Source organism: Neoarius graeffei, chromosome 8 (assembly GCF_027579695.1).
Source record: "Neoarius graeffei isolate fNeoGra1 chromosome 8, fNeoGra1.pri, whole genome shotgun sequence".
Taxonomy (NCBI): Eukaryota; Metazoa; Chordata; class Actinopteri; order Siluriformes; family Ariidae; genus Neoarius; species Neoarius graeffei.
The window spans coordinates 87,368,578-87,634,574 of record NC_083576.1 but is presented as its reverse complement, the minus strand read 5'-3'; the positions used below and the strand labels follow the sequence as shown (position 1 = coordinate 87,634,574).

The 265,997-nt window shown below is 42.7% G+C and overlaps 3 protein-coding genes and 1 non-coding gene across 5 annotated transcripts; 1 reads left to right on the top strand and 3 right to left on the bottom strand.

Annotated features, from left to right (window-relative positions):
- Positions 1 to 44,318: 44,318 nt before the first annotated feature.
- Positions 44,319 to 94,884, bottom strand: mmp15a (matrix metallopeptidase 15a). The gene is made up of 10 exons (XM_060928439.1): positions 94,342 to 94,884; positions 83,637 to 83,785; positions 82,107 to 82,229; positions 76,223 to 76,527; positions 75,941 to 76,102; positions 69,598 to 69,938; positions 68,718 to 68,856; positions 56,701 to 56,848; positions 48,338 to 48,453; positions 44,319 to 47,892 (listed from the first exon to the last, which is right to left on the bottom strand). The coding sequence occupies exons 1-10, from the start codon at positions 94,444 to 94,446 to the stop codon at positions 47,450 to 47,452; spliced, it is 2,031 nt and encodes a 676-aa protein (XP_060784422.1). The 5' UTR covers positions 94,447 to 94,884; the 3' UTR covers positions 44,319 to 47,449.
- A 16,803-nt stretch (positions 94,885 to 111,687) lies between these two features.
- On the bottom strand, positions 111,688 to 139,194 carry zpd (zona pellucida glycoprotein d). Its single transcript, XM_060926759.1, has 8 exons — positions 139,068 to 139,194; positions 132,997 to 133,104; positions 126,405 to 126,613; positions 123,482 to 123,639; positions 120,364 to 120,606; positions 117,526 to 117,730; positions 117,333 to 117,438; positions 111,688 to 111,809 (listed from the first exon to the last, which is right to left on the bottom strand). Exons 1-8 carry the CDS (start codon positions 139,192 to 139,194, stop codon positions 111,688 to 111,690), a joined length of 1,278 nt encoding a protein of 425 aa, XP_060782742.1.
- A 16,351-nt stretch (positions 139,195 to 155,545) lies between these two features.
- On the top strand, positions 155,546 to 235,796 carry vac14 (vac14 homolog (S. cerevisiae)). 2 transcript variants are annotated; one of them, XM_060928438.1, is made up of 20 exons: positions 155,546 to 155,912; positions 156,100 to 156,310; positions 164,456 to 164,606; positions 173,757 to 173,924; positions 176,699 to 176,761; positions 176,845 to 176,952; positions 182,213 to 182,322; positions 182,440 to 182,561; positions 188,071 to 188,208; positions 191,384 to 191,524; positions 202,224 to 202,287; positions 205,879 to 206,023; positions 206,151 to 206,216; positions 211,042 to 211,180; positions 211,306 to 211,438; positions 212,674 to 212,848; positions 213,182 to 213,300; positions 217,472 to 217,551; positions 225,816 to 225,966; positions 234,912 to 235,796. In XM_060928438.1, exons 2-20 carry the CDS (start codon positions 156,207 to 156,209, stop codon positions 235,069 to 235,071), a joined length of 2,337 nt encoding a protein of 778 aa, XP_060784421.1. In that variant the 5' UTR covers positions 155,546 to 155,912; positions 156,100 to 156,206; the 3' UTR covers positions 235,072 to 235,796. The 2 variants fall into 2 exon arrangements, with proteins under 2 accessions (XP_060784421.1, XP_060784420.1); XM_060928437.1 differs by having other exon boundaries at positions 155,546 to 156,310.
- On the bottom strand, positions 194,446 to 194,516 carry trnag-gcc (transfer RNA glycine (anticodon GCC)). Its single transcript has one exon. It is a non-coding gene; the product is annotated as a tRNA-Gly (tRNA).
- Positions 235,797 to 265,997: the final 30,201 nt, after the last annotated feature.

Here is a 265,997-nt window from a genome sequence, read left to right as displayed (position 1 = left end):
ACAAATCGATTTGTTATTATTATTTTCAGTAGAGTTGTAATGGCAAGTATGTTATTGTTCCACTGTAGATAAGGGATATCAGCAAAACTGACTTATGCAAACAGACTGCTCAACTTGCCTCCTGTTACACAGGTCAATTATAAAGAACATTCTCATTTTGAATTTTAAACAGCATCTTACATAGCTAGAATTTTGCTAACTGTTTGCTAACGCTGTGTATTCTGCTACCATTAACACTAACAAGATCTGAAATTGCATTACTGTTCAGGTAAATACGTTGTAAATGCAAATTTTTCAAAACTTTTTTGACTTTGTGCTGTGTTGATTAAGCTTTGTTGCTTTACCTGTCTTGCTAACATTAGCTTTCTTAGATTAGCCTTGCTGGTTCCACAGCTGCTAGAGCCACGTCAGATGTATTAGCTAGTTTGCAATATAATAATTGCTCTAAGTATTCATAAATATCTTACAAGCAACATAGAAAATAAACATTACTCAGTCATTAAAGTGCCCAACATTCTGACAACAAAAAATATTGTCTGGAATTAAGTGATCGTCATGAAGTGCTGATGTAGACGTCTTGTAGCAGCATGATGCTAATAAAGCACTACTGAAATCTTTTATAATCCCAACATTTCCAGAACACAACATGAGTCACCAACCGTTCCTCCATAGTTGCCATGGCGTTGTTCTCCACCTCTCTCTTGATGCTCTCGATGAAGGGTGTCCATCTTCCAGTTTGTGTCTCAGCGTCTTCTTGATTCAGGCAGGATGCTGGTGCTGAGGGACTCGTGGCTTCTGGATTCAATCGCTCTTCTGGTTCTGCATGTTTTCCAGAAGACGGCTGCTCAGATTTGTTCTCCTGGTCCTGGTCTTGGTCCTTCTCATCTTCTGAGTCGACATTCTCGAGGACCAGGTCTCGAGAAGTTGACTGAGAGTGGACAGCTGGAAATACAGACAACATGCTGAAAAAAATACCGTGTATTAATGTACTGACCTCCAATGTCTCTGTAATGCGGAACTGATCTGTTCGACAGTATTAAACTAATCCATCAAAAATAAAGTCAGTAACGAAGTAGGTGAACTCACTGACTGTAACGAAGTATTGAGTGACACTGGAGACTCCTAACATGAATTTTAAATAAACATCTCCTTACAGAAAATGTCACCATTTCAGTAATTACATGTTAATCACCTGTTGTGCTTAAACCCTGTGAATGAGTTATTACTATAGAAATTATCACGTATCCGAACAGCACCATCTGACCAATCAGAATCCAGAATTCAACAGCGCTGTGGTATAATTTATTTATTCTGTCCACATTCACTGGATATGAGCAATCGCGCACTCTGATTGGCTACTCTACTACCAGGCTATCAGCTCATATACCATGAGTAGAGAAAAACAACATGGCAGAGCATTTTGCTGAACCAACTGAGGATGAAATAAAAACTCTACTAGAAAAAAAACCCCAAAAATACAAAAAAGCAAAAAAATATGGAATAAAAGTATTTGATGGTAAGAACGTATCTTTTTTATTTTTCAAGAATTATTATAATAGCATTTTTCACAAATTGCTCCTGTCATTTTGCCAGTTTGTTTAAATTCTAAGCGAAATTATTTTGTCTGACATTCTGCATAAAGTTTTTATTTATCAAATTTGCAAAAAAATAAAAATACTCTGTTTCTCAAAATCCAGTGAATGTGGACAGAATAAAACAGCTATTCCACTCAATCTCGTCATACATGGCTTATAGCTGTCAGTAATGGTGCTGAAAACGTGAGTTCGTAGCAGCCTCTGACCATGACTGCTCCGGGCTACAAGCCCCAAGAGTCACAGCGCCCTCTATCACTTGACTATTAATTACACCTGTCTCTCATCTGGCAATTACCAAGCACTCCTATATATACTCAGCTCTCACTTCCCCTCTTCCCGAAGTATCATCTAGTACCCAGTGTCTAACTTTACTGAGCCGTTTGGTTTCCGCCTGAATTCCAGTGTACGACCCGTGTTTACATTTATCACCAACCTTATCTTTTGCTTTCTCCCCGTTGCATTGTTTACTGATTGACTGACTCTCGCTTGTTTCCAGATTACAATTCCTGCTCTACATTTTGGCTCAGTGTGCTGTTGGTGAAGCCCCCAGTGTCTGCATCTGTAAGTGCCTGCATTCTGGCAGGATACTTCGCCTCACAATGGATGCAGCAAAGGAGACGGAGCAAACTGCACTCAATGCTCAAGGGCAGCGACCTCAACACCAGGTTGGTGCAGCTTGCTGCTGTAATGTCGCAGGCCCTCCTAACACGCCCCGCATCTCCCGTCGGTGCAGCTCAGCTCATTCCTCTTCCCGACAAGTTCTCAGGTGAAGTTTCACGATGTAAGGGCTTTCTGCTTCAATGCGCTCTATACGTCTCTTCACTTGCCGGAGTTTATAATGAGCAGAAGATTTCTTGCCTTACTCATGGGAAAAGTGCTACAGTAGGCCAGGGCTGTGTGGGGGTGTGGTGGTGAACACACCACCTCCTACGATCGGTTCCTTGAACTGTTTAAACGGGTTTTTGACCATGAACCCGAGGGAATAGAGGTCGGAGAAAGTCTCCTCACAATTAAACAAAGAGACAGACGAGTAGCATAGTACACTCTGGAATTTCGCACAGTGGCTGCTGGTAGCAGTTGGAACAAGCCTGCATTAAAGGCTACATTTCGCCAAGGGTTGTGTCCAGAAGTACTGAGCGAAATGGCTTGCCGTGACAAATACTTATCCCTAGACTCCCTCATCGACTTAGCCATCCGTCTGGACCACCTAATCCAGAAAAGGCCCTCATTGTGACCCTCAACCTGTCCTTCTCCTTCCATTGAGTTCAACAACATCTCAAACTACCTGGTGCTGCAGACATCATTCTATATGGACAAACAGATGAAAACCTGGAAGAGCATGGAGGTGTACACCTTTTTATATGTGGCTGGGTTAAAGATCTGGTAATCAGGACACTATAAGATAGACAGCGGTAGACGGATCTAAGTGCAGGAAGAGTGCTTATGAGCAGGTGTGATATTTACGAAACAGTGTTATAAACATGGCTAGAAGCAAACGTGATAATGATAATGCTTCGCAAAGTCTCTGTGAAAACAGCTTCTGTATGTGTGCATGCTGATTGCGCTCAAATCAGTATCAGGTGTTTCCCATAATGACTGGGTCCCAAGTGCGCACACCAACGCACTCCATGAGCGTGTGTGGCCACTCGAGCGGCGCCAGACTCAAGCGCGCAAAGGCGTGACAGTCAAGTGTTCGCATGCTGTGTAACCACAACTTTTAGCTCACGTGTATATTGCCACCAAAATGCATCATTTTCATCAATAATCCATCACAAAGCATCGCGAGCTGTAGTGTGACAGTAGCTTAATGAGGTGGATGTGACATTGGATGTAACCCAGCAATTGTACACTACTATGAGTAAAAAATTAACTTCAACTTGGAAAAAAAATTCACAGCCCACTAGATGGTGCTTCACAGCCCACTAATGGGCTTTGGCCCAGTGGTTGAGAAACACTGCTCTAGGATGCCCCTATGGTAGATAAAATGCTATAAAACGCCCTCTAGGATGCTCCATGATTGGAAAAAAAGCATTGAAAGTGCCCTCTAGGATTTATTTATGGCAGATAAAATGTTATAGAGTGCCCTGTAGGATGCCCCATGGTAGATAAAATGCTATAAAGTGCCCTCTAGGATGCCTCTATGGTTGAAAAAAAATTGCATTGAAAGTGCCCTCTAGGATTTATTTATGGTAGATAAAATGCTAAATAAATCCTAGAGGGCACTTTATAGCATTTTATCTACCATAAATAAATCCTAGAGGGCACTTTATATGGTAGATAAAATGCTATAAAGTGCCCTCTAGGATGCCTCTATGGTTGAAAAAAATTGCATTGAAAGTGCCCTCTAGGATTTATTTATGGTAGATAAAATGCTATAAAGTGCCCTCTAGGATTTATTTATGGTAGATAAAATGCTATAAAGTGCCCTCTAGGATGCCTCTATGGTTGAAAAAAAATGCATTGAAAGTGCCCTCTAGGATTTATTTATGATAGATAAAATGCTATAAAGTGCCCTCTAGGGTGTCACCATGATAGATAAAATGCTATAAAGTGCCCTCTAGGGTGTCACCATGATAGATAAAATGCTATAAAGTGCCCTCTAGGATGCCCCTATTGTTGAAATAATGCATTGAAAGTGCCTTCTAGGATTTATTTATGGTAGATAAAATGCTATAACATGCCCTTTAGGGTGTCCTTACAGTAGAGAAATAAATGTGAAGAAATGCCATATATAGTGTTCTTCTAGTGAAGAATATGTGATTGCCCATATGGTTTTGCTTAGTGTGAGGAAACATGATGAATTTGCTTTAATTGGTGCTTTTCCAGTGGAGAAAATGCCCCCATGGTGTGCCTCTGTATGAGAAAAAGTGCCCTCTAGGGTACTAGAAGAAACATGAGTTAATGCCCTCCAGGAGCCTGGTTTTTTTTTTTCTGCACCGTGCATAGGAGTTGCCCATTTTCACTTTTTGTCCAGACATACACAGCATACACAGTGTGTGTGTGTGTGTGTGTGTGAGTGAGTGAGAGAGTGTGTGTGTGGGGGGGGACTCATCAGCCGCCTCCTCACATTAAAAGACCTTCAGGAGCCTCTCCCTCTCACTGTCTGCTTTCTTCCTGTTCTTTACCCTGATTGTAATATCAAATATGTTGTTTTTTTTTTTTAATGCCATGTACCTCTCTCTTCTTATGAGGAACTGAAATCACGTCGTGTGTACGTGTGAGTGAAGAGCTGGAGAAAATCAGAAAAGACGATACATACCGTGCTGCGTTACCGTTCCTGCGACCCCCTGAGAAAATGGGAAAGAAATATGAGCGAGTTAAAAAGCAGAGAGTTCTGTATTCATAGATCTCTAGATTATTATTCCCCCCGTGATAAGTTTTTTTTCATGTGATTTTTACACATATATGACATGAGGTTTCATTTATCACGTATTATTCATGTCATTATTCATTGCAGCACCAAACTTCTAGCTCCAGAAATGTTTTAGCTGATCAGTTACATTTACAGTTAAGTGGAAAACCAAACCATGCAATAACTTTTGGCTGAACTGTTCCTTTAAAGGAATGCTGGTGTCTGACTCACGTCATGATCCGCTTTGCTTCTTGGAGCAGGCTGAGGCAAGGCCAGGCCAAGACCATGAACGATCCAGCCCATCATACTGGGAGTGATAAACATACACACACCGAGGCGTCATCACACAACACATAAAACAGAGACAGAAAAGCTCAGCTCGCTCCAGATTACGAGTGTCATGTGGCTTTTAACCTACTTAACGTTTGTCTCGACCTCGGTCAGGCTGATCACTGATTCAGGAGGTGGTGAGAACACTGTGAAGGACAAGAAACACAAAGGCGACCTTTAATTCAACAGCCAGAATTATGTCAAAAGCTCATACACCAGAACTACAGTTGGTTTACAAGTTTATACAAATTAAATAGTTTTAACCACAGCTCTATTGAATTCTGTTATTATTATTTTTTCCTAACAGTAGCTCTGTCAATCATACAAGTGCAAATCACAGGTTTATACTGTACATGTATTAATGCACTCATTCGAATACGTTATCGTTTCTATAGTAACAACTCATTCCCTTGTATGATGTATATACGATCGACAGTAATCTAAATCTGATTATCATCCAATTAAAAAGTTACTTAGGCAGCCTATTTTTTTCATACAAACTTTATCGATTTCTATTTTATGACTTCTATATTATTGAGTCACAACATCTCATCTCATCTCATTATCTCTAGCCGCTTTATCCTGTTCTACAGGGTCGTGGGCGAGCTGGATCCTATCCCAGCTGACTACGGGCGAAAGGCGGGGTACACCCTGGACAAGTCGCCAGGTCATCACAGGGCTGACACATAGACACAGATAACCATTCACACTCACATTCACACCTACGCTCAATTTAGAGTCACCAGTTAACCTAACCTGCATGTCTTTGGACTGTGGGGGAAACCGGAGCACCCGGAGGAAACCCACGCGGACACGGGGAGAACATGCAAACTCCGCACAGAAAGGCCCTTGCCGGCTGCTGGGTTTGAACCCAGAACCTTCTTGCTGTGAAGCGACCGTGCTAACCACTACACCACCGTGCCACCCAACACAACACTGACGCGTCCATGTTCCAGGATGACAGCTCAGTTTCTTAGAAAACTTTCAGAAGTATTTAAAACAGCAAAAGAGAGATTGAAAAAGGCCACACAAACTTGAGCTGAATTACGACCCATCAGTGGAAGAGAGAGAACGAACAGGAACCCATTAAATACTGGTGGAATCCTTACAAGACTGTTATTAGGAACGCAAGTCTTAAAGTATTACGAAAGAAATGACACACACAGCTATTTTTTTTTGTCCAAGAAGTTTTTTATACCCCCGTGCCGAAGGGGGGGGGGGGGGTATACTAGTTTGCCTCTGTCCATCTGTCCGAAACACCCTTTTTCTCAGCAACTACAAATCACAACTGCTTGATATTTGGAACTGAGCTTCAGCTTGGGGTTCTATACCGTGTATACAGTTTTCAGGTCTGTCACACATTGACTTCCTGTTTACTGACTGAATGTATTTACGAAACATTTAGTGTGGATTTACAAAATTTTCGCAACACTTTTCTCAGCAACTGCAAATCACAACTGCTTGATATTTGGTACCGAGCTTCAGCTTGGGGTTCTATACCATGTATACCATTTTCAGGTCTGTCCTACATCGACTTTCTGTTTATCGACTGAATGTGTTTATGAAACCTATAGCGTGGATTTTGACGCTATTTCAAGAAGTAAAATGCTATTTCAGAATGCCAGTTTACCAGGATGCTGTTTGAAAATCCCTGGGGAGAGACGCTGCTCTTTACTGACTTGTTTCAGGGTTCATTATTTGTTGAAGTCAATGTTCATAATAAGGCTACATCCACACGACAATGGCAATGAGATTTTTTTTTTAGCGGGTAAAAAAAATATCGCGTCCACATGGGCAACGGATCAGTAAAATATCAGGTACATATGGCAACGCGGGGCGGCACGGTGGTGTAGTGGTTAGCGCTGTCGCCTCACAGCAAGAAGGTCCGGGTTCGAGCCCCGTGGCCGGCGAGGGCCTTTCTGTGCGGAGTTTGTATGTTCTCCCCGTGTCCGTGTGGGTTTCCTCCGGGTGCTCCGGTTTCCCCCACAGTCCAAAGACATGCAGGTTAGGTTAACTGGTGACTCTAAATTGACCGTAGGTGTGAATGTGAGTGTGAATGGTTGTCTGTGTCTATGTGTCAGCCCTGTGATGACCTGGCGACTTGTCCGGGGTGTACCCCGCCTCTCGCCCGTGGTCGGCTGGGATAGGCTCCAGCCCGCCTGCGACCCTGTAGAACAGGATAAAGCGGCTACAGATAATGAGATGAGATGAGATATGGCAACGCAACACTTGCTGAAAACGATGCAATACACATGCCACACCTCTACGTGCGCTGTAAGACGGTCCCATCGGAGACACCAGAACAATAGAAAAAGTAGGACGCATGCGCATAAACCCCTTCTTCTACCCGGCGTGAATGAGTGAGTGCTGCTTGTTCTAGTCATGTGGTTGTGATGTCATCGTAAACAAATCCGTTTTACTCATCCAGACGACTTAGCAACGGTGCCGTTGCCAGATTTTTCCACTCTGGAAACCGTTCTCAAAAAATATCGTTTTGGGGCACCCAAAACGCCGGTGCCGTGTGGACGCCAGGCCGAAACGATAAAAAATTTTATCGGATTCACCTGAATCCGTTGCCGTGTGGACAGGGCCTGATATAAGCGAGAGCGGGGGATACGCAAGTGAGCAGGAGCTCACAGTTGATCTTGTTTGAAACAGTCCAAGTGAATCTACATACAGTATGTAAATTATATCCAAACAGTCCACCATTATGTGTAAAGCTGGGACACAGGAAAGCTTTTACATTGGAGGTGTTGTAATTTTAAGCAGCAAACATGTGACATATTTCAGCTAAATAAAATATACACACTCACAGGACACTTTATTAGGAATACCCATATATCCACCTGCTGTATGATGCAGTTCTCTAATCAGCCGATCCCTTGACATCACACAATGCATCAAATTATGCAGAATCAAATCAAGAGCTTCAGTTAATGTTCACAATGTTCAAGCATCAGAACGGGAAAAATTGTGATCTCAAAGTGTGACTTTCTGTCACTGTGGCATGGGTGTTGGTTTGAGCCAGATGGACTGCTGGCTTGAGTATTTCAGAAACTGCTGATCTCCTTCCTGGGGTTTTCACACATAACAGTCTCTAGAGTTTACACATAGCCCAAGAGCATTAGCTCAAAATTGAGTCCAACCCGGAACAAATTAGTAACAAGCTGAATTTTTCAGAATATGTTCAGAATACCCTTAGGAATAACATACTAAAAGTCCCCGGGAATCCACCTTGTGCTCTCTGAGAAATTCAAGATGGCGTCCAAAATGGCCACCGATTGGAGATTTTTCAATATCTCAGGGATAAAACATAATATAAATGCAATTAAAATGTTAAATTATATGTTCTCTCATACAAGCAATGCAAATTCACCATTGTCACACTGTTAAAATTAAAATTAACCAAGATTATAAGGTCATTAATGTGGAAATTACATGGAATTTGATGGTTGACATGATTGACAGATTAGCTTAGTAGGCTACCTACATACATGAACATAATGTAAGACATCAATTAGACATCAATTTCCTTAATATTTAGTGCATCTTTAAGCTTTGATAAAATATTAAAGGGAAATTAAATTTGAGAACTCTATCTTCTAAAACTACAATGGCAAGCTGTTTCAGTACACTTCTTCAACATTCCGGCGACTTTCATGACAAAAAGGTCTGCCTCAATAAAAGCCCTTGCTTATAAACAATGAGTAGACTTAAACACTTCTCAGTGCCTCAGTTGTAATGCTTGGACCTTTGTTGTACCATCAGTGAAGTAGGGAATTTATTCAAGCTTGTTTAAGGGTGGAAAAAAATTCATCTTTGAGTTTCTAGCGCCAGTCTTTACTACTAGCAATGCCAGTGTGTTCGGACAAAAAATGACTAAACTCAGCATGACCTTTTAAAAATGACTGAACTCAGCATGACCTTTTAACATGCCATTTTTCATTTTACACCACCAATTTACTTTAATTAATATTAATGAAAATAAGTGCTCCAACCCCTAGTAATTGTGTTTGTTGTTTTGTGAACAGAATAGGATGATACGGAGTGAACGAGTAACCAATGGATCCACACTATACACAAATATACTGTTATAATAATGTGTACGTTGTTATTATATAATGTTAATACACAATGTAATTAATACACACATGTTGGAATTTACTCTCCTACCCTACAAAACGTATATTCTGACCTTTTAATTGCATTAATATTTTGTTTTGGGCCTGAGATATGGGCAGATCTCCATTTGGCGGCCATTTTGGACGCCATCTTGAATTTCTCAGAGAGCACAAGGGGGATTTCCGGGGACTTTTAGTATGTTATTCCTAAAGGTATTCTGAACATATTCTGAAATTTTCAGCTTGTTACTAATTTGTTCCAGGTATAACCCTATTACTCCTGGGCTAACAGAATGGTGTGGAAAACAAAAAACATCGAGTGAGTGAGTGAGGGACAGTTCTGTGGGTGGAAACAAACACTTTGTTGATAAGAGAGGTCAGAGGAGAATGGACAGATTGGGTCGAGATTTTTGGCCAGGAAGGTCATAGTAACTCGTATAATCACTCTTTACAGCCATGGTGAGCAGAAAAGCATCTCAGCATGCAACAGCAGAAGAACATATTAGGTTCCGCTTCTGCAGCCAAGAACAGGAACCTTAGAATCAAGAACAAATTCCTATTAAAGTGGCTGGTGAGTGTTCTCTAGAATACTAGTGTTCTCTAGTGTTTTCTAGACTATTGATTTTACTCACTAATTTTTTTCAGGCTCAGAGAATGTTTTTCAACTAGAACATATCTGCTACATGATCTCCAAAAAAAAAAATGTTGTAACTACTGTCCTCCTTTACACCTCACCCTATACTGGATCTTCACATCTTTTTCCATTTGTTTTGGGAAATACCGTAGGTGAAGAAATTATTTGACTTTCATCTGCCTGTCCTGCACCTGTCTGTATTATGGTGGATTAGTACCTTTATTTGAGCAGCGTGATGATCTTTGGGAACCGTTTACTGGCTGGTCTGGTAGGCGGGGCACATGGTACGGCAGGGCGTTCTGGAAACCAGTCTTTATCCATTGCACCACTCTGAGAAAAGGAGAAAGTTGGAAAAAAGTTCAAGATGCTTGGGATTAGGGTAAGGAAGGCGATTGGTAAAGTTACTAACCCATAGCCATACTTCAAATGGTTTTCTTTATCTTTCAAGTCCAGTGAGCTTTTAAAGGTTTTGCTGTACCTAAAGGCTTTCCTGTGAAGACAATCTTTGTGATAGATCAAGGAACTGCTTTACCACTTGGTTGCTCCATAAAGATGAAGGTCCACGTAGAAGCTGGATTGAAAGGTGACGCAAGGTACGAGTAATCGTGGGATACTACAGAATTAAGCCTTAGAAAAGTCTGAGAGTCAAAGCAAGATATTTTTCCCTCAGTTGAATTACGTTCTTCTCTTAATTGGACATAACAGCATGCAAATTGGCTCCCAAGTTGCACAACAGAAAAGTGTATGCTGTATTGTTTTGAGATCACTGGCTCGAATCCTGACAATCTGTTGCCATGCTCTCCGGGTGGGACGGATGGGATACCATACTCTCTCTCCCCTGTCAATCACAGCTCCATGAGCCAATCATATGCGTCTATGAGCTCATGTATGAAGAAGAGGGCAGTTAGTTTAAAAACACACTGGCTTCACATGTCTCAAAGGAAGCACATACTAGAATGTCAAGGATGTAGGAGCTCATCTGGCCTGCCATCAAAACAACCAAGACGACCAAAACATTAAACAGAACTGAAATGTGACAATGTGAGAGAGGACCAACCTCCGCCACAAACTGCTTACAACAGGAACATCAGCAAAAGACTTCCAAAATTTTGTTCCCTGAGGGAAGATCAACCCAAAACATCAATCAGAACTGAATTCAGATGATAAATGAGAGAGGAACAATTCTAGTCAGAAGAAAATGTGTTAAGTTGACCTCATTACTAATTTGTTAGCAAAAAATTGATAATACAACGGGGGCGGCACGGTGGTGTAGTGGTTAGCGCTGTCGCCTCACGGCAAGAAGGTCCGGGTTCGAGCCCCGTGGCCAGCGAGGGCCTTTCTGTGCGGAGTTTGCATGTTCTCCCCGTGTCCGCGTGGGTTTCCTCCGGGTGCTCCGGTTTCCCCCACAGTCCAAAGACATGCAGGTTAGGTTAACTGGTGACTCTAAATTGACCGTAGGTGTGAATGTGAGTGTGAATGGTTGTCTGTGTCTATGTGTCAGCCCTGTGATGACCTGGCGACTTGTCCAGGGTGTACCCCGCCTTTCGCCCGTAGTCAGCTGGGATAGGCTCCAGCTCGCCTGCGACCCTGTAGAACAGGATAAAGTGGCTACAGATAATGAGATGAGATGAGATGAAAATAAACAAAGTTGTAAAGAAATTATTTACAACAGGAAAATCAACAACCAACCAACCAACCAACCAACCAAATTTTGTTCCTCAAGGAAAGATCAACCCAAATTGATCAGAACTGAAATCAGATGAGAAATCAGAGATGCAATTCTAATGAGAGGCTTGGAAAATTTGTTAATTTGGCCTAATTAGTAACTCGTTAGCAAAAAATTTGACAACAACCAAGTTTTGTGCAGAGTGATGAGTTCTTTCAAATAAAACACTCGGAACGGAAATCCGTGCAGAACTGACAGAGGAGATACGATTTAACTGAATTGTGGACAACGGACGGATGACAGACGCCACGCCATGGCAATCGGCCTTATGGACAGATGAGCTAATTAATCTTCACCCTCCCCAGCTGGTAGTTGTCGAATGATCGGGTAGATAGATCCAGCTGATGGGTGAGAATTAGCAGGCCATGAAGACTGGTTAATGCTCATCCTAGGACTCCTAACATCATTTCAACTCGTACTCCATTTCATTATAATGATCACAATCATCCAGAAGGATTGACAAATGTGAGATGCTTCACATCTAAAAATGAAGTGTTTCAGTATTGTGTGTGTAAGTGTGTAGCTCACCCTGGAGAGAACTGAGAAGAATGCTGTGCTTCAGGAGCCTCATCCTCCGAGACCATCTCCACCACTGGAACATGAGGAAGAGGCTCTACATCTGATGAAACGATAAACGTCAGAGATCTGCTTCTAATATAAACTCAACCATCTCATCAGCATTACAGTGAACAGCTGAACAGACACCCACCTGGAAGTTCTTCAGTATCGTAAACCTGGAATTAGAAATATATTTATTTAAAGATTTTTATTAGACAAATAAAACAAAATATGGTGAAAGCAGACAGAACGCTTTCTCGAAGTAGATTAGTTTACTGCCTTGAATACTAAATAATAATAATAATGATGATGATGATGATGATTCAGTTACTACATACAACACTGTGCAAAAGTCTTGGCACCCCCTTTTTCCTCCCCTCCATACAAACTTTGTTATAGATTTCTATTTTATGACTTCTACATTATTGAGTCAAAACATTACAAAAACATTTTAGAGTTCCAAACATTTATTTTTTTCCAGCAAAAAAAAAAAAATGTTACAGTAAAAAAATTTATCTGAGCAGCGTATTCCATCCATAAGAGAGCACTTTTCAGATTAAAAAAGAAAACATAATGAAGTCTACTAGTGCAAAAGTTTTGGTGCAAAATGAAGATGCGAGTGTGACAGTTAAAGTGTCCAGAAGAACTGGGGCTGGTTCTGTAAGATGTTCAGTAAAACCTACAGATCATTTCCGCATAAAACTGAACTGCACTCACTGGACCTGAGACTACTGGGGTTTTTGTGTTGTTTTTTTTTAATGCAAAGGGTCGTCTCACACCAAATACTGACTTTGCATTTATTCATTTATTACGGCTTACTGCTGTTTATAGTATTTTTTTAACGTTGAAACATTTCATTTAATTATTTTTAAGGCATTTTTGGTCGACAGCATTTCTTTACATGTGCCTAAGACTTTTGCACAGCACTGTGTATAAATGTAATTTGTTACTGCACTTAAGCATTTTTTTTTTGGAAGGATCTCTACTTTATTAAATGATTTAAATTTGCAGACCTTTATATTTTTACTCCACTACATTTAAAAGCAAAAATGTTGTACTTTTACTCCATTATTTATTATTGTAAAGTCAGAGACAACTGGATTTTCTAAAATATCTGAACACAACACACATTCAAATGGAAGCAAACCAATTAGTGTAGCGCATCATTTAATTGGCTGAGAAATCCAGCGATAAGCCATCCATATCATACAGCTAGATTATCAAATCCTCCTATAGAAATGTCAATAGAAGACTTATATTTTATACTCAAATACCAAAGAAATATCTCCTTTCAGTAAAGGATAGGAATTATGCATGTGGTGTACTATTGATTATTATTATTAGTATTAGTATCTCTCAAAATGAATTATTATCTAATTGACACTTTTACTGGGTTGTACTTCATCAGCATTGACACATGTCTCTGTCTGAATAAGAAGTGAAGATCTAACTGGCTTATAAACTAAAAAGTGAGCCGTCTTTATTGGCTCGAGTCTCATGATTTGAGAATCCTTTGTATTTAACATCATAAGTTAATGAGAATTTCCTGATGGACTTTTAAACCTATTCTAACACTCTTGATTTCACTTATTAAATAAACATTTTAATTTGGAAACCGGGACGGCACGGTGGTGTAGTGGTTAGCGCTGTCGCCTCACAGCAAGAAGGTCCTGGGTTCGAGCCCCGTGGCTGGCGAGGGCCTTTCTGTGCGGAGTTTGCATGTTCTCCCCGTGTCCGCGTGGGTTTCCTCCGGGTGCTCCGGTTTCCCCCACAGTCCAAAGACATGCAGGTTAGGTTAACTGGTGACTCTAAATTGAGCGTAGGTGTGAATGTGAGTGTGAATGGTTGTCTGTGTCTATGTGTCAGCCCTGTGATGACCTGGCGACTTGTCCAGGGTGTACCCCGCCTTTCGCCCGTAGTCAGCTGGGATAGGATCCAGCTCGCCTGCAACCCTGTAGAACAGGATAAAGCGGCTAGAGATAATGAGATGAGATGAATTTGGAAACCAGATATCAGGCTGGACCTGCTGTTAAATACCCATCATCATGGGCGCCGCCGGGGGGGGGGAAAGGTTAGAACAATTCTAGGGGCCCAGCACTGCTATGGGGCCCTTTAAGGGGCTGATAATATGCTTTTAATGATTTTAATAAGACTTTTGAAATAACAACAATGCAATATTCCATCTGGTAAAATGAGCTAATTGAACAAGGTTATCTATTTCTTGAGTTCTTTAACATATTGTCATTTAACCCTCCCCCTTTTGCGAAATGGTACGGTCCAGTTCTGGTAGAAGCGCGATGCGTTAAATCTGTGTGCTGATCAGTGCAACGCTACTTGCTGCTGTGTCGCGGTGCAGCAGCCAGCCAGCCAGCAGTGGAGTGCGTACAGTCTATGATCACTAAATATGAAGAGCGACTGTCAAAAACGTAAAGAAAGGCAGCTGAAAGCTGAGAGGGACCGGAGAGGCAGGCAACTGGTCACTCAGTTTTTCCCAAAGAAAGGTAGCTATCGCTCACGTGTGTTCAAAATATTAGCGAATGGTAAATGAACAGTATGAACGTGGTTGGATTAGCCTATCAAGAGAACACTTTTACAGTTTGTACAGTGATGTTTTTTCCATTTTAATAACTGAACTGACTTGTGTGATAAACAAGATGAAATATTACTTTATGCTGGTGCTAATAACTAGTGCTAATAACCAGTTTCATAACTAATGGGGTGCCCTAAATATATGCACAGATTCAGCCTCAGGGGGACCTCCGCCCTACCAAACCACTGAACCCCCCTTTGGAGAAGGAGGTAAGCAGCAATACAACCCATAAATGCTTTAGGATTGAAGTTTTTAATGAGCGAGCACCATATACAGTTTGCTAGATTAAAGTGTTGCTAATAACGGACACCAGTCAAGTGTTTGACATGGTTACGTGTGTGGAATGTTCACACATTCTAAACCATTGGTTTCAAATAAATTTTAACCATTGGTTTTAAGCCATTGGTTTTCAAATTAATACATAAAATGTAATAACAAAGTCACAAACTCATGGTCCATGGGCTATCAAAAGTCAAATAATGACAATAGTGCAATTGTGATGAGGGTGGGCAAAGTTGGGAGGCCCAAAATTCTAATCTTTCATGGGGCCCAAAATTTCTGGCGGCGCCCCTGCCCATCATGTTGAATTAATTTAAAATGAATTAAGCTTATCAAGGTCTCAGTCAGTACTAATTATGGATGCTAATCACTTACAGATTTAGTTTTTGCTATCTTTGTTACCTCTGTATCTTCTTCATCAGGGTTCTCTGTCTTCTCTGTGTATTTGGTCTTTGGCTGCGGTACGACCTTCCCAATTCCCCCTGAGATCCAACCAGTGACTCCTGATCTGTTGGAGGATTTGAATAGTTGATTATTTTTCCTATAACGGCATATCCTAAAGTGTTTTATTCCTCTGGTAGCACAGTGTTTGCCAAACATGTTTGTACAAATAACATGGCATTCGTTAAAAAGATATAATAATTCAGCTGTTGCCGCTACAAAGCTGTTACAAAGTGCTGACACTGGAGACTCTTTCTACAAATGTGAATTAAACACATCCTTTTGGTAAACTCAACCATATCAACAACACACGTGTATTTAAACACATCAATGATGCATCCAGCGTCGTCCACATTTCACAAAAATCACTTCTTCTCTCTCAATTCTTCACTGATTTTTATTCTTTTTTGCAGGAAGGTCGGTCTGCCTGGGGTTCATATAGCTTCCACCCAAATTTGCATAATTGCAATTAATAATAAAGATATGGAGTAATTAATCAATCCCTAGCAAGCAGTTTCCACGCAAATCACTTCTTCTCCCTCAATTCTTCACCCATTTTGATTCTTTCTGGCATGAAGGTAGGGGGACCTAGAGTGCATATAGCTTCTACCCAGATTTGCTTCATTACAATTATTAATGAAGTTATGGACTAATTAAGCCTTAATGTCTTGCACTTCAACAAAAATCACGTCTTCTCGGTCAATTCCTCGCAGTTTGGGATTCCTTCTGGCAAATAGGTTGGTATTCCTAGGGTGGATATAGCTTCTATATATAGCTTGTATATAGCTTGCAACATTTATTGCACAAGGAAGGTGGCCCACTTTAGATCGTTCCTTCTGGACTAGACGGGGCCGGAGTGAGCCACGCCGTCATTGACGGTCTCACTGAATATTACATTCCAGATATAGTTCTCCATTGCTGGTATAATAAGCGCCACTCTTCTGGGAAGACTTTCCACAAGATTTTGGGACTCCAAATTTGGCAAACCATGTCTTCATGGAGCTCACTTTGTCATGCTGGAACAGGTTTGGGCCTTTTAGTTCTAGTGAAGGGAAATTGTAACACTTCAGCATCCAGAGACAATTTTGTGCTTCAAACTTTGTGGCAACAGTTTGGGGAAGGGGGCGGCACGGTGGTGTAGTGGTTAGCGCTGTCGCCTCACAGCAAGAAGGTCCAGGTTCGAGCCCCTTGGCCGGCGAAGGCCTTTCTGTGCGGAGTTTGCATGTTGTCCGCGTGGGTTTCCTCCGGGTGCTCCGGTTTCCCCCACAGTCCAAAGACATGCAGGTTAGGTTAACTGGTGACTCTAAATTGACCGTAGGTGTGAATGTGAGTGTGAATGGTTGTCTGTGTCTATGTGTCAGCTCTGATGACCTGGCGACTTGTCCAGGGTGTACCCCGCCTTTCGCCCGTAGTCAGCTGGGATAGGCTCCAGCTTGCCTGCTACCCTGTAGAACAGGATAAAGCGGCTACAGATAATGAGATGAGATGAGTTTGGGGAAGGATCACATATAGGTGTGGTGTCCATATACTTTTGGCCATAGAGTGTAAAATAGCATATAATTAATAATGTGTTTTCTCTAAGTTCATCATACCTGTCTGAATCCTTATCTTGATGTGACTGGAAGACAAAGAGAAATGAACAGGTAGTTAGGAAGATTTCTGTGAAATTCCTCTGGTTATATTGGTTTGCTCGTGAGGAGTAATGGTTCACAGTGAAGGGAAGACCTTGGCCTCTGTGTTGGCGGCTCTGTGGAAGTTCGGGCTTCTGGTAGGCTGTGGCAGGGCACTCACAAAACCGTTAGACAGCCAGCTGAACACTCCACTCTGAACACTACAGATTCACAGAGATTTTTTTTAACGCCAACCTCTGAGATTCAGGCAGATTGGATGTGTCAGTTTTAGTGTGTACAGAAAACATATACGACAGTAAAAATATGGTTATTGTGTCAAAATTGTGTTTACTCTACTCAACAGCCATAAACAGGGGTGGACAAAATAATAAGAAATTATACTTTGACGTGAAAGTATAGATAATAGGTCATATTATTATACATACAGGACACTTTTTCAATGGAATAAAAATGTGTTCTATTCCCTTCTCACAGGTTTCATTCATTTGGTTTGATAGCATGCAATATTGTTAGCATATCGCTTATCCTACGTGTATTATGTCACTCTACCCAATGGAGGATGAGCGTTGAATATGGTTTACGATATTGCATGATCATCATGACAGCATGATGTCACACGTCAGAGACATAAAACTTCCATGCTAGTGAGCGACTGTGACAATTTGTAAACAAACATGGCCGCCAGGTTTGCTTAGTTAAATACAGAAGGTTTTGTGTATCATAATAATAATAATAATAATAATAATCCCCTCCTAGAACTGCCACCTTATTATGGTGGAGGGGTTTGTGTGCTTGAATGATCCTAGGAGCTATGTTGTCGGGGGCATTATGCCCCGTAAGGGTTTCCCAAGGCAGACAGGTCCTAGGTGACAGGCCAGACCAAGAGCAGTTCACCAAAACCCCTAATGGAGCAACAACCAAGGACCGAGACGTCGCCTGGTATGGCGCAGCCGGGGCCCCACCCTAGAGCCAAGCCCAGGGTTGGGGCTCGCATGCGAGTGCTTGGTGGCCGGGCCTTTGCCCATGGGGCCCGGCCGGGCTCAGCCCGAAGAGGTGACGTGGGCCAGACCTCCTGTGGGTTCACCACCCACAGAGGTAGCAGTAGGGGGCTGGTGCAGTGTGGATTGGGTGGCAGTTGAAGGCAGGGGCCTCGACGACCTGATCCCCGGACACAGCAGCTAGCTGTTGGGACATGGAATGTCACTTCGCTGGGGGGGAAAGAGCCTGAGCTTGTGCAGGAGGTTGAGAGGTACCGGCTAGAGATAGTTGGGCTCACCTCCACGCACAGCTTGGGCTCTGGAACCCAGCTCCTCGAGAGGGGCTGGACTCTCCACTTCTCTGGAGTCGCCCATGGTGAGCGGCGGCGGGCTGGTGTGGGCTTGCTTATAGCTCCCCAGCTCAGCCGCCATGTGTTGGAGTTTACCCCAGTGAACGAGAGGGTCGCCTCTCTGCGCCTTCGGATTGGGGAGAGGGCTCTTGCTGTTGTTTGTGCCTACGGGCCGAATAGCAGTGTAGAGTATCCGGCCTTCTTGGAGTCCCTGGGAGAGGTACTGAGGGGTGCTCAGACTGGGGACTCCATTGTGCTACTGGGGGACTTCAATGCTCATGTGGGTGACGACAGTGACACCTGGAGGGGCGTGGTTGGGAGGAACGGCCTCCCCGATCTGAACCCGAGTGGTGTTTTGTTATTGGACTTCTGTGCTAGTCACAGTTTGTCCATAACGAACACCATGTTCGAGCATAGGGGTGTCCATAAGTGCACGTGGCACCAGGACACCTTAGGTCGGAGGTCGATGATAGACTTTGTTGTCATTTCATCTGATCTCCGGCCCTATGTCTTGGACACTTGGGTGAAGAGAGGGGCTGAGCTGTCAACTGATCACCACCTGGTGGTGAGTTGGATCCGCTGGCGGAGGAGGAAGCTGGACAGACCTGGCAGGCCCAAATGTATGGTGAGGGTCTGCTGGGAAGGTCTGGCCGAGCACTCTGTTGGGGAGGTCTTTAACTCCCACCTCCGGGAGAGCTTTTCCCAGCTTCCGGGGGAGATGGGGGACATTGAGTCTGAGTGGACCATGTTCTCTACCTCCATTGTGGACGCGGCTGTTCGGAGCTGTGGCCGCAAGGTCTTCGGTGCCTGTCGTGGCGGCAATCCCCGAACCCGGTGGTGGACACCGGAAGTAAGGGATGCCGTCAAGCTGAAGAAGGAGTCCTATCAGGCCATGTTGACCTCCAGGACTCCTGAGGCAGCTGATGGGTATCGGCAGGCCAGGCGTGCTGCAGCTCGGGCAGTTGCGGAGGCAAAACTCGGAACTGGGAGGAGTTCGGGGAGGCCATGGAGAAGGACTATCGGTCGGCCTCGAAGAAATTCTGGCAAACCGTCCGGCGCCTCAGGAGGGGGAAGCAGTACTCTGCCAACACTGTTTACAGTGCGGGGGGGGAGCTGTTGACCTCGACTGGGGACATTGTCGGGCGGTGGAAGGAATACTTTGAGGATCTCCTCAATCCCACCGTCATGTCTTCCATTGAGGAGACTGAGGCTGATGACTCAGAGGTGGACTCGTCCATTACCCAAGCTGAAGTCACTGAGGTGGTTTGCAAGCTCCTCGGTGGCAAGGCACTGGGGGTGGATGAGATCTGCCCTGAGTATCTCAAGTCTCTGGATGTTGTGGGGCTGTCTTGGTTGACACGCCTCTGCAACATCACGTGGTGGTCGGGGACAGTGCCTATGGAGTGGCAGACTGGGGTGGTGGTCCCTCTTTTTAAGAAAGGGGACCGGAGAGTGTGCTCCAATTATAGGGGAATCACACTTCTCAGCCTCCCAGGGAAGGTTTACTCCAGGGTACTGGAGAGGAGAATTCGACCAATAGTCGAACCTCGGATCCAGGAGGAACAATGCGGTTTTCGTCCTGGTCACGGAACACTGGACCAGCTCTATACCCTTCATAGGGTGCTTGAGGGTTCATGGGAGTTTGCCCAACCAGTCCACATGTGCTTTGTGGATCTGGAGAAGGCATTCGACCGTGTCCCCCGTGGTATTCTCTGGGGGGTGCTTCGGGAGTATGGGGTTCGGGGCCCTTTGCTAAGGGCTGTCCGGTCCCTGTACGAACGGAGCAAGAGTCTGGTTCGCATTGCCGGCAGTAAGTCAGACCTGTTCCCGGTGCATGTTGGACTCCGGCAGGGCTGCCCTTTGTCACCGGTTCTGTTCATAATCTTTATGGACAGAATTTCTAGGCGCAGCCAGGGGCCGGAAGGAATCCTGTTTGGGAACCACAGGATTTCATCTCTGCTTTTTGCGAATGATGTTGTCCTGTTGGCTTCTTCAAACCAGGACCTCCAGCATGCACTGGGGCGGTTTGCAGTCGAGTGTGAAGCGGCTGGGATGAGAATCAGCACCTCCAAGTCCGAGGCCATGGTTCTCGACCGGAAAAGGGTGGCTTGCCCTCTTCAGGTTGGTGGAGAAGTCCTGCCTCAAGTGGAGGAGTTTAAGTATCTCGGGATCTTGTTCACAAGTGAGGGAAGGATGGAGCGTAAGATCGACAGGCGGATTGGTGCAGCCTCCGCAGTGATGCGGTCGCTTTACCGGTCCGTCATGGTGAAGAAGGAGCTGAGCCAAAAGGCGAAGCTCTCAATTTACCGGTCGATCTACGTTCCGACTCTCACCTATGGTCATGAGCTTTGGGTAATGACCGAAAGAACAAGATCGCGGATACAAGCGGCCGAAATGAGTTTCCTTTGCAGGGTGGCTGGGCGCTCCCTTAGAGATAGGGTGAGAAGCACAGTCACTCGGGAGGAGCTCGGAGTAGAGCCGCTGCTCCTCCACATCGAGAGGAATCAGCTGAGGTGGCTCGGGCATCTTTTTCGGATGCCTCCTGGACGCCACCCTGGGGAGGTGTTCCAGGCATGTCCCCCCAGGAGGAGGCCCCGGGGAAGACCCAGGACACACTGGAGGGACTGTGTCTCTCGGCTGGCCTGGGAACGCCTCGGTGTTCTTCCCGAGGAGCTGGCCGAGGTATCTGGGGAAAGGGAAGTTTGGGCTTCCATGCTTAGACTGCTGCCTCCGCGACCCGGTCCCGGATAAAGCGGAAGAAGACGAGATGAGACGAGACGATAATAATAATAATATTGGCCAGCTTTTTTGTGGTATATCAGATTCCATTCAGCTGCTTGTCTTTGAGTCATTCAGTATCATGCTAGCTGAATGGAATATATCTGATATACCACTCAGTGCCAGACAGTGTTATTTAAACATTTTACTGAGGTACAACCAGAGGAGCTCATCCTCAAGTTCTTTTTTTTTTTTAACTTTAATTTTTTATTAAACAACACAGTACAGAGCATGAAATTCCTTGACAAGACTATATAATAAGCCTAGCAGTGTAAATGACATAGACATATTTGACCCTGCAGCATTCAGAGAGCAAAAAACAAAACAAAACATCAAGGCACATAGTTTGGGTTTTCTCTCAAGTAAAGAGGTAACCTGCTACAGGTGACCATCTCCTCAAAAAGACATCAGACCTCAATTGTAGTTGAGCAGACAAAGCCTCCATTTCATACACCTCCCTCAGCTTCTGTTTCCACTGACTCACTGTAGGTGGCTGTGGTTTCCTCCAGTTTAATGTCACTATTTTTCTTGCTGTCATCAATAGTATATGCAACAAATACTGTTGGTCTTTAGTGTACATGTTTTCAGGAGTCTGATCGAGTAGGAATTTACTTGGGTTAAATGATGTCAATGTCCAAAATTTTATCCATCTCATTCTTAATGCCCTGCCAGAAAAAAATGATCTCTGGGCAATCCCAGAATATATGTGAATGGGCTCCGACCTTTCCACACTCCGTCCAGCAGTTCATTACATCAGGATCATTTATAAATGTTGAAACCACCAGGGGTGTCTTAAAGAATCTTGTCTTCATCTTCCAATCAAACTCCTTCCACATGTTACTATTAATGCCCTTGTGACATCTCATACATATTTTTTCCCAGTCATCGTCCTCAATCACGATGTTTAGTTCTAGCTCCCATTTCCTTTTAATGTAAAAAGTATTACCTGGTATGTCCAACATCAAGTTTCGATAAATATGAGAGACATGATTTTTGGTAGGTGACTTATGTTTGATTATATTGATGAAGTATTTTTCCATGTTTGTTGGAGCATTTTTAATTGTATTCTAATCTTTATGGTTCATAATGTAATGCCTAATCTGAAAATACCTAAACATATCAGTTTGGGCTAATAAGAATTTATCCTGGAAATATGAAAATGGCTGTAAAATATTATCACAAAATAATTGATCAATAATCTTTAAGTCTATTCGTGCCCATCTCTTAAAAGTGATATCAGTAGTTGAAGGTGGAAATTCTGGGTTTCCAACTATTTGCATGGCCCTCGAAAGGGCATCTGTCCCCCTAATTCTCTTTTGAACTGTCAACCACACATTTAAGGTGTGTTTCACCCATATATTCTTAATTGTCACCTTCTTTTGAGACTGCTTACTAAGGAAAGCCAAAACAGATAAAGGTATGCCTGGTAGTGAATTTTGTTCTATATCAATCCATCCTGTCTCTGTATCCATACTAATCCAGGCTACTATCGCATTTAATTGCGCTGCCCAGTAGTAGTGTTTTATATTAGGGAGGTCAAGGCCACCCCTATCCTTCCCAAGAGTAAGTGTTTTAAGTCTCACTCTTGGTCTCCTATTCTGCCATATAAATTTAGATACAAGCCTGTCTAACATATTAAAAGCTGATGTCGGAATCCTGACTGGAAGAGACTGAAATAAGAATAAAAGTCTTGGCAGGAGATTCATTTTAACAGCCTCCACTCTACCCAGTAGAAACAGGGGCAGCACATCTCATCTCACCAGATCATCTCTCATTGTGTCAAATTTTTTTTTATAATTTGCCTGATACAATCGTGTTATTTGGGGAGTGAGTGTGACCCCTAGATATTTAAAGCCCTGTTTAGATTGACGAAAGGACACTGTATCATCCAGCTGGCTAGGCCAAGTCCCAGAGATCATCATTGCTTCCGACTTGGAGCATCCTCAAGTTCTACACTGTGGTTTCATGAAATTATTGGATGCTAAATTGAAAAGTTTGGATCCTAAACTGAGCCTGAATTGATGTATAACGTATAGTCATTGGTCTTTGAGATTTGTAGCGAGTATGCTGAAGGTCTAAATAACAATACTAGAAGGGTACTTGGTTGAATGCATACCTCCACCAAGCCACATATCCGGATTTGTATCAAAATCTAATAAGTTGTTCCTTGGCCCATGATCCACCTTTCTTCCAAATTTCATCAAAATCTGTTCACTACTTTTTGAGTTACGCTGGGAACAAACAAAGAAATCCTGGATCCGTATACATATCTGGATCATGGATCCACATACATATCCAGATTTGCATCAAAATCTAAACTATTATTCCTTGGTCCATGGTTCACCTTTCCATCAAATTTCATCAAAATCTGTTCACTACTTTTTGAGTTACAGTATGTTGGGAAAAGTCAAACAAACAAACAAACAGAGGTGAAAACATAATCTCGCGGAAGTATTAAGGAGTAAAAAGCATTTTTTTTTAAATGTAGTGAAGGAAGTAGACAAGTATTCAATTTCCATGATACTCAAGTAAAAGTATAAATATGGCAAAAATCCTTAATTATAGTAACACATTACAGCCACTCAAGTATTTTCCATCTCTGGCGAAGACATAGTTCTCAAAAAGATTAACATGTGAAATCAGTGCATTCATTCATGGCTACACCTAATTAAAAACAAACAAACAAACAAACAAACAAACAAACAAACAAACAAACAAACAAACAAACAAAAAAAAAACCTTGCCACCTGAGAAATGTGAATAAATTGGGGGAAAATCTATCATAATATTTGAGAGTTTGGAGTTTCTTTATGGAAATACTGTACATAATTACAAATACTTTCCACCTCTGGTTACTTGCCTGCCCTGGGACGTTTGTGATGTTTGATCATCATCCCTGATCAATTTGCCTGACTTCAGCTTTCCTGTCAGCAGTTTAATAGGAAACAATAATAAGCTTCAACCACAAAAAAAATTTAAAATTTTTCTTTTAACACTGGAATGGAAACTGAGCCGGACTGTACCTCTGTTTCCGGGAACATTTCCAGCCTGGTGATCAAGAGCAGGAGAGAAAAGAGGGAAGAATAGTGACATCATACAGAGTTCTGAAATGTTCTAATCTTGGCATAAACTATCACAGAAAAGGAGGAAGTGTGTGAGAAATCATCCTGTACCAGGTTCCTGATGTTATCATACTGTTCGAGGTAGAGAACGGTGTATTATTTTTGGGTTTGGGAACACTGTGTGTGTGGTTTTGGGAGAACTGTATGTATGTAGGTAGGGAGGGAGCTGTGAGAGAACAGTGTGTGTGTGTGTGTGTGTGTGTGTGTGTGTGTGTGTGTGTGTGTGTTTGTGTGCGCAGAAGTTTGCATACTTGGAGAACAAAATTTAAAAACCAGCAAAGAACTTATGTGTATCAACAGTAAAAGGAAAAAAAAAAGCTCAAAAGTCCACATCCCATTAAGAACGCTATCCAGGAGCTCGGCATCTTTTAGATTTCTTTATAGTTTATTGTTTTTTTTTGTATGAAATTTCTATAAAATTGAAATACATGTTTGTTTAGGGGCGGCACGGTGGTGTAGTGGTTAGCGCTGTCGCCTCACAGCAAGACGGTGGTCCGGGTTCGAGCCCCGTGGCCGGCGAGGGCCTTTCTGTGCGGAGTTTGCATGTTCTCCCCGTGTCTGCGTGGGTTTCCTCCGGGTGCTCTGGTTTCCCCCACAGTCCAAAGACATGCAGGTTAGGTTAACTGGTGACTCTAAATTGAGCGTAGGTGTGAATGTGAGTGTGAATGGTTGTCTGTGTCTATGTGTCAGCCCTGTGATGACCTGGCGACTTGTCCAGGGTGTACCCCGCCTTTCGCCCGTAGTCAGCTGGGATAGGATCCAGCTTGCCCGCGACCCTGTAGAAGGATAAAGCGGCTAGAGATAATGAGATGAGATGAGATGTTTGTTTATTCACCCATAAAGAATGGGGGAGACAAACTTTGGCACTCACCTGCACGGGTCAAGCAAGGAGAGATGTAAAAAGGTGTGAAGAGAGAGAGCGAGAGAGAGAGACAGAGGTGGGGAGAGAGAAAGAGAGATGAGAGAGATGGAGAGAGAGAAGGAGATGGGAGAGAGACTTAGAGAGAGATGAGGAGAGAGAAAGAGAGAGAGATGGGGCAAGAGAGAGATAGAGAGAGAAAGAGATGGGGAGAGAGAAAAATAGAAAGAGATGGGGAGAGAGATGGGAGAGAGAAAGAGAGAGAGAAAGAGATGGGAGAGAGAGAAAGAGATGGGGAGAGAGAGAGATGAGGAGAGAAAGAGATGGAGAGAGAGAGAGATGAGGAGAGAAAGAGATGGAGAGAGAGAAAGAAATGAGAGAGAAAGAGATGGGGAGAGAGAGAGAAAGAGATGGGGAGAGATGAGGAGACAGAAAGAGAGAGAGATGGGGCAAGAGAGAGATAGAGAGAGAAAGAGATGGGGAGAGAGAAAAATAGAAAGAGATGGGGAGAGAGATGGGAGAGAGAAAGAGAGAGAGAAAGAGATGGGGAGAGAGAGAAAAAGAAATGAGAGAGAGAGAAAGAGATGGGGAGAGAGAAAGAGATGGGGAGAGAGAGAGAGATGAGGAGAGAAAGAGATGGGGAGAGAGAGAAAGAAATGAGAGAGAAAGAGATGGGGAGAGAGAGAGAGAAAGAGATGAGAGAGAGAGAGAGAAAGAGATGAGAGAGAGAGAAAGAGATGGGGAGAGAGAGAAAGAGATGGGAGAGAGAGAAAGAGATGGGGAGAGAGAAAGAGATGAGAGAGAGATGGAGAGAGAGAAAGAGATGGGGAGAGATGAGGAGAGGGGAGAGAGAGATGGGGAGAGATGAGGAGAGGGGAGAGAGAGATGGAGAGAGAGAGAAAGAGATGGGGAGAGAGAGAGAAAGATAAGGAGAGAGAGAAAGAGAAAGAGATGGGGAGAGAGAGAAAGAGAGAGAGAGAGAGAGAGAGAGAGAGAGAGAGAGAGAGAGAGAGCGCTTACTGCAGGACTCTGCTCTTGCTCCCCTGCATGATCAGGACCAGCGAGGGCCTGGGGCACCACCTTCACCATCCAGTTAAACATCCTGGCATACAAAGATAAGATGAATTTACACACTCGTACACTATTCTAATCTCTCTCTCTCTCTCTCTCTCTCTCTCTCTGAAGAAAAGAGAGAGGCTGGTGAGCGAACAACTACTTATCATTGCTATAATGTAGCTGATAACAGGAGCTCAATTGCTTTGCGGACATAATTATAAATGGATAAACAGTATGCATTATTCTTTATTAAATAAGATGTCTAAATTGTTGCTGGTTTAAGATGAAAAATTTCCACTGCTCTCAATCTGTGCATGCGTACTGCACTAACAATGGCTTATATACTCTATCCACGTTCACTGGATATGAGCAATCGCACGCTCTGATTGGCTACTCTACTACTAGGATATCAGCTCATATACTGTGAGTAGAGAAAAACAAAATGGCGGACCAGGTTGCTGAACCAACCGAAGACGAAATAAAAACTCTACTCGAAAACAAAACCCCCAAAATACAAAAAAGGCAACAAAATATGGAATAAAAATATTTGATGGTAAGAACTTTTTTCAAGAATTATTATTATCGCATTTTTCACAACTTGCTCCTGTCATTTCGCTGGTTTGTTTACATTCTTCATCTTTAAGCATTAAAATTTGTTGATTTTTTTTTAGATTGAACTGAAATATCCAAGGAAGAAATAAATAAATGTCTAAAGCTATTCTATACCTTGACACGACAGCAAGACGACACTTTTTACAAAAAAAAAAACGCTAAAGTCCATTCGTGCAGCCATCGATACATTTTTAAGAAGTCCACCTAAGCGGAAATTATTTTGTTGGATGCTTTGTATAAAGTTTTTAATTTATCGAATTTGCAAAAAAATAAAAAGGCTCTGTTTCTCAAAATCCAGTGAATGTGGATAGAATAAAACAGTTATTCCACTCAATCTCGTCGTACGTGGATTATAGACGACTCGGTGCTATGTAATTGTTCATATATATAAAACTTCCAGGTTGGTTGTGGTGAGTAAGTGGTAAATTCATAATGCTGTACATAACAACACAATAAAACTCAGTCCCCTACTGCTGATCAGATCCAGGGAAAGCCCCTATGAAGCCCTCATCCATCTCTACGTCCTGATATACCGTACCACATGGCCTGTCTCCAGGAAAAATTCACAACAAGGCAGAAATAGAATAGAATGACGTCAAGCTTCCTGATGTTCGTTGGCAAACAAAAGAAAAAAGCTCAGTTCGGGCTACAGACAGAACAATGAGGCCAGTGAGAAGAGCACAGACAGGATGTGGGGAAATCATTCAGTCAACATCTGAGTTCTGGGTTTGAGATCTCACACACAGTCTGAGAAAAAAATGTTCTCACACACACACAGCATTTCTCATAAATACGGTCAGAAACCGCAACTCTCTCACTGTGGAATGGTCGCAAAATGTGTAACTTAGAGCAAGTCTTTTGGACTCGTTTGGTTAGAAGGTATCTTATCACGTAATGCAGCAAATCAGGTACAATACTACACCTCGTATACACACATACAGTTGCAGTCAGAAGTTTACCTACACGGACACATGGACAAAGAAAAAGCCTTCTGGAGAAAAGTTTTATGGTCAGACGAGATAAAGATTGAGTTGTTTGGTTACAATAACCAGAGGTACAGAAGAACACTACATCAGGTGTGAAGCATGGTGGTGGTAGCATCATGCTCTGGTGCTGTTTCGCTGCCAGTGGAACTGGTCCATTGCACAAAGTCGATGGAATAATGAAGAACCTCAGAATTCTTCAGTATAATCTCAAACCATCAGACACTTGGACACAATTGGGTGCTCCAACAGGACAATGACCCCAAAGACACATCGAAGCTGGAGTGGAGGATAAAGCAGGAGAACATTAAGCTTAAAATAAAACAAGTCCTGACCTCAGCACTATCAAAAATATATGGGCTGTGCTTAAAAGTCGGGTGTGTTCCAGGAAATGCAGAAAATTAATTGAACTCTACCAATTTTGCCAAGAAGAGTGGACAAATATCCAGCCAGAATTCTGATAGAAGCTTGTCAATGGCGACCAAAAGCATCTGGTCAAGGTGAAACTTAGTAAGGGATTTTAAAATAAATTAAAACTTGTTCACCAAATAGCTTTTATTATTATTATTATTATTATTAAAGATGTATGTTCATGTACAATCATTTCATTCTGCCCCGCAAAAAGAACAGTTCAAAGAAATCATTAAAAGCCCAATATTGCCATGACGTTCATGCCCCTGTATGTAAACTTCTGAGCGCAAGTGTAGATTTTCAAGTTTAGGCTCATTATCTAGTGGCTACATTACAGTACATTAATGACTACCTGGAAAACTGTGCAATATGGTGAAGATAGTATTAAATTATTTTGGAGTTTAAGAAATGGCATTGGGAAAGAAACATGCCCATGAACTTTTCAATTAAATAATTATTTTTTTAACCAAATTTCTTTGGCTAATCGGTTGTCTGTTTCTACAGACTGAAAAATGAACATTTTCTTGTGTGTTTATATATATATATATATATATATATATATATATATATATATATATATATATATACAGGGTGCGATTTGTCAAAAAACCAGAAGGGGGGATGTTTTGTTTTTTTTTTAATCATGAAACGTCACAAAATTAAGGTAACAATAGGCTAACAGCTCAATAACATTCAATGATATCAAATGAATAACACTAAATGAAAACGAACACTAAACCAGAGATAGTAAATTCATCTTCCTATCTCTCTGACTAAATACACGAACACTAACACACAACAAAGTTCGCATTGCTTGTCGCGTTGCTGTGATGTTTCTCTCCCTCCGGATTAAATGGACAGTGACTCGAAAATCACTGAAATACATGAATACTAATGCCGCTTTTCCACTACAAACGCGGCTGAGCCGTGCCGTGCCGAGTCGAGCTGAGTCGGGCTGAGCCGTGCTGTGCTGAGTCGAGCTGAGTCGAGCTGAGCGGGGCTGTTGGAGTTGCATTTCGACTACAACCGCGCTGAACCGTGCTGGCTGGAAGTGGGTGGACACATTGGGTGGAGTTAGTGAAAGTGGGTGGACGTCACGTGATGTCGTTAAGCAGCGCAAACAGTGACATCAGTGACAGTGGCGGAACAAGTCAGAGCCGGGCTGGGGGCGGGGCAAATGACCGGGCCCTTTATTAAAGCTTATCATAACATCATTTTAGGCTACAAAATGTCCGCAACTGCGGTGTTTACCAATTTCAACACTACCGGGTGCAACTATATGTTATTTAGTACATCTAGTCCTTCAAACGAACATGTAACTCAGAAACAAAAAACATTAGGATACTGTACATGGCTCATAATAAAACATCAATAGCCTATACTGCGCACATTATTTGAAGGGCATACGAATGAGCGCTCAGAGTGGTGACAGGAAGAGTCAGAAATAAAAGGAGGGCGGTGCAAACCTCACTGAATGCACTGTGTTTACCAATTTCAACACTACGGGGTGCAACTATGTTATTTTGTACATTAAGTCCTTCAAACGAACATGTAACTCAGAAACAAAAAAACATTAGGTGACATACTGTACATGGCTCATAATAAAACATCAATAGCCTACTGCGCGCATTATTTGAAGGGCATACGGCGAGCCTTGCGCTCCGCGAACTCGTCCACGATGCTCTGTATGTCACTGATTCAGTGATCTTTTAAGCGGTAGTCTCACGACCCGAATAGTAAACAATAAACATGGAGGACATGGTGTCGTTAGTGTTGCTGGTCTTGGTGCTGTGGCTTGTTGTCACCGACAACGCCAACAGATACTGGCAAGAGCGTATAGATGAGGCGAGGCGCATAAGGCTTCAGAAATTCTCGTAATTCGTAATTATTCTTCTTCCGGGTTTACGGTGTTTACAGATCCCAGCGCGCTCGCGGGGCGTGTGTGGGCATGTGAGGACACGCCTCCTCACCAATCAGTGCACAGGGGAGTGTCTGCTCACGCCCCCAACCTCAGTCGGCACGGTTTGGCTCGCTTCAGCTCCACTCCAAAACGGTGCGAGTTTTAGGGGCTAAGCAGGGCTGAAACGAGCTGAGTCGTGCTGGTTTTTGGTAGTCGAAACGCGAGCCGTGTCGGGCTGAAGTGAGCTGAAAAAGGGTAGTGGAAAAGGGCCATAAATGAACAGTTTGCTCTGATGGCGCAGTTCATGTGGCCTTTTCTGCTTTCCCGTCGGTGCGCTATCCGCCGCGTTTCGCCCTTCTTTAATCCACATTTCTGCGAATTTCTCAGCAGGGAAGGAACGCACGTCTGGCCCATTGACAGCGAGGAAAAGAAGGCTGTCAGTGTGGATACATTTAGGCTACGTTTACACTAGACCGTATCTGTCTCGTTTTCTTCGCGGATGCACTGTCCGTTTACATTAAAACGCCTGGAAACGCCGGGAAACGGGAATCCGCCAGCGTCCACGTATTCAATCCAGATCATGTCAGCTTTGGTGCTGTGTAAACATTGAGAATACGCGGATACGCTGTGCTGAGCTCTAGCTGGCGTCTCATTGGACAACGTCACTGTGACATCCACCTTCCTGATTCGCTGGCGTTGGTCATGTGACGCGACTGCTGAAAAACGGCGCGGACTTCCGCCTTGTATCACCTTTCATTAAAGAGTATAAAAGTATGAAAATGCTGCAAATACTGATGCAAATACTGCCCATTGTGTAGTTATGATTGTCTTTAGGCTTGCCATCCTTCCACTTGCAAGTAGTAAGTGATATGCGCTGGGATCACACACACAGCGGCTCAGTCCCGAATCACTGCTTGTGCACTTCACTCGCGCACTGTGTGAGCTGCGCAGGGCCGGAGTGCGCACCCTCCAGAGGGCACTCGCTGTTCAGGGCGGAGTGATTTGGAGCGCAGGATGCCTGCGGAGCCGAGCGTATCCGCGTATTGGCGTTGCTGTGTGCACGGCTAACGGTTTTAGTGTAAACGCGAATCGTTTTAAGAACGTTAATCTGATGATCCGCTGATTCGACGTAATGTAAACGTAGCCTCATTCTGTTGCGCTCATCAGTAAGGATGTGATTCATGGCGCTAAATCCACGTTCACACTCTGGATATTGTTTTTATCTACAATGATAATATTTGCTGGGGACGTTCGTGAACATCAAAGCTGCCACTTCGGGTCATTTTGAAAGTGAGTGCAGTGTAGACCATAGAAAACTGTCACAACATGCCTGTCATGTCAACTTTTTTTTTTGGTTTGTTTGTTTTATTGACGGGGTTGTCCCCGAGGATTTTTTTCAGCAGAGATAAAAACCAGAGGGGGGGATGATCCCCACCATCCCCCCCAGCAAATCGCACCCAGTATATAAGTCAAAGTCCTTCCCGCACCATACATGGCGCATTTGGCGGCGCTGATCTCCGTTTATATATATATATGTATATATTCTATCCACATTCACTGGATATGAGCAATCACGCACTCTGATTGGCTACTCTACTACTAGGCTATCAGCTCATATACCATGAGTAAAGAAAAACAAAATGGCGGTGTGTTGCTGAAGCAACCGAGGACGAAATAAAAACTCTACTCGAAAACAAAACCCCCCAAAATACAAAAAAAAGCAATAAAATATGGAATAAAAGTATTTGATGGTAAGAACGTATCTTTTTTATTTTTCAAGAATTATTATTATTATCACATTTTTCACAAATTGCTCCTGTCATTTCATGGTTTGTTTACATTCTAAGCGGAAATGATTTTGTCGGACGTTTTGTATAAAGCTTTAACTTATCAAATTTGCAAAAAATAAAAACAAAACTGTTCTGTTTCTCAAAATCCAATGAATGTGGATAGAATAAAACGGTTATTCCACGCCGTACATGGATTATAGACAACTTGGTGCTATGCGCCTCATCAGCTATTAGCTCATGTACGACTCGATTTCGTGGAATAACTGTTAAATATAATGTTAGGTCCTCGCCCCATTGTATATTTGTGCGTCCTTCAATGCGATTTGTAATTTAATTTCTGCGATCACTAATGCTCTTAATTGAAATAGTAAATGAAAAGCCACCTGATGTACATGATTTCTATTTCCCTTTGGCGGTGACTAATGCAAAATTACACTATTTATCGAAACAGCATTGTTCGTAATTATTAGACATATATCAGTTTCACTTTTGTAACTTAAAATTGTACCTCTATATATACATATACAGTACCAGGCAAAGGTTTGGACACACCTTCGAATTCAATGTTTTTTCTTTATTTTTATTAATTAAAACACTTCATGTCTTAAAGTAATGATGGATGTTATTTCTCTTTACTTAGTTGTTCGGTTCTTGATATAATACACTGTAAATGTGGGCTAACTGTATTAAATACAGTATGGATTACTACAGCTGAGGTGTGGAATAGGGCAATTTTATTATTTGTATTTTAATTATTTACTATTAGACCTCAAACACATTACGAAGGCAAGAAACTCGTCCACTAATTAACTTTTGACGAGGCACACTTGTTAATTGAAAAGCATTCCAGGTGACTACCTCATGAAGCTGGATAAGATAATGCCAATAGTGCGCAAAGCATCATCAAGGTAAACGCTGGATATGCTGAAGAATCTAAAATATTAAACGTATTTTGTTTAACACTTTTTTGTTGACTGCATAATTCCATATAATGTTCCAGATGGTATTTCATAGTTTTGATGTCTTCAGTATCATTCTACAATGTAGAAAATACAGAAACACCTACATATGAGTAGGGGCGTACAAACTTTTGACTGGTACTGTATATAAAAAGCTATATCTGTCTAAACACACATCTGACAAAGCCCAGTGACACATTAGATCAGGGTTTGTGAGGTTGATGGGTTTATAAAGAGCATCATCAGAAACCTCTTGGGATTTAGAAATATGGCAATGAAAAAGAAAAGAATAGTAAAATGACGCTTGTTCTTACCCGATTCCAAAGCAGGATGTTGCGCTCCAGGTGGGATTGTGATTGAGCCCAGAACACACTCCAGCAATTTGTGTGTGGATTAGGATTGATGCAAGACAGACGTAATGTGATTACAGGCTGAAGGACAGCAACACAATATGCTGCTAATGTTGGGAATAAAGTGCCACATGAGAACAACACATCCATCACACACAGAGGAAGGACTGAATCTGATCTCACCTTGTTCGTGAAAAGTGTCGCAGTGCCGTTCTAAAATCATCATATACACGGAGAGGTTCTGGAAAAAAAATTAAAAAAGGGGAAAAAACAATCCCAAAATGATGGACAGATGTTATTATTACAGTCTGGATTGCACTGTGATCGTAATTTTATTTAATATCTAGTGATTAGTTAATTAATGTTAAAAATGTCATTTATTTTTTTAATAGTTAAAAAAATTATAAATTAAATTAAAATTGCAGTAAAATCCAGACAGCAGTAATAACAAATGTGCAGCATTTCATAATTCTTTCTTTCTTTCTTTCTTTCTTTCTTTTTTTTTTTGTTCAATTAATTTTTTTTTGGGGGGGGGGATCTTTGTTATGGAAATGTATTGTTAAGTAATGTATTTTGTTAATATTTATTTTTAAGGGGCGGCACGGTGGTGTAGTGGAACAGGTTTGGGCCTTTTAGTTCTAGTGAAGGGAAATTGTAACACTTCAGCATCCAGAGACAATTTTGTGCTTCAAACTTTGTGGCAACAGTTTGGGGAAGGGGGCGGCACGGTGGTGTAGTGGTTAGCGCTGTCGCCTCACAGCAAGAAGGTCCGGGTTCGAGCCCCGTGGCCGGTGAAGGCCTTTCTGTGCGGAGTTTGCACGTTGTCCGCGTGAGTTTCCTCCGGGTGCTCCGGTTTCCCCCACAGTCCAAAGACATGCAGGTTAGGTTAACTGGTGACTCTAAATTGAGCGTAGGTGTGAATGTGAGTGTGAATGGTTGTCTGCGTCTATGTGTCAGCCCTGTGATGACCTGGCGACTTGTCCAGGGTGTACCCCGCCTTTCGCCCGTAGTCAGCTGGGATAGGCTCCAGCTCGCCTGCGACCCTGTAGGACAGGATAAAGCGGCTACAGATAATGAGATGAGATGAGTTATTTTTAAATACTGTAATTCAGTTTCTTTTTGAGTGTGTGTGTGTGTGGACTACTGAGGACCAAATGTCCCCACAAGGAAAGTAAAATTTGACAATTTCGACCTTGTGGGGACATTTGGATGGTCCCCACAAGTTTAAAATGATCACATTTTACTATCCTTGTGGGGACATTTGTGGAGACATTTGGATGGTCCCCACAAGGAAATTGCTGTTGTTGTGTTTTTTAAAAATAATAATAATAATAATAATAATAAAGAAAATAAAATAAAAGTCAAAAAGTTTGCTTTTCGGGGCGGCACGGTGGTGTAGTGGTTAGCGCTGTTGCCTCACAGCAAGAAGGTCTGGGTTCGAGCCCCGTGGCCGGCGAAGGCCTTTCTGTGCGGAGTTTGCACGTTGTCCGCGTGGGTTTCCTCCGGGTGCTCCGGTTTCCCCCACAGTCCAAAGACATGCAGGTTAGGTTAACTGGTGACTCTAAATTGAGCGTAGGTGTGAATGTGAGTGTGAATGGTTGTCTGTGTCTATGTGTCAGCCCTGTGATGACCTGGCGACTTGTCCAGGGTGTACCCCGCCTTTCGCCCGTAGTCAGCTGGGATAGGCTCCAGCTCGCCTGCGACCCTGTAGAACAGGATAAAGCGGCTAGAGATAATGAGATGAGATGAGAAGTTTGCTTTTCATTACTATTTGGTTTAAGTTTAGGTGCAGACACAACATTAATTAACTGCAGTAATAATTATGTCAATGGAAGGTCCTCACAAGGATAGTGAGACAAATGTGTGTGTGTGTGTGTGTGTGTGTGTTGCTCCTATTAGTTTTTTTTAAATGTTATATATTTTAGTTTAAGTGGTATTTATTGAGTTAGTTTTATATAATTTTTGATTCCTGAGAATAATTAAAAGTTCTTGAGCCACACTTGTGGATTAGCATAGCTTTCTTTCTATTCCATTTTCCAACAAGAATTCACATTAAGCAAATAATCTGTGGCTTTTTTCTTTCTTTTTTTAACGTTTTATTTTAATTTTCATCATGGCACACTGGGTAGTGTGCCAGTTCCTTGCTTGATCCTGAGCTCCAGTTACTGATTGTTACTGACCGTTCGGATGTTCTCCTTGTGTTTGTATGGGTTTCCTCTGGGTTCTTCAGTTTCCTTTCATCTCCCAGAGATGTAACGGTAGATGGACTATCTACAATCAGCCCTAGGTGAGACTCCGAGTCTATGATGTGGACCAGCATCCCATGTATAGTGACTTTGGGCTCAGTGTCCCTGGGGATAGGCTCTGCATCCACCACAATTCTGGTATTTAATGGAGATGAATTAATATTAACTTTTTTATATATATATTTTATCGTTTTAGTTTTCCTTAACTAGGCTGTCAGAAAAATTAACCATTAAAAGTTCATCGTATAACCCTATAACAGAGAGGGATGCTAATAGAGCCCCAAAAGAATCCTTTCAAACGAAGCTGAAGAAAATGTCTCATGCTGATTCTTTGACTTTTGAACATGACCAGTTCTGAGTGTGGAAGCAGATATTATCACCAGCTTGGTGTGTCTCTGCATCAGCGTTCCTTCAGCAGGATTGTGCGAGTTGAGCAGCTGAAAGGCAGAAGATCCTATAATGAGATGATGAAGGGATTAGCTTGGCCTGAGAAAGCCGACATCATTGGGCTTAAATTCCTCTTATGTGCTGATCCTGGACCAGCTGCTGATGCTCAGATCCTGATTTCACCCAGACACAAAAGTATATGCGGCGTGGTGCAACACGGCCTTTGGATGTGATTGGATGAGGGCGAGGAGAAATACGATCTGATCCAATAGAGAGGGCTTGACTGAGGTGGGTGTCAGAGCTTTGTAATTTTGCTGACCAGGTCAGTAATGGGTAGTCCACTTGAACAGCCTGCATGGAGGATTAAATGAGGTTGTAGTGGAAAACACACTAGCAATGATTTATCCAAACATTTATCCATCAATCCATGTGCTTGTTTTTGCATGCAAGTGATCCAGACTTGGAAGGCCAAAAGTATGTGGACACCTGGCCAAAAACACCCATATGTGCTTGTTTTCTATCCCACTCCAGATTTAGCCCCTTTTCCTTTGATGTTATAATAAGCTCCACTCTTCTGGGAAGGTTTTTCCACAACATTTGCATTCATTCAGCCACAAGAGCTTTAGTGAGATCAGAAACTGATGCTGGATGAGGAGGCCTGGGGTGCCGTCAGTGCTCCAGTTCATCCCAAAGGTATTTGGTGGGATTGAGGTCAAGGCTCTGTAAAGGACACGAGAGTTCTTCGACTCCAACCTTCCTTAAGACACTGAGTGTTCACAGAGCTCGCTTTGTGCAAGGAGCATCATCATGCTGGGAGAGCTTTGGGACTCTTAGTCCCAGTGAAGGGAAACTGTTATACGAAGATGGACATGATTTTTGAGTCTGTGAGGTCTGGAGTTTTGCTATGCCCACTCAGTTTTCTTTCAGTTTTATACAAAGATTAATAATAATAATAATAATAATAATAATAATAATAATAATAATAATATAGAGACTGTGACTAAAATCACAGTAATTTGCGCTAGCTGACCTTTGTCAATTGAAGGTGAAGGTCATTTTGCGTCCTTGATTTGGATATCTCATGATGTGCTGATGACAAATTACAGGTATAGTGCAAACCATAAAGATGATTGTCAAGGTCAAATTTAAAGGGCATGGTTAATCAAGGTCAATCAAAGTCATGGCCAAGGTCATTTTGGGACCTCGAGTTAGATACAGTGGTGCTTGAAAGTTTGTGAACCCTTTAGAATTTTCTATATTTCTGCATAAATATGACCTAAAACATCATCAGATTTTCACACAAGTCCTAAAAGTAGATAAAGAGAACCCAGTTAAACAAATGAGACAAAAATATTATACTTGGTCATTTATTTATTGAGGAAAATGATCCAATATTACATATCTGTGAGTGGCAAAAGTATGTGAACCTCTAGGATTAGCAGTTAATTTGAAGGTGAAATTAGAGTCAGGTGTTTTCAATCAATGGGATGACAATCAGGTGTGAGTGGGCACCCTGTTTTATTTAAAGAACAGGGATCTATCAAAGTCTGATCTTCACAACACATGCTTGTGGAAGTGTATCATGGCACGAACAAAGGAGATTTCTGAGGACCTCAGAGAAAGCGTTGTTGATGCTCATCAGGCTGGAAAAGGTTACAAAACCATCTCTAAAGAGTTTGGACTCCACCAATCCACAGTCAGACAGATTGTGTCCAAATGGAAGAAATTCAAGACCATTGTTACCCTCCCCAGGAGTGGTCGACCAACAAAAATCACTCCAAGAGCAAGGCGTGTAATAGTTGGCGAGGTCACTAATGACCCCAGGGTAACTTCTAAGCAACTGAAGGCCTCTCTCACATTGGCTAATATTAATTTTCATGAGTCCACCATCAGGAGAACACTGAACAACAATGGTGTGCATGGCAGGGTTGCAAGGAGAAAGCCACTGCTCTCCAAAAAGAACATTGCTGCATGTCTGCAGTTTGCTAAAGATCACAAGGACAAGCCAGAAGGCTATTGGAAATTTTTTTTTGTGGATGGATGAGACCAAAATAGAACTTTTTGGTTTAAATGAGAAGCGTTATGTTTGGAGAAAGGAAAACACTGCATTCCAGCATAAGAACCTTATCCCATCTGTGAAACACAGTGGTGGTAGTATCATGGTTTGGGCCTGTTTTGCTGCATCTGGGCCAGGACGGCTTGCCATCATTGATGGAACAATGAATTCTGAATTATACCAGCGAATTCTAAAGGAAAATGTCAGGACATCTGTCCATGAACTGAATCTCAAGAGAAAGTGGGTCATGCAGCAAGACAACGACCCTAAGCACACAAGTCATTCTACCAAAGAATGGTTAAAGAAGAATAAAATTAATGTTTTGGAATGGCCAAGTCAAAGTCCTGACCTTAATCCAATGGAAATGTTGTGGAAGGACCTGAAGTGAGCAGTTCATGTGAGGAAACCCACCAACATCCCAGAGTTGAAGCTGTTCTGTACGGAGGAACGGGCTAAAATTCCTCCAAGCCGGTGTGCAGGACTGATCAACAGTTACCGCAAACGTTTAGTTGCAGTTATTGCTGCACAAGGGGGTCACACCAGATACTGAAAGCAAAGGTTCGCATACTTTTGCCACTCACAAATATGTCATATTGGATCATTTTCCTCAATAAATACATGACCAAGTATAATATTTTTGTCTCATTTGTTTAACTGGGTTCTCTTTATCTACTGTTAGGACTTGTGTGAAAATCTGATGATGTTTTAGGTCATATTTATGCAGAAATATAGAAAATTCTAAAGGGTTCACAAACTTTCAAGCACCACCGTGTGTCATAATGAAAGAATGACGTGATGATGACAATGTACAGGTATACGACAAACCATAAACATGATTTTCAAGGTCATATTTACAGGTCATGGTCAATCAATGAATCAAAAAAATTCTGCTGGTGCAGAATGCTGCTGCTAGACTTTTAACTGGTACTAGGAAGCATGATCACATCACTCCTGTCCTCTCCTCTCTGCACTGGCTCCCCATATGTTTTAGAATCCAATTCAAAATACTTCTTTTAGTTTTTAAGTTTTTACATGGTCAGGCCCCTTCCTACATTTCAGACATGCTGCGACACCACTCTGCACCCAGGTCTCTCAGATCCACTAACCAAGGCCTCCTCCATGTTCCCCGGTCCCGTCTCATACATAAAGGTGACCGAGCCTTTGCAGTGGCAGCCCCACGTCTTTGGAATGGTCTGCCTCCAGACATCAGACTCGCTCCCACTATCACTACTTTTAAATTTAGACTGAAAGCACACTTTTACACTTTAGCTTCTTAGTTCTTAGCTTTCTTCTCTCCCTTAAGCCACTGCCCTTTAACACCTTTTATGTATCTAAATTGCTTTTTAACACTTTTTATGTATCTTAATTATTTTACGCTTCATCTTCTTTTACTATGTGTGGTCAACGCTGTCAGTGTTTTGCCACTGTACACTGCGCCCAGTTGTCTTTGTCTATTGGAATGCTGCTAAAATGTTTTCTTAGGCCAAGTTTACATTAGACCGTATCTGTCTCGTTTTCTTCGCGGATGCACTGTCCGTTTACATTAAAACACCTGGAAACGCCGGGAAACGGGAATCCGCCAGCGTCCACGTATTCAATCCAGATCGTGTCAGCTCCGGTGCTGTGTAAACATTGAGAATACACGGATACGCTGTGCTGAGCTCTAGCTGGCATCGTCATTGGACAACGTCACTGTGACATCCACCTTCCTGATTCGCTGGCGTTGGTCATGTGACGCGACTGCTGAAAAACGGCGCGGACTTCCTCCTTGTATCACCTTTCATTAAAGAGTATAAAAGTATGAAAATACTGCAAATACTGCCCATTGTGTAGTTATGATTGTCTTTAGGCTTGCCATCCTTCCACTTGCAAGTGGTAAGTGACGCGCATGCCCGATATGCACCGAGATCACACACACAGCGGCTCAGTCCCGAATCACTGCTCGTGCGCTTCACTCGCGCGCTCTGTGAGCTGCGCAGGGCCGGAGTGCGCACCCTCCAGAGGGCACTCGCTGTTCAGGGCGGAGTGATTTGGAGCGCAGGATGCCTGCAGAGCCGAGCGTATCCGTGTATTGGCGTTGCTGTGTGCAGGCGAATCGTGTATTGGCGTTGCTGTGTGCACACTAATCGTTTTAAAAACGTTAATCTGATGATCCGCTGATACGGTCTAATGTAAACCCCACCTTACGCTCAAAAAAACCAACATGGGTGTCTGTTACATGAACCTAAGTCTAACATGTAACGGTTGACATTTAGGTCACTCAACAAAATTGTTTCTGGCTAAGTTAACACATTTTACTTGGGTGGAAATACTTTCCATAATTTTATTACGTTCACTGAGCAAGTTATTTTTTTGAGTGTTACCATATGTTACTAATATGCTTTATTGCTTTTATTTTCTTTTATTGTTTTAGCCAGACACTGTACTGGTCAGTTAACACTGTTTTTAAATGTGCTTTATAAATAAAATTTACTTACTTACTTACTTACTAATCAAGGTACGTTCAAGGCCAGTTGATGAGCTTCATATTCATTTGGGGTTTTGTTTTCAAGAAGAGTTTTTTATTTCGTCCTCAGTTGGTTCAGCAACACGCGCCGCCATTTTGTTTTTCTCTCCTCACAGGATATGAGCTGATAGCCTAGTAGTAGAGTAGCCAATCAGAGCGCACGATTGCTCATATCCAGTGAATGTGGATAGAATAATAAAAATATATACTTTTTAGGAAAAGTATAGTCTATAATGTACTAATGAATTTCCAGTAAACACACACAAACTGAACTAATTTCTTTTTTCGGGTGAATTTTTTTTTTTTTTTTATTGTGAGCAAGCTTATAATCGTTATCGTATAATAGGCTACCTGTGTTGGCAAAAAAACAATACATGGCCTGCATGATTGACTCAGTTCATTGTTAATATATAAAAAATGTATGCAGACGTAAATCAAACTAATTACAAGAAGAAAAAAGGGAAAAAATACACATTCCACATTCATTAGATGCACAGTACGAAAATGACACAGGTTTAAAACAAAACAATCATTCAAGGCACTGACGGAAAGAGAGAGAGCGAGAGAGAGAGAGAGACTAGGGCAAATAAGGGATCGGATTTCTTTTTTTGTTTTTTCCTGCTGAAGTTGCACGGTAAAAACAAAAAGCTTGATGGCTGGCCGTAATCGCAGCAGTAGTTAATGGACATGAAGCCGAGATTCTCATAAACAGACTCCAGGGAGAAGTCCTGAGAGGGAACCTGTGGCTAAAACCTGGCTCAGAAAATGACAAAGTCCAACAAGAAGACTGATTTCAGTTTGTTTTTTTTCCCGCAGGAATGATACAGATTTCTAATAAAGAGTGGTATGGAGTTTTAATGTAGGTCACAGTGACAGAAAGAAAGCGCGTGCCTTAGTGTTATGGATCCCTGCTTTATTTTTTTGGCAAAGTCGATGGAACTTGGAGGAAGAGAAGGAAATGCTGCACGGATAAAGAAGCCCCCTTCCCCCATCCTCCCTTTCCCCTTCTTCCCCTCTCTCACCCTCTTCCTCTTTGTCTCTCGTCCTCAAAAATCCCTAAATCAGCAACATGTGTGTAACATAAGCCAGCCTCGGCCCCGTCAGCACAGACAGTAAATGTTGCAAGCATGTGCAATGCAATTTATTCAACCAAACTCCTTTATGTTTTCCTTGACGCTTTTACAAACGCACACATGTGAATGTTTTTGACCAAGGCCTCGTAACTGAAGGAAGCGAGAACGTTTTGCTGACGAACACACTCACACGAACATTCCCAGAGTTGTAAAGTTTGGGCTCATTAAAGAGGGAAGGACAAAATGCGCTTTACGCACAAACAGACAGAGAGACATTCACACACAAACACAGAAAAGAACCATGATGTAAAGCCACCACAAAACAAATGATATAATCATTTAAAAATGACATGAAAGTGCAAATGCTCTGTTCAGAACAGAGTCTTAAATGGGCAGAGCACCACAGTCGTGTAAAGGCAAAAAAAAAAAAAGTCTCACTGTGGAGAATATTTTACTACATCCATATACGGCCATGCGTTCAACATGTCTACAAGAAGAATCCACTTAAACAGCACATTTTTAGATTAACAACTTCGCAAATAACAATTTACAGGATCTTAGAGTTATTAGGCAATCTTGAGGTTTCTTAATATGGTAGAACCCACGTAAGTTTAATTAGCAGCAAATGCTAAATGTTATTACTCTCCTGTTAAAACTCTGGCGTGTTTTTCTAAGTAATTGACTCAGACATCTGAGGAAAATGTTTATAATCCAGACAATTTCCTGACATTTGCGTCTTGTTTTCATTATCACGACAGTTTCTGGGTGGTTATGTCTTCTTTCCACTTTCACTTTGACTTTATACTGTCTGACAGCAGCTCATGCTAAGAATTATTACAGTTTCATTTTAATCTGTGGAGTCCTTTTCTTGGTACAACCCCGATTCCAAAAAAGTTGGGACGGGGCAATAAGAGGCTGGAAAAGTTAAAGGTACAAAAAAGGAACAGCTGGAGGACCAAATTGCAACTCATTAGGTCAATTGGCAATAGGTCATTAACATGACTGGGTATAAAAAGAGCATCTTGGAGTGGCAGCGGCTCTCAGAAGTAAAGATGGGAAGAGGATCACCAATCCCCCTAATTCTGCACCGACAAATAGTGGAGCAATATCAGAAAGGAGTTCGACAGTGTAAAATTGCAAAGAGTTTGAACATATCATCTACAGTGCATAATATCATCAAAAGATTCAGAGAATCTGGAAGAATCTCTGTGCGTAAGGGTCAAGGCCGGAAAACCATACTGGGTGCCCGTGATCTTCGGGCCCTTAGACGGCACTGCATCACATACAGGCATGCTTCTGTATTGGAAATCACAAAATGGGCTCAGGAATATTTCCAGAGAACATTATCTGTGAACACAATTCACCGTGCCATCCGCCGTTGCCAGCTAAAACTCTATAGTTCAAAGAAGAAGCCGTATCTAAACATGATCCAGAAGCGCAGACGTCTTCTCTGGGCCAAGGCTCATTTAAAATGGACTGTGGCAAAGTGGAAAACTGTTCTGTGGTCAGACGAATCAAAATTTGAAGTTCTTTATGGAAATTAGGGACGCCGTGTCATTCGGACTAAAGAGGAGAAGGACGACCCAAGTTGTTATCAGCGCTCAGTTCAGAAGCCTGCATCTCTGATGGTATGGGGTTGCATTAGTGCGTGTGGCATGGGCAGCTTACACATCTGGAAAGACACCATCAATGCTGAAAGGTATATCCAGGCTCTACAGCAACATATGCTCCCATCCAGATGACGTCTCTTTCAGGGAAGACCTTGCATTTTCCAACATGACAATGCCAAACCACATACTGCATCAATTACAGCATCATGGCTGCGTAGAAGAAGGGTCCGGGTACTGAACTGGCCAGCCTGCAGTCCAGATCTTTCACCCATAGAAAACATTTGGCGCATCATAAAACGGAAGATACGATAAAAAAGACCTAAGGCAGTTGAGCAACTAGAATCCTACATTAGACAAGAATGGGTTAACATTCCTATCCCTAAACTTGAGCAACTTGTCTCCTCAGTCCCCAGACGTTTACAGACTGTTGTAAAGAGAAAAGGGGATGTCTCACAGTGGTAAACATGGCCTTGTCCCAACTTTTTTGTGATGTGTTGTTGTCATGAAATTTAAAATCACCTAATTTTTCTCTTTAAATGATACATTTTCTCAGTTTAAACATTTGATATGCCATCTATGTTCTATTCTGAATAAAATATGGAATTTTGAAACTTCCACATCATTGCATTCCGTTTTTATTTACAATTTGTACTTTGTCCCAACTTTTTTGGAATCGGGGTTGTAGTTTACCAACACATCTGAGGAAAATGTTTATAGACAATTTCCTGACACTTGTGTCTTGTTTTCATCATCACAACAGTTTCTGGGTGGTTATGTCTTCTGTCCACTCTCACTTTGACTTTACATTTACCTGAAAGCAGCTGATGTTAAGGGTTATTACAGTTTAATTTTAATCTATGGAGTCTTTTCTTGGTAGTTTACCAACACATCTGAGGAAAATGTTTATACTGCTGACAATTTCCTGACATTTTTGTGTTGTTCCCACTATCACAAAGTTTTTGACCAGTTATATCTTGCTTATGTTCTCACTATACCTTTATATTATCTGATAGCAGCTGATGCTAAGGGTTATTACAGTTTAATTTTAATCTATGGAGTCCTTTTTTTTGGTAGTTTACCAACAAATCTGAGGAAAATGTTTATATTCCAGACAATTTCCTGACACTTGTGTCTTGTTTTCATCATCACAACAGTTTCTGGGCAGTTTTGTCTTCTTTCCACTCTCGCTTTGACTTTATACTGTCTGACAGCAGCTGATGCTAAGTGTTATTACAGTTTAATTTTAATCTATGGAGTCTTTTCTTTGTAATTTCTCAACACATCAGAGGAAAAGTTTATATTCCTGACATCTGTGTCTCGTTTTCACTCTCACTATGCATCAGTATTGCCTGATACCTGCTGATGCTAAGAATTATTACAGTTTCATTTTAAACTGTAGAGTATTTTTTTTAGTAATTTAACAACAAATCTGAGGAAAATGTTTATGCTCCTGACAATTTCCTGAAAGTTTTGTCTTGTTCCCACTATCACAAAGTTTCTGACCAGTTATATCTTGTTTCCACTCTCACTATACCTTTATATTATCTGTTAGCAGCTGATGCTAAGTGTTATTACAGTCTCATTTTAATCCATGGAGTTTTTCTTAGCAATTTTTTGACACATCTGAGGAAAATGTTTATATTTCCAATACTTTCTTGACAGTTATATATCGATTCCACCATCACTACAGCTTTATATTGTCTGTGGTAGCAGTTGATGCTAAGTTTTATTACAGTTGAATTGTGGTCTCTTCTTAGTAACTCACCAAACCATCAGAGGAAAATGTTTGTATTAACAGCATTTGTGTCACATTTCCTGTTACTATGCCTTTATATTGTCTGGGTTAGGAAGTTAAATAGAAAACACCATTTATCGGTTGTTTCACGATCATGATTGTCTTTTTGAATACCCCCAACTAACTCCTGCATCTAGGTCCAGTATATACGGTACATGCTGGCGTTTCTTACACGTTACGTTACAGGGACACACCAGCCCTACCTACAGCAGTGATGTCTCTTACAATTTCTAATAAATATGTTTGTAAAAGTCAAATGTGGGCTCAGTTTTGACCTCATTTCATTTAATTCTACTTTAACTGTTACACTTAGACACATCATCATCATCATCTGTCATCCGGCGACTTGATAAGATATCCTATCCCAGACCCGCCGGTCGAGCATAGCTGCTCTGAGTTGATCTTCCTTCAACCTCGTCTCTCGCTCGAGGACTGTTTTCAGAGTGGTACATGGTCGACCGACTTTGCGCTTCGCCTCAGGCTCCCACAAGAGAACTTGTGCGGCAGGTTGATCGTGACGAAACACATGGCCACACAATGCCAGATGGCGTTTGACGATTATGGTCGAGAGGCGTGGTGGGGAACCGTACAGGCGGTCGTTTGTCCAATGGTCCTGCCAGCTGACGTTGAACGCTCTGCGGAGCATGCGGGTGTACGTGCCATCCAAGGATTGCTCTTGTGCTCTCGTTAGAGACCAAAATTCGGATCCGTAGAGAAGAATGGATTCGACTGAGGCCTTGAACACTCTGCCCTTTGTGTCTCTAGACAGCGGGGCAGCCCACACCTTGATTAGAGAATTTAGGGCGCCCCAGGCTTTGGCCTTTCTGGAGTTGATGTCATGAGCAGTGTTCATCCAACTGCCAAGGTATTTGAAGTCGTCCACCTTCTCGATAGCACTGTTGTCAAGCGCGTGGACAGATTGGTCCGTAGAGGAATTTATATGCATCCATTTGGTTTTGCATGCGTTCAACTGAAGGCCAACTGATTTAGCAGCCAATTCTACTCGGTGGAGAAGATCCTCGCCCGAATTCACAGAGTCCTCGAGAAGAGCAATGTCATCAGCAGAGTCGAGACCGGATAGATGGACAGCAGGGTGGCGAGAACTTCTACGCCGTTTAAGAGTGAGCCCATTATCCATGCGAAGGGCTAAACGCAAGGCGTAATCAAGAACAATGATGAAGAGCAGAGGAGCTAGGGGGTCTCCTTGAAGGACGCCCGAGTAGACACTTTGACTGGATAAATTAAGAATTGCATTTTTTAGCACTAACTAGGTTTTACTTTGGAACGTATTCAGTACTTTCATTCGCAACAGAAAGACACTTAAGTGGAAGTTACTTTTTTTTTTTTGTAAACTAAGTGCCTCCGACACGATCCTTAGTCCATCAAAAATGTCCTATCCGGAAATCACTCACCATATGAGGAGGTTGTAAATGATTTTTGAAGAAAATATTTGTCTCTTTTGAAGAGGAATACTGTTGCTGCACAGTGAAAAAACAGGACTTGAAACAGATGCGAGACATTTGCAGTAGAGCTTCATATGTGGTTGAAATGTGAGTCCATCAAAAAGTCTCCTCTCTGGAAAACCAATTTTAGAAATACGGTACACTGCATGCCGTCTTCTCACCACAAGCAACATGACCTGTAGCGCTGAAATTCTGTGCAGTTAATTTCCATCTCAAAAGGTAATTTTTTGGCAGCAAAGAAACACAAAAATCTGAGGTTTGATGTTTGAACTACTGTGGACCTGAAAAGTTTACCCTGATTATAAAACATTACGTTACAGACATTTAGCAGACGATCTAATCCAGAGCGACGTACAACAAGTGGTTAGGGGTGAGATGCCTTGTTCAAGGGCACCTCAGCCATTCCTGCTGGTCCAGGGACTCGAACTGGTGACCTTTTGATCCCAAACCTGCTTCTCCATTTGAAACACCATTTAGATACTGGAAAATATGTAAGCTAATGACTGAAAGAGAATGATTCGAGTAGCTATGGGCAAAGTAAAAATAGAGTGTCTGTAGAAACAATGTAAAAGCATCAGGAATATCAACATTTCCCTCAGAATTAATGGTAAATTACCTAGAAAAGGCTTCCTATGACTAAAATTACATTTCATTTACTACACTTTGCTTCAGCTGCTAACAGAACATCCATGGGTTCAATGTCAATGTCAACATAGTGTCATGACTTGTAAACTCTGAGATGTCCGATCATTTCAACTTCCAAATTCATGAATAACAGAAAAATGGACTGTTCATGTGGGTTCATCTCCTAAACGTATTAGAACACAGCACATGTGCAGAAAGAGGACACCAAACAGCGTATGAGTGAGTGTGTGTGTGAGAAAGTGTTCATGTGTGCGCTTGTATGCATCACACCCACTCCTGCAGCGAACGTCTACAGTGAACCAGCACTTTGGGAGTCTCCTTTTTCTGCAGCGTGGTGATGATGATGTAAATCGCTCCCAGAATGCACAGCACCAGGACCAGAGGCACCGTCACAAGTATGAGGGTCATGACATAGTCGTTCGTCTCCTTCACCTGCACCACCACTTTATCATCATCATCATCATCATCACCACCACCATCATTACTGACATCATTGTCATTGTAGTCATTGACGTTGCCATCTTGGTCTTTTCCTCCCGTCTCTGGCCACTTAGGGTCTGGTTTTATATCTGCATCCGAGCCCGGATCGAAGTGAACATGGCATCCCATGAAATCATTCAGGATGGATCTTGGGTATCCTGTATCAACCTTCTTGTGCTTGTTGTCTACTCGCCAGTATTTGGTCCCTTTGTAGAAGTATGTGTACGCTGAGAAGAAAAAGATGGACACACATTTAACCAAACGTCCTACCCAAGCAAGAAAAGCACTTATGCACAGTGGCAGCTCAGCAAGGGATGTTAAAGGGATATTTTGGCAAAAAGAAAAAGTCTCATTTACACAACTTTGATTGGATTCTGCCTGATTAAGACACTTTTGATAAAAACATCTGCTAAATGAACGAATATACCCGAAACATAAACCAAAATGAAGCTTCACTCCTATACATCTGGTGCTTTAATGCGGCTGCTGATGCCTGTGTGCAATGACGCAAGAAGGCAGGAGCAGAGATGGAGCTTTAGGGAATTGTTGCCCTACTTTCCTAGCGGTGAAGTCAATTTTTCCTTTTCCGAGGTCTGGATTGCTTTATAACAAGCACATTTGTGATGGCCATGTTTTGGTTTTTTTTTGTTTTTTTAAACGATCTAAACTCACCTCCATCATCACTCAGGAAGGCCCCTTTAGGAGAGGCAGGGATGGAGCCCCATACACTGATGGGTCGTGGGTAATCTTTATCCACAGCCCGAGACTCCTCACTGAAACGCCAGTATCTACAGATGGGAGGAAAGCGGAGGGATTTTATGTTAAAATGAAAAATTGTGAAAAACACCAAGAAAACAGTGTGCACCGTTCAGGCCGATTCACATTTCCAAAGCATTTATGGCATTTGGTCAACACCCTTATTCAGAGTGATATTTATCTCAGTTATACAACGTTGCAGCTGAGGGATTAAGGGCCTTACTCAAGGGCCGACCAGTGGCAGCTTGGCAGTGCTGGGATCTGAACTCACAACTATCAGAGGTCACACATTTTTGGGGGACACACAAACATTTTCATTTTAATAATCAATTCAGTGCACATGGACTGCATGAGACACACGCCCTACACTCATAAAACTCAAGCATGTGTGTCCTGCTCCGATTCCTTTACGCAAACTCACTTTCTCTGCACCCTGAACTTGATGTACGTTCATGAGGAAGTTCAATATCCACCAAAGGTGCTCAGTGTGTCTCATTAACACACAGTACTGAGGTTTTTCACCTGACGTCACAGGGTCACATGACGCCCCGGTGTCCGCCATTTTGAAGGTCAAGCTAGCTAATGTCAACAACATAGTAGCTGGTATGTTACTGTAGCAATGTTTACGTTCAGTCATTTGAATGACTGTTAAAACCTTTCAGTCTCAAGTTTTTCCGTTACTGTATTTACTAGTTTACTGTAATTATGATCCGGCAGCTATTTACACCGGATCTAGTGTAAATAGCTGCCGGAGCGCGCTCCGGAACCTCGGCCGGAGCACTCCGGGAGCAAGCCGGAGCGTGCTGCTTAATTTGAGGGGGAGCAAGCCGGAGCACGCTCCGGCAGCTATTTACACTGGATCCGGTGTAAATAGCTGCCGGATCATAATTACAGTAAACTAGTAAATACAGTAAAGGAAAAACTTGAGACTGAAAGGTTTTAACAGTCATCCAAATGACTGAACGTAAACATTGCTACAGTAACATACCAGCTACTGTTGTTGACATTAGCTAGTGCTAACAGCTAGCTGCTAGTACACTGCTACAACACAGACACCGACCCTAATAATACAGTTCTTGGTCATTGCCTGGTAACAGCAAATTTATAACGGGCCATGTCTCAACAGACTAAGAAGTTATTTCAATGACATTTAATAACATTTTGTTTATCCTGAGGACCGAAAGTAAATGAAAATGTGAACAAACCTTAGCTGTAATCAGATGGCGACCACCGGCTCCAGGGACGACCCGCTGATGTAGGCATGTTACCCAGCCTGACACAAAATATTTGTAGGCATCCAAACTCTTACACGCTTTCAGATCAATACCTGTGTATGGCGATGGGTTTTTAACGACATAGGTATACAGATCACGTGGGCCGAAGTCAGGTAAAGACGAGGGCTTGGTGTACTTCCGTACGTCAGTGAACAATCCTGGTGGAAGCAGGTAAACGTCGTTCTCTAAGCCTGCTAACCTCAATTTTTGCAAATACCTCTCCCTCTGCTCGCCCTGTAAATGCCCTACGTCGCTGGATAATGAAGGTGTTTTCTGCATCTCGCTCCTTTTTCTTTTATGTTTTTCGTTTGTCGCCTTCCTCGCATTCAAACTGATTCGAGCCGTGACGTCCAAAATGGCAGCCTCACATGACTTGGTCACGTGGGTGAAAAACCTCAATAGAAAGAGCCGCATGCATGGGAATGGTTTAAATTTAGAGACCAGAACGTCGAGGAGATAGTAGCTCATCTGTCCTGCCATCAAAACAACCAAAACATGACGAACAAAACATCAAACAGAACTGAAATGTGAGAGAGGACCAACCTCCACCACAAACTGTTTACAACAGGAAAATCAACACAAGACTAAATTTTGTTCCCCGAGTGAAGATCGACCCAAAACATCAGTCAGAACTAGGGCTGCGTACCTAAACGTAACATCGGGTACAAGGACAGGTACCGGTACAGAGGTTTAGGTACAGGTCCGGACCTGTACCTGAACAATTTGACAAATTCTTCTGAACTTCTTTAATAATGACAGAAACATTAATAAACTGTTGACAACTTGTCAGTATCTTTATTCAAAGAAAACCGAACATAACTAGGTTTCCTACCTCACTTCTCAGTCACACTATAGTTAACTTGGGACAAAAAGTCATAAATTGTCTCACAGCGAGAAGTGACTACACTAGAGTGCTACAGACTACGCGCAGTCCGCGGCCTTTAACTTACGCGGCAAAATTACACAAAGCAGCAAAGCCTGCCAATGCCAGCAAAGGAAAAATGGCTGACCTGGTTTTGAGTCTTTTTGACCAATCAGAACGCTGGATCAGCCAAGCTCTCGCAATGTCTCGTGAGACTGTGGCGAGAGGATCTCAAATCAAAGATGGCTCCGATTTCAAGTTTCAGCGCGGCATTTTACGTCTTTTCCAGTGCTAAATTTTCATCTTTGTGGTAGGATTCACGCATCTTCAGTCACAAAATAAGCAGATACTTGGTGCAGAGATGCCTACCCCAAATTTTGAATTTCAGTATTCTTGAAAACATTTTTCAGTATTTTGGAATGACTTTCAGTAACATTAATTTATGCGCATTTCCATTATAAAGAGGTGTATATACCAATATGTTTAACATTTAAATCATTAAAAAGTACTGTTTTGTGTGAATTGAATAAACAAAACGTGAGCAGCCATCTCAACTGAATTTCCACTCAACAAATTTCTCGAGCATACAATATCACATTTTTATAAATACAATAGTGTTCCCTGTTTGCAGACATTACGGTTGACTACCAATCATTGGTATTGAATGTAACTCCTCAAAAGTATTATATTATATTGCCTGGCAAAATGTTCTACCTGTTAACGGATTCTAATAAAATTAAAAAAAAATTTCTTATTTCATGCCAAAGAGAGTCCGACATTGTTATCTTAATGTCCCGAAATATAATACTTCAGCATAATGCTTCAGAAGAGACATTGAATCAAATGACATTTATAATTGTATTTAAAACAGTGAAATGATCAATTTTTTGCCACAATCCCAACAACACTAATCATAAAATTCTGTTTTTGATCATACTACATGTACATTTGCACTTGCAACACTGAAAAGACTTTGAATTAAAGAAGTACAGCCAGTGTTTGATATTTCAGTGAATAAAAATCAGACATGTAAAAAGAAACTGAATAAGTTTAACTCACATTTCATGGCACTAATCAGTAAGTTCAACTCCAAGCACAGGTCAACCATCACCGCTTCAGCACGGGTCACGTTCCGTGTCTTTTCATCCACAGATTTCGTAAAAAACTGCTGGATACCCCCAGATTTACTTTCCGCCTGACTCGCCATTTCAGCATACTCCATATGGTTTTTGGAGTTGACATGCCGCGTGCAGTCATCGCGACCACCATGAGTGATGTTAATGTCAGTTCTACACAGTTTGCAGTGCGCGTATCCATTGCCCTTTTGACTGGGTGTAATGCACGGCCATTCTACCGTATATCGTGGGAGGAACACCTGAGACCTGTGCTTCACTTGTCCCGATACTGAGCGTTTCATTTCCACTATTGAGAAGCAGCACCATGCGTGTGTGATGCCGAGCGAAAATAGCGCGAACAAATGTGCGGAATCTGCGCATGTCACGCACAGCATGTGCGGAATCTGCGCATGTCACGCACAGCATGTGTGGTATCTACGCATGTCACACACAGCACGTGTGGTATCTGCGCATGTCACGCACAGCACGTGCGGAATCTGCGCATGTCACGCACAGCATGTGCGGAATCTGCGCATGTCACGCACAGCACGTGCGGAATCTGCGCATGTCACGCACAGCACGTGCGGAATCTGCGCATGTCACGCACAGCACGTGCGGAATCTGCGCATGTCACGCACAGCACGTGCGGAATCTGCGCATGTCACGCACAGCATGTGCGGAATCTGCGCATGTCACGCACAGCATGTGCGGAATCTGCGCATGTCACGCACAGCATGTGCGGAATCTGCGCATGTCACGCACAGCATGTGCGGAATCTGCGCATGTCACGCACAGCATGTGCGGAATCTGCGCATGTCACGCACAGCATGTGCGGAATCTGCGCATGTCACGCACAGCTTGTGCGGAATCTGCGCATGTCACGCACAGCATGTGCGGAATCTGCGCATGTCACGCACAGCATGTGCGGAATCTGCGCATGTCACGCACAGCATGGGCGGAATCTGCGCATGTCACGCACAGCATGTGCGGAATCTGCGCATGTCACGCACAGCATGTGCGGAATCTGCGCATGTCACGCACAGCATGTGCGGAATCTGCGCATGTCACGCACAGCATGTGCGGTATCTGCGCATGTCACGCACAGCATGTGCGGTATCTGCGCATGTCACGCACAGCATGTGCGGTTGTCATAAAAATAAATGGCCGTGAATCGCGCATGGATTGAAAAAGTCGCTTGGACATTTAAAAACAACTCACTGGAATTTAAGACTTTATAATAATTCCATACAGAATAATACTGTTTGCCGTAACATCGTATTTACGTAACTTTTCCGTACAAAATACGGCCAATCCGTACTAGTAGGCATCTCTGTTGGTGTAAATTTATATCGGTACAGTACTGGTACTTCATGATCCGGTATTTTGGACCTGTACCGAATCGATTTTCACGGTACAGTACCGGTACACAGCCCTAGTCAGAACTGAATTTGCATGATAAATGAGATACAATTCTAGTCAGAAGAAAATGTGTTAAGTTGACCTGATTACTAATTTGCTATCAAAAATTGACAATACAACGACAAAGTGTCGTGCAGAAGGTCGAGTTCTTTCAAATAAAGCAATCAGATCTGAAATCCACTGAGAACTGAGGAAGGAGATACGATTTAACTGCAAAACAAATTGTTTCCAACAAGAAAATCAACAAACAAACGACCAAGTTTTGTTCCTTGAAGGAAGATCTACCCAAAACATCGATTAGAATTGAAATTGAAATTGGATGAAAACTGAAAGAGGAGATACAATTCTAATGACAAGTCCCAAAACTCGTTAAGGTGACCTAATTAGCAGTTCGTTAGCAAATAATTGACAATACAACAACAGTGTTGTGCAGAAGGTCGAGTTCTTTCAAACGAAACAATCAGAATTGAAATCCATTGAGAACTGAAGGAGGGAGGAGACACGATTTAACTGAAAATAAACAAAGTTGTAAACAAATTGCTTACAACAGGAAAATCAACAAACAAGTTTTGTTCATCATGGGAAGATCGGCCCAAAAACATCGATCAGAACTGGAATTGGATGAGAAATCAGAGAGGAGATACAATTCTAATGAGAGGCCTGGAAAATTGGTTAATTTGGCCTGATATCAAGCATCCAGCCAGAGCAGGTCAGGATATATTTTACCATATTAACATGCCATTGTTGTGTGTTATGCCTGATGTAAAGACTCTCGTCTCTGCGAGCCTACCACACAGATTTAATACTTGTCATTTTTAGGGCATACCTAACAACCTGTGTTTTCTTTCTCTCTCCCCCCCCAATCTGTCCCTCTGAGTTACATGTTGATCCTGGGCTTGAGATGCTGGCCTCTTCTGCCCCTCGGACCTGCTTGATCCATCCTGGTGCCCTGTGTCTGGTCGGAGTTTTATCGCCCCGCTCCTGTGAAGGACGGCCCCATGAGGACAGTTGAGGGTTATACCTGTTAAAACTGTTAATATTATAGTCAGGCTGTCTGTTGTTGCCCAAATGAGGATGGGTTCCCTTTTGAGTCTGGTTCCTCTCGAGGTTTCTTCCTCATGTCGTCTGAGGGAGTTTTTCCTTGCCACCGTTGCCACAGGCTTCATCATTGGGGATAGATTAGGGATAAAATTAGCTCATGTTTTAAGTCGTTCAAATTCTGTAAAGCTGCTTTGCGACAATGTTTATTGTTAAAAGCGCAATACAAATAAACTTGATTTGATTTGATTTGATTAGTAACTCATTAGCAAAAAAATTTGACAAAACGATGACCAAGTTTCGTGCGGAGTGATGAGTTCTTTCAAACAAAACAACTGGAACGGAAATCTGTGGAGAACTGACGGAGGAGATACGATTTAACTGAATTGTGGATGACAGACACCATGCCATGGCAATCAGCCTGATGGTCAGATGAGCTAATAGGCTTATGGAAGTGTGATTTTGGGGCACTTATTTTGAGATCTTTGGTGTGCTCCTCTTGGTTTCTATGTAAAACCCCACGCATGAAGGTTAGCCACCGTTAACCAGCCTAACGACCCTTATGCATGGATTAAAGCAAAAAAAAATTATTTGACTGAAAATTTACGGGGGGGGGGGGGGTTATGGGTGGATTTCGATGAAATTCTACGGGGGGGGTATGGGTGGATTTCGATGAAATTCTACGGGGGGGGTATGGGTGGATTTCGATGAAATTCTACGGGGGGGGGGTATGGGTGGATTTCGATGAAATTCTACGGGGGGGGTTATGGGTGGATTTCGATGAAATTCTACGGGGGGGGGTATGGGTGGATTTCGATGAAATTCTACGGGGGGGGCATGGGTGGATTTCGATGAAATTCTACGGGGGGGGGGTTATGGGTGGATTTCGATGAAATTCTGAGAATGGTTAACTTAGAACTGATAACTTTATTATCAATTAATTAATGGATTAATATATTCAATTTATTGCACTCTCTTTCCATTGCTTCCGTATATTATTTTTTGTGGCAAACCACACAAATGCAAGCGCCTGGAATGTTTAGTTTTTTGCACCATGAACTAAATGGCTTTCCGTTTTCACCTATTTCGTACAGCCGAGCCCACCTCCACTTGGTTTTTACACCTTTATCGATGGCAGACACATCAGTGCCTTCTTTCATGTAAAGCGCATCCATGCTGCCGAAACCGAAAGCAGAATGACATGCTCCTCTGTGCTCGACGTCAATATAGAAAAAAGTTTGGATCTTCGCTTAAATTAAAATTGGGGTTTGACCTTACTTTGTGTTGAATACGACTTCAAAAACAATTCAAGATTTTATTAAGAGAAATATTGTGGCCAACACGAGTGTTAAGTTCCCTAAAAGATCGCGTGAAGTTGGCTGCTATCTACTTTGCGTTCGTTCTCATTTTCCTCCATCATTTCATTGGCCAGAAACAGATGTTTTGACGTAATTTAACTTAGTAGGCTATGATTATTATTTAACCGTAGTCTTCTAGACATTTTGACTGTTTGGGGCATTGAACGCTGGTGTATGATTTTCAGGGAATAAAGTTTAGCGCATGTCGGAACATCATTGCGCTCGCAGCCTCCAACTCCTCAAACATCCTTTAAATTGTGATATAACGTAGGCTATAAGGCACGGTTCTAACATACCTTACACATTGGCCTAAAGAAAATAATAATTGTTGGGGCGTCTGCTGATTTGTTAGCTATAAATTTAGGTCTAATTACTTCTGACAGTCTGCAAGCATTGCACCGTCGGGTCTTCAAGTCTGGCTGAAGCAGAGGAGCGGGCTTTCCGGGCTTTATTTTTTCGTTTTTTTTAACATGCTCTATTTCTATATGTCCAAGTTTGAACTAAGTCATTTTGGCAAGATTTAATTTAATACAAAACAGAAATGGTCAGACACAAGCACGCCAAGCACATGGGAATGTATTTTGCCAATTTTGACAGCGCATGTTTTTTTAATGCCGCACCGTAGACAGCGAACGTTTAAACATGATCAAACATAGGAAACGAACGACACAAAGCATGGCTCAAAAACAAAAAAGTTAAATAAACCCTGCTGATAGTTGATGGTGTTGCAACACATCAGTGTTATAACCCAATCTCTACCCAACCACCCGTCATTTTAATTCTCCTCGGATCAGCACCGACCTCACATTTGGCCTTGGGAGAGTTCAGTTGACGGAAATCCGTCACACGACGGAAAACTTTAATCCATGCTTATGGATTGTATTGTCAAAGTAGTAAAAGCTGGAATCTATTTCACACAACTTTAATGGGAACAGTTTTGTGTTGATGCACTTTAAAAAAAAAAAAAAAAGAAATAACATCTACGTAGTTACAGAGAATAAAAGGGATAAAAACAACTTAAATATCTTTCTCTTCCTGACACCCTTGGGACACTTAAATATTTGAGAATTCCATTCCCGTTCTTTCAATTTCCACCTTGCTCTTATTCGTCACTCCTCGCTCTAGTGCCGTGTACAGAGCTTTGTCTGTCTGTGGTATATGACAACAGAAACATGACAGAGTGATGACACAACGTGAACTTGATTTGCGTTACCTGTCTCCTCTGAAGAAGTAGGTGTAGCCAGACGGCTCCCACCACACAGCCGTGTCCACTCGATCTGGCATCCCGTATCCGTAGTGCATCAGCTCCTGAGGATATCCAGGCAACACGTCGGCTTCCCTGAACAACCAGTATTTGCTGCCTACAGGAGGAAAGAAGCAAAGCTGCATTTCAGTGATGGAAAAACTCTCAGATTGGAACTGATTACTGGACAAAAGGATATACGATGCTGCTTTATACAAATGAGCTGGAATATTTACGTTTGAGGAGCAAAAGGGCAACAGAAACACGTTCGCCCTACTGTCAGGTGTTGCAATGCCGGCTCCAGCAAGGCAACATAAACTGGGAGACCACACAGGTTTGCAAATAATGATATAATTTATTATAATAAAGGATTAAATAATGGTAGTGCAAATCAGTAATAATGGAGTGTAGTGTGGTCAGTCCCAGTGTCACGCAAATGAATCCAAAAACCCAAGGAGGACAGCAACACTCCTGGAATGTTCTGGAGGGCTTTTATAGCTCCTCCCAATCAGGCACACCTGAAACACAATAAAACACCTGACACAAGGCAGAGATGTAATTAGGTAATCAGGTACACCAGGTTACCAATTGGCAGACCTGCCACGGTTGTTACACCCCCCCCCCCCCTAAAACAGAAGCCCACCTCAGTGGGATTCTGCACCATACACCAAAAGAGGAAGAAAAAAAAAACAAAAACCAAACCAAATTCAAACACTATTATCAGCAATAGATACAAGTAGGCAATAAACAAGATGGTTAAATACGCAATGCCACTACTATAGGACAGATGTACACAACCCCCATTTACAATCAGACATCCATCCCCCACTTCTCACCCACTCCTGGCCCTCTGACCTCTTGGCCCTCCGCAATTCCTAGCGCCTGGAAAAGCAACTTTAAGGTGGACAAAAGAACAGAGACACCGATCAGGCAAGAAAGAAATCAGGCAGTCTGTGCATTTGTGCTTGGAGCGCGGGACAATGCATCCGCCACAACATTTTCAACACCTCTAATGTGTCTGATACAAAGATTATAGGGCTGCAGGAACAGCGCCCACCGCATCAAACGTTGATCTGGGTTCTGAAGAGAATGCAGAAAAGTCAGTGGATTGTGGTCTGAATATACAATAACTGGATGAGCCCCACCACCCACATACACATCAAAATGTTGTAATACCCAGACTAAGGCTAGAGCCTCTTTCTCTATTGTGGAATAATTAAGCTGATATTTATTAAACTTACGAGAAAAATAACTAACCGGACGATCAACAGTGTAGCTATCCTCTTGCAACAGCACAGCACCCGCCCCCACCTGGCTGGCATCCACCTGGATTTTAAAGGGACAGTCAAGCCGTGGAGCCGCCAGGACCGGTGCTGTGCTGAGCAAAAGTTTGGCGTGGTCAAAAGCCTTCTGACACTCAGGGGTCCAAACAAACTGACTATTTGCCTTCAACAGATCTGTGAGGGGTGAAACAACAGAAGAAAAATTACGACAAAAACTCCTGTAGTACCCCACCATGCCCAGAAACCTCATTAGCTCCTTCTTATTTACAGGAGGTGGAAAACAATCAATTGCAGCCACCTTAGCACGCACTGGCCGCACCTCACCTTGACCCACCACCTTCCCTAGGTAGACCACGGTGGCCTGCGCAAACTCACATTTTGCCAGGTTAAGGGTCAACTTGGCTGCAACCAACCTCTCCAGCACTGCCTTGAGCCTACCCAGATGTTCCTCCCACGTGTTCAAATACCGACAATGCAGGGAACATGGCATATGCTCTTCCCCTTGTCAGTCATGGTGATGCTAGAGAATTGTGGGCATCTATGAGCTTGTGTATGTGGAATAGGGCAGACAGCACTTTCCTCTGAGTGCATTACACTTCCCTGTGACACATCATCAACAGCAGTTCAACAAAAGATAGGCGGTTGGCTTCATGTGTCTCAGGGGAAACCTACGGTATGTTTGCCTTCACCTCTCCCAGTTGGTAGCTAGCTTCTGAGGAGAGTGATGGTTGTTTCTTATTCCATTCACAAATTGGAAATACCTTCATAGTTACTCCTCCTCCTCCTCCTAATAATAATGAGACCGTCAGTGACGGTGTAGCTCAAGCCGGCCCAATCTAGTCCAGAAGGAACAATCTAAGGTGAGCCACCTTCCTTGCACTATATACAAGCTATATATAGACGCTATATCCACCCTAGAAATACCAACCTGTTTGCCAGAAAGAATCCAAAACTGCAAGGAACTGACCGAGAAAAAGTGATTCTTGTTGAACTGCTGTTGAATTAAGGCTTAATTAGTCCATAACTTCATTAATAATTGTAATTAAGCAAATCTGGGTAGAAGTTCTATGCACCCTAGGTACCCCTACCTTCATGCCAGAAAGAATCAAAATTGGTGAAGAATTGAGGGAGAAGAAGCGATTTGTGTGGAAACTGCTTTGTTAGGGATTGATTGATTAATTACTCCATATCGTCATTATTAATTGCAATAATGCAAATTTGGCTAGAAGCTACATGCACCCCAGGCAGACCTACCTTCCTGCCAAAAAGAATAAAAATCAGTGAAGAATTGAGAGAGAAGAAGCGATTTTCGTGAAATGTGGACGACGCCGAACGGACGACAGATGAACAATGGACAACACATGACGGCATAAACTCATTGGCCTGCCGACCAGATGAGCTAATAATAACAGAAGTGTACTGTATATCTGTTCATCCCAACTAAACACAATTTGTATGGAGCTAATAAGACAACAAATAGAAAGTTAACAATAGCTAGAACCCCAATTAAATAGAACTACCACTACACCAACAAGTAATACTTATTATTATTATTCCCAAATTAACAAATATTTGCGTTGTTTTGGGGTATTTGTTTATATTTGGAGGCTACTTTTCAAAATTTGCCAAGTCTTGTTTTTGGTAATAATATCCAAGTTCAGATATAAATTCATAAATCTGGACTTGTTGTAACGTTTGTAGGCTGCTGTTTCATAGTTAATTATTACGCAGGGGAACTTTGTGCATAAAAAGAGCCCTGAAACCACATATAGGAAATTGGTATAAAAGTATTACATCATTAATATGCAATTATCAGTTTCAGTTTATTTTATAAGGGACCATGTACAACCCCGATTGCAAAAAAGTTGGGACAAAGTACAAATTGTAAATAAAAACGGAATGCAATGATGTGGAAGTTTCAAAATTCCATATTTTATTCAGAATAGAACATAGATGACATATCAAATGTTTAAACTGAGAAAATTTATCATTTAAAGAGAAAAATTAGGTGATTTTAAAATTCATGACAACAACACGTCTCAAAAAAGTTGGGACAAGGCCATGTTTCCCACTGTGAGACATCCCCTTTTCTCTTTACAACAGTCTGTAAACGTCTGGGGACTGAGGAGACAAGTTGCTCAAGTTTAGGGATAGGAATGTTAACCCATTCTTGTCTAATGTAGGATTCTAGTTGCTCAACTGTCTTAGGTCTTTTTTGTCGTATCTTCCGTTTTATGATGCGCCAAATGTTTTCTATGGGTGAAAGATCTGGACTGCAGGCTGGCCAGTTCAGTACCCGGACCCTTCTTCTACGCAGCCATGATGCTGTAATTGATGCAGTATGTGGTTTGGCATTGTCATGTTGGAAAATGCAAGGTCTTCCCTGAAAGAGACGTCGTCTGGATGGGAGCATATGTTGCTCTAGAACCTGGATATACCTTTCAGCATTGATGGTGTCTTTCCAGATGTGTAAGCTGCCCATGCCACACGCACTAATCCAACCCCATACCATCAGAGATGCAGGCTTCTGAACTGAGCGCCGATAACAACTTGGGTCGTCCTTCTCCTCTTTAGTCCGAATGACACGGCGTCCCTGATTTCCATAAAGAACTTCAAATTTTGATTCGTCTGACCACAGAACAGTTTTCCACTTTGCCACAGTCCATTTTAAATGAGCCTTGGTTCAGAGAAGACGTCTGCGCTTCTGGATCATGTTTAGATACGGCTTCTTCTTTGAACTATAGAGTTTTAGCTGGCAACAGCGGATGGCACGGTGAATTGTGTTCACAGATAATGTTCTATGGAAATATTCCTGAGCCCATTTGGCTGCGGCTACATAGGGGTCATACACTACCGTTCAAAAGTTTGGGGTCGCCCAGACAATTTTGTGCTTTCCATGAAAAGTCACACTTTTATTTCCCACCATAAGTTGTAAAATGAATAGAAAATATAGTCAAGACATTTTTCTGGCCATTTTGAGCATTTAATCGACCCCACAAATGTGATGCTCCAGAAACTCAATCTGCTCAAAGGAAGGTCAGTTTTATAGCTTCTCTAAAGAGCTCAACTGTTTTCAGCTGTGCTAACATGATTGTACAAGGGTTTTCTAATCATCCATTAGCCTTCTGAGGCAATGAGCAAACACATTGTACCATTAGAACACTGGAGTGAGAGTTGCTGGAAATGGGCCTCTATACACCTATGGAGATATTGCACCAAAAACCAGACATTTGCAGCTAGAATAGTCATTTACCACATTAGCAATGTATAGAGTGGATTTCTGATTAGTTTAAAGTGACCTTCATTGAAAAGAACAGTGCTTTTCTTTCAAAGATAAGGACATTTCAAAGTGACCCCAAACTTTTGAACGGTAGTGTATAGGGATGTCCCAATCAGGTTTTTTTGCCCTCCGATCCGATACCGATCATTTGATTTTGAGTATCTGCCGATACCGAGTCCCGATCCGATACTTCTTATAATCCATAAAAAATAAAGACGAGGAAAGAAACGGATCCAGGATGTTCCTCATTTTTTATTTAACACCTTATTTTAACATCCAACAACTCCGTTAGCAAACAGAGCACTTACGTGAGGCAGTTTGAACAATAAATAACAAATTTAAAAAAATAACCTTAAAATACCTGGCAGGAATGTAAACAAATAAAAAAAAATAAAGTGCCACAGTGCCAGTAATTTGCTTTTAAGAACGCATCTCACAGTGGTGTACAGTAATTTCAATTAAGGAAATGAACGTTTTTCTTGATGAAAACAAGCATTTCTACCCTTTCAGGTTTGAGCCCGTTTCTTTTGTCATCCAACGAAAAAAAAAAAAAGATCTCATTCTTTGCTTTCCGCTTCGAACTGCTTCCGTGTTCAACTTTGCCGGCAACAGGCAGCCAATAACCAATAGCGTCTCCGCTACAAAGTGATGTCATGCCGCACGCGTTGATGTTGCTGTGTTGAGACAAGAGGTCTGGTCTCACTCTGTGCCAACGCATAGCTATTGATGTGTTAAAAATGAGAATATATTACATAGATATATATCCGATCTCTGATCGGGAGGCAATGCCCGATTCCGATCGAGTCTGAAACCATGTGATCGGGCCCGATTTCCGATCACGTGATCGGATCGGGACATCCCTAGTAGTGTATGCAATTTCACAAAAATCGCTACTCCTCCTACAGGATTGACTAGATTTCAAACTCACACACAACAACAGTGGCCGGTATGCGCTTCAGCCTCTTTGCGGCTATTTTTTGTTATGGATTATCGAGGAGTTTTTTGCTGCCAACATGGCAACCGTGTCTAAAGAAGCAAAAAAAAAAAAAAGAGCATAGAAATGGTCCTGATCTTTTCTCCTCTCCAAATCTGACAGGACAGAGGCAGTATTATGTTCCATGAAAGGCCACTTTCCTTCGCGAGTCACTGCACGCTTCACACAAAACTCTCTTACAAACGAGTGATGGCTATTGAAGCGCTAATGAAGTTTAGTGTGTCCTGTTCAGCAGCTGACACCCGAGCCACAGAGCTCAGCTCCTGCTTGGTCTCCACAGCGTGATCAGTGCGAGCATGTGGAGGCTGATGCAACACACACAGGCTCGATGTTTCTGCCAAAACCCCCTCCCACCGAATGCTTTACGACTGACGTAGTTTGGCCTAAAGAGTGTGTTGGAGCACAAAGAGCAGATGTTTTAAAGAAACCTGGATGGCTGTGAAGTATTTAATGTTGTGTGCTTGTTGGAAATGATTGATGCCTCAGATAAAACACATGAGACAGAAGTGCCAGGATTGCTAACAAGAAAATCCTCGCAGGCAGAGAGATAAAACAGAATTTTACGACAACAACACTAGTATACATTCGTGGAAAACATGGCAGGGTTCTTTTCAGATCTGAGACAGATAAGAAAACAAGGCAAAAATCCAAAATGCTAATGAATTTTTTTTTTACCAAACAAAGTCACCACAAGCCCAGCTTGCTGTTTTCTGAATTAACAAAGTCAATGTTCAACTCGATAAACTGAAGTGAAAAAAAAATAAAAAAACTTACAGTTACCTGGTTGGAGAAGTTTGTTCGCCCGTTAAAGGGGTACCAAATATAATATATACAGTTGCTGATGTGACAACGTAACGTATTCTTAAGTATTCTATCAAATTTATATACTAGAAAACAACGAAATATCTTGGTAATTGTAAATATAATACTTTATACGCTAAACCGCACAAGAGTCGCCATTTTTAAAAGACCGTGACGTCAGCGCTACCCACTGCACTAGCGGAACTCTCCGAAATAGAGGAGATAAGCGTGTAATCATAGCGTCGGGCGCATCAAGTGAAAGCGACAGCTCTGTCGAATCATACGAAGAGATCCCGCAAGACACACTGCAAGCAGGCTATGGCTTAGAAGGGTACCAGTTTGAACCTAGGAGAGGTACTCTCGACTCCGGTGATGAAAGAAGAGAAGAAAGCTCGGATGACGGCGAGGATGAGACTGATGCTGACCATGGGCGTGGCGAGCGTGGGGCAGAGCGTCTGCGTGCAGGTGACACGGCGTGGTGCTCGTGCAGAAAATGTAACGTGGAGTTGCTCACGAGTCCAGCAGAATTTATTTGCTGCAATGAGATAGGCGCCACCCGTGGACTTGCGAAATCGTCGCAAGAGGCAGAAACAGGTATTTCACACGTGCTGTTCCCAACCTCAATGAGCCAACACAACTGGGCACATACGTACGTCATGAGTGTTACGCAGAGAAAATGAACGTGCATTCTGATTGGATAAAATTAATATCATGGCGGGCTGTTCAAACTGCGGAAATAGTTTGCTCGAGCTACTTTCAAAACACTATAACTTTCCAACCTTAGAACAAAAAACTTTTGTAAGTCTTGAATAAGGTTCGTTAATGTGTGTTTTATTGTTATATTTACTCTATATATTGCCCTCTGTTCCCCTTTAACTAATACTCTGTTAAAGCATCATTTGCTTGCAAGACGGTAGTAAGAGTCTACCAACGTAAAACACTGATTTGGTCATTTTAGATCCCAGAGGATCTCCTGTGTACAGCTCACTTGAAGTCATTCCACAGTTTTTTCGATCTGGGCTCTGAATGGGCCATTCCAAAACATTGATCATCATCATCATCATCATCATCTGAAGCTGTTCCTTTGTTAACTTGGATTTGTGCTTCGGGTCATGATTGTGCTCGAAGGTCAGAATTTCCCTTCATCTTCAGCTGTCTAACAGAGCCCTTCAGTCTTTGTGCCAAAATAGACTGGCATTTGGAGCCATCTGTGAGTCTGTCTATCTTGAATAGAGCCTCAGAGAAACAGTCCCATAGCTTGATGCTGCCACCACCATGCTTCTCTGTAGGAATGGTGTTCTATGGGTGACAGGAAGCTGTTTTTTTTTTTTTTTTTTGCACACCACATGTATCTTTTAGAGAGTTCTAACCAAAACGTTCTACCTTGGTTTCAGCAGACCATGACAAATTTTGCCACATGGTTTGACTGAGACAGGTTTGGATGTGTTTTTTTTTTTCCTCCCCCTCATGTGAGGGGGCTTCTGTCCAGCCATCCTACTCCATAACCCAGAAATGTGAAGAATGTAAGAGACTGGAGTCACATGCAGACAGTGACTAGTATTATCAGTCTCAGCAGCCTTCTTGATGCATTTTGTTTTTGTCCTTTTGTCAATTTTGAAATGACGTCCTGTTCTTGGTGGTGTGGTGCTCAGTTTTCTCCACCTGGTGATAATGGGGTTCACAGATACCCCTTTTCCACCAAATCAGTTCCAGGGCTGGTTCGGGGCCAGTGCTGGTGCTGGTTCACAACTCGTTCAACTTGCGAACCAGCTGAGAACCAGTTTGCTTTTCCATAGCTCGCGGTGCTAAGGGAAGCCACGTCATTACGTCGCTGTATACGTCAGTTACGTCGCTATATACGTCAGTTACGTCGCTACGTTTGCATAAACCTTGGCGCGGATATCGAAGCAAAAACAACACGGAAGAAGCAGCAGCAACAATAACAACAACAATAATAATAATGGATGACTTCGCGTTTGTACAGCTGCTGCTTCTCGTCGCTTAAAAATGGCGATCTTTCGCGGACTTGTTATTGTTGTTGGTCTTAACAACTCCGCCCCCCCGCTGACGTAAGCGGTTCTTTCCTCTGGCCCAGCAGAGAGTTGGTGCTAGCCTGGAATCGGTTTTTCTGGCCCCAGAGCCAGTTCTTTGTCAGTGGAAACAGAAAACCCGGTTCCAATCTAAGCACTGGCCCCGAACCAGCCCTGGAACTGCTTTGGTGGAAAAGGGGCAAGAGTTCCATGGTACACCTAAAGTTTTTGGAAAATCTTTTGCACCCCATACAACAATGTCCGAGTTATTTGCAGACGATGGTTTCAGCAGTTGGCTGCAACCAAGACGACGTCAAGAAAATTCTACAGGAAGAGCTGATATCTATTTGGAGTTAATCGGAAACACTTCACTGATGACAGGTGTATGATAATTACCTTTGAGCATTAGTTTGAATGTGATTGGTTAATTCTGAGCACAGTCACATGCCCCATTGTAAAAGGGTGTGCATACTCATGCAGCCAGGTTACTGTAAAGGTGATGATACACGGGGCAATTATTTTGGGCAATGTTGCTGGCCAATTGTGCTTTGACACTTTCCCATTGAGACTGGGCAACGTAATTTCTATCTGAATGATTTTCATCATTTTGGGCAATGTTTTATCATTAAGATCATCCAATCAGAGTGCTAGTAGCAAATCACATGACCACCCGAGTGACAGCTTCTGAAATTTTCAACAAAGATGGCGGCGTCTCCAGCAGTGGAGCGAAGAAAAAGAAAGAGACACAACTTGTATCTTTTAATGCCAGTAAGTTGTTCTGTGTAAACCCAAAGGGGTGAATTTGCCTCATCAAATGCTTAGAAAACCAACAGACATCTATTTTTACGCTCAGGTTGTAATTAAGATGTCGATTTTTTTTTTCAGCTAAGTGTAAACTGACGTTAGCTAACCACCGCTCCATAGAGATTGAATGGGATTTCGCTAACTAGCGGTGGTTTTTGCTAACATATGCTGTGTTCACACTTATACCGGTACGAAAGTGGTATAACTGTAGCGATACAAAGTATACCGGTACAGTTTAGTGCATCTGTCCACACTAGCGAGAAATGTTTGCGGTTTTCTTTTACGGTAGTTGAAATGCGCGTGCGCGAAATGTTTCCATGGTTACCGAGTAACTTCCTTCCGAGAATATGGCGGATGAAACAACGTGTGTGTGCTTTTTGTTGTCAATGTACGGTCTGTATTTCTGGTGGTCATTTATTCAGTCGAATCGTATAAAATGCGCGAGGCAGTTGAGAAAGAAACAAAGAAAACGAATCTCCGTTCTTCACTATTTTATTCAGCGAAGATATCGATTGAGGTGTGTGACTTTGCGCATGCGCATTATATTTGTATCGATACAGAGCCGCTTCATCTGTCCACACTACAGCGAAGCGCTACAGTACCGATACTGTACCGGTACGAAACCCATACATTTGTGGGTTTCGTACCGATACAGTTATACCGCTACAGTACCGGTATAGTTGCTAGTGTGGACAGTGTGGATAGTGTGGCTGTGGTACGAAAGTAGTTTTGTATCGGTACAAAATCCCTAGTGTGGACAGGGTAATAGTGAGCTGAAAGTTATCGCTAGCTATGTAGGGATAACGTTAGCTCTCCCTGGCAGTAGATTTGCTCTTATCTGATTGGTTGTTGCCGATTGTCTGTTGCCCTGTGTCTCACCTGGTTGCCTGTTGCTGACAACATTGCCCAAAAAGTTGCCCTGTGTATCATCACCTTAAGTTTTTTCTATTTCTTATTTCCTCCCCACCAAAACATTTCTATTTGTTTTGTCTATTTGAATTCTGGTTGTCACTATATGACACTAAGCGTGGAAAAGATCCGATATGATTTATTTTGTTTTACATCACATATACAGTGGGGCAAAAAAGTATTTAGTCAGTCACCAATTGTGCAAGTTCTCCCACTTAAAAAGATGAGAGAGGCCTGTAATTTTCATCATAGGTACACTTCAACTATGAGAGACAGAATGAGAAAAAAAAATCCAAAAAATCACATTGTCTGATTTTTAAAGAATTTATTTGCAAATTATGGTGGAAAATAAGTATTTGGTCAATAACAAAAGTTCATCTCAATACTTTGTTATATACCCTTTGTTGGCAATGACAGAGGTCAAACGTTTTCTGTAAGTCTTCACAAGGTTTTCACACACTGTTGCTGGTATTTTGGCCCATTCCTCCATGCAGATCTCCTCTAGAGCAGTGATGTTTTGGGGCTGTCGCTGGGCAACACGGACTTTCAACTCCCTCCAAAGATTTTCTATGGGGTTGAGATCTGGAGACTGGCTAGGCCACTCCAGGACCTTGAAATGCTTCTTACGAAGCCACTCCTTCGTTGCCCGGGCGGTGTGTTTGGGCTCATTGTCATGCTGAAAGACCCAGCCATGTTTAATTTTCAATGCCCTTGCTGATGGAAGGAGGTTTTCACTCAAAATCTCACGATACATGGCCCCATTCATTCTTTCCTTTACACGGATCAGTCGTCCTGGTCCCTTTGCAGAAAAACAGCCCCAAAGCATGATGTTTCCACCCCCATGCTTCACAGTAGGTATGGTGTTCTTTAGATGCAACTCAGCATTCTTTCTCCTCTAAACATGACAAGTTGAGTTTTTACCAAAAAGTTCTATTTTGATTTCATCTGACCATATGACATTCTCCCAATCCTCTTCTGGATCATCCAAATGCTCTCTAGCAAACTTCAGACGGGCCTGGACATGTACTGGCTTAAGCAGGGGGACACGTCTGGCACTGCAGGATTTGAGTCCCTGGCGGCGTAGTGTGTTACTGATGGTAGCCTTTGTTACTTTGGTCCCAGCTCTCTGCAGGTCATTCACTAGGTCCCCCCGTGTGGTTCTGGGATTTTTGCTCACCGTTCTTGTGATCATTTTGACCCCACGGGGTGAGATCTTGCATGGAGCCCCAGATCGAGGGAGATTATCAGTGGTCTTGTATGTCTTCCATTTTCTAATAATTGCTCCCACAGTTGATTTCTTCACACCAAGCTGCTTACCTATTGCAGATTCAGTCTTCCCAGCCTGGTGCAGGTCTACAATTTTGTTTCTGGTGTCCTTTGACAGCTCTTTGGTCTTGGCCATAGTGAAGTTTGGAGTGTGACTGTTTGAGGTTGTGAACAGGTGTTTTTTATACTGATAACGAGTTCAAACAGGTGGCATTAATACAGGTAACGAGTGGAGGACAGAGGAGCCTCTTAAAGAAGAAGTTACAGGTCTGTGAGAGCCAGAAATCTTGCTTGTTTGTAGGTGACCAAATACTTATTTTACTGAGGAATTTACCAATTAATTCATTAAAAATCCTACAATGTGATTTCCTGGATTCTTTCCCCCCATTCTGTCTCTCATAGTTGAAGTGTACCTATGAGGAAAATTACAGGCCTCGCTCATCTTTTTAAGTGGGAGAACTTGCACAATTGGTGGCTGACTAAATACTTTTTTGCCCCACTGTACCTACCATTTTAACAGTGGCATGTAGGGTGTAAACGTTACAACTAAACTAAGTCTTGGCACCTCTTGAGGAGGGTGCATGTGTAAATTTATTTTTCTTTTCATCTGTATCGCTGACCTTTGAAGAACACAAATTTTCCATCATGGCGTTCGTATGCAGCGTCTATGTCTTCAGGTAGGCCGACCCAAAAGAAAGAAATAGGCATAGGGTAATTATCGAGAACACGGTTCCGCCTGACCCTCCAGAACCACTGACCCTAAGAGAGACAGAGAGAGAGAGAGAGAGAGAGAGAAGGAAGATTACAGTCCAGCTGACAGCATCTGCACATCAAAAAGCACATGACTTCGAGATTAGGAAATGTATTTATAGCTCTGAAAAGCATTAACTATTCTGAGAACGTACCACTCTGTTCCAGAGTATACAGGAAATCAGCTTCAAATATTACGCAACAACAAAGTTGTTTTGTAAGTAGAAACATCACATGGGATATATGACCTCATGGAATCAAAATGACATGGCTAGTTTAGTGATGTTTATCGAGTGCTCACAAGTACAAACTTTGTCATGTTTATCAAAGCTGAAGAGCTTCTCGGTGCAGCAGACTGCACGTAGGCTGCAGGAGAAATTAATACGGAGACTAATTCAACTAAACAAGTCCAGCTAGGAGTCCAAAATCCTTGTTCTGAGACAAAGTTTGATTTCTGCATTAAACCCTGACAGACCAGTTAGAAAGAATGAAAGACATCTTTAACGTTAAAAAAAAAAAAGTTCAAGGAAAAAAGGTTTGCAGTTTGCGAATTCTCATCTCTTGTGGGGAGCCAATATTTTCAGCAGTAACCAAAACGTGAATGAACTGATGGAATTCACTACATCTGTTTTACTGTTCTTCAAAACTGTGTGAAATGATGGGAAATTTCTACTAAATTAATACAGCTTATAAACATTTTCATGGATCTGTGAAAAGACTGTGAGGTTTATTTTGATGATGAAGACAAACCTTGAAGACGAACATCTCCCCTCTGAGCACCGCGACTGTGTTAAAGTCTCCGTCGCAGATATCGGGGGCGTCCTGGTCTGATCGGCGAGTGGGTCTGGGCTCAGCCGGAGGAACCCACGGCACAGTGGCTCTCTCAGGAGGTCTGGTTGGTTTCTCTGGACGTCTGGTTGGTTTCTCTGGACGTCTGGTTGGTTTCTCTGGACGTCTGGTTGGTTTCTCTGGACGTCTGGTGGTCCTTAAAGGCTCTGCCGTGGTGGATATGGGTTCTGGTTTGTTTGTGGTTGTGTATGATGGAGTTGTAGTGGTGCTCAAAGGCTCAGTGGGTGCCATCACAGGGGGTCCTGTTAACACACATGAAATATTTAGCTACATTTTCGCCCCTTTATTCAGAGAAACTAAGCAGCGGCGTCATGTGTTTTTTTTTTCTACCTCGCTGCAGCTGTGGCAAAACGCCCAGCTCTCACAGGCTCCAGATGAGGCATCCAGATGGGCCACGATGGAGAAAACAGACCCACACGGATTCACAATAACTGATGGATATCACAGTTTAACTCAGTCACGTGACTTGACTGTGCCACTTTCAGTTTTCTGATGCAACGTTATCGGAGTAATGAATAATAAACAAAGAGCAAAGACACATCTCATGCTAGGGACATCTAATAAGGTCTAAAAACTAATTATTTTCCTGAGTCATGGTTATGTATCGCAACTATTTAGCCAATTCGAGTATTTTATGGAATCAATTTTGTGCCAAAATGTTCATACAATACTTTTGAAATATCAAACAAAAACGATAAGTCAAAATAAAAAAAAAGTCAATTTTTTTAGACTGGCAAACAAATTATTCGTGTAATCGTGCAAAATATCAGTCTATTACTCTTCAGAAACCTTTTATTTTTGTTCCGCATCTTTCTCAGTTTTGTTTGACGTAATTTATTTTGGTTGCGATTCCAGCTTTCTCGTTTGCGCTCCCTGACTTTTTGCTTGCAGTTTTGGCACAAACTTCACGTGTGGGTGGGCTGTCCAGGAATGCATTCCCATTGGCTAGCTTGTGTTTGACTGACAGCTACGCTCAGCCATTCCCTACTCGGATTCTGGCGGACTGTTTGACGAGTGACCGATCCATTGACGGTAAACAAGGATCGAGTGGACTTCAGTGGCGACTATGATATTGAATTTACACTTTGTTGAATTAATTCAATATCATAGTCGCCACTGAAGTCCACTCAATCCTTGTTTACCGTCAATGGATCGGCCACTCGCCAAACAGTCCGCCAGAATCCGAGTAGGGAATGGCTGAGCGTAGCTGTCAGTCAAACACAAGCTAGCCAATGGGAATGCATTCCTGGACAGCCCACCCACACGTGAAGTTTGTGCCAAAACTGCAAGCAAAAAGTCAGGGAGCGCAAACGAGAAAGCTGGAATCGCAACCAAAATAAATTACGTCAAACAAACTGAGAAAGACGCGGAACAAAAATAAAAGGTTTCTGAAGAGTAATAGACTGATATTTTGCACGATTACATAAATAATTTGTTTGCCAGTCTAAAAAAAATAGACTTTTTTAATTTTTTTTTTTTTTTTAATTTTGATTTATCGTTTTTGTTTGATATTTCAAAAGTATTGTATGAACATTTTGGCACAAAATTGATTCCATAGTATTTTAGCTGTTTACAGACTGCATACATTTAACAGTTATTCCATGAAATCGAGTCGTACATGAGCTGATAGCAGATGAGGCGCGTAGCACCGAGTCGTCTATAATCCATGTGCGACAAGATTGAATAGAATAACTGTTTTATTCTATTCCCATTCACTGGATTTTGAGAAACAGAGCATTTTTATTTTTTGCAAATTCGATAAATAAAAACTTTATACAAAATGTCCGACAAAATAATTTCCGCTTAGAATGTAAATAAACCGGCGAAATGACCGGAGCAATTTGTGAAAAATGCGATAATAATTCTTGGGGAAAAAAAAAGTTCTTAACACGAAATACTTTCATTCCATATTTTGTTGCTTTTTTAAAATATTTTTTGGGGTTTTGTTTTTGAGTAGAGTTTTTATTTTGTCCTCGGTTGGTTCAGTAACACGCTCAGTCATTTTGTTTTTCTTCTTTTGGGTTTTTTTGGTGGTTGGCAAACCAATTTAAAGGTGCATTAGCGCCACCAACTGGGCTGGAGTGTGGAACAGGAGCTATGGGGGGGATTATATAAATTCTGTTAGCTTGTTTATGGAAAGATTATGGCATTGTTTACCAAGTATAAAAGAACATGCAAACAAAACCTAGCTAATCTACATCCCATTCAAGTTGAAATGTTAGAGATTCTGCCATTTCCTGTTGGAAAAGAGATATAAAAGTACCAGAGATGGACAGTAATGAAGTACATTTACTTGAGTACTGTACGTACACTTTTTGAGTATCTGTACTTTACTTGAGTATTATTTTTTTGGAAACTTATGACTTTAACTTCACTATATTTGAAAGACAAATATCGTACTTTTCACTCCACTACATTTCTATCAAGGTCCTCGTTACTCGTTGCTATGAAGTGGCTTCGGAAGTGGAGTTTTTTTGTTTTCTTTTCTAAAACGTGATTGGTTTTTTCGCAGGTGACACTGACTACGTTTACATGCACATCCAAATCGAGCTGCTGTCGGTAATCGAGCTGAAGGTCCCAGCAGGGTGCCAGAGAAATCCAATCCTACATGCACACAATGAAATCGGGCTATTGTGTGAGGTGCATTGTGCACCCGAGCCACAGGTGGCGCTACACGCCCCATCGTGTTGGTACACTTCCGGTTGTCGTCATGAAGAAGAGCTATTCAAGAGTGTAAACAAAGTTATCAGTTCCGTGTTCTCCATTGCGCGTTTTTCTCCCGTCCATGAATTTTAATATATTCAACTCCTTAAGCTGAATGAGCATGAACTCTGTCTCCTCATTGCTCCAGAAGTGCACGTTTCTGCTTGCCTGTGGCAGCGGGGGCGTGGTCAAGCGCCGGTCTGTGACAGGAGGGCGGAGCCAGGGAAGGTGAGTGGCAGAATCACTTCACCTGACGGTAATTAACCTGTGTTTGTGTGTCTTCCCAGTAACCGCGCCCTATTTAAGGAGGCAGAGGGAGAGCAGAGGGGAGAGCTCATCCCGGGACTAGAACACAGCGCGCGCGCGCATGTGTTTTTTTCTCTCAAGAATAAAAGTAGGCTGTTAAACTGAAAAGTCTGACAATAAAAAGCCTATTAGTACCAGAAGCTTTGTCCTGCCGTCCTCTGTGCTCCACCCACACTTCAGAGAGCTCTACATCCACATTTTCTCTTCTCCGTTTGTTCCTCCTGACCTCTTCTGCTGCTCGCTACTACTGTTGTCATGCCGACCGAGGCTGTTGTGTTTCCCGCTTGTGGTCTCGTCACTCGTCACTTCCGGAAGTAGCTCGACAACTAGCTCGATAGGGTATACATGCACAAAGTAGCTCGGCAGAAATCGCATAAACTAGGTCGTGTAGCTCGATTCCGAGAAATCAAGTTCGGTTCAATTTCAGCCGAATTAAGGTGTATACATGGCATTTTGAACTTCGATTTCAGTCGAGCAACGGCAGAAATTCGATTCTCTCTATGTGCATGTAAACGTAGTGACTGAGAAAGACGATCAGTAATCACTAGGGTCACGTCACGTCCATAGACTGTATAAAATCAAGTTCAATTTCTCAGAAGTATTATTTGAACACGATCAGTTGATGGCAGAACGGAAGGAGGCGGTTCTTCTGGAGAATGCACGCCCTCATGACCATACCTAGAACCCATGTTTCAGTTTTCAGAAAGGAATAAAGATTTGTTTCATTTTAAATGTTTGCCAAAAACGAACCACATCACGACCTACAAAACATGCTGTCCGACCTGCGGAAGCATATTGAGGGATGTAAACGTTTGATTCCAAGAGAAAGCTTGCAATGAAGTTGTCTGTGCTTTTAGAGCTAGCGATAACATTGCAATAGCTGTGCAGTCTGGTTAGTCAAATGACTTTCTATGGATTTGCCCACCAAGTTGCTACAGCCTTGTCCACGGCTAACATTTAACTTGGACATTGTTAGTTATCATGTAAAAACAGAGTTACATTAACATGAATAACATTAACTTTAGCATAATCTTGCCAAATAAACAGAACGTAGAAATCTCTCTTTTCTAGTAATGTTAGCTACCCAATATAATTTCGAATTTGAAAAGAGTTTGCTAGCACGTCAGGTGGAGCTTCAGCTCTACAGGTGCTACAAGTTAGTCAGTAAATCCAGTCGGTTGCTTCAGAGGCGTTAGGGTTTGTAAGCGTTGTGTCAATAATACAACAATGCGTTGACAGAAAATGTATTTTTAATACTTAAGTATTTTTAAAAGCAAGTACTTCAGTACTTTACAGTGGTGCTTGAAAGTTTGTGAACCCTTTAGAATTTTCTATATTTCTGCATAAATATGACCTAAAACATCATCAGATTTTCACACAAGTCCTAACAGTAGATAAAGAGAACTCAGTTGAACAAATGAGACAAAAATATTATACTTGGTCATTTATTTATTGAGGAAAATGATCTAATATTACATATCTGTGAGTGGCAAAAGTATGTGAACCTCGAGGATTAGCAGTTAATTTGAAGGTGAAATTAGAGTCAGGTGTTTTCAATCAATGGGATGACAATCAGGTGTGAGTGGGCACCCTGTTTTATTTAAAGAACAGGGATCTATCAAAGTCTGATCTTCACAACACATGTTTGTGGAAGTGTATCATGGCACGAACAAAGGAGATTTCTGAGGACCTCAGAAAAAGCGTTGTTGATGCTCATCAGGCTGGAAAAGGTTACAAAACCATCTCTAAAGAGTTTGGACTCCACCAATCCACAGTCAGACAGATTGTGTAGAAATGGAGGGAATTCAAGACCATTGTTACCCTCCCCAGGAGTGGTCGACCAACAAAGATCACTCCAAGAGCAAGGCGTGTAATAGTCGGCAAGGTCACAAAGGACCCCAGGGTAACTTCTAAGCAACTGAAGGCCTCTCTCACATTGGCTAATGTTAATGTTCATGAGTCCACCATCAGGAGAACACTGAACAACGATGGTGTGCATGGCAGGGTTGCAAGGAGAAAGCCACTGCTCTCCAAAAAGAACATTGCTGCTCATCTGCAGTTTGCTAAAGATCACGTGGACAAGCCAGAAGGCTATTGGAAAAATGTTTTGTGGACGGATGAGACCAAAATAGAACTTTTTGTTTGAAATGAGAAGCGTTATGTTTGGAGAAAGGAAAACACTGCATTCCAGCATAAGAACCTTATCCCATCTGTGAAACATGGTGGTGGTAGTATCATGGTTTGGGCCTGTTTTGCTGCATTTGGGCCAGGACGGCTTGCCATCATTGATGGAACAATGAATTCTGAATTATACCAGCGAATTCTAAAGGAAAAGGTCAGGACATCTGTCCATGAACTGAATCTCAAGAGAAGGTGGGTCATGCAGCAAGACAACGACCCTAAGCACACAAGTCGTTCTACCAAAGAATGGTTAAAGAAGAATAAAGTTAATGTTTTGGAATGGCCAAGTCAAAGTCCTGACCTTAATCCAATGGAAATGTTGTGGAAGGACCTGAAGCGAGCAGTTCATGTGAGGAAACCCACCAACATCCCAGAGTTGAAGCTGTTCTGTACGGAGGAACGGGCTAAAATTCCTCCAAGCCGGTGTGCAGGACTGATCAACAGTTACCGGAAATGTTTATTTGCAGTTATTGCTGCACAAGGGGGTCACACCAGATACTGAAAGCAAAGGTTCACATACTTTTGCCACTCACAGATATGTAATATTAGATCATTTTCCTCAATAAATAAATGACCAAGTATAATATTGTTGTCTCATTTGTTTAACTGGGTTCTCTTTATCTACTTTTAGGACTTGTGTGAAAATCTGATGATGTTTTAGGTCATATTTATGCAGAAATATAGAAAATTCTAAAGGGTTCACAAACTTTCAAGCACCACTGTAAAAATTTGACTGGAGAACTTTCACTTGTATTGGAGTAACATTTAACCAGCGGGATCTGTACTTTGACTTAAGTAATAAACTTGGGTACTTCATCCACCTCTGTAAAGTACAGTATAATGATACGTCAGGAAGCGCTCACTGTTTTCCGTCATCTCCCATGGAAACCAAAACAAAACCAAGAATGAGTCGAGTTGAGTCAAGGACCATAAAATATAGACGATGTTGCCAAAGAAACTGTTTTAGGTTCAGGATTGGCACAGAATTTCATTCTACATTACCATCCTGCACTAATGAACCTGAAATATCTACAACAAGGTGTTGAGTGCTCACCGTAGATCTGCTGAATGCCAAGGACATCGTCCTCGCCTAGAGAGAAGCTCTCCGTGTCCATCCACTGGTAGAACGGAGCCATGATGGCTGAGGCGTCATTGGAATGTTCTAGACCCAACGCATGACCCAGCTCATGAACTGCAACCAGGAACAGGTCGATGCCTGGAGACACGGAGCAATGAGTACTTCTCACTAAAACAATCAGCCTTAGTCAGGAAATAGTTTACAGATGTTCAATAGCATTAAAGGATGCGTATTATTGAGAAATCTATTCAGTTGCACCTGCTCCTTCTCGCTGGTTGAGCGTCCATGGTTCATCTATGTCAAAGTGTGTGTCTCCTCCTATGCCTGGACCGGGGAAGAATGCGTGAGCCAAGGACCCTCCTTCACCATCAAACAGGGACGTGTCCCCATGATATCCAGAGGCAAACAGCAGAATAATATCTGGCCCTTCACTGCCGTTTCTGATGTCATGGTAAAGAATCTGCTGGAAGCGTAGAGGAGTCACTTTCTCCCAAACTCTGAAGGCCTTGCGGATGGCCTCGTGTGAGTGCTGCTGACCGACGCTGGGGGGGTGGTTCTGAATGCTGGGGAAAAAACAAATAATCGGTAATAAAATGTCACCTCTCTGACTGGAACATACAGCTATGGACAAAAATAAAATAAAATAAGAGACCACTTTAAATCATGGTCACCATTCCAAGTGTTCTCTTAATTTTTCCAAAGATGTATCTGATGTCCAAATGACAGGAACGATTCGTTCTGAATAGCCTGGCTAGCTTATAAATGCAAGCTAGTTAAACAAATCCGCATGCCATCGTTTATAGAACGTAACTAAATAACCCTAACAAGTAGCAATGTTGTTATTTTAAGAGGTGCATTTTCTAACATCTAAAAATGGTTCTGGGTTCCCAAGTGGCGCAACAGAAAAGCATTGGCATTAGTTCAAATCCCAATGACACCCAAGAGAGCAAAACTGGCCTGTGCTCTCAGGGACGGAGGGAGGGGTGGCGGCATACTCTCTCACCCCTGTCAATTACAGCCAGCGGCGCGGGAAGACATTGTCAGCAGGGGGTGCTGTGACGTGACCTGGGACATTTTTTTTGAAGGGGGGGTCTGGGGGTCCTCCCCCAGAAAATTTTGTATTTCTTAGATGCAATTTCCTGCATTTTAACCAATCAGGCGTCCGAAATCCTTTTAAGCTTGCAATTGCAATATTTCGTTAATCTGCCTACTACTTATAGGCCTAATCCGTAAAAACGACTTTTTTTTTTTTTGAGTGATGACGGAAGAATCTGAAGCCTGTCTGTCAATGACAATTCTCAGTTAACACGATTACGAAGGACAGGTTATTTTAGAAGCAGAAGCGCACAGCTGTGGTTTAACAGTCGCAGGTTTTACATCTGCTCTAGATAAACTGAAGGAGACGCGGATTCCACCCGATTACAGCCTTACATACCCAGATCCAGTCAAGCGAGTGTGCATTTCAAATACAGTAGTTAGTCGCACGCATGCACACACACACATGAAACAGAACAACACTCTCGCTGGAACAACACAAACACCATGGTTCTCTCAATCAACAGACCGAAATCCATGAACCCACTCATCCTACTACTATGGGTTAGTGACACTAAGTTAGTGTTCTATTGCAAAAATCACTCATAAAAGTGATGCAGCGGTATTTCACACTCTCCATTAAGAAAAGTAAAAGTAAAACATGATGAGCATGGACACACCGTTTTAAGCGAACATTTTTTAAGACTGTAGTTACATCTGAGTCAACTTCAAAGCACGATGCTAGCAACACCTGCACTTGTTCAAGGCATACCAAATAGGCTCAAGTGAACACGACACAGCGGGCAAAATTAATAACCAAATGGCCTTACCTTAAAACGCTGTCTTGATCATATGACTTATTCCACTTAAATCCACACGGTTTAACACACCCAACGCAGATACCAAACTGGAAATGTGCTAACATTGTATTTCTCTACAGACGGTCGACTCGTACTCGCTTCCTGTTGTAATTTTGCGCGCTGAAAAGCTGAACGTCAACGTCACGACAAAAAAAATTCTGATGGTCCACTAGGCTACATATTAAGTTATAAGTTTTAATTAAATCCTTTTTTAAATAACTAAAATGTAGCCCTCATCATCCTACATCTAAAACATGACATATAAAATCAGCAGAGCCAAATGAAAACAAATAAATAAACAAATATATTTTCACGTAAGTTTTGTTTTATGTTCATGTCAGTTTTGAGGGTCCACCACCAGGGGGTGCTGCCGCACCCCCCGCACCCCCGGTTCCCACGCCGGTGATTACAGCGATGCTAGCCAATGATGGACGCCCATGAGCTCATGCATACGGAAGTGGGCGGATAGCGTACGCAAAGTTCAAAAAGATGCGCTCGGTGGGTGTCACATGACTCAGAGGAAGCACATGAACGACCTTCGCCCTCCTTGGTTGGTAGCGGTCATGTGATAGGGGAAACACGCCTAGTGGGTGGGAACTGGCCACATCCAAATTAGGAAGAAAACTGGGGATTTTTTTTAAATGGTTCTAGACCTGTAATAAAGTTCAATTCAAATTTAAAGATCATCTTAGAAATATTATTTCCAATATTGCCATGCAAGTTTTCCAAATCTAATTAGGGTGAGGCTTTTTTTTTCCTGTTTACATTTCTCCAACCTGGAAATTAGCTCCGCCCCTAGCTCTTGAGACTTGCTCAAAGCCGTCCTTTAAAAACGTTGCTTCCAAATAAAACTCACAGGTTGTAATGTCCAAACTCTGACTAGGAAGTCAGGAAGATCTCCAGTTATTCTGTAAATTTAACAGTTATTCCACGAAATCGAGTCGTACATGAGCTGATAGCAGATGAGGCGCGTAGCACCGAGTCGTCTATAATCCATGTACAACGAGATTGAGTGGAATAACTGTTTTATTCTATCCACATTCACTGGATTTTGAGAAACGCAGGATTTTTATTATTTTTTACAAATCCAATAAATAAAGACTTTATACAAAACGTCTGACAAAATAATTTCTGCTTAGAATGTAAACAAACCGGCAAAATGACAGGATCAATTTGTGAAAAATGCAATAATAATAATAATTATTATTATTGAAAAAAAAGATATGTTCTTACTATCAAATACTTTTATTCCATATTTTGTTGCTTTTTATTTTGCATTTTTGGGGTTTTGTTTTCGAGTTTTTATTTCATCCTCGGTTGGTTCAGCAACACACTCCGCCATTTTGTTTTTCTCTACTCATGGTATATGAGCTGATAGCCTAGTAGTAGAGTAGCCAATCAGAGCGTGCGATTGCTCATATCCAGTGTATAGTTTAGTCAAGCCTTGTGTTAATGGTGTTTATGAGGTAAAGGTGTAGATCTGGAGGATCCTCAGACAGAGTGTTTTGGTAAACTGGGATGTATGGATGCTGTCAGTCCCCACTCGCTTGCTCACTCGAGTTTGTTGACGGTGTAGTGGCTGCTGCTTTATGTCCCGGGGCTCCCTCATGCCTGTGTTACCTTCTGGCTCTCTCCTTTTAGTTATGCTGTCAGAGTTAGTTGCCGGAGTCCCTGCTTGTACTCGGTGCAATATGTATACTGTTCCTACTTATTCAGGTGACATTGGGCATACCTAACAACCTGTGTTTTCTTTCCCTCCCCCTCCCACCCCAAATCTGTCCCTCTGAGTTACATGGAGTCAACAGGAAATCTTTTGGTGGAGAGGGTGGAGACCTCGACTGGCTATCGTAGCCTGCAGGGAATCGGCCGTCAGACATTCTGTCGCATGTCCCAGACCCGGTGAAATGTAACTGAATTGTCTTGGCCAGCCCTAAGGGTCCCATCTGCATCTCATCATTGCTGAGGAGTGTGCTCCCATCACCCAATCAAGCATCCAGCCAGAGCAGGTCATGATATATTTTACCATATTAACATGCCATTGTTGTGTGTTATGCCTGATGTAAAGACTCTCGTCTCTGCGAGCCTACCACACAGATTTAATACTTGTCATTTTTAGGGCATACCTAACAACGTGTTTTCTTTCTCTCTCTCTTCCCCCCCAAATCTGTCCCTCTGAGTTACATGTTGGTCCTGGGATTGAGATGCTGGCCTCTTCTGCCCCTCGGACCTGCTTGATCCATCCTGGTGCCCTGTGTCTGGTCGGAGTTTTATCGCATCGCTCCTGTGAAGGACGGCCCCATGAGGACAGTTGAGGGTTATACCTGGAGGACGCTCTGGACTCTTACAGTAATGCTTTTATGGCTGAGGACTACAGTTGACTTGCTAACTTTAGGACTGCAGTTGTCATGAACAGTTTTGCACTCAAGTTTCCATCAATGAAGAGTTATAGCATCAACGAAACTGTCCTCACGTTAAAACTGTTAATGTTATAGTCAGGCTGTCTGTTGTTGCCCAAATGAGGATGGGTTCCCTTTTGAGTCTGGTTCCTCTCGAGGTTTCTTCCTCATGTCGTCTGAGGGAGTTTTTCCTTGCCACCGTCGCCACAGGCTTGCTCATTGGGGATAGATTAGGGATAAAATTAGCTCATGTTTTAAGTCGTTCAAATTCTGTAAAGCTGCTTTGCGACAATGTTTATTGTTAAAAGCGCTGTACAAATAAACTTGATTTGACTTGAATGTGGATAGAATAAACACTAATATTTGCTTTTTTCCAAAAGTGATTCCCCCCCCCCCCCCCCATTTTTTAGCCAGAACACATGGAGGTTGAAAATTACATAATTCTGAGCTCCAACTTCCCACTTCCGAGGTAAACTGAATGTAGTATCAGGCTCATGTAGTTTCAACAGAGGGGTGGAGTGGTTTCTAGGGGCGACGGAAATCCCGGTCAGTATTTTTACTGTAATCGCAGTTCTCCTTGAAGCCAGCAGAGGACTCTTAAGTGACTCTTAGGGCGTATTCACACCTACGTTGTTTGGTCCGGACCAAACGAACCAAATTTCCCTTGGTCCGGACCTTTTGGGTTGGTCTGAATACAAACCACAGAACTCTGGTCCGGACCAAACAAGCGGACCGAGACCGAGCTGCAAGGTCGGACTCGGTCCGGACCAAAGGAACCCTGGTGCGGACCTTTTGGAGGTGTGAAAGCAGACCGGACCTAATCCGACAGTTTTGCTTTTTTGTACCTCGGGAGCTTCCGTCGTTTGTCGAGCATTATGGGAAACAGAGTCTTGACACTCCACCGCAAAGTGCAAACACTGCTTCGGTTGTCAAGGGAACCTTACAACAGTCGTTCAGTCATTCAGACCAGTGGTAGGCTAGACTACAGAGTACAAAAAATGAGTAGGGGGCAAACGTGGGCCGAGGAAGAAACGCGTACCCTTGTGGATATATGGGCAGATGTCCACATATCTGAGCTTTTGGAGAGAACACGCAAAAATGCCGACGTGTTTGCTGTATTCAGTGAGAAAATGAAGGAGAAGGGGTTCACGCGCTCCCCAGAACAATGTCGGCTAAAAGTGAAGAAACTCCGTCAGACCTACATTAAAATCAGGGACATTCTTTCAAAAAGTGGCGGTACTAGCGACGCAAAAAAGAAATTCATCTATTACGATGGATAAGGCGAATATCCCGACACGTACCTCCTCCATCTTGCGTGAAGAGCCAGAACTGTCACAACATGATGTGCGCTCATCAGCGCTATCCTCCGTAGCCGCCTTGCCCTTTGAAGTCGTCGTTGATAAATTACTTGTACAACAGCATAGTAATCGCACAATTGTGAAAACAGTAAAAACTGGAAAAAACATATAGCTTTGATGACATTAAAAAGAATAACAGCACGGAAAGCCTCCATGACTACTTTTGAACTTAACGCTTTGTGCGCGTGTCGTCTCTGACCAATAGCTGAACGACCTCAGGGCGCGTGGCTTTGTTGACAGATTTTGGTCCGCTTACTAAAATGTACAGTGTGAAAGCGAACCGCACCAAAATGAAAAAAAACATTTGGTTCGGACCAAAGCAAGTGAACTATCGAACTATCCTGGTCTGAATACACCCTTAAATACTCTTTTAAGTGAATTATTTTTAAAAAATTACACATTTAAGACAGATTAAAACTTAAAACGTCACATAAAAAAATTCTTAAATTGATCGAATCAGGTTGCAATTGCTTTACCTCTTCGTCTCACTCACCTGTAAGTCAGCTTGTCTTTGTCCCACCGGTGACCCGTCACAGCGAAGCGTTTCTGCCTGACGCTTCCTTCACTGGGCTCCTCGAAGCGATCAGGAACACCACACCGCGGACGCTTCATAGCCCTGAACACCAAGGGTTCAAGACACTCATTTACCATCATAAACACCATCAACCCACAATAAACATGAAACCAGAGTTCTCTCATTCGTGGGGAAACGTAAAATACAATTAGAGACTGTAGTCTAGATTTGTTTAAGCAAGAAAATACAGTACATAGAGTATAATTTCTACTGTAACAAAAAACATCAACTATAACATCAACACGGCACGCATCACAATCTCGATTTTTTGGCTTAAATTATATTTGGAGTCAAAGTAAAGGTCTCAAAATGTGACAGTCATCACATACTGGATGCATTTCACAGTCAACCTTTAAAGGAACAGTCCACCGTACTTCCATAATGAAATATGCTCTTATCTGAATTGAGACGAGCTGCTCCGTACCTCTCCGAGCTTTGTGCGACCTCTCAGTCAGTCAGACGTGCTGCTACTCCTGTTAGCAATGTAGCTAGGCTCAGTATGGCCAATGGTATTTTTTGGGGCTGTAGTTAGATGCGACCAAACTCTTCCGCGTTTTTCCTGTTTATATAGGTTTATATGAAACAAGTTCAGTTACACAAATCGAAACGTAGCGATTTTCTATGCTATGGAAAGTCCGCACTATAATGACAGGCGTACTAACACCTTCTGCGCGCTTCGACAGCGCATTGATACCTGCACTCGGAGTTGTACCATTTTTTTTAGACAAGGCGGACGGACCAGGGCATTCGCCCGCCTGGCCGTGCCCGACGAGGAGCGCTCTCGGCCGGCTTGGGAGGCAGACGGCAGCCCCTCCTGGAAGTGTGGTTTTACCATGGGGCTCATGCGGAAAAATGACAAAGTCCCAATTTTACCATGGGGCTCGAGTTGTACCATTTTTTTAGACAGGGCGGACGGACCAGGGCATTCGCCCGTCTGGCCGTGCCCGAAGAGGAGTTCAAGTATCAATCCGCTGTCGAAGCGCGCAGAAGGTGTTAGTACGCCTGTCTTTATAGTGCGGACTTTCCATAGCATAGAAAATCGCCACGTTTCAATTTGTGTAACTGAACTTGTTTCATATAAACCTATGTAAACAGGAAAAACGCGGAAGAGTTTGGTCGCATCTAACTACAGCCCCAAAAAATACCATTGGCCATACTGAGCCTAGCTACATTGCTAACAGGAGTGACAGCGCGTCTGACTGACTGGGAGGTCGCGCAAAGCTCGGAGAGGTACGGAGCAGCTCGTCTCAATTCAGATAAGAACATATTTCATTATGGAACTACGGTGGACTGTTCCTTTAAATCAGAGCAACTTGTGTTTAATTCTTCTGTGTGATCAGGTAGGAGTGGGATTAGGAAAAAAACAAAGCATTAGTTCTCCGCACAGCTCTACCTTCAAGACTCCATATAAAAAACCTGTACAATAAACTTTATAAAATAAGTTCATACTTCAGAGTGTTGGCGTCCACTTGGCCGTTGACGTCCAAACCATAGAAGCGCTGCATGTCCTTTATGGCAGTGGACAGAATCTGCGCTGACTGCATGGTGGACATCTGCCTGCTGGCCTGGGAAAGGTAGCCATAGGTCCTCAGCCATGTCTTCAGCAGCAGCATGGAGAAAAAAAGAAAAGAGAAAAAAGAGAGAAGTGTTATTAATAACTTTTTGAGTGGGTAACACTGTCGTCTCACAGCAAGACGGTTCTGCGTTTGAACCTTTCTGTTTGGGCCTTTCTGTGTGGACTCTACATGTTCTCCCCGTGTCTGTGTGGGTTTCCTCTGGGTGCTCCGGTTTCCTCCCACAGTCCAAAGACATGCAGGTTTGGTAAAAATACCCAGCCAGTGGCGTTGCACAAGACAGTGTGTATTAGTGCCAATCCCGGACAGATAGACGGCCCAGTGTAAGATTACTGTGAGCTAAACTGGTTATTAACCTTCTGAAAATAAATGATGAGTGTATTACACAATCATGATCTTGCACTGATGAGTCTCTTGCTCTCTGTTGTGCAATCAAATCCTCCCACTATTGCGCATGTATTTAACAGTTATTCCGCAAAATCGAGTCGTACATGAGCTGATAGTCGACGAGGCGCGTAGCACCGAGTCGCCTATAATCCATGTACGATGAGATTGAGTGGAATAACTGTTTTATTCTATCCACATTCACTGGATTTTGAGAAACACAGCATTTTTATTTTTTTGTACGGAAGCCGAGAGAGGCCCATCATATAATCCTTTTTTTTTATTCACCTTGTTATCCCGAGATAACGACATAATTAATTCAGGATCTCGAGAAAACAACACAACTAATTCGAGATCTCGAGAAAACAAAACAATTATTTCATGATCTCGAGTAAACGGCTGAGAAATGGTTCATTCAGGTGCGCCAAGAGACTTGTGATATGCTGACTTTGGGGCTATTTCTCATTCTGTATAGACGCAACTTTGGTCATTAGAACGTCTGGAATAATCGATCACCTAATAAGGCAATATTGTTTTGTTTTTTCGAGATCACGGAATAATTGTCTTATTTTCTCGAGATCTCGAATTAGTTGTGTTGTTTTCTCGAGATCCTGAATTAATTATGTCGTTATCTCGGGATAACAAGGTGAATAAAAAAAGATTATATGAAGGGCCTCTCGCGGCTTCCGTACTCTTGCAAATTCAATAAATAAAAACTTTATACAAAACATCCGACAAAATAATTTCTGTTTACAATGTAAACAAACCGGGTAAATGACAGGAGCAATTTGTGAAAAATGCAATAATAATAATTCTTGAAAAAAAAGATATGTTCTTATCATCAAATACTTTTATTCCATATTTTGTTGCTTTTTTTTGTATTTTTGGGGGCTTTTGTTTTTGAGTAGTTTTTATTTCATCATCGGTTGCTTCTTCTTCTTTAAGGTTTTTTGGTGGTTGGCAAACCAACTTAAAAGGTGCATTACTGCCACCGACTGAGCTGGAGTGTTGAACAGGAGCTATTGAGGTTTTTCACCCACGTGACCAAGTCATGTGAGGCTGCCATTTTGGACGTCACGGCTCGAATCAGTTTGAATGCGAGGAAGGCGACAAACGAAAAACATAAAAGAAAAAGGAGCGAGATGCAGAAAACACCTTCACTATCCAGCGACGTAGGGCATTTACAGGGCGAGCAGAGGGAGAGGTATTTGCAAAAATTGAGGTTAGCAGGCTTAGAGAACGACGTTTACCTGCTTCCACCAGGATTGTTCACTGACGTACGGAAGTACACCAAGCCCTCGTCTTTACCTGACTTCGGCCCACATGATCTGTATACCTATGTCGTTAAAAACCCATCGCCATACACAGGTATTGATCTGAAAGCGTATAAGAGTTTGGATGCCTACAAATATTTTGTGTCAGGCTGGGTAACATGCCTACATCAGCGGGTCGTCCCTGGAGCCGGTGGTCGCCATCTTATTACAGCTAAGGTTTGTTCACATTTTCATTTACTTTCGGTCCTCAGGATAAACAAAATGTTATTAAATGTCATTGAAATAACTTCTTAGTCTGTTGAGACATGGCCCGTTATAAATTTGCTGTTACCAGGCAATGACCAAGAACTGTATTATTAGGGTCGGTGTCTGTGTTGTAGCAGTGTACTAGCAGCTAGCTGTTAGCACTAGCTAATGTCAACAACAGTAGCTAGTATGTTACTGTAGCAATGTTTACGTTCAGTCATTTGGATGACTGTTAAAACCTTTCAGTCTCAAGTTTTTCCTTTACTGTATTTACTAGTTTACTGTAATTATGATCCGGCAGCTATTTACACCGGATCCAGTGTAAATAGCTGCCGGAGCCGACGTCCGAGCTTGCCGGAGCTAGCGCGCTCGGGCAGGCTGGGAGCTAGCGCGCTCGGGCAGGCTGGGACGTCGGCTCCGGCAACTATTTATACTGGATCCGGTGTAAATAGCTGCCGGATCATAATTACAGTAAACTAGTAAATACAGTAAAGGAAAAACTTGAGACTGAAAGGTTTTAACAGTCATCCAAATGACTGAACGTAAACATTGCTACAGTAACATACCAGCTACTGTTGTTGACATTAGCTAGCTTGACCTTCAAAATGGCGGACACCGGGGCGTCACGTGACCCTGTGACGTCAGGTGAAAAACCTCAATTGGGGGTGGTGGTGGGGTTATATAAATTCTGTTAGCTATTTCTAGCTATTTCTGTTTCTTTTAAATACTTGTGCTCCGCCATTTTATTTTTCTCCACTCATGGTATATGAGCTGATAGCCTAGTAGTAGAGTAGCCAATCAGAATGCATGACTGCTCATATCCAGTGAATGTAGATTGAATAATTTTTATTATACCCAAAACCTTTTTAAATGATCCAAGCCCAAATCTTTAAACACTTGCTCCAAATGGCATCGTAAAAGAAAAAGAAGTCTGCCTTCAAATGTTTTGGCGGTGGGACAATACCAAATGCAAAGCAGTAGTGCGTCTCATGGTCATATTTTCTTATGAAGATGATGATAGATTGGTTTCCATGATATATTGGACCATCTACCTTTCATTACCATAGCATGTTCAACTTCCATTATCTTCTTTACTGTTTACTTCATCGTGCCAAATCAGAGGAAGTGGCCAAAAGAAGTGTTCCAGTGCAGATATGGTTTGACTCGGACCTACCTGTCGAGAGAGCTTGAAATCTTTAAATCAGACGTACAAAAAGGTACGCAGGTGGGAATGTCAATGATGCACAACAAATTTGGATGTTCTCACTGAAGAACTGGATGTGTTGAAGAACTGAAGAAGATATTTACAGACAAGACTTGGGGTGAAACACACGTTTATTAAAACATCACAGCTCCAGTGCAAACTAAAGAAACAAACGCCGGGCATTGAATACGTCTTGGCTATTTGGGGTAAGTGGAAAATCATGTCAAGTTGATTTTTTCACCAAATTGCTGTTTTAGCTATGAAGATCTGGATCAGAAAGTTGGAAAAAAAATTTAACAGACATTTTCCAGCTTTTTCGCTCCCTTCAGGGTGTGTAGCGTAGAAAAGCGGCAGACCCGTGAGTGAACGCAGATGGAGACAGAATGCTGAGTGCCTCTCTGGGCTTGGACCGAGTGAGCCTTTTAAACCCCTGAAATCACAACACGGCTGGAAATTCTCTGACGACTTGCAGAGAAAGCTGTGCGGAGAAGATCCCACGGACACACGGTCACGTTCAACACCAACTCTTTGCCTGTTTTAAGTTGGAAAAACTGGGTTACACACTGACTTGTGCTTTAAAGTTTAAAAAAGGACAAAATCCAGAGCGCAACTACAGTATTCGTCTCAAAAGAGTTATTTCTCAGAAAACAGCTGTGATGAAGTTAATCCAGCTGCACAGAGACTAGAGAGAGCCCATCATCTCCGATATATCCAACACTTAATGTGACACTGTTCTAGATCGGCATACTACGTTACATTACAGGCATTTAGCAGACGCTCTTATCCAGAGCGACATACAACGTACCCACAGCAGCCTGGGGAGCAGTCGGGGGTTAAGCCTCGGTCACAACCGGCCGTACGTGCTCCTACGGCCGGTCTACGTGCAAAAAACGCAAGAAACGCACGGAGGGCGTGCGTCAAACGCACGGAGGGCGCGCATGTGACGGGCTGATTTTCGAGCCGTAGACCGACCGCAGAGGTTCTTTGTCATGTCAAACAAACTCTACGGGCGCTTACGGTTTTTTCAGGTTGCAAGACAAACTTACAGCCAACGTGCGTCTTTCTCCACGAACAAAAAAAACACAGCTATTTGGGAAACGCCAAAAATCGCACGGCCAAAAAATTGTACGTCCGGTTGTGATCTAGGCTTTAGGTGCCTTGCTCAAGGGCACTTCTTGCTGGTCCAGGGAATCAAACCAGCAACATTTTGGTCCCAAAGCTGTTTCTCGAGCCATTAAGCTAGCCGCACACTACGCCGATCCACGCGGTACCGAACCGACCCATTTCAGAGCCGACTCCCGACAGGGCACGCACATATCCCCGACTAACTCACGACTGAAAGAAAGCAGAGGTTAATATCTTGGGCCATTATTAAAAAATGTTCTGTTTCCGGTCCACCGGCTGGGTGAGTGCCGTTTGTGCGGTTGAAATTTTTTTAATGCCGGTTTTTCAACATTTTTTTCGGGTTCGTAAATCTAAAATCGAACTTGACATTTCCGCATTCCCAGGGCTTTCCACTCATACTAGCCAGCCATGACAAATAAGTAGCCGCCGGGGGGAGTAAACACAAAATAAACTCCTGTGCACGCAGTTCCCAGGATTAAGTGTATTTTCCACAGACCATTTATTTATTCACTTTACTCAAATACAAAGTAAAATGGCAGTAAATCTTCTTTCTTTTCTTGCGTATTGCATCATGAGGCGTTCCTGGCTTGTAAATCTCTTATTTTCGGTGCATGACACATTCACGCAGCTGAGCATGCGCCAAGTGCGCGCGCACACCGCATGTCGGGGCGCGGATCTCCCTTGATCAACGGTTCAGTTTGACATTATTGTCAGTCCGTTCATTTTTCGAAAAGATAGAAGTCACATGATCACGAAATATCACGTGTTATATGTGAAAGATATGATTGGCTATTGCTAGCGACTCTCGCCGATCAGTCTGGCTCCCGATTAGTTTTTCAAATCGGCTGTGAGATGAGTCGGTACCATCGAAAACTAGTCTTTACGCCTGACTCGCGACTTCAGTTGGCTCGGTACGCTGAAAATCGGCGTAGTGTGCGGCTAGCTTTAGGCCATGGCTTCCCTTACTACTACAATATCTAATACAGGACTGCACAATATATCAAGTTATTTATTTTCATTTAATACATTTGTTTTTCAGTTTTGACGTGACTGTATCAGTGCTCCAAATCAAATAACACATACAAATTTAAAAAAAAAAGTGTGAATGGAATAACTAGACTTCCGATGACAATCCTATTTAAAACATCGTATAGCAAGGTTTACATGGGATCATAATCTGATTAATCCCATATAGATTGTATTACTAGTGTCTACAAAGTCTGAGCCTATACTGTGATGATTAACAGTGAATAAACACTGAATAACAAAAATCCAGATGGTCTTATTCAGATTTAAGACATGTTTACATGGGGTCATAATCTGATTACTCAGATATACAGTGCCTTGCAAAAGTATTCATACCCCTTGAACTTTTTCACATTTTTCCACCTTACAATCACGAACTTAAAAGTTTTTTATTGAGATTTTATGTGATAGACCAACACAGAGTAGCACATAATTGTGAAGTAAAATGAAAATGATAAATGGTCTTCAAAATTTTAAACAAATAAAAATCTGAAAAATGTGGTGTGCATTAGTATTCAGCCCCCTGTACTCTGATACCTCTAAATACAATCCAGTGCAATCAATTGCCTTCAGAAGTCGTCTAATTAGTTAATCGAGTCCTACTGTGTGTAATTTACTCTCAGCATAAATACACTTGTTCTGTGAAGGCCTCAGTGGTTTGTTAGAGAACACTGAAGAACAAACAGCATCATGAAGACCAAAGAACTCACCAGACAGGTCAGGGATAAAGTTCTGGAGAAGTTTAAAGGAGGGTTAGGTTATAAAAAAATATCCCAAGCTCTGAACATCTCAAGAAGCACTGTTCAATCCATCATTCAAAAATGGAAAAAGTATGGCACAACTGCAAACCTACCAAGACATGGCCGTCCACCTAAACTGACAGAGCGAGCAAGGAGAGCACTGGTCAGAGAAGCAGTAAAGAGGCCCATGATCACTCTGGAGGAGCTGCAGAAATCCACAGCTCAGGTGGGAGAATCTGTGCACAGGACAACTATAAGTCGTACACTCCACAAATCTGGCCTTTTTGGAAGAGTGGCAAGAAGAAAGCCATTGTTGAAAGACAGGCATAAGAAGCCATGTAGGGGACACAGCAAACATGTGGAAGAAGGTGCTTTGGTCAGATGAGACCAAAGTTGAACTTTTTGGCCTAAATGCAAAGCGCTATGTGTGGCGGAAAACTAACACTGCTCATCACCCTGCACACACCATCCCCACTGTGAAACATGGTGGTGGCAGCATCATGCTATGGGGATGCTTTTCTTCAGCAGGGACAGGGAAGCTGGTCAGAGTTGATGGGAAGATGGATGGAGCTAAATACAGGGCAATCCTGGAAGAAAACCTGTTGGAGGCTGCAAAAGACTTGAGACTGGGAAGGAGATTCACCTTCCGGCAAGACAATGACCCTAAACATACAGCCAGAGCTACAATGGAATGGTTTAGATCAAAGAATATTCATGTGTTAGAATGGCCCAGTCAAAGTCCAGACCTAAATCCCATTGAGCATCTGTGGCAAGACTTGAAAATTGCTGTTCACAGACGCTCCCCATCCAATCTGGCTGAGCTTGAGCTATTTTGCAAAGAAGAATGGGCAAAAATTTCAGTGTCTAGATGTGCAAAGCTGGTAGAGACAGACCACAAAAGACTTGCAGCTGTAATTGCAGCAAAAGGTGGCTCTACAAAGTATTGACGCAGGGGGGCTGAATACTAATGCACACCACATTTTTATTTGTTTAAAATTTTGAAGACCATTTATCATTTTCGTTTCACTTCACAATTATGTGCTACTCTGTGTTGGTCTATCACAAAAAACTCAATAAAAAAACTTTTAAGTTCGTGGTTGCAAGGTGGAAAAATGTGAAAAAGTTCAAGGGGTACGAATCCTGTAAGGCACTGTAGATTGAAGAAGAAACCTTTATTTGTCACATGCACAGTGAAATTCATCCTCTGCATTTAACCCATCTGAAGCAGTGAAGACACACAGAGAAGTGGGCAGCCACACCAGGGCACCCGGGGAGCAGTCAGGGGTTCGGTACCTTGCTCAAGGGCACGTCAACCTAACTGCATGTCTTTGGACTGTGGGGGAAACCAGAGCACCCAGAGGAAACCCACGCAGAGAACATGCAAACTCCACACAGAAAGGCTGGGTTCAAACCTGGAACCTTCTTGCTGTGAGGCCACCATGCTAACCACTACACCTCTGTGCCACTCAGATTGTTTTCTTAGTGTTCATCTAAATCCAACAGAGTTCCGTTTTGGTGATTAACAGTGTACACTACCGTTCAAAAGTTTGGGGTCACTTTGAAATGTCCTTATTTTTGAAAGAAAAGCACTGTTCTTTTCAATGAAGATCACTTTAAACTAATCAGAAATCCACTCTATACATTGCTAATGTGGTAAATGACTATTCTAGCTGCAAATGTCTGGTTTTTGGTGCAATATCTCCATAGGTGTATAGAGGCCCATTTCCAGCAACTCTCACTCCAGTGTTCTAATGGTACAATGTGTTTGCTCATTGCCTCAGAAGGCTAATGGATGATTAGAAAACCCTTGTACAATCATGTTAGCACAGCTGAAAACAGTTGAGCTCTTTAGAGAAGCTATAAAACTGACCTTCCTTTGAGCAGATTGAGTTTCTGGAGCATCACATTTGTGGGGTCGATTAAATGCTCAAAATGGCCAGAAAAATGTCTCGACTATATTTTCTATTCATTTTACAACTTATGGTGGGAAATAAAAGTGTGACTTTTCATAGAAAACACAAAATTGTCTGGGTGACCCCAAACTTTTGAACGGTAGTGTAAACATGTGGAATAGATCAAATCTAGGTCTGAACGGCTCTAGTCCGATTTAATAAGCAATGACACTATAGCAATGGGTCTTAATCTGATTATTCAGATACAGTATTGTTTTATTAGTGTCCATGTGAACACAAGGTCTGAGCCTATACTGTGATGATTAGCAGTGAATAAATACTGAATAACAAAAGTCCAGATGGTCTTATTCGGATTTAAAGACATTAAGGGTTGTTTTACAATCAGGGTACAAAGTTTGTGTCACAGGGGTCCAAAATTCAAACTGATTCAAACTGGTTCTTGTACCAGTTTTTAAGTGAAGAACAAGTTAAAGAACAGATTTCAGGTCATTTTTTGACGTGTGTGTATGGTAGTTTTGTGTAATCTGCTATAAGACAAAGAAGATTAAGTGTAGCTTTAAGCAGGGCTGGGAGAAACAAATGAAGTGATTCTCGGAGAGGACATTTTTTTTTTGACAATTCAGAATCCGCTATTTCCATAGTGCTTTTAAATATAAGGCTGTAAGCTTTGTGTTAGTTGTATCTAATATTTATGTCCCAATATCTTGACCACATTTTAGGATGAAAATAATCATTTTAGATATGTTATTTTATATTGAAAAATTAGCTGTCTCGGAGAGGACATTTTTTTGACACAATTGCATACTAATTTGATCAAAATAGTCTGAAAACTTACTGGCATTCAACATTAAAACTTAACTATGTGTCCAATGATATGGAACCAAATATTTGTTTTATGGTATAAAGAATGATTTAAGTGCATCCCTTTTGGAGCTACCTGTGGTCAAAAAAGCACTTTTTCTAAATGACACGAGTAATTTTGCTAAATATGACATACAACCCCAATTCCAAAAAAGTTGGGACAAAGTACAAATTGTAAATAAAAATGGAATGCAATCATTTACAAATCTCAAAAACTGATATTGTATTCACAATAGAACATAGACAACATATCAAATGTCGAAAGTGAGACATTTTGAAATTTCATGCCAAATATTGGCTCATTTGAAATTTCATGACAGCAACACATCTCAAAAAAGTTGGGACAGGGGCAATAAGAGGCTGGAAAAGTTAAAGGTACAAAAAAGGAACAGCTGGAGGACCAAATTGTAACTCATTAGGTCAATTGGCAATAGGTCATTAACATGACTGGGTATAAAAAGAGCATCTTGGAGTGGCAGCGGCTCTCAGAAGTAAAGATGGGAAGAGGATCACCAATCCCCCTAATTCTGCGCCGACAAATAGTGGAGCAATATCAGAAAGGAGTTCGACAGTGTAAAATTGCAAAGAGTTTGAACATATCATCATCTACAGTGCATAATATCATCAAAAGATTCAGAGAATCTGGAAGAATCTCTGTGCGTAAGGGTCAAGGCCGGAAAACCATACTGGGTGCCCGTGATCTTCGGGCCCTTAGACGCCACTGCATCACATACAGGCATGCTTCTGTATTGGAAATCACAAAATGGGCTCAGGAATATTTCCAGAGAACATTATCTGTGAACACAATTCACCGTCCATCCGCCGTTGCCAGCTAAAACTCTATAGTTCAAAGAAGAAGCCGTATCTAAACACGATCCAGAAGCGCAGACGTCGTCTCTGGGCCAAGGCTCATTTAAAATGGACTGTGGCAAAGTGGAAAACTGTTCTGTGGTCAGACGAATCAAAATTTGAAGTTCTTTATGGAAATCAGGGACGCCGTGTCATTCGGACTAAAGAGGAGAAGGACGACCCAAGTTGTTATTGGCGCTCAGTTCAGAAGCCTGCATCTCTGATGGTATGGGGTTGCATTAGTGCGTGTGGCATGGGCAGCTTACACATCTGGAAAGACACCATCAATGCTGAAAGGTATATCCAGGTTCTAGAGCAACATATGCTCCCATCCAGACGACGTCTCTTTCAGGGAAGACCTTGCATTTTCCAACATGACAATGCCAAACCACATACTGCATCAATTACAGCATCATGGCTGCGTAGAAGAAGGGTCCAGGTACTGAACTGGCCAGCCTGCAGTCCAGATCTTTCACCCATAGAAAACATTTGGCGCATCATAAAACGGAAGATACGACAAAAAAGACCTAAGACAGTTGAGCAACTAGAATCCTACATTAGACAAGAATGGGTTAACATTCCTATCCCTAAACTTGAGCAACTTGTCTCCTCAGTCCCCAGACGTTTACAGACTGTTGTAAAGAGAAAAGGGGATGTCTCACAGTGGGAAACATGGCCTTGTCCCAACTTTTTTGGAATCGGGGTTGTATATTGCCATACATTCACCAAAAATAACCTCATCACCAATTTTTTTTTTTTTTTGCATGGTAAATAGAGCTATCACAGGGCTACAATAAACTACCGAGTTTATTTAGTCATAATCTGATTAACAACATTCACAGTGTGGTTTTGTCCTGCGGCTCTGCTTTAGTGCCCCTCCATCTGATCAATCCCACAACACCCTGAAGCCCAGCTCTGTTCCTGACAATAATAAGAGTGAAGAGAGTTCGGGTTCTACCTCAGGGCTGAACTCATCCTCCTGCGCTGAAACTCCGGCCGCCTTCAGCACCAGCACAAGGGCACAAAACACAACCGCGCGCGCGACTAAAGGGTTACAAACCATCTCTGTGCATTGGTTCGAATCCCACGGGAAGGGGTTCGAATCCCAGAGGAAGCGCTTCTTCACCAGAGTGCACACTGCAGCCAAACACAGTCCCTCAGGCGGAAAAGCAATAATAATAATATTAATAATACTAAAGTTTGCAGTGTATTGATGGCTTGTTCGTTTCTCTGCGTCCTGATTTAAGCTTCAAACTTCACATTTCCATCTCAGATGTAATCCAGTCCGGATATTTGTGGCCTTTTTTTCTCTCTCTCTCCCTCTTTTTTTATTCCATACACAAGTCCAGTTTCCGCTCGGCTGTAAAACTCTTCACCATCCTGCGTTCACGCTCCTGCAGACCCGACTTCACTCCGGGAAACTCGAGGCAGGGCTCCTGTGCGCCCCTCTGGCCCTGCGCGGCTCAGCACCGGCGGAGTTCTGCAGGCGAAACTTTCATGTTGCATGTGGAAGTGAAAGTGAATCAGGGTTGCCAGATTCAACCCTAAACCCGCGCTTCTCCAAACCCATCAACCAATTCTCGAAGTCGGCGTGACGTCACGATCACGTGACACACCTTGACAACAGGCCCGCCATATTTGACTAGGGGAGAGAGAGAGAGAGAGAGCGTACATGTTAGGGGAATTAGGGGAAGCACGCAGCACTACTAGGTTTTGGTACATCATGGCATTCCAGTATGAGGATGGACCAGGCCCGGCGCCAGGAACAGTTTACTAATGGCCCTTTTCCACTACCCTTTTTCATCTCGCTTCAGCCCGACACGGCTCGCGTTTCGACTACCAAAAACCAGCACGACTCAGCTCGTTTCAGCCCTGCTTAGCCCCTAAAACTCGCACCGTTTTGGAGTGGGGCTGAAGCGAGCCAAAGCGAGTCGAGTGAGGTTGGGGGCGTGAGCAGACACTCCCCTGTGCACTGATTGGTGAGGAGGAGTGTCCTCACATGCCCACACACGCCCCGCGAGCACGCTGGGATCTGTAAACACCGCAAACCCGGAAGAAGGAGAATTACGAATTGCAAGAATTTCTGAAGCCTTATGCCTCATCTATACGCTCTTGCCAGTATCTGTCCGCGTTGTCGGTGACAACAAGCCACAGCACCAAGACCAGCAACACTAACGGCTCCATGTCCTCCATGTTTATTGTTTACTCTCCGGGTTGTGAGACTACCGCTTAAAAGCTCACTGATGTCACTGTTTGCGCCGCTTAACGACATCACGTGACGTCCACCCACTTTCGCTAACTCCACCCAATGTGTCCACCCACTTCCAGCCAGCATGGTTCAGCGCGGTTGTAGTCGAAATACAACTCCAACAGCCCCGCTCAGCTCGACTCAGCACGGCACGGCTCAGCCCGACTCAGCCACGTTGGTAGTGGAAAAGCGGCATAAGGGGGCAATTAGAAATCGCAAGGGGGCAAATATTTTTCATATAGTGTGTAGTAGTGATGGCGGTCTGACAACGTGTTTCAAACAATTAACTGCGCCAACCACAAAACCACCACGGCCCCGAAGGTTGCTTTAGTACGGGAAAATCATGTGACGTATTACCAGGGCAGTTGCACTTTATCAACCCCCGTGCCCACCTGTTAACCCTCCCCTCCGATTTTCTCACAGACAACCGGAAAGATGCCAAACATAAAACAACACACACAAACCTACAGGCAAGTCCTTTACATTTAAAATACATACAAATAGCTCCGCAGCATGAAAACAAAACGTCAATGCAAGTCTAATGCCGCTTTTCCACTACAAACGCAGCTGAGTCGGGCTGAGCCGTGCCGTGCTGAGTCGGGCTGAGCGGGGCTGTTGGAGCTGCATTTCGACTACAACCGCGCTGAACCGTGCTGGCTGGAAGTGGGTGGACACATTGGGTGGAGTTAGCGAAAGTGGGTGGACGTCACGTGATGTCGTTAAGCGGCGCAAACAGTGACATCAGTGAGCTTTTAAGCGGTAGTCTCACGACCCGAATAGTAAACAATAAACATGGAGGACATGGAGTCGTTAGTGTTGCTGGTCTTGGTGCTGTGGCTTGTTGTCACCGAAAACGCGGACAGATACTGGCAAGAGCGTATAGATGAGGCGAGGCGCATAAGGCTTCAGAAATTCTCGTAATTCGTAATTCTTCTCCTTCCGGGTTTGCGGTGTTTACAGATCCCAGCGTGCTCGCGGGGCGTGTGTGGGCATGTGAGGACACTCCTCCTCACCAATCAGTGCACAGGGGAGTGTCTGCTCACGCCCCCAGCCTCACTCGGCTCGCTTTGGCTCGCTTCAGCCCTACTCCAAAACGGTGCGAGTTTTAGGGGCTAAGCAGGGCTGAAGCGAGCTGAGTCGTGCTGGTTTTTGGTAGTCGAAACGCGAGCCGTGTCGGGCTGAAGTGAGCTGAAGCGAGCTGAAAAAGGGTAGTGGAAAAGGGCCATAAGGGGGCAATTAGAAATCGCAAGGGGGCAAATATTTTTCATATAGTGTGTAGTAGTGATGGCGGTCTGACAACGTGTTTCAAACAATTAACTGCGCCAACCACAAAACCACCACGGCCCCGAAGGTTGCTTTAGTCTGGGAAAATCATGTGACATATTACCAGGGCAGTTGCACTTTATCAACCCCCGTGCCCACCTGTTAACCCTCCCCTCCGATTTTCTCACAGACAACCGGAAAGATGCCAAACATAAAACAACACACACAAACCTACAGGCAAGTCCTTTACATTTAAAATACATACAAATAGCTCCGCGGCATGAAAATAAAACGTCAATGCAAGTCTAAGGTACTTGGCTCGGCGGCCAAAATCATAATTTAAAAAAAATCAACAGACCCCGCGGCTGCACCAGTACCTAATAGCCTTCCTGACTTGCACCGAGTCAACGCTAACCACTTAATCCGCGGTCCCAGTTTAGGCGTGTAGGGGACAAAACACTCTGAAGTGATGAATTTTCACCCCCGCTGCATGGGGGGGGTGACGTCAACGACACATATTCTTACGCCATTTGCGCACAAAGCGGACCATATATGAACACATACACCAACATAAACGGAGATAAACTTAGCCTACAAAGAAAGAAAATGGATTCACAATATTGTGATTGAATTCGTTTAATTCGGTGGGGGAAGACTACTCCCGTAAACTGACTGCATATTACAGGATATTGCAGAGACAGTGCACTTGTAAGTGTACATGTAAAACCCCCGCCCGCACGACCCCTCCGTCTATAATACATTATATTTTAATAAGAAAACAATTACAGCCGGAGGAAAATGTTTGTACACCCTTTGGAATTTTTTACATTTCTGTCTAAATTGGTCATAAAACATCGCCTGAACTCTCCAGCAATCTTAAGAATGAACAAACAGTGTCTGCTTGAACTAAAACCACTCAAACAATTACGTTATCATATTTTTATTGGCCATAAGATGGAAATATTGACAGGATAGGGAGGCATAAGTAAGTACACCCTTAGCTAAGGCTCATCCAAGAGCTAATTAGACTAATTAGATGATTAAACAATTTGACTCAGGTGTGAGCCAACCTGATGTCCAATCACTGAGGTGTGTCATAAGCTACCCACCCCACTGGAAAACCAGTTAAAAGGTGTGTTTTGATGAGAGGCATGTTCTGTGCATCATGCCTTGCTCAAAGGAGCTGTCTGAAGACTTAAGACACAAAATAATTGATTTGTATAAAGCTAAAAAGGGTTACAAAACCATCTCTAAGACCCTTGGTGTTCATGTGTCTACAATTAGAAAAATTGTGTATAAATGGAGACAATTTGGAACGGTTGTTACTCTGCCAAGGAGTGGCCGCCCTGCGAAGATCACTCCAAAGGCACTGTAAGTCATCATCAATGAGGTAAAAAAGAATCCAAGAGTGTCCGCTGAAGACTTGAGGAAATCACTGAAACATGCAGACATCTCTGTGGACACATCTACTATAAGAAAGACACTGAACAAGAATGGGATTCATGGGAGAAGGCCACGGAGGAAGCCATTGCTGTCCAGAAAGAACATTTCTGCTCATTTGGAGTTTGCGAAAAAGCATTTGGATGCTCCTCAGCACCACTGGAAAAACATATTGTGGTCTGATGAAACCAAAGTTGAATTGTTTGGGGGGAACACACCACATCATGTGTGGAGGAAAGTCGGTACAGCACACCATCAGCAAAACCTCATCCCCACCGTCAAGTATGGCGGCGGTAGCATCATGGTGTGGGGGTGCTTTGCTGTCTCTGGGCCTGGACAACTGGCTGTAATCAATGGGAAAATGAATTCTCAAGTATATCAAGATATTTTGCAGAAAAACCTGAGGCAATCTGTCAAAAAGTTGAAACTCAAGAGAGGATGGGTCCTGCAACAGGACAATGACCCTAAACACAGAAGTAGGTCGACATTAGAATGGTTTCAGAAGAACAAAATTCACTTTCTGGAATGGCCCAGTCAAAGCCCTGACCTCAATCCAATCGAGATGTTGTGGCATGATCTCAAGAAAGCCATCCATTCCAGGCATCCCAGGAATCTTGCTGAATTGCAACAGTTTTGCAAAGAGGAATGGTGCAAGATTTCTCCTGATCGTTGTGCCCGTCTAGTCTGCAACTACAGGAAACGTCTGTTTGAAGTTATTACAGCCAGAGGAGGGTCAACCAGCTACTAAATCAAAGGGTGTACTTACTTATGCCTCCCTATCCTGTGAATAATTCCATCTTATGGTCAATAAAAATATGATAAACGCAAATGTTTGGGTGGTTTTAGTTCAAGCAGACACTGTTTGTTCATTCTTAAGATTGCTGGAGAGTTCAGATGATGTTTTATGACCAATTTAGGCAGAAATGTAAAAAATTCCAAAGGGTGTACAAACATTTTCCTCTGACTGTAAGTGATCTGAGTCTCCATTGAGGGGGCGGGGCTGTAGCCACGAGGGGGCGACGCCCCCTTTCGCCCCCCCACGGCGCCGGGCCTGGGATGGACTGCTGCCTGAGGACAAGTGTAGATATCAGACTAAAGCTAGCCGCACACTATGCCGATTTTCAGCGTACCGAGCCAACTGAAGTCGCGAGTCAGGCGTAAAGACTAGTTTTCGATGGTACCGACTCATCTCACAGCCGATTCAAAAAACTAATCGGGAGCCAGACTGATCGGCGAGAGTCGCTAGCAATAGCCAATCATATCTTTCACATATAACACGTGATATTTCGTGATCATGTGACTTCTATCTTTTCGAAAAATGAACGGACTGACAATAATGTCAAACTGAACCGTTGATCAAGGGAGATCCGCGCCCCGACATGCGGTGTCATGCACCGAAAATAAGAGATTTACAAACCAGGAATGCCTCATGATGCAATACGCAAGAAAAGAAAGATGATTTACTGCCATTTTACTTTGTATTTGAGTAAAGTGAATAAATAAATGGTCTGTGGAAAATACACTTAATCCTGGGAACTGCGTGCACAGGAGTTTATTTTGTGTTTACTCCCCCTGGCTGGCTACTTATTTGTCATGGCTGGCTAGTATGAGCCTTAGTGGAAAGCCCTGGGAATGCGGAAATGTCAAGTTCGATTTTAGATTTACGAACCCGAAAAAAATGTCGAAAAACCGGCGTTAAAAAAAAAAAATTCAACCGCACAAACGGCACTCACCCGGCCGGTGGACCGGAAACAGAACATTTTTTAATAATGGCCCAAGATATTAACGTCTGCTTTCTTTCAGTCGTGAGTTAGTCGGGGATATGTGCATGCCCTGTCGGGAGTCGGCTCTGAAATGGGTCAGTTCGGTACCGCGTGGATCGGCATAGTGTGCGGCTAGCTTAATGCCGCTTTTCCACTACCAACGCGGCTGAGTTGGGCTGAGTCGAGCTGAGTGGGGCTGTTGGGGTTGCATTTCGACTACAACCGCGCTGAACCGTGCTGGCTGGAAGTGGGTGGACACATTGGGTGGAGTTAGTGAAAGTGGGTGGACGTCACGTGATGTCGTTAGGCGGCGCAAACAGTGACATCAGTGACCTTTTAAGCGGTAGTCTCACAACCCAGATAGTAAACAATAAACATGGAGGACATGGAGTCGTTAGTGTTGCTGGTCTTGGTGCTGTGGCTTGTTGTCACCGACAACGCCAACAGATACTGGCAAGAGCGTATAGATGAGGCGAGGTGCATAAGGCTTCAGAAATTCTCGTAATTCGTAATTCTTCCGGGTTTACGGTGTTTACAGATCCCAGCGTGCTCGTGGGGCGTGTGTGGGCATGTGAGGACACTCCTCCTCACCAATTAGTGCACAGGGGAGTGTCTCCTCACGCCCCCAGCCTCACTCGGCTCGGTTCGGCTCGCTTCAGCCCCACTCCATAACCGTGCGAGTTTTGGGTGCCGAGTAGGGCTGAAGTGAGCTCAGTCGTGCTGCTCTGAGGTAGTCGAAATGCGAGCCGTGTCGGGCTGAAGTGAGCTGAAAAAGGGTAGTGGAAAAGGGCCATAAGGCAGAGGTTTTCAAAGTGTGAGAGAGTCAGCCCCCCCTCGGAGAGCAAGTAAACAACAGTGCCCCCCTTACAATTTTTGTTGTTGCTATACTTAATGTTCCATTCGTATTTTTAAAAAATGGTTGTTGTACACATTTTCATTTTTTTCTTTTTCACATTTTAAACATCTGTGCTTTTTAAAACATTTTGTTTTACACATTTTAAACATCTCATAGCATCGTTAGCGAGCACCTCTTGGCAGACAACACACTGTGGCAGTGGAGCATCTTCAGATCCAGTCCATGAAAATCCAAACTTTAAATAATCGTGGTCATACTTCCTTCTTTTTTCAGTCCCCCCAGGATTTCGTGGGCCTTTTTTGTGATTGTTGCGGGCTAAAATGTCTGATGTTGCGGGGGGGGTTCCAAAAAAAATGCGATGAAAGTTGCGGTGTTTTTTAGGTTTTTGTTGCGATTACATTGCGGGAGGAAGTGAAAGTTGCGAGAAATTGTTGCGATTTTCTCTTTTTGTGATTAAAATTGAGTGATATGTTAAATATTAAGTTATTACTGAAAAACTGTTGATTAAAAAACAAAGACACTGAGAAATGGTCCTATAAACAACTTTACCAATATGAAAGATTACCAGGACTACAAAAATGCAGAAAAATAGGCTTTACTTATCCAAATGCACCTGTTGGTTCAAAAGTTAAAGTGCAGAGAACCTCACAGCACAACATGAAGTTACCTTAAAATATAATATAAATGCCTCAGCTTTCATGTAAGAAAAAAAACTATTAATACTAGTACTGTGTGCAGGCAGTCTCTCCTGAAGACTAAATTAAACAATAATTATAAACTAATAAAATAAATGGCTCAGGCTTCATAGAAGAAGAAAAAACAATTTGAACAGAATCTCACAGTATGATGCTGAAGCTGCCTAAACAATGGAAAATAAAATACCATTTTGGCAAAAATGTTGGCATCCATTAATTTCTTGTATTAAGTAAAAAAATAATGTAAAGTGCACACTGTCCTTCACTGTAAACATAACACACTTTCAGTAACAGAATTTAAGCCTACATAAACACTGACTCGCACATGCAGTGTTGCCAGATACTGCTGACTTTTTCCAGTCCAAAATATGTTCAAAACCCGCCAAAATGCACTTGAAACCGCCCAATCTGGCAACACTGCGCGAATGCTGCTTCTCTTGAACATATACATGGAAGTAAGGCGGAAGGTAGTTTGTCGACGTCACCTCAAGACGACGCCAACGATTGGTCAAATTTGCACAAAGGTTGTGGTAATTGGATATAATTGCAACACCGCCCTGAATTCGCGGGGATTGGTTGAATCGCAACATCGTGAAATCCTGGAGGGTGTGGTTTTTTGCTTGGCCCAGACTCTGTCTCCTCACTCACTGTAGCTTTAGGTACTAAAAATCCGTCCATTTTGTCTCTGGCAAAGGCGAGCTGCGCCCCCCCTGAAGAACTCTGGCGCCCCCTGGGGGGGGCACGCCCCACACTTTGAAAAGCCCTGCATCAACCAATTCTCGAAGTCGGCGTGATGTCACGATCACGTGACACACCTTGACAACAAGCCCGCCATATTTGACTAGGGGAAAGAGAGAGCGTACATGTTAGGGGAATTAGGGGAAGCACGCAGCACTACTAGGTTTTGGTACATCATGGCATTCCAGTATGAGGATGGACTGCTGCCTGAGGACAAGTGTAGATATCAGACTAACACTACGTTCAGACTGCAACCTGAAACGACTCATATCCGATTTGTTGTGAAATCCGATTTTTTTGTTAGGCCGTTCACATTACCAATTATATGAGACTTGTATGCGATCTCCAATATGAACGGAAAACGACCCTAAAGTGTCCCGCATGCGCAAATTGACACGTAATAAGCACATCTACGTAATACATAAACAAAAAAAAAAGCGTCGTCCGCCATTGTTGTTGTTTTCCACCAAAGAGGCGGGATTAGCCAACGCAGAATAGTGACGTTTGTCTCTTGTTGATGACGTGTAGGTCGCCTGAATGCAACCTGTCCGGTCAGACTGCAGTCGCATGTGAAAATAACGGATATGCATCGGAATTAGGACCACATATCCAAGCGGCCTGGGTCGCATGTGAAAAAAATCGGATCTGTGTCGTTCAGATTGTCAATAACAAATCGGATACAGGTCGCATATGGGCAAAAAAATCGGATATGGGTCGTTTCAGGGTGCAGTCTGAACGTAGTCTATGGTATTGCTGCTAGGCCTGGATTGTTGCCCATTCAAAATCCCTGCAAACAAGTGGTTGGACAATCCCTTGCAGTGGCCACAAGTTCAGTATCCTGATATATACCACTACTTGATCAAGTTTCCCAGTAAGTACTTCTAATTTTGGCCTAAGTGTAGTTTAAGGGACTCATCCTAATAGACAAAATTCGGCGCCGAAAATTCATAAAAACGGCCATTAAATGTTATATTTTTGACACTAAAAACTAATTATTTATTTATCATTTATTCTTAAATTAAAAAGAATATTGTTCAATATTTGGCCTAAAGTGAATTTTAAGGGACTCATCCTAATAGACAAAATCTGACCAAAATACATTAAAATCTGAACGAACTTACATTAAAAAACTAGCAGCAAAACATATTAAAAAAACAGCCCTAACTACCGGTACATGTACATAAAAACATCACTAACTAACTAACTAGGTACAACCCCGATTCCAAAAAAGTTGGGACAAAGTACAAATTGTAAATAAAAACAGAATGCAATGATGTGGAAGTTTCAAAATTCCATATTTTATTCAGAATAGAACATAGATGACATATCAAATGTTTAAACTGAGAAAATGTATCATTTAAAGAGAAAAATTAGGTGATTTTAAATTTCATGACAACAACACATCTCAAAAAAGTTGGGACAAGGCCATGTTTCCCACTGTGAGACATCCCCTTTTCTCTTTACAACAGTCTGTAAACGTCTGGGGACTGAGGAGACAAGTTGCTCAAGTTTAGGGATAGGAATGTTAACCCATTCTCGTCTAATGTAGGATTCTAGTTGCTCAACTGTCTTAGGTCTTTTTTGTCGTATCTTCCGTTTTATGACGCGCCAAATGTTTTCTATGGGTGAAAGATCTGGACTGCAGGCTGGCCAGTTCAGTACCCAGACCCTTCTTCTACGCAGCCATGATGCTGTAATTGATGCAGTATGTGGTTTGGTATTGTCATGTTGGAAAATGCAAGGTCTTCCCTGAAAGAGACGTCGTCTGGATGGGAGCATATGTTGCTCTAGAGCCTGGATATACCTTTCAGCATTGATGATGTCTTTCCAGATGTGTAAGCTGCCCATGCCACATGCACTAATGCAACCCCATACCATCAGAGATGCAGGTTTCTGAACTGAGCGCTGATAACAACTTGGGTCGTCCTTCTCCTCTTTAGTCCGAATGACACGGCGTCCCTGATTTCCATAAAGAACTTCAAATTTTGATTCGTCTGACCACAGAACAGTTTTCCACTTTGCCACAGTCCATTTTAAATGAGCCTTGGCCCAGAGAAGACGTCTGCGCTTCTGGATCATGTTTAGATACGGCTTCTTCTTTGAACTATAGAGTTTTAGCTGGCAATGGCGGATGGCACGGTGAATTGTGTTCACAAATAATGTTCTCTGGAAATATTCCTGAGCCCATTTTGTGATTTCCAATAAAGAAGCATGCCTGTATGTGATGCACTGCCGTCTAAGGGCCCGAAGATCACGGGCACCCAGTATGGTTTTCCGGCCTTGACCCTTACGCACAGAGATTCTTTCAGATTCTCTGAATCTTTTGATGATATTATGCACTGTAGATGATGATATGTTCAAACTCTTTGCAATTTTACACTGTCGAACTCCTTTCTGATATTGCTCCACTATTTGTCGGTGCAGAATTAGGGGGATTGGTGATCCTCTTCCCATCTTTACTTCTGAGAGCCGCTGCCACTCCAAGATGCTCTTTTTATGCCCAGTCATGTTAATGACCTATTGCCAATTGACCTAATGAGTTGCAATTTGGTCTTCCAGCTGTTCCTTTTTTGTACCTTTAACTTTTCCAGCCTCTTATTGCCCCTGTCCCAACTTTTTTGAGATGTGTTGCTGTCATGAAATTTCAAATGAGCCAATATTTGGCATGAAGTTTCAAAATGTCTCACTTTCGACATTTGATATGTTGTCTATGTTCTATTGTGAATACAATATCAGTTTTTGAGATTTGTAAATTATTGTATTCCGTTTTTATTTACAATTTGTACTTTGTCCCAACTTTTTTGGAATCGGGGTTGTATATGGTTATATGCATATGAAAATTAGCTTTTAGGCATTTTATTGCTAACACAGTGTAACACAATAAAGCCAGGCTTTCCCCTAGTTAAATATGGCGGCTCCAAGGTCATGTGACCTGACGTCAAAAGTACCCGGATGTCCAACTTCGAGAAATATGCTATACATGCTCGACATACAGCACAGATGAAATATCAGTCCTCTCTGACCCACGGTGCAAACAGGCAATGCAATAAATAAAAATAGAATAATTGAAAAAAACAGACAATATATAAACAGTATAAATACTCTAGATAGGAACTAGACATAGACTAAACACTCATATATATACACGATACATACATATACAACCCTGATTCCAAAAAAGTTGGGACAAAGTACAAATTGTAAATAAAAATGGAATGCAATGATGTGGAAGTTTCAAAATTCCATATTTTATTCGGAATAGAACATAGATGACATATCAAATGTTTAAACTGAGAAAATGTATCATTTAAAGAGAAAAATTAGGTGATTTTAAATTTCGTGACAACAACACATCTCAAAAAAGTTGGGACAAGGCCATGTTTCCCACTGTGAGACATCCCCTTTTCTCTTTACAACAGTCTGTAAACGTCTGGGGACTGAGGAGACAAGTTGCTCAAGTTTAGGGATAGGAATGTTAACCCATTCTCGTCTAATGGAGGATTCTAGTTGCTCAACTGTCTTAGGTCATTTTTGTCGTATCTTCCGTTTTATGATGCGCCAAATGTTTTCTATGGGTGAAAGATCTGGACTGCAGGCTGGCCAGTTCAGTACCCGGACCCTTCTTCTACGCAGCCATGATGCTGTAATTGATGCAGTATGTGGTTTGGCATTGTCATGTTGGAAAATGCAAGGTCTTCCCTGAAAGAGACGTCGTCTGGATGGGAGCATATGTTGCTCTAGAACCTGGATATACCTTTCAGCATTGATGGTGTCTTTCCAGATGTGTAAGCTGCCCATGCCACATGCACTAATGCAACCCCATACCATCAGAGATGCAGGCTTCTGAACTGAGCGCTGATAACAACTTGGGTCGTCCTTCTCCTCTTTAGTCCGAATGACACGGCGTCCCTGATTTCCATAAAGAACTTCAAATTTTGATTCGTCTGACCACAGAACAGTTTTCCACTTTGCCACAGTCCATTTTAAATGAGCCTTGGCCCAGAGAAGACGTCTGCGCTTCTGGATCATGTTTAGATACGGCTTCTTCTTTGAACTATAGAGTTTTAGCTGGCAACGGCGGATGGCACGGTGCATTGTGTTCACAGATAATGTTCTCTGGAAATATTCCTGAGCCCATTTTGTGATTTCCAATACAGAAGCATGCCTGTATGTGACGCAGTGCCGTCTAAGGGCCCGAAGATCACGGGCACCCAGTATGGTTTTCCGGCCTTGACCCTTACGCACAGAGATTCTTCCAGATTCTCTGAATCTTTTGATGATATTATGCACTGTAGATGATGATATGTTCAAACTCTTTGCAATTTTACACTGTCGAACTCCTTTCTGATATTGCTCCACTATTTGTCGGCGCAGAATTAGGGGGATTGGTGATCCTCTTCCCATCTTTACTTCTGAGAGCTGCTGCCACTCCAAGATGCTCTTTTTATACCCAGTCATGTTAATGACCTATTGCCAATTGACCTAATGAGTTGCAATTTGGTCCTCCAGCTGTTCCTTTTTTGTACCTTTAACTTTTCCAGCCTCTTATTGCCCCTGTCCCAACTTTTTTGAGATGTGTTGCTGTCATGAAATTTCAGATGAGCCAATATTTGGCATGAAATTTCAAAATGTCTCACTTTCGACATTTGATATGTTGTCTGTTCTATTGTGAATACAATATCAGTTTTTGAGATTTGTAAATGATTGCATTCTGTTTTTATTTACAATTTGTACTTTGTCCCAACTTTTTTGGAATCGGGGTTGTATACACACACACACACACACACACACAAATTGGTTCAAATAACCAGTCAAGGGCACTTGAGGTACAGCAGGTAAACATGAAATAAGCAGTATAAACAAACTAGCAGCTGTTAAGATGAGGAAGTGCGGAATAGTGCAAATGAGTGAGGTAAAGTGAGATGTGTGGTCCCTGAGTTCAGTGTGTTAATGAACGATGAGGTGTGTGTGTGTTGGGGGGGGGGGGGGAAACTGTGAGGATGACATGTCAGATGCTGAAGGGGGGTGTGCGAGCGGAATCTGTGGCAGATTCTGCTACCAAACAAACTACCGAGGCGCTGAAGTTACTATAGAAAGACAGGTAGCGGACCGTGAACTTTAAAGCTTTATAGCGATTGGCTTCAAGACCTTAAGCGAATTGCAAAACTATGACAGGTGCACACTGTGCTTTTTACCAATGTACTAACGGAAGTTATAAACTTAAGCGGTGGAAGAAAACACACAATTGTACTGGGCCTACATCTGAAGACAGGTCATGTAAATGTGAACCTCCGTTTGTTTTGATTACATTTCCAACCGAAAAAAAACGCCAGAAGGACGTAAAAGATGGCAAAAAGTTGTAAGTTTGTTCAGATATTTAGTCTGTCATTTATTTTTGGCAATTCTAACAAAATATTACGTAGTTATTAAGCAGAAAAGGCCTACAGGTTTACTACATCTTTCCATCTTATTGTAATATCGTCCACCTTCGTGTCCCATAATAAGGGCCATATAGATATAGATTATAGTCAGGAGGCCTACAGATTAAAGCAGGCTTAGATTACTTTTATCTCAGACATGTTGGGTCCCCATTACCTAGCCTCATAGACCCTAACGTTATACGCATTATATATCAAAATATCAAAACAACTCACCTTCCTTGTAGTCATTTCGAAGCCGATGGACTAGCGCTTTTTCGTCCCTGTCAAGTAAATATTCGGCAATATTGACTGACATGGGGCGGCACGGTGGTGTAGTGGTTAGCGCTGTTGCCTCACAGCAAGAAGGTCCAGGTTCGAGCCCCGGGGCCGGCGAGGGCCTTTCTGTGTGGAGTTTGCATGTTCTCCCCGTGTCCGCGTGGGTTTCCTCCGGGTGCTCCGGTTTCCCCCACAGTCCAAAGACATGCAGGTTAGGTTAACTGGTGACTCTAAATTGACCGTAGGTGTGAATGTGAGTGTGAATGGTTGTCTGTGTCTATGTGTCAGCCCTGTGATGACCTGGCGACTTGTCCAGGGTGTACCCCGCCTTTCGCCCGTAGTCAGCTGGGATAGACTCCAGCTTGCCTGCGACCCTGTAGAACAAGATAAAGCAGCTACAGATAATGAGATGAGATGAGAGATGAGATTGACTGACATGCATGGTGGCTACAGCTTAAGCCCCTGGGCTTCGTCCAACTACCCGTCGGTTGTCTGTAGAGGGTCGGGAATTTATTTGCCTTCAACTGTCAACAAGGACTTGTAGTCGTTTTTGACAGCTTGTCTCTCCTCATCCTTCGTTAAAACGCGTGGTAAGTTCTGGACTGATGCTGCATAGGCAAGGGCAACCAGTTCTTCTTTACGTTTTGCCCTAGTGCCAGTCGTGGTCTTGGTTGTCACAGGCAGTCCACGACGACTGCAAAACCGTTTCAAATCATCAACTTTCCAAAGTTTAAACTGATCTAAATCGTAGTTGTCAATACTGCTTTCCGCCATTTTGAAGTGCTGTTTGGTAGCCAAAAAAATTAGAGATCCCATAATGCACTGCTCGGGCCGAGATTTGCAATTCGCTTAATCAGAGGACATTTGTGTGGCAGCCTGGGAAAACTCTTCCTAAGCACTATTCGGATGGTATGGAGCGCAAGGATATACAACCCCGATTCCAAAAAAGTTGGGACAAAGTACAAATTGTAAATAAAAACAGAATGCAATCATTTACAAATCTCAAAAACTGATATTGTATTCACAATAGAACATAGACAACATATCAAATGTTAAAAGTGAGACATTTTGAAATTTCATGCCAAATATTGGCTCATTTGAAATTTCATGACAGCAACATCTCAAAAAGTTGGGACAGGGGCAATAAGAGGCTGGAAAAGATAAAGGTACAAAAAAGGAACAGCTGGAGGACCAAATTGCAACTCATTAGGTCAATTGGCAATAGGTCATTAACATGACTGGGTATAAAAAGAGCATCTTGGAGTGGCAGCGGCTCTCAGAAGTAAAGATGGGAAGAGGATCACCAATCCCCCTAATTCTGCGCCGACAAATAGTGGAGCAATATCAGAAAGGAGTTCGACAGTGTAAAATTGCAAAGAGTTTGAACATATCATCATCTACAGTGCATAATATCATCAAAAGATTCAGAGAATCTGAAAGAATCTCTGTGCGTAAGGGTCAAGGCCGGAAAACCATACTGGGTGCCCGTGATCTTCGGGCCCTTAGACGGCACTGCATCACATACAGGCATGCTTCTTTTTTTTAAGATTTTTTTGGGGGCTTTTTTCACCTTTATTGGATAGGACAGTGTAGAGACAGGAAATGAGCAGGAGAGAGAGAGACGGGGAGGGATCGGGAAATGACCTCGGTTCAGAATCGAACCGAGGTCCCCGGATTTATGGTATGGCGCCTTATCCACCTGAGCTACGACACCCCATGCTTCTGTATTGGAAATCACAAAATGGGCTCAGGAATATTTCCAGAGAACATTATCTGTGAACACAATTCACCGTGCCATCCACCATTGCCAGCTAAAACTCTATAGTTCAAAGAAGAAGCCGCATCTAAACATGATCCAGAAGCACAGACGTCTTCTCTGGGCCGAGGCTCATTTAAAATGGACTGTGGCAAAGTGGAAAACTGTTCTGTGGTCAGACAAATCAAAATTTGAAGTTCTTTATGGAAATCATGGACGCCGTGCCATTTGGACTAAAGAGGAGAAGGACGACCCAAGTTATCAGTGCTCAGTTCAGAAGCCTGCATCTCTGATGGTATGGGGTTGCATTAGTGCGTGTGGCATGGGCAGCTTACACATCTGGAAAGACACCATCAATGCTGAAAGGTATATCCAGGTTCTAGAGCAACATATGCTCCCATCCAGACAACGTCTCTTTCAGGGAAGACCTTGCATTTTCCAACATGACAATGCCAAACCACATACTGCATCAATTACAGCATCATGGCTGCGTAGAAGAAGGGTCCGGGTACTGAACTGGCCAGCCTGCAGTCCAGATCTTTCACCCATAGAAAACATTTGGCGCATCATAAAACGGAAGATACGACAAAAAAAAAAACCAAGACAGTTGAGCAACTAGAATCCTGCATTAGACAAGAATGGGTTAACATTCCTATCCCTAAACTTGAGCAACTTGTCTCCTCAGTCCCCAGATGTTTACAGACTGTTGTAAAGAGAAAAGGGGATGTCTCACAGTGGGAAACATGGCCTTGTCCCAACTTTTTTGAGACGTGTTGTCATGAAATTTAAAATCACCTAATTAACCCCGCCGACAGTAGTCGGAGGGGTTATTATTTTCACCTGCGTCAGTCTGTGTGTGTGTGTATATATCTGTCTGTGTGTCTGCAAGATCTCAAGAACCAATGGATCGATTTGGACCAAATTTTGTACATGTGTTGCCAATCACCCAGGAAGGAAACCATTAAATTTTGGAGGTCAAAGGTCAAAGTCATGGCAGAACTTCGCAATTTTCACCCAATGTATTTTAATAGGGAAAAGGCAGGGTTTGCACTCCTTAGAGTGTCCCTGTCTAGTTTCTCTTTAAATGATACATTTTCTCAGTTTAAACATTTGATATGTCATCTATGTTCTATTCTGAATAAAATATGGAATTTTGAAACTTCCACATCATTGCATTCCATTTTTATTTACAATTTGTACTTTGTCCCAACTTTTTTGGAATCAGGGTTGTAGATGTTATTTACCAGCTGGGAGGTCCGTATGGTGAAATACCGTGACCGAGGTCTTGAAAGTACTGAGCGAGGCCCTCTGGGCCAAGGTCAGTATTCAAGGCCAAAGTGCTATATGCCCTCTTCTGCATACATGAACTCAAACCCACAATTGGCTAGCATCACAGATTGACAGAGACAAGAGAACATGCCCCTCCCACCCAGAGAAGGCAGCCAACTTTTGCTTACTTGACTCCCAGCTTCAAACAGCTGGGGCATCATTGAGATTGGAGCTTTTGATCACCAGAGGATCTCCATTACATCATTTGAGCATAAAAATTGATTTGCTAACAGGGCTAGTGTTGATGTTTCCATTTCTTTGTCTAGCAAGTCAAACTAGATCATTCTATTCAATACAGAAATAAGTCCCATATTCAAATGGTCATGTGTTGACACTGCAAGCTTCAGTTTTGCCATTTTAGCGAAGAGATCAAGTCTACATTAACAAAACAGGAGCACAGAAGACAAGTAAACAGTCATCACCACCATCTTTAGTTCAATAACTTTACATTTCATCAAGCTGATGCAAGCACACTTTGAACATAAAAATAAATAAAATAAAACATTTTGGTGCAAATGTATTATAATGGAGAGTCCGAGGCCATGCGTTTGTTCCCTGCCTTGGCAATGTAGATCAGGATGAGGAGAAAGAGTGCCAGGATCCAGACTGCAGCTATGGGCAGCATCAGGGTGAAGACCATATCTACAGAAAGAAAAAAAAGACAGGCAGGATATAATCAAAACACAGGAAGTGGACAGGAAATATAAAACTATACAGAGCTGACCACAAGGGACACAACTAGGACTTGCACATGTAACACAAAGGGCTCAAGCTGCCAAAAACTGTTTTAATGCCATAATCTATGCATCACAAAATCAGTTATACTTCCAATAGTTCAATTGATATTGCAGAGGACGACAACAAGAGACACCCTTCATGGTTCTATCACCAACATATCCCCTGTGCTATTTTCAACAGTAGAGAAGCTAACTAATCCCCCACCACAATTAGCACCTGAACTTCTCTCAGTTAATAAATGCAATGAGTTTGCATTCTTCTTCAAAGGTAAAATTGATAAAATACGGCAGAATATTTCTCATAATATATCTCAGTTGCAAAAAATTGAAAAACTTCAATCACCAATGACACAGATAGATAACTAACACAATGTCAGAATTTTGTTTAATTGATTATGAGACTCTTGAAAAAACTGTACAAAATCTCAGTTCCTCAACATCTGAACTGGACATTCTGCCCACCAACTTTTTTAAGTCTGTTCTTCATCTTATAATTACAGATGTGCTTCAAATTATAAATACATCCTTGGAGACTGGTGTTGTTCCTGTGTCCCTAAAAAAAGCTGTTGTAAAGCCCCTCCTTAAAAAAAATAATCTGGATCCTTCAGTGTTAAATAATTACAGGCCAATATCAAATCTACCATTCATCGGGAAAATCCTGGAAAAAATTGTCTTCAATCAATTAACTGCCTTCTTGATATCAAACAGCCGTTTTGATAATTTTCAGTCAGGATTTCGTGCCAATCATAGCACTGAAACAGCGCTGATTAAAGTTATAAATGACATACGTCTTAACACTGATGCAGGCAAAACATCGGTCCTGGTATTACTGGACCTCAGTGCAGCTTTTGATACTGTTGATCACAACATACTGCTATATCGACTTGAACACTGGGTTGGATTGACTGGTAAAGTTATCAATTGGTTAAAATCATACTTAAAAAGATAGAAGCTTCTTTGTTACCCTGGGAAATTGTTCCTCAACGTCAATGCCCTTGACCTGTGGTGTCCCCCAGGGGTCGATTCTTGGACCATTACTTTTCAACCTTTATATGCTCCCACTTGGGCAAATTATCAATAAAAATTCAATTTTGTATCACTGCTATGCAGATGATACCCAAATTTATTTTGCTCTATCACCAAATGATTATGCCCCCCTTGAATGTCTCTACCAGTGTATCGATCAAATCAATAGCTGGATGTCACAAAATTTTCTTCAGCTGAACACAGATAAAACAGAAATAATTCTATTTGGAAAAAAAGATGAAAGACTCAGGATTACCACTATTCTTGACACAAAAGGGATTAAAACTAAAGAAATGGTTAAAAATCTTGGTGTTTTCATTGACAGCGAGCTAAACTTTGACAGTCACATGAAAGCAATCACTAAATCGGCATTTTATCACCTAAAAAGCATTTCCAAACTAAGAGGACTCATGTCAAAAAATGATCTGGAAAAACTAATACATGCCTTCATCTCTAGTAGGGTTGATTACTGCAATGGCCTTTTCACAGGCCTGCCAAAAAAGACCATCAAACGACTTCAGCTGGTTCAAAATGCAGTGGTGAGGGTTCTCACACGAACAAAAAGAACAGAGCACATTACTCCAATTCTAAGGTCCCTTCACTGGCTTCCAGTAAGCTACAGAATTGACTTTAAAGCATTGCTGCTGGTGTACAAATCTCTAAATGGTCCAGGGCCCAATTACCTCTCTGATATGTTGTAGCGGCCTAACCCAATCAGATCTACCAGATCAAAACAGAAAAATTTACTATTAAAACCAGTTGTTAAAACAAAGTGTGGTGAAGCAGCTTTTAGCTACTATGCAGTACAGCTATGGAACCAACTGCCAGAGGACATTAAAAATGCTCCTGCTGTTGGCAGCTTCAAGTCTAGGTTAAAGACCAAGCTGTTTTCAGATGCTTTCTGTTAAATAATTAATATTTTACATTTTTTATAATCTTTTTCTCTGCATGTTTTAAATTTATTTTAACTTTATTCTATTTTATTCTGCTAGTTTTTTTTTCTCTCTTTCTCCTTTCTTTTTGGCATTTTAATATTTTATTTCTACTATTGTTTAATTCTTATTTTCTTTTAATTCTTTTAATTAATTATTTTAGAATAAAGATAAAATTATTTTATGTAATTTTATTTCTCTATTGTTTACTGTTTTTGTTTTTACTTCTGTAAAGCACATTGAACTGCCATTGTGTATGAAATGTGCTATATAAATAAACTTGCCTTGCCTTGAAGTCTGGGATTGGCAATATTGGTGGTTTCTTTAAAGCTAGACAGCCTTTTCAGTTCATAAAATCAGTGAAGTTTAGTTCCCTCTGAAATTGTCAGTATGATGTACGCTTATTTCTGTAATCTCAAAAAAAACAACAAAAAAAAACCCACCCACACACCCAGGCCATTCTGTGGCTGGGAAGTTATTTAATTTGAGGGGATTCCCAAGCAAATGTGCATGAAATCGCTCGCTTCACGGAGTGAGCAGACAGAGAAGGTCCATGTGTGCACATGTGCAGGTTTCCCTTTGAGCGTGCACTGACAGTTCCATCATTCTGTCTCTAAACGAACAGCTGATCACACCGAGGTGCTCGCTGACCGCCGATATTTATTAGTTTGGTCTTGCGTTTCCTTTCCTCCGTACAACAGTGTCTTTTCTTCTCGCTTTCTGTTACTGTAGTTGGTCTTTCACATTTCATTTGCACACTCGCATCCTCCATTTTTCTCTCCCGTTTCAAATTTGTATCCCACAATGCCTTGGGCAAACCGGGAAAGCCCACCACGTGATGCATGACGTAGTATCTTGTATTGGGTCATCGTAAAGCAGGAAAAAAATAGCAGATAATTTAGGGCCACATGGAGATAAATTCATTAATTGTTCTATTTAAAAAAAACGAATAAAATTGGAAGTCGGATTCAAATTCAGTAGTTTTCGATCACAAACAAAAATAATTGTCAGGGAAAATTCTTTGAGACCTCAACTTGGAAAAATCTGAAAGGCAGTCTAGCTTTAAAGGAACAGTCCACCGTACTTCCATAATGAAATATGCTCTTATCTGAATTGAGACGAGCTGCTCCGTACCTCTCCGAGCTTTGCGCGACCTCCCAGTCAGTCAGACGCAGTCAGACACACTGTCACTCCTGTTAGCAATGTAGCTAGGCTCAGTATGGCCAATGGTATTTTTTGGGGCTGTAGTTAGATGCGACCAAACACTTCTGCGTTTTTCCTGTTTACATAGGTTTATATGAGCAGTGATATGAAACAAGTTCAGTTACACAAATTGAAACGTGGCGATTTTCTATGCTATGGAAAGTGCGCACTATAATGACAGGCGTACTAACACCTTCTGCGCACTTCGGCAGCGCATTGATATCTGAGCTCCGTATCAATGCGCTGCCGAAGCGCGCAGAAGGTGTTAGTACGCCTGTCATTATAGTGCGGACTTTCCATAGCATAGAAAATCGCTACGTTTCAATTTGTGTAACTGAACTTGTTTCATATGACTGGTCATATAAACCTATGTAAACAGGAAAAACGCGGAAGAGTTTGGTTGCATCTAACTACAGCCCCAAAAAATACCATTGGCCATACTGAGCCTAGCTACATTGCTAACAGGAGTGACAGCGCGTCTGACTGACTGGGAGGTCGCGCAAAGCTCGGAGAGGTACGGAGCAGCTCGTCTCAATTCAGATAAGAGCATATTTCATTATGGAAGTACGGTGGACTGTTCCTTTAAACTTGCATTGAAATAATTGAGGTACCGCATTTCATAAAGGAGTCATGTCTTTATACATGTTGGTAAAACAAGTCCATATTTTTCTCATAAGTATTTTATTTACATTTCATTCATGGACAGGACATAGACAAGCCAACATTAGACGTGGGTCAGATTGTTTAAAATGTTATACCAAGTGAGCTGATGCATTACTACACTGCTGCAAAACTTGCATTAACTTCAAATTAAAGGGTATTTTACCAAACCCTGCATAATCCCCCCCCCCCCCAAAAAAGGCTTGAGCCATCAAACCATATTTGAAGATACCAGAAAACAGCCACATTCTTTTGCGTCGCTGAACTCTTCATATGGGCATGCAAGTCAAATTCACCTGGTAGTATTTTCATAAGGGATGATTTACAGGATGATGCAGGACTGACCAAGGGTCTTGGATCACCATTTACGGGGTTATTTCACAATAACCAGCTCATTGTACAGTATCCCACTTATTATATAGGTCAATCTAGAATTCAGGGTACATTTCACATCTCCGAGATAAACCTGTTATTTTCCACAAAAGAAAATCTTTATTAAATCAGTTTTGAACAATAATGCAAATGACAAACTTTAACCAATAGCAATGCTTGATGTACATTTTAGACCCAATTTATCCATAAAACATTAAATGACTCCCACCCCTCCCCCCACATTATTGGTCATCTTTGACTCCTGATTCAGCCATTCAACTCAAATAAAACATGAAGTGACTCAGTCTAAATGTTTTTTTGGGGCTATTCTATTAACCGTTCTAAAATCAATCGCAGTTTTAATAGAAAGTTGATTTTCTGCATTATGTGAAGTTTCTGTAATTAATTTTTTTTTTATTCGTCCCAATGTTCTCATCAACTCCGTTACAAAACTGCATAAAATCCACAAAGACTTAATATGCATGACATCTACACAGAGTGAAGTCACTTCCTCTGGCAGGAAACTTCAGAAAGGCAGTGAGGCATGTTATGTTTCTTCTCTAATTTGAGCAAAATGTTGACATGCCAACAGTAATTATTCGTCAAATCTGTTATTGTGATATCGGCGTGAATGTCACTTTTTTTTAAACACAATATGATTCAAATCCATAAATTTCTGTTTTTACACATGCTGCATGGTAGCTAGTTTTAGGTTAGCATGTGGAGTTAAGACACAAAATGGTGGAAAGTGTCATGTCAACTCTTATGAATTCTGTGAATGGATTGCCCAGTTTAACGATAACCGTTGATGACCAAGAGTCAACACTTGAAATGTACCCACAATTATAGAATGGGCCACATGGCTACTTGCTAAAGAAGCCGGTTTGACAAAATATTGAAGTTATTGTCTCCACTAATGACATGGTTCACAGCAAATCAGAATCAAGATGGGAGAATGGTGTAATTAAACAGTCAACCATTCAACAAAACCATGTATTAAATTTAATTTCAAATATTGGTGGAAGCCTTTATTTACACACGAGAGGGTCTACAATCCAGCAAAGCAGTTAAGGGTTACCCTCAATGGACCAACAACTTGCCCCCTAACTACCAGATCTTCACTGTCCCTCATGCAAGAGAACAGAATATGCAAGATATAAATTTCACTTCTACATCGTTCAGCAAAAAAGCTAGTAAACTAGGACTAATAATTGTGACTTATCCGTGACACTTACTCAACTCCGACTGCTCAGGCACGTCAACTCTGATTGGGCCATAAGACACAAGACCTTGAAGGGGTTCCTTCAAGGAAGCTGCTCTCTTCATGATTGATTTACATTCCTGAAAAGAAAGCCAGAAAATGAGACCACGTCAAAGCCCAACCCAATCAGTGCTTTAACGTTTAATAGTTGTGGTTGGGCGACTTACAGGAACACAAGACTCTCCGTGCACTTGTGTGCAGAGATGGACTACGCAGTGCAAATAAAGCTCATGGGGCTTGGTAACGAAGCGAAACATTTCAAAGGAGAAGCGTACGGTTGAGCTCACACCGTTTTGTCCCCCTTGTGCCATTGTACCATTTCGATATGCAATGGATTTCGTTATAAACAAAACAGTTTCATCGTCAGCACATCTGAAAGAGAGATTGTGGGAAGATTAGTGATGCTAAAATTAAATTCTTGCCAAGAAGTCGGTCAAATATCAGAAGGACTTGATCAGAAAGTTGGCCTTGAATGTAAATCTCATTAAAATAAGCAGAATGTCAAGGACATCGGAGCTCATCTGGCCTGCCATCAAGACAACCATGACTACCAAAACAAACAGAACTGAAGTGTGAGAGGACCAATCTCCACGACAAACTGTTTACAACAAGATCAACAAAAGGAGTAAATTGTTCCCCAAGGGAACTTAATTTGCATGATAAATGAGAGGAAATAAATTTTCTTCTGACTAGAATTGCAAGTTACTAATTTGTGAGCAAAAAATTGACAATACAATGACCAAGTGTCGTGCAGAAGGTCAAGTTCTTTCAAATAAAACAATCAGAACTGAAATCCATTGAGAACTGACAGAGGAGACACAATTTAACTGAAAATAAACAAGTTGTAAACAAATTGTTTACAACAGGAAAAACAAAAAAAGTTTTGTTCCTCATGGGAAGATCAAACCAAAGCATCAATCAGAACTAGAATCAGAGGAGAACTTCAAGAAAAGAAGAGTCTAGTGAGAGGCCTGGAAAAATTGTTAATTTGGCCCAATTACTAACTTGCTAGCAAAAAATTTGACAAAACCATGACCAAGTCTTGTGCGGAGTGAGGAGTTCTTTCAAACAGAACAGAAATCCATTGAAAACTGATGGATGAAATTCAATTTAACCAAATTGTTGACACCATACCATGCCAACTAGCCTTATAGTCAGAGGAGCTAATCAGCCACTGCCATAATGCATTTGTGCATGCACAGCAGTGATCAGGTAGTAGTGTAGCAGTGGGGAAACATGTCCATCAAAACAAGTCCAACGAAATGCACAAGTATTTCATTCATTCATTATCTCCAGCCGCTTTATCCTGTTCTACAGGGTCGCAGGCAAGCTGGATCCTATCCCAGCTGACTACGGGCGAAAGGCGGGGTACACCCTGGACAAGTCGCCAGGTCATCACAGGGCTTGCACAAGTATTTATGACGTTTTAAGCCAGATTGGAGGTTACATTTCTTTTTGAACCCATTAAATATTAGTTTGACAGTTTCAGGATGGATGCTTTCCCCCAAAACCAGCCAAGAGTGTGAGACTGTATTTCAGCCCTAATACACCAATTTCTACCCCATAGCACTTGAATTCTTGATTCTAACAGAACAGATTGGTTTTATACTTCAATACCAATAACTTGCACAGGGATTTATATGTTGGACAGCCCACATAATTAAACCCAACGATAACTTGATCGGGTGCTTAAAAAAATAAAACTGCTCTGGTGAAGCATTCAAGATGTTTTAACAGTGAGAGACAACTTCAGCATCAGCGCTTTGCAGTTTCCGCTGTTTCAGGATAGAGGAGTTTTTGTGGTTTCAATCATGCATTTTTCCATCTTAACTTCAAGTATGGATGGAAGTCAGAGGCCACTGAGGGAACCAAATTGTTTTCATTGACCTACCACAACATTAAATGCAACTAATCACTTAAATTCTTGGATAAATTGCAATCACTTGAGAATTCGTGGAATGATGAAGGAATTGTGTGTTTATCATTCTGTTATAGGAAAAACAAACTAGATAGAGACTGACTAAAGTCACAGTAATTTGCACTAGCTGTTACAAGTCACCGTACTCTATAGATCTGGAATGGTAAGAGATGGAGAATGATGCTTCATAAGGAAAAGTTGCACCCTGCCGCCCTGAACAAAATAAAATAAGTAATAATTTGAGAAAAGGTCATGAAAATTGGCAGAATTACAAGTCTCATCTCATTATCTGTAGCCACTTTATCCTTCTACAGGGTCACAGGCAAGCTGGAGCCTATCCCAGCTGACTACGGGCGAAAGGCGGGGTACACCCTGGACAAGTCGCCAGGTCATCACAGGGCTGACACATAGACACAGACACCCATTCACACTCACATTCACACCTACGGTCAATTTAGAGCCACCAGTTAACCTAACCTGCATGTCTTTGGACTGTGGGGGAAACCGGAGCACCCAGAGGAAACCCGAGCACCCAGAGGAAACCCACGCGGACACGGGGAGAACATGTAAACTCCTCACAGAAAGGCCCTCGCCGGCCACGGGGCTCAAACCCGGACCTTCTTGCTGTGAGGCGACAGCGCTAACCACTATACCACCGTGCCGCCCAGAATTATAAGTGATTGAAAAAATAAAATCCCATTTTTCATGGGCCATTCCAGATCAGTGATCCAGATTAGCACCAAAAGTCATAGCAACTTAATTCAGCCCAGGTGTATTCATGTGAAATTTGAGGATGATTGGTTGAAAACTGATGGAGAAATGGCATCCTAAAAACATTAGGAGAATTATTATTGGAAGTAGAAAGATCCCAAGTGAGTAACAACTTGTACCTGCACTGCTACCACAAATGAACAACTCCGGTGAAGTAACAACTCCACTTCATCATCCCATCCTGGCATTGATTATAGATTATATTCCTGCAACAGCTTACCCTCAACCCAACAGATTTATTCCTCACTTGTAGCCCATATTTACCACCAATAAAACCATCCTATACTAATTCAGTAGACAAGGCTTTCCAACTCACCCATCCAGCAGGAGTGTGTGTGAGAGGTTTGACGTGTCATTGGGATTCGAAGTCTGTGTTGCCCAGCACTCATCCACCCTCAAGTTGAAGAAGTCCCTCGGCCGAGTCACAGTGACCTGCACAAACACCCTGTCCCTGAAGTGCACAACAGGTATGCCTCTATAGACGTCCACGTACCTCTCGTCCCTGTACAAACTCAGTTCCACGTCTGCATCCAACTCATCCATCCGCGTCACCGTCTCACTGCGCGGTGGAAAATAAGAGGGAATTCAAAAGAGACAAAGTTCTGCTGATGCCATGTTTAACTACTTGGGTGAAAGCTGTTTACATCCTGCACTGGGTTTATGCCACATTTGACTGCAAGAGCGTGTGGAATTGTCACTTTCAGTCTCCATGGATTCAAGATACAGGGTGGTGGAGGTGGGGAGGGGTTCTTCCACATTCATCTTTGTTAGCAACAAGCTAGCCAGCTAACTGAGGAGTGATCATCTTCCCCATCAAAACAAACCATGTCAAGTCAGTAAGTGTTCTTTGGTTTACCATTTCTGCTGTAGATGTTTTGACATCACTTGCTGAACTCAAACTCGAGTAGGAATTCAGAGTTGAGGAGTGTTTTGGGTTCCCCCTGCCCAGAGGTCAGGGATTACAACATTTAGTCAAATGTGGAATTAATCCATTGAAAAACTAAAGTAAATGGGGTGAGAGCGGCCAACAAAACATCAAAAGATGTTGCAGGTAAAAATGTGAACTTGAACCTAAATTCCCCAAATCTAACTTAAAATAACCTTAAATAAAAATCCATTTACTAATCTGGCACATTTTTCACAGGTGGACGCGTGTTTGAATTCAATGTTCAATACAGCATTGTTTCTCAAGATGTAGGAAGGTGTACCCCTAGGGGTACTCAGCAGTACTGCAAAGAGTACTTTCTAGAAAAGGAAAATTTGTTCACATTTTTGCTTCAAGTTTGTTTCTTAAAATGTGCCCCATTCTTGAAAGAAAAAAATTAGTCATTGTCAAACTGGACAATCCATTAACAGAATTGATAGTTGACATTTTCCACCATTTTGTCTCAACTCCACATGCTAACCCAAGACTAGTTACCACACGGCATGTATGAAATCCATAAAAATCATCATGTTCTTAAAAAAAAATGAGATTCACGCCAATACCATAATGGATTTGATGAATAATTAATCTACCGTTTGTGTAAAATCCTCAACATTTTGTTCAAATTAATGAGAGAAGAGACATACCCTCACTGCTTTTCTGAAGTTTCCCGCCAGAGGAAGTGACATCACTCGGTGTGGGTGTTATGCGTATGATTAGAAGTCTTTGTGGATTTTATGCGGTTTTATAACAGAGTTGACAAGAACATTGGGACGGATAAGAGCCATTCCACCGAATCGGTGCCATTTCCGTCCCTAGAAAATTATATGTATAAATGCACATAAAAATGTACTTTAAAATACATTTCCTTATTACGCAGAATGTCCTGCACATTGATCTGATTTCCAATTTAAGATACAATTGTAAGGATTAATAAAAACTACCTAAAAACACTGAAAAATAGCATGTGTTACCTGTCCCCGCACTAACTTTATACTCAGCTATAAAATATGATTAAAATCCTTCAGAAACCGTATTTCTTTTGCACTGTTGTGTGACTCCATATCCTGTCCATGGTTTAAATATATTTTTCATAAGAAATCCACAATATTAGTTAAAATACACATTTTAGTCATGTCCCTGGGTTTTCACTCAGTCCTGTTACCCAAACATATTACCCCCATCTGACAAAATTGGAACATTCCATAAATCACATGCTCAACAGGAAGTTACATCGGTTGTGTCTTCTGAAGGCCATGGGAAGACCAAAAGTTAATTCTCTCATTTACTTTTCTGTGCATTTGATGATTTTTTTTTTTTAACTTTGATAAGGTCAATGTCAACATACTGTCCTGTTACGTAAAATATTTCTTAGATATGTTTATTTTAAAAATACAGAGTTTTGGTAAATCACTAGAATGTGCCAAGTGTGGTCATGCTATCAGCAATGATGCCATGTGGCTTAATTCCATGTATTAGCTAATCCTAGGCTAAAAACTCAGTCCTGTTACTTTCAGAGATTTGGTAACAGGACTGAAAAAAAAAATGCAGCCATCTTTGACTTCCAAACCTTGTAACATAGCCTGAGGTTGACCAATACACATTTTGAATAGTTAAATGTGTTATTATAATCAGTGTTGAAAAGATATAACAAATTAAGTTTAATTTGGGAGTGGTACAACAAGCAAATGGCACCCATTCAGTGGAATGTCCCATAAATGTATGTATTACTGAAATTTTACATAATACCGAAGAGACTTTCGATGCAATTGATTTTATAACCGTTAATAGAATAAGCCCCAAAAAACAAATGGTTAGACTGAATCACTTCATGTTTATTCGAGTTGAATGGCTAATCAAGAGTCGAAGATGGCCAATAATGTGGGGGGAGGGGGTGGGAGTCAGTTGGTTAATGTTTTATGGATAAATCTGGTCCAAAACCTACATCACACATTGCTATTGGTGAAAGTGTCTCATAATTTGCATTATTGTTCAAAACTGATTCAATAAAGGCTTCTTTTGTGGAAAACCCTTGTTATTCATCCCAGAGACGTGAAATGTACTCAATTCTAGAAAAACCCATGTAGTAACTACTGAGCACTGGAGCCAGCTTTGTATTGCATCTTGAATGCAGTGAATTACGTGCTGCAACAGGAAAGCATACAAGTGGCAAAAAACACCTTTGTACAAAGAGATCCAGCTACTCATTCAAAATGGTGTCGAAATGGGATTTACAGTCAAATAGTGGCTTAAATTTCCAAATACTCATCCATTTTCTAGCTGATGTACAGTCCACATATCTTCTGCAAGAAGCATATTACATTAAATCATTGCAATCCGTGATCTTTCCCTTCAAGTTTTAGCACTATAAAGATAGGCTTAAAAGATCAGAATGGTTTAGCGACAGTCTGCTGTAGAAGGTGGGTTAGATGCATGAAGCTTCAATAGCACTAAAGACAAACCACAGTTCTTTCATCCTCTCACTACTTCCTGTTCATTATTGCATTACCTCGTCATAGGGAGGACGGGGAAAGGCAGGCTGACTGTGCGGATGAAAGGATAGACGCACTTGTACTCGATCTTTATGGCCGGGTCTCGAACAATGTTCGCATACACTTGTTGATCCGACATCATCGTCAGGGAGTACGTCACATGGGTAAGGTTTTTCTGTTCAGGATAGAAAATGGATTCAGATTAGTGGGTCATCAACCTGCCTTCTGCTGATCTCACCATGTTCTGGTAGGAAAAAATGGGTCACTAAGGAACTTTATGTATTTCTACAGAGAAGCAAAACTATGACTAATGTTAAACTAGACTGCATTTCCACAGAGAAAATGCAAAGGGTGCTTGCTGAGCTGTAGCAGAACAGCTATCATGCTAGCATGCTAAAAGCTAGCATGCCAACATGCTAATGCCAACATGCCAACTCCAACTAGCATGCCAATAACTAACATGCCAATAGTTAACATGCCATGTGTTAAAATTCTAACACTAAGGCTAATATGCTGACAGCTATCATGTTAACAGCTAACAGGCTAGTATGCTAATGGCTAGTATGCTAACAGCTAACATGCTAACCCTAACATCTTAACAGCTCATAACATGCTAATGGTGAACATGCTAACAACTTGCGAGCTAACAGCAGGCATGATATCGTAATGGGTAACATGCTAACAGCTAACATGAATGCTTATATGCTAATTGTTATCGTGTGTACATGCAAGTATTCCTAAAGTGGCCATTGAGTTGAAGTTGATTTGCTGTCCAAGTCTCAAATGAGCAGAACCTTGCCAAATCCATCATCACCTATGGGGGGAAGGGAGGAATGACTCAGTCAAGCTTCCATTGATTAGCAGCAAAAATAGAGAAAAACTGGACGGATGAAAGGCAAGACAAAGCCGAGTGCAGGTCAGAACCGATATCATGTGTGTGATGAAGATTTGGCCTGAGGTGCCATATGAAGTTTGGTGGCTGTGTGGTGAACTGAGCAAAACTCCATTCATTTGAATGGGGCCAAAAATCAATGGAAGCCTATGGAGGTAAAAAGAGATGCGTGAAAACCAAGAAAAAGACGAGTGCAGGTCTCAGATGAGGGGATGGATCTGTGCGGGGACTTAGCCTGAGGAATCAAGTGAAGTTTCTTGAAGTTTGGTCACTTGGTTTAAAAAAAAAAAAATTGGAGTGAAAGTTTTTCTCCTGAAACACCATTTTCAATGGGGCCAAAAATCAATGCAAGCCTATAGAGGAAAAAGGGATGAGCAAAAAGAAAGGAAATACGAGTGCAGGTCAGAACCAATTGCATGTACTGTATGTGTCGGGGGAGTTGGCCTGAAGTATCACGAGGTTTGGTGCATCTGCGATGGAGCGTGTCGGAGTAGGAGGATTCGATTCATGAGCCCTATTCATTCTCTTTGGGGAAAAAACCAAAAGAAAAACAACAAACAAGAACAGGCACATTGATCCAAAAGCTGTATACAAGCACACTACACCACTTCGGGCCAGACATCTCAGAGTTGGAACGGTGTCCCTCAAACGCCCTAGGAGGAGTAGTGGATCCAAAAAACGTGTCGGAATAAGGCAGAATTACTAAAAGTGAAAAGGTAAGAGTTAGGCTTTGTCTTGAACTCCATGATAAACTTTTGATAATCTATATTCCAAACAAATAGGGGGCAATACATCAAAGTTGGTGTCCACCCCAATCAGAAGAAACAGGAAGATGCACAGTCCATTCCCCACATCCCCTCACCACCACACTTAATCACCAACATCGCATACCCCTCCCAGGGACCGATCCAGCCCAAAAATCTGACCGATGCACATTTGCAGAAATATTTTCACTAATTTTACCAGATCACGATGCATTTTCCCAGAGGTGTAGAGCATACCAGGCCCTTTCCAAAGAGGGCAGCCACAGCCTGCTATGACTGCGGTTCCACCCATTATTCGTCCCCGAAGTCCTGTGCAAGTGCTGCTTGCTGAAAACTTTAATACGAGCCCTGGCTCCAGCTGTATGCATATGCCAGGATTTAAAGATTCATAACCCAGCCACCGAAAGTCCTAGCCCCACCAAACTTTAGAGACATCTCCCTCTCCCTGAGACGTTTTGAGACAGCCCAGGCACAGCCCACTACAACCGCAGCTGAGCCCGTTATTCGTGTCAAATTTCAAACTCTTTCAGGGGCATTTTATTGGTTTGACCTAGATTCGTCGTCTTAGGTCACGCTATACAAAGCATCATGAGAACACCGGTAATTAGGGTCAGGTAAGCATCACCACTTACCACAGGTGGTCAGACCCTGAACCATTGGTCTGCTGGTTGAGCATGGCTATAGCCCATGTAACAGACGAGCAGTAAACAAATGCCAAGTGGTGCACATATTTTTGACCAATGCATGTGCATCAGTCTGGACCAGTCCCTGCCCCCCACCACCACTGGCAAAGTGCAATGGAAAGGTCTTTCAACTTGGAATTCCCAGTCAGGAATGCTGGAAACATCCATCTTGCTTCAGATCTCCAAAATAAGTGCACCTGACTTCACAACATGGTGGCAGATTTCCATTTGTATCCCTTTCTACATTTTTTTTTTTAAATGCAGCCTTTGCAAAAATTTTTACAAGTTTAGATTTGTTACAATTCTAATTGATTCATGTCCAATTTTACCAACACAGCAAAACCATTGTGATAGATGAGCTTTATAAGCAAACATGACCAAGACAGTTGACCTCTTCTACCGCATTTCTCTTTGCTAATCACAAATAACTCATGTAGATCAACTTTGTGTTTACTAAATTCAGCAACTAACCATATAAAACACCCTTGTTCTGGATCAAAACCTGGGAAAAGTGACTTTCGGGTTCAACGGATTGCAGCGTAAAACACAAACATGGGTCGCAAAGAGCAAAAAGACCTCAGCTGCAGATAGACATCCTCACCAGAACTGGTTTGCCACCACAGAATTCGTACTTGTCCTTTGGTGTTCGCACTGTGAAAAACGCAACACCGGCAATCACCTCCTTCCTGGCACGGCACTCAGGGTTGACCAAGTGAACAGACCCGAGGCCGATGTTGTAGTATTTGAAAAAGTCTTCAATCACAGAGATGGTGATTGAATCTTTTCCACACACGACATTAATCACCGCAGCTGTAAAAGAAGAGAAAAACAAAGAAGCGCATGAGATCAGTGTTGAACGCTGCACATTACACAATGCAACATCCATGAGCAATCGTTTGGAGCAGGTTGTGAAATTCCAGCACTTCCAATGGCCTTTGGTCATTTGTTTTAAAGATGAAGTCATGTTTGAGTTTAAGTTCGTGTTTTAAAATTAGTTTGGTTTGAAACGTACTACTCCAGTAGATCATTCAAGCACTATTTCAAACCGAGGAATCTACTACAGTGCACTGGGGTGGATCCACAAAGTCAAAATTAAAAAGCTTCCTTCTGCAGGTGGGTTCAAACTTCACACAAGTGATTCCAAACACCCAATTTCAAGCACTTTGAACACAAGGATTGCCAAGAGACCTGGGACTCCCATCCCCCTTGACCACTGGCATATAGTGTTCACCATTATTTGAGAATTACTTTACATTTTTTAATTTGGCTGGCACGTTCTCAAAAACAATCGAGTGGTTGAGGATTAAAGCGGAGGCTAAATCCTGCTTGAAGACCAAACTGGGGCAGCTTGACATTTAAACAAAACCTTCCAATCAAGAGCTTAAACCTTTAGCCACTGAGCAAACACCAAAAAGAAAAAAAAGTTTTGACTGGCAATAGTGTTATTAATTTAAAAAGAGCTAATATGTTTTGGGGCGGCATGGTGGTGTAGTGGTTAGCACTGTCGCCTCACAGCAAGAAGGTCCTGGGTTCGAGCCCCGGGGCCGGCGAGGGCCTTTCTGTGTGGAGTTTGCATGTTCTCCCCGTGTCCGCGTGGGTTTCCTCCGGGTGCTCCGGTTTCCCCCACAGTCCAAAGACATGCAGGTTAGGTTAACTGGTGACTCTAAATTGACCGTAGGTGTGAGTGTGAATGGTTGTCTGTGTCTATGTGTCAGCCCTGTGATGACCTGGCGACTTGTCCAGGGTGTACCCCACCTTTCGCCTGTAGTCAGCTGGGATAGGCTCCAGCTTGCCTGCGACCCTGTAGAAGGATAAAGCGGCTAGAGATAATGAGATGAGATAATATGTTTTGCTGCATTTACACTGAAGAAAAAGGCTTTGTACGGCACAAAATCAAATCACTCCAGCATTCCATAGCTACGTCTTTAAACCCAAACTCTGAGCACCATTTGCAAGCCAACATACCGTACTACTGAAATGTATTCGTTTGTGTTACATAATTCAGGAAAACCTGGGTCCTGTACTACGAACGGAGGTTAACCTACCCAGTAGTAACCCAGGGTTCCCCCGCTAAACCGGGGTTGACAAAACCTGGTTATCTTGTTTGGGGTTAAACGGTACTACGACGCCAGTTATGAAGTTGATTTGTTGAACCTGGTTTAACCTAATCAGGGTTAATGCGCGTTCACGTTAAAGGGGAGGTTATCAGCGCAAATCACCACTGTTCACAATGGCACGGTCGCCGTACTTCACGGAGGAAGAACGCGCCGTCATAATGCAAAGCTACGAGGAGTTCAAACCAACATTAAGAGCAAAATCTAACACAGCGGCTGCCAATAAGGAGCGGCAAGCATGTTGGCAACGAATTGCCAATCGGGTAAATGCGCAAGTACATTCTCCCTTCTACATGTTCCAGAACAGAAGTATAGGATGAGAGAAAGCTTCATGATCAATCACAAGTCACAGAAAATGGTCCTTCGACGTGGCTCCAGTCATATATAGCTTGTTTAATGTCCGAAAAATCCTGAATAAAATTTGGTATGGTAAATTCATGGAGTAGCCTACTTAAGCTGACATGTGCACAGAGTCACATGAATTAGGATGACTGACTGTTCAGTCCCTTTGACCAAGTTGGTCTATGTCCTGTGAACATTTCAGAGGCAACAGCAGTGCCAAACGCACCTGGCAACAGGGGAAAATGAAATATAAAAACATCATTCATAATGGTGTGTGTCGTTCTTTTTCTGTACTGTGTTTCAGATGAAAAAGCTTTTGCCCAAGGACAAGAAGTAGGCTAAACAGCATTTGCCTTTTATTTATTCAAGTTTTATCTGTTTGCCTAATAGTTCAAATTGTTTTGTATATAGTTTATAATTTAGTTGTGTGATATTAATGATAATATTGTGGGAAAACTACTTTGCACGGACGTTCATTTAATTTATTCTATCGTCATTTTGTTTGTTCTATTTTTGTGTATTTTATTTATTTATTTGTCTAGTTGTATCTATTTTTCTAATATATTTTTTGCATTAATTGTTTTTTCCTATTAAAATAATCTTGTGTTCTTGTTATAACTTTATCTATTTATCTGACTGTTTAGTTGCATCCATTTTTGTTACAATTTCAATATTTTTAATGCAAGTTTTTTTCTATTAAAATGTTCTTGTGTTATATTTATTGTAGTTGTATCTATTTTATATCTCAGACTTAAATATTTTTGTAAAACAAGTGTTTTTCTATAAAATATTCTTGCATTCTTGATAACTGTTCTTGAGTGGGTTCTTTTTTTTTTTTTACAGAAAAGCCGTTCTGCATGGACATTCATTGAAGCCCTCATTGTTTTTTAATGGTTATTTATGAGCATTTAGGGGTTACAATAATGCAAGTCTAGGTTGCTTTATATAAAAGGTATGTCCAGAAATATTGTCACTGTCTAAGCAGAGGGATCTGGCTTCTTTAGACGCTGTCTTCGTAAAACTGAATAAATATTTAAAAAGAGCCAAATGAGCCAGTCTTTTGAACGGCTCTTTTCAAAGAACGGATCACAAAGATGCGGATCCCATCAAAGAGCCATAAATCCCATCTCTAATCTGCGCTCCGATATCGCACGGGTCATCCAGGTACTGTACACTGGCATTGTCTCTAGAGGAAATGTCGGTGGAGAGGTGGTGTTTAAAAAGGGTGTGGTTAATCGGAAACCTCGGGTTAACCAAGAACATAACCTGAGACGAGCAGGTTTGAGATGCAGCGCAAGTTGCCATGGCAGCATACCTCGGTTTGAACATAGCCAACTTTCGTAGTATGGGTTAATTGGGAAGTTACGCTGCACGTGATCAAGTTACTCTCGAAGTTACCCTGGTAAGCCAGAAAACCCGCTTCATAATACAGGGCCCTGATGGAGAGTTGGTGTGTGTTTATTTTCTCCATTTTCAAAATGGTGCACAGAATCCAATCATGATCAATCACAAGGAGTAACGTTCTGGAGGCTAATTACCTCTGCCAATTGTTGGAGGTGGTATGCCTTCAACGCAACCCAAAGCAGTGAACAGATCTGGATGAAATTTGGAGGAAAGGTGGGCCATGGACGAAGGAACAATGGCCCAATTAGATTTTGATGCAAACCTGGATATGTACACATGTGGATCCAGGACTTTGCCCATTCCCAACATAACTCCATGGTGAATGGATTTGGATGAAATTTGGTGGACAGCTTTGATATTATTCTAGGTTCAAGTTATTTGCGTTTGGGGTTTATAATATGTGGCTTGGTGGAGGTATGCACTCTACCAAGTGCCCTTCTAGTTAATTTGCACAAGCAGCACTGGCACAAATTGTTCCTCTCACTCAGGCTCTTCTATTATTACTACAACATTGTTAGGACGCCATTTCTCCTTCTGTTTTCAACCAGTCACCACCAAATTTCACATGAATACCTCTGGGCTGAATTACATTGCTATGACTTTTGGTGCTGATCCAGAATGATCCATGAAAAACTGGCTTTTTTTCAATCACTTACGGTATAGCTGTCAATTTAGGATTCCCCCCCAGTTCTTTTTATTTTGTTCAGGACAACAATGTGCAACTTTTCCTCACTAAGCATTATAGTCATTCTTTCTCTCCTCCCCCTGATCTATAGGGTAAAGTGGTCAGACGTCCCAGTTTGTAACAGCTAGCACAAATTACTATGACTTTAGGTCACAATCTCCATCTCAGTCCATCTGATGCTTTGTGCACCACAAATGCTGACATGTTGGAGAAGTACAGAACAAACTGGAAGAATGCCAGGAAAATCACTATTGCCCCGTCTTTCTAACCAAGAATCCATTTCCTGTGTGAGCATACATTCTTCACATGCAATTAAAACATGATCATGTGTTTAAAAAAAATAAATAAAATCTTCACAGCCACATTTCAGTGGCTATACGGTTAAGCCTTGATAACTCCATACACATTACTTGATATGAAAATGGGATTCCATGTTGTCAGAGTAATGTGATCACATGTGAAGGTGCATTTTACCATGTTATGGCTGAACATATGGCATTAACACTATGGGATCATATTAAAAACAAAATCACTACATGTAGGCCTATAAAAATCCACATGCTGTATATGAGATAACTACTACATGTGGGGAAATTAGACATGCTATATAAAGTGTCTAAAATAATCACGTGCAAAAAAAAAAAAAAGTGAAAATTTGACCTCAAGTTCATGTCCTGGTAACACAAGACTGATCAGATCAAGTTATGCAAAATAGAAATGGCTTCTCAGGGCAGAAAGTTAGTCACATGCTTGAGGAAAAAATTTCTGCTTCAATAAACACCAAAGTGACCAGAAAACATGACGCAAAACAGCTGCATCCCAGTCAGTCCAGCTCAGGTTTGAACTCCGGTCATATTAAAGCTAGACTGCCTTTCAGATTTTTCAAGTATAGATCATAAAAAGAATCTTCCCTGACACCCAATTATTTTTGTTTAGTGAACCGAAAGCTACCAAATTCAAATCACAAACTTCCAGTTTTTAGTTAAAAAAAAAAAAAAGGAACGAATTTAGGGCCACATGGCCTTAAATTCTCTATTGTTTCCTGCTTCACCATGACCCAATTCAAGATGCTACATCATGAATCACATGGTAGGTTTTCCCCGTTTGCGCAAGGCATTGTGGGATACAAATTTGAAACAGGAGAGAAAAACGAAGGACGCAAGTGTGCGAATGAAACGTGAAAGACCGACTACAGTAACGGAAAGAAAGTGAGAAGAAATTATGTGTTCTATACGAAGGAAAGGAAACAGGACCAAACTAATAAAAATATCAAGAGGCAGCGAGCACTTTGGTGTGATCAGCTGTTCATTTAGTGACTATGATGGAACAGTCAAAGGTAAACCTGTGCATGCACACACGGGCTTCCTCCGTCTGCTTAACTGCATGAAGCGAGCGATTTCATGCACATTATTTGCTCAGGAATCCCATCAAATTAAGTAACTTCCCAGCCACAGAATGGCCTGATATATTCTGAGATATTACAGAAAAACATCACAATGACCACATTTCAGAGGGAACTAAATTTCACCCATTTTATGACCTCGAAAGGCTGTCTAGCTTTAAGAAGAAGAAACCTTTGTCGTATGCACACTTCAAGCACAGTGAAATTCATCCTCTGCATTTAACCCATCTGACGCAGTGAACACACATTCAGAGCAGTGGGCAGCCCAGGGAGCAGTCAGGGGTTCGGTACCTCGCTCAAGGGCACCTCAGGCTAAGGCCACACCACATCAACCTAACTGCATGTCTTTGGATCACGGGGGAAACCAGAGCACCCGGAGGAAACCCACACAGACACGGGGAGAACATGCAAACTCCACACAGAAAGGCCCTCGCCAGCTGCTGGGTTCGAACCCGGAACCTTCTTGTTGTGAGGTGACCTTGCTAACCACTACACCACCGTGCCACCAATCAAGTAATCACTTGATCTAATCTTAATCTAAGGTCCCTTCACTGGCTTCCAGTAAGCTACAGAATTGACTTTAAAGCATTGCTGCTGGTGTACAAATCTCTAAATGGTACAGGGCCCAATTACCTCTCTGATATGTTGCAGCGGCCTAACCCAATCAGATCTACCAGATCGCAGCAGAAAAGTTTACTATTAAAACCAGTTGTTAAAACAAAGTGTGGTGAAGCAGCTTTTAGCTACTATGCAGTACAGCTATGGAACCAACTGCCAGAGGACATTAAAAATGCTCCTGCTGTTGGCAGTTTTAACTCTAGGTTAAAGACCAAGCTGTTTTCAGATGCTTCCTGTTAAATAATTAATATTGTCTTTTTTTTTAATAATTTTTACTTTCTCTGCATGTTTTAAGTTTACTTTAATTTTAACTTTATTCTATTTTATTCTTTATTCTATTCTGCTGGTTTCTTTTTTTCTCCTCCTATTTCTACTTCATTTTATTATTTTATTTCTACTATTGTTTAATTCTTATTATTTTCTTTTAATTAATTGTTTTAGAATAAAAATAAAATTTTTATGTAATTTTATTTCTCTGTTGTTTACTGTTTTTGTTTTTACTTCTGTAAAGCACACTGAACTGCCATTGTGTATGAAATGTGCTATATAAATAAACTTGCCTTGGATTATACATTATACAGTTCATTTATACAGTGTGTGTGTGTGTGTGTCAGAGATGGAGAAGCACCTTGGTCACACTGATCTCCAAAATAACCCACTGCACATTTACAGCTCTGTCCATCACCCGATAAGAGGCAGGTGTTCTGATCGGTACACTTGGATGGAATACATGTCCCTAAAGAAATCATTAAGTCACAGGTTAAAAAAAAAATTATAAAAAAAAAAGTAAAGTGAGACATGAGGACAAAACGAAGGCTTTATAACCGCTTACCAGTAACACAGTCAAGATTGCACAGTATAGATATTATTAGTACAACAGAATCCTGAAAAACAGCAAAAAGCACAAAGACATGCCTTTAAAAACAACAACAACAAAAAAAAAACCCCTCCTAATCTCTAATATTCAAACAGTCCAGCCTACTACGGATTCAACTCCTGCATGACTCACCAAGAAATACAACATCTTAAACTCCTACTGATGAAGCTCAGGCTTCTTTAATCCAAATCTGGTATAAAGTCTTCTATCAAGACTGCAAAGGAGGAAACAGAGTCAAGGAACAGCCTACAAATAAACAACGCCCTAATTAGTCTTAATGATGAGCACATGGAGTAGTCTTGAACACGTTCAGGAAGAAGTGCTTCAGCAGTGAATCAAAGTAGGGGATGTGGTCTAAAATTATTTAGAGATACCAGGCTCAAATTCTAGATTTATGTTTACAGATGGTTCAAAAGCTCCAGAGAAAGGATGTGCTGGTTCAGCAGTGTATATTCCACTGAGTGGATAAGTAATAATTTATCAGTATATACACAACAAAGGGCGGCACGGTGTTGTAGTGGTTAGCGCTGTCGCCTCACAGCAAGAAGGTCCGGGTTCGAGCCCCGTGGCCGGCGAGGGCCTTTCTGTGCGGAGTTTGCATGTTCTCCCCGTGTCCGCGTGGGTTTCCTCCGGGTGCTCCGGTTTCCCCCACAGTCCAAAGACATGCAGGTTAGGTTAACTGGTGACTCTAAATTGAGCGTAGGTGTGAATGTGAGTGTGAATGGTTGTCTGTGTCTATGTGTCAGCCCTGTGATGACCTGGCGACTTGTCCAGGGTGTACCCCGCCTTTCGCCCGTAGTCAGCTGGGATAGGATCCAGCTCGCCTGCGACCCTGTAGAACAGGATAAAGCGGCTAGAGATAATGAGATGAGATGAGATACACAACAAAATTAGTACCAATATTGTTGGCCCTGGAATGGACAGAGGAAAATGGAGTAAACAAGACAATTATAGCCTCGGATAATTTTTCAGTGCTGAAAAGTATTCAGTCTGGTAAGTCATTTAGAACTGATATACCGTAATAATCAATGAGATATTTATAATGTGGCATAGAATGGGTTCAAGGTGCAGGTCAGCTAGCTTTCTTTGGGTACCTGCTCATGTTGGTGTTCAGGGAAATGAACAGGTGGATAATGTGGCTAAGCAAACTCTCAAAGAAATAGTGTAGATGTGCAAATCCTGATAAGTAAGGTACAGGCCTTACTTAAAATTTACATTAAACCTTACGCTAAATCAGGGATGGCACGGTGGTGTAGTGGTTAGCGCTGTCGCTTCACAGCAAGAAGGTCCGGGTTCGAGCCCCGTGGCCGGCGAGGGCCTTTCTGTGCGGAGTTTGCATGTTCTCCCCGTGTCTGCGTGGGTTTCCTCCGGGTGCTCCGGTTTCCCCCACAGTCCAAAGACATGCAGGTTAGGTTAACTGGTGACTCTAAATTGACCGTAGGTCTGAACGTGAGTGTGAATGGTTGTCTGTGTCTATGTGTCAGGCCTGCGATGACCTGGTGACTTGTCCAGGGTGTACCCCGCCTTTCGCCCGTAGTCAGCTGGGATAGGATCCAGCTCGCCTGGGACCCTGTACAGAATAAGCGGCTACAGAGGATGGATGGATGGATGGATGGATGGATTATGGTAGATCAGCCTGGCAGGGGTACTGGGATGACAGTGAAACAGGAAGACATGTGTACAGTATTCAGAGACGGGTTGATACTGGAAGGATAGAGGGCAGGAGTTGGAGAGAGGAAAACATCATCACTTGTTTAAGAATAGGACATGCAGGGCTTAACTGTTCTCTAAGCATAATGGGCAAACATCCCACTGGGAAATGTAGAAACTGTAGAATATATGTCCTACTCCACTGCAAAAAGTATGAACATGAGAGAAATCAGCTTTTTTAATCATTAAGAATGGTAAATCATCATATTACATCACCTGGTTTGCTAGGAAAAGCAGCAAGTCAGATATATCACTTTACCTAGTATTTAAAAAAACAGAAATGGCTAAAAGTTAAAAGAATATTATTCTGTCCACATTCACTGGATCTGAGCAGTCGCGTGCTACCACTAGGATATCAGCAGAGGTGGACAGGAACGAAGTACATTTACTTGAGTACTGTACTTAAGTACACTTTTTGAGTATCTGTACTTTACTTGAGTATTTTTTTTTGGAAACTTATGACTTTAACTTCACTACATTTGAAAGACAAATATCGTACTTTTACTCCATTACATTTCTATCAAGGTCTTCGTTACTCATTACTATGAAGCAGCTTTGAAAGTGGATGGTTTTTTTTTCTTTGCTTTTCTAAAATCTCATTGTTTTTTTTTTGCAGGTGACACTGAGACAGCCGATCAGTAATCACGAGGGTCACATCACGTCTATGGACTGGAAAAAAATCAAGATCAATGATTTCTCAGCAGCATTATTTGAACACGATCAGCTGATGGCAGAATGTAAGGAGGTGGTTCTTCTGGGGAATGCATGCACCCATGGCCATACCTCGAACCCATGTTTTAGTTTTCTGTTTGGATTAAAGATTCATTTCATTTTATTTGTTTGCCTAAAACAAACCCTATCACGGCCTACAAAAACTCACCATCAGACCTGCGGAAGCATATTGAGGGATGTAAACGTTTTATTCCAAGAGAAAGCTTGCAACGAAGCTGTCTGTGCTTTTAGAGCTAGTGATAACGTTGCAATAGCTGTGCAGTCTCATTAGTGAAATGACTTTCTATGGATTTGCCCACCAAGTTGCCATCGCCTTGTCCACAGCTAATGTTAACACATAGCTAGTTAACTTGGGCACTGTTAGTTAGTCTCATCTCATCTCATTATCTGTAGCCGCTTTATCCTGTTCTACAGGGTCGCAGGCGAGCTGGAGCCTATCCCAGCTGACTACGGGCGAAAGGCGGGGTACACCCTGGACAAGTCGCCAGGTCATCACAGGGCTGACACATAGACACAGACAACCATTCACACTCACACCTACGGTCAATTTAGAGTCACCAGTTAACCTAACCTGCATGTCTTTGGACTGTGGGGGAAACCGGAGCACCCGGAGGAAACCCACGCGGACACGGGGAGAACATGCAAACTCCACACAGAAAGGCCCTCGCCGGCCACGGGGCTCGAACCTGGACCTTCTTGCTGTGAGGCGACAGCGCTAACCACTACACCACCGTGCCACCCTGTTAGTTAGTATGTAAAAAAAAAAAAGTTATGCTAACATGAATAACTTATCTGAAGTCCTTTCAGAAATATATTTTAGCATAACCTTGCCAAATAAGTAAAATGTAGAAATCTTTCTTTTCTAGTAACGTTAGCTACCTGATATGATTTCGAGTTTGAAAAGAGTTTGCTAGCATGTCAAGTGGAGCTTCAGCTCTACAGGTGCTACAAGTTAGTCAGTAAATCCAGTCGGTTGCTTCAGAGGCGTTAGGGTTTGTAAGCATTGTGGCAATAATACAACAATGTGTTGAGAGAAAATTTACTTTTAATACTGAAGTATTTTTAAAAGCAGATATTTCAGTACTTTAACTTAAGTAAAAATTTGACTGGACAACTTTCACTTGTGTTGGAGTAACATTTGACCAGCGGGATCTGCACTTTGACTTAAGTAATGAAATTGGGTACTTTGTCCACCTCTGGATATCAGCTCATATACCGTGAGTAGAGAAAAACAAAATGACGGCGCGTATTGCTGAACCAACTGAGGACAAAATAAAAACACTACTAGAAAACAAAACCCATAAAAAATACAGAAAAACAACAAAATATGGAATAAAAGTATTTAATGGTAAGAATGTGTAAAAATTTTTTCAAGAATTATTGCATTTTTCACAAACTGCTACTGTCCTTTCACCAGTTTGTTTACATTCTAAGCAGAAGTGATTTTATTGGGCATTTTGTATAAAGTTTTTTATTTATCGAATTTGCAAAAGTAACAAAAATGCTCTGTTTCTTAAAATCCAATGAATGTGGCTAGAATAAAACAGTAATCCCACTCAATCTCATCGTACATCGCTTCTAGCTAACTCCGTGCGTTGTGCCTCGTCGACTATCAGCTCACGTACGCACGCCCGGATCACCGCACAGGCTTCATATGGCTTCAGCCTAGGGGCCCCCATGCCCCCCGCCTTGCAGGGGGGCCCCCAATTGGTCAAAAGAAAAAAAACCTTCATATTCATTGGCTCAAAATGAATATTTAAATAAACGGACGCTGATTGGGTGAGGCAAATCCGCCTTCCATATATAAACGTTAGACGTCACGCACGACGTCACTCCACAGTTGAACAGTGAACATGTGTGACAGAAAATACGAGAGCGGTGCTCAAAAGCGCAAGGCGCAACGGCAAAAAGCCCAACGTGACAAAGCTCTATTGAGCAATATACCAAAACTAACAGGGTTTTTTAAACCTAATGAAACCCAACTGGCAAGTGCAAGTCATCATGACACTAGCGTAGCAAACGTTATGTTAGCTGCAGCTGCAGCCAGTAGTACTACTAGCGCTGGTGAGGGTGAAGGACCATCCCTTTCAGACCCCGTCCCATTTGTGGATGAATGTGCCACTGCCACTAGTTTCACAAATGCACACACTCACTCCGATGACATTGACATGCATGATAGTTTCCTTCAAGCATCAACATCAAACATTTCACATCTAGATCCCCCCTCTGTTTCTGGGACCGCAAGCTCATGCAATGTTAGCTTCTCTGACCAGGCGGCTGCCTGTGACATGTCTCTGGGATATTCTAGCCATGTTGATGCTAACTTAAATTCGGATCCAGGGTTTTGGGGCGAAATAGACGAACCTACTAGGAAATACTGGATAAAAATGGGACCTGATAAGTGCCGTAACAAAGACGCTGATTATGCAGCATCCAAAAGGTTTAGATTAGAATCTAAACCTTATAGTTTTTGGTGTTCTGTTTTTACTGGCCCAGCTGTACAAAGTTTAATAATGAAAAAAAAAAACCCTTTAAAATGGAGAAAATAGACAGTTCTTTACAGGTAGAGTGGGGTAAGATGGTGGTGGCCGGGGGGGCTACAGCAACTTGTAGCCTAGGGGCCCCTGGCCATGTTAATCCGGCCCTGCACGTACGACTCCATTTCATGGAATAACTTTTAAATACAATATCCCCCCCCCCAATATCTCCTGTTCCACACTCCAGCCCAGTTGGTGGCAGTAATGCACCTTAAAGTTGGTTTGCCAACTGCCAAAGAACCCTGAAGTTATTTCAGCAGTGTACTACACGTGTGCTTTTTAAAAACCACAGCTTAATAAATATCCTGTATATTAGAATATAATGCATAAAATGTGTTAATTTGATGGAAAAATAAGTTATTTGTGGTTATTATAGGCTCCAGTGAACCCTCCCCCCCAAAAAAAAAGACATTTAAGCCACCATTCCAAACATATGAATTTCACTGCATGAGAAAACAATGTGCCAAACATAATGTCGTTTATTTTATTTTAAAAGAAAGTTATACTTCCACAAGTACAGTAGTGTTTTACTGCTTAATCATGCCACCTTTTGTTTCACAGACCTTCTCGATAACAGCATGGAATCAGTGAGTTTCTGTACCAGCTGTGTGGGATATTTCCTCAAAGTTTCAACCAACAAAACCTTCAGTTTATTCACACGATATAGAGCTTCGACAATCTGCTCAGTTCTTCTCCATCAGGGCTCTGGGACCTCATCTTTCACTGTTTTCTGCAAGCTTGCATCCAAAGTGTATCTGTCCATGATGCCATCAGTGAACACAAGGTCACCAGCACCACTGTAGGAAACCCAACCCCGGCCATCTCCGTGCTTTCCTACTCTACCATCACATCCGTCCAAGTTACAATTCGGGTTCATCTGAAAGACAAGACGGTTCTCCGGAAGCTTCTGCTTTCCTGTGCGTGTTCTTGTTTTCTTATCCTTGAAGCTGATGACTGGTTTTCCGCTCATTTATCCTCTTTACAATAGGGGAGAGTGGGGTGAGATGTGCCAGTGGGGAAGTTGTGCCACCCCCTGTTTCTAGGGAACCATTATTGGTCATATGACCACACATTTTTGAAGAGTCAGCCATACGGTGGTGTACTGGTTAGCACGGTCGCCTCACAGAAAGAAGGTTCCGGGTTCAAACCCAGCGGCCGGCGAGGGCCTTTCTGTGCAGGGTTTGCATGTTCTCCCCGTGTCTGCGTGGGTTTCCTCCGGGTGCTCTGGTTTCCCCCACAGTCCAAAGACATGCAGGTTAGGTTAACGTGGGACGGCCTTGGGCTAAGGTGCCCTTGAGTGAGGTACCAAACTCCTGACTGCTCCCCGGGCGCTGTAGTGTGGCTGCCTGCTGCTCTGGGTGTGTGTGTGTGTGTTCACTGCTTCAGATGGGTTAAATGCAGAGGATGAATTTCACTGTGCTTGAAGTGTGCATGTGACGAATAAAGGTTTCCTCTTCTTTACTCATCCTGCAAAGAAGAGAGGCTCACTGCATGAGAGTAAAGCACGTTTAAGTTCAAAAAACTGTTTTGTTTTTGCCTTTCAAAGTAAATTTTCTATTATCAAGGTTTTTTGATTGTGTCTGAACAGTGTTAGACAAGTTTGAAAACATTTCACACATGTTTTAGTGCTTTGGTAAGCTACACCATGAGTCTATACAGCTAGCTTGATGTGAGCTCAAACCTGCTGGATGATGCATTTTTTCCAAAATGGTGGGGTTGGGGTGATTTATGCCAAAGGGCCTGGGTTAAGTTGCGCCAGTGGCACAGCTCACCCCCACTTATGAATATTTTAAATATATTATTTTATTGTAATTGTACATTGTCTCATCTCGTCTTCTTCCGCTTATCTGGGGCTGGGTCGCGGAGGCAGCAGTCTAAGCATGGAAGCCCAAACTTCCCTTTCCCCAGACACCTCAGCCAGCTCCTCGGGAAGAACACCAAGGCGTTCCCAGGCCAGCCGAGAGACATAGTCCCTCCAGCATGTCCTGGGTCTTCCCCGGGGCCTCTTCCCGGGGGGACATGCCTGGAACACCTCCCCAGGGAGGCGTCCAGGAGGCATCCGAAAAAGATGCCCGAGCCACCTCAGCTGATTCCTCTCGATGTGGAGGAGCAGCGGCTCTACTTCGAGCTCCTCCCGAGTGACTGTGCTTCTCACCCTATCTCTAAGGGAGCGCCCAGCCACCCTGCGAAGGAAACTCATTTCGGCCGCTTGTATCCGCGATCTTGTTCTTTCGGTCATTACCCAAAGCTCATGACCATAGGTGAGAGTCGGAACGTAGATCGACCGGTAAATTGAGAGCTTCGCCTTTTGGCTCAGCTCCTTCTTCACCACGACAGACCGGTAAAGCGACCGCATCACTGCGGAGGCTGCACCGATCCGCCTGTCGATCTCACGCTCCATCCTTCCCTCACTTGTGAACAAGATCCCGAGATACTTAAACTCCTCCACTTGAGGCAGGACTTCTCCACCAACCTGGAGAGGGCAAGCCACCCTTTTCCAGTCGAGAACCATGGCCTCGGACTTGGAGGTGCTGATTCTCATCCCAGCTGCTTCAAACTTGACTGCAAACCGCCCCAGTGCATGCTGAAGGTCCTGGTTTGAAGAAGCCAACAGGACAACATCATCCGCAAAAAGCAGAGATGAAATCCTGTGGTTCCCAAACAGGGTTCCTTTTGGCCCCTGGCTGCGCCTAGAAATTCTGTCCATAAAAATTATGAACAGAACCAGTGACAAAGGGCAGCCCTGCCGGAGTCCAACATGCACTGGGAACAGGTCTGACTTACTGCCGGCAATGCGAACCAGCCTCCTGCTCCGTTCGTACAGGGACCGGACAGCCCTTAGCAAAGAGCCCCGAACCCCATACGCCTGAAGCACCCCCCACAGAATACCATGGGGGACACGGTCGAATGCCTTCTCCAGATCCACAAAACACATGTGGACTGGTTGGGCAAACTCCCATGAACCCTTGAGCACCCTATGAAGGGTATAGAGCTGGTCCAGTGTTCCACGACCAGGACGAAAACCGCATTGTTCCTCCTGGATCCGAGGTTCGACTATTGGTCGAATTCTCCTCTCCAGTACCCTGGAGTAAACCTTCCCTGGGAGGCTGAGAAGTGTGATTCCCCTATAATTGGAGCACACTCTCTGGTCCCCTTTCTTAAAAAGAGGGACCACCACCCCAGTCTGCCACTCCATAGGCACTGTCCCCGACCGCCACGCAATGTTGCAGAGGCGTGTCAACCAAGACAGCCCCACAACATCCAGAGACTTGAGATACTCAGGGCGGATCTCATCCACCCCTGGTGCCTTGCCACCGAGGAGCTTGCAAACCACCTCAGTGACTTCGGCTTGGGTAATGGATGAGTCTACCTCTGAGTCATCAGCCTCAGTCTCCTCAGTGGAAGACATGACGGTGGGATTGAGGAGATCCTCAAAGTATTCCTTCCACCGCCTGACAATGTCCCCAGTCGAGGTCAACAGCTCCCCACCTGCACTGTAAACAGTGTTGGCAAAGTACTGCTTCCCCCTCCTGAGGCACCGGACGGTTTGCCAGAATTTCTTCGAGGCCGACCGATAGTCCTTCTCCATGGCCTCCCCGAACTCCTCCCAGTTCCGAGTTTTTGCCTCCGCAACTGCCTGAGCTGCAGCACGCCTGGCCTGCCGATACCCGTCAGCTGCATCAGGAGTCCCGGAGGTCAACATGGCCCGATAGGACTCCTTCTTCAGCTTGACGGCATCCCTTACTTCCGGTGTCCACCACAGGGTTCAGGGATTGCCACCACGACAGGCACCGGAGACCTTGCGGCCACAGCTCCAAACAGCTGCGTCCACAATGGAGGTAGAGAACATGGTCCACTCAGACTCAATGTCCCCCGCCTCCCTCAGAAGCTGGGAAAAGCTCTCCCGGAGGTGGGAGTTAAAGACCTCCCCAACAGAGTGCTCAGCCAGACATTCCCAGCAGACCCTCACCATACGTTTGGGCCTGCCAGGTCTTTCCAGCTTCCTCCTCCGCCAGCGGATCCAACTCACCACCAGGTGGTGATCAGTTGACAGCTCAGCCCCTCTCTTCACCCGAGTGTCCAAGACATAGGGCCGGAGATCAGATGAAATGACTACAAAGTCGATCATCAACCTCCAACCTAAGGTGTCCTGGTGCCACGTGCACTTATGGACACCCCTATGCTCGAACATGGTGTTCGTTATGGACAAACCGTGACTAGCACAGAAGTCCAATAACAAAACACCACTCGGGTTCAGATCGGGGAGGCCGTTCCTCCCAACCATGCCCCTCCAGGTGTCACTGTCATCGCCCACGTGAGCATTGAAGTCCCCCAGTAGCACAATAGAGTCCCCAGTCTGAGCACCCCTCAGTACCTCTCCCAGGGACTCCAAGAAGGCCGGATACTCTATACTGCTATTTGGCCCGTAGGCACAAACAACAGCAAGAGCCCTCTCCCCAGTCCGAAGGCGCAGAGAGGCGACCCTCTCGTTCACTGGGGTAAACTCCAACACATGGCGGCTGAGCTGGGGAGCTATAAGCAAGCCCACACCAGCCCGCCGCTGCTCACCACGGGCGACTCCAGAGAAGTGGAAAGTCCAGCCCTTCTCGAGGAGCTGGGTTCCAGAGCCCAAGCTGTGCGTGGAGGTGAGCCTGACTATCTCTAGCCGGTACCTCTCAACCTCCCACACAAGCTCAGGCTCTTTCCCCCCCAGCGAAGTGACATTCCATGTCCCAACAGCCAGCCGCTGTGTCCGGGGATCAGGTCGTCGAGGCCCCTGCCTTCGACTGCCACCCAATCCACATTGCACCAATCCCCTACTGCTACCTCTGTGGGTGGTGAACCCACAGGAGGTCGGGCCCACGTCACCTCTTCGGGCTGAGCCCGGCCGGGCCCCATGGGCAAACGCCCGGCCACCAAGCACTCGCATATGAGCCCCAACCCCGGGCCTGGCTCCAGGGTGGGGCCCCGGCTGCGTCATACCGGGTGACGTCACGGTCCTTGATTTTTTTCTCCATAAGGGTTTTTGGTGAACTGCTCTTGGTCTGGCCTGTCACCTAGGACCTGTCTGCCTTGGGAAACCCTGACAGGGGCATTGTACATTGTATTCTTACATTTTATCGCAAACTATGTGACATTCTTAATTTTAGACCACAAATAGAAATAGACCATCATGTCACGGAGTTATAAGAGGAAGGCAGGCAGGGCTTCCACTTCTCCTCTCGAGAAAATGATGATGCAGGAGTCATCCCTAGAGATGTGCATAAGAAACTACCCCCACCACAAGGACTTGGTAGTACAGCCAGAAGGGAGCAGAAATTTATATTCCTCTGTAGCATCGACAAGTGGGATGTTATGTAGTAGGCCAGATCTGTGAAGAGAACTGCAGTCAATTTGGTCTGAACATGTGTTCATGTGGCACTAGGCCTTGTTTAAGAAAATTGGCCTTCAATGTCATAAATTACCTATAGAATTGGTGATTTTTTTTCTCATCTGGAACGCAACTTTGTTCTGATGTGTTCATGAAGAGCTAGGCCTTGTTTAAGAAAATTGACCTTGGATGTGCTCATGTGGCGCAATAGGATTGTATGAAAATTTGCCTTTGATGTTGTAAAATAACTTTAAATAAACCTTAAATGAGTAATTTTGTATTGAATTTGTCTAGCATTTATATAGCATTCCAGTTTCTGAGATCAAAATATACTGTTTTACTTCAGTAATCAGTGGCACAATTTACCCCAATGTTTTCTCTCCAAAGGCACAAATTACCGTACCCCACACCGGGGGCAAGTTGTGCCACAAGACCACTTTTTTCAGAAAGCTATATTTTTTAAAAACTATATTTCAGATCCAAAGTGATTGTTCCCAGGGATGCACCACATCCTGAAATATATGGAAATAATTTAAGCCTTGGTCACAACCGGCTGTACGTGCTCCTACGGCCGGTCTACATGCAAAAAACGCAAGAAACGCACGGAGGGCGCGCGTGAAACGCACGGAGGGTGCGCGTGTGACATGCTGATTTTCGAGCCGTAGACTGGCTGCAGACCGGCTGCAGAGGTTCTTTGTCATGTCAAACAAACTCTACGGGCGCTTACGTTTTTTTCAGGTTGCAAGACAAACTTACGGCCAACGTGCGTCTTTCTCCACGAACAAAAAAAATGCAGCGATTTGGGAAACGCCAAAAATCGCACGGCCAAAAAATCGGACGTCCGGTTGTGACCTAGGCTTTAGTTGGAAGCATTACTGTCATGGCCTCGCTTTAAAGTCACTTTAAGTAAAAACTGGCACATCTCACCCCGCTCTCCCCTAGTTGTATCTGGTAATTTGCACTGATGTCTGAAGCAATGTGTAAATGTCTCCTTCCAGCTGTTTCTCACCTGTTTTCTTGACTTAACACAATTATTCATTCTGATCTGGAGAATATTTTTGGAGGAATGTTTAGTTTGAAAAGTGACATGATGCTTTCTAATGCAGTGAAAGTCAGACGTTCATACCGTATGTGTCCAAATATGGCAGCCTGTGAAAACCCCTCACGTGGTCAAATTTAGGCTATTTACTGTATTTATTTATAAAACTTTATGCACGGTAGTGTGGAAAAGTCTTCAACACGTGTAAAGAAATGCTGTAGACCAAAACTAGTTTAAAAAATGAAATGTTTCAATGTTTAAAAAAAAACAAAACTGTAAGCAGTAATAAATGAAATGAAGTCAATATTTGGTGTGAGGTGACCCTTTTGCTTTAAAAAAAAAGTCTGAGGTCCAGTGAGTGCAGTTTTACGCAGAAACGAGCTGTAGGTTTTACTGAGCATCTTACAGTACCAGCCACAGTTCTTCTGGACACTTTGACTGTCGCGCTCGCTTCTTCACCAAAACCCAGTAGCCTTCATTATGTTTTTTCTTTTTTTTTTAAATCTGAAAAGTGCTCTCTTATGGAATACGCTGCTCAGATACATTTTCCCCCCTGTATCATTTAATTTTGTGCTGGAAAACGAACATTTGGAACTCTAAAATGTTTTTGTAATGATTTGACTTGATAATGTAGAAGTCATAAAATAAAAATCTATAACAAATTTTGTATGAAAAAAACAGGGGGTCTGAGTGCTGTATGTAGATTATCATATTTGCATCTATTCAGAATATATTTTCATATAAATGGAGGCCTGGGTCCGAGGGAATATATCAAAATATAAACATCCAAAACAATAATTTAATCAACTCTTCAAAGTCTATGCGTGACATCATTTCATTATGTCTTCCATACATCTTTATCTCTCTGCCTCATAGAAAGGAGATTCCTGAAACTCCATCACCTTGGCCATGTCCTTCTCTCAGGACCGAGGGTATTCGTAACTGTGACCACGGGCGCAGATAGAGGGTGGGACGGGTGGGATTCGTCCCACCCAGATTTAAATTCACCTCGTTCGGTCCCCCCCACTTATAGGGAGGAAAAAACGTCTATGCTGTCTTTCTTTGCATAAGGCAAACCTCACGGAAAAATCAAAAGACTAATTACCATTCGGTTTATTGAGGTGCACAGCAGTACATACATAGTTGCAACAACTCACATAAAACAAAACAAAGACTGATATTCGGTTGGTTGAGCTGCGCAGACTGCACAGGTTGCGAGCTCGGTTGCTATGGTTGCTCACAACAAGTTTGACAGGCATATCGGGGACAGCTCCTAGTTCAGGACCCCAACACGGCATGATGAAGGGTGCCAAACTGAAAAGGCAGAAAACGATTGCATCGTTTTTTCAAAAAACAACGACTGTAAGTAAACTGTGCCTTACTTTATCATATCACCTTGCAATTTTTTGATAGTCTGTTCAAAGTAATGTTGTAGTGAAAGTAAAATCGCACGGACTAGAGATGCCTTTCTGGTAGCCTCCTTCTTTCGGTGGTAGCCTGTAGATACAGTGCTCAGAAGGCAGTTTTAATGTTTAATCTGGCGTTCCCTGCCATAATTTCAGTGAGCATATTGTTTCATAAGGAAACTTTGCAAAGAGTTGTTGACTGACTGCCGCTCACGCAACACACAGGCATAGTTAGAAAGTCAACACATGTTGACAACACATGTTGGGGGTGGGGTTGGGGTTGGTTTGCTGGCAGCTTTGTCCCCCCCAGTTCAAAAAACGTATCTGCGCCCCTGACTGTGACGTCTATCTCGTTATTGTTTTCACTGTCACAAGACAATGCAGTGATTTGTTGAGGTGAAAAACACGACGCTACACAACTCGATGGTTCATTCATGGTGCTCTAATATTATTATTCTATTCAGGTTGATTTTGTGTCCTTGTGAAAATTTTGCTCAACAACTCATCAGGAGCTTCACTTTTAGGCAGTGGATAAATATTTTTATTTTTTTCGAGGTCTGGTTTCCATCAAATCCTGCGCTCTGATTGGCTGGCGAGCGGGTCCGTATCCTACAATACAGACCCCGGTTACGGACCTCTGGCGACTCGCTCATTCACAACAACAACAAACATAGTAGCACTTTTTGTCAACATTTATCTTTTTTATAAGATTTATTTATAAGATTTTTATCAAAACTCTTAGAAATTTCTGCCAGCATTTCTCAGTTTAATAGCATTAATTTTACAGCATGGACAGCGATAACGACAGTCTTCACAGCGAAAGCGAGTTTTACTACCCTGAGGAAGAAGAAATAAAAGAAAACATTTCAGGAGAAAGCTAAAAACCTCTAACTTGCTAACACCGAGCAAAAACATGGCTGAATCCTGAATGACTCAATTTTGTATAAATAGGGGACTACATAGGCGGCAAAATGTAGTTTTTTTCCTGCCATGGAAGTGCACTTGTATACCGAGGAGGAAGCCATTTGCATTACAGCCGTGAATGAGGATTCAAAATGGCAGCTCGGCTCGGTTTTCCCTTTCAGGCGCTCTCGTTTTCTGTTAGAATTTGGTAAAGAAAAAGATAAATGTTATTTACCAGCTTAAGGTCGGTCCGTATGGTGAAATATCGTGACCTCGGCCTTGAATACTGACTTCGGCCCAGAGGGCCTCGCTCAGTACTTTCAAGACCTCGGTCACAGTATTTCACGATACGGACTGACCTTAAGCTGGTAAATAACGTATTTATTTTTTTCGCGGTCCAAATCCTGCGCTCTGATTGGCTGGCGAGCGGGTCCATATCCTACGATACGGACCCCGGTTATGGACCTCTGGCGACTCACTTGTTCACAACAACAACCAACATTGTAGAATTTTTGTCAACATTTATCTTTTTTTTTATAAGATTTATTTATAAGATTATCAAAAATCTTATAAATTTCTGCCAGCATTTCTCAGTTTAATAGCATTAATTTTACAGCATGGATAGCGATAACGACAGTCTTCACAGCGAAAGCGAGTTTTACTACCCTGAGGAAGAAGAAATAAAAGAAAACATTTCAGGAGAAAGCTAAAAACCTCTAACTGTTGCTAACGCCGAGCAAAAACATGGCTGAATCCTGAATGACTCAATTTTGTATAAATAGGGGACTACATAGGCGGCAAAATGTAGTTTTTTTCCTGCCATGGAAGTGCACTTGTATACCGAGGAGGAAGCAATTTGCATTACAGCCGTGAATGAGGATTCAAAATGGCGGCTCGGCTCGGTTTTCCCTTTCAGGCGCTCTCATTTTCTGTTAGAATTTGGTAAAGAAAAAAATAAATGTTATTTACCAGCTTAAGGTCGGTCCGTATGGTGAAATCCCGTGACCTCGGCCTTGAATACTGACCTCGGCCCAGAGCGCCTCGCTCAGTACTTCCAAGACCTCGGTCACGGTATTTCACCATACGGACCTCCCAGCTGGTAAATAACGTATATATAATCTAACCCACAAAGTAGACACCTCAGCCTCTGAGGATTAAACACTGAGCTCTATATAAAATCTGGACAGCTCAGAGCCCATTCCCTGCTGTAGAGACAAGTGAAGCCATCTGGCCGCCATCTTACCACTCCCATCGCATGTATTTGGTTTTGTGTCAACCCGTCATATCTGATCAAACTTGCCCCAAGAAAAGTATCTCCTGACTTTTTGCCCCTTTCATTACCTCCTCTTATTTTCTCAACTTTACCCCCATTCCTTACATCTCTTTATAGCGTGCCGCTTCACTGTTATTGTTTTTTTCCTTTCCAGTCCAGTCTCTGATCATTTTTTAATACCTCTTTTACGACTATCATTATTTCAACAGAGATTATTTCAGTTTTTCTCTTATACAGTGTATCTTTCTCTTTCATACATTTCTTCTACATCATCCTGAAGTTCGCGGATGACACCGCAGTGATAGGACGCATCACTGGCGGAGACGAAATGGCCTGCAGGAGGGAGGTGGCCAGTCTGGTGTCATGGTGTGAGGACAACAACCTCACCCTCAACATGGACAAGATGAAGGAGATGATAGTGGACATGAGGAAGGAGTGGAGACCTCATCGGTCACTGTTCATCTGGGAGTGTGAGGTGGAGAGGGTGAGCAGCTTCAAATATCTGGGTGTTCACATCAGTGAGGACCTCACATGGACACTTAACACCACACAGCTGGTTAGGAAAGCTCAACAGCGACTGTACTTTCTGAGGAGGCTGAGGAAGTTTGGTATGTCACCCAAGATCCTCAGCAACTTCTACAGCTGCGTGATTGAGAGCATCCTGACCAACTGCATCACTGTGTAGTACGGCAGCGCTACAGCTATGGACCGCAAATGCCTGCAGAGGCTGGTGAAGACTGCTGAGAGGATCACCAAAACTCCACTGCCCTCTCTGCAGAACATCTACCACCACAGAGTCCACAGAAGAGCTGCCTCCATCCTCAATGACCCCACCCACCCCCAGCATGGACTGTTCACACTCCTACCCTCAGGCCGGAGGTACAGAAGTGTGAAATGTAAGACTGTCAGACCTCTTTCTTTCCCTCCACCATCAGACTCCTGAACAGCTGACAGGAGTCTATAACCATGGACCACCTCCCTGTAAACTGTCCTTGACTGTTTACATCTGGTTACATTGTTTGCACATTTTTTTTGCACTATATTGCCTTTACTTTGTATTATTTCTTCCACCTATTTATTTATTTGTAATTGGTATTCGTGGTGGATAGCAAACTAAGAATTTCATTATGCAAAAGGACATGTCCTTATTGTGCATATGACAATAAACACTTTGAACTTGAACTTCTGTCTATCTACATATCTATTATACCAACACAAAGGCTGTGCAATGCTTCCTTTCTATTGAGGACAGTTGTTGAAACAGGATTATTCTCTCACATTAGTTGCCATTTTCACTTCATTCTCACACTCATGTCTTAACAGTATTTATTGGTCATATTAGTTGCAAGCTGCATGAATATCGTGACAGTGAATTATGTGACCAATAAATACTGTTAAGACGTGACTGTGAGAATGAAGTGAAAATGGCAAATAACATGAGAAAATAATCCTGTTTCGACAACTGTCCTAAAGAGAAAGGAAGTATTGTGCAGCCTTTGTTTTGGTATAACAGATAGGAAGAATAAATGTATGAAAGGGAAAGAGGCACTGTAATAAGAGAAAAACCTGAAATAATTTATAGTAGTAAAAAAGAGCTATTCCAAAAAAAACCCCCACAAAAATGATCAGAGCCTGAACTGGAAAAGGAAAAACAATAACAGTGAAGCGGAGTGCGATAAAGATATGTAAGGAATGTGGGTAAAGTTGAGAAAATAAGAGGATGTAATGAAAGGGGGGGGAAGTCAGGAAATACTTTTCTTGTGGTAAATTTGATCAGATACCACGGTTTAACACACAAGCCAAATACACGCAATGGGAGTGGTAAGATGGCGGCCAGATGGCTTTACTCGTCTCTACAGCAGGGAATAGAAGAAGAAAGAAGAAATTATTATAAAAATTATTATTCTATTGAGGTTGATTTTGTGCCCTTGTGAATATTTTGCTCAGAAACTCATCATTAGCTTCACTTTTATGCAATGAGTCTAACCCTACACACGCATGCGCAAAGTAGACACATTAAACAGATTAAAGGACACATCTTGGGTAAATTCAGGAGCAAGATCAATGCAATTCTCTTATTTTATATGAAACTTTGGTCAAATATCTGTCACATTTTGCATTTTGTGCAATTTTTTTACCTTGCGCAATACCAGAAAAATTCAGTTGAAATCAAGCCATCTGAGGCGAATTGGTCCGCCTCTGAAAAAACTTGGCGTTTGGATTTCCCGGTAAACATTGATTTTCGTGACGTCACGTGTGGGACGCCTCCCTCTGAATCCTACATCAGCGCTGGTTTGTTTATGAGAAAACGACCTGGTGGTTTTCTGCAAATTTCTTCAACGTTATCGCGTAATTATTAAAATGGTTAACAGATGTATCGTAGGAGGGTGTAGCAACACCAATCATGATGGGATTAGTACTCATCGTTTCCTGAAAGACCGGACAACGAGAGAGAAATGGGAGCACTTCGTGCGAGGCACCCGGAAAAACTGGCAACATGCAACAGACCACAGCATCATATGCGGGGCTCACTTCACAAGGCCCGACGACTTTGAGAACTATTTGCAGTGGGAAATGGGCTTCAAGAAGTAACTTGACCTGAAAAAAGACGCAGTTCCATCTGTTAGAATGCCCAAAGCAACACCGTCTCCATCTGTGTCAGCGTCACCAAAGGAGCCAGCCGTGTTCGTCTCCCCTGACAGAAGGTGAAGCGCCACATCCACCAAGGCCCTCGAAGCCGAGGACCAAGCAGAGCCGAGAAAAAGACCAAGAAAATCATTAATTCACAAGTTGGCTGTTGCCAGGGTAAGAAATAAGAGAGACTATACTCTAAATTAGGAGTTCCTGTGTTTGTGTGGTACACGGATAATGTTATTTATTGACGTACACAAAAGTAAACAACACGAAAGCGCTGGGCGATGATACACTTGCTTGACATGTATCAAGGGATATACGGCGTGTCAGGGCTTGAGATCTTGGGACCTGTCAAACACATTAAATGTATACACGACCCTGCTTAGCCGATTCCATGTGTGTAGCTGATGAAATCTTTCTCCTACAGTAGCCAGTACTCTTCTAAATGAAAACATATATAAATATATATATATATATGTTATTTACCGGCTGGGAGGTCCATATGGTGAAATATCGTGACCGAGGTCTTGAAAGTACTGAGCGAGGCCCTCTGGGCCGAGGTCACGGTATTTCACCATACGGACCGACCTTAAGCTGGCAAATAATATACATATTTTTTTCTTTACCAAATTCTAACAGAAAACGAGAGCGCCTGAAAGGGAAAACCGAGCTGAGACGCCATTTTGAATCCTCATTCACGGCTGTAATGCAAATGGCTTCCTCCTCGGTATACAAGTGCACTTCCATGGCAGGAAAAAAACTACATTTTGCCGCCTATGTAGTCCCCTATTTATACAAAATTGAGTCATTCAGGATTCAGCCATGTTTTTGCTCGGCGTTAGCAACAGTTAGAGGTTTTTAGCTTTCTCCTGAAATGTTTTCTTTTATTTCTTCTTCCTCAGGGTAGTAAAACTCGCTTTCACTGTGAACACTGTCGTTATCGCTATCCATGCTGTAAAATTAATGCTATTAAACTGAGAAATGCTGGCAAAAATCTCATCTCATCTCATTATCTCTAGCCGCTTTATCCTGTTCTACAGAGTCGCAGGCAAGCTGGAGCCTATCCCAGCTGACTACGGGCGAAAGGCGGGGTACACCCTGGACAAGTCGTCAGGTCATCACAGGGCTGCTGGCAAAAATTTATAAGATTTTTGATAATCTTATAAATAAATCTTATAAAAAAAACCCATAAATGTTGACAAAAAATGCTACTATGTTTGTTGTTGCTGTGAACGAGCGAGTCGCCAGAGGTCCATAACCGGGGTCCGTATCGTAGGATACAGACCCGCTCGCCAGCCAATCAGAGTGCAGGATTTGATGGAAACCGCACCGCGAAAAAAATAAATAATAGTAATTAGAAAAAATATGATTTAAGTAACAATAGATAGATGAGCATTGATACATGAATCCATGGATTTAGAAGCTGAAGCTTTTAACTATCATCATTTCAATGCCAAATCGCTTGCTGCTAAACTTGGTGTACACAGACTGGGCACTGAACCCATGCAGGCTCTCTCTGCCTGCTGGTGGATCCGCACGTGATGTCACGAATCTGGCTCCAGACTCCTTTGGGATTTTTCCAGACACGTTTTGTTATTTTATTTTTTTCTGCTGTAGACAGATGGCCTTGTGCAAAATTACCCTTCTGGATGAGTGTGTAAAGGGACATACAGTACCAGTCAAAAGTTTGGAAACGCCCTCTAAAAGCACGTCAACAGTCCTTATGGAGGATATTAATAATTAAACTTTGACAAATAAAAGAATAACTTAATTAGTCCATTCTACTAAAAAGTTCCTGGCAAACGCCCTCTAATTCAGTGGTTTTTCATTATTTTAAATTTTCTGAATTGTAGATTAATACTAAAGTCATCAACATTATGAAGAAATATATATGGAATTATTTGGTAAACAAACAAAAAAAAAGTGTTAATCAAACCAGAATATGGTTTATATTTTAGATTCTTCAAAGTAGGCACCTTTTGCTTAGATGACAGCTTTGCACATCTTGGCATTTTCTCAGTCAGCTTTACGAGGTAGTCACCTGGAATGGCTTTCAGTTTACAGCTGTGCCTTGTCAAGAGTGAATTTCTTGACCTCTTAATGTGTTTGAGACCATCAGCTGTGTTGTGAAGAGGTAGAGTTATACAGTTATAGAGTTTGGTGGTGTTTACATTAGACCGTATCAGCGGATCATCAGATTAACGTTTTTAAAACGATTAGCGTGCACACAGCAACGCCAATACACGATTCGCGTGCATACAGCAACGCCAATACACGGATATGCTCGGCTCCGCAGGCATCCTGCGCTCCAAATCACTCCGCCCTGAACAGCGAGTGCCCTCTGGAGGGTGCGCACTCCGGCTCTGCGCAGCTCACAGAGCGCGTGAGTGAAGCGCACGAGCAGTGATTCGGGACTGAGCCGCTGTGTGTGTGATCTCAGTGCATATCGGGCATGCGCGTCACTTACCACTTGCAAGTGGAAGGATGGCAAGCCTAAAGACAATCATAACTACACAATGGGCAGTATTTGCATCAGTATTTGCAGTATTTTCATACTTTTATACTCTTTAATGAAAGGTGATACAAGGCGGAAGTCCGCGCCGTTTTTCAGCAGTCGCATCACATGACCAATGCCAGCGAATCAGGAAGGTGGATCTCACAGTGACGTTGTCCAATGACGACGCCAGCTAGAGCTCAGCACAGCGTATCCGCGTATCTCAATGTTTACACAGGACCGGACCAGACACGAACTGGATTGAATACGTGTTAATTCTTGAGTTTGACAATAAATGTCCTTTATCGATGTTTCAAGATGTGTGTGCATTACATACAATATCTCATCTCATCTCATCTCATTATCTGTAGCCGCTTTATCCTTCTACAGGGTCGCAGGCAAGCTGGAGCCTATCCCAGCTGACTACGGGCGAAAGGCGGGGTACACCCTGGACAAGTCGCCAGGTCATCACAGGGCTGACACATAGACACAGACAACCATTCACACTCACATTCACACCTACGCTCAATTTAGAGTCACCAGTTAACCTAACCTGCATGTCTTTGGACTGTGGGGGAAACCGGAGCACCCGGAGGAAACCCATGCGGACACGGGGAGAACATGCAAACTCCACACAGAAAGGCCCTCGCCAGCCCCGGGGCTCGAACCCAGGACCTTCTTGCTGTGAGGCGACAGCGCTAACCACTACACCACCGTGCTGCCCACATACAATATCATAAATTTCAAATATATGCATGGATCTAAAGTGATATTGTGTTGAATTCCATTGTGCGTTTTTAAAGTTACTTAGTACACTGGCAGTCAATGAAAAAGTCCAGGTCAATAATTCAACATATTATGCAATACGGAGTTGGGGAAATGTTTGTTTTGAGATGTTTCTGTTGAATAGCGTGCACAGAAGTCATTAATGAGTTCTCCTCAATCCAAACATTTTTCAATAGTCTTCAGGGAGTGGTCTTTAGGAATCAGCTCAAAGTGCTGTTTTGGAGAAAAACAAAAATTTGTACACGGTTGAAAGGATGGGTTGGATAGCCTTTATTAAGGCCATGAAAAAGCCGACTTTTGTATTCCTTATGTCCAAGATGCCACGGTTAAATCCAGATGACAGACGGTGGGCCCTCGGCATGGTGCAAGCCGGCCTAAGTTTTTCAGAAGTTGGGCGTCGATTGAATGTCCAAACCCTGCCATGGCCTGCGTATTCACCTGATCTCAATCCCATTGAGCATTTATGGGATCACCTTGGTGTTCAGATCCAGAACCGTGTTCCTCGTCCCATGAACAGAGGTCAACTGATATCCAGGCTCTTCAAGAGGAGTGGCAGGCCATTCCACAAGACAGGATTCGCCGTTTGATACGCTACGCAGTATGCGTCGCAGACTGACGGCTTGTATTGCTGTTGGTGGGGACAATACTCGGTACTGAAGCTGCAACTTTCCAATTACAGGGTATCCATTTTGTTCGGACTGTACATTATCGAAGCTCGCAACAATTGTGATTTTTTTGTTTATTCATCTCGAGTTAAATGTCAGTATATTGATCTGTAAGCTTCTAGTACATGATTTCATGGCTTATGAATAAAATTATTTTCATAAATGTCACCTGGACATTTTCATTGACCGTCAGTGTATATTTTCTGAGGTGGTACTTGGTGAAAAAAGTTTTGCCGCTTTTCCACTACAAACGCGGCTGAGCCGGGCTGAGCCGTGCCGTGCTGAGTCGGGCTGAGCGGGGCTGTTGGAGTTGCATTTCGACTACAACCGCGCTGAACCGTGCTGGCTGGAAGTGGGTGGACACATTGGGTGGAGTTAGCGAAAGTGGGTGGACGTCAGGTGATGTCGTTAAGCGGCGCAAACAGTGACATCAGTGATCTTTTAAGCGGTAGTCTCACGACCCGAATAGTAAACAATAAACATGGAGGACATGGAGTCGTTAGTGTTGCTGGTCTTGGTGCTGTGGCTTGTTGTCACCGACAACGCGGACAGATACTGGCAAGAGCGTATAGATGAGGCGAGGCGCATAAGGCTTCAGAAATTCTCGTAATTTGTAATTCTTCTCCTTCCGGGTTTGCGGTGTTTACAGATCCCAGCGCGCTTGTGGGGCGTGTGTGGGCATGTGAGGACACTCCTCCTCACCAATCAGTGCACAGGGGAGTGTCTGCTCACGCCCCCAGCCTCACTCGGCTCGCTTCAGCCCCACTCCAAAACGGTGCGAGTTTTAGGGGCTAAGCAGGGCTGAAGCGAGCCGAGTCGTGCTGGTGTTTGGTAGTCGAAACGCGAGCCGTGTCGGGCTGAAGTGAGCTGAAAAAGGGTAGTGGAAAAGGGCCTTTTGAGAACCACTGGTCTAGGCTATGGGAGCTCATCGAGTATTCTGGGATCAGCTAATCAGGCTGCGGATGCGGAAGAAGTGGATCTGGGCTCGGCTAACCGGCCTGTGGTGTTTACAGGGAAATCATGTGAGCAGGCAGTGAGTTAGTGAGTTAGTTCTGCTCTCCATCTTCCTGAGGAACCGCCTGGATTCATTCATTTACTCCACAGCACACGGACAGCGGTTTGTTTCTTTGCTGTTGTTGTTGTTTAGTGCGCTATAAATGCGGAAGTGGCCGTGCTGAGAGCTGCACTGCTCCATACCGCATCCGGTTTCTTCATTCAGCTGGAAAACCTGCTCAGAGCTGAGCGGCAGAGCTCAGTTTAGTCATGGCTCCTGCAAATCAGGCTTAATCTGTTTCCCCCTGTAGCTGTAGACCCGGATGAGCAGTGCCAGGTGCTGGATGAAGAGGCTGAGGAGTGCTCCTCACACCCCGGGACACCTCTCTGTTTACTCTGAAGCTTTATTTGTAGGAAAATGAACACGGAGAAGGATTTTTCCCCTTTGACCCCGAACATTGTGAGAGCTCTGAACGACAAGCTGTATGAGAAAAGGAAAGTGGCTGCACTGGAGATCGAAAAGTGAGTGTAAGATCTACTTTAAGATCTACTCTATCTCCTGGAAGTGTGAGTAATCAGGCTGATCACGTGACCTGCCTTGTGATCATACACTGGATGAAAATCTGAATGTGTTTGGGGTCACTGCTTTAAAGCTGATCGAAAAATAATTTAGGAATCAGTTTATCAGCTTGTGTGTTTATCATCATCTCATCTCATTATCTCTAGCCGCTTTATCCTTCTACAGGGTTGCAGACGAGCTGGATCCTATCCCAGCTGACTACGGGTGAAAGGCGGGGTTCACCCTGGACAAGTCGCCAGGTCATCACAGGGCTGACACATAGACACAGACAACCATCCACACTCACATTCACACCTACGCTCAATTTAGAGTCACCAGTTAACCTAACCTGCATGTCTTTGGACTGTGGGGGAAACCGGAGCACCCGGAGGAAACCCACGCGGACACGGGGAGAACATGCAAACTCCACACAGAAAGGCCCTCGCCGGCCCCGGGGCTCGAACCCGGACCTTCTTGCTGTGAGGCGACAGCGCTAACCACTACACCACCGTGCCACCCTATTGTTCTTCTTCTTCTCATTATTATTATGCTGTGATTTCCTCACACCTCTGTGTGTTTTTTTTTTTTTGTTGCTGTTTTGGGAATCATGAGATTCAGATGACCAGTTCTGAGTTGAATAATCTGATTTGGGTGTTGTTCCAGTGTCCAGGAATGGCGCTAGGAGTCTTCATTCTGGGTCCAGGGACCCACATGCAGAGCATTTTTTAACACAGTTACTGGGAGACCAAATTTTAAACCAAGTTATGTCTTATCATTTGGTTCAATCAGTTGCAATTAATTAACCAGGTACCATGTAAGTATACATTTAACAAGGAAGATCTATGTTATACACACAAGATCATGTTGGTTAAGAAAAACGAAACTAAAATTTGGGCCATCCTTAAAAAAAAAAAAATCCGTTTCCTGTCCACCGGGTGAGCAAAAAAAAATTTCAGTCAGGAGGGAGGGATTTTTTTTTTTTTTAATATATATGGATGGATAAGAAATCGCAATGCTGTGTTTGCTTTTTCTTTCAGTACTTTTTTATTACAAAAGCAGACACATTTAATAAAATGACAGTTTAATCAACTGAACTTTAAGTTAGCATTTTAAATGCTGACTGCAACATTTGCACAACTTTTACAAAGGTACTTAAATGTCCGACACACGGACGTTTTGTAGTTCTAAATCGAGCGTTAGGCCTAGTTCGGATGAAATTACACTATTAAAATGATCACTGAATGATTTGTTTTTCTGAATCTTTACTATTTTGTTGTTCGTTAGAATACCATTTTGCGATTTCACACTTAAGCAAATGTTTGAAAACTCCGGATCTCCTTCCTTCATGGTGGCGGCAATTTTTTTGTGGCGCATGCGCAGAGCTGATTCGATTCTATATTCTGTGCGGAATGTCAAGTTCGATTTTAGATTTACGAACCCCCAAAAAATGTCGAAAAACCGGTGTTAAAAAAAAAAAAAAATTCAACCGCACAAACGGCACTCACCTGGCCGGTGGACCGGAAACAGAACATTTTTTAATAATGGCCTTTGGTTACTGAGATGGCTGATGTCAGAATCTGATGTCATTTACTGTGTAACTTTGAGTGTCTTTGGTGGTGTTTACATTAGACCGTATCAACGGATCATCAGATTAACGTTTTTAAAACAATTCGTGTGCACACAGCAACGCCAAAACACGGATACGCTAATCACATGACTAATTAGACGGCAGTTGAAATGTGTCAGTGCGGCTCAGCGCTTCCTCCTCAGCGGCTGCGCTCCAAATCACTCCGCCCTGAGCAGCGAGTGCCCTCTGGAGGGTGTGCAGTCCGGCCCTGCGCAGCTCACAGAGCGCGCGAGTGAAGCGCACGAGCAGTGATTCGGGACTGAGCCGCTGTGTGTGTGATCCCAGTGCATATCGGGCATGCGCAAGTCACTCATCACTTGCAAGTGGAAGGATGGCAAGCCTAAAGACAATCATAACTACACAATGGGCAGTATTTGCATCTTACCATGAACAACATTAAGAATAGCAAAGCATTATATTCATACTTTTTAATGAAAAACAAAAAGGTGATACAAGGTGGAAACAATAGCAGGAAGTGAAGTGCGCGCCGTTTTTCAGCAGTCGCGTCACATGACCAACGTGGCATGAACAACGCCAGCGAATCAGGAAGGCGGATGTCACAGTGACGTTGTCCAATGACAACGTCAGCTAGAGCTCAGCACTGCGTTTCCTCGTATCTCAATGTTTACACAGCACCGGATCAGATACGAACTGGGTTGAATACGTGGGCCCTGGCGGATTCAAGTTGTTCCGCCTGTGGAGTCGTTTCCCGGCGTTTTAATGTGAACGGACAGTGCATCCGCGACGAAAACGAGACAGGTACGGTCTAATGTAAACACCACCTTTGACATAGGTAACATTTGTGCTTGGTAATTGCTCTTGATAGCTGTGTAGTCACTGTAGCGTGTTTGTCTGTATGGTGATTGGTGAACCATTTTGCATCACAGAATATGCCGCAGCGGTGCAGCCGCATGGACTCTGGGGCCTGTGATTGTATGGCCCAGACCAGTTGGTCTCCTAGTGGAAAATCCTTAAAAAATGCTCTGCCCACATGACTGGCCAAATTGGGGTCCCTGGCATTTTTGTAGGTCCTAAATATTTAATATAAATACACAGAGGGAAAAAATATAAATACATCTTGCCATGCGGCCACGATCTTGGCATTTTTCCCCCCGACACTTCAGGGAGTTAAAGGTTTTTCGTTCATTCTTTGCGAGTGTTTATCCTATGGCGACCACGATTCTGTGACCTTTTCAGTCTTTGTTTGTTAAACAACAAAATCTAAATCGAACAACCTTGCCAAGGCCATCAGGAAAAATTCTTTAAGTAGGAGCCCTCTGCCCTGGGACGCATTAAAATCCTGAACATGCCTCTTTAGCATTTTTGTATGTAAAAATTCACGATTTCAGCATCATCATCGTGATCCCTGAGCGTCTGTACAGGGGACTGATCTGATACCGACATGGTGACTGTAGTAGAGTCAATTCTAGAACATCACAGCACGATTTTATTATTTTTTAAAGACATTTAGTGTCATGTTTGTTACAAATCCGTATCATGCCGGGCATCGCATGCATTCACGACAAAATACATGGAAAAGTATCTGATCCAATCCCATACTGGTGCTGCCTTGATACAGTCACTTCTTCGATCTTTGACCGTGTCATAGGAAGAGTTCAAGTTCAAATAAGTAATAAAACACTTGGGGTCATGCTGTTGGAGGAAAATAATCAATGATGGGTTCAGAATGGTGATCATTCACTACAACTGAAGTTCCTCCAACAGTTCTATCTTTTTAAATTAATTAAAGAACGACATATTGCACATTTTATCTGTTTGTTGCGTTTAATTTTGTGGAACAGTTGTCCACAGAGGGCGGCACGGTGGTGTAGTGGTTAGCGCTGTCGCCTCACAGCAAGAAGGTCCTGGGTTCGAGCCCCGGGGCCGGCGAGGGCCTTTCTGTGTGGAGTTTGCATGTTCTCCCCGTGTCCGCGTGGGTTTCCTCCGGGTGCTCCGGTTTCCCCCACAGTCCAAAGACATGCAGGTTAGGTTAACTGGTGACTCTAAATTGACCGTAGGTGTGAATGTGAGTGTGAATGGTTGTCTGTGTCTATGTGTCAGCCCTGTGATGACCTGGCGACTTGTCCAGGGTGTACCCCGCCTTTCGCCCGTAGTCAGCTGGGATAGGCTCCAGCTTGCCTGCGACCCTGTAGAAGGATAAAGCGGCTAGAGATAATGAGATGAGAATGAGTTGTCCACAGAACAGGTCTATAAAAGCTATAAGTTATAAATCCAAAGTCTTTCCTGTGTCGGAAAACTAAACATAACCTGGTTATAAGGTGCTCACACTACAGACTCCATTCATGAATTTTAATTAAACAACTTCTTCCAGAAATCTTCATGATAACACTTTTTTTATACAAAGCTTCAGGGCTTGACATTAACGGTAGTCCGACTGTCCCAGGACAACCAAATGTTTGATCCAGACAAGTCAAATTCGAATCTGCCTGTCTGACAGGACCAGTTGAGTATTTGTTGAAAATCACTATTTTTATTCCCCCAGCATGCTGTATAATGCGAGGGGTTATATGTAGCTATCGCTCTGTCTGTAAACATTTTAGTTTCCGGAGCATAACTCAAAAACTATTAGGAATTTTTTTTTTTCTTTTCTCTCCTGATGACTCTTGTTATAGTAATTATTCAAGAGTCACATCAATAAAGTTCCAACACAACCAGTTCGATCCCGTCTGTGATCCGGCCGTGTTATCGTTTACGAAATTCCGGGGAAGCCGAGTACAGCAGGTACGTGTGTAAAAATAACCACGGCGTAATATCTAATTATAGATTATTAGACTCATTGAAATCAGAGAAACGGCACTCAAATACCTCGGTGAAATAAATATCTGTGGTGAATATCTTCATTTCATTGTATTTTTTCTTTGGTGTGGTTCACGTTAACCATCACAAACGTGGTAAAAATATTTCAGGGGAATTTTACGACAGTGCCGAACTCACTCACGGTTTGTTTTCATTCATAACGTGATTCTGTCACCGCTATCGTGTCCAACTTGTTTTCTTTTGTTTAAATTTATTTATCCTTTAAGTTTTGCTGGATTAATCAGGACGTAACTTTTATTTCCTCCAGAAGCTTTGAGTTTGGGTGAGTCGAATTCTTAAAGCTGCAGATCAGGTAATGGGTTATAACAGTAGCAACACACACACACACACACACACACACACACACACACACACACACACACACACACACATCATAATGGGGCTTTGGATTGTTTCTGTTTATTGTTACAGTTAAAGTTTGAGTTTTATTGAAAAACTATAAATCATTAAACATCATGATTATCATCACTATTCCTGTTTTTTTGATAAACTGTTGTTAATCACCTTCCTTTCACTGAACGAGTAAATACGTAGGAATAAAAAGGTTCTGGTCAGGACGAGTGAGAAATCCTGCTGCGTGTCCGACTGGGTTAAAGAGTTACCGTCGAGCTCGGAACTCATATACATACACTACCGTTCAAAAGTTTGGGGTCACCCAGACAATTTTGTGTTTTCCATGAAAAGTCACACTTTTATTTCCCACCATAAGTTGTAAAATGAATCGAAAATATAGTCGAGACATTTTTCTGGCCATTTTGAGCATTTAATCGACCCCACAAATGTGATGCTCCAGAAACTCAATCTGCTCAAAGGAAGGTCAGTTTTATAGCTTCTCTAAAGAGCTCAACTGTTTTCAGCTGTGCTAACATGATTGTACAAGGGTTTTCTAATCATCCATTAGCCTTCTGAGGCAATGAGCAAACACATTGTACCATTAGAACACTGGAGTGAGAGTTGCTGGAAATGGGCCTCTATAGATGGTTTTCACTGACGTCACGGCATTCCGGGGAACGCCCTCCAGCCGCCATCTTGTGGGGCAAACAAAGGACCATCGCCATTACCGGCTACGTTATCTCGGGCAAATTTATGAAGTTATATAGTCAGTTTTCTAAAATAAAGATCAATGTCGGCAAAATCAAGCAAACAGAAGTATATAGATACATTAGACAACATCTCACGACAATGGTATGCAGCCAAACTGGCCTTGATTGGGGGAATTGACCCCTACGAAGTGGACAAAGATGCATTTTCAAGTGACTATGCAGGGCTGACATCCATATCGTACCCTGATATTGTGAACTATTTCGTGAATAGTAAAAGTGCCTACACACTGACGACCTCAAAGCATACAAGTCGCTGGAGTCATACAATTATTTTGTCTGTGGCTGGGTCCGCGAAGTCCACCATATAAAACCAAATGACAGTCGTGTCCTAATTACAGCCAAGGTATGTAAACATTGGAGTTTTAGAGCTCTCAACACTGCGTATAAATATGTGTGTGTATAATATCGAGTTGATTTAAGACAAATTTTACATCCATTAGTGGTATTACAGTTAGGCATCCTCCAGAGATTGTTCACACGATGTTTTGGTTTCCAAAAACAAACTTAAACACAATTGATTGTTTATTTAAACAACTTACCACTTATAAAATGATCGGAGCAGACTTTGCTGCATTTGGAAGGCTGATAATCCTTGCGGTTGATTCTCGCAAGCCATAGATTTCTCCTTTGTATGCTGAGTTTCTTTGTTTGCTCGCCTTCGTGCTCCCGTACAGTGGGAATTCTATAAAAGCTCCACTTGACGTCATCATCTGACTTATTACGACAGCCATGAATACAACAGGTGTGCACCATTGCTAGCTTTAAATAGCCTGCTTGGGTTCTTTTGAAGACTTTGTACTCGCGCGTTACAATGTGTGCTCAGTGACCCGTACGGTAAGCTTGACCCGCAAGATGGCCGCCACTAGGGAATCCCCGACTCTGTGACGTCATGTGAAAACTATCTACGGTATACACCTATGTAGATTAGGGATCGACCGATATGTTTTTTTTCAGGGCCGATACCGATACCGATTATTATGGAATTGAGATGCCGATAACCGATATGTGCAACTGATAAATGTAAACATTATAATTCACATGAAATTAAATATAGCACACACTGACACAGACCTTCATATCCATGAAATGTATGTTTAATTGTAAAATTGAACATGAAATTTTGTGCAGGGAGATGCCAGCAGCATTTGTACAATAAAGTCAAACATTAGTTAGAATAAAATGAGAAATAAAATAATAATAAAATAAATATTCACCAATAAAAAAATAAATCCCTCCCTACTATATTACAGCTCACCATTTTCAGTGGAAAATAAATGAAATTACACTCTGGATTCTTTTACACTAAGAACGAAGTAAGACTTACCAACTTCAAGTAGTTTTTAAATAACAAATCAAGTGTAGGGAGCTGCCTGCAGCATTTTTTAAAAAGTAAAATCAAACAAAGTCGGCTATCACTCCCTATTATGTAACAACTTAACAAGTAACCATCTACATTCTAATGCTTTTAATGCCCAAGCCTAATATTCCCAATTTAGGAGGATTATATTGTAGTGAAGGAAGCATTACATGGAGTTTCAGCGAGACTAGTTGGTTGTAGGCTAATTCAAGTGCTTCCTTCCGTAAGCTAAGTTTGCCTGGCTACACAGATGCAAATGGACAATTTTAACGAGTAGTAGATGAAGAATGTAAACATATAATGATGTTGTGCTTTTGCAACTTGTGTGTTTGTGACTTATTGCAGCAAAAGCAGCGTGTCCTTACCTTGAAGTGGGATCTGCTTCTGCCCGAGTGCCCGTACGGCCGCCTTGAAACAGTTCACAGCGTTTAGCTACGCGTGTCTATTGGCTATATCTCTTGTGCCAAACAAATCAGATGTTGTGGTGGGCGGGACCGTGTTCTTGAACTCAGAGAGGCGAGTGCAGGAAAGGACGTGCAGTGACAGTTGCGTTAGGACTGAAATGGCTGCAAAAAGGCATGTTATCGGCATATCGGTGGAAATTATGGCCGATACCAATAACCCTAAAAATGCAGAATATCAGCCATGTATATCGGCCAGGCCGATTATCGGTCGACCCCTAATGTAGATATTGCACCAAAAACCAGACATTTGCAGCTAGAATAGTCATTTAGCACATTAGCAATGTATAGAGTGGATTTCTGATTAGTTTAAAGTGATCTTCATTGAAAAGAACAGTGCTTTTCTTTCAAAAATAAGGACATTTCAAAGTGACCCCAAACTTTTGAACGGTAGTGTATGTGTGACAAATAAGAGCTTGTTTATTAATTTAGGCTAAAAGTGGTTCATTTGCGATATGGAATTTTACACCGTTCTGAGACGTGAAGCTGCGTTGGTTTTTCTGGTTAAGGATCCGCTTTAACAGTCAGGATTCAGGAACACGGAGTGTAGAGACTTGAAATCATGTGATTTCTGATCAGGGAGGAAAATATGAATGTCTTGGATTAAATACGACTTTGTCATTGTGATGCTGTTTGTCCTGCCTGGTGTGTGTGTGTGTGTGTGTGTGTGTGTGTGTGTGTGTGTGTGTGTGTGTGTGTGTTTTTTTTCTCTCTCGCTGCAGACTCGTTCGGGAGTTTGTGGCTCAGAACAACTCGACTCAGATCAGACATGTCATTCAGGTCCTGGCGTCGGAGTTTGCGCTCTCGCAGCACCCACACAGCCGGAAAGGAGGTCTGATCGGCCTGGCCGCCTGCTCCATCGCTCTCGGCAAAGTACACACACCTCTACACCTGTACATGCACCATCGCACACATCACATGCTCATGAGTGTTCATCATATCCAGTTAACGTTGAAATTATTGGCACCTTTCAAGAAAAGAATCCTCGTTTACCAACCTGGATTCGTTCGTAAGAAAGGTCGTCATGTCCTTGAAAATCCAGTGTGGGGGGCACTTTCAAATCCTACACTTGCACCCAGTTTACGTACCGTTACGCATCAGGAGATTTTGCCAACGTGAACCCGACTGATCGGCTTCAGAGTGTCTGATTTATTGATGAGTTACTGCGATGTGATCCGACCCAAATCCATAAACTTAAACAAATGACTTGAGGTGAAACCTGGACTGTAGTAACGCTGCCCTGTAAAAGGAGGCGGAGTTACAGGGTGTGTGTGTTATGGTATATGACATTCTGCCATGTCCAAGCTGTACTGCTGGAAGATTTAGCGCCATGTTTAGGATGTGATCTTTCACTCTTTAGTTCTTATTTTGTGTTCAGCTCTGAGGTTTTTTTTTTTTAACCTTTTATGGAGTTTTGGAGGTGTGGCTAAATGTAAATTAGCAGTGCTGTGATTGTGAAATGCCTCTTTCATCCCAAAGACTCGCAAACAAATTGCAATACGTTTATTCACGTTCTCATTGTTCTGGGGTGCCAACTGAAGCCAGCGCAGAGAAAAGTGTGATTACGACCAGCGCAGAGACGATACAGCCAAGAGGAACAGAGTGTGAGATCCAGATGCAGTAAAGCTCTGATTGGCTACTCTACTACTAGGATATCAGCTCGTATACCATGAGTGGAGAAAAATAAAATGGCAGAGCGTCTTGCTGAAACAACCGAGGACGAAATAAAAACTCCACTGGAAAACAAAACCCCAGAAATGATCAAGTATTTAAAAGAAACAGAAATGGCTTGAAGGAGAACTGAAGTCATTTTTAAACTTGCTTTATTTCTTAATTAACGTGTTATTCAGTTACGTTTTCGGTTTTAGTAACCTTATATCGTGACTCGTATTGGCAACTAATTGCAATTAAATATTACACTTATCGGCCTGTTCGTTTTTTAGCCGTGTTGAATTTAGTTCGTTTGGTCCACGGCAGGCGTCGCTTATCCGCGCGATCTTCACGAGACTTGTGCGAGATTTCGAAACGTGAAGAAGTGTCAGCCAGGTGTCAGTGCCGCCATTTTGAAAACAGTTTTCCAAACGAAGTATTGCACAAAAACGAGTTTAAATGACGATTACTGCCGACTTTTTTCCAAACTTTCCTGATTGCTATCAAAACAAACAAAACTTCCAGCTTGATTACGTCGGCATTCGAAAGAGGGCGCGCGCGTCTTTTGACCACGTTGGCAGATGTCGGTCGCTTTGATTTCCGCTGTACGTTTTACTTCCGTCCTACGATGTCTCGCACAGGTCTCAACGAATCTTGTTTACGGCCGTTGCTTTGACATATGGACTGATATATTACAGAGCATATTTCAAACACTCAGAACTTGCTATAGCAGCGACAAAATAGCGATCAAACATGCGTTCCGATATTTAATAAAATGAGAAATAGAATTTTGATAATAAAATATTTGCCTGTCAGCCCTGTGATGCCCTGGCGACTTGTCCAGGGTGTACCCCGCCTTTCGCCCGTAGTCAGCTGGGATAGGCTCCAGCTCACCTGCGACCCTGTAGAACAGGATAAAGCGGCTAGAGATAATGAGATGAGATAAATATTTGCCTTCACTTCTCCTTTAAAGGATTTAGTTTATTTCCCCCAGTATTGCCTGTTCCACACTCCAGCCCAGTTGGTGGCGGTAATACACCTTTAAATTGGTTTGCCAACCGCCAAAGAACCCTAAAGAAGAAGAAAATCCCCAAAAAATGAAAGCAGCAACAAAATATGGAATAAAAATATTTGATGATAAGAATGGGGTGTTTTTTTTTTTCTCCTCACCAAGAATTATCATCGCATTTTTCACAAATTGCTACCGTCATTTCACCGGTTTGTTTACGTTGTAAGCAGAAACGATTTTGTCGGACGTTTTGTATAAAGTTTTTATTTATAGAATTTGTAAAAAATAAAAAATGCTCTGTTTCTCAAAATCCAGTGAATGTGGATAGAATAAAACAGTTATTCCACTCAATCTGGTCGTACATGTTCGGTGCTACGCGCCTCATCGGCTATCAGCTCATGTACGACTCGATTTCGGGGAATACAGTGGGGCAAAAAAGTATTTAGTCAGTCACCAATTGTGCAAGTTCTCCCACTTAAAAAGATGAGAGAGGCCTGTAATTTTCATCATAGGTACACTTCAACTATGAGAGACAAAATGAGAAAAAAAATCCAGGAAATCACATTGTCTGATTTTTAAAGAATTTATTTGCAAATTATGGTGGAAAATAAGTATTTGGTCAATAACAAAAGTTCATCTCAATACTTTGTTGTATACCCTTTGTTGGCAATGACAGAGGTCAAACGTTTTCTGTAAGTCTTCACAAGGTTTTCACACACTGTTGCTGGTATTTTGGCCCATTCCTCCATGCAGATCTCCTCTAGAGCAGTGATGTTTTGGGGCTGTCGCTGGGCAACACGGACTTTCAACTCCCTCCAAAGATTTTCTATGGGGTTGAGATCTGGAGACTGGCTAGGCCACTCCAGGACCTTGAAATGCTTCTTACGAAGCCACTCCTTCATTTCCCGGGTGGTGTGTTTGGGATCATTGTCATGCTGAAAGACCCAGCCACGTTTCATCTTCAATGCCCTTGCTGATGGAAGGAGGTTTTCACTCAAAATCTCACGATACATGGCCCCATTCATTCTTTCCTTTACACGGATCAGTCGTCCTGGTCCCTTTGCAGAAAAACAGCCCCAAAGCATGATGTTTCCACCCCCATGCTTCACAGTAGGTATGGTGTTCTTTGGATGCAACTCAGCATTCTTTCTCCTCCAAACACGACAAGTTGAGTTTTTACCAAAAAGTTCTATTTTGGTTTCATCTGACCATATGACATTCTCCCAATCCTCTTCTGGATCATCCAAATGCTCTCTAGCAAACTTCAGACAGGCTTGGACATGTACTGGCTTAAGCAGGGGGACACGTCTGGCACTGCAGGATTTGAGTCCCTGGCGGCGTAGTGTGTTACTGATGGTAGCCTTTGTTACTTTGGTCCCAGCTCTCTGCAGGTCATTCACTAGGTCCCCCCGTGTGGTTCTGGGATTTTTGCTCACCGTTCTTGTGATCATTTTGACCCCACGGGGTGAGATCTTGCATGGAGCCCCAGATCAAGGGAGATTATCAGTGGTCTTGTATGTCTTCCATTTTCTAATAATTGCTCCCACAGTTGATTTATTCACACCAAGCTGCTTACCTATTGCAGATTCAGTCTTCCCAGCCTGGTGCAGGTCTACAATTTTGTTTCTGGTGTCCTTTGACAGCTCTTTGGTCTTGGCCATAGTGGAGTTTGGAGTGTGACTGTTTGAGGTTGTGGACAGGTGTCTTTTATACTGATAATGAGTTCAAACAGGTGGCATTAATACAGGTAACGAGTGGAGGACAGAGGAGCCTCTTAAAGAAGTTGTTACAGGTCTGTGAGAGCCAGAAATCTTGCTTGTTTGTAGGTGACCAAATACTTATTTTACCGAGGAATTTACCAATTAATTCATTAAAAATCCTACAATGTGATTTCCTGGATTCTTTCCCCCCATTCTGTCTCTCATAGTTGAAGTGTACCTATGATGAAAATTACAGGCCTCTCTCATCTTTTTAAGTGGGAGAACTTGCACAATTGGTGACTGACTAAATACTTTTTTGCCCCACTGTAACTGTGATGTATTAGTGTGAGAGAGCCGCCCATTTGGAAATGCCTGTGAGTTAATTATGGATCTCTCCCAGGTTGTGACTCGGGTCCTGTCTGATTTGTCCTGACCAGGGATTAACCCCGTGTTGACTCTCATGGTTTGAATTGACAAAAGAAGGGTTGAATGTTTGTCAGATAACTCGGGTCCAACTCTGGTCTTTGGTATAAAAGAGGCAATTGAAATCGACCGCAGTCTGATCCGCCTCGAGAGCCGGGTCAGACAACGCGGTTTAAACCTTCAAATACAAACTGAGGTGGGCGTAATCCAGGTTGGCCACTCGCTCGGTACGAAAGGGGTAAAAGACGTGCATCGGAGTACGAAGAAAACCAGTTTTACTGAGAGTCTGATTTGGCCTACGAAAGCATTTACAAGAAGATTGATGGTGCTTTGAGAGAGAATTTATACTCCGACAACTGAAGAAACAACGCCGATCTTTCTCAGAAGAACTTCTTTATATTTTTAATTATTGTTTTTTTTTTCTAAATATACACTACGAAGGTGAATCATCATCACCACTGAAGACTTAATACTGTAAATGCAATGAAGTTTTGAAAAATTCTCAAAGGCAAAATCTTTTCTCTGAATACAGCTCAAGTTTTTTTAATACATTTCTTTATAGATCAATCAGCATTTGAGTAAACGGTTGCGTGAAATAGCAAAACGAATTTTCTTATTTCTTTTGGACGACAAAATCGGCCTCGTAATGTCAGGGTCACTCTGGAGAATTCATTATTCATCTCGGGTCTTGCACATCTTCAATGTTTGGTTAAGTCAAGTTTATTTGTACAGCGCTTTTAACAATAAACATTGTCGCAAAGCAGCTTTACAGAATTTGAACGACTTTAAACATGAGCTAATTTTATCCCTAATCTATCCCCAATGATGAAGCCTGTGGCGACGGTGGCAAGGAAAAACTCCCTCAGACGACATGAGGAAGAAACCTCGAGAGGAACCAGACTCAAAAGGGAACCCATCCTCATTTGGGCAACAACAGACAGCCTGACTATAACGTTAACAGTTTTCACATGAAGTCAGTTTCGTTGATGTTATAAACTCTTCACTGATGGAAACTTGAGTGCAAAACTGTTCATGACAACTGCAGTCCTAAAGTTAGCAAGTCAACTGTAGTCCTCAGCCATAAAAACATTACTGTAAGAGTCCAGAGCGTCCTCCAGGTGTGACTTTCAACTGTCCACATGGGGCCGTCCTCCACAGGAGCAATGCGATACACAGGCATCATGTCCTGAAAAGATTTTGGGATGGACAATAGTTTTGTAGACGTTTCTAGTGAGGTTTATATCATCAACGCAGCGTAAAAGTAAGGAAAGAAACAAACTCCAGACACCAAACTGGGCGTGTCGGCTGATTGACTGACTAAATATGTGACTATAATCATGTAAATTAGGGCCTGAGCACCGGAGGTGTCCACCAGAGGTCGCTGTACTGAGATGCAAGACCCTGTTGTTTTCTTAAGGATTATTTGTTGGTCTCGCAGCGAAGCTGCAGAACCGCATTGTGTTTCTATGTATTCTTATTATTATTGTTCAACTTTCTTCCGTAATGGAAGTCTCTGGCGACCTGTAGAACCATATGGTACAAAGTTGTGAAATTTTGCACACACATTGGGGATGGCACCCTGATTAATTTGACCAAGTTTCATGTATGCAAGTCAAGCGGTCTAGTGCCACCAGTGGATCAAATTTGGAGTTGTGTCCATGAGTGTAACTTTTGAGCCGTATGCCCGATTTTCAAAAATCAGGTACCGTTGGAATCCTTGGGTCAAGCCGAGTTCAACGCACTCTATGACATCATTTTCCGCCATATTGGATTTTGTTGAAAGTGAAACAAAATTTTCAACGGTTGCAAATTTAGCCCGCTTGTCATGAAAATTGGAACACATGGTCTTCAGGCCATTCCCCACCAAACTTACTTATAGCCGTTTAGAAATTCCAAAGCGTTTGCCTGCCACAGCCAAACAGGAAGTGAGGTCATATCTCAGGAACGGTTTGACATTCCAAGTTCAAACTTTGTACATAGACTCTTGACCCCATCCTGAGGGTACTCATTAATTAAATATGCTGACCTTTGACCTCTGGGGGCGCTATAATAATAATTATTATTATTATTATTATTAGTGAAAATGTGTTTTATAGCTCTGTAATTTTTTTTAACATAATGCTATAAGACCATATTTTGTAGTAGGGCTGTAACGATATGCGTATCGAAATCGAAATCGCGATACGCAGAGCCACGATCCGTATCGCGATACAAGAAGGCAGAATCGCGGTACACCCTTTCAAACTTCTCCTCAGCCCAAAAACAGAGGCGCTTCCAAACTTCAATTTATGAATACTTTACTTTTTATTTAAATTACATTTTAAACTTACTTAAATTACTTTTATTTTTTTATATCTATTAGTAAGTCGTTTTTTCGCCGACCTGCGACAATCTTCTGCGAGTCACGCAACGTCCACACTCACCACTGGCAGAGCATTCATTTCTTTTAAGCGGTCGCCATTCTGGTTGCGACGCGGGGAGCGAATCTGTAAACAAGCAGCTCATTGGCTGGCTAGGTGTGCCACAAGCCAATCACAATCACTTGACCGGAAAGGCATGCAGTGTTGCCAGATTGGGCAGGTTTAGGTGCTTTTTGGCTGGTTTTGAACATATTTTGGGGTGGAAAACATTAGCAATATCTGGCAACACTGAAGGCATGTCTGCTTGGGCGGAAGCCTTCTGCGGCAGTTACAGTTTGACACGCGAGCAATGTTTCTCTATAAAAATTCCGTAATTTCCATCTGTTTTCCGCGATCACAGAAAATCATTGGCCCTATGAGAGTGAGACAGTGAGAGAGCCACCCCTATACCCCCCCCCCCCCCCCCCAAAAAAAATCTTAACGGATTTACACGATTTGGAAAAATGACTTTTTCAGAACCGAAAAAACAGAGCTTCCGGCTCAACAGTATTATTTTGAGAAATAAAACAATCTTTGGATATACATTTGTTCATTTTTGCATACATATTACTCATTCTCTGCAGTGGCCTGAATTATTTGTTATTAAATAGTTAATGTAAGTAAGTAAATGTTAATAAGTCAAATTTACTACTTTAAAAAAACATTTTTTAAAAAAATCGTGGGCGTATCGAATCGTGGGTCAAAAATCGCGATACGAATCGAATTGTGAGTTGGGTGTATCGTTACAGCCCTATTTTATAGGTCACGCATTTTCTTACGAAATTGGTAACAGCTGATCTTCAGACCAATCCTCACAAAAGGTACTAATTGTCACAGTGTCAATTTTTTTAAAGCATTTACCCAAAAGCCCCCAGGCAGGAGATAAGTTCACATCTCTGTGAATCTTTGGTTGTTTGTCATGTAACATGCAGTCAGTGTTGCATCTGAAGACCATTGCGGACACTGCCATTTCTGCTAGACCCCCACATTGCTGCTTGCAGCTATGTTTATTGTTCTTTTTCTTCAACACTTGGCCATTTTTGAGGTGGTTCCCATGGGCAGAAACTCGTGAAATTTGGTACACACCTCAGTCCTGGTCACCACTACACAGCGATAAAGGATTGGCTCCAGGTGTGTCCGGTGGACTCCATAGCACCCCCACATGTCATTGAGACTTTTGCCCGGTATATAGTTTCACCGATCTGTGTCAAATTTGGTAGGTGTGTGCGGCGCCCCAAGATGACATACATGTCAACCTATACGTAATGTCCGTATTTTATACGGATTTGATTCAGTAAACGTAGTATACGGGCGTGCAAATAAAGTTATACGGATTCTTTAAAAAAACTTCAATATTTATTTAGAGCTATAATCAGTTCTCACAATGATAAAAGAGCGCATTACAAACGTACTGTACACCACAGAAAGCACAGACAGCCAGTAAAGAGTCTTATGAAATCGCGCGTTATCTCGTGGTAGCGAGACTTCGTTCCACTTTTGATCATGCGCACACCGCATTGCGAGAATCCCGCCAACCGGGAAGTAACATTTCGTTTGAAAAGCGTATTTCCACCTGAGCAACTTTCAATAGCGACTGAAAAGATTCTGAATGGGCACTCCGGCAAAGAAATTCAAAACACAATACAGCGGTAGGTTTCTCCCTGAATGGAAGGACCTTTTCAATGGCATAATCCAACCGGCAGCCTCCAAAAACAACGAATACGCACACTGTGTGTGCATGACATCAAAGTTGCAGCATCGGGAGCGTATGATGTGAAAGAACATTTCAAATCAAAACTACATCAGCGGAATGCAAGCCAAAGGCAAAATCAGCCACTGATGACAGTATTTGCGCGCTCAAAAACTGATATGCCAACAACTGGAAAAGACAGAAAACACAAGGTAGTGGGCGTTTTAATTCAAGTTAGGCAGTGCTCTGTTTACCCCACAGTAATGCTGACTGTGAGAGAGTTTTCTCTCAAGTCAGGAAGATGCACACAGAGAGCAGAAAGAACCTGAATGCAGACACACTGACCTGGCCTACTGCAGTGTAAGATCAACACAGCTAGACACTTGCTGTGACATGCAGCCTCGTGAGGTATTGGTGCAGAGTGCTTAAAAAGCTGTCATGGAGTACAATTCAGAACATTAGAGTGACACTTTGTGTTTTTGTCAAACATTGGAGCTTTGTATTCATTCTGAAGGCTTATTGTTATTAATATTGAATAAAAAGTAACTGGGATATATCATTATGATTCAAATTTTAGGTAAATTATTTTAATTTGCATCTTGTACGGATTTTATAAGGGAAATATGGATTTTGGAGGTTGGTTATACAGGTTTGATTGACCAAAGGTTGACATGTATGAGATGAACAAAATTGTAATGTACATTGTATTGGCCATACTCAACAGGAAGTGAGTTGTTTTTGGTTTTGTGCATTTTGACACATTACGTTTTGACGTTCTCCTTCGAGGCAGCTTGTTGGATTCATGCCAGATTTGGTATACCGGAGGTGCTCGGGCCCTTCATCGCCACTTGTGGCTATATTTATTTATTTATTTATTTATTCATTTTTGTGAACAGGTTGCACATTTTATATCTTCAGTGTGTGGTTGCTTTCAGATACTGGATTCTTTTTTTTTTTTCTTCTCAGCCGTGGCACCGACAAACGCTGGCACCTGCAATATTTCATCACACACACACACACACACACACACACACACACACACACACACACACACGTTTCTTCAGCATCGTATCATGTTGCGATTGAAACCCAATCCTTCATCTACGAGTCCGAGATGATCTGGATGACTGAGAATGTCTTCTGTGTCTTTAGGATTCTGGCTTGTACCTGAAAGAGCTAATCGAGCCGGTGCTAACGTGCTTTAACGACTCGGACAGCCGTCTGCGATATTACGCCTGCGAAGCTCTCTACAACATCGTGAAGGTGGCGCGAGGAGCTGTGCTTCCTCACTTTAACGTGCTGTTTGATGGCCTGAGTAAGGTAACGATGATGATGATGATGTGTTGCTGAACCAGGTGGAGAAAAAAGTATAGATGATGATAAAACATTTACAGTATAATTACAGTTCTATGAACCTAGAATTGAAGCAAAAGATGATGTAAGACGTTCTTTAATAAATATAAACTTGTAATCGATAGCAGGTTGCTGTGGTATAAAGGGAATAACACATTTTTCAGGGATGAGAGTTTTCCGCTTTTTCTGAGCAAAAATCGATCTTATGCCAAATCCGTTGAGATTTTTTTTTTTTTAAATTGAGGGGGGTTGGGGTATGTTCTTTCGTGATACTCAAGCGTACGACGATGTTACATGTTTACATTTTCGCCATCTTTAGTCTCGCGGTAGAATACGTGTTATCTACAATGTAATTGGCCAAAACATCGCTGGCGAGAGCATGATAGCCAATCATAACAGTTCTTACAAGAGTGTGGGAGAGAACAAAAGCCAATCATAACAGTTCTTACAAAAGTACCCGCATCTGTTCTATTTTATCGAAACTTGCACATGTTCATCGTTGCTGCGCTTCAAAAATGCGTTTCTCTTTCGTATCGGCTTTTTTACTCAAAATGACGAATACAATTGACAAGCGAGACGAAGCGAAGGTGCGTGAAATCGATGCTGGTATAAAAAACAGAGAGAGGACTGACGAGCTCTTGTCTTTGGCCAAAAGGCTGAAGAAGTCGAAATGATTAAATGAAAATGAGAAGTGACTGTGAACTATAAATAATTGTATAAAGTGTACATAGACATTATCCCATAAACTTAGCATTCGTTTGATTTAATACATCGAACATGTATATGATGGTCAGTAAATCTGAATTAATGCCGACAGTTTTGAAAACTTAAATATTTTAAAAGACTTTGAAATCATATGCAACTAATGAGGACATAGGGAGACTGACCTTTTCTCCCTAAGAAATTGTATTTAATATATGAACATTTTGATAATTAATAAAACTTACGTTTAATGTGAATTTAGTTTGTCGCTTTTGTTGATCATGAATTGTAACCCTTGAATGTAGAATGTGATTTTATTTTGAATTCAAACAATACTCCTATTGATTTGAAACATATTTTCATGTAAATATATAAAGACAACAGATTTTTTATCTACTACAGCTCAGATTGCAGGAAAAGTGGTTTGTAAGGCCTTATTTTTCAAAGTTTTCCTGGGGGGGTATCCTAGAGGTCTGCGCGGGACAGAATTTTCAGTCCCGCTCCCGCCCGCACCCGCATTGTGCAGTCCCGCTCCCGCAAAGAATTATGATTTTCAGTCCCGCTCCCGCCCGCGCCTGCCATATTTTGTCCCGCTCCCGCCCGCAAATCCCACATGATGCAGATGTTCGCGTTATTTCTCACGAAAGTTCTTGTCATTGGCTTGGGGAATTAAACATGCTGAGCTTAGCTGAGCTCTCCACCGACCGATCCTTCATTTATTGTAAGTTTATTGTTTAGACTCTGACATTCTGCTGACACATTCCAAGTTGAGCGCTGCATGCGCTCATGATTGACAGCTCTCGCTTTGATTGACAGCTCTCGCTTTGCGCACTCGCACTCCAACTTCCGAGTCTGTGGCGTTATGATTCCAACCGCGATTTCATTCTCCTCTCATATGAAGTGCTGCGCAACCACAACCAGCTCCTCAGATTATACACTGTCTATTTCTAGCTTTAAATTGAACAATCTGTGCGATACACAGTCCTTTTTAATACTAGTTAATACTTTTTTTTTTTAAATACTTTTTAATACTTAGGACTAATACTCTTGACTTTTTAATGGTAAATGTACCTCTTTTTAAAGCAGCACTTGCTTCTGAAGCACTGTGAGCTTCACTAGAGGAGCTCTGCTCTTCTGCCATGATCGGAGATCTCAAACACGGAAGAGCGGAAAGGAATCGGAAACGTACGCGAGATTAGACCACATCTGCAAATTTAGGCATCTTAAAATGTTTTTATTAATGCCAAATAAAATATCCAGCACAAATTATATATGATAGACATAAATTAATAATTTATACATTTTATTTTAAACACGTTTTTAGTTAGCGGGACTGCAGCTTATCATCTCTCCCTCCCGCGCCCGCATTGTGCACTCCCCCTCCCGCCCACGCCCGCAATGAGCTTTCAAAATTTGTCCCGCGCCGCACTGCTTTGCGTCGGGTCCCGCGGGAGTGCAGGGCTCTAGGGTATCCCTCCCAGCACCCCCGGCTTCGGGCGCCATCTTGTTTTCTGCTTTTTTGGTGACCACCCACTCTCATCCCTGATTTTTACAGGAAGATATATATGATTTTGGGATACAAACAGTGACTAGGCTTTATCACACAGCTATTATTAATATTTTTACCAGTTGAAAGATGAGATTTACAATGAATCCTTTTTTTTTTTTAATCCATTTTTTCCCAGTTATGCTTGATAGCAACACGACATTTTCAAACCACACACTTCACTCACTTTAGCATAAATTTTATCTATATATATTTTTTTAATTAAAAAAGGCAGTAATTTGTATTCTAACGTTGTATCATAAACCTGATGGCCAGCATTATTTCGTCTCTGTATGTCCTTTAGGCGCCAACATATCGTTTACGATAACAGGCATGGTGTATTTGCTGTTTTCTTGATTTTGTAGTGAGAACTGATAACTTGCTTGCCCCGCCCACTTTACATCCCCGACAGCTGTCGATGCGCTTTGTCATGTTTTGCTGTGCCGTTTTAAACTCAGGGTCACACTAAACACATCTCTTCCGTGTCTCCTAGCTGGCGGCAGACCCTGACCCCAACGTGAAGAGTGGCTCTGAGCTGCTTGATCGCCTCCTGAAGGTAAACCTGGAAGATCCGTTCATTTAAAAGGCAATGTTCATAAAGTCATGGCTTCATTTCATGAATTGTTTGTGTCTGTGTAGGACATCGTCACAGAAAGTAACAAGTTTGACCTGGTGGCTTTTGTTCCTCTGCTGCGTGAGAGGATTTACTCCAACAACCAGTACGCTCGCCAGTTCATCATCTCCTGGGTAAGTAGAGCAGCTGCCTCTCCTTCACTGTGCAAGGAGGCGTGGCCAGTGTCTATCTTATGTGAAGGAGGTGTGGCCTGGGTATGTGCCTGTCTTATTGAAGGAGGCGTGGCCTGTGTGGGCGCACGCACCAGTCCTGGTGGAGGAGGAGGAGGCGGGGCCTCTGCGTGTTTTTTGTGTTTTTATTAGACGCGTGAGAAAAAGAAACACCTCAGATGGATTATAGTGACAGACCTGTGTGATGTCACATTGTTCGTATGGCCAGGGAAAAAGATTTAATGAGGGCTGGGACTGGGGCTTGGGGTTGTGTGCTTGTCATTTCCACCAAAGGAGGCGTGGCCTGTGTGATTTGTCATTTTCAGTGAAATGGGTGTGGCTTCTACGCTGGTCCTCCTTAGCAGTGGTCGAGTTGTAAAATCAAACCGGGGGGCAGGGCTCGAAATTAACTTTTTTTCTTTGTGTCCCCCAGTGGTCCCGAATTCTGTGTTGTATTGTCCCGAATGGAAGCAATAGTGTCCCCATTTTTCTCCTCTCTGAAATAACCAGTGGTTAATATTATCATATGAAGTTACTATTATATTTGTAACTATGCGATTTTGAACCCTTTATATCATTTTTACAATAAGTCACAAGACACAAGCGACACATGTCCTATACATCATCTACTTCAAAATTACAGTTATTGCATTTTCAGTTTATTAAACTTTGGCGATCTCACTGTATGAATAGATACCCGTTTATTTAAAGGGGCCAACTAGCTCATTCAGAAAATGTTTCAACTCCCTACATCTGCAGTACACTTTAGTTGAAAATAAGACCCCTTTTATGTTCATTTCATCTACTTATACCTTGAATATCTGTTGGCACTTATAAGGCCAACTTATCATTTTCACCATTGCCGTTATCCATTTTTATGAACTTTCGCTGCCGAAACGTGGGTGCAAATGTTAGCAACATCAGCATAGTGGCAGGTCCGAGCCTAGTTGTGCTGCTGACTGACTAAACTTTCTGAACTAGAAAGACACCAAGAAAACTCACTTATTCTGTTGAACGGTATCTTCTGTCAATATCATCCACATCATTCCTGTTGTATTTTATAACGTGTCTAACAGTGTTCATTCAGTTGCTAGCGTTGCCTGCAGACCAGCCCTATCCACAGTAGTTCCTACCTAACCATAGCATCATAAGTCATAACCTAATAATCACAAATAACTTACCACATTGACAGGCGATGACACTTTGGATCCTGAAGGTCCCGGAGACGTTATGTCTGGGCTTTCAGTTTCTTCCCCGCGGTCGGTCCGCTTCAACCACTTCAGCATTTTTGTTCTGGCAAGAGTCGGCGCAGCGTGTGCGGTAGCAATTCCATTCCAAGTCCATATAATGCGGACTCCGGCCGAAGATTCTAGAACAGAATGCGCTGCTCTGTAGCCTACGGATGCAGGTGCATCGAAAGTGTAGCTACGATGTATTTTTTGCTGTTAACGTTTTAAAATTAAAATTGACAAATTAGGTGAATGTCTACGTATGTGTTACGGCTTTGTAAATAATATTAATGTAGAACTTTTTTTCTAGATCTATTTTTTTTCCATTGTCCCAGGATTGTCCCAGATATGATAATTTTGTGTCCCGATGACATTTTTTATGGTCCCCGGGACGTCGGGACACCGTTAGTTTCGAGCGCTGTGGGGGGGGATGGTGAAATTTTTAGTCGCAGGTCGACCCGTCGGTCGGTCGGTCCATCGGTCCGTCGGTGGGAAACTGGTTTGCTTTTAGGAGGGTTTGCACACAACCCTCCTAAATTTTGTTATTTTGAAAGTAATTCAGGCTCTCCCAATTTTTTTTTTTTTGTGCGGCACAAGTCTTAAATTTAACCTGCTATGGTCTTAAAAAGGTCTAAGTCTTAAATTGAACTTGTTCAAGCCTGCTGTAAAACATGCACAGTGTGGATGTCGTGTCGTATTTAGTCAGTCTCCTGGCTGACATACCGACCACATTCTCCATATTAGGGTGAAATGCAGATGACAAATTTGAAGTGTAACTTCATAGTCGTGGTAGGCTCCTTTTAAATCGTTTGGTAAATAATTTATTAAAACCTCAGCAGGCAATGTAAATGAACAACTGAATCTTTTCATATCAAGTCAATAGAATTGTTATTCAAAGCTGAACGCTGAGTTAAATGCAGAGGTAGGTAGGGAACCAATCAGCTAAACCAAGCAACAGTAAATTGTAAATCAGCCTTACATGTTGTGACCGGCTCTCTAATGAGGCAATGAAGCCTTCAAAACTGCTAGTGTCGTTTATTTTAGCCTTCCTGCATGGATTAAACAGGGATGTGATTTTTCCGCGAATTCGCGGAATTCTGCTTTTTTCACCTCAAAACTTGAAAAAAAAATGTTTCCGATTTTTCCCTCAAATCTACATTCGTATCCTATTCGTTCCGACTTTGTTTGAAAGATGGCAGCCTCGGATTTGCATCTTTACGCCTCGATCACGGAGGCTGCCATCTTTCAACTCTTTGTTTGAAGCGAGCGCATTCATTGGTTGTTACAGAGCGATGGGCCAATCACGTACCTCGTTTCATCTCATTGATGTAATTACGTCATTTACGCAATTACGTCATTGAGATGAAACGAGGTACGTGATTGGCCCATCGCTCTGTAACAACCAATGAACGCGCTTGTTAGATAGCTGTACGTAAGCTCGCTTCAGAGTTGAAAGATGGCAGCCTCCGTGCGCGCGCGTGAGTGAGAGAGTGCGCGCGCGCGAGAGAGTGAGAGAGAGCAAGTGAGAGAGAGCGAGAGAGAGAGAGTGTGTGCGCGAGTGAGAGAGAGAGCGCGAGTGAGAGTGCGTGCGTGTGCGTGCGCGAGTGAGAGTGTGTGTGTGTGTCAGAGTTGCATGTTGACCATTAAATTGGCTTGAATTTGTTAATCATGACAAGTTTTTTCTTGTGTGTTTGCTTGCCATTTTAGTACAATTTTTAAGTCAGAAAACCCCAGAACCCAGGAGCTTCGGGGGGCTCCCCCCCCTTGTCCCCCCACCAGGGTGCTGCCCTGGACCAGCTGGGGGCCTGCGGCCCCCAGACCCCCGGCTAAAATTTTCAGATAATTTCACCAGCCCCAAATCACATCCCTGATTAAAGTTTTCCGTCGTGTGACGGATTTCCGTCAACTGAACTCTCCCAAGGCCAAATGTGAGGTCGGTGCTGATCCGAGGAGAATTAAAATGACGGGTGGTTGGGTAGAGATTGGGTTATAACACTGATGTGTTGCAACACCATCAACTATCAGCAGGGTTTATTTCACTTTTTTGTTTTTGAGCCATGCTTTGTGTCGTTCGTTTCCTATGTTCGATCATGTTTAAACGTTCGCTGTCTACGGTGCGGCATTAAAAAAACATGCGCTGTCAAAATTGGCAAAATACATTCCCATGTGCTTGGCGTGCTTGTGTCTGACCATTTCTGTTTTGTATTAAATTAAATCTTGCCAAAATGACTTAGTTCAAACTTGGACATATAGAAATAGAGCATGTTAAAAAAAAAACGAAAAAATAAACCCCGGAAAGCCCGCTCCTCTGCTTCAGCCAGACTTGAAGACCCGACGGTGCAATGCTTGCAGGCTGTCAGAAGTAATTAGACCTAAATTTATAGCTAACACATCAGCAGACGCCCCAACAATTATTATTTTCGTTAGGCCAGTGTGTAAGGTATGTTAGAACCGTGCCTTATAGCCTACGTTATATCACAATTTAAAGGACGTTTGAGGAGTTGGAGGCTGCGAGCGCAATGATGTTCCGACATGCGCTAAACTTTATTCCCTGAAAATCATACACCAGCGTTCAATGCCCCAAACAGTCAAAATGTCTCGAAGACTACGGTTAAATAATAATCATAGCCTACTAAGTTAAATTACGTCAAAACATCTGTTTCTGGCCGATGAAATGATGGAGGAAAATGAGAACGAACACAAAGTAGATAGCAGCCAACTTCACGCGATCTTTTAGGGAACTTAACACTCTTGTTGGCCACAATATTTCTCTTAATAAAATCTTGAATTGTTTTTGAAGTCGTATTCAACACAAAGTAAGGTCAAACCCCAATTTTAATTTAAGCCAAGATCCAAACTTTTTTCTATATTGACGTCGAGCACAGAGGAGCATGTCGTTCTGCTTTGGGTTTCGGCAGCATGGATGCGCTTTACGTGAAAGAAGGCACTGATGTGTCTGCCATCGATAAAGGTGTAAAAACCAAGTGGAGGTGGGCTTGGCTGTACGAAATAGGTGAAAACGGAAAGCCATTTAGTTCATGGTGCAAAAAACTAAACATTCCAGGCGCTTGCATTTGTGTGGTTTGCCACAAAAAAAAATATACGGAAGCAATGGAAAGAGAGTGCAATAAATTGAATATATTAATCCATTAATTAATTGATAATAAAGTTATCAGTTCTAAATTAATCATTCTCAGAATTTCATCGAAATCCACCCATAACCCCCCCACCCCCCCGTAAATTTTCAGTCAATTTTTTTTTTTTTTTGCTTTAATCCATGCCTTCCTGTCTTGAATAACACTTTTCGTTGCCTGAAGAATAACAAACGAACGTCCAGGCTGATTAAATTAATGGCCTTATACAAGAAATCAAAGCTAACATGAACCTGAGTAAGCTATCGATAGCTGGACTCCAAACTAACATTCATTATGATAGCTGTGTTGTTATCCGCCGCCCACAAATTAGGCTCCATATCGGGAACTTTACAGCGTGATAGCGGGCTCACAGAAAGTGGGACTGATATTCGTAACTCTTGACTTACCTCCTGAAATGTTTTTTCTTGCGATCTTAAATCCGAACTTGCTTAGGTCTTGCTGTCCACTCCGCTTGGCCATGATGCTGCAATCCGCTGCTGTCACTGACACCGAATGAAATCAAAAATAACGGAACCCCAACTGAATGTCACCTCCTCAAACGCTTCGCTTGCGCGCGCCCTCTCTCGCGGTAGCTTACTGTATGCTCAGTTTCAGCAAAGCTACGTGGAATGGCATTTCTAATTCCAATGTTAAATAGAAGTAATGTCCACATTCATTGATAAAATGGCTCAAGGGAAGGGAGGGGGGATGCCCGTTTTAGAGGGGGGATGATTTTGACCATATTTTATTCCGGGGGGATGGCATCCCCCCCCTCAACTCGAGTACAGCTCCTTAGTAACAGAGGTGCGGCATGAACTTTATGCCTGTCAGTTCCTCTAAACCATTTTAATGTCTTCTCAGATCTTGGTGCTGGAGTCCGTTCCAGACATCAACCTGCTGGATTATCTGCCCGAAATTCTCGATGGTCTCTTTCAGATCCTCGGAGACAGCAGCAAAGAGATCAGGCGCATGTAGGAACTCGCTACTTTTATTTTATATTTTTATATATAAATATAAAATCTCTGCTTTTTTTCCCTCCTGCTCTCGCGTGCTTTGTAGTTTTAACAGCAATGTTTTTTTTCCCGTAGGTGTGAGGTGGTTTTGGGAGAATTTCTCAAAGAAATAAAGAAAACTCCTTCCAGTGTGAAGTTCGCTGATATGGCCAACATCTTGGTCATCCACTGCCAAGTGCCTGATGACTCCAAACTGAGTAAGTGGACACAGAGCTCAGTTAAGTTTAATTTCTTCTCTGAAACTAAATCTAAACATAGTTTCTCAGGAGTTTCCCATTTCACAGATCGACAGTGTAATCCCTATAAAGACCTGCGAGAAGTTTCTGGAAATGGACCTTAGTAAGCTTAGTAATTTCCATATTTTTAAGTTTGTTTCTTAAGCCCCGGCCACACCGCCCGAACTTTGCTGGAGCGTTCCTTGAACGGTAGGGAGGGGGGGCCGAATTTTGACAACGCTCGTCACCGCGCACAAAATGGGAAAAAAATTGAAAACACGGGCGTTGGCTTAGCGGTGCACTGCTGAAGCCGGCGTTGCTTTAGCGTTGGTTTAGCGGTAGTGAGCGTAGGTTTAGCGGTGACGCGAGCGTTGGTATAGCGGCATTCTGCGCATGCGGGCTTTTGGCTCGGCGGGGGTATAAAGTTGGTTTAGCACCAATCATAGCAAGTCTCTCAGCATCCATGGTGATACAGTTTTACTGTAACTTTGAGCAAATTCGATATAGATGAGGTCTGAACTCAACGGCAGCTCGATTCCAAATGAGCTCCTGGTCCATTTCTCCCCGTATTTATAGCCAAATTCTGGTCCCGCTCCGACACCTCTATACCAACGCCAAACCAAAGTTCATCGCCGCCATGGATAGCTGCTTCAACGCCCGACACCATTCCAGCAACCCCGTGTCCGCTCGTCAACGCTTACAACCGCTCCACCGAAGTTTGTGCAACGTTTAATCGCCGCCTGGGCAACGCTGGCGAAGCAGCGGTGGTCCAGCGTTTAAGATTTCTGCGTTGGCCTAGCGGACCCAAGCGTCCATGAACTTGCGTCTAGCGGTGCCAAACTTTGACTGGGCGTCGGTGGAGCGGGGGTGAACTTTGCCGGGGTGGAAAATTGCCCCCTCCTCACCGCTCGCAATATTTTGTGCAGCTCAAAACTTTCAGAGCGGTAGGAGGGCCCCTCGAGAAACATCAGCGGTGGCTGAGTGTATACGGCGTTGCTTTAACGGGGGCCAACTTTTGTTAAACGGTGGTGAACGGTTACGAGCGGTGATGAATTTTTTTCACCGCTCCAGGAACGCTCCAGCAAAGTTCGGGCGGTGTGACTGGGGCCTTAGACAAGGATTTTAAGCTCGTTACCTTGTTGACAGTTTCAGCGTGAATCTTCCGCCTTCCTCAGAACTGTCACCAGATGTCAGGTGGTGACGCGCCTTATCAGCTGATGTTACGTTACGGAGGCGTGAACGTCCCGCCCGATTTGACAGGTAGTTCACGCCTCCTGCTGTCAGGTCGCTCCTCCAGGTGTGCGACAGCGCATACAAACGAACAAGAAAAAAGAAACCGGGGTTTTGTCACACTGCCATACATAAAAGGAGTCACAGAACGCATCCAACGATCCATGAAGAAATGCCACATCAACACCCGGTCAAACCATACAAGAACCTCCGACAGCTGCTAGTTCACCCCAAAGACAAAATACAACCGGACAACAAATGCAATGTCATATATGAAATCCCTTGCCGTTCATGTAACAAAGTCTATATTGGTGAAACGGGCAGATGCTTCCATACGCGAAGGAAAGAACACCAAATAGAATGTGAGAAAGAAACAACAAAAAGACTCACAAGATCCGAAAAAGAAAAAGCAAACCAAGAAAACCTAAAATCAGCCATTTCAGACCACTGCAAACGGCAAAATCATATAGACCCCTTCGCAGTAAACGTCATTCATACCGTACGTAAGCGGATATTGCGTGCGCAGCCTGGACCCAAAAAAGACTCAGAAATGCCTAGTTGTTGTGTTGTCGGGTGTCAGAATCGTAGCCGTGATGGGATTAAAATGTTCAGAATTCCAGCAGGATCTCACCCATTCCAAAAAAATCGCCGACGTCTATGACTACAAGCCATCAAACGTGTAGACTGGGATGAAAGCAGTATCAAAAATGCAGCGCCCACTTCATCACAGGTAAGATCAGGCTATTTATTAAATCTCTCTTTTTTTTTTTTATTCTTTCTAGTCTTCGTTTATTGATGTAGCAAAATACTTTGGTAACGTTTGTCTGATTAGCTGGTCATAGTTACACAATGTAATGAATATTGTTAGCATGTTAGCTTAGCTTTGCATGCAGTTTTGTTTGTAGGAGAGGTCTCGCTTCACTCAAGCAGTCCAGATTTTGTGCCGTCGTTATTTGTGTCTGCCGAAAATCACAATTTTAAAGCGAGGATGGAAAGGTAAAATTGTGTGCCCTCGCTCTAAATGCCAACTTGCGTTGACTGCTCTAACCTAGCTCCCGCCCCGTTCAGTTTCATTTCTGCTCTCTGCCTCTCGCTTTTTACGCAGCTCTGATTTCTCTTATCTGCACTCTTTACACTATCATTCCTTTCATGCCATCACCTCCTGCAAATTGCTGTTTAGTGTTGGTATTTGCTGTTGTAGCTAAAGCCACATTGCCATCACATCACTGGCATAATTTGATTAAAACAAAATGAATATGAATGTCCCATTGTTAATCAAGTTGTACATGCCCGCACATAACATAATCATATGCGTCTAAAGACTTGTAGGCACGAAGTTTTTCGTGGGTGTACACTGAAGTCTGGTCAATAAGGTACGAGTATATATCTGCCCGTTGTATACCAGGGAACTTACTAACATCGTCCGTCCACTCTTTAATTAAATACGGATCCGGTAGGCGATGTCCACTTGTTAGAGTTAACTTATTTATGTAGCATTCTCGATCTTGTAACGACAATTGTTTGGCATAATCTGGCAGCTCATAATGCCGGTCTATGGGCAGCGCCATTGTTTCTGGGTCCAGGCTGTGCGCGCATCCTGGCAACGGTCGGTTTGTTTACAAACATGCGAAGGGGTCTATAATGAATTGGGAAGAGGCCAGAGTCATTCGCACTGAAGAAAATGGATTCCAGCGTTGGATTTTAGAGGCAGTGGAGATACGCAAGCAGGCACAAAGGACGATAAACCGGGATGAGGGAGCGTACGCGCTGTCACACACCTGGAGCGCCGTCCTGGGGGAGCGACCTGACAGCAGGAGGCGTGAACTACCTGTCAAATCAGGCGGGACGTTCACGCCTCCGTAACGTAACATCAGCTGATAAGGCGCGTCACCACCTGACATCTGGTGACAGTTCTGAGGAAGGCGGAAGATTCACACTGAAACTGTCAACAAGGTAACGATCTTAAAATCCTTGTCTAAGAAACGAACTTAAAAATACTTAAACAGTCAGACATAATGAACTTCCACTACATATTAGTAATTTCCAATTTGATTTCCCTCAGAAACGGAGGGCTTTCCAAATACACGAGGCCATCACTGGCTTCCCAAGGCCTTTCTCTCACTCTGATGCTGAAATAGAAGATACGATACTGTGCTATATTCTACTATATACCATCTTAAACATGCAGCAGCTTCTTCATAGGGAATGTAACTATAATCAGCAAATTTATTACACTAGATCCACTTAATAAAGGTAAATTATTGACTTGGGTCACTTTAATAGGATCCCATCATGCTAGTTCTAGCTAGGTAGCATTATGTCAGCCCAGCAAGACGCCACAAAATCAGAAAGCTTAATTGGAAAAATGCCATAAAAACTTGACTGCAACTAAAGTCACAGTAATTTGCGCTAGCTGTTATAAACCGGGACGTCTGGTCACCGTACCCTATAGATCCGGAACGGTAAGAGATAGAGAGTGACATTCGGTGAGGAAAAGTTGTATGGAATCAATTTTGTGCCAAAATGTTCATACAATACTTTTGAAATATCAAACAAAAACGACAAATCAAAATACAAAAAAAAAGTCTATTTTTTTAGACTGGCAAACAAATTATTCGTGTAATCGTGCAAAATATCAGCCTATTACTCTTCAGAAACCTTTTATTTTTGTTCCGCAGCTTTCTCAGTTTTGTTTGACGTAATTTATTTTGGTTGCGATTCCAGCTTTCTCGTTTGCGCTCCCTGACTTTTTGCTTGCAGTTTTGGCACAAACTTCACGTGTGGGTGGGCTGTCCAGGAATGCATTCCCATTGGCTAACTTGTGTTTGACTGACAGCTACGCTCAGCGATTCCCCCGGAGACTGTTGCGGCCATTTCCTACTCGGATTCTGGCGGACTGTTTGACGAGTGACCGATCCATTGACGGTAAAAAAGGATGGAGTGGACTTCAGTGGTGACTATGATATTGAATTAATTCAACAAAGTGTAAATTCAGTATCATAGTCGCCACTGAAGTCCACTCCATCCTTTTTTACTGTCAATGGATCGGTCACTCGTCAAACAGTCCGCCAGAATCCGAGTAGGGAATGGCTGAGCGTAGCTGTCAGTCAAACACAAGTTAGCCAATGGGAATGCGTTCCTGGACAGCCCGCCCACACGTGAAGTTTGTGCCAAAACTGCAAGCAAAAAGTCAGGGAGCGCAAACGAGAAAGCTGGAATCGCAACCAAAATAAATTACGTCAAACAAAACTGAGAAAGACGCGGAACAAAAATAAAAGGTTTCTGAAGAGTAATAGACTGATATTTTGCACGATTGCATGAATAATTTGTTTGCCAGTCTAAAAAAAAAATTGCCTTTTTTTTGTATTTTGATTTGTCATTTTTGTTTGATATTTCAAAAGTATTGTATGAACATTTTGGCACAAAATTGAGTCCATACAGTTGCGCCCTGCCGTCCTGAACAGAATTAACAAAAAAAACTGATTGAAAAAAATCATGAAAATTGACAGTTATAAGTGATTTTGGGGGGCGGCGGCGCTGCTGTTTTTCATAGATCAGTGATCCAGATCAGCACCAAAAGTCATAGCAATGTAATTCAGCCCAGAGGGATTCTTCATGTGAAATTTGCTGAGGATTGGTTGAAAACTGATAGAGAAATAACGTTCTAAAATACATTAGGAGAATAATATTTATTATTATTATTATTATTAATAATAATTAGAAAAAGAAGAATAAAGTCGAAAGATCCTGAGTGAGAGTAACAATTTGCTTCAGCGCTGCTAGTGCAAATTAATAAATAACGTTGTTGCTGTCGGTTGCTAATGCAATCAAATAAGAAAATGACAGCACGTTTCTATAAACACTGAACGTTTTAAAAAATATACGTGCAAATCGGAGAAGGAGACGAGTCGGGACAGAGTTTAGTGAGCAGCGTGCAAACCCAAGAAGCTGCACTGATTAGCATTCGAGTATTTTTGTGTTCGTTGATGAATATTTTTCATTGAACACTGAAACTAAACCCAAAACCTGCTGTTGGGTGTGGACTGTTGGTGATAACTAACCCACGAGCTAGCTTTAAACAGCCAAATCCATAAAATAGCGTAGTTATAGCACATTTTTGCAGTGCTTTCTAAATGTGTGTTATAAAGTATTTTTAAATTATTCTGAACACACTAATCCTGGCATGTGCGCTCTCTCTCTCTCTCTCTCTCTCTCTCTCTCTCTCTCTCTCTCTCTCTCTCTCTCGCTCTCTCTCTCTCAGCTAACGATCTTATCCAGCTGACAGCGATGACCTGGATGAGGGAGTTTATTCAGCTGGCGGGGCGAGTGGTCCTGCCGTATTCCTCCGGTATTCTCACAGCAGTGCTGCCCTGTTTATCCTACGATGACCGCAAGAAGAGTATCCTTCACTTCCACGGGTTTAGATTTGGATCCTGTCCCTGAAATCGTCTGTAAAATTGCCTCGTGTGTAAATGCGTTCAAAGGTCCGACCTTTTAAAATTTCCAAACAGAGTTACAAAAGTTTCACTAGTATTGATTTTTTTTTCGCGTGCGTGCGTGTACTGCATGCTGTTGAATACCAGTCGGTCGTAAATTACCAAGCGCATTCACGTTCGTGGTAAAGCCGATCTACTTTTAGTGATGAAACAAAATGGGGACTAAATGGTAAAAGATCGTCTTCTAAGCAAACACATGCTAAATCGTCCAATAACGCAGCTTAGCCACTGCAGGTTTTTTTTGGCGATCTTTTACCATAACATACACACGTTTTGTCTCGCTATCCTTGTCAGGACCTTCCACTGACATTATTGTGCTTAATTAATGCTGTGCCTGCACCTAACCTTAAAGTGCACATTCTGGACCAATTTCATTTTTTTTTTTAATATATGAAAGAATGTCCCTTTACACACTCTTCCAGAAGGGTAATTTTGCACAAGGCCATCTGTCTACAGCAGAAAAAAATAAAATAACAAAACGCGTCTGGAAAAATCCCAAGCGAGTCTGGAGCCAGATTCGTGACGTCACGTGCGGAAGCGCCAGCAGGCTGTGTGCGGTTTCAGTGCACAGCCTGTGTAGACCAAGTGCTCCCATTTCTCTCTCATTGTCCGGTCTTTTGGGAAACGATGAGTACTAATCCCATCATGATCGGTGTTGCTACACCCTCCTACGATACATCTGTTAACCTTTTTAATAATTACGCGATAACGTTGAAGAAACTTGCAGAAAACCACCAGGTCGTTTTCTCATAAACAAACCAGCGCTGACGTAGGATTCAGAGGGAGGCGTCCCGCACGCGACGTCACGAAAATCAATGTTTCCTGGGAAATCCAAATGCCAAGTTTTTTCAGAGGCGGACCAATTCGCCTCAAATGGCTCGATTTCAACTGAATTTTTCTGGTATTGCGCAAGGTAAAAAAATTGCACAAAATGCAGAATGTGACAGATACGCTACGTTCACACTGCAAGGCTTAATGCTCAATTCCGACTTTTTTGTGAAATCCGATTTTTTTGTGAGGTCGTTCACATTAACAAATATATGCGACTTGTATGTGATCCTCAGTATGAACGAAAAGCGACCTAAAAGTGTTCCGCATGCGCATTGCAGGATACGACGACGTCACACGCAGTGAGCATGGCCAGTGTTTACGGAAGTAAAACCGCCTGGTTGCGGTATGACCCATCCAATCGAGCTTGAATAGCTGCATCCCCCCAAATGGAAATCAGCTCCCTAACCTCTGCGTCCTTCCATTGAGAAGATTCAGAACCTTCACAGCCCGAAGCGTCCCTCGCATTGATGTCATGCGCAGGGGCGCAGATACGTTTTTTGAACTGGGGGGGACAAAGCTGCCAGCAAACCAACCCCAACCCCGATATGCCTATCAAACTTGTTGTGGGTTACCATAGCAACCAAGCTCGAGCTCGCAACCTGTGCATTCTGCGCAGCTCAACCAACCGAATATCAGTCTTTGTTTTGTTTTATGTGAGTTGTTGCAACTATGTATACACTGCTGTGCACCTCAATAAACCGAATGGTAATTAGTCTTTTGATTTTTCCGTGAGGTTTGCCTTATGCAAAGAAAGACAGCATAGACGTTTTTTCCTCCCTATAAGTGGGGGGGACCGAACGAGGTGAATTTAAATCTGGGTGGGATGAATCCCACCCGTCCCCCCCTCTATCTGCGCCCGTGATTATGCGCCATGTTGTTGTAACTTTTTTTGAGAGACCCGCCGCCTACTTCAGCGCAGAATAGTGACGTTTGTGGCTTGTTGATGACGTGTAAGTCGGATGAATGCGACCTGGCGGTTCAGACTGAAGTCGCATATGAAAAGAGCGGATAGGAATCGGAATTAGGACCACATATCCAAACGGCCTGGGTCGGATTTGAAAAAATCGGATCTGTGTCGTTCATATTGTCAATAAAAGATCGGATACAGGTCACATATAGGCGAAAAGATCGGATTTGAGTCACTTCAGCCTGCAGTGTGAACGTAGCCATATTTGACCAAAGTTTAATATAAAATAGGAGAATTACATTGATCTCGCTCCTGAATTTACCCATGATATGCACTTTAACCTCGGTAATGAAAAGGAAACTTTTTGGCTCTTTATTTATTTATTGTTTAAAAAACACAACAGCGGTAATTTCCTTGCAGGCACCCTCCAAACGTCCCCACAAGGTCAAAATTGTCAGATTTTACTATCCGTATGGAGACCTTTAGCCCTCAGTAGTGTATAAAACCGTGTGCAGTCCCCCACCGACACCGGGTGCCATTATTTGTTTTTATAGAATGGCTGGTCATAGATTTCTTCTGAATCGCATTTCTTAAATGTCATTAATATACAATGACGAGGTTTCACACAACTTTTTTCATTTAACTGGTGTGTAACTGAAATAACTGATCGGTTTAAACTTGGCGTAATTTTCTGTATAGAAAACCTAAGTAACTTTTCATCAGTTATAAGAGTTCAGTGCACTTGATGGACATTTTATATTGCTGAGTCTCCTGAAACATCACCGAACACGTACTCCGAAGCGAAGTATTTCTCATCTCTAGCCGCTTTATCCTTCTACAGGGTCGCAGGCGAGCTGGAGCCTATCCCAGCTGACTACGGGCGAAAGGCGGGGTACACCCTGGACAAGTCGCCAGGTCATCACAGGGCTGACACATAGACACAGACAACCATTCACACTCACATTCACACCTACGGTCAATTTAGAGTCACCAGTTAACCTAACCTGCATGTCTTTGGACTGTGGGGGAAACCGGAGCACCCGGAGGAAACCCACGCGGACACGAGGAGAACATGCAAACTCCGCACAGAAAGGCCCTCGCCGGCCACGGGGCTCGAACCCAGGACCTTCTTGCTGTGAGGCGACAGCGCTAACCACTACACCACCGTGCCACGCGAAGTATTTCTCTTCTAAATTAATTCGTGTCCATTCTGATAACCTTACTATCGCAAAAACTTGTTCAGACACGCTGATCAAACCCTGCTCGTATTGTAAGCTTGCGTGTTGTCGCTAGCTGTCCGATCAGCTGTCGGGGTTGTGACCTTAATCCGTCCTGAACAGGCACTAAAGAGGCAGCGAGCGCCTGCAACAACAGCCTCATGAAGCTGGTGACCCCTGAGGATGATGAAGATGACGAGTTACAGACCATGATCTCTCCTGTGAGCACAGACACGGCCAATAAAACTGAGGTGGAGCTTAACGGTGAGTTACTGACACTTTCACGTGTGTGCGTTTAACAGTAATGTCACGTGCATGTACTGTAGCTACATCTCATTATTGTGTGTGTGATGAGTAACAAACCTGGCTAATGTTAGCTTAAGTGTAGAAGTTGCTTCGAAAACACTTGAAATATCTCAATTTTTTTTGATTTGAGATGCATTTTAATGCGACATGTATCCTGATTTATTAGTCATGTGACCCGTTGACACGATCGCTTACTGATTACACGGATCAGAAAGTTGTGCATTAGTTTTTCACGACATTTATTTGACATGGTTTAACTCTGTGGCATACAGTGAGTTAAAGCTTTGTACGTTAGCTATGATAATTACTGAAGCTTTGAAAAAAAAAGCGCTAATATTAATAATATTTGGAAGTGACGTATAAAATGTAGAACGTGCATAAATCTACACCCACCGGCTACTTTAAAGGTCCCATGGCATGAAATTTTCACTTTCTGAGGTTTTTTAACGTTAAAATGAGTTCCTCTGACCTTCTTAAGTCACCCCAGTGGCTAGAAATGTCATAATGTGTAAACCAAACTATGCCCAACATTTGAGAATGGCGCATCAAAACGGTGCGTTGAGAAGCTCTTCCCTTTACTACGTCAGCAAGGGAGATGATCCCCCCCCCCCCCCCCCCCCGGATTCCCACCCACTCTATGGATTGCCCCGCCCAGTTGTAGTGAGGAGACCATAGAGGACACAACAACATGGCATCACCTAAGCGAGCGAAACATGGAAATTGCGCTGTACATGGATGTGACAACACAGAAAAGAGTCTGTTTTTACTGCCGACGGGAGAGCCCCTGAAGACGCAGTGGCTTAATTTTATTTACTCCAATAATACGCCGTCGAGTCTACCTAAGACGGTGTATGTTTGTAGGAAGCATTTTCCTGAGGAATGTTTCCACAACTTGGGACAGTACAGGGCAGGTTTTGCACATCAACTGTCACTGAAGCCTGGGTCCGTACCAAGCATCCCTGCCGCATCAGCAACAAACACCGAACAAGTAAGTGTATAACTGTTAAGTCGTTTTGCCGTGTTTTAAAATCGGTGCCGCGTTAGCCTTGCAATGGCTACATTAGCTGTGCAGCTAACCGCTTCCTGCAGTTAGCCAGGTAATCTCATCTCATCTCATTATCTCTAGCCGCTTTATCCTTCTACAGGGTCGCAGGCGAGCTGGATCCTATCCCAGCTGACTACGGGCGAAAGGCGGGGTACACCCTGGACAAGTCGCCAGGTCATCACAGGGCTGACACATAGACACAGACAACCATTCACACTCACATTCACACCTACGCTCAATTTAGAGTCACCAGTTAACCTAACCTGTATGTCTTTGGACTGTGGGGGAAACCGGAGCACCCGGAGGAAACCCACGCGGACACGGGGAGAACATGCAAACTCCACACAGAAAGGCCCTCGCCGACCCCGGGGCTCGAACCCAGGACCTTCTTGCTGTGAGGCGACAGCGCTAACCACTACACCACCGTGCCGCCCCTAGCCAGGTACTCTGCGCTACAAAACCAAAAAGCATGCAGCATGCTCTGTTAAACTGAGTTTAGTCTGGAAATTGACTGTAACTTATGAGCTTATGTTTGACTATTGCTCCGCAGTGCATGCCTTCTGTTGGATAAGCGATATGTTGCTGTAGTTGCTGCTTCTATCCTCTTTGGTTATGGAGTGCGTGTTCAAGCCTAGGGTATTATACGTTCGTAAACTACCACTCCGAACACTCTCACTCTCTGTTCTCTGTGTCACGTTGAGTTTACGAAAGGAGTCCGAGGGAGAACGGGGTTTTGTCTTAGCAGCGTGGCTACAGGCGCTGATAGCAGCGAGTATGTGTGCGCGCAGCTTGGTCAAGCCCCTCCCCCATGGCCCGCCTCTACCCTTCCCTGCCTCCATGCTTCTCATTAGCAAAACGACGCACTGGGAAAAGGGCTGAAATGGGGCTTTCTCCCAGGAGGCTATATCTACGTGCCGAGGGTTCATTTCGAGAAAGGCTGCGGATATAACATCCGGAAACCTCCACGAGCCCGTTTAAACCATCAACAAACCACCATGCCATGGGTCCTTTTAATAGGAACTTGTTCTTGAGTCTGAGATCCCTGTTCTTGGCTGCAGGAGTTGGAACCCAATGTGGTGTTCTGTTCTGCTTTTGCATGCTGAGATGCTTTTCTGCTCACCACGGTTGTAAAGAGTGATTATACAAGTTACAATATCCTTCCTGGCAAAAAAAAAAGCTCAAACCAATCTGTCCATTTTCCTCTGACCTCTCTTATCAACAAGGCGTTTGTTTCCACCCACAGAACTGTCCCTCACTCGCTCTGGTGTTTTTTTTTTTTTTTTTTCCTCCCCTCGCACCATTCTGTGTTAAACTCTAGAGACTGCTGTGTCTGAAAGAAAACCTCAGGAAGGAGATCAGCAGTTTCTGAAATACTCAAACCTCATACTCATCTGGCTCAAACCAACACCCATACCACGGTGAAAAAAAACACAAAAATTGAGTTTTCTACTCTACATTTCATTTAAGAAGCAACTTTAGACTCGAAACCAAAGGACTTTTTTGTTTTGCAGGATATATGAAACATTTTTTTTTTTTTTTTGTAACTTGAGGGCGCGCTGTTGTAGGAAAAGAATCCATGAAGGTGCGGCGTGATGTGACCCGACCAAAGCTGGGTTATTTTCCTCTAATAGCATGTCCTGAAGTGATTTATTCTGCGTCAGTCCACATGTTTATCATGCCAGAAGTAGTTCTTTAAACCACGCACAGCCCGAAGCTTGTTCACACAGTAGTACTCGTCCACCTGAACACCCCTCAAGCATTATTTGTTAATAAATAATTCAGACACAATGTTTAGAAATAAATTAGGATCCAGATAAATTAAAATGTTATGCTGTGCATTGGCCGGGAATCGAACCCGGGCCTCCCGCGTGGCAGGCGAGAATTCTACCACTGAACCACCAATGCTCCAATGTTCTTATCTGTCGCCCGCTGGCTTATGAAGGTGACCTTGCAACTGACCAGTGGTCTCTGGGTCTTATTTAGGGAATTCTGTGCAGAAAATTAATAAGGAAAGAGCCGCGCTTCAGGATGTAGAAACCCTTTTTTTTCTTTTTTTTTTAAACTCTATTGTACATGTAGTACCACGTTCATACGCCAGAGGGCGACTGAGGTCTGCAACAAAGCATTGGGAGTTCAGTGGGCGGGCTCTTCGTGAGAAAGTGACACAGCCAATAGGATGGAAGATTTTTGGTGTGACAGAAAAATCAGCCAATGGGGTGGAAGATTTTTGCTTTTTTTATTTTAAATATCATGTATAAATATTTATATTCTGTATTTATTTATGATTTGAAACGGTTACATTTTTATTTTTAATTGCGATCGTTTGTATAATATTAGCTTTTGTAGTTATCAAATTTAAATGCTGCTGAAAGTAAAATAATATAAGTCTTTATTGTCTATCACTTTTCCAAAGTGGGCGGCATGGTGGTGTAGTGGTTAGCGCTGTCGCCTCACAGCAAGAAGGTCCGGGTTCGAGCCCCGTGGCCGGCGAGGGCCTTTCTGTGTGGAGTTTGCATGTTCTCCCCGTGTCCGCGTGGGTTTCCTCCGGGTGCTCCGGTTTCCCCCACAGTCCAAAGACATGCAGGTTAGGTTAACTGGTGACTCTAAATTGAGCGTAGGTGTGAATGTGAGTGTGAATGGTTGTCTGTGTCTATGTGTCAGCCCTGTGATGACCTGGCGACTTGTCCAGGGTGTACCCCGCCTTTCGCCCGTAGTCAGCTGGGATAGGCTCCAGCTTGCCTGCGACCCTGTAGAACAGGATAAAGCGGCTACAGATAATGAGATGAGAACAAAGTATAAAAATAAATAGTAAAGTATACAGAATTGCACTGGTAAAATAGTATAAACAGAATTGTATTGGCTGTGTATGTACACAGATTGGAAACACCTTCAAATTCGATGTTTTTATTTTTTTCCTACATTGTAAATGAATACTGAAGTCATCCAGACTATGCAGCGACATGTAAGGAATCATTTAGTAAACTTTAAAATGTTAATCAAACCAAAATATGTTTTAGATTTTAGATTCTTCAGAGTAGGCACCTTTTGCTTTGATTACAGCTCTTGACATTCTCTCAATCAGCTTCATGAGGTAATCACTCGAAATGGTTTTCCGACAGTCTTGAAGGAGTTCCCAGAGGTGCTGAGCACTCGTTGGCTGCTTTGCCTTCACTCTGCGGTCCAACTCATCCCAAACCATCTCAGTTGGGTTTAGATCAGGTGATTGTGGAGGCCACGTCACTCCATCACCCTCTTTCTTGGTCAAATAGCCCTTACATAGCCTAGAGGTGTGTTTTGGGTCGTTGTCCTGTTGAAAGACAAATGATGGGCCCACTAAGCGCAAACCAGATGGAATGGCATGTCACTGCAGAATGTTGTGGTAGCCATGTTGGTTAAGTGTGCCTTCGATTTTGAATAAATCGCCAACAGCGTCACCAGCAAAGCAGCCCCATACCGTACCATCACACTTCCTCCTCCATACTTCACTGTGAGAACCACACATGTAGGAACCATCCGCTCACCTGTTCTGCATCTTACAAAGCCATGGCGATTGGAACCAAAAATCTCAAATTTGGACTCATCAGACCAAAGGACAGATTTCCACTGGTCTAATGTCCGTTACTTGTGTTCCTTGGCCCAAGCTATTCTCTTCCTCTTGTTGTTGTTCTTTAGAAGTGGCTTCTTTGCAGCAATTCGACCCTAAAGTCCAGATTCACGCAGTCTTCTCTGAACAGTTGATGTTGAGATGTGTGTGCTACTTGAACTCTGTGAAGCATTTCGGTGGGCTCTTATCTGGGGTGCTGTTAACTCGCGGTTTCTGAGGCTGGTAACTCTGATGAACTTATCCTGCGCAACAGAGGTAACCCTAGGTCTTCCTTTCCTGGGGCGGTCCTGATGAGAGCCAGTTTCATCATAACGTTTGATGGTCTTTGTGACTGCACCTGGGGATACTTTCAAAGTTCTTGAAACTTTTCGGACTGACTGACCTTCATTTCTTAAAGTAATGATGGACTGTCATTTTTCTTTACGTAGTTGAGTAGTTCTTGGCATAATATGGATTAGAACAGTCCTCAAATAGGGCCATCCACTGTATACCAACTCTACCTCTTCACAACACAACTGATGGTCTCAAACACATTAAGAGGTCAAGAAATTAACTCTTGACCAGGCACAGCTGTAAACTGAAAGCCATTCCAGGTGACTACCTCGTAAAGCTGACTGAGAAAATGCCAAGATGTGCAAAGCTGTCATCTAAGCAAAAGGTGCCTACTTTGAAGAATCTAAAATATAAAACATATTCTGGTTTGATTAACACTTTTTTTTTTTTTTTGTTTACCAAATAATTCCATATATATTTCTTCATAATGTCGATGACTTTAGTATTAATCTACAATTCAGAAAATTTAAAATAATGAAAAACCACTGAATTAGAGGGCGTTTGCCAGGAACTTTTTAGTAGAATGGACTAATTAAGTTATTCTTTTGTTTGTCAAAGTTTAATTATTAATATCCTCCATAAGGATTGTTGACGTGCTGCTCAAATTAACTGAACCAACATAGTCGCTCTTATATCAGATCAGATCAGACAAAACTTTATTTATTCCCGAAGGGCAATTAGAAGGGCGAAGAGCGGTACATTAAAAAAAAGAGCAAGAAAATAAAATCACAGAAATGGGTGGGAAAAAAAAGGCAGCAGATAAAATATGGCAAATAAATAAAATGACGCGTGGATAAAATTAAAATGACAATGTGATTAGAGTGACATTGTAGTTAAAGTGACAAGGTGATATTGTAATATTGCATATCAGGACATGTGATATTGCACTGGAGTATTGTACAGAAGACTTAAGTTATTGTAATTGTCTATGACTTCTTAGAGTTCAGGAGGAGAATAACACTTGGAACAAAGGTTGCTCTCCTCCTCTGGGTCTTACAGGCCGGACAGCGGAACCTGCGACCAGATGGCAGCTGCTCAAATGCCGGGAACAAAGCATGAGTCGAGTCCTTAAGAATTCGACGAGCCAGGCCGCTAGCCTGCTGCTCGTACACAGTATTCAGGTGGCGAGCAGGAAGGCCAATAATCTTAGAACACACCTTGACAATATTATGCAGGCGGTTCCTATCCTGTACAGTAATGGAGTAATACCAACAGCATATAGAAACAGCTAAAACACTTTCAATGAATGCAGGGCTCGACATTAGCACTTGCCCGATGGCCCAGCGGTATTTTTTACATCTTTTGGGCCACTAAATTTGGCCAAACAGTGGCCCAGGCGGGCCAGTCCATTTTCGATAAAAATTAACAAATTTTATTACTCATATTTTACCCAGAATTGTGAAGAAATTGTTCGTAAAATGCACCTTTTCGATACAAGGTCTGCCATCTTTGTTTTTGTCATCCTCCGCTCCGCGGCAGGAGTGTGTCGTCTTCGTGCATCTTCGATGTTCGGCTTCATTTTGAACTCGGCAGCCAATCAGACGTCACGCTCGGTTTACAACTCGCCAAATCGTAAAACAGCATTTCACCACACGCGCTTTAGCTTCAGACGGTGTAAAATCATTCAGACTTTGTATATTAATATCAAAATTTCAGGATACACTGCCAAGAAATATGGCTACACGTGTATCAGCTTTTAGTGATTCAAGAATTAAGTATAAATGTTGGTTGCTATGACTGAAATAGAAGAACAGATAAAATAATGTGGTAAATTAGATCTGATCCCATATGTTATATTATTCAAATATCCAAAGATGATGAAATCTATAAAAATAGCCAAACTAGGTCTACATTAGTTTATTACAACAGAAATAATAACTATTCTGACCCTCTCTGGTACAACCAGACCATGCTAAACCCACTATACCCCCAGTCGCTAGGGTATCTGCTGTTGTCATGGCAACGGTTTATGCAAATGAGCTGAATTTGCAAAAATTTACTACTAGTTCCCCCAAGGACGCGTATCCTGAAAATTTGGTGTTTATATCTTATTAAACAAAACAACCCAAACATTTCACCCCTTTTTGGCTCACCTGAGCATACCTGTTAATTAGCTAATTAACAGGTAATTAGGGTTATACCGTAAATCACCCCCGAGCAGGTAAGGCTTTGCAAAAATCTCACTAGATTATTCCCCAAAGTCCACCCTTTCAGGAAATGTATGGTTTGTCAGTGATTCTCATGATATTTTATTAATTAAGAAATCAAACTTCTTCATGGGCAATAAAAATGCCCATTTAAATCCAGCATGATAAGGGTTAGTATGCCACCCTCACCTTTCATCCACACTTGGGACTGGCCTGTGTGTATCTTGTGGCTATTATATAAAGGTGTATTTAAAAAGTTAATTGTACCTCTATTTCTATTAGAATATCTACAGTGGTGAGAATTCAATATCTACAATGTTGAGAATATATGAGCCAAAGTTGAAACCATGACAAAAAAGGGAAATATGTCTCCATCACACAGGGTGGGTTACAGGCAAAGCTTATTCTCTAAACAAGTTAGTTGCATGGTGAGGCAAAACTTAGCTTATTCTAAAACTTATACAAACAATTGTTAATGTAAAACAGTAATCAACAGCATGTGTTAAACGAACAGAGAACAAGAACAAAGGAAATTTTAAATGTAACTAAGAAATTGATGGAACAAGAAATGCAAACAATAAAATATCAATGTGAACAAACGATAAAGATATAATAATGTTAGCAAAATATGAATAATCTTATTTTCATTAATTTCACCTTAAAATGCACCAGAATGCACGAATATGAATTGAAAAATCAAAATTTTTCCAGGGGAGGGCCCCCAGACCCCCCTCTTTGTGCAAGCACCTGTTGTGCTTGCAGCGGCTGCCTGCGGCAGCTGTGGTTCGGGTACCGCGCGCATTCGGGCCACCACATTTTCCATTTGGGCCAGTAACTTTTCAATTCCACTGGCCCACTGGGCCACCAGTGGTAAATGCTTAATGTCTAGGCCTGATGAATGTATAATAGAATGTCAACAAGATGTTCTGACCGACAGAAAAAGAGTTCAGTTTCCTTAGTAGGTACATCCTCTGGTGGCACTTCCTCAGGATCCCTTCTGTGTTGGAAGAGAACCTCAGTTGGCAGTCCAGAATGGTTCCCAGGTATTTATATTCCTCAACTGTCTCGACCGGAAAACCATGGACCATAATGGTGACAGCCGCCGCCAGTTCCCTTTGGCTGCTGGAGAAGGTCATCACCATCTCCTTAGTTTTACTAACATTCAACTCCAGGCAGGAAGAGTCCCACCACTCTACGAACTGCTGAAGAGCGGGTCCATGATGGAGGGACAGGAGAACTGTGTCATCAGCAAACTTAACCAGGTGACAGTTGGGGTACGTTGATCTGCACTCATCAGTGTACAGAATGAAGAGCAGCGGAGAAAGCACACAGCCTTGTAGGGAGGTGGTGAGGAGATCAGACAGGTTATTGTTAATCCGGACACGCTGGGTTCGGTTGGTTAGAAAGTCCAGGATCCAGAGGATGAGCTGGCTGCTCATGTTGAAGTTCCGGTGGAGTCTGTCTGCCAGAATAACGCAGAACCTATTGGTGTAGAAGGTATAATTAAGTTGAGATAAAGCAATCATGTACAGAAAATACTCTGCTGTAGACATTTTATGTCAGCATGTAATATTAAAATTGAGCTTTAGTTGAATTTCTGAACATAGTTTCATTGACCGAGTTACCAGCAAGAGTGAAAGGGAAAGTGTATGAGACAGTATTACGAGCAGCGATGCTGTACGGTTTGGAGACAAAAAGGCAGGAGGCTGAACTGGAGGGAGCAGAGCTTTTGTTTACCGAAGCGTTTCCTGGGGCTTCACTTTGAGTTCCTGTGTCAACAAACCAATCCGCTCCTGTGAAGTTGTATTATAGAGTCAACTACTGCCGATTTGAAAGCAGAGCTTGGATTGAGTTTTATCTTTTCTCGTGACCAAAAATGTTATGTATAACCTGTAATGCAAACATGATCCCTTTTTGTTTTTTGTTCCAAAATTGCATCTTAAATGAACAGTATGAGTATACGCCCACCGGCCACTTTATTAAGAACACCCATACATCCACCTGCTGTGTGATGCAGTTTTCTAATCCAGTGTTTCCCAACCTTTCTTGAGCCATGCCACATATTTTACATTTGAAAAATCCCACGGCACACCACCAAACAAAGATATCACAAAAGTGTGTGTGTGTGTATATAATCTAGTCTCAATTTACTCACAATTTCCTTAGTGGGAAACCTGGGCCTGTTTAGTTGAACACAAAGCTGATATACTTGTAGGAATTGAAGAAAGACACACACGAAGATCTTCAACACCTCTGAGTCACTCTCCTTTTTTAGTTTTTATAGCAGTCATGCTTGAAAAGCCCAGCTCGCATAGATAGGTTGTGGAAAATCACCTTTTTTGCTTTCTTCTGACCTCTACTCATACTAGGGCCTTCATCTGGGTCAGAATTTTCTCCAGGGCCCAGTTTGGATTGTGCACTTTTTCTTTTCAAATATTTATCTATTGCTATCACCACTGTCACACCTGAAGCATTACTAATTCTATTGTTTGAATGGCAACAGGTAGATACACAGGTTAATTAGCTACCTGCTGCCATCTATTGGAAGGGTATTTAATTGTTCTGCCGGTCACTATACGTCGCTGGCGTAGACGAACGAAGACAAATTATTTGCAGTAAATAAATAATTTTCGGAACAATTAAGTGAAATTGGATAATGTCCCACGGTACACCTGATGATCTCTCACGGCACACTAATGTGCCGCGGCACAGTGGTTGGGAATCACTGCTGTAATCAGCTGATCCCTTGATGCATCAAATCACGCAGATACAAATCAAGCGCTTCAGTGAATGTTCACAATGTTCAAACATTAGAACGGGAAAAATTGTGATCTCAAATTTTTTTGTGTGATTTTTCTTTCACCGTGGCATGGGTGTTGGTTTGAGCCAGATGAGTATGATGTTTGAGTATTTCAGAAACTGCTGATCTCCTTCCTGGGGTTTTCTTTCACACACAACAGTCTCTAGAGTTTACACAGAATGGTGCGAAAAATAAAAAACATCAAGTGAGTGAGCGACAGTTCTGTGGGTGGAAAAAACAAGCGCCTTGTGGGTAAGAGAGGGTCAGAGGAAAATGGACAGATTGGAAGGATGTAGTAACTCCATATCATCACTCTTTACAACTGTGGTGAGCAGAAAAGCATCTCAGCATGCAACAGCAGAGCAGAAGAACACATCGGGTTCCACTCCTGCAGCCAGAATCAAGAACAAGTGACATGAGACGATAAAACTCCCTGTTCAGCACGACAGCCTTTGATTTGGTGGAATGCAAAATTATATTAGCTTGGGTAAATGTTGGGTGTGGGTGTTTAGGCCGTCAGAGAAATGTATAACTGGCTGTAACAGCACTTTGTCACAGTGACGATCGAAAAGATATGACTTTTGAGACAAATTTGCCAAATTGGCAACACTGCTCTGATACTAAATGGGTCTGGGACTTGATAATATCATTAAATGTTCTCTTATCTTCCACGTTAATACTCTCTCTCTCTCTCTCTCTCTCTCTCTCTCTCTCTCTCTCTCTCTCAGAGTCCCTAAATGCCTCTCAGGAGTCAGTGGGTTTAAGCAACATCTCCTTCTTCACACCAACAGGGTATGATGATGTATTAATGTCCAGATCTCACACTTTTGAATCTTTTGAGCTGGGGTTAAACATACAGTACGATTCTTAACAATAAAATCAAACACGGTATGTAGGATGGTTATAAATCTACCAGAGAACCGTAAATAGTTCTACAGGGCAGGTGATGATGATGAAGTAGAGCTACTGTTACCACCTGCAAATTAATTTCCTCTACCAGGATGTTCTGAACTGTTTTATTCTTCTTACACCATGGCAGTTTGCTAACACTATATAATAACCAACAATATAACCTTGCAGAACGTGAAATGTCTGCGAAATAAATTAGTTCCAGTTGTCACCTTATGTTGTAGCTGCTATTTAACAGTTATTCTACGAAATCGAGTCGTACATGAGCTGATAGCCGACGAGGCGCGTAGCACAGAGATTGAGTGGAATAACTGTTTTAATCTATCCACATTCACTGGATTTTGAGAAACGGAACATTTTTTTTTTTTTGCAAATTCGATAAATTTAAAACTTCATACAGAATGCCCGACAAAATAATTTCTGCTTAGAATGTAAACAGAGTGGTGAAGTGACGGGAACAGTTTGTGAAAAATGTAATAACAATTCTTGAAAAAAAAAGATACGCTCTTACCATCAAATATTTTTATTCCATATTTTGTTGCTTTTTTCTTTATTTTTTGGGGATTTGTTTTCAAGTAGAGTTTTTTTTTTTTTTTTTTTTTTTAAATTTCGTCCTCGGTTGCTTCAGCAACATGCTCCGCCATTTTGTTTTTCTCTATGGAATCAATTTTGTGCCAAAATGTTCATACAATACTTTTGAAATATCAAACAAAAACGACAAATCAAAATACAAAAAAAAAAGTCAATTTATTTAGACTGGCAAACAAATTATTCGTGCAATCGTGCAAAATATCAGTCTATTACTCTTCAGAAACCTTTTATTTTTGTTCCGCGTCTTTCTCAGTTTTGTTTGACGTAATTTATTTTGGTTGCGATCCCAGCTTTCTCGTTTGCGCTCCCTGACTTTTTGCTTGCAGTTTTGGCACAAACTTCACGTGTGGGTGGGCTGTCCAGGAATGCATTCCCATTGGGTAACTTGTGTTTGACTGACAGCTACGCTCAGCGATTCCCCCGGAGGCTGTTGCGGCCATTTCCTACTCGGATTCTGGCGGACTGTTTGACGAGTGACCGATCCATTAATGGTAAACAAGGATGGAGTGGACTTCAGTGGCGACTATGATATTGAATTTACACTTTGTTGAATTAATTCAATATCATAGTCGCCACTGAAGTCCACTCCATCCTTGTTTACCGTTAATGGATCGGTCACTCGTCAAACAGTCCGCCAGAATCCGAGTAGGAAATGGCCGCAACAGCCTCCGGGGGAATCGCTGAGCGTAGCTGTCAGTCAAACACAAGTTACCCAATGGGAATGCATTCCTGGACAGCCCACCCACACGGGAAGTTTGTGCCAAAACTGCAAGCAAAAAGTCAGGGAGCGCAAACGAGAAAGCTGGGATCGCAACCAAAATAAATTACGTCAAACAAAACTGAGAAAGACGCGGAACAAAAAATAAAAGGTTTCTGAAGAGTAATAGGCTGATATTTTGCACGATTACACGAATAATTTGTTTGCCAGTCTAAAAAAATTGACTTTTTTTTGTTTTTTTTGTATTTTGATTTGTCGTTTTTGTTTGATATTTCAAAAGTATTGTATGAACATTTTGGCACAAAATTGATTCCATATTTCTCTACTCACGGTATATGAGCTGATATCCTAGTAGTAGAGTAGCCAATCAGAGCGTGCGATTGCTCATATCCAGTGAACGTGGATAGAGTATAAAGTTACTCTTTCACCAGACTCTGTTTTCTCCTGAAGATAAAATAAGCAGCTTGTATCATCGTCCTCGGTCCTTAAGACTCTCCCGTGTCAGGAAATTTTACAGAGTGCTGACACTGGAGACGACTCCTGTCTATAAAAGTTACATAAACATCTCCTCCTTACAGAAAGCCATACCATATCATCAGGTGCATTTTGTAATCCATATACAGTACCTGTCAAAAGTTTGTACACCCCTACTCATTCATAGGTTATTTTGTATTTTCTACAGTGTAGAACAATACTCAAGATATCAGAACTGTGAAATAACATCTGGAACACACACATGTATATGGAATTATGTGGTAAATTAAAAACAAAGCAATGTTTTGATATTTTAGATTCTTCCGTGTATCCAGCGTTTCCCTTCCCTGATGACTCTTCATACACTATCGGCGTTATCTTAACCAGCTTCATGAGGTAGTCACCTGGAATGCTTTTCAATTACCAGGCGTGCCTCGTTAATTAAACAAGTTAATTAGTGGGCGAGTTTCTTGCCTTCTTAATGCGTTTGAAATCATCACACTGTAAATCGTAAATACTAACAATACAGATAATAAAATAGCCCTAATCTGTATTACGTCAAGAACCGAACAACTAAGTAAAGAGAAACGATATCCATCATTACTTTAATACGGAAGCCGCGAGAGGCCCTTCATATAATCTTTTTTTTATTCACCTTGTTATCCCAAGATAACGACATAATTAATTCAGGATCTCGAGAAAACAACACAACTAATTCGAGATCTCGAGAAAACAAAACCGTTATTCTGAGATAACGACATAATTAATTCAGGATGTAGAGAAAACAACACAACTAATTCGTGATCTCGAGAAAACAAGACAATCATTCCGTGATCTCGAGAAAACAAGACAATCATTCCGTGATCTCGAGAAAACAAGACAATCATTCCGTGATCTCGAGAAAACAAGACAATCATTCCGTGATCTCGAGAAAACAAGACAATCATTCCGTGATCTCGAGAAAACAAGACAATCATTCCGTGATCTCGAGAAAACAGCTGAGATTTCTAGCAGAGCTGCGCCCCCTGTGGGTCAGACAACGAAGACTTAGAAATTGGCGGACATGTACCAGAGCAGAAATGGCTTTTTATGATGCCTTGAGAGAGGGGGGGGTCCCAGAGGGGATTATTCCAGACATTCTAATGACCAAAGTTGCATCTATACAGAATGAGAAATAGCCCCAAAGTCAGCATATCACAAGTCTCTTGGCGCACCTGAATGAACCATTTCTCAGCTGTTTACTCGAGATCATGAAATAATTTTGTTTTCTCGAGATCATGAATTAGTTGTGTTGTTTTCTCGAGATCCTGAATTAATTATGTCGTTATCTCGGGATAACAAGGTGAATTAAAAAAAAAAGGATTATATGAAGGGCCTCTCGCGGCTTCCGTACTTTAAGACATGAAGCGACTTAATTTAATAAAGATAAATAAATAAAAAATTGAATTCGAATTAAATTAGGTGTGTCCGAACTTTTTTTTCTCATACTTTTACGTTCAGCTGCTGTCCCAGGAAATTGATCGACACCACCTGACCAATCAGAATTGAGAATTCAGCCATACTGTGGGATGAAATGTACAGTATTTATTTAAGAACGTATTTGTAAACACTGGAATTAAAAGCCATGTCTCCTGCCCTGAGGATGATCTGAATAAGCTTTGGTGCGAGTGTGTCCTGTCTTGTCCCTGTAGAAACGACAGGATGCATGTGACGCTGGACCTCGACGGTATCGTGCAGGTTCTGGACAGACATTTACACGACTCTTCCACCGGAATGATGACGCGCATCGCTGTGCTAAAGTGGCTCTATCATCTCTACATCAAAACCCCTCGCAAAGTAAGGAGCAACACGGCGCTCTCCTCTTAGGAGTCCGAGTTTAATAAAACGTGGGATGTTTTAAACATGCCTGGATGTGAAATGTTCTGTTTTTAGAAAGCACGTATAACTTATGAATTGTGTGCAGATGTTCCGCCACACAGACAGTCTGTTCCCCATGCTGCTCAAGACTCTTTCTGATGAGTCCGATGAGGTGAGTTCTCTTAAAAAGAAGAAAAAAAAAAACTCCTCTAAAACTAAAGCACACGCTTGTGTAGGTGCAGTTGGTGATTAAGTGATCAATCTCATTAAATCAGTCTCATTGAATCAGTCTAATTAATTGATACCATTAATTTTGGTGTTTAATAATAAATTACCAAACAGCTAAATTATGGTATATTCCAAATTATTATGATCACTTGCCGTATTACACAACTCATATGCACCTTGGAATTCTTTGAGATTGAATGACTTCAAGGAATATGGAAGCAACACAGACACAGTTTAACAGAATAATTGAATTTATTATAACAATGATAAAAATTGAATAATAGCAGTTGAAATATATACAAATATGATATATACTTGATGAGCGTGCATAAACGGTGTGTGTGAGAGTGATGTGTGAGTGTGATGGAATCTTATCTGAGGTGTGTGTGTTTGTGTGTGTGTGTTATCTGAGGTGTGGGGGTCGTGACCACGTGTTTCTAAGTAGAATAAAAGAGTTAGCTTTGGTTGCTAGCTAAGATGTGTTTGTGTCCACGTGGTGGAAACAAAATAATTAGCTCTGGTAGCTAACTCCACGTGTGTGTGTGTGTGAGAGAGAGAGGCCTGTGACCACGTGTTTCTAAGTAAAACAAGAAATTAGCTCTGTTGCTAACTAAGGTGTGTTTGTGAAGGAAGGATGACGACCTCATGGTCCCTTGAGACAATACAATTAGCCCTGGATGCTAATGAAACAAAAGAATTAGCCGTAGCAGCTAATTCCACTGAAATCTTGATGAGGTCAAAATATAATGAAGTTAAGGGTTAGAAAGGAATAGAGAGAGAGAGCGAGCATGCAACCTATCTATTAAGCAATTGACAAGACAAAAATAGAACAATAATTAATTCAATACCCTGAGGGTCTACAGTGTACACATTTAAACCGTTCCTGAGTTTAAATTCACACTTCATAAAGCTAATTACTAAGACTAGTTTTATGCCCCAAATTTGCCAGTCTTACTTAGTATCTTGTCTCTACGCAAGATTATGAAGAGATGTTCCGAGACTTTTGGAGTTTCACCGTTGTGGAGCACGTGAGTCGCTTCCGTGGAAAGCAGAGGATTTCTTGGTCCGATGCGTGGTCGCCCGTGATGAAAAGAAAGTCTCTAATTAAAATAATGTGCACAGCACTTTAATTAGAAGGATCCGGTCACTTCTAACTCTTAAATTAAACTGCTTGGGCGGCAGTTTGGTAACGTTACTGATAGACAAACAAAAACCGGTTGTAACTCTATCGGAGTTTAAAATCGCGCGACTCCTAGAGTCTACCGTAGCCAAAGGTAAACAAAAACCGTGCTGAATCTTGGATCTTACAAGAAAGACGTCTTTTCTTGGGTTTTCTGGTGCAGGGTATCTCTTTGTGTCCGGACGGCTTGAAGTCCAAGATGAGAGAGCGAGCGAGCTGGGAGTTTCCAGGTTACTTATGGCTTCCTGGAGGATGTGACATAGGTGATCCCGCCCAGCCGTGACGCAGGTCAAGGCGGAAGCTGGCCAATGGGATCTGTAGTTTCTTAAAGGGACTGTTGTAGTTCTTAGACGGACTGTGTTACCTACACTTGTGTTGGTTTTCCACTGGACAGGGTCGTAGAAAATCAAGGGATAGCAGAGAATCCATAGCTCTGGAAAATGGTTCCACATGGAGCCTCCTTTCATACGGACACAATTTTGACATGGTTCTCAAAAAGAAACAAACTACTTTAGGTTCCAGATGAACTTTTTTTGTTTCGTTTTTAACCAGAGCATCAAGGACGTAGGCGCTCATCTGTCCTGCCATCAAAACAACCCTGACGACCAAACCATCAAACAGAACTGAAATGTGAGAGAAGACCAACCTCCACGACAAACTGTTTACAACAGGAACATCAACAAAGGACTCAATTTTGTTCCCCGAGTATAGATCGACTCAAAACATCGATCAGAACTGAAATCGCTTGATAAATGAGAGAGGAGATACAATTCTAGTCAGAAGAAAATGTGTTGAGTTGACCTGATTACTAATTTGTTCACAAAAAAATTGACAATACAACGACCAGGTTTTGTGCAGAAGGTCGAGTGTTTTATTTGAAAGAAATCAGAACTGAAATCCATTGAGAACTGAAGGAGGAGATACGATTTAACTGAAAATAAACAAAGTTGCAAACAGATTGTTTACAACAGGAACAAACAAACGACCAAGTTTTGTTCCTCATGGGAAGATCGACCCAAAACATGGATCAGAACTGAAATCGGAGAGGAGATACAATTCTAGTGAGAGGCCTGGAAAATTCGTTAATTTGGCCTGATTAGTATCTCGTTAGCAAAAAATTTGCAAAAAAAAAAAAGCGACGATCATGTTTGGTGCAGTGTGATGAGTTCTTTCAAACAAAACAGTTGGAACGGTAATCCGTGGAGAACTGACGGAGGAGATACAATTTAACTGAACTGTGGATGACGGACGCCACGCCGTGGCAATCAGCCTAATGGTCAGATCAGCTAAAGAGTGTAATAAAATAAGTAAAAGATTGATTGATTGATTGATTGATTGATTGATTTAAAAAAAAAAATTATGGAGTTCCTGAAGGGTTCTCTGTCATAATGGTCGACATAAACCCTTGAAGTGTTCCAGAGGAACAAACCCCTTAAGGTTTCCAGATTTTTTTTTTTTTTTAATATAAAGTGTACAGAATGATTTGCATATTTAATTAAAAAGAAAATCTCCCTCAAGTTTTTTTTTTTTTTTTTTTTCCCCTTCCAAAAAAGTGTTCTACTTGGAACCTTGTTTGGCAGTAAAACCTGCTTAAAACAGAACTTTGTAGTTTCCTGCAAATTAACACAACACAGGATGGGTTTTTTATTATTATTTTTTTTTTAAAGGAGAACTGAAGGCAATTTTTTTTTTATCATCAAAATTCTATTTGTCTCATTTTATTAAATATCGGAATGCATGTTTGATCGCTATTTTGTCGCTGCTATAGCAAGTTATGAGTGTTTGAAATATGCTCTGTAATATATCAGTCCATAGAAGAGGAAGCCTTTATTCATCACATGCACACTTCAAGCACAGTGAAACTCATCCTCTGCATTTAACCCATCTGAAGCAGTGAAAAAACACACACACACACACACACACACACACACACAGCCACACCAGAGCGCCCAGGGAGCAGTCAGGGGTTCGGGACCTCGCTCAAGGGCACCTCAGCCTAAGGCCGCCCCACGTTCCTGTGGGGGAAACCGGAGCACCCGGAGGAAACCCACGCAGACAACATGCAAACTCCACACAGAAAGACCCTTGCCGGCCGCTGGGTTCGAACCCGGAACCTTCTTGCTGTGAGGCAACAGCGCTAACCACTACACCACCGTGCCGCCCTATGTCAAAGCAACGGCCGTAAACGAGATGCGTTGAGACCTGTGCGAGACATCGTAGGACGGAAGTAAAACGTACAGCGGAAATCAAAGCGACCAACATCTGCCAACGTTGTCAAAAGACACGCGCGCTCTCTTTCGAATGCTGACGTAATCAAGCCAGAAGTTTTGTTTGTTTTGATAGCAATCAGGAAAGTTTGGAAAAAGTAGGCAGTAATCGTCATTTAAACTCGTTTTTGTGCAATATTTTGTTTGGAAACCAGTTTTCAAAATGGCGGCACTGACACCTGGCTGACACTTCTTCACGTTTCGAAGTCTCGCACAAGTCTCGTGAAGATTGCGCGGATAAGCGACGCCTGCCGTGAACCAAACGAACTAAACTCAACACGGCTAAAAACCGAACAGGCCGATAAGTATAATATTTAATTGCAATTAGTTGCCAATACGAGTCACGATATAAGGTTACTAAAACCGAAAACATAATTGAATAACACGCTAATTAAGAAATAAAGCAAGTTTAAAAATGACTTCAGTTCCCCTTTAAATTCTACCTTTAACCCTTTTGCAAAAAAAAAAAACATCTGTGTACGGTTACTTTTGAACCTCTCACCATCTGTCGACTCTTAGAAATAAAGTTTCCTTAAGAGGTTTGTTTTTTTTCCCCCAAAGATCATTAAAGGGGGGCGGCACGGTGGTGTAGTGGTTAGCGCTGTCGCGTCACAGCAAGAAGGTCCTGGGTTCGAGCCCCGGGGCCGGCGAGGGCCTTTCTGTGTGGAGTTTGCATGTTCTCCCCGTGTCCGCGTGGGTTTCCTCCGGGTGCTCCGGTTTCCCCCACAGTCCAAAGACATGCAGGTTAGGTTAACTGGTGACTCTAAATTGAGCGTAGGTGTGAATGTGAGTGTGAATGGTTGTCTGTGTCTATGTGTCAGCCCTGTGATGACCTGGCGACTTGTCCAGGGTGTACCCCGCCTTTCGCCCGTAGTCAGCTGGGATAGGCTCCAGCTTGCCTGCGACCCTGTAGAACAGGATAAAGCAGCTAGAGATAATGAGATGAGATCATTAAAGGGTCTTTATCCTCTCATAGAGGTTCTAATTGGAACCGTTTTCAAGAGTAAAACCCACCATGTTACAATTCTACATACAAAATGTAAGGGTTCCCACGTTAATTTAAGAGTTCACTGCATGGTAGTGTTGGGTTTAATGTCTGACAAGGCTCTGCTCGGAACCCGGTCTTCAGACTTTTAAAGGTTTCCCCAGTACTGGTGTTGGATGAATCCTTTCAGAGCGTATCCATGGTTCCACGCCTGTTGAGTTCTCGAGTTCATCTGTGTAATGGTGTGTGAAGCAAATAACCTGGCAGTTAAACGGGCACTTTGGTGTTCTGAGGCTTGGTACAAACAGCTGTTTCAATGCAAATCGTTCTCTGAAAGGTCATCCTGAAAGACCTGGAGGTTCTCGCAGAGATTGCATCCTCGCGTGCCGGACAGACGGAGTTGTGTGAGGGAGCCAATAAAACCGAACTTCACATTCCAGATGGAGGGAAACAAGCACAGAAACCGCTGGTGCCGGGTGAGTGGTGAACTTTATTTTGCTTTTATTGATAGTTTTTTTTTTTTTAAGTTAGATGCCTGTAACTCAACAGGACTTGATCTGAGAATACTACCTCTAAATGATGTATTGTCCTGGATTTTCAGGTTCTAAAGTGATGGACTCCTCGCCCTCAACCCCCAGCATGAACTCCTACTTCTACAAGTTCATGATCAACCTCTTAAAGCGCTTCAGTCTGGAGAGGAAGCTTCTGGAAATGAGGGGGGCCTTCATCATTAGGTAAGACCTGTAAACACGGTATGAAGGAGGCGTGGCCTTTGTGTGTATCTGTTAGCTCCAGTGTAGGGGTGTGGCCTCACTTCCTGTCAGTCCCAGTGAAGGATTAGATTAGATAAAACTTTGTTGATCCCTTTGGGATCAATAAAAGTGCAGCCTATATATCCTTCAGCCCCAGTGAAGGTGTGGCCTTACTGACTGTCAGCTCCATTGAAGGAGGTGTGGCCTATATATCTGCCAACAGATGTGGAAGAGGCGTGGCCTTACTAACTGTCAGCTACACTGAAGGAGGCATGGTTTTTGTGTCTGTCAGTACCTGTGAAGGGGGTGTGGCCTACATATGCACGGGCCTTGTGAAGGGGTGTGGCCTTTATATCTGTCAATCCTAATGTAGGAGGCTTTGATGTTCCTCAGATCTTTATAATAAGTTCTTGAGAAAGAGAGAACTGTTTCAGTGGGATTAAACATGGCTTAAAGGAACAGTCCACCGTACTTCCATAATGAAATATGCTCTTATCTGAATTGAGACGAGCTGCTCCGTACCTCTCCGAGCTTTGCGCGACCTCCCAGTCAGTCAGACGCAGTCAGACGTGCTGTCACTCCTGTTAGCAATGTAGCTAGGCTCAGTATGGCCAACGGTATTTTTTGGGGCTGTAGTTAGATGCGACCAAACTCTTCCACGTTTTTCTTGTTTACATAGGTTTATATGACCAGTGACATGAAACAAGTTCAGTTAAAAAAATCAAAACGTGGCGATTTTCTATGCTATGGAAAGTCCGCACTATGACAGGCGTACTAACACCTTCTGCGCGCTTCGGCAGCGCATTGATATCTGAGCTCCATATCAATGCACTGCCGAAGCGCGCAGAAGGTGTTAGTACGCCTGTCATAGTGCGGACTTTCCATAGCATAGAAAATCGCCACGTTTCGATTTTTTTTAACTGAACTTGTTTCATGTCACTGGTCATATAAACCTATGTAAACAAGAAAAACGTGGAAGAGTTTGGTCGCATCTAACTACAGCCCCAAAAAATACCGTTGGCCATACTGAGCCTAGCTACATTGCTAACAGGAGTGACAGCGCGTCTGACTGCGTCTGACTGACTGGGAGGTCGCGCAAAGCTCGGAGAGGTACGGAGCAGCTCGTCTCAATTCAGGTAAGAGCATATTTCATTATGGAAATACGGTGGACTGTTCCTTTAAGCTGGCGTATGTTTGTTTTCTTCTTCACCTTGCAGGCAGCTGTGTCTCCTCCTGCACGCAGAGAACATCTTCCACTCCATGGCTGACATCCTGCTGAAGGAGGAGGACCTGAAGTTTGCGTCTACCATGGTACAGACGCTTAACACTATTCTGCTCACTTCGGCTGAACTCTTCCAGCTCCGGAACCAGCTCAAGGACCTGCGCACACCTGTGAGGAACACACACACACACACACACACACACACACACACAGAGATGTATACACTGGGAGTGCATTCCGTCCAAGTAGCATTGGAAAATATGACTTTATCCATAAAAGTACCAGAATAAACGTACTGGAAGGTCTGACCAACCTGGCCTTTACAAAATATTTATGAAAAAAGCCACAAAAAATAATGTACAGAGGATTAAGAGTGCACTACAATATAGCAGACTCCCAAAATGGTGAACTATATAGTAACCAGGGCATAGTTAAAAAAAAAAAAAAAAAAAAAATCATCTTCAGTGATCATGTACGGTTCGGTTCTGTGCTGTGTTCTGCAGGAGAGCTGTGCTTTGTTCTGCTGTCTCTATCGATCCTGGTGCCATAATCCCGTGGCCACGGTCTCACTGTGCTTCCTGACGCAGAACTACCACCACGCATACGACCTCATCCAAAAGTTGTATCCTTTACTAACACAAATGACTTCCTCTGCCTTATGCATCAGAGACATCCGCCAGCATCAGCGACCGGCGCTTTTCTCCACCTACACAGACGGTCTGCGCCAGCTACTCCATCTCAGAAATAAATAAAACCTTTCCTTTCAACATTCAAGAGATTTATATCGTCTCCACTGCTCATAAGTTACTGCAAATCCAATTATTCGACCATGAAATTGTCATCGATTCGGGTTGAGCATGACCGGAAGTGACGCCATATTTGTTGATTGATTCTCGTGCTCTGATTGGCTGCGCCGGATCATGTGACCATGCCGTAGCATATGTAGTTATGTTCCAGAGCCAGGCAGTGTACAGTGGTGCCTGAAAGTTTGTGAACCCTTTAGAATTTTCTATATTTCTGCATAAATATGACCTAAAACATCATCAGATTTTCACACAAGTCCTAAAAGCAGATAAAAAGAATCCAGTTAAACAAATGAGACAAAAATATTATACTTGGTCATTTATTTATTGAGGAAAATGATCCAATATTACATATCTGTGAGTGGCAAAAGTATATGAACCTTTGCTTTCAGTATCTGGTGTGACCCCCTTGTGCAGCAATAACTGCAACTAAACGTTTGCGGTAACTGTTGATCAGTCCTGCACACCGGCTTGGAGGAATTTTAGCCCGTTCCTCCGTACAGAACAGCTTCAACTCTGGGATGTTGGTGGGTTTCCTCACATGAACTGCTCGCTTCAGGTCCTTCCACAACATTTCCATTGGATTAAGGTCAGGACTTTGACTTGGCCATTCCAAAACATTAACTTTATTCTTCTTTAACCATTCTTTGGTAGAACGACTTGTGTGCTTAGGGTCGTTGTCTTGCTGCATGACCCACCTTCTCTTGAGATTCAGTTCATGGACAGATGCCCTGACATTTTCCTTTAGAATTCGCTGGTATAATTTAGAATTCAATGTTCCATCAATGATGGCAAGCCGTCCTGGCCCAGATGCAGCAAAACAGGCCCAAACCATGATACTACCACCACCATGTTTCACAGATGGGATAAGGTTCTTATGCTGGAATGCAGTGTTTTCCTTTCTGCAAACATAACGCTACTCATTTAAACCAAAAAGTTCTATTTTGGTCTCATCCGTCCACAAAACATTTTTCCAATAGCCTTCTGGCTTGTCCACGTGATCTTTAGCAAACTGCAGACAAGCAGCAATGTTCTTTTTGGAGAGCAGTGGCTTTCTCCTTGCAACCCTGCCATGCACACCATTGTTGTTCAGTGTTCTCCTGATGGTGGACTCATGAACGTTAACATTAGCCAATGTGAGAGAGGCCTTCAGTTGCTTAGAAGTTACTCTGGGGTCCTTTGTGACCTCTCCGACTATTACACGCCTTGCTCTTGGAGTGATCTTTGTTGGTCGACCACTCCTGGGGAGGGTAACAATGGTCTTGAATTTCCTCCATTTGTACACAATCTGACTGTGGATTGGTGGAGTCCAAACTCTTTAGAGATGGTTTTGTAGCCTTTTCCAGCCTGATGAGCATCAACAACGCTTTTTCTGAGGTCCTCAGAAATCTCCTTTGTTCGTGCCATGATGCACTTCCACAAACATGTGTTGTGAAGGTCAGACTTTGATAGTTTAAATAAAACAGGGTGCCCACTCACACCTGATTGTCATCCCATTGATTGGAAACACCTGACTCTAATTTCACCTTCAAATTAACTCCTAATCCTCGAGGTTCACATACTTTTGCCACTCACAGATATGTAATATTGGATCATTTTCCTCAATAAATAAATGACCAAGTATAATATTTTTGTCTCATTTGTTTAACTGGGTTCTCTTTATCTACTTTTAGGACTTGTGTGAAAATCTGATGATGTTTTAGGTCATATTTATGCAGAAATATAGAAAATTCTTAAGGGTTCACAAACTTTCAAGCACCACTGTACTACAGAGGGGAACTGAGAAAGACGAGCGCGCGCACATCTGGAGGGAAATTTCATACAGATTTTGGAAGTAGTTTACAGGGAAATGGTGAGTAATTTATTAGCTGAGAATGCACCAGAAGGTGTGTCAATTTCAATATGTTCTGTGAGAGCATGCCCCCAGACCCCCAGCATTAGCGTGCCTTCACCACTGCAAATTCCAGAGCTGCCAACTAAGTATTTATTTATTTATTTATTTATTTATTTATTAGCTGGCTACTTCAGATTTTCTGGAGAACCCTGTACATTAAACACCGTTGGATTGAACCACTGTTAAATCGGTTAAAGATTATGAAGAATGTTCATCTCGCAAATGCTGGAGCCTCGTTGTTGTTGTTATTATTATTATTAAACCCCCGCTCTGAAGGAGGGGAGGGGGGGTACACTGGTTTACCTCTGTCTGTCCGTTCATCCATCCGTATCTCTGTCTGAAACGCCCTTTTTCTCAGCAACCACAAATCATAGTCACTTGGCACCAAACTTCAGCTTGGGGTTCTATACCATGTGTACCGTTTTCAGGTCTGTCGCACATCGACTTCCTGTTTACCGACTGAATGTGTTTATGAAACATATAGCATGGATTTTGACGCCGTTTCAAGAAGTAAAATGCTATTTCAGAATGCCAGTTTACCAGGACGCTGTTTGAAATCCCTGGGGAGAGACGCTGCTCTTTACTTACTTGTTTCAGGGTTCATTATTTGTTGAAGTCAACGTTCATAATAAGTGTCCTTTTCCTTCGATCGCTTGCGTTCTGATATAAGCGAGAGCGGGGGGTACGCAAGTGAGCAGGAGCTCACAGTTGATCTTGTTTAATGTCCTCTTAAAGGGAAACCTTTCTGTAGGACACCAGATTCATGGGAGGACGTGGACCATCAGCGTCCAACCCAACAGGACTGGAATTTTTTTTCCCCCCCTCCTGTATATATTCAGAACCTTAAATGTCAATTTCAGGCGGCACGGTGGTGTAGTGGTTAGCGCTGTCGCCTCACAGCAAGAAGGTCCTGGGTTCGAGCCCCGGGGCCGGCGAGGGCCTTTCTGTGCAGAGTTTGCATGTTCTCCCCGTGTCCGCGTGGGTTTCCTCTGGGTGCTCCGGTTTCCCCCACAGTCCAAAGACATGCAGGTTAGGTTAACTGGTGACTCTAAATTGACCGTAGGTGTGAATGTGAGTGTGAATGGTTGTCTGTGTCTATGTGTCAGCCCTGTGATGACCTGGCGACTTGTCCAGGGTGTACCCCGCCTTTCGCCCGTAGTCAGCTGGGATAGGCTCCAGCTCGCCTGCGACCCTGTAGAAGGATAAAGCGGCTAGAGATAATGAGATGAGATGAGAAATGTCAATTTCTACATGGCCTGCCTCATTCATGATCATGGAACTGTTACTTTTTTTTGGTCAGAATTTTATACTGAAAACTTTTCTGTTGAATTCTATTCTAGAATTTGTTCACTGTGAAATAAACAAACATCCAATGCATTCATATTTAATTTGACGAAGTCTCATGAATACATTGCGTACCATCAGCCGAGCTATACACCTCGTGGCCTGGTCAGTCATCACGATCGTTGATGCAGTGTTCGTTCAGAGACTCTGAGCCCCAGTGCCCCTCATTAATGTGTCTAGAAAGGTGGCTGGAGGCCGGCCCCTCCTCAGATGACCATGGGTTGGGCGACACAGCACCAGCTGACTTGCAGGAAGGTCAGGATGGCGATAGCAATGACCAACAAGGCCACGCCTCCCCTCTTGTAGCCAGTCTTGTCCGAGATACAGGGATGTCACCGTACAGCTCTGAATTGGTGACCTGGTCTCTCCGGGTGATGTTAAATACCCTATGGAACATGTGCGTGTCAGTGCCATTTAGGGATTTCTCCAATGCAGATGTGAGGGTCCAGCCCTCGTAACCATGGCGCAAAACAGATTTGACAGTAGCGGAGACGAAATGAAGGTCTAGCTGTTTAGATAGATCTGATCTGATCATCAAACATCCATCATGCTGTTGAGTGAGCGCTTTCCAAATTGCATGAATACATCTAAATTTTGGAATAATATTGATTGATTGATTGATTGATTGATTGATTAACTGGCACAGATGAATTGTGATATCTATTGTTTACCCTCTTCACCTTGTAGTCTCTTCTCTTGAGTTTAAAAAAAACCCCTCTTCTTTGTTAAATCCTTGACTTCTGGCTCCTCAGCGGTGATCTGGAGGTGACGGTGGATTTCCTGATCGAAGTAGACAAACTGGTGCAGCTCATCGAGAGCCCCATTTTTACATGTGAGTTCACTTTTACAGTATTGGCATTACACCACCATTGAAGCACGTGCAAAATACCAAGTAGCAGTATGTACATACACAGTTTCCTGCATTAACGAAGAATAGATGCATCTACAGGGTCATGCAAAAGTATTCATCCCCCTTGGTGTTTTGTCGCATTATAAGCTGGAATTAAAATGGATTTTTGGAGGGTTAGCACCATTTGATTTACACAGCATGCCGACCACTTTAAGGGTGCACATTGTTGTTTTATTGTGACACAAACAATAATTAAGATGGAAAAAAACAGAAATCTGGAGTGTGCATAGGTATTCACCCCACCCCACCCCAAAGTCAATACTTTTTGTAGAGCCACTTTTTGCTGCAATTACAGCTCTTGGGGTATGTCTCTATTAGCTTAGCACATCTAGCGACTGGGATTTTTTTGCCCATTCCTCAAGGCAAAACTGCTCCAGCTCCTTCAAGTTAGATGGGTTGCGTTGGTGTACAGCAATCTTCAAGTTATGCCACAGATTCTCAGTTGGATTGAGGTCTGAGCTTTGATTAGGCCATTCCAAGACATTTAAATGTTTCCATTTAAACCACTCCAGTGTAGCTTTAGCAGTATGTTTAGGGTCATTGTCCTGCTGGAACGTGAACCTTCATATCAGTCTCAAACCTCTGGCCGACTCAAACAGATTTTCCTCCAGAATTGCCCTGTATTTAGTGCCATCCATCTTTCCTTCAGTCCTGACCGGCTTTCCTGTCCCTGCAGATGAAAAACATCCCCACAGCATCATGCTGCCACCACCATGCTTCACTGTAGGAATGGTGTTCTCAGGGTTTGTGCCACACATGGCGTTTCCCATGATGGCCAAAAAGAATTTTTTTTTCTCATTTGACCAGAGAATCTTCTTCCATGTGTTTGGGGAGTCTGTCACATGCTGTTGGGCAAACTCCAAACGTGATGGGTTTTTTAAATTATTTTTTTTAAAGCAGTGATTTTTTTTTTTTTTTTTTTTTCCTGGCCACTCTTCCATAAAGCCCCGCCCACTCTGTGGAGCGTACGGCTTAAAACGGTCCTATGGACAGATACTCCCATCTCCGCTGTGGATCTTTGCAGCTCCTTCAGTGTTATCTTTGGTGTCTTTGTTGGGTCTCTGATTAATGCCCTCCTTGCCCGGTCTGTGAGTTTTGGTGGGCGGGGCCTTCTCTTGTCAGGTTTGTAGTGGCGCCATATTCTTTCCATTTTGCTATAATGGATTTAATGGAGCTCTGTGGGATATTCAAAGTTTGGGATATTTTTATAACCCAACCCTGATCTATACTTCTCCACAACTTTGTCTCTGACCTGTTTGGAGGCTCCTTGGGTTTCATGTTTCTTGCTTAGTAGTGTTGCAGAGTCAGGGTCCTTCCAGAACAGGCTGATTTATATATGCAGACATCATGTGGCCGATCATGTGACACTTTGATTGGATCTTAATCAACTAATTATGTGACTTATGAAGTGAATTGGTTGGACCAGCGCTTATTTAGGGGTTTCATACGAAAGGGGGTGAATACTTATGCGCACTCCAGATTTCTGTTGTGTTTTTTTTTTATCTTAATTATTGTTTGTGTTTGTGTCGGGCGGCATGGTGGTGTAGTGGTTAGCGCTGTCGCCTCACAGCAAGAAGGTCCTGGGTTCGAGCCCCGTGGCCGGCGAGGGCCCTTCTGTGCGGAGTTTGCATGTTCTCCCCGTGTCCGCGTGGGTTTCCTCCGGGTGCTCCGGTTTCCCCCACAGTCCAAAGACATGCAGGTTAGGTTAACTGGTGACTCTAAATTGAGCGTAGGTGTGAATGTGAGTGTGAATGGTTGTCTGTGTCTATGTGTCAGCCCTGTGATGACCTGGCGACTTGTCCAGGGTGTACCCCGCCTTTCGCCCGTAGTCAGCTGGGATAGGCTCCAGCTGGCCTGCGACCCTGTAGAAGGATAAAGCGGCTACAGATAATGAGATGAGATTGTTTGTGTCACAATAAAACAACAATGTGCACCTTTAAAGTGGTCGGCATGTCGTGTAAATCAAATGGAGCTAACCCTCCAAAAATCCATTTTAATTCCAGCTTGTAATGCGACAAAACAGGGCAAACACCAATGGGGGGGGGGTGAATACTTTAGCAAGACACTGTACGGTACATTCTAGAGGATCTACAACAACAGTTTATGAATAAGCAGAACTCCCAGAAACCAGCAGCCACTAAGCAGGAAAGTGTATCCGCTAGGTTTGTGTCGATTGTTCAGGTTTTGACTTCGAACCACAGCGAGTACGAGAGCGAAACGGAGCAGTTTGAGGGTTCGTGGTGAAGGAGGTGTGATGATACGCGTACAAACACTTACACAACCTAACGGAATGAACTAAAGCGGCAGTTTTTTTCTGTAGAGGGTGAAGAGACGAGCTTTTCTTCATGTATTTGCATGTACCATCATCAAATTATACAAACATTATATCAGTGAACATGCAGTGCCCTCCAGAATTATTGGCACCCCTTGTAAAGATTAGTAAAAAGGGTTGAAGAAAAAAAATCCACCTTTCGGTGAAGTCGCTTCATTTCACACTGATGGGGGGGAAAAATGAGAACGGTGGTGTAGTGGTTAGCGCTGTCGCCTCACAGCAAGAAGGTCCGGGTTCGAGCCCCGTGGCCGGCGAGGGCCTTTCTGTGCGGAGTTTGCATGTTCTCCCCGTGTCCGCGTGGGTTTCCTCCGGGTGCTCCGGTTTCCCCCACAGTCCAAAGACATGCAGGTTAGGTTAACTGGTGACTATAACAGCGGTCTCAAAAGTAGCCGGTCACCGGCGGCAAATCGCCGGCTATGGCTTGTTATGCCGCCGGCTATTGTCAGTCGAGTCACAAAATTTAATATTAAATATTTCTGACAGCAAAAAAAGTTGTGAACGTAAATTACATCCACTATGTCATGTATGTTCGTTGCCACGTCAACTGTGTTTACATCCTCGACACGAGTGCAGCCATTACTGCCGCCTGTGTTGCCAGATTGCGCGTTTTCCCGCCCAATTTGGGTGGTTTTAAGTGCATTTTGGCGGGTTTTGAACATATTTTGGGCTGTAAAACGTCAGCAGTATCTGGCAACATATTTTTTACTTAATACAAGAAATTAACGGATGCCAACGTTTTTGCCAAAATGGTATTTTATTTTCCATTGTTTAGGCAGCTTCAGCATCATACTGTGAGATTCTGTTCAAATTGTTTTTTTCTTCTATGAAGCCTGAGCCATTTATTTTATTAGTTTATAATTATTGTTTAATTTAGTCTTCAGGAGAGACTGCCTGCACACAGTACTAGTATTAATAGTTTTTTTTTTCTTACATGAAAGCTGAGGCATTTATATTATATTTTAAGGTAACTTCATGTTGTGCTGTGAGGTTCTCTGCACTTTAACTTTTGAACCAACAGGTGCATTTGGATAAGTAAAGCCTATTTTTCTGCATTTTTGTAGTCCTGGTAATCTTTTATATTGGTAAAGTTGTTTATAGGACCATTTCTCAGTGTCTGTTTTTTTAATCAATAGTTTTTCAGTAATAACTTAATATTTAACATATCACTCAATTTTAAACAACCCCCGCGCCTCCCCCATGGCTTGCCCCCATAGTCTCCAAAATTTCTGTGGGAAACACTGGCGTGCGTAACAACGCTAATCAAGCTTAAGCTAGACGACCCGCCTCAAATACCCGTCCCGGGTAAATGTTATCCCAATTTTAGATGGCCTGTTCCAAACCATCCCGCCCCATGAAAAATTTGGACTTGCACATCCATCCATCCATCCATCCGCACATCCATCCATCCATCCATCCATCCATGCATGCATGCATGCCCCTGCTCTAAATTGACCGTAGGTGTGAATGGTTGTCTGTGTCAGCCCTGTGATGACCTGGCGACTTGTCCAGGGTGTACCCCGCCTTTCGCCCGGAGTCAGCTGGGATAGGCTCCTGCGACCCTGTAGAAGGATAAAGCGGCTACAGATAATGAGATGAGAAACAAATCCCTCATCAAGAAATACTTTTCAACAAAAATACTGTACATGTGCTACTTGTATTGGCGCCCCTGAATTTAATAATTTGTCAGAGAGCAGAAGAGAGGGTGATGATCTGGAGAGACTGTGTAAAGAGGAATGGGCTCAGCATCCTTCAATCTTATAAAATATTATAGGAAAAAGACTCCGTGCTCTTTTACTCTGCTGGCAAAGCAAGGTTGTACAAAGTCAACTTCAACTTTCAACTTTATTTTCCCCAGAGGGCAATCGGTTTTGCAACAAGACCTCAAAACAGACCTAGAAGAACATAAGACAACAAACCACTCGGGCACTGAATACAACAGCCTAAGAAGCAACAGTGTTCCCCTACTGCCCCTTTTCGGCTGTAATCGACGAATAAACTAAAAGTACAGTATATACACATGGCATCATGTAGGCCTACGGAATTCCATGCATGGCATTATTCATATATTGATAAAAATCCCCAAGTGAAGAAACTAAATAAGATAAATTCACTAGTTCTAAAATACAGCAAGGATGATCCACAAGGTTTCTGCTGGAAACGTTGTCAATATATTCGTACTGACCAGAGCGACACAGCTAAGGTCATATACCTCATAAAACATTTCCAACTCCCCGGCAACAGAGGAGATGAGACACACCCCTGAGGTGATGCCGTAGAAGACAACATCTCCTCGTCTGGCAAAACTCCATTCACCCTCTGGGCTCTGTCTGAAAGTACAGGGTTAGTCAAAATTATGTGAACACTTAAATGGTACGTGGAAACCATTTATTCACAAAACATGCATCATACCGTATGTGCAAGATGACTTCCAGGACGGTCTCAACCTGTTCAACACACAAACCAGCAAGCAGCAGTACCATTTAAAGCCCGGACACACATTTCCTGGGGAATGGATGATACCACGGTCCTTATTCTGTTCTTGAGGTCATTGATATCACAAACTTTCCTGGTATACATGCACTCCTTCACCAAACCCCATAACCAGAAATCACAGGGCATCAAATCAGGGGAGTGTGGAGGCCACGGCAATGGTCCACCGCGACCTATCCATCAACCTGGAAATGTGTGGTCGAGATATGACCCATGGCGTACGTCTATCTGCAGGAGAAAAATAATCCATTAGTGTTAACGTAATTTTGACTAACTCTGTATTTAATGCAGGGGTGCCAATAATATTGGCACGTGTATTTTGTTGAAAATATTTATTTCTTGATAAGAGATTTTTTTTTTTCCAACGTGAGATGACGATCTACGGAAGCCGAGAGAGGCCCTTCATATAATCCTTTGTTTTATTCACCTTGTTACCCCGAGATAACGACACAATTAATTCAGGATCTCGAGAAAACAAAACCGTTATTCCGAGATCTCGAGAAAACAAAACAATTATTTCATGATCTGGAGTAAACAGCTGAGAAATGGTTCATTCAGGTGCGCCAAGAGACTTGTGATACGCTGACTTTGGGGCTATTTCTCATTCTGTATAGATGCAACCTTGGTCATTAGAATGTCTGGAATAATCGATCACCCAATAAGGCAATATTTTGATCAGGGGTTGACACAGGGAGAGATTGCATTAAGTCTTTTAATAAGGGATCATTTCAAAATGAGTCCGCGGCACCTCCGCAGAAGACTGCTAGAAATCTCAGCTGTTTTCTCGAGATCATGAAATAATTTTGTTTTTTCGAGATCACGGAATAATTGTCTTGTTCTCTCGAGATCTCGAATTAGTCGTGTTGTTTTCTCGACATCCTGAATTAATTATGTCGTTATCTCAGGATAACAAGGTGAATAAAAAAAGATTATATGAAGGGCCTCTCGCGGCTTCCGTAACGATCCTTCACCAAAATATGGGTTTTTTTCCCTCCCACCTTTTTTTCTTCCTTTCCCCAACCCTTTTTATTAATCTTTTCAAAGGGTGCCAATAATTGTAGAAGGCTCTGTATGTGTGGAACAAATTACACATTTTACAGCACAAACTCATTTAAAAGATAAATAACAAAATAAATGTAAAGCTAGTTCTTTGACATCTGGGTCAGTCCATGAAATGATGTTACTTTTCATTGGTCCGGGTTTACAAAATCATTTCATCTTTAATTTCCATGATTTAAAGAAATATTTAGCAGATTATCCATAAATATTGTTTGAAGAAATAAAATAAATTAAAAAAAATGAAGTTTTCTTTTGAAATAAAGAAATGTGAAACATTTTCTTCCCCTGTGACTGGACACGGATGACACGTTTTTTGTGACATGGAATATTTGCTGACTTTGAGCTTAAATAAACCTTCGTTACTTTCTGAGAATTTCAATAAAATTAGTTTCATGGTACTTGCAATTTAGTTTTACACTCGCATAATAAAGTTAAGAAGGTTCTATAAACTATTTAGCTTCGAATTCATCCACTAAAAATAGGTTGTGAACGTAACATTGTGATGTCCTACCGTGTTACGTTAGAAACCAGGCTTATAAAAAATGATAAAACGAGTTGAAATCATGATTGATGTTTTTAATATAAAGAAGAATATACTATAAAACCATGTAGGTAGAAAGAAATTTAAACAAACGGCAATAAAAGAAATTATCGATGTTTTTTCTCACATCCTAACTTGGCGTCCACGCACTTCCTGGTTCGTTCACAACCTGCGAGACCTATTTACTCAATCTAGGTCAGCTGACCTGACGCGAGAGAACTTCTCGCGGGATCTCACGCGCCACAACACGTGCTCTAGAGAAGTGCAGATATAAGTGTGACTAAGTAAAGTAATGAATTCAATAATCTCATTTACCCCATATAGGATGAAACTGTTTCCTGTTAATGACTGTTATTGTTCAAATCTTAGAGATTTTATGAAGTTTGTGAAATACTAGTATTGAGCAATTCCAGCGTTATGAACGTGACACTTGAACTCAAAATGGGAACAAATGACCCAGTGCATGTTTTATTGTCCCCCAGTATTTAAACAGGTGTTGCATATTTTAAGGCTGTACCATACTGGAGAAGTGATAGAACAAGAACAATTCCCATAGTACATCTCGGGCATGCCAGAAAACGCCAATAAAAGATGCGTTATGGATGTGACAGAAAAAGTATCACTTTTCTTGGGTGACTGTACATTTTTATCAAACTCTGTGAAATTGTAAACCTAATGTCGAAATGGAGATATCCATTTGATAGAGGGGTCCAAGGTGAATATTAAAAAATCTTTGTTTAAAATATTTTGTATTTCATGCAGAGTTTCGGAAGGAAAAGTCAGCGTTATGGATGTGACGAAATTCCGTTATGGATGTGACGCGTCTGAAATAGACATGGCGTATGTTTCGAAAATCAGCAATTTAACCACCATAACCCTTTGAAAAACTCTAAATATCAGCTAAAACTATCAAAGTTCTTAAATAATATTTAGGACGGCTATTGTTTTGCTGTTTTGTGGATTTTAGCATACATTTCTGTGGCTTGTGGCAATAATATAGAATTGTACATGATCAAAGTTGATTTTAGCTTGGGTTTTACATTATAAGAAAGAAAGACTGACATATTAAGGCGAAGGGAACAATTCTTGTGACAAATTGGTTCAACTTATTCACATCTGTAAAATACAGGCCTAGGTGAGATCTCTGGGAGTGGTTTTGATGTATTACATGTTGCTTTATTTTTGCATGGTGAGGTTGACATTTACATGGAATTGCCCTATTTCATATTTTCAGTGTTTATGATGTTGAACTAATATTTCTAATGAATTCTTATTCAGTGTTAATGTTTAAAGTAAGCAAATAAAAGCAAAAAATTGATTTTATCAATATTTTTCCTTTATTTTTAAAAGCTTGTTCGTGTCCTTGTTACATTAGCAACCGGGTAAATATTTATGGATTTTATCATACATTGTAGAGCAGCAGTTATCTTAACAACTATGTTATATTTTCTTATATGGTCAATGCTTCATGGAAATAAAAGTTTTCAGTTGTAAATTGTTTTAAGTGACTCCCTCTGTCACATTTTGGTAACCCCATTTCATGGACTGACCCATCTACTCAAAGTGCACATTTTTTGTTTTTGCTTGTTTTGTTTAAATTTATGCTTTAAGTGTGTTAAGTGTTGCTTCTGCTGATCTTGGTGTATCTTGTGACTAATAGTTTACTCACGTAAAACCAAAATATGGTAATAAATAAATATTCCTTATAATCTTAGCCTTTTGATAAAGTTTCCCATTGTGTTATCTTTCCGTCTCGCTGTGTAGACCTGCGCCTGCAGTTGCTGGACGTGGAGAACAACCCGTATCTGATTAAAGCTCTGTACGGTCTGCTGATGCTGCTGCCGCAGAGCCAGGCCTTCCAGCTGCTGTCTCAACGCCTGCGCTGTGTCCCAAACCCAGAGCTCATGAGGCCTGTGTGAGTCCTGCACTCATCACATCACATCACAAACCTTTAACAAAACACTCTCCCGAGTAGGGGTTTGAAATTTCCACGGTATGACCACCTAGCCTAAAAATATCATATAGCATACATTATTATCCATACAGGACACTTTTTCGATGGAATAAAAACGTGTTCTATTCCCTTCTAGCGGGTTTCATTCATTTTAGTTTGATAGCATGCGATATCGTTAGCATATCGCTTATCCTACGTGTATTACGTCACTCTGCTCAATGCAGTATGAGCGTTGAATATGGTTTAAAATATTGCATGGTTGTCAAGACATAACGTCACACGCCGGAGATGTAAAACTTCCATGCTAGCGAGCGACTGTGACAATTTGTAAACGAACATGGCCGCCAGGTTCGCTTCGTTTTGCTAAATACGGGAGATTTTGAGAGAATTTTGAAAAAGAAAGACGTGTTGAACACCCGAAAGGAATGTGCATGAATAATAATAATAATAATGGTGAGATTTTTTATTTATTTATTTATTTTTGTGGTATATCAGATATATTCCATCCAGCTACTTGTCTTCGATTCGTTCAGTATCGTGCTAGCTGAATTTTCAAAAAAATTAAAATTTCAAACAGCTGTAACTTCTGTTCTATTTAACCTTGGGGTAAAATAAAACCAGTTTTGAATTCAGAACTTCACACTCTTTCTTTTGATACGCCACACTCCTTGATCACAACTAGATTTAAAAATGGCCTGTCGTAGTATCAGCATAACGTGTTCTAGCAGTAGTGGATCACACACAGCCAAAGTGTTTCTGGTTAGAGCCCTGCACCGGGACGCGACGCAAAGCAGTGCGGCGCGGGACAAATTTTGAAAGCTCATTGCGGGCGCGGGCAGGAGGGGGAGTGCACAATGCGGGAGCGGGCGGGAGAGGTGATAAGCTGCAGTCCCGCTGACTAAAGACGTGTTTAAAATAAAATGTATAAATTATTAATTAATGTCTATCATATATAATTTGTGCTGGATATTTTATTTGGCATTAATAAAAACATTTTAAGATGCCTAAATTTGCGGATGTGGTCTAATCTCGCGTACGTTTCCGATTCCTTTCCGCTCTTCCGTGTTTGAGATCTCCAATCACGGCAGAAGAGCAGAGCTCCTCTAGTGAAGCTCACAATGGGTATCTCTGTAAAGCCTCAGCTGCGCATGCCACCTGGCAACGCGCACCCTCGCTACGTGCGCTAGGTGAAGGATCGGTCGGTGGAGAGCTCAGCTAAGCTCAGCATGTTTAATTCCCCAAGCCAGTGACAAGAACTTTCGTGAGAAATAACGCGAACGTCTGCATCATGTGGGATTTGCGGGCGGGAGCGGGACTGAAAATCGTAATTCTTTGCGGGGGCGGGACTGCACAATGTTAGCCTGGCAAACCAGACTAAATGTGAATATTTAGTCTGGCCTCGATCCGTAGACATTTCCGACGGGGGTGGGTAGGGACAACCCACTGTCTTTCAAACTGTCTCTGTGCGTATAGGCCAACGCTCTGACCAATCAGCGCAACAGTGACTGTGACGTAGTCAGAGCGCGCAGTGGGGGAGACCTTGAAATAAATAATTTTTCAAAATGCGTATTAATTAATAAACAGGTTCTAGATATTAAGAAGTTTGGAGATAATGACCACAAGTTTGGAGTCTGTACCACGTACTTAACATACACTTATTTTTTTCAAGAGTTTTCCAAATGTTTGCTTAAACTGTTTTTGAGAGTTTTTATTTAGTGGTGTTTGGTGAAATAATTTCCCTTAAATTTAAAATAACGGGAAAATAAGAAACAATCAAAAAGTAATGTTTCAAAGCTGTTTATTAATTCTTTGTACTGCACAAACTAGCCCATCCTTTTGGCTACGAGCGGAGCCAGCTGGTAGATCAGACTTTTGCCATAGCCGGTCGGCAAAACAGCGAAAACGTCCTTCTTGAAAAGGAATGAGCGGAGAGCCTCTTCCTGCTCATGTTTCAACGAAAACTCCAAGTCTAATTCTTCTAAAACTGATTCCAAAGCGGAGTCAAACGCGCGCTGTTCACTAGCCGAAGCCATCTTTCCTGCTGTGCTTTCTCCAGTGTTGTGCAGCTTTGTCGTCACTCCTGCAAAAGCCCGCCCAAAGAATCCAAACAAAAACCTTGCGTTGTGATTGGCGGGCACGATTTGATGCCCGGGGTGTTTTTGTTTATATGGTGCGAGGCTAGACCCACTCGCTAGGCAAAAATATTTTTGTCCGCTAGGCGGGTGGGTCTAGTTTACTAGGCTAGCACAATGTGGGAGTGGGACTAAAAATTCTGTCCCGCGCAGGCGTCTATTTCTGGTGCAGTCACGTCCCCTGTGCTGAGAAACGGAGTATGATTGAAAAGTTTTGATTTGTCTGTACCGCAAAAGGTTGACTTGACAAAGTATGATCTCGGAATGTCGAACTCTGCCTCATGGATATATCCGAGAGCAACATGACGCAGACACAACTGCTCTGAGAGGTTTCTCAGGGTATTGACTGACTACTTTCTCATTACCCATAATGCTTTACGCCTTGGGGGGTAACCAGAATATAAACAAACTAAAAAAAACACGGCGTTGCACACTGACCATAATCTTTCGAATTTAAATCTCCCTAAACCCTTCAAAGAAGTGTCAAAAGTAACTAAACCAAAGCTTAAAGTGTACCTGTAGTGAGTTTTAATTACTAGCTATTTCAAAAGATCACGTCTGATACCAGTGGTTCCGTTCATCATAAGCTCTTGTCAAGTACACGCAAGTTTTAAGTCACTGCTCCAACAGTCAGGTGTGGTCAGCGACATTGCTGCCTCCTCCATGGGCTGGCTGTTCCCGCACCGGTAGTGACGCACGGTCGTTGGTTTGTCTGATTGTCTAGGCTGCAGTGGACTGGTCACTGAACCCATGCTGCAAACACCAGTCGAAGAGAACACGTTATCAACTGATCTGCTCATAAGAAATAGAAGAAATATTTACACTTACTTGAGCTGATATTTGGCTGGATCGAGTCGAAGTAAAAAACAAAACAAAAGGAACCGTTCATCATCAGTGTCGCAGTTCTCAAGATTGAACCGAATTTCTGTCCTGAATCATAAAATCCGCGTGCCATCTTGGAACAAGTTTTACCTCCAAATAGCCCAAATATATCCCTATATTCCCTAATGGGATGTCCAGACAGATTTTATCCTGTTTTTCGCGATGGGAAAGAGTGAAAATGATTATCATGCTGTTACCCTCCCTGTGTCCGAAATCACTCACTCGTTCCCTACTCCCTATATAGGGAATTACTATATAGAGGACTATACAGTGAGCTCATTGGTAAAATGAAAAAATGCTTTCAGACACTAGTCCGTCGTGCTGGTATTTACGTCATTACTCTCACACAATTAAAACGTGCCAGATCAGTTGGCTGGTGGGTTTCAAAATAATAAACACATGCGTGTGTGTTTGTGATAAATCCATATTATACTGAGCGCATTTCCCACATTAATCAATACACAGTACCTGCAGCTTTCAGTTCTTTTAAATCAAGGCTGAATACTTTTTCTTCTTTGCTGCTGCCTTTTATTAAATCACATTTGAGACTTTTGATTTGATTTCTTTCAGCATGACTGCAATGCATGATGGGATATATTGCTTGGTTAATAACCATTGTACACTACTTTTCGTGATGCATTGTGGGAAACTTTGAGTGCATTATATAGGGTGTAAATAATCCTCACTAAGGTTTCGGACAGCACTACAAAATGGCGTCCTCGCTATATAGTGAGTAGGGAGCGATTTGTGAATAGTCCTTTTTTTTTTTTTTTTTTAATGAATGTAAGGCCATCCTTAAAAAAAAATCCGTTTCCTGTCCACTGGGTGAGCAAAAAAATTTTCAGTCGGGAGGGAGGGATTTTTTATATATATATATATATATATATATATATATATATATATATATATATATATATATATATATATGGATGGATAAGAAATTGCAATGCTGTGTTTGCTTTTTCTTTCAGTACTTATTTTATTACAAAAGCAGACACATTTAATAAAATATGACAGTTTAATCAACTGAAACTTGTACAAAAACTTTAAGTTAGCATTTTAAATGCTGACTGCAACATTTGCAAAACTTTTACAAAGGTACTTAAAATGTCCGACACACGGACTTCTTGTAGTTCTAAATCGAGCGTTAGGCCTAGTTCGGATGAAATTACACTATTAAAATGATCACTGAATGATTTGTTGTTCTGAATCTTTACTATTTTGTTGTTCGCTAGAATACCATTTTGCAATTTCACACTTAAGCAAATGTTTGAAAACTCCGGATCGCCTTCCTTCATGGTGGCTGCCATTTTTTTTTTGTGCCGCACGGCGCATGCGCAGAGCTGATTCAGTTCTATATTCTGCGCGGAATGCAGGGCTTTCCACAAGCGCCGGCTGCCGGCCGTACAGCCGACTACACAATTAAGTCCAGCCGGCTACTTTAATGACTATTTTTGTAGCCCACAGGCTCTAAATATTAATTTTCGATTTTAATAAAATTAAATGTTTATCTAACGGACTGACAGTAATGTCAAACTGAACCGCACTCATTTAAGTTGTGATTCGTGCTGTTTGTACCAATAATAACCACAAATTCCCCGCCGACTTCGTTGATCAAGGGAGAGTAACTCATCTGTGGCCCCGACATGCGGTGTGTGTGTGCGCGCACTCGGCGGAGGCAGTAGTGTGTCGGGACCGTCGGAGGGAACAGAAGCAGAGATGACGCTTATTGTGTCTCCGGTAAACCAGTCTTCTCTTGTTCAATTACGTGCTGGCATCAAAAGACACCGTTGGTTGTAAATGAACCCAAACTGAGTGGTTGGAGTGTATTTTCATACACAAATGGAGAAATGCTCGCTGAGTGTTTAATTGTGTAGCCCCACTGCAGACCGTTGTCGTTGTTAATTCATAGCATGCTCAGCTGCGTGAATGTGTCACACACCGAAAATAAGAGATTTACAAGCCAGGAACGCCTCATGATGCAATACGCAAGAAAAGAAAGAAGATTTACTGCCATTTTACTTTGTATTTGAGTAAAGTGAATAAATAAATGGTCTGTGGAAAATACATTTAATCCTGGGAACTGCGTGCACAGGAGTTTATTTTGTGTTTACTCTCCCTCCCCGGCTGGCTACTTATTTGTCATGGCTGGCTAGTATGAGCCTTAGTGGAAAGCCCTGGGAATGCGGAAATGTCAAGTTTGATTTTAGATTTACGAACCCGAAAAAAATGTCAAAAAAACGCCGTTAAAAAAAAAAAATTTCAACCGCACAAACGGCACTCACCCGGCCGGTGGACCGGAAACGGAACATTTTTTAATAATGGCCTGAGTGGGCTCTCAGCGGTACGATTGAGGAAGGTGACAAGTTTTATGTTTCATCTAATTTAGGTAATTTAAAAACTATAATATTATTTGGCAGTGGGCACATAGAAACATTCTACTTTACACTCTCCTGTCAATATGTTTATCATGCTTGTATGATAAACTCGGAAGATATTTACCTACTCATTCTAAACCTGCCGAGCTTCGCCGGAGAAGCTGTCGACCCCAAAGTACAACCAAATCTACTTGCACATAATGCCATGAAATAATAGATACGTACCATAAAGATCTAATACTTGTAATAGAGCTATATTTATTCAACGTGTTCTGAGGTTACTTGACTGGGAACTGGGAACCTCGACCCACAGAACAGTTCGTTTACTCGTACCCGATAACCCGGAATCAATGACTGTATGCCACTTCTGGCCAACAGTGGCTGGTCCCCGTGGTTCTGCCTCTGCGGGTAATTCACGGAATTAAATTGCCACAAAAGTGCTTTTACGGTGTTTTTTTTTTTTTTGACTGACTGACTGACTGTGCACATCTTTTGTCGATATGTAATACGTAAAGGATGATTAATGCTGTAAGCATGACTAGTACTGGTACACTTTTTTTAAAGAAATCTGCAAAGCCTTTTCTGTGGACTTCGAAAAATCCGTCGGTAAAAAAGCGCTTGTAAATATCGTATCGAACGCTTTGAATGTGGGTGACCGTGACTCAGCAGCCCTCCTCGTCGGTCAACACAGGTGTTCCAATAATTACTGACCTGCACAAGTTAAAAGATTGGCAGAAGAGAAAGGAAAGATCGACACTGAGCATAGAAGAATCCACAGTGAAATGGTTTTTGCTGGATGCTGGTTACAACAAGAAAGCTGTAAAAATAAATAAATAAATGAATAAAATAAAACTACAAAACGCTTCATGCACGGGAACACAAGCAAGGAATTCACGCTGTCAAGTCAGTACTGTAAACACAACAGAGCTATCAAATGTATTTTTTAAGTTGATTTTGATTTCCTTCACTCTGGTTTTCCTGGAGCTCACGTGCTACCGGATTATGACAATCTTTGGGCTGTTAGAGGAAGCTGCTCGGACGACAGGGTCAAATACTGCATTTGATCTCCCTACAGAAACCCTAAAAGGGGAAGGACGTGTCAGCTTACTTCCACTACATCGTTTGCGCTTTGTTTTGGGAGTTGATCCTTTATTTATTGTGCTTTGTAAACTTTACCACTGTTAATTGTTCCATGGGATAGTCAAGTCAAGTTTATTTGTATAGTGTCTTTAACAATAGACATTGTCGCAAAGCAGCTTTACAGAAAAGTAAAGACTTTAAACTTGGGCTAATTTTATCCCTAATCTATCCCCAATGATGACGCCTGTGGTGACGGTGGCAAGGGAAAAACTCCCTCAGACGACATGAGGAAGAAACCTCGAGAGGAACCAGACTCAAAAGGGAACCCATCCTCATTTGGGTGATAACAGACAACGTGATTTATAAATAACTCGCTTCTATAACTGTGTCCTATAGAGTCACAAAGTACAACTGTGTAACCAAGAAATTCTAGCCAAAGCCAAAGCAATTAGCACACAAAATGGCCAGAACCTGTTGCAAGCATGCCAAATACATCTCAATCAATGATTTAGGACAAGTCTAGAGGGAAGGAATTGCAATATTCTATCTACCTACCTACCTACAAACAAGCAAGCAAGCAAACAAACCTACCTAGCTACAAACAAGCAAGCAAACAAACCTTCCTACCTGCCTACAAGCAAACCTACCTACCTACAAACATACCTACTTACCTACAAGCAAACATACATACGGTACCTACCTACCTACAAACCTGCAAACATACCTACCTACCTACCTACAAGCAAACAAACCTACAAACATACCTACCTACAAGCAAACATGCCTACCTATCTACCTACCTACAAACATACCTACTTACCTACAAGCAAACATACATACGGTACCTACCTACAAGCAAACATGCCTACCTATCTACCTACCTACCTACAAGCAAACATACCTACCTACCTACAAGCAAACATACCTACCTACAAGCAAACAAACCTACCTACAAACATACCTACCTACCTACAAGCAAACATACCTACAAGCAAACATACCTACAAGCAAACATACCTACCTACCTACAAGCAAACAAACCTACATGCCTACCTACATACCTACAAACAAACAAACATGCCTACCTACGTACAAGCAAACATGCCTACCTATCTACCTACCTACCTACAAGCAAACATACCTACCTACGTACCTACAAACAAACAAACAAACATGCCTACCTACCTACAAGCAAACATACCTATACCTACCTACAAGCAAACAAACCTACCTACCTACAAACAAACCTACAAACATACCTACCTACAAGCAAACAAACACACCTACCTACCTACAAACCTGCAAACATACCTACCTACCTACCTACAAGCAAACATGCCTACCTATCTACCTACCTACAAGCAAACATACCTACAAACATACCTACCTACAAGCAAACATGCCTACCTTCCTACAAGCAAACATGCCTACCTACCTACCTGCAAGCAAACATACCTACCTACCTACAAACAAACCTACAAACATACCTACCTACAAGCAAACAAACACACCTACCTACCTACAAACCTGCAAACATACCTACCTACCTACCTACAAGCAAACATGCCTACCTATCTACCTACCTACAAGCAAACATACCTACAAACATACCTACCTACAAGCAAACATGCCTACCTACCTACAAGCAAACATGCCTACCTATCTACCTACCTACCTGCAAGCAAACATACCTACCTACCTACAAACAAACCTACAAACATACCTACCTACAAGCAAACAAACCTACCTACAAACATACCTACCTACCTACAAGCAAACATACCTGCAAACCTACCTACAAGCAAACGTACCTACAAGCAAACAAACCTGCCTACCTACCCACAAACAAACCTACAAGCAAACCTACCTACAAACATGCCTACCTACCTACAAGCAAACATACCTACAAGCATACCTACCTACAAGCAAACATGCCTACAAGCAAACATGCCTACCTACCTACTTACCTACAAGCAAACAAACCTACCTACCTACAAGCAAACCTACCTACCTACGTACCTACAAGCAAACAAACCACCTACCTACCTACAAGAAAACATACCTACCTACAAACAAACCTACAAATCAGAGCCAAACACAGAAGTGATGAGAACTATTGCATTAAGAAACTTGATCAGGTAAAACAAATGAACAGGTAGACCGGAGTAATGCAGCTGCAAAAACAGTTTTATGAATTACAGCTGGCATAAATCGCTGAAATAAATCTCGTAGAATTCCTTCCACAGTACAGTACACTATTCTGGAAGGATTTCATTTTCAGGATACTTTTTGGCAGCAGCAAGCCTGTGTAATTCCACACACTTGCTATGTAATGAGAGTTAAAATGTGGAATCAGTTTTTAATGAATAAACTAGGCTGTTGATCCAGCTTGAGATGCTGTTTCATCTAATTAATTATCTTTTCTCTGTTTCAGGGATAGCTCAAAGCCCGCCAGCACTAAACGCCCCACCCAGCCACAGGTTGACTACAAAGAGCTGCTGCAGCACTTCGAGGACGTGCAGAGTAAACACCGCGAAGTACGGCACCAAAGAACAGGCCACGCCGAGCACCCGGACCGGAAGCTGATGTTCTGAGCGCTCTCTGCTACACTCCGGAGGAGACGTGGCACAGTGATGGACCACTAAGGCATTTTAGTGGATTCTGCTCAGAGCGTTAAACCTACTCTTGGAATAGAGGACTTCAGTGTTTCTTCTTTAAATGTTTAAATTGCTTTATCATCGAGTGACCGAGAGTTGGAATGTACAGAATATAGAGACTCAGGAAACTGTAGTCACGTTTGTTTAGACCTTTTACGCCAGTGGATAGATCATCTCTAGCGTCGTGTGCTGATTCTGGCTTAGCTGCCAGTAACATTTAACAACACCACTATCCACTATGTACGGAATATTATGTGCACTTCCAGCTCAAGTGTCTTGTCAGGCGTCAATATTACAGTAGATATAAAACCCTTATTATTTTAATGAAGTATGTGTTACAGTAACTAGCATTCCATGTTCACAACGGAGTGTCTTGTGTAATGCCATATTTGCATATCGCGTTAATGGGACACTCAACTCGAGAGCAAATTAAATACCACTGGTTTCGATGTTCAGTCCAATTCAGGCTCTCTGCTTTGCTTTTTATTCTTCTGCATAAGACTCCTTTTATGGCAATAATCCATGATCTGATATACACACGTTTCAATGACCTTATTTCAGTTGGAACACAATTCGGAACCTTGGCCTTACGTGAACAGAGTGAATTTTAGTAATGTATCATGTTCCAAAGAGGTGTAAATAAAGTGAAGCATGTATAATCAGTCCTGACGACTACTACTCCTTTTTTTTTTTTTTTTTTTTTTTTTTGTCAGCCTAAAATTTACATAATATACTGTAACTATGAACTGATGAACAAAAGTATGCTGTGCTTTAATTCATATAAAAAAAGATTGCTGTGGTATAAGAGGACTAGAAGGATAAGAAAATGTTCCATGATAAGAAAATAATTAAATTCAGAGTGGTTACTGCATCACTTTGGTGCTCAAATTCTTTCGGGTGAATTTCAGTGGTCAAATGTAAAAAAATGTGTCAATATAGTGCATTCTTCTGGTACAGAAAATCTATTTGGAAAAATCTGAGGTAGTATTGAACACAATCATCCATTTGATACATTTTGTCCAGCTGATGGCACTGGTGTTGTATTCAAAGAACATGGAGACTTGTCTACAAAACAGGAAAGATTTTCAATCAAAAGTTCACAGCTCTGGTTCTGGATTGTCCATTTCACCTGGCTCACCTATTTCAACTCAGGAAGCACTGTTAATTAGCTGATTTGTTGGATCAGGTGTTTTGGGAGCACTAAAATCTGCTGCACAGGGGGTACTCAAGGACCAGGACTGGGGTTTAGGAGGGGGTGCTCCAGGACCGGGGTTTAGGAGGGGGTGGTCTAGGATTTGGGTTTCGGAGGGGGTATTCCAGGACCGGGGTTTAGGAGAGGATACTCCAGGACCGGGGTTTAGGAGAGGATACTCCAGGACCAGGGTTTAGGAGAGGATACTCCAGGACCAGGGTTTAGGAGAGGATACTCCAGGACCAGGGTTTAGGAGGGGGTATTCCAGGACTGGGGTTTAGGAGGGGGGGTGCTCTAGGATTTGGGTTTCGGAGGGGGTATTCCAGGACCGGGGTTTAGGAGAGGATACTCCAGGACCAGGGTTTAGGAGAGGATACTCCAGGACCAGGGTTTAGGAGAGGATACTCCAGGACCAGGGTTTAGGAGGGGGTATTCCAGGGCTGGGGTTTAGGAGGGGGGGTGCTCTAGGATTTGGGTTTCGGAGGGGGTATTCCAGGACTGGGGTTTAGGAGAGGGTACTCCAGGACCGGGGTTTAGGAGGGGGTACTCCAGGACCGGGGTTTAGGAGGGGGTACTCCAGGACCGGGGTTTAGGAGGGGGTATTCCAGGACCGGGGTTTAGGAGGGGGTACTCCAGGACCGGGGTTTAGGAGGGGGTATTCCAGGACCGGGGTTTAGGAGGGGGTATTCCAGGACCGGGGTTTAGGAGAGGGTACTCCAGGACCAGGGTTTAGGAGGGGGTGCTCTAGGATTTGGGTTTCGGAGGGGGTATTCCAGGACTGGGGTTTAGGGGGGGGTATTCCAGGACCGGGGTTTAGGAGAGGGTACTCCAGGACTGGGCTTTAGCAGGGGGTGCTCTAGGATTTGGGTTTTGGAGAGGGTATTCCAGGACCAGGCTTTAGGAGAGGGTACTCCAGGACCGGGCTTTAGGAGGGCGTATTCCAGGACCAGGCTTTAGGAGGGGATACTCCAGAACTTGGGTTTAGGATGGGGTATTCCAGGACAAAGGTTAAAAATCTGTTTGTTGTTGTTTAATATAATCGGTTACATTTATGGTAGACACCCAACTGACTTGGAGTTAAGTTCATAAAATGTTAAATGTTATTGACATATCCCAAAATTGTTTTCAGTAATCAGCCAAAATTAAGTGTGAAGAAAGAACCACAAGAGTTGCAACAAAACACAAGGAGTACTACATACTAATATAATAACACCTAACACTGACCATGAGGAACACAGGTTTAGAGATAAACACATCTACATGTATGTGCAGGCTACGCACCACAGAATGTGGTTTTCTGTCCATATGATGGAGATGAGAGCAGTTATGTAAGTGGATGTATAGTGGAAATATGGAATTAAGTCTATATATGTCTTAGTAGATAGAATTCAGTGATGTTTACATGTACATATGTATTTTTAAACAGATTTTCTTAAACCAAGACCGTTAACGTGAGCTAACATTTCAGGATTTCTGGGAGAATTTACCTTACTAGCTAACTAAAGATAACCTGACAGGATTTCATTCTCAAATATTTAGCCAATAGATAACGTGACATCAATTCTAAGAAGCCTGATAGCTCGTATGCAAAATAAAGTCTTTGGACTGTGGGGGAAACCAGAGCACCCAGAGGGCATGCAAACTTCATACAGAAAGGCCCTCGCCGGCCACGGGGCTCGAACTTGGACCTTCTTGCTGTGAGGCGACAGCGCTAACCACTACACCACCGTGCTGCCATGTTCTTAAATGTTTATAATATAATATTCATTTAACTTTAGCTATCCTGACAGGAATTTTGAGAGGATGTATCATTCATAAATGAATTAAATGTTAATTATCCTCATCACTAAAGCTAGCCACCTAGCTACCATGCGCTAAGCCGACCTTGGAAATCTTTGCCAGGTCCATCTGCACCACTACAAACAAACGCTTCTCAGAATAAGGAGGCTGTTTCTGCATTACTACTAAAGAGCTGTGTCTTCAGGCATTTCTTAAAGTTGGCTATCAATCTTATCTTGCTGGCTGAACATACATTTATCGTCTTTATTTATCTGGTCTAGCTCGAGGTTATTTATGACTGCATTAATCTCAAACCATCTCCATCCAAAGTGGGAGAAAATGCTCAATAAGACTGAAAAAAAAAAGATTGATACGATCTGTTATCACTGAGATTACTCTATTCCTGGAGTGTTTTGTCTTTGTTTAAAGTGTGGGACAATTGCAGAAGGGTAGTCGAGTTTTGTGTGGTGGGGCATAAAAATATTCACCTAAAGATTCAGGAGAGATTTATTGTCAATACGTCCATATTCAGCGATACAGTGCATTGAAATACCGTTTCCCTCAGACTCCTCATGGAGCATTTATAAAGAAAATATCTCATCTCATCTCATTATCTCTAGCCGCTTTATCCTTCTACAGGGTTGCAGGCGAGCTGGAGCCTATCCCAGCTGACTACGGGTGAAAGGCGGGGTACACCCTGGACAAGTCGCCAGGTCATCACAGGGCTGACACATAGACACAGACAACCATTCACACTCACATTCACACCTACGCTCAATTTAGAGTCACCAGTTAACCTAACCTGCATGTCTTTGGACTGTGGGGGAAACCGGAGCACCCGGAGGAAACCCACGCAGACACGGGGAGAACATGCAAACTCCACACAGAAAGGCCCTCACCGGCCCCGGGGCTCGAACCCAGGACCTTCTTGCTGTGAGGTGACAGCGCTAACCACTACACCACCATGCCACCCCTAAAGAAAATATAATATTACCAAATAAGGTATATACACTCAGCGGCCACTTTAACAGGAACTCGTTCTTGATTCTAAGATCCCTGTTCTTGGCTGCAGGAGTGGAACCCAATGTGTTCTTCTTTTTGCTGTTGCATGCTGAGATGCTTTTCTGCTCACCATGGTTGTAAAGAGTGATTCTATGACTTACTATATCCTTCCTGACTGCTTGATCCACCTCAAATCTGTCCATTTTCCTCTGAGCTCTCTTATCAACAAGGCGTTTGTTTCTACTTACAGAACTGTCGCTCGCTCACTCACTCGATGTTTTTTGTTTTTCGCACCATTCTGTGCAAAGACTGTTGTGTGTGGAAACCCCAGGAAGGAGATCAGCAGTTTCTGAAACACCCAAACCTCATACACGTCTGGCTCAAACCGACACCCTGCCACAGTGAAAGAAAGTCACACATTTTCCCATTCTGATGTTTGAACACTGTGAACATTAACTGAAGCTCTTGATTTGTATCTGCGTGATTGTATTTGATGCATTGTGCTGCTGTCAAGGGAGTGGATGATGGGTGTTCCTAATAAAGTGTCCGGTGAATGTAAATAGCTATCTAAGTATGCATTTAACTATCAAAACACTCAGCTATCTAAATACAAGAAACAATATAAATGCCAAAACAAAGACAGGCGCAAAGCAGCAATTAAATAATTGCCAGTTAAATAAGTAGCAATTAAAGCTAGACTGCCTTTCAGATTTTTCAAATGTAAGTCATAAAAAGAATTTTCCCAACACCCAATTATTTTTGTTTAGTGGACCGAAAACTACTGAATTCGAATCGCAGACTTCCAATTTTATGAGTTTTTTTTTTTTAATAGAACAATTAATGAATTTATCTCCATGTGGCCCTAAATTCTCCGCTATTTTTTCCTGCTTCACCATGACCCTATACAAGATATTAAATCATGCATCACATCACGTGGTGGGCTTTCCCCGTTCGTGCAAGGCATTGTGGGATACAAATTTGAAACCGGAGAGAAAAATGGAGGACGTGAGTGTGCGAATGAAACGTGAAAGAGCGACTACAGTAACGGAAAGAAAACGAGAAGAAAAGACGTTATGTTCTATACGAAGGAAAGGAAACGCAGGACCAAACTAATAAATATCGGCGCTCAGCGAGCACCTCGGTGTGATCAGCTGTTCGTTTAGCGACAGAATGATGGAACTGTCAGTGCACGCTCAAAGGGAAACCTGCGCATGCGCACACACACACACACACGGACTTCCTCTGTCTGCTTGACTGCGCGAAGCGAGCGATTTCATGCACATTATTTGCTTTAATCCCCTCAAATTAAATAACTTCCCAGCCACAGAACAGAACGGCCTGATATATTGTGAGATATTACAACCCTGATTTCAAAAAAGTTGGGACAAAGTACAAATTGTAAATAAAAACGGAATGCAATGATGTGGAAGTTTCAAAATTCCATATTTTATTCAGAATAGAACATAGATGACATATCAAATGTTTAAACTGAGAAAATGTATCATTTAAAGAGAAAAATTAGGTGATTTTAAATTTCATGACAACAACACCTCAAAAAAGTTGGGACAAGGCCATGTTTCCCATTGTGAGACATCCCCTTTTCTCTTTACAACAGTCTGTAAACGTCTGGGGACTGAGGAGACAAGTTGCTCAAGTTTAGGGATAGGAATGTTAACCCATTCTTGTCTAATGTAGGATTCTAGTTGCTCAACTGTCTTAGGTCCTTTTTGTCGTATCTTCCGTTTTATGATGCGCCAAATGTTTTCTATGGGTGAAAGATCTGGACTGCAGGCTGGCCAGTTCAGTACCCGGACCCTTCTTCTACGCAGCCATGATGCTGTAATTGATGCAGTATGTGGTTTGGCATTGTCATGTTGGAAAATGCAAGGTCTTCCCTGAAAGAGACGTCGTCTGGATGGGAGCATATGTTGCTCTAGAACCTGGATATACCTTTCAGCATTGATGGTGTCTTTCCAGATGTGTAAGCTGCCCATGCCACATGAACTAATGCAACCCCATACCATCAGAGATGCAGGCTTCTCAACTGAGTGCTGATAACAACTTGGGTCGTCCTTCTCCTCTTTAGTCCGAATGACACGGCGTCCCTGATTTCCATAAAGAACTTCAAATTTTGATTCGTCTGACCACAGAACAGTTTTCCACTTTGCCGCAGTCCATTTTAAATGAGCCTTGGCCCAGAGAAGACGTCTGCGCTTCTGGATCATGTTTAGATACGGCTTCTTCTTTGAACTATAGAGTTTTAGCTGGCAACGGCGGATGGCACGGTGAATTGTGTTCACAGATAATGTTCTCTGGAAATATTCCTGAGCCCATTTTGTGATTTCCAATACAGAAGCATGCCTGTATGTGATGCAGTGCCGTCTAAGGGCCCGAAGATCATGGGCACCCAGTATGGTTTTCCGGCCTTGACCCTTACGCACAGAGATTCTTCCAGATTCTCTGAATCTTTTGATGATATTATGCACTGTAGATGATGATATGTTCAAACTCTTTGCAATTTTACACTGTCGAACTCCTTTCTGATATTGCTCCACTATTTGTCGGCGCAGAATTAGGGGGATTGGTGATCCTCTTCCCATCTTTACTTCTGAGAGCCGCTGCCACTCCAAGATGCTCTTTTTATACCCAGTCATGTTAATGACCTATTGCCAATTGACCTAATGAGTTGCAATTTGGTCCTCCAGCTGTTCCTTTTTTGTACCTTTAACTTTTCCAGCCTCTTATTGCCCCTGTCCCAACTTTTTTGAGATGTGTTGCTGTCATGAAATTTCAAATGAGCCAATATTTGGCATGAAATTTCAAAATGTCTCACTTTTGACATTTGATATGTTGTCTATGTTCTATTGTGAATACAATATCGGTTTTTGAGATTTGTAAATTATTGCATTCCGTTTTTATTTATAATTTGTACTTTGTCCCAACTTTTTTGGAATCAGGGTTGTACAGAAATAAAGATATATCACAATGATCACATTTCAGACGGAACTAAATTTCACCGATTTTATGAAATCGAAAGGCCGTCTCGCTTTAATAAAAGAACTGAATCAAATTAGCTGAGGTGTTGGTGAGTGACTCATGGCTGAGTGACTACATTTAGGGAAGATGGAAGATTTGTAAACATGAATTAGTTTTTTTTAGCCAACTGCTCCTTTGTGGACCTGACTGTTTTTGGCACGAGTCGAAACAAGTTGTCTTGTGCTCCAGTATAATATTTGGTTTATCGCAGAAGGTTTAAAAGTGATTCTGTGCTGCAGAAGAGAGTTCGGTGCATGTACTAAAGCTGTTGTCATTTCATTTAAGTTGGAGAATCAGAATTGATCTCAGGGAAATGTAATTCCTGCAGTTATAAATGATGAGTAATAAAAACAGTTAATTAATGGTTGACTTTGGGTCAATGTTCAGTTCATTTCTCTGACTCGCTCTCTCTCTCCAGGCTGGTAACATTCTTCTAGTTTTGCCATGTTCTTGCCCAAGGCGTGTGTGTGTGTGAGAGAGAGAGAAAGAGAGAGAGAATGCGAGACAGAGAGACCAGCAGGGCCAAGTTCATTATGGAATTGCCTCTGGAGCTGAAGTATTCATCTTGTGACTGAAATGAAATTAATTAAGTTGTTCTCAAAAGTACTCCGAAACATATTAATTTAAATCATCAAAATAATTTACACAGAATGATTAATGGTTTGTGATTTTATGCCTTTTTTAATGCCTACAAAACAATTTCCAAAACACTGAAGAACATCTCTACACTTTAACCCTCCACTTTTGTCCCGTGTTGTTTGTAAGTGAGTCGGATCTTTGAGTGGACTCTTTGAGGTGAACGGGGTCACTTTGAAATGTCCTTATTTTTGAAAGAAAAGCACTGTTCTTTTCAACGAAGATCACTTTAAACTAATCAGAAATCCACTCTATACATTGCTAATGTGCTAAATGACTATTCTAGCTGCAAATGTCTGGTTTTTGGTGCAATATCTCCATAGGTGTATAGAGGCCCATTTCCAGCAACTCTCACTCCAGTGTTCTAATGGTACAATGTGTTTGCTCATTGCCTCAGAAGGCTAATGGATGATTAGAAAACCCTTGTACAATCATGTTAGCACAGCTGAAAACAGTTGAGCTCTTTAGAGAAGCTATAAAACTGACCTTCCTTTGAGCAGATTGAGTTTCTGGAGCATCACATTTGTGGGGTCGATTAAATGCTCAAAATGGCCAGAAAAATGTCTCGACTATATTTTCTATTCATTTTACAACTTATGGTGGGAAATAAAAGTGTGACTTTTCATGGAAAACACAAGATTGTCTGGGTGACCCCAAACTTTTGAACGGTAGTGTATATATAGGGTGCCAAGACTTTTGCACAGTACTCTACATTAGACTGTTAGTCTGTTTCTGGGTATGCAGCTGTTGGTAACTTGCCAGCGCCCCATAACGATCCCACAATTCCTTGCGCGCTCCACCCGGATGTGACGTAAAGTGGAACTGCTTTAACTGTATCGAGAGCGCCTCGATTCACTCTCTCATGTTCTGACTACTGGAGTGGTCGGACGGACTGTAGGCACGCTCGCTGCAGTGTTGAGACTAACCGCTATTGTCTGAGAACAGCCTGTTCAAATTAGTTTCGGCCGAACTTTTGAACGACCCGCTAGGTTTCAGTGATATAGTGGTTTTGATTCTAAACCTTTGCAAAGTTTAACTACAGTTAAGTAGTTTTCCACGCTAAGAGGCATTTGCGGACAGCTTCGCTCCTCTCAGCCTTTTTCTCGTCGACGCATCACCGGAGGTTTCTCCCAAAGCACCGTGGACCAGCTAGGCCTCCATCTCCCTGCTTCGTTTAGCCGCGGTTGGACGCAACTCGCCGCTAACCTCCTCTCCTCGGACCGCGACCCTCAGCGCGGACATCGGAGAACGAACTTCCATCGCATTGAGTAGGCACTTGGGCAAATTTTAGTAATTTGTAGCTTATTCAGATGGTTGTTAGGGTCATGTTTAAGCTTTGAGCTGTTTAGCATACCCGCTCAGACACGGAAGGTGTCTTTTATTGTTTGTTTTGGTTCTGTTTTTCTTTGAACTTGTTAAACAGGGTATCTTGCATGTTATGTCTTTCCTTAACTCCATTGCTAGCTTCCCTATCTGATTAGCAGCGCAGTGACAAGTTTGTTATTTTAAGCCCCGAGGCTGGACTGCTACAAGGCCTAGTCCTCTCCATCCAACACCTATTACTCTTCCCCTATCTCTCTCTCTCTCTCTCTCTCGCGTTGAGTTCTTTGCCTAGATAGTCTCTTGGAAATTGTTGTTAAGCACAGTGTTTGGATCCAGCTGTAATGTGGCCAGATTCTCATTAGCAACTCATTGCTAGCTACCTCAGGGTGATACGCTAGCTGGTAGGCTTGTGTTCTCGACTAGGCCTGCAGGCGCCATATTCCCCGACGCCATTTTGGTACCTCCCTCTTTGAGCTAACTGTGATACGTCACCTAGTTTACGACATCTAGGCATTGACCGCCATTTTGCTTAAGCATTGCTAGAGTGGCTAGTCGTTAGCATCTGCCCACAGATACACACACACACACACACACGCATCGGCTTTCCCTAGTCACACACACACACACGCACACACAAGGGCTTCTCTTTTCCTATCTCTCTCTTTCTCTCTCTCTCCCCCTCTCTCCGGCCCCAAACCTATGGCCCAGGTGTAATTGTTCCATTGTTGTGCCTTGTTATTACCTTTGCCCGACATTGAATGTATTTTGTGAGATTCTTATTAGTGAGTAGTAGACAAATAAAAGCTAATCAAATTGAATTACATTTTACTTGTTCCTGTTGTTTATTCACAAGGTCAACTATTTAGAACTCCTTTTTCCTTCAAATTTAGCTTTTGTATACAACTGGGTTTCCCATCTAATGCAGAGCTACCATTAATCTTGAATGTAACCATTCACGGTGAATATTAAGATTAATAATTTAAGATTTTATGAGACTGATCTTTAATTATAAATTGATTAATTCAATTATCAATTATTACATAATTTATAATTTAATTAATCCCAATTCCACCTAGGGCGGCACGGTGGTGTAGTGGTTAGCGCTGTCGCCTCACAGCAAGAAGGTCCTGGGTTCGAGCCTCGGGGTCGGCGAGGGCCTTTCTGTGTGGAGTTTGCATGTTCTCCCCGTGTCCGCGTGGGTTTCCTCCGGGTGCTCTGGTTTCCCCCACAGTCCAAAGACATGCAGGTTAGGTTAACTGGTGACTCTAAATTGAGCGTAGGTGTGAATGTGAGTGTGAATGGTTGTCTGTGTCTATGTGTCAGCCCTGTGATGACCTGGCGACTTGTCCAGGGTGTACTCCGCCTTTCGCCCGTAGTCAGCTGGGATAGGCTCCAGCTTGCCTGCGACCCTGTAGAAGGATAAAGCGGCTAGAGATAATGAGATGAGATGAGATGAATTCCACCTACATAAATTGGTGCCTCATGTGAGGAATAGTTTAATGACCTTGTGAATTTCTCAACAATAACTTGTAAACTGCTGTATACCCAAAGACAACTGCCAAGGTATAACACAGGTGACTTTATTGGTGAATCATTAACAGTGTGTTAATCACAGAACTGAAATTCAGCTGTCAACCACAGTTAGCTGATAAACCGGTTTAATTGATTAGTACATTAGAGTAATATCTAATCCAAGTACTTAATTAATATTATTAATAATAATCATTATTGTTAACTAATATTATTAATTGAGCTAATTAATACAAGTGAAACATTAGTGAAAAACAAAGTAGCTAAGAAACCACAAATCAATTATTTAGCAACTTGGATTAAATAAAATTCTAACCTAATCAACACCTAGTATTAATTTCCTTTAAGTTAATTAATACATTTCGAACAAAATGTCGCATTCCCCAGCAAATGAGTCAGAAGAGCCCCTCCTCTCTCTTTTCGACGTTGTAGGCGATTTAGGCCAAGTCCCGGAGGATAGGAGAAATTACTTCTGTGATCTGGACCAAAAGGCTCGCTTTGATGAAATACACATAGCCGTTAGGGAGCTTAAGGAGCGTACGATGACTCTCCCAGAAGGGCTACCCAAATTGTTCATGATCTACTATAAGGAAATGGAACATGTGTGTATGACCATCGAACAAGAGAAAAGAACACTAAAACGACACCTGGCCGAAGCTCAAAGGAGAGCAGAAAGCGCGGAGAGTAGCCTCGTGAGCATGAGAGCCACACAAGATGAACTAAAGCGCGAAATAGAATGCCTCAGAGAAGAAGTGACACAAGCACGTCGCTCAGATGAGGGATCGGCCAAACCCTCCCAAGAACAGAGTTCTGCTCTGGAGGAGGAAGAACCTGAGCTTAGAACGGTAGATCAGACACCGCACCCAAGCTCAACTCGTGTGAAAGCCGCGCGATCGCCATCTCGTGGTGCTGGGAGTTTTTACTTTACTCCCCACTACACCCCCTCACACTTCAATATCACTGCAGCCTCTAGCACGCAGAAAACGCCGCGCTACGTACCCTCAGACTCCTCTGACGGAGAGGCCGCCTACAAGCCGAAACGCAGACATAGGCGATATGAGAGCAGCTCAAATAGCGAAGACAGCGAGGACCCCTATGGGTCAAAATCAAAATGCCTCATCGCAGAACGCAATACTAGGATCCGCCAAATCGACATCCTTGCGAAAGACATAGAGCGTTTTGAGCCGGAAAATCATAGACACCGAAGCGTTAATGATTATTTCCGGGAAATCGAACGTAGCCTTCTGGACCTGCCAGAGGCTACGTCGCGTGAAAAGGCCAGACTAGTCTGGGAAACTTTAGGTAGTGGCGTACGAGCATTCATTGAGACCCTACCACAGTCAGTCCTTGACAACTACAAGAAAATATGTAAGTACTTGAAAGAGGAATACTCGTTGTATGAGGACGAGACTACTGCGACGATGGGTGCCATTCAAATCAGACAGAAACGAAGCGAACACCCTCGTGAGTACTACCGTCGGCTCCGCGCGGCGTACTTTCAGGGCAGAAGCGAGCCCGGGCTAGAGGAAGATCGCAACTTCAAGTCCCTCTTCCTCCATAACCTTCACCCGTGCATCCGTAACCAAGTAACACTCGAGTGTCGCCAGCACCCCCATACTATGAGAGAAATGCGTCGCACCGCACAACTAACGTGGGAGACGTTCGTCCGACCCACGGACCGCCACGAGGACGATCCCAGAGTCCTCAGCCTACATGAGCAGGAAGGTCAGTCCTTAGGCCTAGAAGGGGGTGAAGCCCCAAACAGCGGACCCCCTTGGGCGAACCCAAACCCCGGCCACCAGACGTCGAGTCAACCCAAAGGTAACTGGAAAGGCCGACAAGCTGGAGCCAAGGGGGAACAGGGCCCCAACGCCAAAGGGCAAGGTAACCGCAAACCTGGCAGTCACGGCCCTAAATCTCAGAATAGCGGACAGTCAGGGCCCCATCGCAACTCCTCTCGAAGGGAGCAGAGCCCTAAGCCAGCTACCGCTAAACAAGCCAACCAAGAGCCGCTTGGGATGGCAGAACTGAGGGCCGAACTAGCACAGAGTCCTCAGCCTACATGAGCAGGAAGGTCAGTCCTTAGGCCTAGAAGGGGGTGAAGCCCCAAACAGCGGACCCCCTTGGGCGAACCCAAACCCCGGCCACCAGACGTCGAGTCAACCCAAAGGTAACTGGAAAGGCCGACAAGCTGGAGCCAAGGGGGAACAGGGCCCCAATGCCAAAGGGCAAGGTAACCGCAAACCTGGCAGTCACGGCCCTAAATCTCAGAATAGCGGACAGTCAGGGCCCCATCGCAACTCCTCTCGAAGGGAGCAGAGCCCTAAGCCAGCTACCGCTAAACAAGCCAACCAAGAGCCGCTTGGGATGGCAGAACTGAGGGCCGAACTAGCACAGATTAAACAACTGCTGAGCGATAAGAAAAAGAAGGGTAAGCCGAGCAAGGACAGGGACAACCCGTCAGCATGACTAGGCCGGGACCCATCCCCACCACCACCACGTGTCTACCTCGTGGGGTGGGGAAAGGACCCCTGCCCGATAGGCAGCGATGAGGTGAAACAACCCCCTCCGGTGGTGAAGCCTGACCTGCAGGATGCACCCCTGACTAAGTTTCTTGGAGATTTGGTTAGGAAAGGCAACGCCAAGCGTATCTATACCCCAGTGGTGGTAGAAGGCAACGTTTCCCTCCAAACTCCCTTGGATACTGGGTCGGAAATCACCCTGATGTGTTCCAAAGTCTTCGCAGAGGTTTCTGATGCACGGCGCACGCAAGGTAGACCCATCAGAACCGAACGCTGTGACATCAACTTGGTTAGCTTCACCCAGAATCAAGCCCCAGTAACAACCATCGCATGGTTGGAACTCACGTTCCAGGGCATGTCCATCACTCACCCCACTTACATCTGCTCTGTTGGGGTAGAACCGTTCCTCATTGGCCAAGACCTACTAGATAGGCTAGCGCCCCTCATTGACTGCCGTCGTGGGCAACTGTGGGCCCAGGCCGCGTCCCCACAGACCCCAGATCCTCGTCGTCATGACCGAGCCCGTTGCGATGAAGTTAGCGCGGATGCTACTCCACCGATAGCTGAGTCAGGGCAGTTCCCTGAGAACCTCGAGACCACTCCGCTCCACTCTGAGCCGAGTCAAGAAGCGCCAAACTCAACCGACACTCTTCTCAACCGCAATGTGCTCGATGGCCACCCGTCTTTCCTTTGCTTTCTTGGCGAATCTGCCCCAACCAGGTACTACCCCTGGATATCTGGCAACATTGCCGTCAACGGCGTCACGGCACCGGGCGTCAGGTTAGCGCTTTGGTCAGAGAAGTCAGCCATCAGCCAAACGTGGTTCGACATAGTGCGTCAGAGCACTCCTTCCCCTGTCTTTGTGCAGAAGAGCCACCGGCTACTGTCAGCTGAACAACCACAGAGCCCCACCAAAGCCACGGGCATCTGCGCCGTGTCGCTCGCCATCGGTCAGAGAGAATTTCTTCATTTCTTGAGTGTCGTCCCCGGACTTCCTGACTCACTGGTCATCGGGGCAGACATCTTGGTCAGACTGGGAGCCCAGCTGGACCTAGTCAACCGGGTCATCTGGACCCAAGCCGATGCCGCTAAGCACCCGTTCCAAGCTGACCCGGAACAAATGTGGTCAGGACAAATGATTCCCCAAGCCTGCCATGTCGCTAGCGAATTCGACGTTGTCATTCCCGCTAGGACTGCTGGTTCCCCTCTTAAGCTGGCCATCATGAAAGACCAACAGTTTCGTAGCTCCCAGGCGTTCTTCCAGCCTCTCAAATTCTTCATGGAGCTCAACTTAGCCTTGTGTGGAACTCTGTTGCTTGAAGTGAGTCATCGTTCCGCTTACCTCCTGGTGTACACACCACGCAACCAGGGACCTCCCCGGTGGGTCGTGCCCACAGATCATAGGGGGGTCATGTTGCAGTACGCTCACGACAACCCATGCGGGGGCCATAGGAACACTCAGGCGACCTACCAGACACTCCAAAAGATTGTCTATTGGCCCTTCATGATTCAGGACGTGTACCGTAAGCATTTTAGGTCGCCCACACAAACAAACCTCGAAACTGGGCCTAACTCCGAGATTGGGTCCAACATCAAACACGCCAAGTGTACCACAGTTCACATGCTCGAACAGTTACAGAAGTTCATAGTCACTGAGGAGGAACTCAGCGGCAAAACACGCCCTAAACGGTTCCTCGGAGGACTACTTACTGCTGCATCCGCCATCGGCTCTCTGTTCTCAATGGGCATCTCTGCCGTTAACACCGTTAGCCTGACCGCGGTCAAACGAGAAATGAACATTTTTAAGGAAGAAATGCCAGAAATCCAGGGTAGACTACTAACTCAACAGGAGGAGCTGCAGGGCCTAGGCAAAAACCCTGCAGGGAACCATACTAACCGTTAACATGCATTCTACATTAATCAAGAACACAGTGCATGCCGTAGACAGGCTAGCGACAATCATGAGAAGCGAAGTCAAGTACGTCCGAGTAATCCGAGACCTAATGCAGGACCTGATGAGAGTAGTAAGTAGCTCTCTCAGCACCCTCAGCATGGTTGACAGCATACTCCGATCTACTACCACGACTAACGTTTACTCATCACAGATTCATCTGGCTTATAGTCTTGGCAGTGCTATTCCCATTTTTGTGAACCCTCAAAACCTAGAAATAGGCTTCATCCTCAATCTCCCCGTTATTGAACGGCAAAACATATACAGAATCAAATCTGTCCTTAATATAGGTTTCTGGAACAATGACGTACACGTACGTTTGCAGACACCTCCCACCATAGCCTATCACGATGACAACCCCTCTATCTACCTCATCCCTAACTTAGACATGTGCACCTCTACCAAAGATATCCACTGGGTCTGCCCCAGCAATCCCTTTATCCGAGACACCACAGACCGTCTCTGTGGATTGACAAAAGTCCCCGATCAGAAGTGTGCAGGCAAATTGTCCATTAAAGATGAAGGAATAGGAACTAGAGTAGAAAGAGCTGGTAATCGGTGGCTAATCAACACTCCCCAAACTGAGATTCTGATATCATATGATCAACATAACACTGCCACTAGAATGAAGATCCCTAATGAAACCTCTCTCCTAAGTGTCCCACTAGGAGCCACTGTTCACGTGGGTGACATCACCCTCCATCACCTTAGCGCTGACCAGTATGAGACCGAGATAGAAATGCCCGATGCCTTCCCAGGTCACAAACTTGAGATAAACTCCACCCTCCAAGCACAACTACTGCTGGAAGGGACCAAAACCATGCAATTCAATCTTAAGCCCACTGGCATCGCTACCACTTTCTTGAATTACCGCGCAAACCCCTCGTCCGATCAAGGATCTTTAATGAGCCGAATTGCGCTGGGATTTCTAGCTAGTGGTTGGGTTATCACAGTCTTCATAGCCATCGCTCTACATAGGTACATACTGACACTACACCGCAAACTGGACAAAACGATCTACGCACCTGGGAAATTAGATTGTGGCATTGTCCGATTCTCCATCAGGCCTAAGGCCTCCACTAACTTTCTTGAAGAGTAGGCTTGCTAACACACTAACTAACCCCTCTCTTCCATTTTCTTTTATGGAGTTTTGATTATTTCTTTGTTTGCTGTGTGAAATGTTGTATGTAGAAGGTAGTTAAGTAGCCATAGTGTAATTGTTTTCATGTCCAAGTGCCTATGCTTTCATGCCCAAGGGCCTATGCATCTTATGGACTGTATGAAATGTATTGAACTGTTGAACTGTGTCTGAAAGACTTTTCACAGAAAGGACCCTTGGAACTACCTCGTTGTGGAACTATCGTTGTGGATTACTAGGGACCGTGGGTCGCGGACTAAACACCATGTGCCCATAGGTTATCACTCCTTTCAGTGCCTATGGCCAAGGGGGGAATGTTGGTAACTTGCCAGCGCCCCATAACGATCCCACAATTCCTTGCGCACTCCACCCGGATGTGACGTAAAGTGGAACTGCTTTAACTGTATCGAGAGCGCCTCGATTCACTCTCTCATGTTCTGACTACTGGAGTGGTCGGACGGACTGTAGGCACGCTCGCTGCAGTGTTGAGACTAACCGCTATTGTCTGAGAACAGCCTGTTCAAATTAGTTTCGGCCGAACTTTTGAACGACCCGCTAGGTTTCAGTGATATAGTGGTTTTGATTCTAAACCTTTGCAAAGTTTAACTACAGTTAAGTAGTTTTCCACGCTAAGAGGCATTTGCGGACAGCTTCGCTCCTCTCAGCCTTTTTCTCGTCGACGCATCACCGGAGGTTTCTCCCAAAGCACCGTGGACCAGCTAGGCCTCCATCTCCCTGCTTCGTTTAGCCGCAGTTGGACGCAACTCGCCGCTAACCTCCTCTCCTCGGACCGCGACCCTCAGCGCGGACATCGGAGAACGAACTTCCATCGCATTGAGTAGGCACTTGGGCAAATTTTAGTAATTTGTAGCTTATTCAGATGGTTGTTAGGGTCATGTTTAAGCTTTGAGCTGTTTAGCATACCCGCTCAGACACGGAAGGTGTCTTTTATTGTTTGTTTTGGTTCTGTTTTTCTTTGAACTTGTTAAACAGGGTATCTTGCATGTTATGTCTTTCCTTAACTCCATTGCTAGCTTCCCTATCTGATTAGCAGCGCAGTGACAAGTTTGTTATTTTAAGCCCCGAGGCTGGACCGCTACAAGGCCTAGTCCTCTCCATCCAACACCTATTACTCTTCCCCTATCTCTCTCTCTCTCTCCCTCGCGTTGAGTTCTTTGCCTAGATAGTCTGTTGGAAATTGTTGTTAAGCACAGTGTTTGGATCCAGCTGTAACGTGGCTAGATTCTCATTAGCAACTCATTGCTAGCTACCTCAGGGTGATACGCTAGCTGGTAGGCTTGTGTTCTCGACTAGGCCTGCAGGCGCCATATTCCCCGACGCCATTTTGGTACCTCCCTCTTTGAGCTATCTGTGATACGTCACCTAGTTTACGACATCTAGGCATTGACCGCCATTTTGCTTAAGGATTGCTAGAGTGGCTAGTCGTTAGCATCTGCCCACAGATACACACACACACAGACACACACACACACGCATCGGCTTTCCCTAGTCACACACACACACACACACACACACACACACACACACACACACACACACACACACACACACACACAAGGGATTCTCTTTTCCTATCTCTCTCTTTCTCTCTCTCTCCCCCTCTCTCCTGCCCCAAACCTATGGCCCAGGTGTAATTGTTCCATTGTTGTGCCTTGTTATTACCTTTGCCCGACATTGAATGTATTTTGTGAGATTCTTATTAGTGAGTAGTAGACAAATAAAAGCTAATCAAATTGAATTACATTTTACTTGTTCTTGTTGTTTATTCACAAGGTCAACTATTTAGAACTCCTTTTTCCTTCAAATTTAGCTTTTGTATACAACTGGGTTTCCCATCTAATGCAGAGCTACCATTAATCTTGAATGTAACCATTCACGGTGAATATTAAGATTAATAATTTAAGATTTTATGAGACTGATCTTTAATTATAAATTGATTAATTCAATTATCAATTATTACATAATTTATAATTTAATTAATCCCAATTCCACCTACACAGCTAATAACTGTATAAAATGCAAGAAAGGTTCTATACAGTGCAGCAATAATGAAGTTTATTCAGAGCTCACAGGCATCTGTGCGGAAGAACTGAATGTTCCACTGTGTGCTCCGACATCCACAAGGTCTTTTTTTGTAAGCGGAGAAACAACTGAGAAATATTATATTTTAAAAAATAATAAAAAACATGATTCTCTGCTTTTCACAATTTTGGATAATGGATACAATAAATAAGTCCAAATGGAGAGAATGTTTACACTGTGAAGCTATTCCAGGAAGCAAAGCCACGATGGTTTGAGTGCTAATGGACACAGGTTCGTATTTATGTTGTAATTACGCTGCACAATGATGGCAATCTGACACTAATGTAAACGAGAGCTCTTGGAGTCGTGCCCTGACCACAGCAGTAAACTGTGCCGTGCAGATCTGTCCATTTAAATGTGATGAAACTCGACTATAGAATAGTAATAAAGAAAGCCTGCTTTATAAAAGCTTGTTTTCTTCAATCTGATTGGTCAGTTTTCTAGAACAGCATCCCTGACAGATTTATATTAAGGCACCACTTGAATACATCCATCATTACAGGCGTTTAGCAGACGCTCTTATCCAGAGTGATGTACAGCACACCCAGAGCAGCCTGGGGAGCAGTTGGGGATTAGTTCCCTTGCTCAAGGGCACTTCAGGCATTCCTGCTAATCCAGGGAACTGAATCAGCAACCTTTTGGTCCCAAAGCTGCTTCTCTAACCATTAGGCCATGGCTTCCCCATGGCTTGTTGAAAGATATCAATCAGGAAAGGAGTATTCTTGGGTTTCACGTGACGTCACATCCGCCTCATTAGTTATTCAGAACTTTAGCTGGTGGTCTAGAGCTCAGTTGACAAAACGTTTGTACGAGAAGGTGCATTGCTCACATGAAAAATGCCTCACGCTTGCGTTTTTAGCTTGTTCCGATCCATCAAACCGTGAAACTGATAAAAGTTTCTTCAGGGTTCGCCGCGAACTAATAAAAAAGGGTGAACGAACACAGGATTTCACACAAAGACATGGAGAAAGGTGGCTTTTGAACCTCTCACTGAAATCGAAGGGAGCCGAGTCGAAGCGTGCTCAAGTTTCACTTGGTGAAAGGTTTGTATTTCCCTCTCAGCTCTGTCCTTAGTGTTTTCCAAGTACTTTTCTTGTTATGTGTCGTTATTTTATGGTACTTTTTTTTAGTCACGAAGCGCTAAAGTCCCCAGCTGTTTCTTTGTTTACGCCTCACGCCTCACAAAGTCCATATGCATGAAGGTCACGACAAAATTCTTCCCCAGCCGTACAGTTACAATCAGGGCTTAATTTGAGCCGGAACATGATGGAACAAGATCCGGAACCTCCGTCGTCGGATCCGGCAGCTATTTTCATTTCATTCGGTGTTCCGGCAGCTACTTAAATGGATCAGATCACCTCCGTGACCATCACAAAGGGAAAAAAAATCAAACAATAAATTAAATAAATTAGTAAATAAAAATTTGTTTAGTGTTCGGTTTTGATTTTGATATCTGTTGTTGATTTCTCTCCTATGACATCCACAAAATCTATGCAAAGGGGGGGACATGGGGTGTATACTTCCGCTCAATAGAACACTGGGTTTTTTGTAGCCGTTAGCTTGCGCTGTGGAAAAAATGGCAAAAAAACAAGAAAGCTTGCTAAAATTTTTCAAAGTCCCAGGACAGCCGGATCCTAAACGTTACCCTGCCCTCTACAGACATTTTACACAGGCAGCGCAGGATCCCACCCGTGATGGAGGAACCCGAGAGAGCTACAATGGGCTGGCAAAGCGCCGGTGCATCCTGAACCTGCCGAGCACCTGCGAACAATCCCAGTTACAGAACAAATCCTTGACTATGTGAAGGGTGTAGGCAGATTGCTGCCCTGAAAAAAAAAAAAAAAAACGTTACATGTCAACTGGTTATTACTTAAGAAAAGAATTAACCGTGTTACTTGAAAAAGAAAAAATGGTTCACGTCACTTTTTAAAAACCCGTTATTACTTACCCATTACTTGAATCGATTGCACTCATGGCTGCTACTTGAATCCTTGAAATATAGTAAAACTTCTCATCTCATCTCATTATCTGTAGCCGCTTTATCCTGTTCTACAGGGTCGCAGGCAAGCTGGAGCCTATCCCAGCTGACTACGGGCGAAAGGCGGGGTACACCCTGGACAAGTCACCAGGTCATCACAGGGCTGACACATAGACACAGACAACCATTCACACTCACATTCACACCTACGCTCAATTTAGAGTCACCAGTTAACCTAACCTGCATGTCTTTGGACTGTGGGGGAAACCGGAGCACCCGGAGGAAACCCACGCGGACACGGGGAGAACATGCAAACTCCACACAGAAAGGCCCTCGCCGGCCACGGGGCTCGAATCCAGGACCTTCTTGCTGTGAGGCGACAGCGCTAACCACTACACCACCGTGCCGCCCCTCACGAAAATGTATTTGAAAATATTTGGCGTTCCGGGACCTCCCATTTCACAAATTAAGCACTGGTTACAATGCGCCGTGATCACTTGTTTAACTAAGATCCAGGTCTTTAAAGGGGTTTCTGAGGATCTTTGTGAATGATTTAGCTGAGAGATAAGAGCCAACACAAGTGAGAATCAAGCCAACTGTTGTTTGTTTACACTTCAACTTGTAGCGCTTCGTTGTAAAGATGCGAACAAAAACAATCCAGGATTCATTGGGCAGCAACTTGATCCCGAGGTCCTTTACCCAGCCACATACAAAAAGTTGTAAGCCTCCATACTCTTCCACGCTTTCATCTGTTTTGCGGTGTAGAAGGACGTCTGCAACACCAGATAGTTCGGGGAACTCGACTGAAGGGTAGTTTTCGAGATCGTATGACAAATCCTTCTTTCCCAGACTGTCGGGGTCGATTCCATTGCACATAGTAATCTTCTGAATATATCTAAAGCCAGCAGTGGCTTCTAGATTACGAGCGTACTCTGATAAGTTATCGCTAGTTGTTTGCACTACAGCAGCCATTTTGGTTTGCTAGACCACCAGCTGTTTTACCGGAAGTGAAATCGCTAAGAAAAGTCACGTGACTGAAACCCAAGAATAAAAGTATTTCCAAAACATTAGCTGTACCATGGAACCACGTGAAGGCCATCATCAAGAAGTGGAGAACTAAATGGAGCACCACAGTGACATCACCAAGTACAGGATGTCCCTTCAAAAATTTACACAACAAGAAGATAACATTTACTATGGAAGCTGCCAAGAAACCCACAACAACATTAACGGACCTACCGTACAGAAAGATCTGACAAGTACTGATTACTCCGTGTATCCTTCACACATCTGGGAGATAGTCTAGGGCGAAGAGATGGAATACCTTTCTTACAAAAAACAAACATCCAAGCCCAACTAAATTACCCCAAACCATGTGACAAAATGTGTTATGGTCTGATGAGAACAATTCCAAAAGCTGCTTCTCTAACCATGGCAGCCATGGCCAGAAGGTTAGAGAAGCAGCCTTGGGCCCAAAGGGCTGCCAGTTTGATTCCAAGGACCAGCAGGAAAAATGCAAAAGGAGTTGAGTGAATGAATAGCACTTTCCCCTCCCTCTGTATCATGGCTGAAGTGCCCTTGAGCAAGGCCCCTAACCCCCTACTGCTCCCCAGGCACTGTAGCATAGCTGCCCACTGCTCTGGGTATGTGTGTGTGCTCATTGCTCACTTCAGGTGGGTTAAATTCAGAGGAGGAATTGCACTGTGCTTGAGTGTACAAGTGACAAATAAAGGCAGCTTCTTCTTCTTCTTCTTCTTCTTCTTGAACCATCCATTATCCATCAGGGTCGTAGGGAAAGCTGGAACCAATCCCACGGGGAGAGGTAGGGTACATCCTGAGAAGGTCACCAATCTATCACAGGGCTGCACAGAGATGAACAACTATGACACTCACATTCACAGCCAGTTGACATAATCCACATGTCTTTGGACTGTGGAAGGAAACCAAAGCACCTGGAGGAAACCCACATAGGTATTTTCCCTCTGTCTGTCCCTCTCTGTTGAGTTACATGTCAATCCTGAGACATCAGGATCTGCTCCTCAGACCTGCCTGATCCATCCTGGTGCCCTACTTCTGGTTGGAGTCTCATCGCATCGCTCCTGTAGAGGACGGCCCCATGTGGACAGTCGAAAGTCACACCTGGAGGACGCTCTGGACTCTTACAGTCATGCTTTTATGGCTGAGGACTACAGCTGACTTGCTAACTTTAGGACTGCAGTTATCATGAACAGTTTTGCACTCAAGTTTCCATAAATGAAGAGTTTATAACATCAACGAAACTGACTTCATGTGAAAACTATAATGAATTTCCTGGTTACACAGTTATACTTTGTAATAATAATAATAATAATAATAGGTCTTTATTGCATAAGATATCTCATCTCATCTCATTATCTCTAGCCGCTTTATCCTTCTACAGGGTCGCAGGCAAGCTGGAGCCTATCCCAGCTGACTACGGGCGAAAGGCGGGGTACACCCTGGACAAGTCGCCAGGTCATCACAGGGCTGACACATAGACACAGACAACCATTCACACTCACATTCACACCTACGCTCAATTTAGAGTCACCAGTTAACCTAACCTGCATGTCTTTGGACTGTGGGGGAAACCGGAGCACCCGGAGGAAACCCACGCGGACACGGGGAGAACATGCAAACTCCACACAGAAAGGCCCTCGCCGGCCACGGGGCTCGAACCCAGGACCTTCTTGCTGTGAGGCGACAGCGCTAACCACTACACCACCGTGCCGCCTCCATAAGATATATATATATGATATAAAGTTACTAAATAAATCTAATGATAATTTTAAAAGTATAAAATACGACTTCTAATTAAGCTAAATTGTAATTAAAAATTAGGCGGTTTACAAAAGAACTCATAAAACGCCGGGTGTTAATTTTAGGTTTTATAGCTGACTTTTTCCTGCGATGGTATCTAGTGTTTTTAACCTTTGGCATCATTTTATATAACGGATGGCCTTCTAAATTCGAAACTTTAGCGTATATTTTCTTATCTTGTTTTTCTAAAAGAGTATGAATATTAATATGGTTTGAAATATATCTACGCTTCTTACACCTATCTAAAAACACTGAACCGTTGTTTGTTCGGCTTCAGCGGCACCGTACACTGCGAGCCCATATGAAATATTAGGTAGTACGATGGTATTAAATAAATAATCGATTTCCAGATTTAAACAGATTACAAACCCTGTGTCAGCTTTCTGTGAGATGTTTGTTCCATTTATAGAAGGAACCTTCAGCGTTACACTCTTAGGAAGGATGTGTTAAATTCTTATACATCAGTGGGTGAGTTTTGAGAACGACAACGCTTCTTCTTGTGACACAAAGATGTGTAAATAATGTGCAGTATTGGCTACACACATCACTTTAAAAAAAACATGCACAGTTCTTTTTCCAATTTCATTCAGCAACACAACACATAACCACACCTTCTACACTTCACTCATTTCAAAACTTTGTATCTTGGACTGACATAGATCTGATCACCCTGATTTAGATCAGGACTCACTGGCCGAGGATCATCTTCTGATTGGTCCATTTGGTGCATTATAAATTAACAAAATGTTAACATTTAGACGGATCATTTAGACAGCAGCCACTTTTTTAAACAATATTTTACCCAAATCATCAGCTGATATCGCAGCTCACATCCTTACACTTAAAGCGATTAACCAGGAAATGTTTTAATTACGGGGTTATGAAATGTCATCATTATACGTTAATACAAGATGTCTCGTCTTCTTCCGCTTATCCAGGACCGGGTCGCGGAGGCAGCAGTCTAAGCATGGAAGCCCAAACTTCCCTTTCCCCAGACACCTCGGCCAGCTCCTCGGGAAGAACACCGAGGCGTTCCCAGGCCAGCCGAGAGACATAGTCCCTCCAGCGTGTCCTGGGTCTTCCCCGGGGCCTCCTCCCGGGGGGACATGCCTGGAACACCTCCCCAGGGAGGCGTCCAGGAGGCATCCGAAAAAGATGCCCGAGCCACCTCAGCTGGTTCCTCTCGATGTGGAGGAGCAGTGGCTCTACTCCGAGCTCCTCCCGAGTGACTGTGCTTCTCACCCTATCTCTAAGGGAGCGCCCAGCCACCCTGCGAAGGAAACTCATTTCAGCCGCTTGTATCCGCGATCTTGTTCTTTCTGTCATTACCCAAAGCTCATGACCATAGGTGAGAGTCGGAACGTAGATCGACCGGTAAATTGAGAGCTTCGCCTTTTGGCTCAGCTCCTTCTTCACCACGACGGACCGGTAAAGCGACCGCATCACTGCGGAGGCTGCACCGATCCGCCTGTCGATCTCACGCTCCATCCTTCCCTCACTCGTGAACAAGATCCCGAGATACTTAAACTCCTCCACTTGAGGCAGGACTTCTCCACCAACCTGGAGAGGGCAAGCCACCCTTTTCCGGTCGAGAACCATGGCCTCGGACTTGGAGGTGCTGATTCTCATCCCAGCCGCTTCACACTCGACTGCAAACCGCCCCAGTGCATGCTGAAGGTCCTGGTTTGAAGAAGCCAACAGGACAACATCATCCGCAAAAAGCAGAGATGAAATCCTGTGGTTCCCAAACAGGATTCCTTCCGGCCCCTGGCTGCGCCTAGAAATTCTGTCCATAAAAATTATGAACAGAACCGGTGACAAAGGGCAGCCCTGACGGAGTCCAACATGCACTGGGAACAGGTCTGACTTACTGCCGGCAATGCAAACCAGACTCCTGCTCCGTTCGTACAGGGACCGGACAGCCCTTAGCAAAGATTTTTTTAGATCTTTGCTAATACAAGATGTTCTAGATGAAAACATTTAAGCGGACTTTAGCTGAAAAAACATGTTAAAGTTGTAAAATCAGTCCGTTGGGCCGTTTCCCCGGGCGTGGCCGTACTGGATTAGTCAGATACATTGGATGGATGGATGGATTAGGAAACGAAAACGAGCGTGGTGCTGCGTGACGTAGGATTCCGCACGTCTTCTTCATTCCGTCCTGGATCCGAGATGTTTGTCCGAGTGGCTTCATCAAGTAAAGCGAGAAAACTTTACTGTTGGAAAAAGCAACACCAAATTGTGCAGTGAGCATTTTACAGAAGATTGTGGATTTGTGGAGGACTTGGATTGGGGGGGGTTGTTATTTTAAGATTTTTGACTTTTCCATGTTTTACCCCCCTAGAAATATGGAGATGGTCCATGTATGTGGGAAAATGTCAAATTTTATTAAATTGAACCTTGCTAACCCCCCGTACATACCCTCTGAAAGTTTCCATTCTTACAATATGACAAAATAGATTACAGTGCTGTTTGATATTAGAATGCTGCTTTTTTTAATGTGTTTTAAAGTTATCGATGAATGTGAACCTCTTCAGGTATGCCACTAGGTACTACTACAACACTTTCAGTGCAGATGGTCATTATTTTAAGGTAATAAGCTTAGTGGTAAGTAACCTTACATTCAAGTAAATTAAACATGGTAATTCTGCTCTTTTTTACGGAAGCCGAGAGAGGCCCTTCATATAATCCTTTTTTTTATTCACCTTGTTATTCCGAGATAACGACATAATTAATTCAGGATCTCGAGAAAACAACACAACTAATTCGAGATCTCGAGAAAACAAAACCGTTATTTCGAGATCTCGAGAAAACAAAACAATTATTTCATGATCTCGAGTAAACAGCTGAGAAATGGTTCATTCAGGTGCGCCAAGAGACTTGTGATATGCTGACTTTGGGGCTATTTCTCATTCTGTATAGACGCAACTTTGGTCATTAGAATGTCTGGAATAATCGATCACCTAATAAGGCAATATTTTGATCAGGGGTTGACACAGGGAGAGATTGCATTAAGTCTTTTAATAAGGGATAATTTCAAAATTAGTCCGCGGCACCTCCGCAGAAGACTGGCCCGGCTTCGTCTCTACCGACGGAGATACAGTGATCCAGCTGAGATCATGAAATAATTGTTTTGTTTTCTCGAGATCTCGAATTAGTTGTGTTGTTTTCTCGAAATCCTGAATTAATTATGTCGTTATCTCGGGATAACAAGGTGAATAAAAAAAAAGATTATATGAAGGGCCTCTCGCGGCTTCCGTACTTTTTCAGCAAGTTTTAAAGTTATTGACGAATGTCACACTCTTCAGTAATACCTCAAATATGAACTATTTTTAAGCACAGAGGATCATTACTTCAGGTTTCTAATTTAGTTTTAAGAACCAGTATGCACCAGTGGCGGCTGCTGGTTTTTAAAACAGGGGAAGCCCATTTTACGCATTCATCGTAAAACCTGTAGGCCAGATATCAAAGCATAGAAAGGTGTGCCCCATTAGCATAGTGAACTAGACAACCCTACCTAGTGGCAGAAAGTATTTTTGCTTGTACATTTCATGTTATAGTCTGGCTTGCCAGGCTAGTGCCTCATATCCTTAATCAAAAATATCAAACATCCAAAAATCACTGGCTATTCAACGAAGAGCCTTGAACATCATACCCTGATATGCAACACAGAGTCTTTAACACAACACCCAGCTGTGCAACACATCCTTGAACATCTTCTGCAACACAGTCTGGAAATTCATAACCAGGTAGGCTATGCAACACACAGAACCTTGAATATTATCCCCAGGTATAACCTATAACACAGAGCCCACCATTCTCTTAACATTACTGAACAATATACACACTTCAGATTCATGAACATGAACACTATTTATACACAAATTCTGCCCTCCGCTCCTTTTCCAGAAAATGGTCTGTGACCCTGTCATACCAGCTGGTTGTGCTTTCCAGAGACTTCACCAATTTCTGTTAGCAGCTAGCACTGCAGATCCCAATAAGGCTCAAGCTAGCCTACAACCAGATTGAACTACAAATGAAATAAACGAGTGAATTTGCGAATGATCAAACTGATAGAATGGATGAAAGTTAACGGAGCACAACGAGTAATATGTACATTTATTTACAGAGTAATGTACAGAGACATCAATGAGAAGAAACGTTTATATGAAAAGAAATTCGGACAGCACTTTGGCACACGACTACACTTTCTCGACATCCGCTAGGGACTGACTGATCATACTTCCATGTTCCTCGCCGACGCCGAAGTACAGAGCCAGCCCTCCTCATGTCTTTCAAACACCACCTCCAATAATCCTTCATCAGCCCGGCTTCTTGTCCCTCCCACTGTCTCGTTTAGTCCCAGAGAAGCCCGGCTTCCCTGGAAGTGACAATTTTGTCGATTTTAACCAATAACAACTAGCCGAAATTGGCTGTTCAGAGCCGTCTCGTAGACTGCAATGGAAACCCAGCTGCCAGCGCATACAGCCCATTGAAATAAGAAAGGTTACAGCCAGTGTTGCCAGATTGGGTGGTTTTAAGTGGATTTTGGCGGGTTTTGAACAAATTTTGGCTGGAAAACGTCAGCAGTATCTGGCAATGCTGGTTACAGCCTGGCAGCAAAGGTGATTCTCGTAGCGAACTGCAAGTTCGTCAGACATCACTCAAATAAGTTACAGGATAGTTATGAACGTAAATACAATCTTGGGCATATATTATGTTATGCAAGTTATTGTTTTAATGAGAATTCAACGTCATAGATGCCGCAGTTTGGGGAGAGAATTTTAGGGGAAGCTCGGCTTCCCTTGTTGTCTCTGAGAAATCGCCCCTGGTATGCACAAATGATTCATATCTGAATTATATCTCCCAATGTATTAAATAGTCATTATTTGTATTCTTGCAGGTAAAGAATGGCTTCTGTTGCAACACAGTCAAAAGCTAAGAAGATACTAGGTGTAGTAGAGTACATAGAGCAGGCTGAGTTCCCTTCTGGGATGCTTCCAACATTTGGAGGGGTTATTAACTTCAGAGGGTATGTACAGGGGGGTTAGCATTTTTCAGTTGGCCAAATATTGGTATTTCCATACTTAGATAGATCATCTCCATATTTTGGAGGGGGTAGAAAAAAAAATTTTGGTCTAACCCCCCCCCCCCCCACTTGGATGAAAAAAATCACTGGGAAGAAGCGAGACACGAGACAGAAACGACGACTGAAGCCAGACACGATCCCGACTTTATTTGTTTCACCACAAAACACCAACAGCACGACGGCACACCGTGTCACGCATCAAACGGATGGAAGATAAGCAGCTAAATAAATATATATTTAAATAAACAGTCAGGGCGCGGCACGGTGGTGTAGTGGTTAGCGCTGTCGCCTCACAGCAAGAAGGTCCGGGTTCGAGCCCCGTGGCCGGCGAGGGCCTTTCTGTGCGGAGTTTGCATGTTCTCCCCGTGTCCGTGTGGGTTTCCTCCGGGTGCTCCGGTTTCCCCCACAGTCCAAAGACATGCAGGTTAGGTTAACTGGTGACTCTAAATTGACCGTAGGTGTGAATGTGAGTGTGAATGGTTGTCTGTGTCTATGTGTCAGCCCTGTGATGACCTGGCGACTTGTCCAGGGTGAACCCCGCCTTTCGCCCGTAGTCAGCTGGGATAGGCTCCAGCTCGCCTGCGACCCTGTAGAACAGGATAAAGCGGCTAGAGATAATGAGATGAGATGAGATAAACAGGCAGTAAACTAGCCACTACTTTATTTTGATTCCTTTACTAATCCTGCATTGGCATAATTTTAGTGAAGAAACGCAAACAAACTGACCGAGACCATAATACGCCAGACCATAATATTATACTATAGTCGAGTACAGCATGCACTTATACACCTCCACTGTGCTCGCGGAAAATGACATCACGCACGATGGAGTAATGGCGGCCTCGCTGATGAAAAACAGCCCCGTCTATTTTCATCGCTTCACTGGTTATATCGTTAAGAACAAATTCAACACGCAGCTTTTTTTGAAATAAAGGACAAACATAGAGACGGACTTTTAGCTCAGTTTGTTTATTTGTGAGAGATTTCCTTTAATGTTCAGTCACATGAGGCTGAGCTACACATTCAGACACCAACATTCATACAGATCTGAACAATATTTTCTTAAATGTATTAGTATTAAAAGGATTGATTTCCATCATGGGAAATAATTGGATTAAGCTCACCATGGTGATATGAGGCAGGCTTGTAGTACTCGAGTCCGACTCGTGCCCTAATTTTAAGGACTCGTGACTCGACTTGGACTTGAGCACTGATGACTCGGACTCGGACTTGGACTCGTGCATTAACTGCATTCGGACTCGTAAATTGGAGACGAGGACTCTGATTTTTTCTTTATTTTTTTGTAACATGCCATAATAATTTGGCATAAGATATTTATATCTACATTAATTTTTGAACGAATTTCGTGCAAGAGTGTTACACCTGCGTGCCTTGGCCCATGCATCAGATAGACTCTCGAGCACACTCTGGACAGTGCACGCACCAAGCGGACTCTCGTGTGCGCCGTAAACAGTTTCACATAAAGGCAGCAATAGCCATAGCCAAATGGTGCAGTTGGAGTCTTGTTCTCAGACTGGATTCGGATCAGTAGTGGACTCAACTCGGGTTCGACTCGAAATTTTCTTTAATGACTCAGACTTGAACACTGGGGCCTCGAGGTTTAGTGACTCGACTACACTGATATGACGTACCTTTTGGTTAGCAATACAGCAATGTTAGATAGCTAGCAAGAAGAAAAAAATATTCCTGCCTCATGATGCTAATAATAATTTTTTGACTCTGTCGCTCTGGTGTGGGCCTTGCAGCCCATCTGCGTTTCTGTGCAACGAGTAGAACTTATAGTTCTTGCCAGGCTCTTTAATAATACCAAGTATAAGAGGAACAAAACCTTTTTTGCTGTTATAGGAAAATCAAATCAAATCAAGTTTATTTGTATAGCGCTTTTAACAATAAACATTGTCGCAAAGCAGCTTTACAGAATTTGAATGACTTAAAACACGAGCTAATTTTATCCCTAATCTATCCCCAATGAGCAAGCCTGTGGCGACGGTGGCAAGGAAAAACTCCCTCAGACGACATGAGGAAGAAACCTCGAGAGGAACCAGACTCAAAAGGGAACCCATCCTCATTTGGGCAACAACAGACAGCCTGACTATAATATTAACAGTTTTAACAGGTATAACCCTCAACTGTCCTCATGGGGCCGTCCTTCACAGGAGCGGTGCGATAAATAAACAACTTTGGTAAGGATAACTGGACGTGTCGCGCCCAAAAAAGCCATGTTTTACTCATGCATGGATCTGTACAGAGAATGCCAAATGGCCATGAAGAGAAGTCCATGAAGGAGACTGAAACTTCAGGAAGTACATGTCGTGCACCTGACTGGAAATATGGGGTCCATAAATATAGACGCCTATCCTACAGTGACCTTCCACTTTGTTGATGGCAGCCACAATTTAAAGGCTGTGCTATTCGGAGTTGACAAATTCCTATAAACCCATATGGCAGAAAATTTATCTTCTGTAAAAGCCTCCTTCATGGTGAAGTGAGGAATTCAAGACAAGGTCTTGTGTATTGTGACTGATGCTGCTCCGAACATGATAGCCCCAGCTCAAACGCTATCTGTAGAGCTCACAGCTTGAATGTAAAAGGTTAAAAGGCTCTTGACAGACTCCAGGGCTCAGACTGAGAATGCTAAAGGGATTTTTTTTTTTTTATAAGCAGCACCACTGCATGATATTTTGTTGTTAGTGTTTATTACTCTATACTCAAGTCCTACGTGTTTGTT

Bases quoted from the DNA above. Each gene is read 5' to 3' on its own strand.
- mmp15a (XM_060928439.1), bottom strand. From the start codon at position 94,446: ATGGTTTGTAACCCTTTAGTCGCGCGCGCGGTTGTGTTTTGTGCCCTT. The intron at 48,454-56,700 runs GTAACGCAAATC...TCCCATCTGTAG, and splicing joins TACTTCTTCAGAGGAGACAG to ATACTGGCGTTTCAGTGAGG. The intron at 47,893-48,337 runs GTGAGTTTAGAT...TTTTCTTCTCAG, and splicing joins CTTCCTGAGTGATGATGGAG to CGTACACATACTTCTACAAA.
- zpd (XM_060926759.1), bottom strand. From the start codon at position 139,194: ATGAGCGGAAAACCAGTCATCAGCTTCAAGGATAAGAAAACAAGAACA. The intron at 133,105-139,067 runs GTAGAGTAGGAA...TGATTTCTTTAG, and splicing joins TAACTTGGACGGATGTGATG to GGACATGTATTCCATCCAAG. The intron at 126,614-132,996 runs GTGCTTCTCCAT...CTTCTTTTACAG, and splicing joins TGGAGATCAGTGTGACCAAG to CTGCGGTGATTAATGTCGTG.
- vac14 (XM_060928438.1), top strand. From the start codon at position 156,207: ATGAACACGGAGAAGGATTTTTCCCCTTTGACCCCGAACATTGTGAGA. The intron at 164,607-173,756 runs GTACACACACCT...CTGTGTCTTTAG, and splicing joins GCTCCATCGCTCTCGGCAAA to GATTCTGGCTTGTACCTGAA. The intron at 173,925-176,698 runs GTAACGATGATG...CGTGTCTCCTAG, and splicing joins TGTTTGATGGCCTGAGTAAG to CTGGCGGCAGACCCTGACCC.